Below are 246384 nucleotides of genomic sequence, written 5' to 3' on the forward strand. Positions count from 1 at the left end.
TGCAGTATTTATTATGTTTTTTAAAAGTACTTAATGATATTCAGAGGTGACGTGTGTTATTGCAAAAGGTCTATCCAGTTGTAAAAATGTATAGCAAAATATGGAAGTGTGAGATGAGTTTATACAGATCCAAACATTGTTCAAGAAGATGGAGATTCTTGAGTTTGTTGTTAAGTTTGAGAATAATTATAAATGTGCTAATGTAGCTTTAAAAATGATTATGATTATTTTCTCCACTGCTCAGAGACTAAACTGTCACTGCATTTGCAGCTGCATACAAATACAAATACAAGGGTTCATGTTTGAATTTTAAACCTGTTCAAAATCGCTTTTAATGTTTGATTTTATGTTGTAAATTCTGTGATATTTTATTATTGTATCTACTGTGAAGCGACTTTGAGTGTCCTGAAAAGCGCTATATAAATAAAATTTATTATTATTATTATTATAAACCATTAAAACGTTAAAACATTTTACACAAGTCCCACATCTGAGTCTTCTGCCATACCAGACTAAACCAGGACTAAACCAGGACTAAAACAGGACTAAACCAGGACTAAACCAAGTCTAAACCAGGACTAATCCAGAACTAAACCAAGAGTAAACAGGACTAAACCAGGTCTAAACCAGGAGTGAACCAGGACTAAACCAGGACTAAACCAGGTCTAAACCAGGTCTAAACCAGGAGTGAACCAGGACTAAACAAGGACTAAACCAGGACTAAACCAGAACTAAACCAGGACTAAACCAGGACTAAACCAGGACTAAACCAGAACTAAACCAGGGCTAAACCAGGACTAAACCAGGACTAAACCAGGACTAAACTAGGGCTAAACTAGGGCTAATCCAGGAGTGAACCAGGACTAAACCAGTCAGTTAGATGGACTTAGTTCTGGTACGTCTGTTGTAGATTTAATCTCGTGTTTCTTGTGTCTCTGATTTAACCTGCAGGAGTTGCTGAGGCAGGTGCGACAGGTGCGGCAGGTACAAAAAAAATCACCTCTGCGTTTGTAAAGGTCAGTCTGCTCATATACTTCACTGACTCTCCTCTCTCTTCTCTCTCTTCCTTCTCTATCTCTCCTCTCATCCCTTCTCTCCACTCTCCTTCTGTCTCTCCCTCCCTCTCTTCTTCCTCTCTCACTCTATATCTCCCCTCTCCCTACCTGTCTTCCTTCTCCCCTCCCTCCCTCTCTTCCCCCTTTTTTCCTCTATCTCTCTTCTCTCTCCTTTCCTCTCTGATTGTGGTGAAAAATGTGGCCGTAAAATCAAACCGAGCCAAAGTAAAAGGGCCTCTCGCCTTCGTGACGTTTACATTTGTTCTTTAGTCTGGACTTTACACAAAATAAACAACAGGAGCTGAAAAAAGAAAGGAAGGAAGAAAAAAGAGATGAAAGGAGAGAAAGAGAGGAGAGAGAGAAAAAAGAGGACAGAAGAGAGAGGGGGGTAGGAGGAGAAGGAAAAGATGAGAGGAGAGAGAGAGGGAGAAAGGAAAGAGGAGGAGAAAGAGAGAGAGGAAAGGAGAGCGAGAGAAAGAGGGCGAGAGGAGAGAGAGGAATCCCCAGAGATTAAATGATGAAACGTGCACTGAAAGTGGCGCTCATAATCACCACAAAAAATATGAACACTTGGATCCAAAAATTAGGAAGGAATTTATCACAAAAAACACGACAAAAATCCAACTGAAAGTTACAGAGTTCACCCTTAAAGCCCCAGTATGGAATTTTTTTGTGTGAAAAAAAATAGATCCAAATAAAAACATCTTTTTCATTATGGATGTTTTTACTGCACTGAAAAACATGCATCCTCACTGTGAGCAGGCAGACATCTCCACAAACCTGACTCTTATTTGGCCTCCTGCTTGTTTCCATGGAAATACTGTTCCTTTGGCTAGAATATTTCACAGTATGGCATAAAAGTGTGTCTGTCTCCATGGACAATGTTCCAAAGATTTTAACTAATATTTTTGTGAAATCATTCAGGTGATGTGCCAGCTCCAGAAAGTTACACACTGTAGCAGAACAAAAGCACGACTAAAATTGTCACAGGGTTAGAACTTTTCCTTTATCTTATATACACACACACATATACACCCCCCCCATGCACACATATATACATTTTATATTCAGTTGTAGTTTTGGCAATAGTAATAGTGGTTGTGGCAGTAGTATTAGTAGTATTTTTTGGTAGTAGTAGTACCATATAATGTTTGTTTTAGTTCCAGACAGAACCAGGACACAGGATGAACAGAACATTTGTTTAAAGTGTGGCTCTTTGTTCATTCAGACATAACCTTTACAGAGGCACATCCATCACATGGCTAGGGCTAGCGCTTGCGCTAGCAAAGCATTAGCATTAGCATGAACGCTGCATTATATTATCATGTTTTCTATGTAGAAAATATCATGTTTTATACAGTTCTGTCAAAATCTCACCTCGCCTCCTAAAAGACTTACGACGCCACTGTAATCACATTAGAACAGAGTTAAAGCCCCACTCCGGAACATTTCATCACATTAGAACAGGGTTAAAGCCCCACTGCAGGACATTTCATCACTAGAACAGGGCTATAGAGGAGAGGCAGTTAGGCAGATAGATTTTTGTTACACTTAAATGCAAATTTAAGTGTCCTAGTTTTAAAGTATTTATTATTAAAAACTATCTTTTTTTTTTCTTTTTTTTTACAGGAGCAGAACATGGAGCCTCCTGAAAAGAACAAAATGGATGACACTGACTTCAGTGAAATACACAAGAAACACCACACAACAGGTACAATATACTACAATACTACTACTACTACTACTACTACTACTGCTATTGCAACAGCTACTACCATTACTACTCCTACTGCTACTACTACTGCTACTAATACTTCCACTATTACTATCTGGGGTCAGTGGACAGTCTGAAGTCGTGCAGCGCAGATTCATCTCACTCTAATATTCATGTGAATTCTTGATCTTTAGCAGCATTTGAAATGTAGATTTACCTCTCTGGACTAAAGCAGGACAAAACCAGGTCTAAACCAGGATTAGACCAGAACTAGACCAGGGATTAAACCAGGACTAAACTAAGACTAAACCAGGACTAAACCAGGACTAAACCAAGGATTTATTCATCCCATGGAGACATAGAGGCATAGGGCACACAGGGAGGGCATCTGACACACATACCAAAAAAGTCTGAGTTTATTAGTCGATGTAAAAATCTCACTTTTTCTACAATTCTGTCAAAATGTCGTCTCATCCTGTGTCTCTAAAAATACTTTTATGACGGCGTTGTAAAACAAACCGTGTCTCAGGCATGTGCATAAACCAGACATAAACCAGGACTAAATTGGATCATAACCAGATCTAACCCAGGACTATAAACTGTCCAATCAGAGGCCAGAGCTCGCGGGAGCTGTGCTGTGGTTGGCTGAGCCCTGACAGCCTGAATGCGTCTTAAATAACGGCCCTATCTCGTGATTTTACAGCACAGCCGTTTTTCACACGTTTACGATATTTTACCGTTTTATTCTCTCCATCCTGCACTTTAAATAAACATCAAACTATCAGAGTCCAAACAAGGGCTAGACCTGGTTTAGACCTGGTTTAGACCTGGTTTAGACCTGGTTTAGACCTGGTTCAGTTCTAGTTTAGTTGATATTTAATCCAGGTTTAGTTCAGGTCCAGTCCTGGTTTAGTTCTGGTTTAGTCCTGATTTAGACCTGGTTTAGTCCTTGTTCAGTCCTGGTCTAGACCCACTCTTGTATTAAAATAATATTCAGTCCTTTGCACTTTCACGTTAAATATGTGGAATGGAGAAACAGATCAACTCTGACAGCTCCATCTGTGTGTGCTTCCGATACCACTAACCCAGATGCCCTCCCGTGCTCCTGCATCCCTGTGTGTCAGATCCCCTCTCATACTCTTATATCCTTGTGTGCCAGGTGCCCTCCCGCCACCCTGTATCCCTGTGTGTCAGATGCCCTTTCATCCTCCTGCATCCCTGTGTGTCAGATGCCCTTCCATCCTCCTGTATCCCTGTGTCAGGTGCCCTTCTGTCACCCTGTATCCCTGTGTGTCAGATGCCCTCCCAGTGTGTCAGATGCCCTCCCAGTGTTCCAGATGCCCTCCCAGTGTGCCAGATGCCCTCCCTTCCACCTGTGCAATGTTATGACAGATAAAATATGATATTGGAGCCCCGTCCTAAACCCTCCAGGAAGACGACCATATACGGCGACCCTGGGCCCTTTAATTTGAATAAAGACAGTTGTTAGTGTCATTTGCTCTTAATAATAGAATAATTTATGCGTAAAGAGCCGTGCTGGCGTGTTTCAGACGTGTATTATAACTCATACGGAGCTCATTGTTCAGGGGAATCTGGGACACGCTTTAGACAAACGACGCCAGGAAATAATTATTCAAATGAGGAGCCAAATATGCGAAATTTAATGTGAATATTCTGTATATGAACACTCAGAGAGAGAGAGTAGACAAGGAAATAAACAAAGGAACAAGAGTTTACACACTTTTTTTAATATAGTAGTAGTAGCAGTAGTAGTAGAAGTAGCAGTCACTTCAAATTGTAAATGAGATGTTACGTCCCTCTTTAAGTTACTCTTACTTGAGTAGTACTTTTCCCAAATACTTTTTTACTTCAGTAATTTCTTGGACCACTACTTTGTAGGTCTACTTAAGTAATATTATTTTGAAGTAACAGTACTTTTACTTGAGTACAATTTCCCACCTCTGCATAATCTTGATAGTTGTAAATACTTATAATTTCAGAATAAGGGCTTTTGCCTTACATGCACTCTTATTTTGAAGGTTCCTAGTTCAGTCTCCCTTAAATATTATTATACCATATTAAAATATCTACAGACTCTTATTGTGAAGGAGTAGGTGATTCTGCGCTGCTATTGTGAAGTACCAGATGATTCACTTGCTTTTATTGTGAAGGAGCAGGTATTTCTTGAGCTGTTATTTTGAAAAGGTAATTCTTGTGCTCTTATTGTGAAGGTTACAAGTTCACTCCCGTCATATCATCATTAGAATATCTACAGACACTTATTGTGCTCTTATTTTGACAGAGCTGGTTGTTCTCATGCTCTTATTGTGAAGGTTCCTATTTCAATCTCCCTTAAATATTATTCAACCATATCAAGTTTAGAATATCTGCAAACTCTTATTGTGAAGGGGCAGGTGATTCTCATGTTATTTTTGTGAAAGTTCCTATTTCAATCTCCCTTAAACATTATTATACCATATCAAGATTAGAATATCTGAAGACTCTTATTGTGAAGGGAAAGATGATTCTTCTGGTTCTTTTAATGTGAAGGAGCAGGTGATTCTGGGCTCTTAATGTAAAGGGACAGTACTTTTATGAATGCAACTCAGACTAATTTGGTGCTCTATCTTTTCGAGAGGAGAGAAAGAGGCCATTGGGGAAAAAGGACACAAATATTCCACATATTTATACTTCCTGTAACGTGAGGTATTAATCAGACTAACGAGGGTTACCATAACGACCCACAGCTGCAAAACCGGGGGATTAACGAGAACCAAGAACTTCAAAGAACTTCAGATCTGTAACCAGGACAAAACTAGGATCTAAACCTGGACTAAAGTAGATCTAAACCGAGACTAAACTACGGTCTAAACCAGGTCTAAATATTGGTTTAAGATTGGACTAAACTATGTCTAAACCAGGACTAAACTGTCATCTAAAACAGGACTAAACAAGCGTCTAAAACCCGGACTAAACTAGATCTAAACCAGGACTAAACTAGGATCTACACTAGGACTAAACTAGGGGCTAACCCAGATCTAAACATTGGTCTAAGTTAGGGGGACAGCACAAATCAGTTCACCTGTTGTAGTTCCAGCTAAATCAGTAATTTATGGTCAGATTGTGTTAAAACAAAACTCAGATTAAAGTCTAACTTGAATAACAGAGCTTCAGGCAAAGCAATTCCTCAAGTTAGCTTGATCGGCCCAGGGAATGTTGATGGCATGAGGGGCAAAGCATCCGTATGACAGTTGCTATGGTTACATAGATACATACAAATAGAGATCAGGTATTCACAAGGTGTCAATGAATTGAATCTCTATTTTAATTTGAAATTGAAAACCATATATATTTTTTGTATCATTAGGTCACCTATAAAACAGTAAACTGTATAAACAAATAAATGTCACAAAACAGTTTTTAAATTATAATTGGCATCAATTTCATTTTGCAGCAGGGGTCCAGAGTTCACACAGTTATTTTGGGATTCCCGGCCATAAAGTTTGGGAATCATCATAAATTTATGCTGGATGATTTATCCACAATGTCGTGTAGAGTAGAAATGAGTCATAAATGTGACACAAATATGAATATAATCATAGACTTTGGAGATGAGCTTACTTCTCATATTTTGAGTGTCGTTACAGTTAGCGACGAACTACTTTACACATACATTTGCTCATATACTACAGTTATTACAGTTTAATAACTTTTATTTTAAGACAATAAACTGTCACAACCCGTAAACCTCACAGGTTGGAACTCGGATCTGAGAATAATGTAATCTCAGATTTCAACATCAGACGCCCGTTCTAGTTGTCAAGTCGGAAAAACAAAGACCAGTATACTATTAAAGATTCAGTAAAGTAATAAATACAAGGAAAGTGCTCAAATCAGCCAAAATGAGGATCCAGTTAAGTTCATTTAGTAAAGTTTGAGAGTGAATTTCTGCTTTTGTTGACATTAGCTCCAGGTACATATTAGCAACATTAGCATAACGGAGCATAACAGTGTATTTGTGACGCAGAGGCTCAGTTTCTGTGCAGGAGCAGGTTCACACACAGCAGCTGGACAGGAGCAACTAAAGGGAAATAAAGTTTAAAATTGTGTCAGTTCTACTGATGGACGTCAGTATCGTTTCATTTAATGATACAGTATCGACATCATGGGCTGCTTTATCGATATATTGCCAAGAGTATTTTTTTTGTATATTTTACTTATCTATTCTGTCACAGTGCTACATTTGTGTGACTTGTTGAGAGGAAAGAAACTCATATGCAGAACATTTGACATTTGATACACTGTTTTGATAGTTAAAATAGGTTTATTTCATATTAACTTTGGTTTAACAAAGACTTTTAGTATGACAGTTGTGATTTATTAAATATGTGATCCTTCAGAGCCGTTAAACTGCACATGTCCCTGTTACATATAGATGTGGGACTCATATAAGCTGTGGATGAGAAATACTGGCCAATGTAACAGTCTGATGTGTTTTTCTAGTTGGTCAAAACAAAACATATTACACTGTTCTGGTCATTTATTTTCAATAAATGGAAGGCTAAATAAAATATAAATAAAATTATTATTTTTTGTGTGTGAAAGGGTTTGATCATTAAGTGTCCTGAAAGCCTTTATTTTTCACCGAATTGTATCGAATCGATTTGAAATATATTGTATTGTATTGTATCGAATCGATAGTGCACTGTATCGAGACATTTTGTGGCCTATGTATCGAGGTATGTATCGTATCATCAACTTCTTACTGATACTCAGCCCTATTAAAGAGTGCAGAACTCAAAGCTGAGATCTGAGACGATGAATGTGACGAACCTGAGAGCGATTCAGAGGCGCTTATTCTAATGAAGTGAAGCTTTTGTCACTTTTATTTAGAGTCATTACAGAGCCTCTCCAAAGCGCTAATGCTAATGCTAGTGCTAATGCTATTCTTAGCCCCATTCCTCGTTATGAAGAATCCTCTTGGTGAACTATTGTAATGACGCCCCTCCGCAGACCCACTCTGACAGCGCGCTTCATCATGTCCTAATAAACAGGACTTACAGTAATTATTTAACAAGGAAATCCCACTAAAGCCCCGCGATTATCACAAACCACCATAAATCAGACAACAGAGAGGAGGAACTGAACCAGGACCATACCACGACTAAAACAAGAATATATCAGGACAGGCCTTCTTTAGTCCTAAACTAGGACTAAAGAAGGACTAAACCACTACACCTGGACTAAAGCAAGACTAATACAGGACTGAACCAGGACTAAACCAGGATGAAACCAGGGCTGAACATGGACTAAACCAGGACTAAAACAGACTGAACCAGGACTAAACCAGGACTGAAGCAGCACTGAACCAGGGCTAAAGCAAGACTAAAGCAGGAGTAAAGCAGACTGAACCAGGACTAAACCAGGAGTAAAGCAGGACTAAACCAGGACTAAACTAGGACTAAACCAGGACTAAACCAGGACTAAAGCAGGACTAAACCAGGACAAAACCAAGACTAAAGCAGACTGAGCCAGGACTAAACAGGATTAAACCAGGACTAAACCAGGACTAAAGTAGCACTGAACCAGGACTAAAGCAGGACTAAAGCAGGAGTAAAGCAGACTGAACCAGGACTAAACCAGGGGTAAAGCAGGACTAAACCAGGACTAAACCAGTACTAAACAAGGACTAAACCAGGAGAGAACTAGGACTAAAGCAGAATTCAAACAGGACTTAACCAGGACAAAAAGCAGGACTGAACCAGGACTAAAGTTGGTCTAAACATAAACGCAAATTGTGCTAGTAGGAATTTTCTTCTGCAGTGGACCAGATGTGAACCTGGACCCAGCACATTTTGGCCTAGTATAGTCCTGGGTAAGTCTGGGTTTTGTCCCTGATTTAGGCTTGGTTTAGTCCTTGTTTAATCCCTGGTTTAGTCCTAGTTTAGACCTGTGTTAGTCTAGATTCTCTTCTTGTTTAGACATGATTTAGTCCTAGTTTAGTCCTGGTTTAATCTGGATTTCGTCCCTGGTTTAGTCCTAGTTTAGACCTGGTTTAGTAATAATAATAATAATAATAATAATAATAATAATAATAATAATAATAATAATAATAATAATAATAATGCATTAGTGCTTTTCCAGACTCAAAGTCACTTTACAGTTTGGTGCATTCTTCATTTGCTCCACACTCTGGTGCTCAGACACTATTGTAGCCACAGCTACTCTGGGTCTGACTGACAGAAGCGTGGCATACTAGGCAATGTGGATGAAGTGTCTTGCCTAGAGACACAACAGCAGAAAGTACTGGTCAGAAGGATCAGACTGCTCTACCACTGAGCCACACATTTGTCTGTTTATTCAAGTTTATCTTTATATTTGAAATCCTGTTTTTTACTTTGTGTTTTCAGCTCTGCCTCCGTTCCATGCCCCCATCCCCATCGATGGACGTTACACCTGCCACCCCCTGCACCTGTCCAGGTCAGACTCACTAACAAATAAAAAACATATACAGAATAAGAGGGAGGGCATCTGACACACAAGTATATACAGCAGGTGCACGGGAGGGCATCTGACACACAGGTATATACAGCAGGGGCACGGGAGGGCATCTGACACACAGGTATATACAGCAGGGGCACGGGAGGGCATCTGACACACAGGGATACAGGAGGATGGAAGGGCATCTGACACACAGGTATTTACAGCTGGGGCACGGGAGGGCATCTGACACACCGGGATACAGGTGGATGGGAGGGCATCTGACACACAGTGATATGCAGCAGGGGCACGGGAGGGCATCTGGCGCACAGGGACACAGGAGGATGGGAGGGCATCTGGTTCTTGTTGTACATTAGTTTTTTTTAAATGGAGCAGATCCATCATGTTTGAGTTAATTATTTTGTGAAATAACCTCAGGCCAAGAGACCTCCCCCGAGACCAGGTCTAAACCAGGTCTAAACCAAGTCTAAACCAGAACTAAACCAGGTCTAAACCAGGACTAAACCAGGACTAAACCAGGTCTAAACCAGGTCTAAACCAGGTCTAAACCAGGACTAAACCAGGACTAAACCAGGTCTAAACCAGGACTAAACCAGGACTAAATCAGGACTAAACCAGGTCTAAACCAGGACTAAACCAGGTCTAAACCAGGACTAAACCAGGTCTAAACCAGGACTAAACCAGGTCTAAAGCTGGACTAAACCAGGACTAAACCAGGTCTAAACCAGGACTAACCTAGGACTAAACCAGGACTAAACCAGGACTACCCCAGGACTATACCAGGTCTAAACCAGGTCTAAACCAAGTCTAAACCAGAACTAAACCAGGTCTAAACCAGGACTAAACCAGGACTAAACCAGGTCTAAACCAGGTCTAAACCAGGACTAAACCAGGACTAAACCAGGACTAAACAAGGTCTAAACCATGACTAAACCAGGACTAAACCAGGTCTAAACCAGGACTAAACCAGGACTAAACCAGATCTAAACCAGGACTAACCTAGGACTAAACTAGGCCTAAACCAGGACTAAACAGGTCTAACCAGGACTAAACCAGGACTAACCCAGGACTAAACCAGGTCTAAACCAGGACTAAAACAGGTCTAAACCAGGACTAAACCAGGAGTTAATTATTTTGTGAAATAACCTCAGGCCAAGAGACCTCCCCCAAGACCAGGTCAAAACCAGGTCTAAACCAAGTCTAAACCAGAACTAAACTAGGTCTAAACCAGGACTAAACCAGGTCTAAACCAGGTCTAAACCAGGTCTAAACCAGGACTAAACCAGGACTAAACCAGGACTAAACCAGGTCTAAACCAGGACTAAACCAGGACTAAACCAGGACTAAACCAGGTCTAAACCAGGACTAAACCAGGTCTAAACCAGGACTAAACCAGGATTAAACCAGGTCTAAACCAGGACTAAACCAGGACTAAACCAGGTCTAAAGCTGGACTAAACCAGGACTAACCCAGGACTAAAGCTGGACTAAACCAGGACTAACCCAGGACTAAACCAGGTCTAAACCAGGACTAAACCAGGTCTAAACCAGGACTAAACCAGGACTAAACCAGGACTAAACAAGGTCTAAACCATGACTAAACCAGAACTAAACCAGGACTAAACCAGGTCTAAACCAGGACTAAACCAGGACTAAACCAGGACTAAACCAGGACTAAACCAGATCTAAACCAGGACTAACCTAGGACTAAACTAGGTCTAAACCAGGACTAAAGCAGGTCTAAACCAGGACTAACCCAGGACTAAACCAGGTCTAAACCAGGACTAAACCAGGACTAAACCAGTACTAAACCAGGTCTAAACCAGGACTAAACCAGGACTAAACCAGGAGTTAATTATTTTGTGAAATAACCTCAGGCCAAGAGATCTCCCCCGAGACCAGGTCTAAACCAGGTCTAAACCAAGTCTAAACCAGAACTAAACCAGGTCTAAACCAGGACTAAACCAGGACTAAACCAGGTCTAAACCAGGTCTAAACCAGGTCTAAACCAGGACTAAACCAGGACTAAACCAGGTCTAAACCAGGACTAAACCAGGTCTAAACCAGGACTAAACCAGGTCTAAACCAGGATTAAACCAGGTCTAAACCAGGACTAAACCAGGACTAAACAAGCTCTAAACCATGACTAAACCAGGACTAAACCAGGACTAAACCAGGTCTAAACCAGGACTAAACCAGGACTAAACCAGGACTAAACAAGGTCTAAACCATGACTAAACCAGGACTAAACCAGGACTAAACCAGGTCTAAACCAGGACTAAACCAGCACTAAACCAGATCTAAACCAGGACTAACCTAGGACTAAACTAGGTCTAAACCAGGACTAAAGCAGGTCTAAACCAGGACTAACCCAGGACTAAACCAGGTCTAAACCAGGACTAAACCAGGACTAAACCAGGTCTAAACCAGGACTAAACCAGGACTAAACCAGGAGTTAATTATTTTGTGAAATAACCTCAGGCCAAGAGATCTCCCCCGAGACCAGGTCTAAACCAGGTCTAAACCAAGTCTAAACCAGAACTAAACCAGGTCTAAACCAGGACTAAACCAGGACTAAACCAGGTCTAAACCAGGTCTAAACCAGGTCTAAACCAGGTCTAAACCAGGACTAAACCAGGACTAAACCAGGTCTAAACCAGGACTAAACCAGGACTAAACCAGGTCTAAACCAGGACTAAACCAGGTCTAAACCAGGATTAAACCAGGTCTAAACCAGGACTAAACCAGGACTAAACAAGCTCTAAACCATGACTAAACCAGGACTAAACCAGGACTAAACCAGGTCTAAACCAGGACTAAACCAGGACTAAACCAGATCTAAACCAGGACTAACCTAGGACTAAACTAGGTCTAAACCAGGACTAAAGCAGGTCTAAACCAGGACTAAACCAGGACTAACCCAGGACTAAACCAGGTCTAAACCATGACTAAACCAGGACTAAACCAGGACTAAACCAGGTCTAAACCAGGACTAAACCAGGACTAAACCAGAACTAAACCAGGACTAACCTAGGACTAAACTAGGTCTAAACCAGGACTAAAGCAGGTCTAAACCAGGACTAAACCAGGACTAACCCAGGACTAAACCAGGTCTAAACCAGGACTAAACCAGGTCTAAACTAGGACTAAACCAGGACTAAACCAGGAGTTAATTATTTTGTGAAATAACCTCAGGCCAAGAGACCTCCCCCGAGACCAGGTCTAAACCAGGTCTAAACCAAGTCTAAACCAGAACTAAACCAGGTCTAAACCAGGACTAAACCAGGACTAAACCAGGTCTAAACCAGGAATAAACCAGGTCTAAACCAGGTCTAAACCAGGACTAAACCAGGACTAAACCAGGTCTAAACCAGGACTAAACCAGGACTAAACCAGGTCTAAACCAGGACTAAACCAGGTCTAAACCAGGATTAAACCAGGTCTAAACCAGGACTAAACCAGGACTAAACCAAGTCTAAAGCTGGACTAAACCAGGACTAACCCAGGACTAAACCAGGTCTAAACCAGGACTAAACCAGGTCTAAACCAGGACTAAACCAGGACTAACCCAGGACTAAACCAGATCTAAACTAGGACTAAACCAGGACTAAACCAGGTCTAAACCAGGTCTAAACCAGGACTAAACCAGGACTAAACCAGGACTAACCCAGGTCTAAACCAGGATTAAACCAGGTCTAAACCAGGACTAAACCAGGACTAAACCAGGTCTAAACCAGGACTAAACCAGGACTAAACCAGGACTAAACAAGGTCTAAACCATGACTAAACCAGGACTAAACCAGGACTAAACCAGGTCTAAACCAGGACTAAACCAGGACTAAACCAGGTCTAAACCAGGACTAAACCAGGACTTAACCAGGTCTAAACCAGGACTAAACCAGGTCTAAACCAGGATTAAACCAGGTCTAAACCAGGACTAAACCAGGTCTAAAGCTGGACTAAACCAGGACTAACCCAGGACTAAACCAGGTCTAAACCAGGACTAAACCAGGTCTAAACCAGGACTAAACCAGGACTAACCCAGGACTAAACCAGATCTAAACTAGGACTAAACCAGGACTAAACCAGGTCTAAACCAGGACTAAACCAGGACTAAACCAGGACTAACCCAGGACTAAACCAGGTCTAAAGCAGGACTAAACCAGGACTAAACCAGGTCTCCCCTCCCCGAACCGCCACCTTAACGTGGTGGAGGGGTTTGAGCACCCGAATGATCCTGGGAGCTATGTTGTCGGGGGCTTCATGCCCCTGGTAGGGTCACCCATGGCAAACAGGTCCTGGGAGACGGGTCTGACTAAGAGCGGTTCAGAAGCTCCCATGAAAAGGAAAAGATCAAGGCCAGTTACGTCGCCCGGACTGGCGTTACCGGGGCCCCACCCTGGAGCCAGGCCTGGGGTGGGTGCTCGGCAGCGAGCGCCTGGTGGCCGGGCCTTTCCCCACGGGGCCCGGTCGGGCCCAGCCCGAAGGAACGACGTGGGGCCGTCCTCCCGTGGACCCACCATCTGCGGGAGGAGCCATGCGGGGCGGGTGCAAAGAGATCCGGGCGGCAGTCGAAGGCGGGGACCTCGACGACCGGATCTCCGGACATGGAGACTAGCTCTGGGGACGTGGAACGTCACCTCGCTGGGGGGGAAGGAGCCTGAGCTTGTGCGGGAGGTTGAGCGTTACCGGCTAGATATAGTCGGCCTCACCTCCACGCACAGCTCGGGCTCTGGAACCCAACTTCTTGAGAGGGGTTGGACTCTCCATTTCTCTGGCGTTGCCCGCGGGGAGCGGCGGCGAGCTGGTGTGGGCTTGCTCATTGCCCCACAGCTCAGCCGCTGCGTGTTGGGGTTCACTCCGGTGAACGAGAGGGTCGCGTCCCTGCGCCTTCGGGTCGGGGACAGGTCTCTCACTGTTGTGTCGGCCTACGGGCCAAACAGCAGTGCAGAGTACCCGGCCTTCTTGGAGTCCCTGGGAGGGGTACTAGACAGTGCACCAACCGGGGACTCCGTTGTTCTCCTGGGGGACTTCAACGCCCATGTGGGTAACGACAGTGACACTTGGAGGGGCGTGATTGGGAGGAACGGCCTCCCCGATCTGAACCCGAGCGGTGTTTTGTTATTGGACTTCTGTGCTAGTCACAGCTTGTCCATAACAAACACCATGTTCGAGCACAAGGGTGTCCATCGGTGCACGTGGCACCAGGACACTCTAGGTCGGAGGTCGATGATCGACTTTGTTGTCGTGTCATCTGACCTCCGACCGCGTGTCTTGGACACTCGGGTGAAGAGAGGGGCTGAGCTGTCAACTGATCACCACCTGGTGGTGAGTTGGATCCGCTGGCGGAGGAAGAAGCCGGACAGACCTGGCAGGCCCAAACGCATAGTGAGGGTCTGTTGGGAACGCCTGGCAGAGCCTTCTGTCAGGGGGGTCTTCAACTCCCACCTCCGGGAGAGCTTCTCCCTGATCCCGGGGGAGGTTGGAGACATGGACTCCGAGTGGGCCATGTTCTCCACCTCTATTGTCGATGCGGCTGCTCGTAGCTGTGGTCGTAAGGTCTGTGGTGCTTGTCGCGGCGGCAATCCCCGAACCCGATGGTGGACACCGGAAGTAAGGGATGCCGTCAAGCTGAAGAAGGAGTCCTATCGAGCCTTGTTGGCTCGTGGGACTCCTGAAGCAGCTGATGAGTACCGGCGGGCCAAGCGTGCCGCGGCTCGGGCAGTCACAGAGGCAAAAACTCGGGGTTGGGAGGAGTTCGGGGAGGCCATGGAGAAGGACTATCGGACGGCCTCAAAGAGATTCTGGCAAACCGTCCGACGCCTCAGGAGGGGGAAGCAGTGCTTCACCAACACTGTTTACAGTGCGGGTGGAGAGCTGCTGACCTCGACTGGGGATGTTGTCGGGCGGTGGAAGGAATACTTTGAGGATCTCCTCAATCCCACTGTCACGTCTTCCGAGGAGGAAGCAGAAACTGGGGACCCAGAGGCGGACTCGTCCATCACCCTGGCTGAAGTCACTGAGGTGGTTGGCAAGCTCCTCGGTGGCAAGGCTCCAGGGGTGGACGAGATCCGTCCTGAGTACCTCAAGTCTCTGGATGTTGTGGGGCTGTCTTGGCTGACACGTCTCTGCAACATCGCGTGGCGGTCGGGGACAGTACCTGTGGAATGGCAGACCGGGGTGGTGGTCCCTCTGTATAAGAAGGGGGACCGGAGGGTGTGTTCCAATTACAGGGGAATCACACTCCTCAGCCTTCCCGGTAAGGTCTATTCCAGGGTGCTGGAGAGGAGAATCCGACCGATAGTCGAACCTCGGATTCAGGAGGAGCAGTGTGGTTTTCGTCCTGATCGTGGAACACTGGACCAGCTCTATACTCTTCATCGGGTCCTCGAGGGCTCATGGGAGTATGCCCAACCAGTCCACATGTGATTTGTGGATCTGGAGAAGGCATTCGACCGTGTCCCTCGTGGTGTCTTTTGGGGGGTGCTCTGGGAGTATGGGGTCCGGGGCTCTTTGCTAAGGGCTGTCCGGTCCCTGTATGACCAGAGCAGGAGCTGTGTTCGCATTGCCGGCAGTAAGTCAGACCTGTTCCCGGTGCATGTTGGACTCCGCCAGGGCTGCCCTTTGTCACCGGTTCTGTTCATTATATTTATGGACAGAATTTCTAGGCGCAGCCAGGGGCCGGAGGGGGCCTGGTTTGGGAACCACAGGATTTCATCTCTGCTGTTTGCGGATGATGTTGTCCTGATGGCTTCTTCGAGCCAGGACCTGCAGCAGGCACTGGGGCGGTTTGCAGCCGAGTGTGAATCGGCTGCTCCAAATCCGAGGCCATGGTTCTCGACCGGAAAAAGGTGGTTTGCTCTCTCCGGGTGGGTGGTGAGTCTCTGCCCCAAGTGGAGGAGTTCAAGTATCTCGGGGTCTTGTTCACGAGTGAGGGAAGGATGGAGCGTGAGATTGACAGGCGGATCGGTGCAGCGTCTGCAGTGATGCGGTCGCTGTATCGGTCCGTTGTGGTAAAGAAGGAGCTGAGCCGGAAGGCGAAGCTCTCGATTTACCGGTCAATCTACGTTCCTACCCTCACCTATGGTCATGAGCTCTGGGTAATGACCGAAAGGACAAGATCGCGGATACAAGCGGCTGAAATGGGCTTCCTCCGCAGAGTGGCCGGGCGCACCCTTAGGGATAGGGTGAGGAGCTCGGTCACACGGGAGGAGCTCGGAGTAGAGCCGCTGCTCCAACACATTGAGAGGAACCAGCTGAGGTGGCTCGGGCATCTGCTCAGGATGCCTCCTGGACGCCTCCCTAGGGAGGTGTTCTGGGCATGTCCCACCGGGAGTAGGCCCCAGGGAAGACCCAGGACACGCTGGAGGGACTATGTCTCTCGGCTGGCCTGGGAACGCCTTGGGGTCCCACCGGAGGAGCTGGAGGACGTGTCCGGGGTGAGGGAAGTCTGGGAGTCCCTGCTTAGACTGCTGCCCCCGCGACCCGGCCCCGGATAAGCGGAAGAAAATGGATGGATGGATGGATGGATAAACCAGGTCTAAACCAGGACTAAACCAGGACTAACCCAGGACTAAACCAGATCTAAACCAGGACTAAACCATGACTAAACCAGGCCTAAACCAGGTCTAAACCAGGACTTATTGTTGCAAGGATAATCCCAGAGTTTATTTTTAGCGCATTAATAATAATAATAATAATAATAATGCATTTTATTTATAAGTGCCTTTCAAAATACCCAAGGACACTGAACAAGATAAAAATTGGATAAAAACATACAAATACAATAAAACATGACAAAAAACTGATTGATAAAAGATGTGTGATTGGTTACAAGAGATAGGACAGTCTGAACAGGTGAGTTTTGAGTCTGGATTTGAAGAGTGGAAGAGAGTCTAAGGTGCGGAGATCAGGAGGGAGAGAGTTCCAGAGCTGGGGGGCAGAGCGGCTGAAAGCCCTGTTCCCCATGGTCACAAGTCAGGCAGAGGGTACAGTGAGCTGGAGAGAGGAGGAGGAGCGGAGAGTGCGGGCAGGAGCAGCAATGTGGAGGAGGTCAGATATGTATGAAGGGGCTAGGTTGTGTATTGCTTTGAAGGTGGTAATTAGTATTTTGAAGTTAATTCTGTTTTATGGGGAGCCAGTGGAGTTGTTGTAGGACGGGGGTGATGTGGTGGATAGTGAGGGTCCGTGTTATGATCCAGGCTGCAAAGTTCTGAAGCAGCTGAAGTTGTTCAAACTATGAATATAAAAACACATCTGAATTGTAATTATTTATTTTATTCAAATTAAAAATGTCTTTATGCAAATGAGGCTGTGGAGAGCACTGACACAGTTAAACAGACTCGCCATCTCTGCCCCCACCTAAAAAAAAAACAGATCTAAACCAGGTCTAAACCAGAACTCAACCATGTCTACAATAGTACCAAACCAGGACTAGATCAGAACTAAACCAGGACTGAACCAAGACTAAACCACAACTAAACCACGACTAAACAAAGACTAAACCAGGACTACACAGGACTAAAGCAGGTCTAAACCAGTGCTGAACCAGAACTGAATCAGATCTAAACCAGATCTAAACCAGGTCTAAACCAGGTCTAAAACTGGACTGAACCAAGACTAAAGCAAGACTAAAGCAGAACTAAACCAGGTCTAAAGCAGGACTAAACCAGGACTAAACTAGGACTAAAGCAGGATTTCTCTTGTTTTCAGTGCGTCTGCTCTTCCCGTCGCTGGCCCCGCCTTCGCTGAGCTCCCATTGGTCCGCCTGTCCCCAGTCTCCATGGTGACAGGCGACTCCCCGTTCGGCGCCACCCCCTCATACATGCACGGTCCTCACGTGCACGCTCCTGTCCTCGCTGAGCGTAAGTTTCACATTTATCCTGTTTCTGCCCTGCTGATGGTGATAAATCTGTATTTATAAATCCACTTTTGAGCGCGTCAGAAATCATGAAATATAAAATCTATAATATTTATGATGAAATAATCACATGTCAGCGCCAAAGCACAAAGAATGAGTCACCTTAAAGCTCAGGTAAAGCTGTACTGTGGAACTTTTTTGCTAGCATTAAACCTCACTACCTCTATCAAGAAACAAGCCAGTGACCTTTACATTCACTCAGTTACATTTAGTAACTTTTTAAAGAGTAATACATTTTTAAAAAGTAATACATTGTACAGTGTAACAGTACTCTTATTGGAGTAAAGGTTGTGGTTCCTCTTCCCTCTGTGAGTCAGTCTAAAGAGTTTTGAGTTTTATGTTACAGTATGAAATGACTTGAACATTTGTGTTTCTTGCAGCTCCTTCAGATATGATTTAGTTTGTCTCATTTTATGCCAGACTTTGTGCATTATTTCATTTTTTATCCTTCACATTATAGTCATTTCAAATTATAAGTCAGACGTTATGCCCCGTTATTCTTACTTGAGTAGTACTTGTCCCACATACTTTTTTACTCTTTTTTCAGTAATTTCTTTTGAAGTAGCGTTACTAAACTGTATAAAACAAATAAATATTTGACTGACAAATCCAGTCTGTATTGTTATACAGAATGATAGACCCGGTCAAATGTGATTGTCCTATCAGATTTTTTTTTTTTTTTTTTTTTTTCTGTGACACAAGGAACTCATTGGTCACCTGTGATTTACAAATAAAATCAATTTAATCTCACTTCAGATTAACAGAGTTTAGAGCTTCGCTCATTGATTCTGCAGAAATCCACAATATTTTTTAGCCTCTGTGATTTTTTCTCCTTCCTTCTGATACGATGGACCATGCATGGCTACGATTGGCCAATCCACCTGTCAATCATGAAAACGGGGATATTCACTGGTGACTAGAGTCACATCCTTGTAAAGTATTGGAGAAGCGTGTATTTTGGATTCCAGGAGAACTAAATACAATAAATAGAAATTTTAATGTTATACCATGGAACATTCCAGGCAAATCATTACCATCTCCATGGAAACAAGCAGGTGGTAGATGGCAGAAAAATGAAATGTGTATATTTAAGGTGTATTATCCCGTGGAAGCATAGGCTTGTGGGTGGAGGCTTGTACAGAATCATACTGCTAACCTTAAGGGTTCAAATAGGCCCAGGAGAGATCGCTAAATACTCAAACATGCATGGATGACATCTCAAACCTCTTCAGGCATGTTTTTGATGAGGAACGTTACAGTATTGTAGAAAGCTTTAAACATCCAAATAATAAAGTATTGTGTATATCTCCTCTTTCTCCTCCCCTCTTCTCTCCTCAGTGTCCCCAGAGCACCTCACTGAACGTGCTCTCTTTGGGCTCTCAGGCCCTGGGGCCTCAGAGTACTACAGTCTTATGACCAGCAGGGGGCACTACTCCGACCTGCTCAGCCCGGACTACATACAGCACATGGAGGGTAGGTTTAAGACTGGATTTAGACCGGTTTTAGACTGGGTTAAGACTGCATTTAGACCTGGTTTAATCCAGGTTTAGTCTATCACTTTTTCATCACAAAGTCCAAACCTGGTTTAAACCTGGTCCTGACAGAATCACACATAGTAGTTTCTAATGTAAAAGAATGTGTTTTTAAACAGCTCTGAGTTTGGTCCCAGGACTTTTGTGACGGATGTTTTTCTGTCAAAGGAACTCAAAAGTAGAAATACAAATAAGATGAAATATGAATCACAAAGAGAGGCAAGAACTGCACTGTGAGCTCTGTTGTAGACCTGGTTTAGTCCTAGTTTAGACCTGGTTTGGCCCTGGTTTCACCCAGGTTTAGAGATGGTTTGGATCTGCTTTAATCCTACATTGTATAGTCCTGGTTGTAGTCCAGAATTAGTCCTGGTAGATTCTGGTATATTCTATCATAGTATAATCCTGCTTTTAGTCCTGGTTTAATCCTGGTTTAGGGCCTGCTTTAGTCCTTGTTTTAGTCCTGATTTGAATCCTAGTTTAGGCCTACTTTAGTCTTTGTTTAGTCCTGGTATAGTATGTGATTTTGGACCCAAGTCCTAGTTTTAGTCCGTAATTAGTCCTGGTAAAATTCTGGTAAACATAGTATAATCCTGGTTTTGTCCTGGTTCAGATCTGTTTTAGTCCTGTGTTAGTGTTTCTTTATTCATACTTTAATCCTGCTTTAGTCCTGGTTTAGCCCTGCATCAGTCATGGTTTATTATTAGTTTTGCAAAAGAAAATTCAATTCTGTCACTGGACAAAAGTTTTACAGTGAAGACACGCCACTGCTCATCCAAGAGGCTTCTTCAGTTCTGAGGTCTTATTTTGGTGGCAAAATAGTTTTACACCAATCAAGAGTCAGTTTGTGAAGCAAATAAAGTATTTTGAAAATTACAGGAATGTCGTAACCAGCGTGGCATAAGGACCAAAGGTGCAGACTCACGATGGTTAACAATGTCTTTATTCACACACGAGATAACAAAGGTAAAAGTTCAAAACTTAGTTCAAAGTCTTAGTATGTCATGAGTCGAAATCCATAGGAGCTGGGGAGCGTGGGTGCGGGTCCGTGGACGTGGAGAGACAGGGGTGCACGATGAAACAGAAAGACACAAGACCATACCAGAGCAGAGCAGAGGTGCAGGGGCAGGGGAGATCCGGAGCTGGTTCTCGGCGGATTCCTGGAGTAGGGCAGAAAAGTTGCAATAAACACGAGAATACAAGGATCAAAAAGTGTAAAGCCAAAAGCATATTCACGTAGAGCATGCGGACGTTCCGGCCCCGAGTGACTCGTCCAGACCCCTCTTATCCACGGCAGGTGGTGTTGATTGCGTTGATGGAAGGCAGGTGCGCGCGGGAGGAGTCAGGATTCCGCCCAGCTCCGGAGACAGGCAGGTGAGGGAGGAGGGAGACGAGGGTGCAGGAAGAGCAAGACAGGGATCATGACAAGGAAGTAGAGAGTTCTAAAACATACTGATGACATCACACTGGGAGAATTATGTCCAAAAGTTCAGCACAATTTATACATTTTTAGACCCTTTAAGCATCAATTCGATAAAATAAATATGCTTTTTAAATATTTCTATTTATCAAATAATTTTGTCTGTGTATATTAGAATAGTTTTGGTTCAGTGAAACCAAATGGTTGATAGGCAGCAGCTGTAGAATCTTAGCTGTGTTTGAGTAAAATGAATAGTCCAACCTGTTTAGGTGATTTAAAGGGCCCATACTATGCTATCCTCTGATCTGTTAAAATATTTCCTCATCACAAACATACCTGGAATTGTATTTTGTTTCATTCACACATGTTAAACACAAGTTCTTTTCTCAGACTGAAAACATTCTGTTCCACCTTGTGATGTCATGTGTTAATCATAGACTCCATGAAGAAGTAAACTAAGTGAGTGTGACATCACCCATGGCGTTTGGCTCCAGTCAAATGCAGCTCATCGAGGCTAGTGAGGCTGCTGAAGGTAATACCCCTTCAATACTGTCAATCAAACCTGTTGCTAACAGGAGCAACAAAAAATTTGTCTGTTTTTGATGTTCATATCCTGATTTATTTATTTCACATTAGTGAAATAAATAAATAATACCAAGATCACATAGAGCAGGTTAATACAAACATTTTAAGACCAAAATGAAGAGCCTGACAGCAGCAGTTACAGAGAGAGGTAATGTAAAGTGAATTGGAGCCACAGTCGCCCTTGCTCACTATTTGGAACGCTGTTAGCTATGTCCGTTTAGGTATACAGTCTATGGTGGTAATACAGGAAGTTCTTCACTGTGTTTTTAACCTCCACACACCTTCACTAAATTCATTTGAATCATTTTCCCCCTGGAATTGCCAATCACAACTGAACTAAAGGTAAAAGGAGCTGTTAAATTGTAAACTACCACTTCATGACATCACAATGTGGAACAGAGCATATAGACAGACTAATAATAAAGGTTTACTCAAACTCCAGGTGTGTTTTTGTCCCACTAGAAACCTATCCAGAACTGAAGAACCTGCTTTAATGAGCGCTGAAACGTGTTCACTCTAAAACCTTTGCCACTAACAGAATTTAATTTAGTTTTTCTATGGATAGTACCCAAACAATTGTCTCTTCGCCTGTCCCAATCCCTCACCTGTCCCTGTCTTTTCACTTGTCTCTTCACCTGTTCCTCACCTGTCCTGTCTCTCACCAGTCCCTCGTCCCTCAGCTCCTCGCAGTTCCAGGCTTGGCAGGAAGAGAGTGTCTTCTCTGGCTCCTCTATTGGACCACAGTCTGGACTTTGGGACTGCGTTTCGGACCGCGAACCACAGCTTGGTCACATTCCTCAACCGGCCAATCACAGGACAGTGTCCTCATCGACCAGTCACAGCGCAGTACCCTCACCTGGTCAGGTAAAGGAGTTAGTCCCTGGTTTAGTCCTGGTTCAGTCCTGGTTTAGTCTTTGTTTAGTCCTGGTTTAATTCTCTTTTTCTCTTCAGTCCTTCATTCCCTCCTCAATTGGGCCCTATGACCTATCACCCTCTCCTGAACAATCACAGAGGGTTTAGCCTTGGCCCTACCCCTCCCCTGCAGCTGCTGTCCAATCAGAGAGGCTTCGGCTTAAGTCCTGCCCCTCCCCTGCAGCTCCTGATCAATCAGAGAGGCCTGAGCTCAGGTCCTGGCCGCCAAACGAATGTCCTGAGTGGGAACGCCGGGAACAGGGAGTCGCTCCGGGTCAGTGTCGTGTGTGTGTGTGTGTGTATTGATTCTTTTCTAATTCTGACTTGGTTTGTTGGATAGTGCCTGTGCTAAATATTTATCATACTTTTACATCAGTTAAGTGGCACTTTGTGAGGAAAAGTAAAAAAAAAATACAGGAAGTAGCGCTGAGTTGAAAAACAGAAAACTCCAAATCCAAAAGGGTATTTCTCTGACACTTTAAACCTTCATTTAACTAAATAAAGGAGCTGTAATTTATTTTTATTAGTCTAATCATAACTATTGTATAATTTAGACCAGATTTGGTCCTTGTTTACACTATGGTTGTTGGGTAACAGTTATGGAATTACCTCTGTGTATGTCACATCTGCACCCTGTGTCCAACCAGGAAGTGACAGTATAAACTTCACAGAAATTACAAAACTAAGTCAAATCTTAAATATAATGGGGTTAACATATGTGAAACGTGAAGTCTAACCTGTCATGAGGAAAAATTCGAACTGTTGCCATAGTGATCAACAAATTAAAACTAAATATTATATAATTTGAATAGGTCCTCTAAATGTTGCTTATAACAAGAAGCTGAAACCCATGAAAAGGTGACATTTTATGGAATTTTAACCATTTGAAAGATAGAATATTTAGTTTTAAATAGTTAGTTGCTATGGAGACAGTGACAGGTGTGTTGAAGTGTAGATTTTGTTTTCCAGAGCCCGGGCAGCGACCCCTCCGTCAGCAGCACTGTCGATCCCATTGTCCCCAAGAGGTCAAAGGTCAAAGGTGAAGCACTTAGACCCCGCCCCTCCTCCTCTGTCTCTCCGGTAAGAGACTCCACACAACAAACCCATTCACCTGTACAGAGCAATGATGACTTGATCTCAGATGGAGCAGCGGCCTGTGTAGTTTGGGACTGGCTCCACAAACTTTGTAATCTTTGGGCTTGAATAATGGCACCACTTTCTGAAGCTGTTGTGAAAAAAATCTTTTGAAATCTGTTTATTTATACTGACAGAGAAGATGTAGAACTTTGTGCCAGTTTTTGTTTCATGTGGATCGGCCCAGTAATTAACAAGATATTCACCATAAACCAGGTCAACACATCTGTAGCAGTAATAGTTGTAGTAGTAATAGTAGTAGTAATAGTAGTAGTAGTAGTAGTAGTAGTAGTAGTAGTAGTAGTAGTAGTAATAGTAGCAGTAGTAGTAGTAGTAGCAGCAGCAGCAGCAGTAGTAGTAGTAGTAGTAGTAGCAGTAATAGCAGCAGTAGTAACAGTAGCAGTAACAGTAGTAGTATCAGTAGTAGTAATAGTTGTAGCAGTAGCAGTAGTAGTAGCAATAGTATAATAGTGGTAACAGTAGTAGTAGTAGTAATAGTTGTAGTAGTAGCAGTAGTAGTAGTAACAGTAATAGTAATATAAACAGTAATAGCAGTAGCAGTAGTAGTAGTAGTAGTAGCAGTACTCCTGTAGTACTCTGGTTAAACCTCAGACTGGTGCTGAGGGAGCAGCTTTAACCCATTCAACCACAGGCTCCGGCTCCAGGCTCCAGGCTTCAGGGGCCTTGCTCATGTATCACCCCCGAACGGAGCACAGAGAGCGGGCAGATTACTCACACAGGCCCCTGGGGTCTGGTGCTCCGGACAACAGTGCATTTATCAAGAAAAGTAATACTAGAGAGAGGGAGGGAGAATAGAGGAATGAGAGAGAGGGTCAGAGAAAAGAGAGAGAACCAAAGGAGGAGGAAGGGTGGGGAAGAGAGGAAGAGAGGGAAAAAGAGAGAGATAGCGAGGAAGTAAAGGAGGAGGGGGGGTAAAGATTAAGCAAACAGCAGGGAGAGAGAGCAGGAAGATGGAGACATAGACACACAGAGACACAGAAAGGGTGGGGGACGGGATCATGAGCAGTTTTACACAGACAGTACCAGGGGGTGCTACAGAGCCGTCTGATCCCAGTGTTCAAACGAGAGGAGAGTCCTGGTTTAAGTTCATTGGTCCTCTGCATTTGACCCATCCTTCAATGCCACTGGGGCATCTCCTCAGGAGCAGTGAGCAGCACAGTGCCCGGGGCCCATCGCCATGATCTTAATGCTAGTCTTGGTAAGGACAGGACCTTACCTGGATTTGACCTTTGTGCATCTTTTGAGCTGAAGGGGGAAACCCCACACAGACACCAAGAGAACATGCAAACACCACACAGACACAGACAGAATATGCAAACACCACACATGCACCAAGAGAACACGCAAATACGACACAGACACCAAGAGAACACGCAAATACTACACAGACAAGAGAACACGGAAACACTACACAGACACCAAGAGAACATGGAAACACTACACAGACACAGAGAGAACACGCAAACATGACACAGACACCAAGAGAACACACTAACAGCACACATACACAGAGAGAACACACAAATACGACAGACACACAGACACCAAGAGAACATGCAAACACTACACGGAGAGAACACGCAAACACTACACAGACACCAAGAGAACACGGAAACATTACACAGACAGAGAGAATACGCAAACACGACACAGACAGCAAGAGAACACGCTAACACCACACAGACACAGAGAGAACACACAAAACACCACACACACACACTAAGAGAACACGCAAACACCACACACACCAGGAAAATATGCAAACACCACACAGACACAGTGGGAACACGCAAACACCACACAGACACAATGAGATTACACAAACACCACACAGACAAAGTGAAAACACGCAAACACCACAGACACAATGAGATTACACAAACACCACACAGACACAGAGAGAACACACAAAACACCACACACACACACTAAGAGAACACGCAAACACCACACACACCAGGAAAATATGCAAACACCACACAGACACAATGAGAATACGCAAACACCACACAGACAAAGTGAAAACACGCAGACACCACACTGACATAGTGAAAACACACAAACACCACACAGACACAATGAGAATACGCAAACACCACACAGACAAAGTGAAAACACGCAGACACCACACTGACATAGTGAAAACACACAAACACCACACAGACACAATGAGAATACGCAAACACCACACAGACAAAGTGAAAACACGCAGACACCACACTGACATAGTGAAAACACACAAACACCACACAAACACAGTGAGAACACACAAACACCACACAGACACCAACAGAACACGCAAACACCACACAGACATGGAGAACACACAAAGACCACACAGACAGAGTAACACGCAAACACCACACAGATACTGAGAGAACAGGCAAACACCACAGAGACACTGAGAGAACACACAAACTCCAACAGAGACACAGATAGAACACACAAGCGCTATATAGACACCAAGAGAACACACAAACACCACACAGACACACAGAGAACACACAAACACCACACATGACACAGAGAGAACACGCAAACACCACACATGACACAGAGAGAACACGCAAACACCCCACAGCCCCTTTCTCTGTCACTGTTGCTGTCATGCTTGTAATTTTGGTCTTAAAATGTTCGTATTAACCTGCTCTACTCTCCTGTTTTTTTATATATTGCTACTATGTCCGAAGAAGATATGAACATTTATAACAGACAAATCGGGCACCATGCCCAAGGTCACTCTCGCTAGTGTTAGCAGCAGGTTTGACTGACAGCGTTGCTAAGTGTCCGCTCTCTGCTAAACCAGTGGTGCAGACAGGAAGGGGCGTTATATTCAACAGCCTTGATCTGGATTGGGTCTTGCTATGATACTTGTGGTTGTAATTCCCAATATGCAACTTGGCTCCAAATTGGCCCCTATAACTGCAGGCCTTGATGAGCTTCATTTGACTGGAGCTGAACACTGTGGGTGATGTCACACTGACTTACTCCACTTCTTTATACAGTCTATGCTTCAGACCTGTACTTTGTCTCCAGGTGACTGTGAGCAGTGGAGACCTCAAAGATCCTGACCAGGACCAGTCCAGATCCGGATCCGAGCCGGTTTATGAGACCAACTGTCTGTGGGAGGACTGTACCAAAGAGTTCAACACCCAGGAACAACTGGTGCAGGTGAGACTAAACAATGACTGAACTAAAGCAGGACTAAATCGGGACTAAACCCAGTCTAAACCAGGACTAAACCCAGACTAAACCCAAACTTAACTAGGACGGAACCAGGACTCTAAAGCAGGACTAAACCATGATTCAATCAGGACTAAATCAGTATTTTTGTTGCATTCAGAATTGTAGATTCAAATCAGTCTTGAAAATGAAATAAATCTCTCAAACTGTATTTCAGCACCTCGGTTTAGCTCCACACAATTGCTCCTGGTTTAGTTTAGTTCTGACAAACTTTTAGATTTCATTCATCCTGATGAATAATTATGACAGAGAATATGATTCTGTGTATTTTGGTGTTAGCACATAAACGGGGAGCACATCCATGGTGAGAGGCGGGACTTTGTGTGTAGGTGGCGCTGTTGTTCCAGAGAGAAGAAGCCTTTTAAGGCGCAGTACATGCTTGTCGTCCACGTGAGGCGCCACACGGGTGAAAAGCCCCACAAGTGCACGGTAAGAATATTGCAATAATTCTATAAATACTACTATAAATACTCCAAATGCCACTACTAATACTACTACCACAAATATAAACTACTACATGTATTATTAACATCACTGGGGGGTCTGAGGGTCTATCCCCAGATACAACAGATGATAATAAACAGATATTAGTCTGGGGTATTTAAGGTGAAAATCCAAATCCCATTTTTATCAGTGTGATATATTAGAAAAGCATAAACAGAATACTGGCACGTGAATCACGTTCTTCTCTTTAAGAGTCTGCATAACAGTCAGCTGTTATGCAGACTATAACAAAAACTTACATACTTTCCCTTTATGTCCATTGGAAATATTGATCACTTCAGTCTATCTCCTGTGTGTACTGAGCGCCCCCTGTCTGTGAGCTGCAGCCTCACACTGGACTGTGACTAAATGCAGTCCAGTCTATAGGTCAGTTCTTACTACATAAAAGAGTAGAGGTTTGTTCTCACTCCTGGAGCTGTAAGAACAAGAACAAACCTCTGGGCTCAGATATTTCAGATTTCATCAGAAGTTCTGCTACAGAACCACTGTATGCCCCTCCCCTGACAACTGTTGGTATGGAGATTATGAAAAGTACAGTAACAGCACAGTTAGAATTGTTAAAACATGTTACATTTTCATCACAATTTTACAAAAGAAGTCCTGGTTTAGGCCTGATTCAGTCCTGGTTTAGGTCCTGTTTTTGTCCACAGTTCGAGGGCTGTGTGAAGTCATACTCGCGTCTGGAGAACCTTAAGACTCACCTGAGGTCTCACACTGGAGAGAAGCCATACGTCTGTGAGCACCAGGACTGCTCCAAGGCCTTCTCCAATGCATCAGACCGGGCTAAGCACCAGAACAGGACCCACTCCACAGAGGTACTGGAACGGGACTAGACAAAGACTAAACCAGGACTGAATCAGGACTAAACTAGGACTGAACCTGGACTGAATCAGGTCTAAACCAGGTCCAACATGGTTTGTCCTCAGAAGCCGTACGTGTGCAGGCTTCCTGGTTGTACGAAGCGTTACACTGACCCGAGCTCTCTGAGGAAGCATGTGAAGACAGTGCATGGGGCGAGTGCGCACGTGACCCGTGCGCACACGATGCCTCACACAGGGGGAGAGGGGTACTGCAGGACGCCACAGAGAGGAGATGAGCGGTACTGCGCAGACAAGAGCATCAAGACTGAGAGCTCTGTGGTGAGAAGTGTCTTCAGCTAAAACTCATTTGGTTCATTTTGTGTATTTGAAATTCATTTATCTTGTTCAGTAGATATTTTTAAAGGCGCTGTACCTGATTTTCACTGTCTTAAAAATATGAAAAACAGAACTAGTTCATTTAAAACGGTTTGTAGTGGCATATTTGGCTCAAACAAAATCAGATACAGGACTTTAATGTGAGGCACAAAAAAATCCCCTGAAGGGTCTCCGTAAAACTACAGCCAATTTTTTACAAACCGCACATTTGTGGTTTGTAAAAAACATATTATTTTATTATAATATTGGCATATTAAAGGGCCCATAATACACTATTTTCTGAGCTATGTTATAATGTTGTCTCGTCATCACAAACATGTTAAACATGTGTGAATGAAACAAAACACAACTCCAGGTATGTTTTTAAGGAGGTAACAACATAAATTGATTTATAAATTGACTTAGAGCTCACAAGAGTCAATTTTGTAATATAGTCTCTTCTTACTTTCATCTGTTCTTACTCTCCCACTACATGTATGATGATGATGATATCATATACTCTTGTCTCTTTGGTTCTTTTGCTCTTGCTGTTGACACCTGGACAGACTCTTTTGAGGTGAGGACATTAACCAACTTTTCACCGAAAGAAATGCCAAAACTATAGATTATTTCACTTCATCCATCATCAATTCAGTTCAGTTCAATTTATTTTTTTAAAGCCCAAACTCAGAACAGCTGTCGCTTCTTAGGGCTTTACAAGATCATTGTTTTAAACAACAGAAAGTTAGAAAATCAAACAATGAAACAGATATTGGTCAGTAAAAGACAGATTAACCAACATTCTTAGAAAACAAGTAGATGGAGAACTGTCCAAGAGCGCTCCCTGTCCATAGACCTTACTCCTGCAGGAACAACAAACCCAGTGTGAAAAATAAACCTCAAGGAGAAGGAGAGATGCACTCCCATGGATTAAACCAGGACTAAACCAGGACTAAACCAGGACAGACAGGCTGCAGATGTGTCCAGGGCATATGAAAGGCATCTAGGGTGCAATCATCACCGAGCAGTCTGTGGGAGAGCATCTGAAACAGTTGCACACTCCAGAGGGGAGTGGGACAGGGAACAACTTTTGAATAGCAATGAACAGACCATAGGTGAACTGAAAAGTCAATGTTGTCGACAGCTGTTTGTGTTAGCACTCTGACGGGGGAGTGACTAAGCGCGGGGAGCAAAAGGCGACTCAGAGGATCAAAAACAGAAGCTTATAAAACTCATAAAACATTTTAGTATGTTGGTTTGGGCAAATGTAGCATTTTTAAAACAATAAAAGTTAACATGGTGATCTAAATGTGTTAACAGTTAATATCCCCTGCTTTTAAGACCCTTTAAAGAGTCCTGTTTTTGTTTTGCATTTTATTTTAAGTTATACATTCTAAAAAACAAAAAAATGTACACTTGAAGCAGACATTGTGACATTGTGCTTGTGTGTGCTCTATAGTTTATAATCTATTACACTGTGGCCATTTTAAATTGCAATATTCATCTGAAACAACTTAAAAGAAACCCCCAATGGGAGCTGATGTCGCTGTAAATGTCCTGACAACAAAGTGCCACATTCTGTCGGCCCCTCCTAGTGGGCGTGAATGTCACAGTGGCGCGTACATCACAGTGGGCGTGTACGTCACAGTGGTGCGTACATAACAGTGGTGCGTACATCACAGTGGGCGTGTATGTCACAGTGGGCGTGTACATCACAGTGGGCGTGTACGTCACAGTGGGCATGTACCTGTGGAGGTGAAAATGGGGGTAGATCGGTGCAAAGACATCTTAAATAAAGGGGACTAAAGATTACTCAAACCTGCATGAGTCACTCTAAACACAACTTCAGTGGTTCAGTGAGAAGGAAACTACTATAACATGGTTGAAAGCTCTGAAAAGTCCAGTTTGCAGAATAGCTCTGATTTAAATAATAGCCTCTGATAGAAACCTCTGGAGCCTCAGTGCAGAGTGGGACAGATGTGGAGGTCAGAGGAGCGTTTGTCTGATGAATATTTAAACATGGGGAATTCTTCAGTCCCAAAACGATCTGAGATGGAAACACAACTAATACACGATCACAGCGGGAGGTTTGGGAGGTTCTGGAGGTTCTGGAGGTTCGGGGGAGGAGAGGAAATGAAATTTAAATATAAGCATAAAATTATATCTCGAATGTCTGAAAGGGTTTAAGCCCTGTGGCTGTAGTCACATTATCACCTTTCCACCATTAAGTATATATAGTTTTATTAGAAAAGTTGGAGTTGAAGCAGTTGTTTAACACAGTGAGCTGTCCTTGGTCCTGAAATATCTAAAGGTGCACTCATACAAGCCCAATAAAACCATGCCTAAGCACAGCAGGACTCATTTTCTCCGTTAAAGCGATAGTTCTGCTGCATGACATGTAAGCAATGTGTCATGTCGTTACCATGCCGTGGCTCGGTTATGCAGGTGTGAGCGTGGGCCATAGAACTCTGCGTAATCATGCTTGAACACGGCACTGTTCAAAAGTCCTAGTGTGAGTGCAATCTAAAACAGAACTATACCAGGATTGAGCCATGACTAAGCTAGGATTAAACCAGGACTGAACCAGGACTGAACCAGGACTGAACCAGGAATGAACCAGGACTAAGCCAGGACCAAAGCAGGACGTTTAGCTGTTTAGCACATGAGCAACGCTTGATAAATGAGGCCCTTAGTGTTGATTAGTATTTGATTTTCAATTCTTTTGACAACACTACTCTGGCATTAAACCCTCCACCAGAAACACTGCATTTTCAACTTTTACTTTCAGTTTTGCATCTCATTTTGTCATTAAAAACCCTTCAACATTTCATACATTTGTGCTGCTTTATGAAACCAGATAAGACGTGTTTATAGTTTTCTGGTCTTACTTCATGTTGCAGATGCCAGCCCCGGGATTCAAACCCTCAACCTGTCCCTGCATTGACAGTGGAGTAGGGCTGCAGACAGGGGGCACTGTGGAGAGAAGAAGGAGGAGGTGGAGGGGAGAGATGTGAAAAGTCATGAAGCCCGAAACATCAGACGACCTTTGAACCCAAACAGAGACGAAGTGAATCAGCCATCAGAATACAGTGAGTTTGTTTAAAAGATTTAGTCCTGATTTAGTCCTGATTTAGTCCTGGTTTAGTCACTGGTTCAGTCTTGTTTGTATCCTGGTTTTGCTCTGGTTTAGTTCTGGTTAATTCCTGGATTAGCCCTGGTTTGGTTCTGTTAGATCCTGGTTTAGTCCTGATTTTGTCCTGGTTTAGTCCTGGTTTAGTTCTGGTTTAGTCCTGGCTTAGCCAATTCAGTTTCTCAATAATAAAATGTTGGATTAGTGATTCACTGAAGCGGGTAAAATGTGTGAACTGTCCGTGGTGCTGAAATGTCACATCAACTCTGGTTTGTGTCTTTTTTCGGAAAATATTCAGTTTTACCATAGTTTTCAAATGTGATCCAAACTCTTAAGAACAGAGATATTCATAATTTAACTTTTTTAATATTTGTTGAAAAAAATCTTAATCCTAAAAATGTAAATGTGCTCCAAAACCTCACATTTGATCAGGATCTTCATTTTGTAAATTTCCAGTTTGACCTGTGCTTCATGTTTTGTGTTTTAGGCCCCATTGTCTCGGCTCTGGCCTAGGGAACTTTGAATAAACTTTTACCGTTTTAAAGACTGAAGATGATTCTCCTGCTGCTGTGGAAACATGAGCGGATCTTTGTACTTCTAAAACGGCTCCAATTGGACAAACAGACGCTATTTACAGTACTTTTATACTTTTCTACTGAATGTGAAGCTTTCCATGTGCCTCTCAAACACACATATGTTTTTCATTAGAAGGTTTTATTTTTTGCTTTCTACCATGTTATAATGTTGCTCCCTGATCAAAAGCATGCCTGAGGTTTTAAATGTCATCCATGCATGTTTGAGTATTTTAGCGATCTCTTCCGGGTATCTGTATGATTCTGTACAAGACTTCACCCACAAACCTACATGATTCTCCGTAAATACACAAACACATGATACAAAACTGTACACAGCAACTTGACAAGCCTGATGTGATGTGCAGTAGTTTCATCAGTGTGATGCAGTTGATTGTGTTGTGATATTGCTCTGAAGGGGGAGTGACTTAGCGTAGAAAGCAAAGGGAGGGGGGACTCAGAGCGTCAAAAACAAAAGTGAAGCCAATTCCCGTCACGCTGCGTTCTTAGATTAATTGAATTTTAGTTTGAAATTGCGCATTCCTCCAGAGGCAGTGGAGCAGAGCAGGCAGCGGACATTTTGAGAGCTGTCACGAGTCTCAGAGATGAACTGTGGCGTTTGGATCTGAGAATCATCGGGTCAAATCTGATGGAAAATATGCAGAGATAATAATACAGTTTAATCAAAAATTGTAATGAGACGATGTGACAACTCAGATTTACATTATGGAGATGATTACTGTCGCAGTGTCCTTGGGCAAGACACCTCCAGCTCCTCGAATAACTACAGCAGCGACAAAACCAGAAGAGGGCTTTATTATTATTTTGATTTAGTGAAATATCTGACACTAAAAGTCAAAGTTATTCAAATATATTTTCATCCTCTGATCACAATAGAAAGTGACGAAAATCCACATTAATAAAAGGTTGTCGTAACGGGTGAGTGTAGCGGACCAAAGGATGCAGACTCGGGGAATATTTATAGGATTTATTGTAAGAATAGGACAAGTACAAACAGCGGGTGATCCGGAGGTGAGCAGGTGAGCAGGAACACAGGACACATAGGGACCGGTGACATGAAGGGACCACAGGACGACAGGCAGACCAGACGGGCGTAGGGCAGAGCAGGCAGGAGACATCCAGGGCCGGAACACAACAGGAACGCAGGAACAGACAGGAACGCAGGAACAGACAGGAACGCAGTGACACGACGATGATCTCGCGCTGAGTCTCTTCTCCCAGCTCCTTTTATGCACAGCAGGTGTGTTGATTGCGCTGATGGGCTGCAGGTGCGCGCAGGAGGAGCCAGGAGGGAAAGAGCAGGACAGGAGTAAAACCAGGAGCGGACAGTGCGGATCATGACAAAGGTGCACTAACCTTTTAGGTGGAGGGCCTGAAACTGTCTTGTCTCCATGGCGACGTTGTTTTGCTTCTAATATTCCACAGTATGGCATTAAAGTTAGGAATCTCCATGCAGACATGCAAGTGACTCCACCAAACCAAGTAATAATCTGTGGGATCTGTAATTGAAAAATGTAAAAATAACAAACGTTTAATGGCATACTATGGAAAATTTTAAGCAAAATGTGAACATCTCCACGGAGACAAGCACATGACAGACCCACCACTACAAAAGTTACACAGTGCAGCTTTAATATGACAATCAAATGTGTCATGTGAGAGGAGCTGTCCGTGGTGCTGAAATCACTGTGTGTAATCTCTTCATTTAGTTTGCACAATGCTTTTGTATTTTTAAAGTTGCACTTTTTTGTAATGAGACGATGTGACAACTCAGATTTACATTATGGAGATGATTACTGTCGCAGTGTCCTTGGGCAAGACACCTCCAGCTCCTCGAATAACTACAGCAGCGACAAAACCAGAAGAGGGCTTTATTATTATTTTGATTTAGTGAAATATCTGACACTAAAAGTCAAAGTTATTCAAATATATTTTCATCCTCTGATCACAATAGAAAGTGACGAAAATCCACATTAATAAAAGGTTGTCGTAACGGGTGAGTGTAGCGGACCAAAGGATGCAGACTCGGGGAATATTTATAGGATTTATTGTAAGAATAGGACAAGTACAAACAGCGGGTGATCCGGAGGTGAGCAGGTGAGCAGGAACACAGGACACATAGGGACCGGTGACATGAAGGGACCACAGGACGACAGGCAGACCAGACGGGCGTAGGGCAGAGCAGGCAGGAGACATCCAGGGCCGGAACACAACAGGAACGCAGGAACAGACAGGAACGCAGGAACAGACAGGAACGCAGTGACACGACGATGATCTCGCGCTGAGTCTCTTCTCCCAGCTCCTTTTATGCACAGCAGGTGTGTTGATTGCGCTGATGGGCTGCAGGTGCGCGCAGGAGGAGCCAGGAGGGAAAGAGCAGGACAGGAGTAAAACCAGGAGCGGACAGTGCGGATCATGACAAAGGTGCACTAACCTTTTAGGTGGAGGGTCTGAAACTGTCTTGTCTCCATGGCGACGTTGTTTTGCTTCTAATATTCCACAGTATGGCATTAAAGTTAGGAATCTCCATGCAGACATGCAAGTGACTCCACCAAACCAAGTAATAATCTGTGGGATCTGTAATTGAAAAATGTAAAAATAACAAACGTTTAATGGCATACTATGGAAAATTTTAAGCAAAATGTGAACATCTCCACGGAGACAAGCACATGACAGACCCACCACTACAAAAGTTACACAGTGCAGCTTTAATATGACAATCAAATGTGTCATGTGAGAGGAGCTGTCCGTGGTGCTGAAATCACTGTGTGTAATCTCTTCATTTAGTTTGCACAATGCTTTTGTATTTTTAAAGTTGCACTTTGTGACTTTTCAGGTGAAGAGTCTGCCACCTGCTTGTTTTCATGGAGCTATTGTTGCTTTGCTTGTAATGTTCCACAGTATGGCATTAAACTACATATTGCTTTTTATTCAATCAAAAGATGTTTGGTTGCTATGGTGACTGAATGTTGAAATGCAACTTTAAATGATCTGTAAATAACATTTGTACATTTGTAATAAAATTTATTAAAACAAACTGAGTTTGGTCATTTATTTGTAAATATCCGATTTTTTTATTTTTTTTTTCAGAGTTTGGTTCTGTGATGGAAATTTAAATATATTCATGTTGTGAAGAAAATATCATGTCTGTGTAAATGCAGACACCCAGAGCTGACATGTGTGAAGCTCTGTCCCATCCTCCAGGAAAGACTTTGTTGTCTTATCTGTCCTCAGGTGTAAAAGTTCAGTATCACTGGGTGTGAAACAAAAGTCACTGCTTTGAAATATATGTAGCTTTGTCATTCTGGTATAAATATTCAAAGTTCAGATGCTCGGGAGAGACTAGGGGCTGAGGGGGAGAGAGACGGGACGCTGGGGGGCTATGGGTCTGTGCACAGAGCAGGTCTGGGCCGTGTCCTGGCCATATCTGCTGTAATAAAGAACAAACCTTTTTGTTTATTTCAAAACTCACCAGGCTTCACAAATGATTACTTTTCAACTAGGATTGTAATTTTTCCACAATACAAATTCAAGGAAGAGAAGTTGATGAAAAAGTTTATCAAAACTAAACCAGGACTAGAACCAGGACTAAACCAGAACTGAACCAGGACAAAACTAGGACTGAATCTGGACTAAACCGGACTAAACAGAGATCTGATCTGGACTAAGCTTTATGAAGAGTTCCCTCTGAGACCAGCCCTGGGACCCTGCCGCTGTGAGGGGGCGGAGTCATACATAATTCACATGGCTCATTTGCATAAACAGGATTTAGCACGTTTAATATGTAACACAAGGAAGAGAGAGGAGCGGAAGGGCATCCAAGCTGCAGCAGAGAGCAGGAGGACCAGGAGGGCACCTGGGCTGAGCAGGAGGAGGAGTGTGAGGACATACTGGCTAAAGCAGAGACCAGGAGGAGCGGGAGGGCATCTGGGCTAAAGCATCACATGGAGAGGACAAAGCTAAATCATGAAGTTATTAAAGCTGAAGTAAATCTAAACCAGGATTATACCAGGTCCTGCTTAGGTCCTGATTTACTATTGGTTTAATCTGTTTTAGTCCTGATTTAGTCTTGGTTCAGTCCTGGTTTAGTCCTTCTTTAGTCCTGGTTTAGTCCTGTTTTAGTCCTGCTTTAGTCCTGGTTTAGTCCTGTTTAGTCCTGCTTTAGTCCTGGTTTAGTCCTGCTTTAGTCCTGGTTTAGTCCTGGTTCAGTCCTTCTTTAGTCCTGGTTTAGTCCTGTTTAGTCCTTCTTTAGTCCTGGTTTAGTTCTGGTTTAGTCCTGGTTTAGTTCTGGTTTGGTCCTGGTTCAGTCCTTCTTTAGTCCTGGTTTAGTTCTGGTTTAGTCCTGGTTTAGTCCTGCTTTAGCCCTGCTTTAGTCCTGCTTTAGTCATGGTCTCATGCATATTCTCTGTGGACTTGGATCAGGATTTGGGTCGGACTTCATCTGGATTTCATCTCCGTGTTTGACTCTTTGGTCCTGGGTCCTGGCCGGTCCCAGAGCAGGTCTTGGACTCGGTCTTTGGGGGGACTTTTTAACGAGCCCCTGCAGACGAGCGTGTGTAACCCCTCCTCCACGACCCCCCCCCCCCCCCCCGAGTCCAGACTGAGTCCTGGTTTAGACCTGGTCCAGACCTGGTCTAGACCTCGGGAATGTACGGAATAATAAGAGCTGCTTTAAGTCACTGTAGCATAAAAAGTTTCAACCAAATTATAATGTGAGCCTGTGTGTCAGATGCCCTCCCATGTTCTTTTGATTTCATCTTAAATTCTCTTTGGATATTAAAAATTTAAAATTTCTAAATAAATATTTTTGGTTTAGTCTTTAATACCTCAAACAAAATGAGTTTGTTGTCTTTTGTTTGATGACACCTTAATCTCTGGCTCCGTCCCACAGCAGCCCCTCGGGTCGGCTCTTGGGTTTTTCAGTCTTTAGTGAAGTCTTTAGTCTTTAGTCTGATCTTTGATCTGGTCTCTGGTCTTTGGTCTTTAATGGAGTCTTTAGGTCGGTCTTTAGCCTGGTTTATAGTCTGGTCTTTAGTCTGGTCTCTGGTCCAGTCTCTGGTCCAGTTCTTGGTCCGGTTCTAGTCCTGGACTGGTTTTGACACTGGGTCCCAGAGGCAGATGGCAGCACGATTAAACAGACGGAGTTTTGCATAAATATGAGAAACATTCACCGGAATTTATATGGGACTAAACCAGGACTAAACAGGACTAAACAGGACTAAACCAGGACTAAAGCAGGACTAAAGGAGGACTAAAACAGGTCTAAAGCAGGTCTAAAGCAGTAACAAACCAGGCAAGGCAAGTTTATTTGTATAGCATGTATTTTATTTTTTTTACAATATAAGAAAGGCATTAAAATCATAAAACAACAACTCAAAACATAATAACATAGAAAATTAATGTTAAAACAGAAAAGTGCAGAATAAAAACCTTTCAGTCACATGTAGTTAAACAGAACTGTTTTGAGCCTGGATTTAAACATTGTCAAAGTCGAGGCCTGTCTCACATCTTCAGGAAGACTGTTCCAGGTTTTAACTGCCTAAAACTGAAACGCTGATTCCCCATGTTTAGTCTAGACTCTGGGCACCAGCAGGAGGCCGGTCCCTAAAGTCCTCAGAGTGTGAGATGGTTCATGTGGCTCTAACATGTGGGAGATGTACTTTGGTGGTGAAGAGACTTGTTCACAAGCAGAGCTGCTTTAAAGTCTATTCTTTGAGCCACAGGAGCCAGAGCCTGAGCATAGGACACATGTGTGAAATACTTCCTGGTTCTAGTCAGGACCTGAGCAGCAGTGTTCTGGATGTACTGCAGTGTCCTAAGGCTCGTTTATAGAGGCCAGTGAGCAGGCCGTTACAGTAGTCTAACCTACTGGAGACAAATGCATGGATAAGTCTCTCTAAGTCTGGTTTTGACAGTTTACCTTTGATTTTTGCAATGTTTTTTAGATGGTAAAAAGCTGCAGATGTTATTGATTTGATGTGATGTGACATTTTATGAGTCTGAGTCCATTATTACCCCTAAATTTCTAGCCTGATTTGAAGGTTTTAGAGAGAGAGTCTGGAGGTGACTGCTGACACTTTCTCTATGTTTCTGTGAACCAAAGACCATGACTTTAGTCTTGTCTGAGTTTAGCTCGAAAAAGTTGTTTTGCATCCACACACTGATCTGTTGGATGCAGTGACAGAGTGAATCCACTGGTCCATATTCACCTGCTGCAGTGAGACATAGATCTGAGTGTCATCTGCAGAGTTGTGGTAGGACACATTGCTGTGTATTAACCGACCTAACAGCAGCATGTAGAGATTGAACAACAGGGGTCCCAGGATTGACCCCGGGGGCACCCCACAGGTCAGGGACATTTTATCTGAGACACATTTTCCAATTTCAACAAAATACTCCCTGTTTTCTAGACAGGGCCAGGACCAGTTTAATGCAGTACCACAGATGCCCACCCAGTCCTCTAGTCTCTGTAAGAGGATCCTATGATCCACAGTGTCAAAGGCAGCACTCAGATCTAACAGGATCAAGACTGAGACTTTGCCTGCATCAGTGTTCGGGCAGATGTCATTTGTCACCTTGATAAGAGCAGTCTCAGTGCTGTGGTGGGGTCCAAACCTGACTGGAAAACATCAAAGGAGCAGTTCATTTGGAGAAAGTTAATAAGCTGTTGGTAAATAACCTTTTTAAGGACTTTGCCAAAAAACGGCAAATTTGAGATTGGTCAGTAATTGTTCAGTATTGTGGCATCAGACTGCTCTTCTTTAGGACAGCAGTTTTCAAAGCTACACGGGACTAAACCAGGGTGTAAATCAAGACTAAACCTCTCCCCTCTCCTCATCACCTTTTCTATCTCTTCTTTCTTCTCCTCCCCTCTCTTTTCTCCCCTTCTCTTCTGTCTCTGTATCTCTCTATTCTCTCCTCTCCCTCCTTTTTCTCCCTGTCATCCTCTGTCTCTCCTCCTCCCTCTCTCCTGTCATCTCTCCGTCCCTAAAATGATTGATGGTGTTGTGTTTTCTGATGTAGATTAAATTAGTGCGTGGCTCGTTAGCATGCGCTCTGACGGACCGCATTACCCACGATGCCCTTGGCCCCCCGCGGTCATGTGACAGGCTCCAGTCATGTGACTCTGGGAATAACACAGATGCTACTGTCACTCAACCTGCCAATCAGAGGCCTGGGTTTAGACCAGGTTTAGGCTGGGATTAGCCCAGGTTTTAGTTCTGGTTTAGTCCTGGTTCAAACTAGCTTCTGACCTGGTTTAGTCCCTAGTTTAGTCTCTAGTTTAGTTCTGGTTCAGTCCTAGTTCAGTCCTAGTTCAGACATGCTTTATTCATCCTCCTTTAGTTCTCGTTTAGACTTGTTTTAGTCTGTGGTTCAGCCTCACTTTAGTCCTAGTTTAGTCCTGGTTTAGTCCTGGTTTAGTCCTGGTTCAGGCCTTGTTTGGTCCTGGTTCAGTCCTTAATTAGTCCTTGTTTAGTTCTGATATAGTCCTGGTGTAGTCCTGGTGTAGTCCTGGTTCGGTCCTGGTCTGGTCCTGGTTTGGTCCTGGTTTAGTCTTTGTTTAGTCCTGGTTCAGGCCTTCATTAGTCCTTGTTTAGTCCTGATTTAGTCCTAGTTCAGCCCTGGTTTAGTCCTGGTTTAGTCCTGGTTCGGTCCTGGTCTAGTCCTGGTTCAGTCCAGGTTTGGTCCTGGTTTAGTCCTGGTTCAGTCCTGGTTCAGTCCTGGTTTGGTCCTGGTTTAGTCCTGGCTTAGTCCTGGTTTAGTCCTGGTTTTGTTGATATAAATAGTAGATATTTTCTGATGAAACCTGTTCATATCTGTGTCCTGTTCTGTTCTGTGTGTGGCTCGAGGCACGTTCACTTTGTTCTTTTTCATAAATCATGAATTAAAATCATGAATAAAACGTGTCTTTGGACCAAACTTGTGTGATTAAAACAAGCGCACCTTCTTTTTTTTTTACACAAGCCCAAATCTGAATCTGACGAAACTCAAACCAAACTAATGATTCTGTAAGATTTATGTCCAAATCTGATCAGGAACTAAACCAGGACTAAACCAGGACTGAACCAGGTATAAAATAAACCAGGACTAACCCAGGACTAAACCAGGACTGAACCAGGACTAAAACAGGACTGAACCAGGACTAAACCAGGACTAAACCAGGACTAAACCAGGACTAAACCAGGACTAAAACAGGACTAAACCAGGATTAAACCAGGACTTACCGTGGGGCTAACATCTCTGCTGCTTCACTGTATCTTTCACACAAACATGGACATAAATATTTCAGTTTCTCTGCTGGATTTAAGAGCGTCCATTTTGTGAGAAAACAGAATCGTTAAAACCAGAACTCTTTGTTCTGATGAAAAAAAACAAACAAATCTTCCTCCAGGTCAAAATATTCACAATATGATGTCAAAATACCAGCGAGTATAAGAGAGAGAGTGTGTGTGTACAAGTGCTGTATAAGACTAATGCAGGAGCAGTGCAGTATTAGTATTTCATGCAAACTCTGCACAGAAAGGACCAGGAGTCTAACAAAGAAACCTTCTTGCTGTGGGGCAAAGTGCTAGACACTCAGCCGCCGTTCTGCCCTGCTCTAACCTTGTTCAGTCCTGTCTTAGTCCCTGGTTTTAGTCCTGGGTTGGTCCTGGTTCAGACCCGGACCACAGCCCTCCACGGCGTTGCCCTTCTGTTATTCACCTCTCTTTGTTTCCAATGTGTTTAGCCCGTATTAAGACCCATTAAAGTCTGGTTATGATCCCGGTCTCCTCGGACTTGGCTCTGGTCCTGAGGTCGGGGTCCCATCATAAATCATCAGAACAACATTTAAACGAGAACAGATGGAGAGGCCCCAGAGACTGGACTGAACCAGGACTAAACCAGGACTGAACCAGGACTGAACCAGGACTGAACCAGGACTGAACCAGGACTGAACCAGGTCTGAATCAGGACTAAACTAGGACTAAACCAGGACTAAACCTGGTCTAAATCAGGTCTAAACCAGGACTGAACCAGGACTAAACCAGGACTGAACCAGTTCTAAACCAGGACTAAACCAGGACTGAACCAGGACTGAACCAGGTCTAAAACAGGACTGAACCAGGACTGAACCAGGATTGAACCAGGACTGAATCAGGACTAAACCAGGACTGAAACAGGACTAAACCAGGTCTGAACCAGGACCAAACTAGGACTAAACCAGGACGAAACCTGGTCTAAATCAGGACTGAACCAGGTCTGAACCAGGTCTAAACCAGGACTGAACCAGGACTAACCCAGGACTAAACCAGAACTGAACCAGGACTGAACCAGGACTAACCTAGGTCTGGACCAGGATTGAACCAGATCTGAACCAGGACTAAACCAGAACTAAACCACATCTAAACCAGAAGTGAACCAGGACTCAACCAGGTTTGAACCAAGACTGAACCAGGTCTAAACCAGGACTAAACCAGAACTAAACCAGGACCAAACCAGAACTAAACCAGGACTAAACCCGGGCTAAACTAGGACTAAACTAGGACTAAACCAGGTCTAAACGAGGACTAAAACAGGACTGAACCAAGACTGAACCAAAACTGAACCAGGACTGCATCAGGACTCAACCAAACCTAAACCAGGGACCAAGTCAGGACAAAACCAGGTCTAAACTAACACTAAACTAGGGCTGAACCAGAACTGATCCAGGTCTGGATCAGGACGACAGCAGGACTGAACCAAGACTGAACCAAAACTGAACCAGGACTGCATCAGGACTCAACCAAACCTAAACCAGGGACCAAGTCAGGACAAAACCAGGTCTAAACTAACATTAAACTAGGGCTGAACCAGAACTGATCCAGGTCTGGATCAGGACGACAGCAGGACTGAACCAAATGATTTTATGCTAAAAAAAAATCTAAATTAAACCAAAATATCCTGAAATAAATCATAATGTAAATCGTATTTTTCGATTTTTCGATCCAACATTAGTATTTAACATTAAATAAATAATTACAAATATTTTAAATTCAAATAAAGACGCATCAGGTGAAATATGGTGTAAAGCGTCCTCTGGTGGACACATTGAGCATAACGTCTGCTCACACTTAGCAAATAAACACGTTTTACGGTATTTTTGCCATTTCCTTTACGTTTCATAAACATATTTTCTCATCACTAAAGACGTAAAATGTTTAAATGTGTGGAAGTTTTAAGGAGGATTTTTAGAACTTTATCCAGACGCCCATCCCTCTTTTGTTTGTCTATTTGACATCTACTATTAGATGCTAAATAGAACTACACTGAACTAAGACTAAACGAGGACTTAAAGAAATAAAAAACAATTGAAACATGATTCAAAATAAAAGCCCCAGATGAGTTCATAATTTGACAGCAGATTCCAGTTTATTAAAGAACATACAGTAAATAGTGAGTTCTGTACAGACATAAGGACTGCAGTGGTACAAATGTGAGCCATGCACTTTAACACAACACCAGAACACACAGACAAGCTTATGTACAGCCAGATCAAACCTTATTTTAACACCAAGAGTCTGAACCAGGGACTGTGACTAATGCTCAGATCAGTAAAGTTACAGAATAAAGCTTTAAGTTGAAGACAGATGTGACCCAAGTTATTGTAACATCTGGATGTGCCATGAAAATGTACGATGGACTAGTAACGTTTAAACGGGAGTTAAACTTAAACTGCATACGACAGGGGCCACATTTTTCTAATAGTTATTTGGTAAATGTTTATCATAGTTTTACATCAGTTAAGCGGCAGGTTGAGAAGAAAAGTTGAAAAGAAAAGTACAAAAATACAGAAAGTCACATCTGCTGCCTGTGTCCAACCAGGAAGTAACATAATAAACTTCATCAAAATGCCCTAGCAAAAACTAGGTAACATTTTTAAATAAATCTTAAATATAATTATGACAACTATGTTTTTGTGAAATGTTTAGCTGTTATATGCACTTTAGTTTATACCAGGACCACGTTAGGTCTAGAATTAGGATTAAACCTAACCAGAACTAAATGCAGATAAGTTAAACCCAATTTTACTAAGAATGTTACTAAAACAAAAATATCAACACAACTGGACTGCTTAAAGTTCCAGTACTCTGACTCTTGTGATATAATGTTGTTACTTCCTCAAAAACAGACCTGGAGTTGTGTTTTGTTTCATTCACACATGTTTGAGTAACACTTTATTAGTGTGCATCTCCAAAGCTCAAAATGCATCTACATTTTACCTTTAGTTCAGTTGAGATTCGCAATTCCAGGGCTGAAATTATCCAAATGGAGTTTAAAAAAAGAGTATACTTCCTGTTTTGTAGTGTTTTGAAAGAAGAACTCAGCCTAAATATGCAGGGTTTGTGTGTTAAACATGTGTGAATGAAACCAAACACAACTCCAAGTCTGTTTGTGATGAGGAAACATTACAACATAGATCAGAGAATAAAGTAACATGGGATCTTAGTATGAACAAAAATCTCATTATGTTGAATAGCAGCGATCACATTTTACATTCATTTCTGCTTAAAGTTACATGATACTTCTGATTTTCTAACTATTTAAATACATTTTCCACATTCTAATAAGTCCCTGGTTCAAACTCATGACAGTTTAATAGAGAAGGCACACACACACAAGCTTCTACAGAATATACAAGACTGAACCAGGATCAGTCAAACCAAGGATCAGTCAAACCAGGATCAGTCAAGCCTGTTCTAAAACAGAGCCAGGCTTAAGTCAGTAACAGTCAATCAATGATGTTGTGTTTATTGCTTTATTTACATCCAAATGTCTGTCTCTTTTTCACCTAAAAGTTCTGCCACAAAACATTCACATTTGAGTTCAATTTGGATTGTCAAATTGTCAAATTTCACATTTTTGAAGTTTTACCAGTGTTCACATTCAGTAGTTTAAGGTTTAATACTGATTATTTAAGTTTAAGAAATTCAGTTTGTGAGGACTAAACCAGCACTAAACTAGGACTAAACCAGGACTAAAACCAAGGTCTACATCAAGGTCTAAACCAGGGACTAAACAAGGACTAAACTAGAATTGAACTGGGTCTAAACTTGAACTAAAATATTACTACACTGGAGCTGGTCTAAACTGAGACTTAACCCAGGATTAAACCAGTGACTAAACCAGGGTATAAAGCGGACTAAACCAGGATTAAGCCAGGACTAAACCAGGACTTTACTTCATTATATTTGAGTAGGTTTTATTGCGTTGTATTTTGGCTGGTTTTACATTTCACAGACGATGTATTGGCCACTGAAAAACATTCACAGTTCTAATATTTCAGCTTATTTTTGTTTCATTTGGCAGAAAAACTCACGATTTTAAACAAATCCAAGTGCCTTTTTCTCCCACACGTTTGTGCAAACTGGAGGCAGTGATTTTAAACAGTAAAACAATAACAGACTAATAATACAGTATTCAGTATGTAAAGGGACTGAATGAAATGTACAGGGACTTTGGGGAAGTTTGGACATTTTGAGTTCAAAGGAAGACATTGGAAAAGGAGTGTGGGGTTTGGGATTTGACACATGAAAATAACAACATTTAAATATATAAAATAAAAATAAATGGGTGGTCGTGTCCAGATGGAGACGGTTTGGATAAGATTAAAAGTGCATTTGTAATAAAAAAAAAAAAAAAGGGGGAAATTTCTCTCCCAAAAAGTCAATGTTTGCGGTTTTGCTTCATAAAATACAAAAGATTATATATTTTTTGTTCAAATATGATCCGACTATGGTGGTTAAATAAATATAAGGTTTGGAGTTTAAACTAAAAAACCTTTCACTTTATCATTCAAGTAAGCATTATCTGAACTAGTTCTCTCTAGGCCGTCACGATGATCACTGTATCGACAAAATATTCTGGGGCGCAATATTAAGGGTGGAGATTTTTGCTGTTTTTATGTATGACGTTCAGATCTGTAGAGAGTAGAATAAATAACTTCTCTGGCTCATTAACGCCCTTCGAGACAACTGTTGTTGTGATTTTGGGCATTACAAAAATAAATTGAATTGAATTGAATTATGAGTTCATCCTGATATTCATTTGCTGCAGCTCTCATCTAATGATGCAGTATATTTAAAAATGTATTTACTGGGACTATCCTGCTTTGAGTTAGGGGCATAAAGTAGTTTCAATATTATCATTTATCGTGATATAATATATTATGCTTCAAATGTGTTATCATGACAGGCCTATTTCTCCCTTAACAATAAAATTACAAATTAAAAGATGGTTGTCAGTTCCATGATAAAAATAATGACCTTTTAGGGGCTGATTCCACATGACGCAGCTCGACTCCTCACCCATCATCTCTGCTCAAGGTCACTGCACAGCTCTGCCTCGACGAGCAAGACGGTCACATGCAGAGATCAGGAGTTTGTGAAATAAAAGCCCCCATTTAAGACCAAAATAACTCTTTATACTAAAACAGGAGGAGATCACGGCTCTTTCGCTCATGTCACACTGAGCTGTAGAGATGAATCTGGCTGGACAAAGGTGGAGAATGAAATATACCTGGTCCGTTTGTGGGAGGACGGCAGAGTGGGCGGGGCAGTGGGTGGAGCCCTGCACAGCGCATATGCAAGACGTGGAGCGGCTCTCATTGACTATAGCGCGTGTGTCCTTACTGCGACTTGTGGGAATCAGCCCATCACAATAAAACTCATCTAAAATGTTGTGGTTCAAATAAAGAAGGTTTTGGCAACAGTGTTTCAAAATAAAATACATCATATGAAAGTAGTGTGTAAGAGTAGTAGTAGTATTTTTAGTAGTATTTGTAGTACTTGTACTAGTAGTAGTACTTGTTGAAGTATTACTTGTAGTAGTAGTACTTGTAGTAGTAGTACTTGTAGTGGTAGTACTTGCAGTGGTAGTACTTGTAGTGGTAGTACGTGTAGTACTAGTAGTAGTATTCAGTATGAGGAGATGTCAGAGGAGGAGCTGCTGTTACTCGCTGTAGTCTGAGCTCGTTTTATGTACAAGTTTAACAGCTTCATCTGAAACAACAGAGGGAAAAAGTCACAAGAAGAATGGAAAATACAGTGTACAAGGGTTTAGGGCATACAGATGATTCCATGCTCCCTGTGGACGAGGTACAAAGGGTCTATCTACAGGGTCTATGGGAACAGGGGTACAGGGTATAACTGACCTTGCTCCCTCTGACAGAAAGGGTTTGGTAGTGTCTATAAAGATTTAGAGTATGTAGAGTGTATGGGTTTTTAGGGTACAGTGGTACAGGGTATAGAGTATAGTCTATAGGGTGTAGTGTATACGGATTTTTAGGGTACAGTGGTACGGGGTATAGAGTATAGTTTATAGGGTATAGGGTGTAGTGTGTATGGGTTATTAGGGTACAGTGGTACGGGGTATAGAGTATAATCTATAGGGTATAGGGTGTAGTGTGTATGGGTTATTAGGGTACAGTGGTACAGGGTATAGAGTATAATCTATAGGGTATAGTGTGTATGGGTTATTAGGGTACAGTGGTACAGGGTATAGAGTATAATCTATAGGGTATAGGGTATAGTGTGTATGGGTTATTAGGGTACAGTGGTACAGGGTATAGAGTATAATCTATAGGGTATAGGGTGTAGTGTGTATGGGCTATTAGGGTACAGTGGTACGGGGTATAGAGTATATTGTACCTTGCTCCCTGTGAGCTGGGACAGAAATGGTTTGAGGTCTTCTCCGATCACAGCGTAGATGGACACCAGACAGAACACACTGGCCTTCCTCACACTGCTCTCTGTGTTATCATAACCCTGAGACAAAACACATATGTCATAACCCACAGATGAGACATATCTCTGGACATATCTATCCTGCTAATGATGAATGAGATCAGGCAGTAATAGTAGCAGTAGTATTAGGAGCAGCTGTTGCAGTAGTAGTACCTGAAGTAGTCCCGGTATGAGGTCTGGCAGTAGCACTATCAGGGCCTCGGGGCTGCTCCGCTCCACGGCTCTGGTCTGCATCTTAATGGCTGCCATGTTTACAGGGAAATCCGCTGTTTGGACGATCGGACACAACACCTTTAAACACTGCTCCGGGACGAGAGAGGAGGCTAGAGTAACAGCAGTCTCCTCTGCAGCTCGGACTACCTATGAAAGAGAGAAAGGGCATCTGATATATACGAGAGAGAGAGGGAGGGCATGTGACACACAGAAGAGGAGAGGGAGGACATCTGACATTTACGAGAGCGAGAGGGAGGGCACCTGATGCTCAGAAAAGAGAGAAAGGGCATCTGATATATACAAGAGAGAGAGGGAGGGCATCTGACACACAGGGAGGCCATCTAAGGCAGGAGAGAGAGAGAGGGAGGGCATCTAACATATACAGGAGAGAAAGGGAGGGAATCTGACACACAGGGAGGGCATCTAACGCAGGAGAGACAGAGAGAGAGGGAGGGCATCTAACATATACAGGAGAGAAAGGGGGGGCATCTGACCCACATGATAGAGAGGGAGGGTATCTGACATACAGGAGAGAGAGAGGGAGGGCATCTGATTGACATGATAGAGAGGGAGTACATATGACACATATGATAGAAAGGGAGGGCATCTGGCATATATGAGGGAGAAGGAGGTTATCTGGCATACCTCCTTGTGAGAGTCCTTGTGCGCCTCCAGAGTCTTCATGATGGTGAGCTCGGCGTAGTTCTTGAACCTGACTGGTTGGTTTTTGAGAAGCTCCTTCATCACACGCAGAGACAGAGCACGGACTGAATGCTGAGGAAATACAACAGAACTGTAAACTAGGACTACACCAGGACTACACCAGAACTAAACTAGGACTACAACAGGACTACAACCAAGACTGAACCAGGACTAATTAGGACTAAACAGGACTAAACCAAGACTGAACCAGGTCTGAACTAGGACTTTGCCCTGAAAGTCGTTGGATAGTTGTTGTTTTTTTTCATTTTTCAACAACCTGAGGTTGTTGAAATATATATATATATATATAATAAGGGCAGAAATCATACATAGACAGGAAACAGAAAGGACACAGACAGGATACAGGACACAGAACACAGGAGGGACACAGACTGGAGGGAGGGGGATCAGATTAATCTATGCGTCAATCTATTTTAACACGATTAAAAGGAAAAAAAATATGCAAACACATTAATTTTTCCAACTCTAATAATGACATAATGGATGGCACATGTCCATGTCTGTTACTGCAGTGAGTTAGTAGGACTTGTGTAGTAGTCGACCTGAGCGTCTTCATTGATATAATGGAATAAATGACGGCATACACTGACTTCACTGTGGTGTTAGTATGTTGTAATAGAGTTAATATGTCAGTTGTAGTAGTAGTCCTGATTTAATGTTTTAAAAAGTTGTGCATATTCTAACCTCACAGTGGTTGAGTGTCTCGAGCAGCAGCAGCAGTGTGGTCTTGAAGTGTTCCTCCCACACGGGGGCGCTCTCCTCTCTGCACACCTTGAGGAGCTCCAGGAGGCTGGCTCTCCTCTGCTCCAGCCCCCGATCGCCTCCCTCTGCCTGCGACAGAGTCTTTAGGAGAGCCCCAACCAGCTCCAGCTGCTCCGTAGGGGACACTGGAGGAGGGGACATGGGTTAGTTAAAGTGCATATGGCTGGTTAGACTACACATTCAAACACTTAAAATCATTATATTTAAAGCTACAGCGTGCAACTTCCTGTAGGTGGCATTTCACCTGCATAAAAAACATACTTAAACCATAATTCTCCATGGAGACAGATACATTTTGTACCATACTGCGGAATATTATAGCTAAAGGAACAAAACTGAAAAGTGTCAGGTTTGTGGACATGTAAGCCCGCTCACAGTGAGGACACATGTTTTTCAGTGCAATAAAAACAGGCTTTTATTTTAGTAATTTTTTGGCCAAAAAGTTACATTTTTGGTTTTTGGAAAAAAAGTAGAGTTTAACAAAGTGAATAGTATCAACTATAATATTATAGACCTTAGCATAATAATAATGTCTGAATATATAAAGTGATGAATGTGATTTTACCTGGGAATCCTTTAGGACTTTGAGTTCGGTTCTCTGCAACATCTTCTTTATGACCTGCAAAGAGTAATATTTTACATAATGTTTAACCAGGACTGAATGAGGAATGAACCCGGAAAGAACCAGAACTAAATTAGAATTAAACCAGGACTGAAAGAGGACTAAACCAGGACTAAACCAGGACTAAACCAGGACTAAACCAGGACTAAACCAGGTCAAAAGCAGGTCAGAAAACCGAGGACCAAGCCAGGACTAAACTAGGACTAAATCAGGATTAAACCAGAACTAAACCAAGACTAAACCAGGAGTAAAACCAGGTGTAAACCAGATCTAAACCAGAACTAAACCAGGACTAAACCACGACAACAATAGATGGGTCTAAACCAGGTCTTATCTTACTGTCCTCCTCTCCCTCGTCTGCTCTGTCAGCTGAAGTGTCGGTGTAGTTCTGGGGGTTGTAGTCCTTAAAGCGTGGACCAATCAGAGTGCGAGGAGGAAGTGTGTTCAATAAAGACGTTTTATTGTCCAAAACCGAACGACAAACTTCAGTGTCTGTGAGTCCAGAGGAGTCCCAGGATCCGCCCACAGAAAACTGTAAGACCAAGAATACTACTAGTACCAATACTACTGACTATTGACAAATTAAAGTACATATAACAGATTTTCTAACTGTCACTTGGTTTGGTAGGATAGTAACTGTGCTAAATGTTTACCATAGTTTTACATCAGTTAAATGGCATTTTGTGTGGGAAAAAACAGTACTAAACCAAGACTAAACCAAGACTAAACCAGGACTAAACCAGGACCAAACCAAGACTAAACCAAGACTATACCAGGACTTTCAGACATTCAGACTTTCGGACGTTCAGAACTAAAGTCAATATTAAAATGTCCTCCTACCAGTGTGTCCCTGGGCTCCCGTCTGTTCTCATCATCTGGACTTTTGGAGCCATAAACATCATCTGAGGTCTCAGGATCTGTCTCAAACATCACACTAAAAGAACAGAGAAAGTAGGTTTTAAACAGGACAGACCAGAGCCAAAGGAGTAGCCAGAGGAGCAGAGCCAGAGGAGCAGAGCCAGAGGAGCAGACAGGAGCAGAGCCAGAGGAGCAGTGTTAGAGAAGCAGGGTTCTTACTTATGTGCGTGGTTGGTTGGAGACATGAGCGGACTCCCTCTGCTTCCTGGTCTTTGTAGTGGAGGTCGACTTGAGGAGCTGAGAGTCTAAACAGAAACAAAAAGATTATTCACAAATATAAGAAAGAAATATATAAAACAATGTAACTCCAGCCTACAGCACAAACAATGTCAGTGTTCAATAAACTATGAGTGCAGTACCGGTGTGATCCCAGCCGTGGCGCTCCTCAGATGGTGGTGCAAGAGTTTGGTGGTTCCGTCCTGGAAGGTTTTGGGAAGAGCTCCAAGTAACATGGAAAACTCCGGAGTGTTGAGCTCAAACAGGGAAATCAGCACTACCTGAGCAGCCTAAAGAGAGACATAGTAACACTCAGATTTATGTACACAGAGATCAGTACTTTAAGGGATTTGATACGGTCATGATCTCAGATGGAGCAGGGGTCTATAGAACTCTATGGGAGATTCAATGAAATCTCAGAACTTCTGATCCACAAATGCTGAACCTTCTCCACAAACTTGCCATTAATCTTATGGCTTAAAGTCTTTTCAACTGACAACGATCACGACTTTGAATAATGGCGCCACTTTCTGAAGCTACTGTGAAAAAATAATTTGACTTGTGTTCCTTTAAACTGACAGAGAAGGTGCTGAACTTTGTGTCAGTTTTTGTTTCATTTGGATTGGCCCAGTAATTACAGAGATATTCACCATAAACCAAGTCAACAAATCTACAATCTGACAGTTACACAGGACCTCCACCTGAAAACTGCCCTGTCTCAACTCAGGCTAAATTATATATTATGTTCTATGTTTAAGACCTTGTTCAGGGTTAGTTTGAGTTTTAGTTGTCCTGGGTTAGATTGAGACACCTGTTTAAACTGTTATTTAAACAGCTCTATGTTCAGAGTTAGTACAGATTTAGTCAGAGTTTAAATGCTTAGTTTTTTAATTCAGTTCAGTTTTAGTATGAGTTATATAAAAGGTTTGATGCTTTGGTTTAGTTTTAGACTGCGTTATTCAAACTCTACCTGTTTGCACCGGTCCTCCAGGTGTCCCTCTCCAGGCAGAGAGGACACGACACTGGGACGCTGCTCCTCCCCCGACCAAGTGTTATAGAACTGTCCTCCACAAAATGGTATTTCATTATTTTACAATATTTTACAGTCCAAAAAGTTCCAAGTCCACATCCAAGTTCTTCTCATTCTCAGTATGTGGACAGGCCTCATGTGAAAGCTCAGAACCTAACCCAGGTCTAAGCCAGGTCTAAGCCAGATCTAACCCAGGTCTAAACCAGGACTAAACCAGGACTAAACCAGGACTAAACCAGGACTAAACCAGGACTAAACCAGGACTAAACCAGGTCTAAACCAGGTCTAAACCGGGTCTGTCCTAGGACTAACCCCTTACCTTCTGTAAACAAGGTCTAACCCAGGTCTGACCCAGGTCTAAACTAGGTCCCCCTCTTACCTTGCGCACATCAACACTCTTGGGCTCTGTAGTCCAAGTTATGATCCGGGACACAGCGAGTCGAGTCTCGCTGCTGTTGTTGAAGTCCGCGGGGTCCATTAAAGCCGCTAATGCCTGGATGTATTTCAAAATGGCCACTTTCACTTTGAGGTTTGGGGTCTGCGTCTGATCCACGATGAAACGCATCAGGATGTTAAACTGCAGCTCACACGGGAACGACTCCCTACAAAATAAAAGAGGAACCCATCAAACAACTTCAAAATAAAACAAGAAATCATCTGAAAGGAACAACTTCATAACCACATAAAAAAGGGTCAGAAATATATATCAGCCCATACAGAAAAGTCAGTTATAATTTGAGGTTTTGTCCTGTGATACTGGTTCAATTCTGTCAAGTTTAGTCCTGGTCCAGGCCTTGGTCCAGCCCCTGACTTAATCCTGGTTTAGTCCTGGTTTAGTCCTGATTTAGTCCTGGTTCAGTCCTGGTTTACTCCTGGTTTAGTCCCTGAGTGTGTAATTTCCCATCGTGGGACAAGTAAAGGTTTGAATTATCTTATCTTCAGCATTGTTTGAGTCCTGGTTTGGTTCTGGTCCAGACCTGTTTCAATCCTGGTTTAGTCCTGCTTTAGTCCCTGTCTTAGAACATGGTTTGATCCAGTTTGAGTCCTGGTTCAATCCTGGTCAATCAGCCTGTTTTAGTCCCATTTTAGTCCCATTTTAGTCCTGGTCCTGACCTAGTAACCTCCAGAGCTCTCAGGACTTTGGCCTGCACTGATCCCAGCAGATCTGCTCCCATCTTCTTGAGGAGTTGTGTAAGGAGCACAAAGAGCCAGTCATGAAGATCATGTCTGTGCAGAGCCACAAAGTCCACTAGGGTCTCCAGGAACATGCTGAACACCTGAGCATCAAAACGTATGTTATAACAATAAATATGACTGTGTATCAGATGACAGCACCACATTCTATCTTAATCTAGCCCAGGTCTAAACCAGGTCTAAACCAGGTCTAATCCAGGTAATATATATTATAACACTAAATATCACTGGGTTTCAGATGACATCACAACATTCTATAGGCCAACATTTTTTTCAGTGAGTCACTCTCTCCTTTTTGTTGAAAATCAAAACAGAAAATCTAAACAGGACTATGAACGCTCATTTTGATCACAGGCTCCTGAAAATGTGTTGTTTAAATCACTTTTGTATTTTTTCTATTTTCTATTATCTTAAAACTTATTAGGCTGTGTTTTTAATGTATGCATTGTGTCACCATGGTAACTGTTAAACATTCTGCCATAACGATAGATGTAGAACACCCCCTGCGTGATGTCACCACTAAGTATCAATTCATGGGTTTCACGCTATGGCAACCATCCACTATGGTAATAGAAATTAAGCAAATCAGATCACATCTGTATTAGACAGAGAGTTGTGATGTAATCTGAAACGTACTTATTCACTATTATTATATCAGAGCTGAGCCTGGTTTAATCCTTATGGACAATTTAAACTATTATCTGACCTACGATTACCTCCCTCTGTGGATGAACCTGGATTTCATTAAAGCTACAGTATGTAACTTTCTGGAGGTGGCACATCACCTGCATGATTCCCTGAGAATAGAAAATTAAACCATACTTCGGAACATTCTACATGGAGATAGACACAGTTTACTGTTTATGATACTGTGGAATATTATAGCCAAACATTTCCATGGAAACAAGCAGGAGGAACATGAACAATACAGACTTATACAGATGTTTTTACAGACAGGATTGGCTGTAGACCTCTCCATTAAAAACACCCAAACTGATCACTGACCATTAGACACACTCAAATCTTGAGTAAATTACATTATTTGCACAGCACTATTTCAAAAACAATCACACATTTTGTCTGGAGTCACTTACTCTCTGAGTCCACAGCAGTGAGGAAAGGACATGCAAACAGAGAGGGAGGTTATTGTCAGATTTGAGAGGTTAGATTAACAGAGAGCAAAAACATGCACAAATCACACATTATACTGAGCAAATTTTAAAGATTTGTTTTATATATTTGCATAAAAGACTTTAGTGTAAACATAAGTATTGTACAGCAGAGGGCAGACTTGTACCTTACTGTGAGGGTCTGCGAACATCCGAGTGAAAATCTCACACAGTCTCTTCAACTCCACACGACTGAAACAAGAACAAGATTCGGTTAAGACCTGGTTCAGTCCTGGTCCAGTCCTGGTTCAGATCTGGTTTATTCGTGGTTCGTTCCTGATTCATTCCTAGTATAGTCCTGATTTGATCCTGGTTTAGTCCTTGTTCAGATCTGGGTCAGTTCTGGTTAAGACCTGATAAAGACCTGACCTTGTTCAGTCCTGGTTCAGTCCTGGTTCAGTCTTGGTTCAGTCTTGGTTCAGTCTTGGTTCAGTCCTGGTTCAGTCCTGGTTCAGTCCTGGTTCAGTCCTGGTTCAAACCTGGTTCAGACCTGGCTCAGACCTGGTTCAGACCTGATTCAGACCTGCTTTAGTCCTTGTTCCTCACCTGAGAGTTCTGTTGTGGTGCAGTAGCTGTTGCAATCCCAAAAGCCCCTCCTTCCTCTCGGTCCAGTTGGCGCTCGCACATCGATTCAAAATGTCCGCCACGTCCTCGGTCTGCCGTAGGAAGTCCTCCGTTTGGCGCAGAAAGTGATGCGATCCATTTCTGGAACTGTAGGATCGGTCAGAGCAGGCGCTGGAAGCGTCACTGTTTCCCTCATCATCAGAGTGCAGACCCGGGGACTCAAATCGACGTCGCACCGGCCGGGTCTGATGGACAGGAGGACAGGAGGTCTGAGATCAGAGCTTAAAGATGGAGGAGCGTTAATAGGAGCAATGAAGGTGACACAGAGGCAGAGTTTACATGCAGGACATTTCATACACAAGATGTTACAACAGTAATCAATAGGCCGTGCTCATGTGCTAGAATCTGATGAAGTCCTAAATGTCTTAATTTCAGATAGGACTATATAACTCTACGGGGGATTCACTGTTTTTAAAGAAATCTCCAAACTTCTGATCCACAAAATGTTGAACCTTCTCTTAGATTTTGGATTGGTTCCACAAACTTGTCATAGGTTCAATAGAAACTCTAAAACCTTTGTCCAGTTAGAGAATTGTATTTTCTTTTGCTATAGATACTACATGGAAGTTGGAGTTTGTGCCAGTTTTTGTTTCATGTGAATAGGTCCAGTAAATACAGAGATATTCACCATAAACCAGGTCAACACATCTGCAATCTGACAGGTACACAGCAAACTCCACCAGAGTTCTGACCTGCCCTCCAGCTCAAGTTAAACTAAAGGGATCTACAATGTGCTGATGTGTCATGAACGTAGCCTATGGACATCCATCATAACAAAAGACTGATTAATGTAATGTGGATTCAATATAAAAACTGACAGATACAGAGCAAACATTAAAGGGCTCATATTACGCTGTTTTCTCATTTATGTTATAATGTTTCCTCAACACAAACAGACCTGGAGTTGTGTTTTGTTTCATTCATATATGTTTAACACAAACCCTGCATATTTAGGCATATTTAGAGTTGTCTATTCCACCTTGTAATGTCATGAAGAAAGTATTCAACTGTGTTTCTAAACTCCATACACAGCCAGTAGAATCCTCTGGATGATTTGCCAATCTCTACTGAACTAAAAGTAAAAGGTGTAACTTGAAAACTACCACTACACTTTGAGCTTTGGAAATGTGACAGACTAATAATAAAGTGTTACTCAAACATGTGTGAATGAAACAAACCATAACTCCAGGTCCGTTTTTGAGAAGGCAACAGTATTATGACATGGCTTAAAACTCATGGGAGTGTGTAATATAGCACCTTTAACACCGATAACCGAGCGGAAACATTTAAAGTGTGAACAGGTCATGCATGTGACTGTGTGATGCAAATTTATTTGTACCTTTGTCCTGGAGTCTCCTAAAAGCTGAAACCAAAAACACAGTTACTGCACATTATGTTTACAGAGAAAAGGGACTATTTTGAGGTTGAAGTGCTAAAGTGGAGATAACATTATGTTTTGCAAAAAAAGGTTCTCTAGTTTAGAAGCGTTGGTTGTTTTAATAATGTTACTTCCTGGTTGAACACTGGAAGCAGATGTGATATACGTAGAGGTAATTCCAAAACTGTCACCTTTTGATTAATAAAAATAAATATTAATCTTTTCTGAAAAATGCATTGCTTTGTGTAAATTGTCATAGATATATATATATATATATATATATATATATATATATATATTTATTTATTTTTTCTCAGCGCTACTTCGTGTTATTTGTATGCTTTTCTAATCAACATTTTCTATGTTTTTTAAGAATCAGAATTAGTGATTACAGAATTAATGATATGTAGATTATAGCTTTGTACTAAATAACTGATAAAAAGCATAACATACAGCAAGCTAGGTTCTTCTTCCTGTACATAGTAGTCTGCAAAGAGGTATGGATAGAGAGTATAAGGGTAGGGGTGCCAAGATATCAAAAATCTGATACTAAAATCAGATACAGAGCTACTCCCTGTATTTTCCCTGCTTTTTCTCCTCAACGTTTTCCCCAAACTGCCACTTAACTGATGTAACACTGTGATAAATATTTAGCACAGGTCCTATCCCACCAAACCAAGTCAGAATTAGACAAACATGAAACCTGTCAGATGCACGTTCAGCGCCAGATGCATATTCTCCACTTGTAATAAAGCTATATGAAACCCCTATCACTCTGTAATAAACCTGTATAACCCTGTGTCTCACCAGAGCGTCTGCCACAGCCGCCTCCACCTCTGTCCCTGTGTTCAGTATCCTCATGGCGTTCACTGAGGCTGAGATACGAGCTGAAAAACACATTTACTTTAAATCCTCTTTATTAAAAAAAAAGCTAATCATGTATATTTAGTTTTTACCTGAGTATCCATCAGTGGAGGTCAGAGCGCTGGTTGAACGGGAAACGCGACGAGAGGCTGAAAAATCATATCAAACATTTCATTACAGTTATGTTTATGTTTATTTATATGAGTATTTAAACAAGAGATTGACCAATACGTTTTTTTTCCTTTACGATCCCAGTGGTTCAGAATTGAGAGAAACCAATGGACAATAAATTCAGCAGATATTTTTGGAACAATATATAGGAAAGACTTTTATCATTTTCACCAAAATATATAATTTTAATTTATTACAAACTCACCCACAGCCCTGTTTTATTACAAACTGGATAAGAAACCTGTGGAATCACATTTTGTGCAGTGTCCTTGTAGGCCTGTATTTGACTAAAAATATGTCCTGCTGATCGACTGGTCGAAAGGGGGTGTGGCAAAAGCTCTCAAAACTATTCAGCATCCCTGTGTATCTGACCTAAACTGTACTCAAAGACCCAAACTGCACTCAAAGACTACACTGCCAGGGGAGTTCATGGAAAATTTTGTATCGATGTAGAAAAAGTACTAGCAAACTGTGAATTCATATAAAGGCAGATTAAACTTGTGAATCATGAGTTTAGTCTGACTTTTTATAGATAAAAAAAAAATAAAAAAATCTTTAGCTAACTCACTCCTCCTTTCTGCTGTTGTCCCATAGAAATCCTTATACACATTTTTCTCGACTAAGACTCTATTGACCGATTAATCAACTAAACGACTAAACCTCTGAAGACTTACAGCCATAGTGTCCTCTTTGCAAGTGTGCAAATCAAGCTTAATAAAAATGTTATAATTGGCCATCAGCATATTGGCTGATAGGCTGAAAAGGGCAAATATCCATCAGCCTATCACATTTACATGATGTTAGGGATTAAAAGGACGTTTAACACAGATTAGTGAAGCACAAATAAGAAAACAGAAGGCTTACTTTAAATGTTTAGATCATAAATTAGAAAGACAAGGGCTTTCAAAATTTTTTAACTTCTGGTTCAGTCCCTGGTTTAGTCCTGGTTAACTACTAGTTCAGTCCAGTTCAGTCCTGGTTTTATCCTGGTTTAGTCCTGGTTAACTCCTGGTTTAGTCCTGGTTCAGTCCTGGTTTAGACTCACTGTTAGGGGACAGTCCTGTGGTGGGGCTGCTCTCTCTGCTGTTTTCTCTGGAACAGCCCTGACTCACACTGGGACGAGGAATCCTACTGCGCACTGAGGAAAGGAAACAAGGAGGTAGAAGATGAGGAGAGGAGATGAGGAAAGGAGGAGAGGAGAAAGGAGAGGAAACATGGAAGTAGGAAACAAGAGAAGGAGAAGGGAGAACAAGAGGAAGTAGGAAATGAGAAAAGGAAGCATGGAGGTAGGAGAAAAGAAGAGGAGAAGTTAGGAAACAAGAAAAGGGAATAAGGAGAGGAGACGAGAAGGAAGAAGACAAGGAGAGGAAAAAGGGAGGAGGAGGAGGAGAAGAAGAGACAAAGCGAGGAGGAGAGAAAGGACGAATGGGATATAGGAGGCATGAAGTGTTGAAGCAAAGTTACTCCTGAGCAAAAGAAAGTTAGTGACACAAAGTATTAGTAAAGTATTAGTCCTCTGCTCCTCTGACCCTTTTACTCTGCTCATCTGCCCCTCTCTCCTTTGCTCCACTGACCCTCTCCTCCTCTCCTCTTCTGACCCTCTCTTCCTCTGATCCTCACCTGCTCCATTCCTTGAGGGGCTGGTCTCACGGCTGCACCCCTGGCTTCGGTGCCCTCTTGTGGGGGTTCTGTCTTGGGTTTGGGGGGTGGATGTGATGGTGTTCCTCTGGACTCTGGCATAGGTGGATCCGAGCAGGCGACCTGGAGACCCAGACCTGCTACTCGCTAAGAACAAAAGTAAATATACACTTAAAGGCCCTAATATAACAATCATTAAAAAAAACAACTTTCTTTAGACAGTAAATGTGATTTTCTACATTAAATGGTAGTACTTTCTTTTATATTACCACGTGGCCTTATATCTGTGTGATATAGTGTAACTGAGTATCTAGTTTCTACACTAGTTTTAGTATTGATTAAGTATCTGTCTGCATCTATGATAAAGCGTTTATTGTCAGATAATAAGGAATTGCGTTGTTAGCATGCTATTTGTTGTTAGCAAAACTCCATTCTGGTCTCTGATGTTGTGAAATGCTTATAAACTCATCATGGTGAATAATTAGGATGCTTAGAATGCATAAGGTAAATTTGGAATAACTTTGGACCACTGCAAACTGTTTAAAATGAACTAGATCTGTTTTTCACATTTTAAGACAGTAAAAATCAGATACAGAGACTTTAAACATATATATATATATATATATATATATATATATATATATATATATATATATATATATATATATATATATATATATATATATATATATATATAAAATAGATGCTTGGTTCCTTACGCTGAGACTGTGAGTTGGGCTGACCTCGACTGCGCCCCCTGCTGTCTGTGGGGTTTGTCCTGACTGTGCGAACTCGCCCTGAAACAAAATTGGAAATGGATATTATTGATTTGATATGTATATATTTTATGAAACACTAAGGTCCTATATTACACAAAACTTACTCTTGTGGGCATTAAGCAATGTTATAATGTTGTTACCTCCTCAAAAACACACCTGGAGTTGTGCTTTGTTTCGTTCACACTTGTTTCAGTAACTCATTATTATTTGTCTGTCTACATGTCCAAAGTTCAAAATGCTCTGTTCAACTTTGTGATGTCATGAAGCGGTAGTTTTAAAGTTAACAGCTCCTTTTACCTTTTGTTCAGTAAAGATTGGCTGAAATTATCCAAATGATTCTATTGAAGGTGTATGGAGTTAAAAACAACACAGCTGAGCACTTCCTGTATTACCACATGACATCACAAGGTGGAACAGAGTGTTTTCTGTTTGAGAGAAGAACTCAGCCCAAATATGCAGGGTTTGTGTGTTAAACATAAATGTGAATGAAACAAAACACAACTCCAGGTCTGTTTGTGATGAGGAAACAACATTAGAACAGAGATCAGAAAATAGAGCAATATGGGCCCTTTAAACTTCACACACTGGTTAAGTTCACATGCAAACCAAAATCTAATTATTCTCTAATTTCTGGACCTTTAAAGATTATTTAAATGCAGAGGTGGAAGAGTAGCCAAAACTGTACTAAAGCAAGAGTGACGTTACTTCAAAATAATATTACTCAAGTAGAAGTTGTGGTCCAAGAAATTACACAAGTAAGACTAAAAAGTATTTGGGAAACGCAAATAAGAATAAATTAAAGAGTAACTGTTGGGACGTAACATCTGATTTATAATTTGAAGTGAATGTAATTTATAGGATCAAAACATGAAATAAGTCACAAAATGGTCTTTTCCTTTTCTAAATCATATCTGAAGGAGCTGCAAGAAACACAAATGTTCAAATTATTTCATATTGTTCATGTTATCATTTCACATAAAACTTTTGTCACATGTGAACTTGCTCAAAGTGGGAAGAGGAACCACAACTTTTACTCAAGTAAGAGTACTGTTACACAGTACAATATATTACTCATGCTGCTAGAATAGTAGTTCTTCAAAAATGTACTCAAGTAACTGAGTACTACCCAACTCTGTTTAAATAACATGCAAACCACAAACTCTGAATGGCAAATGATCAGAGGAACCATGATAATACAGGAAGAATTTATTTTCCCTATTTACACGGCCTATAGACAACTAAAGACATGTGCTGCTGAACGATCAGTCAATTAAAAAGAGAGTATGGCAAAATCTCTCAAAACTGTCACAGACCTCTATGGCTGTGTCCGAGTGTCCACGCTATTCCCTACTTAGGGCACTATTTAGGTGCCATTTTCCTGAGCAGATGTCCGAGCCACCTCAGCTGACTCCTCTCGACATGTAGGAGCAGCGGCTCTACTCTGAGCTCCTCCCGTGTGACTGAGCTCCTCACCCTATCTCTAAGGGAGCGCCCAGCCACCCTGCGGAGGAAACTCATTTCGGCCATTTGTATCCACGATCTTGTCCTTTCGGTCATTACCCAGCGCTCATGACCATAGGTGAGGCTAGGAACGTAGATTGACCGGTCAATCGAGAGCTTTGCCTTTCGACTCAGCTCCTTCGTCACCACAACGAACCAATACAGCGACCACATCACTGCAGACTCTTGACTGATCCGTCTCTCAGTCTCACGCTCCATCCTTGCCTCACTCGTAAACAAGACCCCGAGATACTTGAACTCCTCCACTTGAGGCAGAGACTCCCCACCCACCCGGAGAGGGCAAGCCACCTTTTTTCGGTCAAGAACCATGGCCTCGGATTTGGAGATCCATCTTGATTAAAACGTGTGTTTATTATTAATCCATAAATAATTGTGTGCCAGTTGGATTTGATCAATATTTATAACAGAATAACACAAATCAAGTTTTATCAGAGTTTAGCCTTTAGACTTTTTTATGTGACCTGAATGTCATGAGCTGCACAAAAGAGTGCAATAGTGGGCTGTGCAGTGAATGAGGGGTTGGAGGCTGAGGTGGACATTCAGACACAGCCTATGTATACATGTCATTTTAATAATGTAAAAAAAAATCTTAGTAAAAATAATGACCATAGCCTCTGACAGAGATAAGAACAGAATGAAATGAGAGAAAGATTTTATTTTGAAAATCTCACCGTCAGAGTTCAGAGCCCAGGAAGTGTCTGACAGGAAGTGGACACAGAAGTCAGAGGTGAAAGGTGAAGGTTAGGGTTTGGGTTAGAGGAAAGAGGCAGAGATAACAAAGGCAGAGATTAGTGTTTTAGGTAAGTCCTATGAGAAAGGTTAGGTTTAGTTCCGGTTTAGTCCTGTTTTAGTCCCTGGTTTAATCCTGATTTAGTCCTGCTTTAGTTCTGATTTAGTCCTGGCTTTAGTCCTGGCTTTAGTCCTGGCTTTAGTCCTGGCTTTAGTCCTGGCTTTAGTCCTGGCTTCCTGGCTTTAGTCCTGGCTTTAGTCCTGGCTTCCTGGCTTTAGTCCTGGCTTTAGTCTTGGCTTTAGTCCTGGCTTTAGTCCTGGCTTTAGTCCTGGCTTTAGTCCTGGCTTTAGTCCTGGCTTTAGTCCTGGCTTTAGTCCTGGTTTCATTCCTGGTTTAGTCCCTGGTTTCGTCCCTGGTTTATTTCTGGTTTAGTCCTGCTTTAGTCCTGTTTTAGTCCCTGTTTAGTTTAGCACTGACTTAGTGACTGGTTTATACCTGGACTAATCCCTGGTCTAGTCCCTGGTTTAGTCCCTGGTTTAGACCTGGTTTTGTCTCCCCGTGTGTCAGATACCCTCCCTGTATGCTTTTACCGAGTGATGCATACGACCCCGGGGGCAGAGCAGAGGCGGAGCTAAAGCCCTGGAGAGAGGAGGGCACGGCAGCCATCTTGTTTCTGTTGGCACTGGCAGCAGCATGCACGTCAACGTCGCTGCGTGAGCGATTTAGTGAAACCGGAGAGAGGGTGGAGGGGCGGGGCGAAGGGCGGGAAGGTTTGGCTGAAACAAAAAACAGGAAGTAAACATACACATATTAACCGTGAGAAGGCAGATCAGAGCACAGAACTATTAAAGTGGGGGTATTTATTCCTATGAGGTATTAACTGCTAGCACATAACACATTTAGATCACCATGTTACCTTTTATTGTTTTGAAAATGCTATATTCGCCCATAACAACATATTTAGTCACTCCCCTATCACAACGCAATCAGCGTGCATCCTACTAATGAAACTACTGCACATCACATCAGGTTTGTCAAATTACTATGTACAGTTTTGTTTCAAGTTTTTGAACATTTATGGGGAATTGTCATGTGGAAGGATGACGTAGACTTGTGGGTGGAGCATTACATAGAGTCTTACAGCTAACCGTAAGAAGGGTTTGAATAAGGCCTAGGATAAACTGCTAAAATACTAAAGCATGCATCGATGACATATAAAAACTCTTCAGGCATGTTTTTGATGAGAGGACAATTTTATAACAAAAAAAAGTTCCAAAAAATGTGATTTTGCATGATACCGTTATGTGATTTTGCATAATACCCCCTCTTCAAACCATTGTTTACTGTTTAGATTAAAAGTGTTCACACTCACAACGACTTTGTCTCGCTGAGCTTTTGGCAGAAAACGGTCGACTGAAATGAGAAACAAATAGATATAAGTTCATCAGAATAATCATGATGAGACGACTATTAAATGCAGATTCTAAGACATGTAGTATTCTCATAAACATCTAAGCAACTATACTGAATGTGTAATCAGTGCTTTTCGGGTCAGCATAGTCAAAAAGTGACATTTATTCTCCATAAATATTAAAGGGCCCATATTACTCTATTTTCTGATATATGTCATAATGTTGTTTCTTATCGCAAACATACTCGAAGTCGTGTATCTCTCAGAAAACACTTCATCTTGTTCCATCTTGTGATTTCATTTGGTAATACAGGAAGTGCTCCACTGTGTTTTTAAACTCTATTAAGCTTATTGAGGCTATCTGTTACTGGGGCAAATTTGGAGAAAAGTTCCATATTTGGAATTCCAACTGCGAGCAACCAAATCTATCATAGCAACCCAAAGAACAAATCCAGAGCTAGGCTGTTGAAGGTAACACCCCCTCTCGCCCACACCGCTGATTTAACAGGGACCAGGCGCTTAGCAACGCTGTCAAGCAAACCTGCTGCTAATGCTAGAGGGGGCGACCTCAGGAAGGCAGGCACCTGAATGGTCTGTTATTAATGTTCATATCTTGATTTAGGAATAAAATTATGAAATAAAACCCTCAGGATCAAGTAGAGCAAGTTAAAACAAAAATTTTAAGACAAAAATGACGAGCCTGACAGCAGCAGTTACAGAGAGAGCAACAACATTTTTTCAATAGAAAGTGAAATGGAGCTGATGGAGGCAAAGCGCACCTATGATCATTTCCTGTTTGAAATGTGGCGGCTAGCAGGTTAGCTATGTCCATTTACCTATATATACAGACTATGGATGCAGCCCTATGTAATGTCAGACTTTTATTATTGTGAGATAACAGCTTAAATTAAATGTTGCTCTGACCTGAGGCTCTCCTGAGACGAGGATGACGAGCGGTCAGAGGCAGGAAGTGATGTCACACTGTCGTTGCCCCGGAGATGGGCCTGCAGAGCCTTCTGATAGGATGATTCAAGGCTGTGGTACAGAAGCTCTGCCTCCCGGTTGAATTGTGCATGAAAGGCCCAGTAACACCTGTGAATAGAAAGAGTCAGATACACTCCCATTTTCCTGTATCAGATGTGTCTCAGATGCCCTTCCTTACTTCCTGGCAACAGATCGAGCCTCAGAATCGGCGTCATGAATCCCCTTCTTTATTGTTTCAGACAGAACTGTGCAGTGTCTGAAAAGAACATACAGAGAATTAGACCTTGTTTAGTCCTGGTTTAGTCCTGTGTAGTCCTTGTTTGATTCTGGTGTAGTCCTTGTTTGATTCTGGTTTAGTCCTGGTTTAGTCCTGGTTTAGTCCTGGTTTAAGCTAGAATTAGTCCTGAATTAGTCCTGGTTCAGTCCTAGTTTAGTCTTGTTTTAATCTTGATTTAGTCCCAAATGAGTGCATGGTGTTGGTCCTGGTTTGGTCCTGGTTTGGTCCTGGTTTGGTCCTGGTTTGGTCCAGGTTTGGTACAGGTTTGGTCCTGGTTTGGTCCTGGTTTAGTCCTGGTTTAGTCCTGGTTTGGTCCTGGTTTTGTCCTGGTTTAGTTATGGTTTAGTCATGGTTTAGTCATGGTTTAGTCATGGTTTAGTCATGGTTTAGTCATGGTTTAGTCATGGTTTAGTCATGGTTTAGTCTTGGTTTATTCCTGATCCAGTCTTGGATGAGTCCTGGATGAGTCCTGCTATAACCTTGGTTTAGTTCTCACCGTTCCAGGGCTGATGTCTGCCAAAGCTCCAACTGTAGATCGAGAAACTCAAAACATCGACTGGAACAAAAACACAATGATTCCAGATTTAACAAATAAATAAAATAAATTATTATAAAAATACAAAGTTATTCAAACCAACCGTCTGACGGCCACGGATTTGGAGGAGCAGCTGTTTGTGATGATGGGGATCAGACGTGGGAAATGTGTATGCTGCAAACAGAGGGAGAAACTTCATTTATTTCCAATATTTTGCTGCATGTATCTGATGTATGTAATTAACCATATATGTTGTTGTCTTTAGTGTTCTGAACAGACTGGTCCCCAGAGGGAGCACTTGGATGTTGTAGTTTTGGTGTTGTTGTGTAGTATAAATAGTAGTAAATAGTAGATGGTTTAGACTAAACCAGGTTTAGTCCTGGTTTAGTCCTGGTTTAGTCCTGGTTTAGTCCTGGTCTAGTCCTGGTTTAGTCCTGGTTTAGTCCTGGTCTAGTCCTGGTCTAGTCCTGGTTTAGTCCTGGTTTAGTCCTGGTTTAGTCCTGGTTTAGTCCTGGTTTAGTTCCAGTTTTTGGTGTTGTGTTAGTTTTGTACTGTCAGTATAGATCTAAAGCGTTGCACTTTTGGGGACCCCATGTCCGTAGATGTCTGGTGTTGTGAACTGACTAGTTCCCTGATAGAGTGGTGTGTGTGTGTGGTGTTGTGCTTAGATCTGTACCCTCAGTATAAGCCGTATCACCGCCTCTCCAGACGTGGCCATGACCTTTGCACTGTTGGAGAGAAGGTGGAGCAGAGAGGGTAGAACTGCCTCCGCCGCATGGTCAAAACGCAGACGCAGCACAGACGACAGGTGTCTACAAACATGTGGCCACAATGAATTTATGTGAACAGATTGTTCTTCTGTAACTATGGACCCTTTAAATGTCATCAGAATGTTTAAAATGGAGCACCAAATTGTGTATATGGTGTTTTAATAGCATTATCTAGTGTTCCTAGTCCTTTTGACAAATATGGGTGTGTCCACTGCAATTTCAGGTACTTGATGACATCAAGTGACTCACCTGGCTGTAGGGGCGGAGTATATATACTTACTATATACTGATACAGCTCAAGATCATTCTAAAGCTATTTTGGAAAGGTTCATTTCTGTCCTGTGAATGTGGCTTTTTTCAGTATCGATACCTGTAAACAATAAGTATCTAGTTTCGATAACAGTTGTAGTATTCATTACTAGTACTATAGTAAAAAGAAAAAAATTTAATCTGGACTGGCCGCTTCTTCAGTTCTGGTCAGATTATTGCTGGACACTGCCTTAAAAATATCAGAAGGGAGGGGATGCACTGAAACTAACACACATATTGTTTACAGTTTCTGTTTTTAGGCCAGGTCTAATGAACTACACTAAGTGTGAACTGTGAGTCATACTTAGCATAATCATTCAAACACCTAATGGGTGCTCTCACACATATTAGACTAGCTATTAGCATACTGGCTAGCTCTAATGTTTTCTTTTTTGATTTGAGTTTGAGGATAGAGTTATAAATAGGAGATAGATGATGTCTAAGCCCCCCATTCCTGTTCAAAGAAGGATTGTCTTTCCTAACAAAAAATGCTTCCTTAAGATAAATATAAGACAGCGTCCACCAGAAATCTGAGCAGAACCAAAGAAGCGGCTTGGATAAGAAACAAAAGGGTCTGTACAGGGTAATACAGGTCAAAGGTTATGAGTCTCACCCCAGAGTGATGCAGGCCTCTCTCACCACCTGAGAGCGCAGGTCTTTAACCGAAAGTTTAAATGGTGCCTCCAACAGGCGGAGCTGAGCAGGAAAACTGTCAAAGTCTGGAGCTCCAGCCAACAGCAGAGAGCGAACCTTCTTTAGCTGAGGAGAAAGGGTCAGAGGTCACCAGGGTTAGTCCTGGCTTAGTCCTGGCTTAGTCCTGGCTTAGTCCTGGCTTAGTCCTGGCTTAGTCCTGGCTTAGACCTGGCTTAGACCTGGCTTAGACCTGGCTTAGACCTGGCTTAGACCTGGCTTAGACCTGGCTTAGACCTGGCTTAGACCTGGCTTAGACCTGGTTTAGACCTGGCTTAGACCTGGCTTAGACCTGGCTTAGTCCTGGTTTAGTCCTGGTTTAGTCCTGGTTTAGTCCTGGCTTAGTCCTGGCTTAGTCCGGTTTAGTCCTGGTTTAGTCCTGGCTTAGTCCCTAGTTTAGTCCCTAATTTAGTCCCCAATTCAGTCCCTGGTTTACTCCCTGGTTTAATCCTAGGTTAGACCTATCTTAGTCCTGGTTTAGTTCTAGTTTGGTCCTGGTTTGGTCCTGGTTTGGTCCTGGTTTGGTCCTGGTTTGGTCCTGGTTTAATTTTGTTAGTTTAGTTTGAATTGTCTCATATTCAATCTTTGTTTACACACATTTTATCATCTTCAGGTTTTGTTTTGTTTTTTTAACCAGGTTTTATTTTTATTCCCAGATTCTTGTTTCCATTAACACTTGTTTGTAAAAGTTGAAAATAATAAAATAAAGACACTTTTAGTTAATATAAAATGCTGTGAATTTCTCACCGCTGCCACTCGGAGCTCCCAGTCACGTTTGTCGTCTGAAAGAACGTCTCGGACTTTGGCCATCGCCTCCTCCACCTCCCTGTTTGAGTAAATCTGAAATACAAACACATTTTAATGCTCTTGTCTGCTCCTCTGTCTCTGCTCCTCTGTCTCTGCTCCTCTGTCTCTGCTCCTCTGGCCCTGCTCCTCTGGCCCTGCTCCTCAGGCTCTCTGGCAACATACCTAAATGTTGCCCCAGTACAGATATATTGTATAAGCAGCCCTTGAGGTCAAAATAAGTCTGCTGTGTACAGTCTGCATCTAATTATAAAGCATTGTCAGAAAATCAGGAAGTGCACGGTTAGCATGCTAGTTGTTGTTAGCTTTACCATAACCGTGACGTGATGAAAAGTGTTTATAAACTTATGGTGAATAATTATGATACTCTGAATGTATAAGGCAGGAGTGTCCAAACTTTTCTCATTAAGAGCCACATATAAAAACACAGACAACGCTAAGGGCCGACTGACGGCCATAGACTGGTCACCAATACAGTGAATACTTCAAATCTGCGTTATTATTACAAGTTAGACTGAACCACTAGACTTTTATTCAAGCTTACGTTCTCAATGGGACACATTAAATATTTGATATGAGCTTGTTAAAGTAAATTTTCAGAAATATACAGTAAGAAGTACTGTTTATGGTATTATGGGCCAATTTACCAGGAAGCTTGAGGGCCAAGAAAAATTGGTCTGAGGGCTGCATTTGGCCCCCAGGCCACAGTTTGGGCATGCCTGGCATAAGGACAGTGACGAATAACTTTGGACCACTGCAAACCGTTTAAAATGAATTAGTTCTATTTTTCACAATTTTAAGACTGTGTACAGAGACTTTAACCAGGTGTAACTCAAACCTGTACAGTGGGGACATCCTCAAATGCCTGGATGAAGTCCTCTTCATCCACTGCTCCAGCTGCGCTCCCATCACGCCCTGAACCAAAATATTATTATATTCAATATAGTCAAATACTTTCATTTGGAGAAATGTACACTGTGAGACAGTGTAAGACTGGACGAGTATTTGAACATTTCTGCAGAATTGTCTGAGGCGTAGAAATTATTGCTAGTTTAACAGCTCGAGTTAAAGTAAGCAGCTAATGCTAATAAATTTACACCTTAGCAGTTTATTTAAGTGTGTTTTAGTCATAATGTCATGATCCTGCATTTCCTGTCCTCCTGTGTTCTCTCCCCCTCCCCTACCTGTCTGCCCGGAGCTGGGCGGAGTTCCTGACTCCTCCCGCACGCACCTTGAGCGCATCAGCGCAATTACATGCACCTGCTGCCAAGTATATGAGGGCTCGGCAGAAGACACTCGGGGCCAGGTCGTCTGTTCGTCTTCCCCAGGACCGTCTTGGACCAGAGTCTCGGCCAGACTGTCCGTGTGTCAATATTCCTGCTCTTGCGCGTTCCTGCTCCTGCCTCTACGCTCCAGCTCCGGTACAGTCGACCCTCTGCTTGCCTCCTGCCCTGTCTTGGCCTCCGGCTTGCTTCCGTCTCCTGCTCTGGCTCCCGCTCTCTGGATCACTCCTGCTCAATCTTCCCTGGTCCTGTCCCTGGTCTCGTCGTGCTCCGGTCCTGGCAGTCTCCGCTCCCGCTCCAGTCCTGGGTTTCCTGCTCCTGCCCTGCCCTACGCCCATCTGGTCTGCCTCCCGCTACCTACGTCCCGTGTGTGATAAATGAACTGTCTGAACTGTCTTTTGCACTATTGTAAATAAACACCGTAAATCTGCCCCGAGTCTGCACTCTTTGGTCTGCTACACCCACCGTTACGACACATAATCAAGGATCAACAGTTTAATAAATTAGCCATAAATGGACACGACTGAATGAAAGCAGATAGGCTTCTATCTGCTTTCATTCAGTCGTGTTGTGTCCATTTAAAGAACTGTCCACTGTTGTCTTATTGATACTTGGCAGCTGATGTCATCGACATTACCTGGTGGTTTAATGCGCACTGTAGGCACTGCTCTCTCTGATGCTTGTTAGACTTGATTTGAGATTTGTTTTAACACAGTCTGACCATAAATAACTGACTTAGCTGGAACTACAACAGGTGAGCTGATTTGTGCTGTTAAACAAGTCCCTGTCAAATATAACAGTCACAAGCTAGCATTAGTTAACAGTTTTTCAGTTACTCACTCTTACCTTTTTTTGAACATCAGTAGGACCATGAACACTCGAATCGATCACGGGCTCTTGAAAATACGTTGAAATCACTTTTGTATTTTTTTTTTTATGTGTACATTGTATCTCCATGGTACCTGCTGAACATTCTGCCATACAGATACATGTAGAAACCCCCCAAGTGTAATGTCATTGCAAAGTATTAAAATAGTGTGATGGAGTCTAACCTGTTTTTGTGGTGCGTCTGAACGATCCCATACTCAGACTCTTCTTCCCCAGAGACGGACCACGAGAGGAAGAAGAATCCTCATCCTCAAACGTCTTATCTGAAAAAAAGACGACAGAGATCACAGTTTAACAACACAGCCGCCATTTTGATTAGTGATGAAGAGAGTCAATATACAGAGAGCGAGACAAGGGGAGGGTCTGTGTCCTATTGCTCAATATTCAACAGCCTCCTACAGCACCACCCATTCACTGAAATAGGGGCTGGACCAGGACTAAACCAAGACTAAACCAGGACTGAACCAGGACTGAACCAGCACTAAATCAGGACTGAATCAAGACTAAACCTGGATCAGACCAGGAATAAAACAAGGTCTGCACCAGGACTACACAAGGTCTGAACAAAGGACTACACCAGGACTAAAATTGGCTCTGAACCAGGACTACACCAGGACTAAAGCAGGACTTAACTAGGTCGAAACCAGGCCTAGACCAGGACTAAATCAAGACTAAATCAAGGTCTGTACCAGAACTAGACCAAGACTAAAACTGGCTCTAAACCAGGACTAGACTAGTGACTAAAACTAGATCTAAACCAGAACTAGGCCAGGACTAAAACCTGGGTCTAAACTAAGACTAGACCAAGTCTAAAATTTGATCAGAACCAGGTCTAGACCAGGACTAAAACTAGATCTGAAAACAGCAATAGACTAAGGACTAAAACAAGTACAAACACTAGCAATAAACCAGGACTAATACTAGGTCTAAACCAGGACTAGATCAAGAACTAAAACTAGGTCTAAACAAGGACTAAGACCAGGACTAAGACCCCAGATCCCTGTTTATATAGTGCTCTAATGAGTTGTTGAGCCTAATCTTATCTTGTCCTTACAGAACACACAGCTTTATAATCCTGTGTAATGATGAGTTTAGTTCTAGTGCAGATTCCAGAGGGGTCCTGATGGATTATCGCCGCTTGGTTTGGCTCAAATGAGGCGAGAAGTTAAAGTTCAGCTTCCCACACGAAGACACAACTGCAGTTAATGTATACTGTATTTAAGTACAAGTACACAAATACCACAGGTATAAAGTTAAGTATTAATTAATTTAATATGTACATAACAATACTGTACTACTACTGCTACTGCCACTACATCTACTACAAATGCATCTACTATTATTACATAAACATACAAATAGAACACTGGTAAAAGTATTTACTCATTTGATGTACATAAAAACAACACTACTACTACTACTACTACTATTACAACTACTATTATTATTTATTACTATTGTTACTGCAACTACTACTCCCCAAAAACAGCTTTTTTGCTTTGCATCCAACATAATTACAATTTAGACAAATGTAAGACATTTTAATTCCTACATTGATTCCTAAATTGAACTGACCTGTTTTCAATAGAGCTGTACACAAATACATCACCTTGTCTAATTTGCATAAGGTAGCATTTTAACTGTTTTTCTCAGGAGTAGTTTTACCTCAAGGTGCTGTCAGTGAATCCTGAACTGGTCTTATGACTAAAGCACAGCAGACACTAGCTCTTTAAAATAAAATCCTCTGTGCTGAAGCAAACCAGGCCCTTCACAATAAAAGAACACACTCAGAGAGCTCAGGACTCTGATCCACAACCTCCTGGTGAGAGGGAGGAGACAGAATAACCACTCTGCCACAGTCACACATTTTAGTTTTACCAGAAAGAGGAGACAAGACCATATTTCCGGACCGCTGCACTTCATCAAATCTACTGAAGATGACATTCAACCTAAAAAATAAGATTAGGTTTGTCAGTATATAGTATTGTATATTATAGTATCAAAAATGAGATACTAAATCAATACTAAAACTCAAAAGTAGATACTCATTTGAGCAGATATCGATACTAAAACTATTATTGAAACTAGATACTCATTTGAGCAGGTATCGATAATAAAACAATCCCTATTGTCTAAAGAAAGAGTGTTTTTTATCATCATCTCTGTTGAGTATTAGGTCTATTTATTAGTATTAAAAGTTAGAATCTGCTTGGTCCTGGTGTGTACCTGGACTGAGGAAGGCCTTTTTTGCCCAAATCAATTCGAACTTTTTCTCCAACATGACGATAGATTTCCACCAAACAGTTCAATGCTGCGTCTCGCACCTGAAAGTGGGAATTATACAAATATTTTAAAGAGGGTGTATTACACTTCACTACTGCTAACACATAAAATATTTAGATCACCATGTTTATTTTTTTTTAAATGCTATATTCCACCAAAACAACATATAACAACCCTCTTATATATATATTATATATATATATATATATATATATATATATATATATATATATATATATATATATATATATATATATATATATATATATATATATATATTTGTTCTTACCTGGCTGGTGGGGTCTCCCAGTAGGTTGCAAATATGTGGAACAATTTTGCTCAATGTCAAACTCTGAGACCCAAATCTAAAATAAATACATTTTAAAAAGAGATTAAAGATGAGGAGTTTGGGGTGAGGGAGCATTTGTAGGAAACCATAATGTATTTGAAAAGGTGACATTTTGTTGTATTTTACTACTAAAGTTAACGATGAGCTAAGTTAACCTTGTAATGTAATTGTCCGTAGTGTGTTCACCTGCCCAGAGACTGCAGGTGGAAAGTAGCAGGCTCTGGTACAGTTCCTCTTTTTTTGTGAAATTAGTGCCACACACTGCAGGATTTTTCAGTCTCAAACTATTTTAAAACATGCAACAAAAAGAGCAGACCACAGACTTCGGGAGAAAAGTTGAGATTTTAAATCTCAAAGTAATCTGTAAGTAAGTAAGTTGTGTGGATATAAACAGACATACATGAAGAACTGCCCTCCCCGAACCGCCACCTTAACGTGGTGGAGGGGTTTGAGTACCCGAATGATCCTGGGAGCTATGTTGTCGGGGGCTTCATGCCCCTGGTAGGGTCACCCATGGCAAACCGGTCCTGGGAGACGGGTCTGACTAAGAGCGGTTCAGAAGCCCATCATGAATAGAGAAACAACGAGGCCAGTTACGTCGCCCGGACTGGCGTTACCGGGGCCCCACCCTGGAGCCAGGCCTGGGGTGGGTGCTCGGCAGCGAGCGCCTGGTGGCCGGGCCTTTCCCCACGGGGCCCGGTCGGGCCCAGCCCGAAGAAACGACGTGGGGCCGTCCTCCCGTGGACCCACCACCTGCGGGAGGAGCCATGAGGGGCGGGTGCGGAGAGATCCGGGCAGCATTCGAAGGTGGGGACCTCGACGACCGGATCTCCGGACATGGAGACTAGCTCTGGGGAATGTCACCTCGCTGGGGGGGAAGGAGCCTGAGCTTTTGCGGGAGGTTGAGCGTTACCGGCTAGATATAGTCGGCCTCACCTCCACGCACAGCTTGGGCTCTGGAACCCAACTTCTCGAGAGGGGTTGGACTCTCCATTTCTCTGGCGTTGCCCGCGGGGAGCGGCGGCGAGCTGGTGTGGGCTTGCTCATTGCCCCACAGCTCAGCCGCTGCGTGTTGGGGTTCACTCCGGTGAACGAGAGGGTCGCGTCCCTGCGCCTTCGGGTCGGGGACAGGTCTCTCACTGTTGTGTCGGCCTACGGGCCAAACGGCAGTGCAGAGTACCCGGCCTTCTTGGAGTCCCTGGGAGGGGTACTAGACAGTGCACCAACCGGGGACTCCGTTGTTCTCCTGGGGGACTTCAACGCCCATGTGGGTAACGACAGTGACACTTGGAGGGGCGTGATTGGGAGGAACGGCCTCCCCGATCTGAACCCGAGCGGTGTTTTGTTATTGGACTTCTGTGCTAGTCACAGCTTGTCCATAACAAACACCATGTTCGAGCACAAGGGTGTCCATCGGTGCACGTGGCACCAGGACACTCTAGGTCGGAGGTCGATGATCGACTTTGTTGTCGTGTCATCTGACCTCCGACCGCGTGTCTTGGACACTCGGGTGAAGAGAGGGGCTGAGCTGTCAACTGATCACCACCTGGTGGTGAGTTGGATCCGCTGGCGGAGGAGGAAGCCGGACAGACCTGGCAGGCCCAAGCGCATTGTGAGGGTCTGCTGGGAACGTCTGGCGGAGCCCTCTGTCAGGGGGGTCTTCAACTCCCACCTCCGGGAGAGCTTCTCCCTGATCCCGGGGGAGGTTGGAGACATGGACTCCGAGTGGGCCATGTTCTCCACCTCTATTGTCGATGCGGCTGCTCGTAGCTGTGGTCGTAAGGTCTGTGGTGCTTGTCGCGGCGGCAATCCCCGAACCCGGTGGTGGACACCGGAAGTAAGGGATACCGTCAAGCTGAAGAAGGAGTCCTATCGAGCCTTGTTGGCTCGTGGGACTCCTGAGGCAGCTGATGAGTACCGACGGGCCAAGCGTGCCGCGGCTCGGGCAGTCACAGAGGCAAAAACTCGGGGTTGGGAGGAGTTCGGGGAGGCCATGGAGGAGGACTATCGGACGGCCTCAAAGAGATTCTGGCAAACCGTCCGACGCCTCAGGAGGGGAAAGCAGTGCTTCACCAACACTGTTTACAGTGCGGGTGGAGAGCTGCTGACCTCGACTGGGGATGTTGTCGGGCGGTGGAAGGAATACTTTGAGGATCTCCTCAATCCCACTGTCACGTCTTCCGAGGAGGAAGCAGAAACTGGGGACCCAGAGGCGGACTCGTCCATCACCCTGGCTGAAGTCACTGAGGTGGTTGGCAAGCTCCTCGGTGGCAAGGCTCCGGGGGTGGACGAGATCCGTCCTGAGTACCTCAAGTCTCTGGATGTTGTGGGACTGTCTTGGCTGACACGTCTCTGCAACATCGCGTGGCAGTCGGGGACAGTACCTGTGGAATGGCAGACCGGGGTGGTGGTCCCTCTGTATAAGAAGGGGGACCGGAGGGTGTGTTCCAATTACAGGGGAATCACACTCCTCAGCCTTCCCGGTAAGGTCTATTCCAGGGTACTGGAGAGGAGAATCCGACCGATAGTCGAACCTCGGATTCAGGAGGAGCAGTGTGGTTTTCGTCCTGGTCGTGGAACACTGGACCAGCTCTATACTCTCCATCGGGTCCTCGAGGGCTCATGGGAGTATGCCCAACCAGTCCACATGTGTTTTGTGGATCTGGAGAAGGCATTCGACCGTGTCCCTCGTGGTGTCCTTTGGGGGGTGCTCTGGGAGTATGGGGTCCGGGGCTCTTTGCTAAGGGCTGTCCGGTCCCTGTATGACCGGAGCAGGAGCTGTGTTCGCATTGCCGGCAGTAAGTCAGACCTGTTCCCAGTGCATGTTGGACTCCGCCAGGGCTGCCCTTTGTCACCGGTTCTGTTCATTATATTTATGGACAGAATTTCTAGGCGCAGCCAGGGGCCGGAGGGGGCCTGGTTTGGGAACCACAGGATTTCATCTCTGCTGTTTGCAGATGATGTTGTCCTGATGGCTTCTTCGAGCCAGGACCTGCAGCAGGCACTGGGGCGGTTTGCAGCCGAGTGTGAAGCAGCTGGGATGAGAATCAGCTCCTCCAAATCCGAGGCCATGGTTCTCGACCGGAAAAAGGTGGTTTGCTCTCTCCGGGTGGGTGGTGAGTCTCTGCCCCAAGTGGAGGAGTTCAACTATCTCGGGGTCTTGTTCACGAGTGAGGGAAGGATGGAGCGGGAGATTGACAGGCGGATCGGTGCAGCGTCTGCAGTGATGCGGTCGCTGTATCGGTCCGTTGTGGTAAAGAAGGAGCTGAGCCGGAAGGCGAAGCTCTCGATTTACCGGTCAATCTACGTTCCTACCCTCACCTATGGTCATGAGCTTTGGGTAATGACCGAAAGGACAAGATCGCGGATACAAGCGGCTGAAATGGGCTTCCTCCGCAGAGTGGCCGGGCGCACCCTTAGGGATAGGGTGAGGAGCTCGGTCACACGGGAGGAGCTCGGAGTAGAGCCGCTGCTCCTACACGTTGAGAGGAACCAGCTGAGGTGGCTCGGGCATCTGCTCAGGATGCCTCCTGGACGCCTCCCTAGGGAGGTGTTCTGGGCATGTCCCACCGGGAGGAGGCCCCGGGGAAGACCCAGGACACGCTGGAGGGACTATGTCTCTCGGCTGGCCTGGGAACGCCTTGGGGTCCCACCGGAGGAGCTGGAGGACGTGTCCGGGGTGAGGGAAGTCTGGGAGTCCCTGCTTAGACTGCTGCCCCCGCGACCCGGCCCCGGATAAGCGGAAGAAAATGGATGGATGGATGGATGAAGAACTGCCCTTGCCTTTTTACTGTTAAAGAACATTTCAAGCCGGATTAAGAGCGAGATTTTGTGGCTATTTCCTGAGTTTGTATTTTGCGCCTCTGTGTCCTTCACTCCTCTACCCCTGACACATTTATTGGATGTTACCATGGTGATGTTTTGTGGTTACGATATGACAGAGCAGCTCAGAGTCGCATTGACACCACACACATGAGGAGCGCAGTGGACTCAAAATCGCATAAGAGGATCCAAAGTCGAGTAACAAGGATCCCTGAAGTTGCGGAAAAGCAAATTGGGGCCTAAATTGTATTGTGTAGTGTGTGGTGAGCTTTAGGCAGGTCTTACACATTGAGCGTGGCGATGAGACACAGACACAGTCCTTCTCTGGTTTTACTGTTTTTGTGTTTGAATCCTCCCATCATCCTCTCCCACACAAACTGAAATAAAAGAAACACAGTTAGGACCATTAGACCATTATAAAAGTGCTTAATCTCACACAGACTTGAGGGTTGGCTGCTTGGTCCATGATCTTCAGGAGTAGAGCTTGGTCTTGGTCTCGGACCTGGTCTTTGGAGTCTCCCAAACGATCCATGAGACCAGGAAGGACTGGAACACAGCAAAATATCACAAGAGGGAGATGAGTCATGTACAAGATCAGAGTACATATGATGCAGCTTTTAAGATAAAGGCAATGTATCTGGCGTCAAAGAAGGAAAAAGAGCCACTCCACGTAGGTTTGGCATCAATGAACCAATGTGACGTTGGAGGCGGCAGCAGGAAAAACTCAGTCAATGCAAAAAGACGACAAAGCTTTCAGAGGAAATAAAAGCAGATGGCCCGTGTTGGCGCTGTTTTATTTTCTAAACATGCAGGTATGTTCATCCCGTGTTGATCGCATGTGTCGTGCCGATTTTCAGGCATAGTTTTAAAAAAAGCTTGTCTTAAATTAAAACAAAAAAAAAGCCTCCATGTACCGTCTTTCTGTGTAAATATCTATGTTACAACATGAAAACCTGCAGCTTATATTCAGGTTTGGCTTATATGTACAAAATTTATTTTCTTTTAAAATTTAGCTGGTGCGTTTTTTATTCAGGTGCGGCCTATAGTTTAAAATTTTACTAAGACACACTTAAGATCATTATATTTCAGATTTTGCAAAAAATGTTACAGTTTTTGGCCATTTCTTAGGTTTAAAATTTTACTTCCTGCTTGAAAATCCTGACATCACACAAGGTAATTCCATAACTGTTACCAACCTTATCAACCACTTGGCCAAAACTCCTCAAATGTACACAGAAATTATTATTAGACAAATACAGCTATAAGAAAACACCTTTACTTAGCTGAAATACTGTTTAAAGTATCAGAAAAAATTGTTTCTTGTGTAAATTATACCAATAGAATTTCCCCAGGTTGATGTTATCAGTCTAGAACTTTCTAAAACAGAACTCTCTAATGTCCTGTGATTTCCAAAAAATGTATTTATCTACTTTACTTCACAAATTGCTTCTTGATTTGTGCAAAACTATAATTGTCGTATTGTGTTTTACTTTTTAGCCAAATACAGATTAAGTGTTAGTTTTTTGTTCTTTTTCGTGTTTATTGCACTGAAAAACATGTCCTTACTGTGAGCGGACTTGCAAACCTGGCTCTTATTTGGCCTGGAGGAGAGCCCCCTCCCGCTCGTTTCCATGGAAATGTTGTTCCTTTGGTTATAATATTCCACAGTATGACATAAAAAATATCTATCTCCATGGAGAATGTAAAGTATAAGGTTAACTTTATATTTCCACGGAATCATGCATGTAACATACCACTTCAGAAAGTTACATATTGTGACTTAAATTAAACATTGCTGTGTGGGAGAACTGGTTTTACCAGTGGCGACTTGAGTCCTGAAGGATTCTTGCAGACGAGAGACCAGAGCAGAGAGAATGTCCATCCCCAAAAGAACAACCTGAAACACACAGGGATTAACCAGGACTGAACCAGGACTGAACCAGAAGAGAACCAGGACTGAACCAGGAACTAAACCAGGGACTAAACCAGGACTAAATCAGGGACAAAATCAGAACTATACCAGGACTAAGCCAGGACTACACAGAGCAAGGCTTAGTGCTTAAACTTTTAATTATGAGTAAAGTCTTTGCTGGGTCTTCTGCTTACATTCTTGTAGTTACTTTTATTTGGGTTAATATTGTGACTGGTTTCTTTTGCTGCCTCTGGAGTCTCTTTGGTCTGAGTCTCACAGGAAGTCTGTCCGACACAGAACCAGAGAAACAGGAAACTGGGCTCTGGTAAAATTAGACTCGACCCGGTTTCAAATGATGAGCCCTGATTGGCTGCTGCCCGGTCACCTGACTCAGTCACGATTTAGACCTAGTTTAGTCCTGGCTAAGCTCTGGTTCAGTCTTGGTTCAGTCCTGGTTTAGTCCTGGTTTAGTCCGGGGGTTAGTCCTGGTTTTGACCTGTTTTAGTCCTGTTTTAGTCCCTAGTTTAGTCTTGGCTTAGACCTAGTGTAGTCCTGGTTTAGTCTCTCATTAGTCCATGTTTAATCTTGGTTTAGGAAAAGGAGGAGGACAAGGAAAAGGAGGGTGAGGAGGGAGAGAAGGAGAAGGAAGGAGAGTCTATAGAAAATCAAAGACAGAGCTGTCAAAACTCAGCTCAGAGCCAGAAACAGAAACATTAGAGATAAATACTGAAGGACCAAAGCCAAACCCACTGAGCATCTGGGCTCATTCTAAACAGACAGCTCTGTTTAGTGCTTCGGACCAAAGACCTTTTCTTTATTTAGTCCTGCAGTTTTAAAGAGGGTATTTTATTTCTATGGGGTATTAATTGCTAACAGATAACATTTAGAGTATCATGTTAACTTATTGTTTTGAAATTGCTATATTTGCCCAAAACTATTTATTAACATGTTTTATACATTTCCGTTTTGTTTTCGACCCCCCTCTCCCTGCATGCATCCCTCTAATGGCACATTGCATCTGGTTTGTGAAGTTGTAGTGTATTGTTGTTTATTTATAAAAAAAACTAAGTTCGTAGGTGGAACCTAGTACAGGCTGGTAGTGTTGACTGTAAGGAGGGTTCAAACAGGGCCCGAGAGAGATCGGTAAAATACTCAAACATGAATGGATGCAATCTAAAACCTCTTCAGGCATGTTTTTGATGAGGGAACATGGTAGAAATCTCCAAAAAGTCTTTAATAATTCAGGCCTGGTTTAGTCATGTTTACAAAAACTGCAACAATTCATTGACGTAAGCAATGCCGTCAACTAGGAAAATACACATTCATATATAGGCGATGCGTCGCCTTTAGAGCAGTCTTTAATAGGTGTGTCAGATAGAACAAGTACATTCAAGCTCTGAACATTCACGCTGTATTTAAACACAAAGCACAGCAGTGCACGTGAGAAGCACACACCACAAGTTCAAAGAGTTTTCAGCTCAAGTACAATGCTAACAGTGTGGCTGAAGTGTAACGAGAGGCTCCTTGTGTTGTAGAAGCGAGGCAGACTTCACAGAGCTGCATGTGCCACACTGTCCACACTATCTGCTCTCTCCAAAACTTTATGCAAACATAAACTGTCCTTCAGGGAAACTACATTTCTCAGCAGAGCCACACATACAGGTGCAGTTAACATGCGCACACGCCCAACGTGAACTATGGGCCACAGACACACGCCCACCACACACTGTAGGCTACAGACACACGCCCACCGTGAACTATAGGCCACAGACACATGCCCATCGCACACTGTATTCTACAGACACACGCCCACCGCACACTGTAGGCTACAGACACACGTCCACACACACTGTATTCTACAGACACACACACCCACCGCACACTGTATTCTACAGACACACGCCCACCACACACTGTAGGCTACAGACACACGTCCACTGCTACAGGCGCACGTCCACCACAGATTGTACAGGCTACAGCCAACTGTGCAAGCAATTAGTCAATTCATTGAAAAAAATCATTCTTAGATTAATTGATATGAAAATAATCATTAGTTGCAGCACTTATAAAACCATTAACTCTTCACCTTGAAGTTGTTGTCGTTGACCCAGGAGCAGACCACAGTGTCCACAATTCGGTCCATAGCGCTTTGGTCCTGTTCTAGACCAGGACTCTTCTCTGAGTCCAGTATCCGGTCTATGATCTCCAATCCTGTCTGAGTCCTGGTCCCAAAGTCTTTCTGCATCACCAAGTCCAGCAACCCCTCCACCGAAGCCTCCACAGATACCTCCACCCTCTGCTCCTCCTCCTCTGGTTCCATCTCTCTATCTGGGAAGTGTAACATTTGGAAGAGGATTACACACAAAAATGGCATCTGACACAGAGATATTTCAGAACATGCTTAAACTATAGGGTTAGCAGCTTTTATGCAGAATAAGGCAGAAGATTTTGTTGTTTGCGGACGAAATTATGGCACAAATTGCAGCCTTTGAGATTTGCTAATGTCCGTTCAAATGGGTTGTGTTCCTGTAACATCAGCTCATTGTAGAGTCCCTCTAGTTTGACCTGGGCTGACAGAGGTCAGAATTCTCAGGTGGAGTTTGCTGTGTAACTGTCAGACTGCAGATTTATTGACCTGGTGTATGGTTAATATTTCTGTAATTACTGAGTCGATCCACATGAAACAAAAACTGTCTTCTCGTCTTCGTCTTCTCTGTCATCCATCCATCCATCCATTTTCTTCCGCTTATCCGGGGCCGGGTCGCGGGGGCAGCAGTCTAAGCAGGGACTCCCAGACTTCCCTCACCCCGGACACGTCCTCCAGCTCCTCCGGTGGGACCTCAAGGCGTTCCCAGGCCAGCCGAGAGACATAGTCCCTCCAGCGTGTCCTGGGTCTTCCTCGGGGCCTCTTCCCGGTGGGACATGCCCAGAACACCTCCCTAGGGAGGCGTCCAGGAGGCATCCTGAGTAGATGCCCGAGCCACCTCAGCTGGTTCCTCTCAACGTGTAGGAGCAGCGGCTCTACTCCGAGCTCCTCCCGTGTGACCGAGCTCCTCACCCTATCCCTAAGGGTGCGCCCGGCCACTCTGCGGAGGAAGCCCATTTCAGCCGCTTGTATCCGCGATCTTGTCCTTTCGGTCATTACCCAGAGCTCATGACCATAGGTGAGGGTAGGAACGTAGATTGACCGGTAAATCGAGAGCTTCGCCTTTGGGCTCAGCTCCTTCTTTACCACAACGGACCGATACAGCGACCGCATCACTGCAGACGCTGCACCGATCCGCCTGTCAATCTCACGCTCCATCCTTCCCTCACTCGTGAACAAGACCCCGAGATACTTGAACTCCTCCACTTGGGGCAGAGACTCACCACCCACCCGGAGAGAGCAAACCACCTTTTTCCGGTCGAGAACCATGGCCTCGGATTTGGAGGAGCTGATTCTCATCCCAGCCGCTTCACACTCGGCTGCAAACCGCCCCAGTGCCTGCTGCAGGTCCTGGCTCGAAGAAGCCATCAGGACAACATCATCTGCAAACAGCAGAGATGAAATCCTGTGGTTCCCAAACCAGACCCCCTCTGGCCCCTGGCTGCGCCTAGAAATTCTGTCCATAAATATAATGAACAGAACCGGTGACAAAGGGCAGCCCTGGCGGAGTCCAACATGCACTGGGAACAGGTCTGACTTACTGCCGGCAATGCGAACACAGCTCCTGCTCCGGTCATACAGGGACCGGACAGCCCTTAGCAAAGAGCCCCGGACCCCATACTCCCAGAGCACCCCCCAAAGGACACCACGAGGGACACGGTCGAATGCCTTCTCCAGATCCACAAAACACATGTGGACTGGTTGGGCATACTCCCATGAGCCCTCGAGGACCCGATGGAGAGTATAGAGCTGGTCCAGTGTTCCACGACCAGGACGAAAACCACACTGCTCCTCCTGAATCCGAGGTTCGACTATCGGTCGGATTCTCCTCTCCAGTACCCTGGAATAGACCTTACCGGGAAGGCTGAGGAGTGTGATTCCCCTGTAATTGGAACACACCCTCCGGTCCCCCTTCTTATACAGAGGGACCACCACCCCGGTCTGCCATTCCACAGGCACTGTCCCCGACCGCCACGCGATGTTGCAGAGACGTGTCAGCCAAGACAGCCCCACAACATCCAGAGACTTGAGGTACTCAGGACGGATCTCGTCCACCCCCGGAGCCTTGCCACCGAGGAGCTTGCCAACCACCTCAGTGACTTCAGCCAGGGTGATGGACGAGTCCGCCTCTGGGTCCCCAGTTTCTGCTTCCTCCTCGGAAGACGTGACAGTGGGATTGAGGAGATCCTCAAAGTATTCCTTCCACCGCCCGACAACATCCCCAGTCGAGGTCAGAAGCGCTCCAACCGCACTGTAAACAGTGTTGGTGAAGCACTGCTTCCCCCTCCTGAGGCGTCGGACGGTTTGCCAGAATCTCTTTGAGGCTGTCCGATAGTCCTCCTCCATGGCCTCCCCGAACTCCTCCCAACCCCGAGTTTTTGCCTCTGTGACTGCCCGAGCCGCGGCACGCTTGGCCCGCCGGTACTCATCAGCTGCCTCAGGAGTCCCACGAGCCAACAAGGCTCGATAGGACTCCTTCTTCAGCTTGACGGCCTCCCTTACTTCCGGTGTCCACCACCGGGTTCGGGGATTGCCGCCGCGACAAGCACCACAGACCTTACGACCACAGCTACGAGCAGCCGCATCGACAATAGAGGTGGAGAACATGGCCCACTCGGAGTCCATGTCTCCAACCTCCCCCGGGATCAGGGAGAAGCTCTCCCGGAGGTGGGAGTTGAAGACCCCCCTGACAGAGGGCTCCGCCAGACGTTCCCAGCAGACCCTCACAATGCGCTTGGGCCTGCCAGGTCTGTCCGGCTTCCTCCTCCGCCAGCGGATCCAACTCACCACCAGATGGTGATCAGTTGACAGCTCAGCCCCTCTCTTCACCCGAGTGTCCAAGACACGCGGTCGGAGGTCAGATGACACGACAACAAAGTCGATCATCGACCTCCGACGTAGAGTGTCCTGGTGCCACGTGCACCGATGGACACCCTTGTGTTCGAACATGGTGTTTGTTATGGACAAGCTGTGACTAGCACAGAAGTCCAATAACAAAACACCGTCTTCTCTGTCAGTATACATAAATAAAAATCAAATTATTTTTCACAACAGCTTCAGAAAGTGGTGCCAATATTCAACCCTAAAGTCACGATTGTTGTCAGCTGAAAGGACTTTAAGACATAAGATTAATATGATAAGTTTATGGAGCCAATTCCAAACAAATAATAAGAAGGTTCAACATTTTAGTTAAGGAATGTAATTTGTATGCATTTGTTTGTAATCATAATACTAACCTTTGCTTCAAAAACAGTGTTTGAGATTCAAGATGGCAGGTCTGAAATGTGACAGTTTGAGGTTTTATTTTTTGTTGTTTTGAGGAAGAAGTTTCAGGGAGGGAGAGGAGAGTCCCACACAATGAGGCTGTGACGCCTTCATGATCCAAACACTGAGATTCTGTAAAAATAAAGACTAAAATGAGTTTAGAAACACAAACGTTTGATGTAAAGTTTATTTGGACACAGATAAAAATTGGAGTTGGAAATACTATGAGCAGTCAGACATGGTATTGTAGCACGCTATTACAAGACACAATTTGTACTCAAAGTAATTCACATTACTATACAGAGTAAGAACAACATTAAAATCAAAATTATAAAACATATATAACATAACTGTCTTTAGAATAATACTTCTTTGGAGAATGAGTTATATATTTAAACTAACCTGAAAATAATCTCAAACAGACATACTGACTATAAGTAATGCCATGATACTACTGTAATAACCCCCCCTAAATTAGTAATAACAAGGAACCAAGACAACTAAACAGACTAAACCGGAACTAAACCTGGACTAAAGAAGGACTAAACCAGGACTAAACCAGGACTGAACCAGGACTAAGGTCCGAACCACAATTAAAGTAGGACAAATTCTAAGCAAATGCCTAAACCAGGTTTAAACTAGGATGAAAACAAGTCAAAACAAGCCGTAAATTAGCTCTAAACCAGGACTAAACCAGGACTAAAAAAAGAACTAAACCAGGACTAAACCTGCACTAAAGATGGACTAAACCAGGACTAAGGTCTGAGCCACAACTAAACTAGGAAAAAAATAAATTCTAAGCAAAAGCCTGAACTAAAGTAAGAATAAATCAGGTCTAAACCAGGACTAAACCAGGTTTACACTAGGACTAAACCAAGTCAAAACCACCACTAAACCAGGACTAAACCGGGACTAAATAAACTAAAGTGGCTCTAAACCACGACTGGGACAAAACCATAGACTGTATACATTATATTTTATACAGTCTATGGACTAAACCAGGTATAAATGAGGATTAAACCAGGTCTAAGCCCGGACTAAACTAGGTCTAATCAAACAGGGGGATAAATGGTAGAACATATCCGTTAGCTTGAGGTGCTAGCTCAGGAAAAACATGATTTATTGTTCATTTAATCGCACATTTTTACAGAAACGCGCTAAAGTGAAGCTAAAGGCTAAATTAGCATAAATGATTGGCCGTGCACGCGCGGCTGCTTGCGCCGCTGATTGGCTGTTAATTGATCCGTTATTGATCCTGACGCCCTCCCCAGAATCCTTCAAAAAAAAAAAACAACTCACCAAATCTGCGGGTTTATTTGCGGGTTTAGTCATGAACGCACCGCAGACGGTCCAGAGACGCTTCACTCTGCGCCGCAGACGCTTCACTTGGCGCCGCAGACCGCTGTATCTACGGCATGTTTTATAATGTGCAGATATATGACGGATCTACGGCGCGACCCCAAAGCGACAAAAGGCGAAGCAGATTCATGCAGATGTGTGACTGTCCCTGTGCGGCCGCCGTACAGCTGCAGTTAAGCAGGAGGACATCTGCAGGACACAGAGGGGAACTACACCTCAGACAAAAACGGGACAAAAGCGTCACTACAGCTTTTACTACGATGTAGTAAAAGCTGTAATGCAAATTCGTACTCAAGTAAAAGTACAGTTGCGTGGCTAAAATCTACACAATTATAAGTACAACATTTGTTTAGTGCTTATGACAGGTTTTTATGATTCTCAAATTTGGACTTAATTTGGTAGGATAAAACCTGTTAAATATAAATTATAGTTTTACACCAATCAAGAAGTAATTTGTGAAGAAAAGTTGAAAATTACAGGAAGTAGAGAGTCTAAATCATATTTATGAGGTCATGCTAGTGAGAATTCTAGCAAAAAATTAGGCACAATTTACAAGTACTTAAGTACTTTTTGATTCTTTAACGTAAGAAAACATCTTAATTTAGTTGAAATAATATTTGTATTTATCTGAACTGAAAGAACAGAAATCCCCACACAGATCACTACCTGTTCTTTGACTCAAACCCTCCTCTGCAGCACAGACTCGAAACAGACAATGTATATATATGGTATAGTGTTCAATATTTTTGTCTTGACATAAACCAGGTCTAAACTAGATTCAAACCAGATCTAAACAAGATCTAAACCAAATCTAAACAAGATCTAAACCAGGACTAGCCCAAGCCAAAACCAGGACAAAACAAAGTCTAAATCAAGTATAAACCAGGACTAAATTAAGACTAACCCAGGTCTTAAACAGGTCTAAATCATTTCTAAACCAGGTGTAAACCAGGTGTAAACCAGGTCTAAAACAGGTCTAAACCAGGTCTAAACCAGGTCTAAACCAGGTCTAGCCCAAAACAAAACCAGGACAAACCAAGTCTAAATCAGATCTAAACTAGGACTAAATCAAGACTAACCCAGGACTAAATCAGGACTAACCCAGAACTAAACCAGGTCTAAACCATGTCTAACCTCAGTGGCAAGTTGTCAGGGCCAAGAAGGCCTTCTCTGCTGGGCTAAACATGCTCAGAAAAGTGAATTTATTTTATTTTATTTTCATAAATATGTAAACAAAAATATTCTCTATTCTCTTTATGTCATATTATATCCACCTCGTTGAGTGGCTTCCAATTTATCCAATTACATTTGAGCTAGCTCGTGTTGTCAGGCAAAGTTCATTTTCCTGGGACCTTCAGAATAAACAGAGTGGGCCCCGCCCACTGTAAAACACAGACACAGTCAGTTTCAATACACAATCAGATCTCAATTCTGCATTTCAGGGCTAGCTAAAAGGTCCTACGCAAACTGGCCATGTACATGTCCTGTGACTGGATGAGCACTCTAGAGCCTGAAAGGTGATAGTCTGCAGAATGTCAAACTAAACCCGCTGTATTTTTAAGCCATAATGGCTGAGGAGAAGAGATTGATCTGGTTGCAGATTTACTTTCCATGCCATTTTCAAGACAGGCCTTTTACGAAAAGCTGGATATTATGAGAAGAGGTCGGCCAGCCCCTGCGCTAGCTAACCTGTCCCAGAAAGGAAAATGGTTTGTCATCATTTTCAGATGAGCAACTATGAACGGTACCTGTGGCTCACAACTTCTGAGAAACTCTGCAAATTGTACTGTTGTTGTAAGACTGGGCACTCAAAGCTACGGGGAAAAATCTGATATTAGACAAGGCACTGGGTCCAGGTGGGTATAAATCCCTGCAAGATATCCTTCACCTTTAAAGTAGTCTAAGAAACCCCTCAAACGTTAGTGCTCCAGCTAATTACAGCAGGTAAAAGAGGATTGAGAGAAAAGCCCATGTCTCCAGCTGGTCACAGTGTCCTCGAGAGAGATACATCAGTTATCGGAGAGAAGAGAGAAGGCGATACACTTCACTAAAGAGCCGTTCTGCACATGTCACTGGCTCCCACGCTTTTCTCTTTCCCGCACAATCCTGCACACATTCAGAGCTTTCATCCCTGAGGGCAAAACAACGTGGCTAAATTAAGCTTGATTTATTTTATATGCTCTAATTTAATGTGTCAGTGTAGGTGTGCATTGGACAAAAATAGTATCTGGTTTTACTAATTATTTCCCGTGTGGCTCAATCGAAACCTGAGCATGCGCATTCATGCTTAGGTTTTGGTTGTTTCAGTTTCTCAAGCAACTTTGCCAACCTCACAATCAGACACTCTTCAGGCAAAAAGGAAATCAGCCATGAATGACGCCTCCTGCTGACGATGCCTGTGCACTACAGAGCAGCACACGGCTTTCACAGAACTGTCTTACTCTGGGTTGTCAGTATCATTGTATTACAATTCTACAAAGTTAATAACCACACCAGACAATTATTCTTAGATTACAATAAATATTCACCAATATAATCTATCTCCATAATTAGGCCCGAGCCCATACAGGGCGTAGGGCCTATTGCTTCCGCAAGACTTGCAGACTGTCTTCACGAAGTTGTGCGCGAAGCGCTCATGTCCCCAAACACACTCCTGGCATCGAGCCCTATCCAAGCCCCCATGCCACAGGCATGGGCCATCTTTATTACTGCTAAAATGAATGGAAGTCAATGGGAGGTCAATGGCGGACTCCGGACGTCAGCACCCATCATTCGCCATTGACCCCACGGTGACGGGGGGAAGGTCAAGAGCTTTCAAAAAACGTATAATATGTCATTCTAATGTTATCGGATATATTGTTTTTGCTAAAAATATTATTATTTTTATTTCTTCCTGTTGTGCTCTTTGAGCAGTAATTTGACCCCCTGAACATATTCGAAAACTCATCAAATTTTGCCCAAAATTCAGGTCTGGCAAAAAATTTATTTTTTTATGTGTTGCATCATTGGGCATAAAAAAATGGCGCGGCAGCGCCCCCTGCAAAAGTCAAAATACATTGCATCAATGGGAGACGTCCCGACGTCAACTTTGTACGAAATTTGGTACACACATTCTTCAACTGATGCCAAACAAAAAATATTATTATGGCCAAGCCCCCTGACAAACCGGAAGTCGGCCATCTTGGATTGAAAATTCCAAAATGCAAAGTCAGCGTTTTCGCTGACGTCGCATTTTCATCAACTCCTCTGAAGGCGCTTCACCTGCAGGGCTGAAATTCACTGTACATCATCTAGACAAGTGGGGCATCAAAAGTGATCCAATTCATTACAATCCCTTTTACGGTTTCCGTGCGGCGAAGCCGCAAACTTCCATCGTAATTTTTGCAATTTTCAAATTTCTAAATTTGCTCCTGTTTGCGCATACAAAGTCCGATTTGGCTCAAATTCGAATCAGTTGTAAAACTTTCATGCCTAATTCTCCTGATTCTGAAACAAATACATTTGGCGCAACAGCTCCCCCTATAAAATAACAAAAAAATTTGTATGGAAGGCTGAAAATTTTGTTTTCCCAAATGTTATCAAGTTTGACACAAAAATCCATTGGGTCATCCCAATCAGAAAAGTCAATGACACCCATGCTTTTTTTTGCACCGTGTTGCCATGGCGATGCGCCAAACTGCCAATGTTATCCTTATGGGAAACCTCCCAATTTTTCCCATTCATGGGAAAAATATTAGTTTCATGGAATAATGTCAAATTTGGCACCATGACTCTTCATGTCATCCTGATCAAAAAAGTCAATGGGACCCATGTCATAGTTTTCACTGGGTTGCCATGGCGATGCGCAAAACAGCCCTTGTTATCCTAATGGGAAAATTTCCAAATTTTCGTACATTTTAAAGTCTTATAACGACTTATTACCGTCAACGACGAATATAAAATTTGGCACAGTGATTCTTCAGGTTGTCCCCGTCAAAAAAGTCTTCGGGGCCAAGTTTGTATTCTGCACGGTGTTGCCATGGCGATGCCTGGAAAAACCCTTATTTTTCCATTTTGTGCATCAGCACTTCCAATGTCTTTTGACTTGTTTCGTGCAAAATGCAGCCCAAAGCCGCAATAAAACAGAGGCACCGGGTCGGTAGTGCCGGGTCGGCCGAGTGTGAAGCATGGCCCGCGAGGGCCGTTCAATGCCGCTTGCGGCTTTAATTCAATGTTGAGGTGGGAAATGTAAAGTTATAATGAAGTTCATAATGATAATATATTTATAATAATATATTTTGATTTTATTTTTTTAAACACGGCTAAAAAAGTTAGCTGAAAGATAAAAGATAAAAATGAAGCAAACTTGCAGTATTATCTTTGAGGTTAATTTACAGACATTTACATACATATTTTAGCACATCGATTGATATACATCAGTATCTATTAACAATATGAAGATAAAAATTTTTGTTAATATCACTAACCCCTTCAATTGTGTTGTTGCAGTAACTAATTATTGGACAAAAACAGCCACTCCATAAGAGAATGTACCAACACCGTCGAGAGAGCTCCTCTGGACCCCAGTCTGCTTTACATCTTCATCTCAAAGACACTAACCACTCCTTTGAAGATAGCAAGGGGTAGATATTAGAAAAAAGAAATCATTTGAGAGAGGAGTTAAAAAGGCATTTTTTGTCAGGAAATACAATCTAGCTTTGAACAGAAATTAGACATAATTTTATCTCATATTTATAACTCCATCTATGTGTATGTGTATATACTGTATGTGCACATATATGTGTGTGTATGTGTGTGTATCTATATAAAATTGTTTTTTTCTTTTTTCTTTTGTTTTTATATTTGTATTATTAATATATGTATGTATGTCTCCATTCTTTATTGTGAAAACTATGAAAATAGACAGTAAAAAAACCAAACACATCTAACTTTTTTTTTCTTATCTTAAATATAGTAATGTGTGTGCTGCTGTGTAGATCTTTTTTATTAAAATGAAATCAATGTGTGGTAGAATATGTATATACACTCGCCTGAAGGATTATTAGGAACACCATACTAATATGGTGTTTGACCCCCTTTCACCTTCAGAACTGCCTTAATTCTACATGGCATTGATTCAACAAGGTGCTGAAAGCATTCTTTAGAAATGTTGGCCCATATTGATAGAATAGCATCTTGTTGATGGAGATTTGTGGGATGCACATCCAGGGCACGAAGCTCCCGTTCCACCACATCCCAAAGATGCTCTATCGGGTTGAGATCCGGTGACTGTGGGGGCCATTGTAGTACAGTGAACTCATTGTCATGTTCAAGAAACCAGTTTGAAATGATTCGAGCTTTATGACATGGTGCATTATCCTGCTGGAAGTAGCCATCAGAGGATGGGTACATGGTGGTCATGAAGGGATGGACATGGTCAGAAACAATGTTCAGGTAGCTCGTGGCATTTAAATGATGCCCAATTGGCACTAAAGGACCTAAAGTGTGCCAAGAAAACATCCCCCACATCCTTACACCACCACCACCAGCCTGCACAGTGGTAACAAGGCACGATGGATCCATGTTCTCATTCTGTTTACGCCAAATTCTGACTCTACCATTTGAATGTCTCAACAGAAATTGAGACTCATCAGACCAGGCAACATTTTTCCAGTCTTCAACTGTCCAATTTTGGTGAGCTCATGCAAAATGTAGCCTCTTTTTCCTATTTGTAGTTGAGATGAGTGGTACCCAGCGGGGTCTTCTGCTGTTGTAGCCCATCCACCTCAAGGTTGTGTGTGTTGTGGCTTCACACATGCTTTGCTGCCTTCCTCGGTTGTAACGAGTGGTTATTTCAGTCAGCATTGCTCTTCTATCAGCTTAAATCACTCGGCCTATTCTCCTCTGATCTCTAGCATCAACAAGGCATTTTCGCCCACAGGACTGCCGCATACTGGATGTTTTTGCCTTTTCACACCATTCTTTGTAAACCCTAGAAATGGTTGTGCGTGAAAATCCCAGTAACTGAGCAGATTGTGAAATACTCAGACCGGCCCGTCTGGCACCAACATGCCACGCTCAAAATTGCTTAAATCACCTTTCTTTCCCATTCTGACAGAGTTTCAGTTTGGAGTTCAGGAGATTGTCTTGACCAGGACCACACCCCTAAATGCATTGAAGCAACTGCCATGTGATTGGTTGATTAGATAATTCAACAACTCCAAGACCAAAGAGATGGTGGCAGTGAAACAATTTGGAGATCATCATGAGGTGCAAGTGGAGTTGGACATCATCCAGCATCTGACCCAGCATTGACCCAGATGAGGTGAATATCGTCAAGTATATCGAGCACTTCACTTGTGAGAAGTACCACTGCATTGTCTACGAAATACTGGACTGCAGTCTCCTGGACGTCATCATGAACCCTAGAACTCTTTCACTGAGTGAGATGAGGCCTGTCACCCAACGGCTCCTTGTAGCTTTTAAAGCACTGAAGGAAGTTCAAACTGTTCATGGTGACCTAAAACCTGATAATATTATGTTGGTCAACCACCAACAGCAGTCATTTAAAGTGAAGCTGATCGACCTGCTGCTGCCTTGGTGAGGGCTTCTTAGGCTGCCAGCTTTTCTCCTATATGTCTTCCTATGACCAAGGGCCATGATCCATCTCCTTGGACAACCCAGTGATGAGATGCTGCAGATAAGTGTCTACACTGATAAAAACTTCCTCTGGACAAGCAGACAGTGGAGATTCAAGAGCCCCATCGAGTACCAGGCCACAAAATGGAAAAAGCCTAGGGTCTCTGAGTGTGAATTGGACCAGTTTTCAAATCTAGAGGAAGCCATAATGCTACAAGCTCTAGACAGGGATGAAGATGTTATGTTTGTCTTGGAGGTTTTCCTTGATTTTCTTAAAAATCTTCTCCAGGTCGACCCTGAGAAGAGGCTGACTGTCAGCCAAGCCCTGAGGCACCCGTTTGTAACAATGGAACACCTGATCAACAGTGATGGTGAATATATCCAAAGTGTCCATGATCTTATGGCAGTAACCCTGAAGATCTCCAATCGAGCTAAAGGAAATCCAGACCAGGGCCCTCTGTCCTCTGCAGCTTCACTCGAGAGTCCATGGTCATCTCTGGCCTTTGGAGATGTGAGCTCTCCTCCTGAGGACCATCATATGTCGTCTGAACCTAAGGAATCTGACTGGTCCTACAGCCCTGTGACTGAGACTGACATAGACTCTTTCGTGGGAAATGATGATATTTCCTTCATCATTCAGCCTGTGGAGAAGAATAATCTGTGCATAGACACAAACGTCACTGACCCTGATCTGCTCTGGGACAAAGGACCCGTCCTGTTCTAGTTCGAGATGGACCAGAGTGATGAGGTCAGCTCATTTTTGAACAAAGAGCATACAGCTGAACCTGAACAGGCTGAGATTGCTGTTGGTGACTCTTCAGGAGAGGCCGATACTGTAATCAATGGTGTGTGCAAATGCACCTCCATCTGGACAGGCATGAAGAAAACATTTGGAGATGTCATGGAGCATTTATCCGGATTCATGACCCACATGGGCTGTTGCTCCACCTCCAGAAGGCATTAAAAGGTGCCACTGCAAACTTATTCAAATAAAAATTGTTAATTAGCAACCAAATGTGTTCATGTATTTGCATTTTTTCTAAAATTAAACTTTACAGATAGACTAATGCTCACAACATATGCTTGAAATGCATTTAGGAGGAAATTGTTAAAATAATATACAAATATAAAACTGTAATTTGAAGATCTGCAATAGAGCAAATATCAATTCATATTATGTTAAGTGGTACTGACCACTTTATAAAGTTGCTTGCAACACAGTACTGCCCCGGTTTAGTTCTTAAATTTCTGTCAACCAAAGCTGATAGAATTACATGTTGCAGTATTACATGTTGCAGCAGTTACACACAATTTTTTGTCATATTTAGTATTAGGGCTTGGACCATAAAGACTATTCAGATGTGAGCTCATACTCATCCTCTGGGCTGTCCTCTGGACTCAGTGCAGGAGGGTCCTGGCTAAGGTCTTTTCTATGCTGGGCCATGAGTCTCACCCTCTGCAGGATTCTCTGTCTGCCCTGGAGAGCAGCTTCAGTGACAGACTGAGTCACCCTCGCTGTGTGAAGGAGAGGTTTCGCAGGTCTTTCCTTCCTGCTGCTGTCAGACTGTACAATGAACACTGTTAACACTGAACATGTGTCATTCAACTACACCTATGTGCAATACTAATAAGTCACTTTACGGAGATGTTACATTAGAGTCTATTTTTTGTTTATTTTTAAGTCTGGTTTTTTATTTTAATTATTTTAAGCTATTTATCTATAATCTTGTTTTACTGCATGTACCATTTTTCTTCTGTTCTTTAACTGTGCGGTGCAATACTGAAATTTCCCCACTGTGGGACTAATAAAGGCATATCTTATCTTATCTTATCTTATACCTCCAATACTCACTACATCTTCTTAAAATGTATTTAGCACAAATCAGTTGAATTAATACATGGTACTGTTATATACATTTGCCTTTGGGGAAATTGGGACTACTGTGTACAGTACTTGAATAAATGTTTCTATCATTTTGTAAAGATATGTTTTGAAGCATTTCTTTAGCTATACAGTTGTCCCTCACTATATCGCGGTTTGCCTTTCGTTGTCTCCCTGTTTTGTAGATTTTTTTCGTGCAATTTTGCATGCTTTTTTTTCACAGTGTATGAATGTGTATTGTGTTCTGCATCCTGATTGGCTTTTCAAAGGTTGATTTGAAGAAATAAAAACATCAAATTAAGAGATTCGGTGCATTCCTGCAAAATGGGAGAAGTAAACAAGAACTGGATCAATAACATTTCATTTGTGTGACATCATGTGAGGCAGTAAATTGTTACTTTGTTATTGCCACAGGACAAATTTATCTTACTTTTACCACACATAGGCCACTGTACAGCCTATTTTGTAATGAAAGTATGGATGTTGCAATTTTTCAACCTCATATCAGGTTTGTTTATGCAATGTTGTATAATTGGGACTTTTAAATAAATTTTATTGATTATCACTTGCTAAACAAGCTCCAGGTCTTCTGTAGGTCTAAATGCTCATGAATCATTTTCCTTTCTATTATAAATAAAATCCATCCAACCTTTTCTACCAGGTTTTCACTCTCAGCTGCAGGTGAAGGAGTCTTGTTTGTCTGCAGCTTTCAACTCCAACTTTTTCTAGACAGTAAATACAGAACAATAATCAGTGAAAATGCAATATAAAATAAACCACATTAAAAAAAAAAAAAAAAAAAAAAAAAAAAAAAATCCAGTGGCAGGCCGTCGGGGCCAACAAGGCCTTCTCTGCTGGGCTAAACATGCTCAGAAAAGTGAATTTATTTTATTTTCATAAATATGTAAACAAAAATATTCTCTATTCTCTTTATGTCATATTATATCCACTTCGTTGAGTGGCTTCTAATGTTGTTTATTGTGGTAGAATTTTTATCCAATTATATTTTAGCTAGCTTGTATTTTCAGGCAAAGGTCATTTTCAGAGTAAACAGAGCAGGCCCCGCCCACTGTAAGTAGACACAGACACAGTCTGTTTCAACAGCCAATCAGATCTCGATTCTGCATTTCAGGGCCAGCTAGAAGGTCCTGCGCAAACTGGACATGTCCTGTGATTGGATACACATACACATAACGCACTGCCACAGCGTGAAGGCGGCAGTTTGCAAAATGTCAAACTAAACCCAGAGATCCAACCGCTATTGCTGTATTTTTAACCCATAATGGTTAGAGGAGAAGAGATTGATCTGGTTGCAGATTTACTTTTCACACCATTTTCAAGACAGGCCTTTTACGAAAAGCTGGATATTATGAGAAGAGGTCGGCCAGCTAGCTAACCTGTCTCAGCAAGGAAAAGGGTTTGTCATCATTTTCAGATGAGCAACTATGAACAGTACCTGTAGCTCACAACTTCTGAGAAACTCTGCAAATTGTACTGTTGTTGTACGACTGGGTACTTAAAGCTACGGGGCGGACTTGAATGGACCTGCAGCTCAGCGGCACGCAGGGAGACAGAGCTCCACAATGAAAAAGTGACTTTATAATGTTAATAATAATATGGCGCATTGAAGTCACCTCAGTTAAAACTGCACTAAAGTTCGTTCAATCTCAGTTGTGCCACATTTTCAGTTATTTACTGTTGTATAGACTATTGTCAAAAAATGTAATGATGTTTATTTTCAAAGAATAGTTTGTTTTGTTCTTGTCTGGTTGGTGTCTTATATGAAATGGTGACATTGTGCAGTTTATTGACCAGACTTGTTTAAGCTCACATAGCATCATTTTGGTGGATTTTGTTTGGCATCTTTAAATCGCATTTTTATTTTTAACTTTTGACAGTATCTGTGAACTTAGATTCCTACTCTTAGCTGTGAATGCTGTGCTGCTTATTGGTTTAAAATGCTCCTGAAATTAAGTGTTGCTTGACTCGCCTAGATTGAGGTGATGTTGTCATGTGTAAGTGGGACGTCACTGAAGACTCAAGGGTGAAATGCATGACCTGCCACTGTCTAACCTAGAACTAAGTCAGGTCTATACCAGAACTAAATCAGGTCTAAACCAGAACTAAACCTGGTCTAACTCAGGTCTAACTCAGGTCTAAACCAGAACTAAACCAGGACTAAGCTAAGGTCTAAGCCAGGTCTAAATCAGAACTAGACCAGGTCTTCGTCCCAGTATAGTCCCCTCTCTGCCTGTCCTCTTCTGTTCTGTCAGGTGCAGTTGACAGGTGCCTCTCCACAACACCTGTCTGTCATAAACTGACCCTGGCTCTGACTTTGACTTTGGACAAACACAGTTCTGAAACTGTAAAATTCTAAAGTGTAAATTTGAACTGTGAATTTCATTTTATTTGTGAGAATGACGACTAAAACCATTCACTTTATGGTGAACGGGCGCAAGGAGACGGCTGAGTTTGGAGAGGACTGCTCTGACTCTGAGGTCAAAGGTAAAACTCTAAACTCTAAACTTTATTTAGTTGGGCATGTGCTGTTGTTCTGTCTAAATGAGTTCTCACATACGAGGAGAATGACACTAATGTGATGGGTTTAACCTTTTGTTCTGGGTTTGCCATAAATCCTTCAGGTCCTGGACTGTTTCTGGTTTAGACCTGGTTTACTCTTTGATTTATTTCTCATTTAGACCAGTTTTAGTCCTGGTTTAGTCCTGGTTTTGTCCTGGTTTAGTCCTTGTTTAGTCCAGGTTTTGTCCTGGTTTAATGCTGGTTTATCTGTGGTTTAGACTTAGTTTATACCTGGTTTAAATCTGGGTCAGGGTTTAGTCCTTGTTTAGTCTTCATTAGACCTGGTTTAGACCCGGTTTAGATCTGTTTTAGACACAGTCTAGCCTTTGGTTTATTCATGTTCTCATTTAGACCAGTTTTATTCCTGGTTTTGTTCTGGTTTAGTTCTGGTTTAGTCTTGGTTTAGTTCTGGTTTAGTTCTGGTTCAGTTCTGGTTTTGTTGGTTTTCTTTAGAACTGTTCTTTGTTTAGATTTGGTGTTTTGTGACATTGCTGTGGTTACCTTTAGACTTGTTTCTGGCGGCGGCGGAGGTGGGACCAGAGCACATCTTGAAGCTCTTCAGCTCAGATGGACGACTTTTGAAGATCTCAGCCTCACTGCAGCAGAACCTCAAGTGTGCCCCCTACAGGCTGCAGCTGGCATCAGACTCATGTGAGACCAGAGACAGGACTGGACCAGGACTAGACCAGAGACAGGACTAGACTGAGACTGGGGCCATCACTAGATCAGGACTAAACCAGGACTAAACCAGAGACTGAAGCAGGACTAAAGCTGTTGTGGTTCTGATGTTGCAGGTGTTGCCATGCCAACGCAGCTGGGTGCCATGGAGATGAGGCTGCAGCAGCTGGAGCATCGTGTAATGGAGCTGAGCCAGAGTCCAGAACTGCTCCAAGACCTAGAACGAGAGGTGGAGGGCTTCAAGAGAAAACTACAAGTATTTTTAATACTGCTACTACTACTACTACTACTACTACTACTACTACTACTACTACTACTAATCCTTCTACTACTGCTACTATTACTACTTTAGTCCATTGTCGAGTCTTGGTTAATCCTGGTTTTGTCCTGGTTTAGGCCCATTTTAATCCTAAAACCGTTCCTGTTTTGTCTTGATTTAGTCCTGGTTTAGTCCTGGTTCAGACTTCGTTTTGTCTCTTTCAGAGCGTAGAGCACTTAAGCTGGATGGGCTTATTCAGAGATAACACAGAGAAGTTCATTCACAAAACGGGGCCCAGACTGATGAGCGTGCACGAGAAGCCCACGACTGTGCATGGACCTGCTCTGAGCGTGCATGAGGAGCGGCACAGAGTCCGGACTGCGTTTCTCAACATGAGGTTACTCTAACTTTACATTATCAAACTGTCTGCCACTTTGACACATGCACAAAAGTATAAATGTAACGGGTTTGACCCTCTTGTGCTGTCGTAGTTCTCTGCAGGTGAGTGAGGAGGTCCGAGAATACCTCAAGACCCCCATGTTTGATAACTGGTGAGTACGTCCCCTGGACTTAACCAAGGCATCACCAGGACTAAACCAGGACTAAACCAGGACTAAACCAGGACTAAACCAGGACTAAACCGAGACTAAACCAGGACTGAACCAGAACTAAACCAGAAAACAAAGTCCTCTTTCAGTTCTGGTTGACATCCACTCTCTGGTCTCAGTTCTGGTCCTGGTCTCAGCTCTGGTATCTGATTTCCGACCTCTGGTCCTGGTTGAGTCCAGTCTCAGTCCTGGTCTCAGGCCTGGTCTTAGTCCTGGTCTTAGTCCTGGTCAGTGGTTTCTGATCTCTGGTCTCCAGTTTCAGTTCTAGTTGAGTTCTGGTCTCAGATCTCAGTTCCAGTCTCAGTGTTGGCCTTGGGTCCAGTCTTAATCCCGGTGTTGGTCTCTGTAGGCAGTGGGAGGAGCCGGAGATGCTGGTCCTGATTCAGACCATGTTTGAGGATTTGGACTTTGTGTCCGAGTTCCAGATGGAGACCAGAGTCCTTCAAAACTTCCTCTTGGAAGTGCACAGCCACTACAACCACATCGCCTTCCACAACTTCCACCACTGCTTCTGCGTCACCCAGATGGTAACTATATGACTACTACTACTACTGCTAATGCTACAACTACTACTACAACCACATCGCCTCCACAAATTCCACTGCTTCTTCATCACCCAGATGTTAACTATAGTACCACTATTGCTAATAATACTACTAATACAAATACTACTACTACTACTACTACTACTACTACTGCTACTACGCCTTCCCCAACTTCCAACAGTGCTTCTGTGTCACCGAGATGGTAACTATTGTTGTATGCTTAGGCTAGACACTTCACTTACATCTGAATCTGGTGTATGTGTGAATGGAGGGTATCTGACACACAGGGAGGGCATCTGACGCACAAGTAGGCATTAATACACAGGTTAAGCAGTTTTTACAGGTTGGATGTCACTTCCTGTGCTTGCCTTCACTTCCTGCAGATGTATGGTCTAATATGGCTGACTGACCTCAAGACCAAACTAAGCCGAACCGATCTGCTGATCATGTTAACCTCCGCCCTATGCCACGACCTCGACCACCCAGGCTACAACAATGTCTACCAGGTACAGGACTGAACCAGAACTGAACCAGGACTAAAGCAGGGCTAAACCAGAAATTAACCAGGACTAAACTGGGACTAAACCAACACTGAACCAGGACTAATCTAGGTCTAAACCACGTCTAACCCAGTTCTCGTTTCAGATTAATGCTCAGACGGATCTGGCTCTCAGATACAATGACATCTCTCCTTTAGAAAACCATCATTGTGCTGTTGCTTTCAGCATCATCTGCAAGGTAAGACCTGGTTTAGTTAGCCCTGTTTATCCAGGGGCCACTTCAGCTGACCTCTCCACACAGGGGAGCGGCAGCTCTACTCCGAACTCCTCCCATGTGACTATGTCTAAGAGAGCACCCAACCACACTGCGGAGGAAACTCATTTAGCCACATCTTGGAGGTGAAAGAGATCTAAACCAGGACTAAAGCAGGACTAAACTAGGACTAAACCAGGACTGAACCAGGACCAGACCAGGACCAAATCAAAACTTGTGAACAAGACAATGAGAAACTCCTCCACTTAAGGGAGGGACTCTCCACCCACTTGAATAGGGTGGCTTAAAGATCTTGGTTTAGTCCTGGTTTCCTTGTTTTTCAGCCTGACTGTAATATCCTGAAGAACGTGACCTCTGAGCAGTACAAACAGATCCGGGCCGGAATGATCAAGTAAGAAACAATAGACTCATTTTAAATATTCAGATCTGTGAAAAAAATAAACACTTTAAACTGTAAAAATAAACACATTAAACGGTAAAATGCATTTGAATCGCAAATATTTCTAAACTATATTATTGGTGTTTTCAGGTGCATTCTGGCCACAGACATGGCTCGACACAACGAGATCCTCAATAGGTTCAGAGCCATCCAGCCCACGTTTGACTTCACCAATAAGGAGCACAAAGAAGTGGTCTGAACCAGGACTAAGCCAGGACTAAACCAGGACTAAACCAGGACCAAACCAAGACTAACCCATGACTAAACCACAACTAGAACAAGAATAGAACAGAATTAAACCAGAACTGAACCAGGATTAAACCAAGACCAAGTCAAGACTAAGCCAGGACTAAACAAAGACTAAAACAGGACTAAACTAGGACTACACTAGGACTAAACTAGGACTGAAACAGGACTAAACCAGGACCAAACCAAGACTAAATCGGGGCTAAAACAGGACTACGACAAGAATAGAACAGGACTAAACCAGGCCTAAACCAGGACTAAACCAGGCGTAAACCAGAACTAACCAAATCAAATCCACTTTTAAAGCTCTGATAAATGTCTTTCATTATATTTATATTTTGAGATGTATTTTATTGTAAATACAGTTTTCTGTTTTCAGCTGATGAAGATCATGGTGAAAGTGAGCGACATCTCAAATGAAGCTCGGCCCATGTCTGTGGCTGAACCTTGGTTAGACTGCCTCCTCCAAGAGTTCTTCAACCAGGTGCCTTCAGAACTGCTCCTTTCTGCTCCTCTCAGCTCCTCTGGCTCTGCTCCTCTAGCTCTGCTCCTCTGGCTCTGCTCCTCTGGCTCTGCTCCTCTGGCTCTGCTCCTCTGGCTCTGCTCCTCTGTCTCCGCTCCTCTGTCTCCGCTCCTCTAGCTCTGCTCCTCTGGTTCTGCTCCTCTTGTTGTGTCATGTTTTGTGTACTTTCAGAGCGACACAGAGAAGCTTCGTGGGTTGCCAGTGACTCCGTTCATGGACAGAGACAAAGTTTCAAAGCCGTCGTCTCAAACAAACTTCATCAGATTCGTCCTTCTGCCTCTTTTCACAGAGCTCACCAAACTCTTCCCCTGTCTCGAGGTAAACAGGGACTGGGTTAGTTTAAACTTTTTTTTAAAATACACTATATACTACTATTACTACTACACATACTACTACTACTACTCTACTATTACTACTACTACTACCGATAGTACTGCTAACTATTACTACTTCTACTACTGTACTACTACTACTAATGGCTACTAACATTACTACTAGTGCTAACTACTACTTCTGATACTACTAGGGCTGCTACTACTACTACTACTACTAATGCACAATAAAAAATGCTTGGCTAAAAATAACCCAACCTATGTAAAGTTCTAACCCAGCGCTGGGTCACTCTTGGACCAACACAACTTTTGGGTTATTTCTTCTACCTAACTGTGGGTTAGTACTCTGTAGTATTGGTATCTGCAGGGTTAATTCTACCAATTACAAGGCTCATAATGACCACCAAAGTGCTTTTTAAGAAACATTTATTTTGAAATGAAACATTTATTTTTTACTAATACTTTATTTTGAAATCAATAATTGCATTTAACACATGTCACATAATTAACAGCAACACATCATTGATTCAGCAGTAAAATGATCATTGCACTGTCTGTGGTGTTGAACCTGGTGAACAGACAGACACTTTGAGAGGTGAGACCCATTTCGTTGGGTTGACGTCTGGGTTGAGCAGGCAAAAGGCGGGAAAATGTCTGTTATTTTGTTTCATTAGAAATGACCCAACTATGATCCAACCTGTTGACCCAGTGTTTGGGTTAAACAATAAAACCCAACTCTGTGAAAATAACCTAAAAAAGTACTACTATTATTATTACTGCTACTTCTATTGCTAGTTCTACTACTACTATTACTGCTACTACTATTACGACGACTGCAACTACTACTACTACTACTACTGTTCCTTGTTTTTTCCCACAGCAGCACATTTTGGAGCCTGTGCGTCGTGCTCTGGAATATTACAGAGAACTTGAGAAGAATGCAGCGGATCTACAGAGCTCAACACAGACCAAAACCTAAAATTATCACAATATTAAAGCCACGCTACGCAACTTTTTAGACTCAAGTAAAAGCATGTATTTTTGGTTTTGTGGTTGTTCATTTTGACTGTGTTGTGTGAAAAACATGTGTCCTTTCTGTGAGTGGGCTTGCATCTCCACAAACCTGACTCTTTGACCTCGAGGAGGAACTCTTCTTGTTTGTTTCCATGGAAATGTTGTTTGTTTGGCTATAGTCATCCACAGTATAACATAAAAGTGTATCTATCTCCTTGGAGGATATTCCGAAGTATGGTTTTAAATTTGCATTTCCATGGAATCAAGGAGGTGACATGCCACCTCCAGAAAGTTGCACACTGTAGGTTTAAATAGCTTTAAAAATTTGAACTTCTGTGCTTTTTGCTCCCCACCTTCAGAACTTACTTAAAATACAACTACAGGAACTAACAGTACTTTTACTTCATACAGTTTTTACTTGGATTTATGAACAGGATAACTAAAGGGGGAATGAAGCAGTAAAACCCAAATCAAACTAATATTACAGATAAGTACATGTTCAACTGATTTTCATCGTAAAAATATTTCAAAATAAAAGACATTTCACAATAAAAGTTCAGTTTGTTCCTTCATTTATTCATTCAGTCTGTACCAAAGTGCATCATTCATTTAGCGATAAATATTTGACAAAAACATCTGTGACACTTAAATCCTCTATTTACATCAGAATTTTACATTTAAATAAAACAGGAGCAACATTCACAAAGAATATGGCAAAATTAGAAATGTCCAAATCTGATTTTTTTTCAAAGAGGGAGTATTACACGTCTATGTGGTATTGAAGAAGGGCTATTTTACTTGTATGGGGTATTATCTACTGCTATCACATAATATACTGAGATATACAGAGATATTAACGGAGTAAAAGCCAAAAGTAAAATCTGTCAACTGGACAAAAAGCTGTAGGAGTGAAGATATTTCTCTGCTCATCCAACCCGTTTCTTCAGTTATGGTCACATTGCTGGTGGACACTGTCTTATACACTGCGCCTGCCCAAAAAAAAAGTCACCACCTGGATTTAACTAAGCAAATAGGTTTGGGGCTGCTGTTGGTAAGGTTTAGATTCAGCAACAGTCTGTGCTCAGAGAATGAGGTCAGCTGGCACCTGAATATACTGAATGACCAGGTTATTCCATCAATGTATTTTTTTCTTCCCTGATGGCACGGGCATATTCCAAGATGACAATGCCAGGATTCATCGGGCTCAAATTCTGAAAGAGTGGTTCAGGGAGCATGAGACATCATTTTCACACATGGATTGTCCACTACAGAGTCCAGACCTTAACCCCATTGAGAATCTTTGGGATGTGCTGGAGAAGGCTTTGTGCAGCGGTCAGACTCTACCATCATCAATGCAACATCTTGGTGAAAAATGTATGCAACACTGGATGGAAATAAATCTTGTGACATTGCAGAAGCTTATCGAAACAATGCCAGTGAACGCATGCTGTGATCAAAGCCAAAGGTGGAACAACCAAATATTAGAGTGTGTGACTTTTTTTTATAACCTCATCCTCAGCCCCAAAGCAAACAAAGGAAACAAAGAACAATAGAGCTAGCCAGGATGCCAATAGGTGTGAAAGCAGCCACTAAGAGCTAAATGAATATGCTCAGTATGACTTAAGAACAGTGCACACTTAGTGTAGCTCAATAGCCTACATACAGAAAACAAGTGTAGTTAGCTCCTCTCTTCAGACAGGTATAAGGCAGTGTCCAACAGTAATCTGACCAGAACTGAAGAAGCGGCTTGGACGAGCAGCCAAACATCTTCACTCCTACAACTGTTTGTCCAGTTGACAAATTTTACTTTTGGCTTTTACTATGGATCAGACCTGGATGACTGAGGGATTACACAATGTATTAACATGTTTTATAAGTTTCACTTCCTTTCTTTGCTCCCTGCTCTAAGTCACTCCCCCTTTCAAAGCACTATTGCAACACCATCAGCATGCATCCCAATGAAACTACTGCACATCTTGTGTATTGTTTTGTGCCAAGTTATATTTATGGAGAACTGTAGTGTGGGAGGATGGGTAATGTAGGCTTGTGGGCGGAGCCTTGTACAGAATTGTACAGCTAACTCTAAGGAGGGTTGGAACAGGCCCAGAAGAGATTGCTAAAATACTCAAACATGCATGGATGGCATGTTCTTGATGAGGAAACAATATTATGAAAAAAGCTAAAAAAAAAAAAAATCTATTTTATATGATAACATTTTAATCTCCACACCACAGTTTTAAGTTAAAATCCAAAATTGAAAGCACCTTTTCTAAATATTTGGCATAAAAGTCAGATTGGGACATTTCTTAAACAGATGTGGCAAAATTCGGCAAAACTCAAAGTGCTTTTCTGTTCATGATCTCTAGTGTTAGTCTGCATCTGGTCCCTTATTTTTACACGTGAAACAAGATTATTTGAAACCAACAGGAACTTTCACATTTGAGCTTCAGTTTCACGTTATTTTTGTTTTTGCCCCATTTGTGAGGCAGTCAGTTTGGTTAATTCAAGTCTCTCTTGTTGAAAACCTAAAATGGCAAAGCTTATGCAGTCAAATTGTTTATAAGAACTGATTTTATAAAATGCTCTTTCCTATTTTGAATTTGTTTATGTTTGAAAAACATTGTCAGTGTGCAGTCCTTCCGTTTTGGGTTAAAAGCTCCTGTATTCTGCAGTATTCAGACTTAAGGATTACTGAGACATGTAGTTCCAGGGATGTTTTTGACACTACATTATGAGAGAGCTAAAGCCCCACTGCGTAAATTTTCATCACATTAGAACAGGGTTACAGAGAGGAAAGACACTTTAGCAGAATATAGAAGCTTTAAGTCAAATTAGCAGCAAATCAAAATGGTCTTTATAAGTGATTTAAGTCCTGGTTCAGTCCTGGTTCAGTCCTGGTTCAGTCCTGGTTCAGTTGAACATGATGGATTCTGGGTCCTGGTTCATCATCTGGGCCATGTGACGGAGGACATCTTTCTTTGTGATGATTCCCAACAGACGTCTGAAACAAGAAACTATAAGTTTAGTCCTGTTCAGATTGGTTTAGTCCTGGGTCAGTTGTGGGTCAGTAGTGGGTCAGTCCTGGGTCAGTTGTGGGCAGTCATGGGTCAGTCCTGCTTTAGTCCTGCTTCAGTCCTGCTTTAGTCCTGCTTTAGTCCTGCTTTAGTCCTGCTTTAGTCTCTGACTCTGTCCTGTTTTATCCCTGTTTCAGTCCTGCTTTAGTTTCTGTTTCATTCCTGTTTCATTCCTGTTTCATTCCTGTTTCAGTCCTGTTTCAGTCCTGTTTCAGTCCTGTTTCAGTCCTGTTTCAGTCCTGTTTCAGTCCTGTTACCCGCTCCTGGTGACTAGACACTGTCTGAGTCCAAGCTTCCTGAAGATGTCCACCACAGTCTCCATAGGTGTGTGGTCTGTGACCGTGAAGGGGCTCAGGTTGAGGATGCGGCGCAGTTTGAGAGGTTGAGGGTTCGATGCCGGTAGCAGAGGAGCATCTTCAGTGAAATACACCACAGAGCTGCTTACCACTCCATCCTGTTTCTGACGAGCGCTCTCTGAGGAGGAGGAGGAGAGACAAGAGAGTGAGAAAACAAAATACGTCCAAAAACTCAAATACAAGACTAAACCAGGACTAAACCACATCCAATCCTGTGCTAAAATAGGGTTAGAATCAGGACTGCACTAAGATACTAAGTATTAGTAACAGTACAGATCTTCCAGAGGTCCCTTCAATCAGTCAAACCAGGACCAAACCTGGACTAAACCAGAGACTAAACCAAGACTAAAAGTAGTACTACATCGAGACCAAACCAGGACTAAAAAAATTAATTGATTGTAGTAGTAGCAATTAACCATTTAAACCCAAATGCAATATGTCACAGTTAAAAGTCCTCAAAATGGCACCTGTAACAGTAATACAGTATAGTGGCACATACTGATGGCGAGTTTGAGGTCTCTGCACTGTGAAAAGTCCTCAAAAATGGCACGTCTAACAGTAGTACAACATAGTGCTGCAATCTGATAGTTTAAGTAATTGACCATTTAAACCCAAATATGAGATTTTTTGAGTAGTGAAGTCTTCAAAATGGTGGCTTTAACAGTAGTATAGTATAGAGACACATAATGATGGTGACCATGAGTGAATGCAGTATAGTGTGATTCATATGTGCAGTAGTAGTAATTGACCATTTACAATCAAATATGAAATCTTTTGAGCTGAGAAAAGTTCTCAAAATGGCACCTCTAACAGGAAACTGAGTATAGTGTGATTCATACTCATAATTTTTAAACCCATATGGCCCGTCTAACAGTAGTACAGTATTGTTTGGTATTGGTGGTGAGCGTGATGTCTTTGCATTGTATAAAGTTCTGAAAATGGCAGCTATAGCAGTCTTAACAGTATAGTGACACATACTGATGGCAAGTGTGAGATCCCGACGTTGCACAAAGCCGATGAGCCTCTCAGACTCTCTGGACACAACCACAGGAAAACCGTTATAATCCGTGTCTTTGATGAGCGCTTCCACGTCCTCCACTGTGGTACTGTCCTGTGTAAGCACCGCCAGAGGAGGGTCACTCCTCCTGGGCCGCATCACGTCTGCTGCCAGGGTCCTACGGAAGAGAGACAGGGGTCAGTGTGTCAGATGTGTCTCTCTGGGGTCTTATTCTGTGTCAAAACTGCTAACCCAGTAGCAGTACATCCATGTTCAGGTAGAGTAGTAATAGGATTTGTAGTAGTATTTGTAGTACCTGTAAGTAAACTCATTTCATACACTGAAGTGGAAGTACAGTAGTAGTAGTAGTAGTAGTAGTAGTAGCAGCAGTAGTAGTAGTAGCAGTAGTACCAGTAGTAGTATTATTCGTAGTGGTACTTGTTGTAGTATCTGTGAGTAAACTCTTCTTGTACATTGAGGTAGGGGTACAGAAGTAGTAGTAGCTGTAGCAACAGTAGTAATATTTATAGTTCTGTTAATTTGTAGTATTTGTGAGTAAACCCGTGGCATACATGGAGGTAGGAGTAGAGTAGTAGCAGTAATTTGTAGTAGCAGTAGTAGTATCAGTAGTAGTAGTATTTATAGTATGTGTATTACCTGTGAGTAAACTCGTCGCGTACATCGAGGTAAGGATACCCGTTGAGTTGGATGTGACTCTCATAGATTCCTTCTTTCCCAAAAGCGTCGGCGACCCATTTACTGGTGACTGCAGCCGCCATAAGAGGAACAATGTACTCGAGTCCTCCGGTCAGCTCAAACATGATGACCACGAGAGACACGGTCATACGGGTCACTCCACCTACACGAGAGAAAGGGGGGGTGAAGTTGAAGTTCTGAAAGTTGATTTTGAAAAACATATTTTTTAATAGCTAAATAAAACTGAATTGGAATTCTGATCAATACAATAAAAAAAATCACTGGGTTAAACCTGCCAGGCTCGACCCATCTCCAGAGAGCCTGGAGGAAACCCATCCAGACACAGGGAGAACATGCAAACTCCATGCAGTGCATAGTGTAGTTGTTCTGTCCTTACCCAAACATGCAGCTGCCCCCACCAATGCCGTAGAGTTCGGGCATCTGTGTGTACAGTATAGACTGTATATATAAATGGACATATCTAAGCTGCTAGCCACCACGTTCCAAACAAGAAGTGAGCATGGGACTGCCCCCTGCAAAGCCAGCAGGAATGGTGGGAAGGGGCGTTACCTTAAACAGCCTCGCTCCTGATTGGCTCTTTGGAATTATCTATGGAAGTATCATAGCAACCATTTATGAAACTTGGCTCCAAAATTAGCTGCTATAACTGCTAACCTCGAAGAGCTTAATTTGGAGTTCAATGCTGTGGGTGACGTTGCACTCACTTTATATAGTCTATGGTGTATGGTCTGGTTTGTCAGTACTATACAGTTAATATAGTTTTTTTCATACCTAAACATGCGGCGGCCCCCACCATAGCATAGAGCCCGGGTGTCACGCAGTCTGCTCCGGGGCGACACCAGCTCCTGAAGATGATCCAGTCGTGATGGTGATAGGCCATCTGCTCCACGGCGATGCCCACGATACGTCCAGCAATAGCACCCACTGCCATGCTAGGGATGAACAGGCCAGAGGGGATCTGAGAGGGGAGGGAGGAGAAGGAGGGAGAAGGAGGGAAAAGGAGGGAGGAGGAAGGGATGAAAAGGGAGGAGGAGGGAGGGGGTGAATAGCTAGGTTTGACATAGCATCACAACTTTCAAAAAACAGAATTCTCAGGTGTAATTTGTTGTGTAACCGTCAGTTGTTGACCTGGTTTATGGTTAATATATCTGCAATTACTGATCCTATTCAAAGTTCAACATCATCGACAATCGTAAAAATTCTCTGTCTAGCAGTTTCTTGATCTGATTCAAAGGTCAGAGGTTCGATTCACACTCTCGACATAATCATCCCTGGCAGACTGGTCAGATCCACTGACCCACAGGTTGGTGGTTCAATTGTAGCTCCCACAGATGAACACTATCATTGTGCCCTTGAGCAAGACACTTCACCCACCCACCTCACCTCCAGTGTCTGCGTACACTTGTGTATGAGTGTGTGTGTGTGTGGTTCCTTGATGTAAAGTGCTTTGAGCCTTGAGGTTGGAAAAGAGCTATATAAATATGGCCATTTTAGTTGCAGCCATAGACTGTATAAAGAAGTGGACTAAGTGAGTGTGACGTCACCCACAGCGTTCGGCTGCAGATGAAGCTCATTAAGGCTAAGGCTGTCTATTTATATATACAGTCTATGGATCATACCTTCATGCCAAAGGTGAAGATGGTGATGAGGATCTTGAATGCCAGGGCGAGCGTGAGTTGCCAGAGGGCAGCATACACCCCGGGACCTGCTGGCCTGTCGGGGATGTCGTCCACCGGGCGAGTTGTGTTGTTGCTATTGATGTAGTCGCAGAGCTGAGACGACTCCAGAGCCCCACAGTCATTAAACAGCTCAGAGATCAGCTGAGAGGTCGAACGACGCGTGTACGGGTTTGGATAGGCAAGAAGAGCAGTGAGGCCAGTGACCACCAAAACCTGAGGAGACAAGAAACTAACACTAAACCAGGACTAAACCAGAACTGAACTAGAACTGTACCAGGACTAAACCAGGACTCTTACCTCTATAACTGGATACTTCCCGAGGAGTGTTGTTTTGCGGCGTCGGCACCAGGCGATGTTGGCCCTGATGAAGAGTGCCCCCCAGAGGCCCCCAAACACCCCGAGCAGAATGAAGGGCAGGAGCTCGGCCATGTACCAGGGCGTGTGGTACTCCACATAGAACAGCACCAAACGACTGTTTCCAAACGGATTTATGGAGCGCAGTGTGAAGGCAGCCACCAGCGCAGCAAAGAAGGATCGCCACAGAGTCTTCAGAGGGAAGTAATAACTCACCTGGATCACAGACAGGAGATTTTAACAGACTGCTAACCTGCTAGATGCTGTGTTTCAAACAAGAAGTGTGCATGGGCACAATTTAGCCCGTTTAGCTCCAGTTCACTTTCTATTGAAAATCTCTCTCTGTAACTGCTACTCTCAGAATTGCCATTTTGGTCTGAATATGTTGGTATTAACCTTGAGAAGAAGGTTACCTGTATTTTTATGTCACTAATTGTCCCTTGTCAAGATATGAACATTAATAACAGACTCCCCTCTAGTGTTAGCAACAGGTTTGATTGACAGCGTTGCTAAGGAAGCAGTATTACTTTCAACAGCCTTACTTCGGAGTCGCTCTTTAGCCACTCTCTGATACTCCCATAAATAGTAGTTTTTGCATGAACTCCCCCTGCAGGTGTCGCTTTGGGTCAGATACACAGAGATACGGAATAGTTTTGAGAGCTTTTGCCACTCCCCCTTTTTAGTCGACTAATCGATCAGCAGGATATGCAGCCCTTGTAATATATAAATCTGAAAACAGAGATGATTGGGAGTCAAAACAGGGCCATACTTCTTCTAAACTGAACAGCACTCCTCCGATGGGTGCTCCAAAGGCCACAGACACTCCGGCTGCCGCTGCTGCTGATAACACCTAGAGAAATGGGACAAAAAAACAGGCAATATTACAACTACTGCTACTTCTACTACCAGCCGATTATTTGTTCCTCCCCCACTCTCCTTCTCCTCTTCCCGTCATTCCTCTCCCGCTCTCTCCTTTACAGCTCTCCTCTTCCCTTTGTTCCTGCTGTTTCCTCACCTCTCGTCTCTTCCCCTCGTTCTTGCTGTACTTGGAGAACAGGGAACAGAAGAGATTTCCGCAGCAGCAGGCGACATGCACTAAGGGGCCCTCTTTGCCCAGGCTGAGGCCGGAGGACACAGCGAGCACGAGGGTCACTGTCTTTATCAGGAGAGTCCACTTCCCCAAATACCCCCGAATAATGAACCCACTCAAGATTGTCTTAATCTGAGGAGAGACAAAACAAGGACAGATTAGAGTTTAAACTAGTACTGAAGCAACATACTCATTTGAGCAGGTACTAATACTAAAAAAGTCTCATTCATGGGACAGAAATGAACCTTTCCTGAATAGATTTAGAATGATTTTGAGCTGTTTCAGAATAATAATAAGTATAAGTATAAGTAGCCCTGTCTGGATAACAAATTTTAAAGTGAGAAGTAACTATAAACAATAAACAATAGTATTGAAACCAAACCATAAAGCAGGATTATCCCCAAAATGTTTTCTAAATGTACAATATTGTTAAAAAAATCTGAACTGCAATGAATAAACAACAGAACTATGTAATTAGTTTGTGTCTATAATGAGTCATAGAAGTTCATAATTCAGTCTTCTACAGCTCAAATCTCATTGTAGTGCAAAAAAATAAGTTCACCGCTAATACAAAGAAAACATACCCACGATACATACTGACCCCCAAAAATGATTGTTAATTCGATATAGTCATTACTGTGATCTTTAGGTCTACAGGGGCCTGTATAACTCTTTGGGAGATTCACTGTTGGAAGAAATACCCCATGAACATCACATGAAAGTTGTATTAATATAAAATTTCCTGATGTAGTTTTCTGACCTCAGGGATTCCGGAGCCGCAGGCGTAGGGGGCGAACACTCGGACCAGAGACACAGCCAGGAAAGAGAAGAAGAGAGCCCACAGCGTGTACAGGAAGTAGTTCAGGACGTACGCTCCAGCTCCCTTCAAAATAAAACAGCAGTATATAATACTAAATACCTGCATTAAAGAGGGGGTATTTTACTTCTGTGAGGTATTAACTGCTAACACATAACACATTTAGGTCACAATGTTACCTTTCATTGTTTGATAAATGCTATATTTCGTATTAACATAATACAAAAAACATATGAACATATTTTAACTTTATAAGTTATAACTTTCATTTTTGATGGCCTAAGCCCCTCCTCCCTTTGCTCTCTGTGCTAAGTCACTCCCCCTTCAGAGTAACATCACAACACAATCAGCATGCATCTGGCTAGTGAAACTACTGCATATCACATCAGGTTTGTCAAGTTGTTTGTTTTGTATCATTCTTTTGTATATTTATGGAGAACTGTCATGTGGGAGCATGGATGTAGGCTTTTGGATGGAGCCTTGTACAGGATTGTACTACAGCCATTAGTCTTTTATTATAGCGGTCTCTCACTTCAGCGCTCCCAGTCATGAGCTCCGCCCACTTCTTCCACTCAGGGCACTTGTCACGGTCGGCAAAGGTCGTCTGATTGGATGTCCAGCAGCACTGTTCATGACTGTACCAGAACGCAGAGAGACACACGCCCTCTTTAAGGTCCGTCATCCAGTCTACAGCCAAGTCTATGACACCAGCAAGAGAACCTAAAGAGAGACCAGGGAGAGACCAGGGTTAAAGCGGGTTTGGACCAGGATCAGAGAGACAGATTCCCACTTTAAGGTCGGTCATCCAGTTTGCAGCCAAGTCTATGACAAGCAAGAGAACTTAAAAGAGACTAGGGTTAGACCAGGCTTAGACCGGGTTTAGATCAGAACGCAGAGAAACACATGCACTCTTTAAGGTCTGTCATCCAGTCCAAAGCCAGGTCTATGATAGCAGCAAGAAAACCTAAAGAGAGACCGAGGTTAGACCAGGGTTAGACTGGGTTTAGACCAGGTTTAGACCAGGTTTAGAACAGGTTTAGACCAGGTTTAAACCGGGTTTAGATCAGAACGCAGAGAGACACATGCCCTCTTTAAGGTCTGTCATTCAGGTCCATCACGGCAGCAAGAAGGTCTTAAGACCAGGTAGACTGAGTTTTGGCCAGAACGCAGAGAGTCAGGCACCCTCTTTAAGGTCTGTCTTTAAGGTCATCCAGTTTATAGCGAGCCTAAAGAGAGACAAGGTTTAGACCAGAGTCAGAGAGCCAAGGGGGACAGGGTTAGATCATAGTCTGTATCTTTGGACATATTTGGCCCATTAACCGCATTGCAAATAGGAAGTTAGCATAGGTGCACTTCAGCTCCATTGACTGTGGTTCCAACTGAAAAATTGTCGCCCTCTCTCTGTAACTGCTGCTGTCTCTGATCTAGTCCCTGGTTTAGTCCCTAGTTTAATCCTGGTTTAGTTCTGACCTGATAACAGTCCTATGAGCAGCATCACGACCCATCCCGACCAGGCGTCCAGTAAACTCTTGATCAGCTCCCACAGCGACTCCTTACTCTTACTGGTGATCTGCAGAAATACAAAACACTCAGATGCCCTCCCAGTCAATCAGAAGCCCTCCCGTTTGCCTGTGTGTCAGATGCCTTTCCGATGCCCTCCCATCTTCCTGTATCCCTGTGTGTCAGATGCGCTGGTCCTGGTTCAGTCCTAGTTTAGTCCTTGTTTAGATGTGCTTTAGTCCTAGCTCAGTCCTGGTTTAGTCCTTTTTTGTCCTGGTTTAGTCCTGGTCACATTTCTGGACATACTGTGTGTCAGATGTCATTTCCATGCACCACATGCCCCCGAGCGTTACATGCCCTCCCTGTGCATCAGATGCCCTCCCAGACCTTGCGGTGTCGGTCTGTGTCTCTGGACTTCTCTCTGAGCCAGTCGATGGTGTGGAAATCTTCATACGTTGCGACATCGGGGAAAGGTTCATCCAAAAAGTCCATGAGATTCCCGGCTCCGTTCATCTCTTCAGTCACCACGGAACTGCCACTCGCTGCTGTCAAGGAACACAGGAATTACATAAAAATGTGTTTAGTTTATTAAGTTAATTGTAAGGTTGTCAAAAGTATGGAAAATCAGATAATCAGATAAATACTAATCAATACTAAAACTAGCATTGAAACTAGATACTCATTTGAACAAGTAGAAAGTCCCATTCACAAGACAGAAAGAAACCTTTTCTGATTAGCTTTAGAATGACCTTGAGCAGTATAGAACCTACCTGGACACTGAGTGATTACACAGATATAAGGCCACATGGGAATATAAAAGAAAGTACTAGCATTTAACGTTGAAAATCACAATCTATTGTCTAAAGAAAGATTGTTTTTTCTTTTTGTAACACAGATCTCAATGTCTGTTTTGATACCAAGAAATGTCACCTAAAATCTAAATAGCCTTTTTGTCTGTCACTTCTCATAATAATTGGAACTGTATCATTGTTTGTGTTTGTGTATTATAAAGAAAATGTATGATTATTATGAGTATTATGATGTTGATGATGATGATGATTATTATTATTATTATGTTACCAATTCAAACAGTGTGATAATAACATGAGATAAAAACATTTACTCTGCTGTAATTACATTTATTATGAGGTGAATAAACATGACTACCAGTTAAAGTAACCAAGGTGTGACCAGGAAGAAGGCCTGCTGCTCTTAGCTGTTCTAACACTATCTGCCAAAAAAAAAAATATTAACAAAAGAAACAAAGGAGTAATGGAAGGAGAGGGAGGGGAGAAAAAGGGATTACATTAAATAGAAGATATTATTAAGAAGATATTATTATTAAGATAAGGAAATGAAAGAAAAAAAATAGAAGCTTACTCAATTATTTTTTCCCTTTTTTCCCCCAAATTTTCCACCCTTCCCCTCTTATTTCATTTTTTAAAGTTTTATTACTTACCTACCCAGACACACACAGACACACACAAGCACTCCTTGTTCCCTCAAGTCAAAACGTCCAATGTCTTTTATTGTTTTTGCTGTCTTTAATAATAATAATAATAACAACAATGAAAAATATGGCTATCAATTAATCTTAGCATCCAACATTTTTATACAACAGAGAATAAGCTAATTAGCAGTGGAAGATAACTGTACTTTCTACTCCACTACATTTTTGAACTGGATTGAAAAGTAAAAATTACTTTTCATATGATCTGAGGGGTTATTTTTTTACCATGTTCGTTTTGACATCCTTTCGAGACTAATGACTAAAGTTTTCGAGTTCAATCTTCAGCTTTGAGCAAAAATAAATAAATACACAAAATTCATAAGAAGAATTTAAAAACCGATTCATCTTGCAACTGTTTACCAAAATATGTATCACTTTTAATCAATATCACCACAGTTAACACTTTCAAAAATGAACAAAAAAGTACATTTTAAAACATGTACTTAAATACTTTTATTTAAGTAGATTTTTTCATGGGATACTTTTAGTTGAGTGACTTTTTATTTCTGTATCTGTACTTTTCCTTAAGTAACTAAATTGAGTACTTCATCCACTACTGAAACTAATATAGTATACGGTAAAAAATATAGTCCTCTAGCTGTATTTATTATCTGAATATTATCCGATTTTTGGAGCTAAAAGATTATAAAAATGAAATTCAAATAGCAAAACCATCAGATTTCTTTCTGATCATGTTCCCTCTGATTACACACATCAAATAGTGAAGTTTCAAGACATTTTAAAGGTCTACAAATCTGATTTGACAATACCTCCTGCCTATGGTTTAGTTTGCTTTGATTTTGAATGGTCCTAAATGTGGCCCTTGTTTAGTCAAATATAACACTGTAATTAAACCAATAATATATTTAAATGTATCAATCATGTGTCTTCTCTTCCATTATTGTAGAAACTTTCTGTCTCGTTAGTATTTATGTCACGGCTTCTTGTTTAACCGCAGTAAAACGAGAATAAACCAAAGAAAATAAACAAATTTTAAACAAGCAATTTAATGTCTTTATTTTGATTTCCCAACGCCGCATTGTCACGTAAACGCCTCTTTGTGCACAGTCTAAAATAACACGCCCTTTAAATCTGCACTCACACTGCATTTTCACATTTATAAGCCTCTAAATTCACTTATTAAAATGTTAAATATAATAATGCATAAACCTCATTCTAACGAACCGCAGCAGGGACATGTTCGCGTTAGCCGAACAAGCTAACTAGCATATCAGATGTTTCTCACCTTCTCCCGGCTCCATCTTTACGTTTAAAGATGTGGGGGTTTTTGGGGGGTCTTCTGGGCTTTAAATTCACACGTTCGCTGAGTCTTCTTTCATTTTATCCGCGGTTTAAGCAGAAAACGCGTTTGATTGTACAGAAAAAAGCAGCAGCGTCAGAGAGGCTACAGTCTGCTACTCTCAGGACTACAGAACACCGGACTACAGGACTACAAACATGGCGCCGGGTCTCTGCTCCTCCAACGGTGTTGACCCATGGTGTGAATGGTTGTGACGGGACCTTCTCGCAGGGGGTAGTAAACACGCCCCGACATGGCAGTGAGTGGTGTCAGAAATTAGAACTCAACGATCTCTAATTGTCACAAAAGACCGCGAGAAAAAATAATGAAAGATGACTCAGTAGCGCCACCTCAAACTTTGATTTTCATGGGGCCAATGGGAGCCCGACTCGGAAAAAAGTCAACGTAAAAATCTGAAACTCACATCACAAAATAGAACATGTCAGGACATGACAAAAATGATATTATGGCCCCGCCCTAAAATGTACAGGAAGTCGGCCATATTGGATCAAACCCGGGAATGACAAAAGTGCACACCCTCGCATTCAGGACATTTTCTCGCACAGCTTTCATCACAAACACTTCAAATTTGGCCAAATCCCACTAAACCCATGTGTGATTAAAGATTATCAATTACATTTTGATTATGACTTTGGGTGTGGTCAGGGTGAATTTTCAACAAAATCGCAAATTTTGGAAAATTTCAAAAAATATTTCTCTTTCACACATTTTTTGTTGGGAAAACGCTAATACAGCGGTTATGCACATTTGTGAGCTGAATGCAATGATATGCAAATCAAGGCACTCTCTCACAAAATGGCTCTCTAGCGCCCTCTTCAAATTTCATTTTCATAAATTCATAGAAGACAATCGATTTGTCGTGGACGTGTGAAAAAATTCACAGGGGCCTTATTTGTGATGGGGCACAATGTGAGAAAGTCACATGACTGTAGCTGTTACGGTTTAGGAGAAAAATAATGGGTGGGGAAAAAAATTCCATTATTATTATTATACGTACCGCTTTGAAGTCATTTTTGACCTCCTGAACGTTAACGAAAACTCAATTTTATTGGACCCAAAATTCAAGTTTGGTGAAAAATTTATTATTTTGATGTTCAAAAAAATTATTCTTTCAAAATGACTCAATAGTGCCACCTCAAAAATCAAAATGCATTACGTCAATGAGAGACCTTTTTCATCATAGACAAATGAAACTTGGTACAAACATAGAACATGTCAAGACAAGTAAAAAATTATATTATGACCCCACCCTAAACCCTACAGGAAGTCGGCCATTGTGGGCGGAACCCCATTTTTCCAAAATTTTACCTTTCACATTTGGATTTTTTGCGCCTTGGATTTTCATTCAAGAAACTTGCAAATTGGTCAAAATGAACTAGACCCATGTGGGATTATAGGGAACTGTCTTCGATTTTTCGACATCATAAAATGTGGGTGTGGCCACCAATCAAAGAAAAAAACAATATTTTGAAATGTTAAAGTGCACATAACTCACACATGCAGTGTCCTATTTCCCGGCATTAATATACATTTTGTTTAAAATCTTGATCTGTACGACATGATATACAATTTACATATATCAGAATTTTTTTTGTTCCACAGCGCCCCCTTGAACTTTTGAATTGGACCAAAAAAATTACTTTGACATAAACATTTGAAATTCGGCATGGACAATTGGCTTGGCAAACTGAACAAAAAAGCCAATGAGAACATACATCTATTTTCAAAGGTGTTGCCATGGCAACATCTGACATTTCTCATTGAAATATATGGGTTTTGGTTAACTGGGATGAAAAATAATTACTGTCATAGACCATTGAAATTTGGTACACATATTCTTCTCATCATACTAAAGAAAAAAGCCAATGAAGACATACCTCTATTTCCAACCGTTCAGACGTGACAATGTCATAAATGGTCTCTTTGGAATTAATGGAGTAGTATTACTCAGTCGCTGATTTTGGCGGGAGGGGCGATGTAAGCGGGAACGAAAGGCAGGATCTCTGTGGTGGTGTGTACTCCGCGGTCGCAAGGGGTGGCGAGGGCCTTTATCACTGCTTGCAGTTTTAATTATTATTATTATTATTATTATTATTATTATTATTATTATTATTGATCCGTGATTTAGACCTAAAACCCATAACAAAAACACATCCAGCTTCTCTTTTACTGTTATCTGTTGATGTATCAGAAGCACCATTTTGCCCCAATCACAGTTATGCCAAACAACCACAGTCTATACAAACAACAGCCACTTCTTTTCAGTGGTTATGCAGCAAATGTTGATTTTTGTCAATATATTTTTTTCAAATCTGGTTAAAGTTAGCATCAGGATTATGTTTAGTTACAGGTACGTTTAGAGTTTTGGTTAGGTTTGCTAACCAGGTCTTGGAAAAAATATTATGTAATGTAATTTTTAGACAAAAGAAAATGATAAATAAATGTATTTGTTAACTGTATTGACATGGAACACTGTCGCAAGTCCTGCTCCCAGAGGAAATAGGCACAACTACTGCAGGATTAAAATAGATTCATTATTATTGTCTTATTTAATGGGACAGTGAAGTTAGGGAACACACATGACACACGATGAAAACACGACACACTGTATGAGCTCATCTCCATCTTTATTCATGAAGACAAGCTACAGTTCAGACCTCTGGAGAGGCGAGCCAACTCACACTGTGTTTTTCAAGTGTTTTTTTTTTTTTTTGGAAATACTATTACTTGCGTTTACTAATGTTATTTAGTAAATGCAAGATAGACAAGTTTAATGCCATATGGTGGAACATTCCAAGCAACATAATATAATCTCCATGGAGACAGGAAGGTGGTGGACCCACAGTAGAGGATTCATGTGCACCTTTTATTTAAATTTTTACACGACCGGGCTAAAGTTTGGACACACTTTGTCTGTTTTTCTGTTTCTTCTTTATTTCTAGGATTATTCACTTTTTAGATTCTCCCTGAAGCATCAAAACTATAAATGACACATGTGGAATGGCGTATACAAAAAATGCTGTGAAGTGAAAATTATTTCAGAAGACTTAATCATGATGCTCACTGAGAGAAGGACGAGGGTTTGAAGCACTGTCCACAAAGCAACGGATGGATACTTTCAGGATTTCAATATAAAATCTGAAAAATATTTAAAGTTGAATTATTTCACTTTTTTCATTGCTACATAATTTCATATATCTTGCTTCATATATTTGATGTCTTCTGTGTATAATATAGAAAACAGTAACATAAAGAGAAAAAAAACATTGAATGAGAAGCTGTGTCCAGACTTCTGATGGGCCGTGTATCTGAGCTTACACAATGTGAGCTTTATACTTTTGTCTGACCTGTAACACATATCCTTCAGTGGGACAGAACACCCAGAATCTCCCAGAAATTAATTCTGGGAAAGACCTGCATTAAACCAGGGTTTAATTAACATGGGCTATTTTAAAGCAACTGCTGCAGGTCTGTGCATAATATTAATAGTTATTAATAGTTAAAGTGGTTTGGTAATGTCCCCGGTGCCTCCAAAGAACAGTTAAATTATGTGCATAAAACTGTGGATGTTCCGGTGCTCCTAGATCCCTGTGGTGGGTCCAAGGCCGGAAAAGTGCTCCGTGCTCAGGACTCTGCTCCGGTGCGTCTCTAAAGCATCTCGTTAAAGCTGCTTTGAGATGTGCGTGCGTAATGGCGGCTCAAGGACACACTAATGGACATTTATTTGTTCCATTAGAGAAACATCAACATCAGCCGAGTTTGAGACGAGACATAACAAGAACTCAAAACAACAAAAAACATTTACTATACACCGGCACAGACTGAACCTGCACCCCGAGACTAAACCACAGGAACAAACCAGGACCAATCAAGGCCTAAAACAGGCCTAAAACAGATCTAAAACAGGTCTAAAACTGGAATAAAACAAGTCTAAAACTGGAATAAAACAGGTCTGAAACAGGTCTGAAACTGGTATAAAACTGGAATAATACAGGTCTGAAACAGGTCTGAAACTGGAATAAAACAGGTCTGAAACAGGTCAAAAACTGGAATAATACAGGTCTAAAACAGGTCTGAAACAGGACCAAAACAGGTTTAAAACACGTCTAAAACAGGACTAAAACAGGACTAAAACAGGTCTAAAACAGGACTAAAACAGGTCTAAAACAGGACTAAAACAGGTCTAAAACTGATCTAAAACAGGACTAAAACAGGTCTAAAACAGGACTAAAACAGATCTAAAACAGGACTAAAACAAGTCTAAAACAGGTCTAAAACTGATCTAAAACAGGTCTAAAACAGATCTAAAACAGGACTAAAACAGGTCTAAAACAGATCTAAAACAGGTCTAAAACAGGTCTAAAACAGGACTAATACAGGTCTAAAACAGGTCTAAAACAGGACTAAAACAGGTCTAAAACAGATCTAAAACAGGTCTAAAACAGGACTAAAACAGGGCTAAAACAGGTCTAAAACTGATGTAAAACAGGACTAATACAGGACTAAAACCGGTCTAAAACAGGACTAAAACAGGATTAAAACAGTTCTAAAACAGATCTAAAACAGGTCTAAAACAGATCTAAAACAGGACTAATACAGGTCTAAAACAGGTCTGAAACAGGTCTAAAATAGGACTAAAACAGGAATAAAACAGGTCTAAAACAGGTCTAAAACTGATCTAAAACAGGACTAAAACAGATCTAAAACAGGTCTAAAACAGACTAAAACAGGACTAAAACAGGTCTAAAACTGGAATAAAACTGGTCTAAAACAGGTCTAAAACAGGACTAAAACAGGTCTAAAACAGATCTAAAACAGGTCTAAAACAGGTCTAAAACAGGACTAAAACAGGACTAATACAGGTCTAAAACAGGTCTGAAACAGGTCTAAAACAGGACTAAAACAGGTCTAAAACTGATCTAAAACAGGACTGAAACAGGTCTAAAACAGATCTAAAACAGATCTAAAACAGGACTAAAACAGGACTAAAACAGGACTAAACCAGGTCTAAATCAGGACTAAAACAGCATTAACACATGACTAAACCAGGAGTAAACAAGGTCATGTTGCTGTGTGAAGTTTTGTATCATGTTTTTTGTATATTTATGGAGAACTGTCGTGTAGGAACATGGGTGATGTAGGCTTGTGGGCGGAGCATTGTACAGAACCATAAGCGGGGTTTGAATAGGGCTCAGGAGAGATCATTAGATTAATCAAACATGCATGAATAACATCTAGAACCTATTCGCGCATGTTTTTGATGAGAGAACAATGTTATAACATGGGAGAAAGTTAAAGAACACCTCCTCTTTAATAAAACAGTGGCTTTAACATGCAGGTTACACACACTGGATGGGACAACTAGTCAGACAGCAGCATTTTTATACGAATTTCTTGCTTAGCTTCTTTTAGACTACGGGGGCAAAAATTAGACAACTGGGAGGTCAAGGTAGTCTCCACTGAACATCTCAATGGAAACAAGCAGGAGGCAGACTCCACAGTGCATCTTTAAAATGACTGGTCAGTTCTTCTTAACTTTGGGCAGCCCTGACATCATACTGTGCAGACGAGCAGGTTCCATGGTGCCATTTTAAAATGCCCAGTCAGTTCTTGGCTAAATCTCTGTCGTGTCTTGTTGTTGTTGTAGAATCCTGCCCTTCTCGCTCCTGTGTGAAAGTGACTGACTCACTCCTCATTTCCTCCTCATCCTTTGAAAACATTAAAACCTTAATGTCCGGCTCTAATCCTGGTCTCGGCCCTGGTCTCGGTCTTTGTGGGAACTTCGGGGCAGCTGGGGGCAGGTGTTTGGTGACAGGTGAGAGACAGGTGAGAGGGCTCCATGACGCTAAAAGCACCAATGTGAAAATCCTCCTCAGAGCCAGGCTGACATTTAACACAGACCTGGACCAGACCTGGACCAGAGCCAGCGGTTTAGACTGTTTCTTAGACCACAGAGTCATAGAAGGTCTTCAGGAGTGGCCCCCTTTTGGAGTGAGAGGGCCACTCCTGAAGACCTTCTATGACTCTGTGGCGGCATCAGCCATCCTGTACGGTGTGGTCTGCTGGAACAGCAGCATCGCAGAGAGGGAGAGGAAGAAGCTGGCCAAGGTCATCAAGAAGTCCAGCTCCATCCTGGGCTGTCCTCTGGACTCAGTGCAGGAGGTGGAGGACAGGAGGGTCCTGGTTAAGGTCATTTCTATGCTGGTCCATGAGTCTCACCCCCTGCAAGACGCTCTGTCTGCCCTGGAGAGCAGCTTCAGTGACAGACTGATTCACCCTCGCTGTGTGAAGGAGAGGTTTTGCAGGTCTTTCCTTCCTGCTGCTGTCAGACTGTACAATGAACACTGTTAACACTGAACATGTGTCATTCATCCATATCTATGTGCAATACTCAAGTCACTTTACGGAGATGTTATATTAGAGTCTATTTTTAGTTTATTTTTATGTATATTTTTAAAATTATTTTAAACTATTTATCTATTATCTTGTTTTATTGCATGTACCATTTTCCTTCTGTTCTTTAACTGCAATACTGGAATTTCCCTACTGTGGGACTAATAAAGGCATATCTTATCTTACCTGACTTAGTCCTATTTCAGACCTGGTTTAGTCCTGGTTCAGTTCTGATTCAGTCCTCATTCAGACCATAGTTTAGACCTGGTTTGTAGCAATAAGAAAATTTAACTTGGATTTATTTTAAGCATTCAAATCTGTTGAAAGAGTGAAAGACTGTCAACCGTGTGTATCTGCCCTAAGGCAGCCTGAGTGTTGTGACTGACATTCTGAGCCTATGGCCTTGTCTGACCATCACCATTTAAGCACTGACCACAGTCACACTACAGTAATGTGTCTTGCCCAAGGACTCCACTGTACTGTAATAATGTACTAGTGAGATGGAACCTTGATGCTTTACCACCTGAGCCACTGTAGCTGGAGACTGACCCAGACCAGTCTGAGGAAGTCTGGGTTTAGACCAAGTTTAGTCTTGGTGTAGTTCAGTCCTGGTCCAGTCCTGGATTAGTTTAGTTTAGTCCTGTTTAGTCCTGGTTTAGTTTAGGCCTGGTTTGGACCTGGTTTGGTCCTGGTTTGGTCCTGGTTTGGTCCTGGTTTGGTCCTGGCTAAGTTTAGTCCTGGTTAAGTTCAGTCTTGGTTTAGTTTAGTCCTGGTTTAGTGTGACTAAGTTGAAGTTATGGCTTTGTGATTATTTATTTATTTATTTTTACAGATTTTTAAGTCAAATCTGATTGAATTAAACCCGTGTCTGTGTTTTTGAAAATATCGATTTTTAGTTTCCACAGAGTCACCAGAGTTCACTCCTAAGCCCTTGTCTCCTCCCTCCTCGTCTCCTCCCTCCTCGTCTCCTCTCTCTTTGTCTCCTATTTCCTTGTGTCCTCGCCTCCTCCCCCCTCGATGATGTCACGAAGGGCTCAAGTGTCCTTGGCGTTTTGTATAAAAATCTGAGTCAAATGTCAACTTGACCAAAGCGAAAACTCTTCTTAAAAAATCTAAATCAGACCAAAGAACCAGAGGAGCGGGAGAGAGCGGTAAGAAACTTTATTATTTAAAGGTCCTATATTAACATTGTGAGTTTTAAGCCATGTTATAATGTTGTTACCTCCTTAAAAACAGACCTGGAGTTATGTTTTGTTTCATTCATTCATTATTATTCTGTCTACATCAAAATGTTCTGTGCCACCTTGTGATGTCTTGAAGTGGTTGTTTTCAAGTTAAAAGCTCTTTTACCTTTAGTTCAGTAGAGATTGGCAGTTCCAGGACTGAAATTATCCAAATGATTTGAGTGATGGTGTATGGAGTTTAAAACACAGTGGAGCACTTCCTGTATTACCACATGACATCACAAAGTGGAACAGAGTGTTTTCAGTTTGCAAGAAGAACTCAGCCTAAATCTGCAGGGCTTGTGTGTTAAACATGTGTGAATGAAACAAAACACAACTCCAGGTCTGTTTGTGATGAGGAAACAACATTAGAACAGAGATCAGAGAATAGAGTAACATGAGAGTAACATTTTAACTCACGTTAAATACATGTAGGTTGCTGTTTGTGATGAAGAAATTACATTAGAACAAAGAGCAGAAAATAGAGTAACATGGGCCCTTTAAAATCTGGGGGAGGATTATTAACAAAACTATATATATATATATATATATATATATATATATATATATATATATATATATATATATAGTGTTGTTTCTAGTTTTTGTCAGATATAAAGATTGTCATAACATTTCATTAATATTATATCTTAAAGAACACTATGTAACTTTTGTGTTACATTTTGAAGTGAAAGTTTTGTCTTTGTTAGACCTGGTTTAGTCCATGTGTAGTCCTGGTTTAGTCCTGATTCAGTCCTAATTTAGTCCTGGTTAAGTACCTGGTGAAGTCCTTGGTTAAGTCCCTGCTTTAGTCCTGCTTTAGTCCCCGGTTTAGTCCCCATGTAGTCTTGATTTACTCCTGGTCAAGACCTAGTTAGCCCTGGTTTAGATCAGGGTTGGTCCTGGTTTAGACCTGGTTTAATTTTGGTCTAGCCCTGGTTTAGACCTGGTTTAGTCCCTTGTCCAGTTCTGGTTTAGACCGGGTTTAGACTTAGTCTTTGATGTGAATATAATATGCTATAATAACTTGACTCTGTGCTTGGTGTCCTCTGATTGGTCAGCTGGAGCATGTGTCCTGCGTGGCTATTGGTCGCTGTGGTGGTGGGCGGGTTCTCGGGAGCTGTCAGTCAGTGCTGGGACCATCCGAGCTGCCAGGACCTGGACTCCAACCTCGAGGTGAGAAGGCAGAGAATCTGACACAGGGGGAGGGCATCTGACACAAAAGGAGGGCATCTGACACACAGGGAGACGGGGAGTCATCTTTTATCTTACATATGATATTTTATATTTTATATTTGAGTCACGTCCTTTCCCGATATATGTGCAATGATGGAAAGAATACTTTGAAAGTGTATTTTGTTACAGAATACTGAAAACTGAATATAAATGTCTTTTGTGTAATGTATTTTAGTACTGTTACATGGTCCAATCAGAGTACTGTATTCTGAATATTTACAATACTTTGTACTTGGAGTTGCCTGATATTATAGTGTAAAGAACTGTGTTTTCTTTACTCTCATGAATACTGTGCAGTTTAAAGTCAGATTTGAAGATGAAGTAGTAGTAACTAGTAGTAGTAGAATACACTAACAGAATACAGCTACTCCAAATTAGTATTCAGAATATGCATTTTCAGTACATGTATCGGTAAAGCATATGAAAAAGGCTTCACTTTTGTCCTGGCTTCAGTGCTGCTTCACAGCTGTAAACGTCAGATCAGTGAACACACAGTGACTTGTGTGTTCACACTGCAATAGTAGTAGTAGTCGTAGTAGCAGTCGCAGGAGTTCTAGTGGCAGTCGTACAGTAGTAGTAGTAATAATAGTAATAGTAGTAGCAATAGTACTAGTAGCAGTACTAGTAGTAGCAGTAGTACTGATAGTACTAGTAGAAGTATGAAGCCGCATTTGACTCTATCCACAGGAGTGCGTCCAGGTGTGTCGCTCTGATTTGTCGGCTGAGGCGCCCGTCATTCCAGGCCCCGCCCACCTACAGGCCCCACCCCCTCCACTCTCAGACGCTTCCCTCCTGCTGGATGACTCCACCCCTCAGGCCAAACGCTCGTACTCCATGGAGCACTTCCGCTGGGGCAAACCTGTAGGACGCAAACGCCGCCCAGTCAAAGTGAGTCCTGGTTTAGTCCTGGTACAGTTTAACCTTGCATAGCAAGATGGAACCCATCTGGAGATACTCCCGCTGTGAGGTTAAGGTGGTTGGTGGACCAATCACAGAGCAGCATTGAGGTGCATGCAGAAGCCAAAGGGGAAGAGCCCAAGAGAACCAAAACAAACATGGATTACACAGCATAAAGCTTATGGATTATACAGACACATGTGAGAGCACACGTGTGTCCTAGAACATGTGCCCCATGTGTGTTTAAAATCTGAACATAAACACTGCATAATAACTCTAAAATAGAATGTGATTTTCAACATTAAATGGTAGTACAGACACACATACTTCAGCCTATTTTAGCATCAATTTTAGCATCATACAGACTATTTTGTTTGTGAGACACATGCAGAGGGAAACGGTTTGTGCATTTGTGTTTCTGTTTAAGGCCATTTTTTCTTTTCAGACCTGGTTTAGTTCAGTTTCAGTCCTGGTTTAGTCCTACTTTACAGCTTATTTGATAGATCCCTAGTTAAAGACCCTATTTAGTCCAGTTTGAGTCCTCGTTGAACTCTCCTGTGTATCTCAAAAGGTCTACACTAACGGCGTGGAGGACGACTCTGTGGAGCTTTTTCCCGGTGAAATGAAACGCGCCGTGGCCAATCAAGAGGAGGCGGGGCTAAACCAGGAAATGCTGCTAATGGAGAATGATGCCGGGGCGGAGTCTGGCAGCGTGGGGGCAGAGTCTGGCAGCATGGGGGCGGTCCTTAGCGCTTTGCAGCAAAAGAAAAACAGCGGAGGAGGAGCGTACAAAATGAAACACTTTCGCTGGAGCGGTCCTCCTGAATCCAAACGCTATGGAGGATTTATGAAGAACTGGGACGAACGCAGCCAGAAACCACTGCTCACGCTGTTTAAGAATGTCATCAACAAGAATGGACAGCCACAGGTGTAGAGGACGAGAGGAGGAGAGGTGGGAGGAGGAGAGGAAGACAGGAAAGAGGAGGAGAGGGTGAGAGGGGGGAAAGGGAGAAAGAAGAGAGGGGAGGAAGCCATTTTGGAGAGGTCAATCTGAAACCCAACAGCCAAAAAGTCTATAACAAGGGTATCCAAACTACAGCCCGGGGTCCAAATGAGGCCCTCAGACCAATAGTTCTTGGCCCTCAGCCTTTCTGCTATATTGGCCTAAATGATCACAGGCAAGTGTTTTCTGCAAAAGTCCTAAAAATGTTGCATATAACAGGAATATTACAGCATTGTCCTCCCCAACATGGCAGAACGTGACGGGAGAGAGAACTGAAAGGGTGGCCATTTTGGAGAGGTCAAGCAAAAACATTTAAAAAGACATTTAAAGAGAACACTGGAGGTACAAATATATGATAGTACTGGATTGCCCTACACAACATGGCAGAATGAGACAGGACTAAGAAAATAGTCATTTTGGAAAGGTCAAGCCAAAACATTTAAAAGGGACAATAATGTCTTAATAATAGTACAGCATAGCCTCATACTAAACTCGCCTGTATAAAAGCATATCTCTGTTACAAGGACCACACACAATCAGATTACAGGATGGAAAGCTCTATAAAGATTTGAAATGAAAGATATATTTCAATAATTTGGTTTAGCCTAGATTCTGATCATTATTTACATCTTTATTCCTAAATAGATTAGCTTTCCACAATTGAGTGTGACCATCCCAATATGGCGCCCAAACCCCCTTACAGCTTACAGAAAAAGTAAGTCATCACCAAAAGATTTTAAGTTTGACAGTTCCAAAATAGCGTCCAGCCAGAGAGCAGATTCTCCTCTGGAACAGTCCATGATGAAGAGATTTTCAAGAAAAGTGGATTTTTTTAGCCTATAAAAGTTGAAACACTTGAATGAAGATGTTTTGATATTTATTACTTTATGTAAATAAATGTAAAATAATAAAACTGAAGGATTTGCAAAAGAACACACTGCCTGTTTCTGTTTGATTCAGTCGTCTGGGTTTAAACTCTCGAAGAATCCAAAATAAAAGATGAACTATTACATTATTACACAAATCATCTGTTCAAACTTTATTCATTTACTGTGAAAGAATAATTTTTCATTCTGTTTTGTTTTTTATATATATTTTTAGAGCTACGAAAGAAAATAACATTCAACAAATCTATACGTTCCATTAGGATTCACATTGGAGACCTGGTCTAGCCTTGGTTTAGTTCTGGTTCAGTCCTGTTTTAGTCCTGGTTTAATCCTGTTTTAGTCCTGATTCAGTCCTGGTTCAGTCCTGTTTTAGTCCTGCTTTGGCTCTGTTTTAGTCTTGGTTCAGTCCTGGTTTAGTTCTAGTTCAGTCCTGTTTTAGTCCTGCTGTGGTCCTGTTTTAGTCCTGGTTCGGTTCTTTTTTAGTCCTTGTTCAGTCCTGTTTTAGTCTTGGTTCAGTCCTGGTTTGGTCCTAGTTCAGTCCTGGTTTAGCCCTGATTTAGTCCTGTTTTAGTCCTGGTTCAGTCCTGTTTTAGTCCCCCTTTAGTCATGTTTTAGTCCTGTTTTAGTCCTGGTTCAGTACACACACAGGTCAGGGTACTGGATGTCATAGACTGGGGTGGACTTTGGAGCAGAGGGCCCAGATGGCGATGGAGGAGGTCTGATGATCAGCTCAAACACGTGCTGTAGGCCGGACTGGAGCAGCCTCTGGACCAACAACAGAACCAGGTTAAAGTAGAACTATGATACAAAATGGACTTTCAGAGCTTTTAATCATGTTATAGTAGTTTTCTTCTCATTGACCCTCTGAAGTTGCATTTGGAGTGATTTATGTTTGAGTAACCTTTAATCAATCAATCTTTCCTTTAATCAAAGCCCCGTTTTCACCGCCCACTGTGGCGTACGCTCTTCCTTCTCCAGTTTTATTTTCTTAAAGGTCATATATTATGCAAAATTTACTCTTGTGACCTTTAAGCCATATTGTAATGTAGCTGGAGTTGTGTTTTGTTTCATTCACACATGTTTGAGTAACACTTTATTATTAGTCTGTCTACATCTCCAAAGTTCAAAATGCTCTGTTCCACCTTGTGATGTCATGAAGTGGTAGTTTTCAAGTTAACAGGTATCTATTCTCTTTAGTTCAGTAGAAATTCGCAATTCCAGGGCTGAAATCATCCAAATGATTCTAGTGAAGGTGTGTGGAGTTTAAAAACACAGTGGAGCACTTCCTGTATTACCACATGACATCACAAGGTGGAACAGAGTGTTTTCAGTTTGAGAGAAGAACTCAGTCTAAATATGCAGGGTTTGTGTGTTAAACATGTGTGAATGAAACAAAACACAACTCCAGGTCTGTTTGTGATGAGGAAACAACATTAGAACAGAGATCAGAGAATAGAGTAACATGAGAGTAACATTTTAACTCACGTTAAATACATGTAGGTTACTGTTTTCTACAGCAACTATCTGGCAGAGCAGTGCTTTGTTGTGCTGATGTTTACAGTACCGCAAAAGAGCAGGTAGAAATCAAGTGGAAATATGTTCCCTTTAGAGTACTTTTAGCATATTTTCAGTGTCAGAGACAAAAAAACGGCAGCAATTTAAATAGCGCCTGCATAAGTACCATAGACTGTATAAAGACGTGGACTAAGTGAGTGTGACGCAACCCACAGTGTGCAGCTCCGGTCAAATGAATTTGGAATTCTAACCGTGAGTATCATAGCAACCAAAGAGTTGTTGAAAGTTACTCCCCTTCCTATGAGCTGTCAATCAAACCTGTTGCTAATACTATCAGGAGCGACTAGGCACCTGATTTGTCTAGTTTTAGTGTTCATATCTTGATTTACAGACATAATAGTGATATAAAAACACCAAGATCATGTAGAGTGGGTTAATACGAACATTTTAAGACCAAAATGATGAGCCTGATAGCAGCAGTTACAGAGAGAGGCTCATGCTAATCACCCGTGCTCACTTCCTGTTTGGAACGCGGCAGCAGGCAGGTTTGTTATTTATACATGCAGTCTATTATAAATACACATGTTTTACAGGTGAAGGACAAGATGGCATTTCCTGTTTTTGCCCAAGGTCAAACCAGAGCCATTCAGAGGATCAAAGGTTAAATGCACCTTCTTTTAAATAAACCACCATCAAACCCAGAGCTGTGATTGGCTGAAAGACTTATTCAGATTACCCATTATTTTAGATCAATTATTGTATTTGAAAATGTAAATGTGGCATTATGTTTCATAGTATTTCAAATCTGACCTTTGACCCGCAGAGAGCAGCGATCTCCTCAAAGGGTGCAGTCTGGAACCTCTCAGTGACCTCTCTCCTCCTCTTCTGCTCCTCCTCTGCGCCCCCAGCATCCTCTGCGACAAGACCAAACTGTATCATTTAAATATATAACTCATCTGTTTTTCTGTTATAGCTCAGCCCAGGCTCACCGATGGCGTTCTTCAGAGTCTCAAAAGTGATCTGCTCTGTCTGAGGTTTCTGTCAATAGAAAAATTCTGCTTTATTCCTGGTTTAGTCCTGGTTAAGTCCTGGTTTAGTCAAAGGTTTAGTCCCAGGTTTATTCTCAGGTTTAGTTCTGGATTTGTCGCTGGTCTAGTCCTAGTTTTGTCCTTGTTAAGTTAAGTCTTATTACGGTAGTCTAAATCTACATTCCAGGTTTTTAGTCCTGGTTCAGTCTTTAGTGTATTTCTTATTGAGTCCCCAGTGTAGTACCTGGTCTAGTCAAGGTTTGGTCCTGGTATACCCCTGTTTAGTCCTGGTTTAGTCCCAGATTTAGTCCCAATTTAGACCCACATTTAGACCTGTTTTGTTATTAGTCTAAATCTACTGTCCAGATTTAGTCCTGGTTCAGTATCTAGTCTTTACCAGTCCCCATTTTAGTCCTGGCCTACTCCTGGTCTAGTCCCGGGTTATTCCCAGTTTCGACCCAGTTTAGTCCCAGTTTAGACCCGGTTTAGCCTTGGTTTAGTCCAGGTTTGTCCCAGGTTTAGTCCCATGTTCAGACCTGTAGTGAGACCTGTCTGGTCTCTGGGTTTAGGTCCATTTGCAGAGAGATGACGTCACCCACACTCTTCCTCCTCGAGAGGCGGTCTTCATCTAAACAGACACCACATTAAAGAACAATAATACTAGAGAATAGACACTAGATGGTTGACCTCTGACCTGAGAGCTGAGGGATGTAGGGCGAGTTCAATCTGTCGCTGTGAGCACCGTAGCTACTTCCTGTTAGTGCCTCAGAGATTCCTGATTGATCGAAGAGACAGCATGTTTCCACTTCCAACTCACCCTCTGGAAGACTGACAAACACATTGGTAAAGATCATCAAAAAGGCAAGATGCAAACTTGATCAAGCCAGATGCCCTACCTTTCATAACCAGTGACATAATGAGACTAGACTATAATGGTGAAATGTCTTACTCAAGGACAAGATAACAGTGCACATTAAGTTGAAAGGGAAGCAAACCACCAATCCTCCAGTGTGTGTGTCATCTGATAATAACTCAAGTATATTTTTGATTTTTACCCCGGGGAGTCAGAGAACACGAACTCTGGCAGCAGGTATGGTGCCTTTGTCCTGCAGCTCTCCACCACCTGAAATACACGAGGATCACAATTAAAGGAGTAGTAATAGTAGTAGTAGTAGTAGTAGTAGTCATAGGAATAGTAGTATAGTGTGGGCCGTACACAGAATTTTCAAACCATGGAGGTCCAAATAAATTTGACAAACAACCCAACCCCAACACATCAATAATCATAACCAAACAACCCCCCACCCCAACGCACACTCCCACCCCCCACCTCAACACATGTTAAAATACCTCGGTTTCATTTAAAATATGTTTAAGTGGAACAGGCTGGATAAAGATGAACCAGATGAGAGAGCGCCACCAGAGGAACCATCTGCACCAGGAACAGGGTCACCCGCAGCCACAGGACACCAGCCCAGGGCCCAGAGAAGAGATGAGGTCAAGACCAAACCTCCAGGGCCCACGAGCCAGGGCCCAGCAGCCACAGCCAACCACAGCTCCCGGTGCAGAGGGCTCCTCAGAGGAAACACTGGCAAATCTAAAATGATTAAAAATAATAAAATAAGTCAAAACTAATAAATAAGTCAATAAATAATAAAATAAATAATAAATAAATAATAAAATAATCAATAAATAATAAAATAAGTCAAAACTAAACAAGTAAATAAAACATAAGTAAAACATAAACACACTAGCCAGCCTAAATAAGACTAAATAAATAGAGAAGTAAACTAAAATGATAAATACTAATCAAAAAGGGAATATTTGTCTTGTAGTAATTATATAGTGTTTTTTTTTCTTTTTTTTATCTAATCATTTCATTGTCAGTTACAATTCTTTTCAATATTCATAATAAACCATTATTTAAAAATAACACTTCTGACACTGTTGTTTCTGTTATGCTTCTGATCAAATGTTGGTGGAGCTTCAGCCCTCTGCTGCCCCCCTGTGCACCGGCTCTGCTCTTCAGCTGCAGTGACTGTGAACCTGTGGGCTCATCCTGACTGGACAGTGTTTCATGCTGTTTTATGTTACTTGTAAGAATATCAAGAATTCACACACACACAAACACACACGTACACGCAAACACACACGTACACGCAAACACCCCCCCGCACACACGAACACACATGTGCACAGTATTAGTAGTAGTAATATTAGTAGTAGTAGTAGTAGTAGTAGTAGTAGTAGTAGTAGTAGTAGTAGTAGTAGTAGTAGTAGTGAAGTAGTACCTGTGTGATGTATGTCTTCAGATTTGGAGGAGGACCGAGTTGACAGAGCAGACTGAGGAACGCTGCACAAACCGCCTGGATACCGCAGCGATTAAACACAGATAACCCCTCCTGATTGGACATGGCCAGCTCCTGACAGCCAATCACAGAGCAGAGAGAACTTTAGGGGAATCCAAGGTCAACCAATCAGACAACAAATCTGCTTCAGTCATATCTGGTCCTACTTTAGTCCTGGTTGAGTCCCGGTTTAGCCCTCTCTAAGTCCTGGTTTAGCCCTGGTTTAGCCCTGGTTTAGCCCTGGTTTAGCCCTGGTTTAGTCCTGGTCCAGACCTGCAGAGCGAAGACCAATCGTATGAGGTCCACCACCACCTCCTCATTGGCCAATTCCAGGAGGACAACAGCCAATAGGATAAAGAGGGCGTGGTAATGGTCCCGCCCATTGCTCTCCTCTTTAAATGCCAGGAAAACATGTCGGTACAAACTCGGAGCATTCTGGGAAAACAAAAATAGAATTCAACAAAATATGACTACCACTACTGCTACTACTAGTGCTACTACTACCACTACTACTACCACTACTGCTACCACTACTGCTACTACTACCACTACTGCTACCACTACTGCTACGACTACTGTTACTACTACTGCTGCTGCTGCTGCTGCTGCTGCTACTACTACTAATACTACAGTACCTTCCTCATGAAGAGAATGTCCTGTCGGGAGCAGTGTTCCTCCCTCAGCTCCAAAACCGAGATGTCAATCTCGACACTGTAAAAATATAACAAAACTCTATTGTAATAGACCGGTTTTGGATTTGTTTTGGTCCTGGTTTGGTCCATGTAAGACGCACAGAGAAGCTTTGGCGCCGCTCGCGCTCTGAGCAGTCTCTGAAGGCATGGAAGCTCTGCCTGCTCACTTATAAGGCCGCTCTGCGGAAAGCCCGAACCAGATACTATTCAAATCTAATAGAAGTAAACAAAAATAGCCCCAGATTTCTGTTCAGCACTATAGCCAGGCTGAGAAACTCCCACACTGCTAATGAGTCTCTTATCCCCTCGAACATTAGTTGTGATGACTTTCTTCAATTCTTCGATTACAAAATTACAACCATTAGAGACAAAATCAACAAAGTTACTCCAAAAATCAGCTCTGAGCAAATCCAGTCTGTAATACCAATATCCCACATAGATCCTCTAATAATATTAGATATATTTACTCCTGTTGATGAGGTGGAGATTACCTCAGCCATCATGTCGTCCAAACCATCAACCTGTATGCTTGACCATATTCCAATCAGACTCCTCAAAGAAGCCCTCCCCCTAATAATAGATTCCATCCATAACATAATAAATATGTCGTTAGAAAATGGCTACGTTCCTCAGTCCTTTAAGTATGCTGTGATTAAACCCCTTTTGAAAAAAACCTAACCTAAATCCTGATGAACTAGCCAACTACAGAACTATCTCTAATCTTCCCTTCCTCTCAAAAATTCTAGAACGAGTTGTGGTGAAACAGCTCTGCCGCTACCTGCAGGACAATAATATATTTGAAAAATTTCAATCTGGATTCAGAGCTCACCACAGCACAGAGACTGCACTGCTTAAAGTAACAAATGACTTACTACTAGCTGCTGATAACGGGCTGGTACCAGTTTGTTAGTATAAACCAGTGCACCTCTCCCTGTTCTAAAGTAGCCTGTGGTGTTCCACGAGGATCTGTGCTTGGTCCAATCCTATTTACTCTGTATATGTTGCCATTAGGTAACATTATTAGAAAGCATGGCATTAATTTTCACTGCTATGCTGATGACACTCTGTACTTATCAATGAAACCAAATCAGACTGATCAAATAGATAAACTCAGTGCCTGTGTGAAGGACATCAAAACCTGGATGACCTTGAATTACCTGCTCTTAAATCCTGAAAAAACAGAGGTCATTGTCGTTGGTCCCAAAGGTCAAAGAGATTCTCTGTTGGACCAGATTGCACTCGACAATGTGAGTATAGCTTCTAGCCCTACTGTAAAAAATCTTGGAGTCCTATTTGATCAAAATCTCTCATTCACAGCCCATATAAACCTAGCTTGTAAAACCGCATACTTTCAGCTGCGAAATATTACTAAAATTAGAAATATTTTACCTAAAAAATATGTTGAAAAACTCATCCATGCATTTGTTACTTCCAGACTTGATTACTGTAATTCTCTGCTCGCCGCCTGCCCCAAAAGTACTATAAGGAGCCTCCAGTTGGTCCAAAATACAGCGGCCAGAGTCCTAACAGGAACTAAAAGAAGAGACCACATCAGTCCTGTACTAAAATATCTGCACTGGCTTCCTGTTGAGCTTAGAATCAAATTCAAAGTCCTCCTCCTGACATACAAAACCCTAAACGGTATGGCCACATCCTATCTGCAAGATGCTATTGTCCCGTACCAGCCAAACAGAGCACTCCGCTCTCAGAATGCAGGACTATTAGTGGTTCCTAGAGTGTCCAAAAGTACAGTGGGAGGGAGAGCATTCAGTTACCAAGCTCCTGTGCTATGGAATCAACTCCCTGCTGATGTTAAACAGGCCCCCACAGTCTCTGTATTTAAGACCAGGCTTAAAACCTTCCTCTTCGGTATAGCTTATGACCAGGTTACTTAGTTTAATGTCACTCGGAACTAACTATGACCAAATTGGCTGGGAGTGACATTAAAATCCGGGATAAGATAGGCTGCAGTAGGAGATAACAAGCTGGGGGAAGTATGGCACCCTTCTTGCCTGGTCTGTAGTGTGTCTCTGTTGTGTCTTCGGTCTATGAGTGATGTGAGGATGGACAGCACCAGGAGCCTGATCTCAGGGTCATCCATCAGAGTGAAGCAAAGCAGCGGCTCCAAGAACGAGCAGGGCAGAGCGGTGAGGAGGTTAGCACTCTCACAGTGACATGATACCTGAACATACAACACAAGATGAGACAACATGACACCAAACACGCCACTACACACCAAGACACGCATAGACACTCTTACAGAACATACAACTGATGGTGACATCATGCTGGGGGTGTTTTTCATGTATGCGTATGGCCAGAATGTTCAGCAGTTACCATGAAGATACAATGCAAACATAAGTAAACAAAAAAAACAACAAAAACAAATGAAAACTCAAGAAAAAAATACAAAATGGATTTAAATAGCACATTTTTAGGAGTCTATGTCAATTTGAACATTCATGGTCCTGTTTCGGAGTTTGACTTTCAACAAAAAATGCAGGTGACTAACTGACTGTTGGCTAATGCTAGCTAACCTGTGACTGTAATATTATTTGAGAGGGATTTGTTTAACAGCACAGATTAACTCACCTATTGTAATTACAGCTAAATCAGGTTTTTAAAGTCAGATTGTGTTAAAACAATGCGTAGATTACAATCTAACTAGGGTAAGATCTTCAGACAGATCAGTGCCTACAGTTAGAGTCACATTCCCAGGGAATGTTCAACAATATGCCCGCAAATAAACCAGCAAACACACCTACAAGCACACCAACAAACACACCACCAAACATATCACCAAACACGCCAACAAACACACCACCAAACATATCACCAAACACGCCAACAAACACACCAACAAACACACCACCAAACACACCACCAAGCATGCCAACAAACACACCACCAAACATATCACCAAAAATATCACCAAACATATCACCAAATACACCAATAAACACACCAGCAAACACGCCAACAAACATACCAACAAACACACCACCAAACATATCACTAACCACACAACAAACACACCAACTAACACACCACCAAACATATCATCAAACACACCAACAAACACACCACCAAACATATCACCAAACACACCAGCAAACACACCAACACACATACCAACAAACACATCAACAAACACACCACCTAACATATCACCAAACACACCAACAAACACACCACCAAATATATCACCAAACATACCAACAAACACACTACCAAACACACCACCAAACATATCACCAAACACACCAACAAACACACCACCAAACACACCAACAAACATATCACCAAACACACCACCAAACACACCAACAAACACACCACCAAACATATCACCAAACACACCACCAAACACATAACCAAACACACCAACAAACACACCAGCAAACATATCATCAAACACACCAACAAACACACCACCAAATATATCACCAAACATACCACCAAACACACCACCAAACACACCACCAAACATATCACCAAACACACCAACAAACATACCAACAAACACACCACCAAACATACCAACAAACACACCACCAAACACACCACCAAACATATCACCAAACACACACCAACAAACACATCACCAAACATATCACCAAACACACCAATAAACACACCAGCAAACACACCAGCAAACACACCAACAAACATATCACCAAACACACCACCAAACATATCACCAAACACACCAACAAACACACCACCAAACACACCACCAAACATATCACCAAACACACACCAACAAACACACCACTAAACATATCACCAAACACACCAACAAACACACCACCAAACATATCACCAAACACACCAATAAACACACCAGCAAACACACCAGCAAACACACCAACAAACATATCACCAAACACACCACCAAACATATCACCAAACACACCAACAAACACACCACCAAACACACCACCAAACATATCACCAAACACACACCAACAAACACACCACTAAACATATCACCAAACACACCAACAAACACACCACCAAACATATCACCAAACACACCACCAAACACACCACCAAAAATATCATCAAACACACCACCAAATATATCACCAAACATACCACCAAACACACCACCAAACATATCACCAAACACAAACAAACACACCACCAAACACACCAACAAACACACCAACAAACACACCACCAAACATATCACCAAACACACCAACAAACATACCAACAAACACACCACCAAACACACACCAACAAACACACCAACAAACACACCACCAAACACACCAACAAACATATCACCAAAAATGACAACAAACACACACACAAACACACCAGCAAACACGGCAACAAACACACCAGCAAAAACACCAGCAAACACACCAACAAACATGCCAATAAACACACCAACAAACATATCACCAAACACACCAATAAACACACCAGCAAACACGGCAACAAACACACCAGCAAAAACACCAGCAAACACACCAACAAACATGCCAATAAACACACCAACAAACATATCACCAAACACACCACCAAACACACCACCAAACATATCACCAAACACAACAACAAACACACCACCAAACACATCAACAAACACACACCAACAAATACACCACTAAACATATCACCAAACACACCAATAAACACACCAGCAAACACACCAGCAAACACACCAGCAAACACACCAGCAAACACGACAACAAACACAAAAACAAACACACCACCAAACATATCACCAAATACACCAATAAACACACCAGCAAACACACCAACAAACATACCAACAAACACACCACCAAACATATCACCAAACACACCACCAAATATATCACCAAACACACCAATAAACACCCCAGCAAACACACCAACAAACACACCAATAAACACACCAATAAACACATCAGCAAACACACCAGAAACACACCAGCAAACACACCATTAAACACACTAATAAACACATCAGCAAACACACCAGCAAACACACCAATAAACATATCACCAAACACACCAACAAACACACCCACAAACACACCAGCAAACACACCACCAAACATATCACCAAACACACCAACAAACACACCAACAAACACACCAACAAACACACCAATAAACACACCAGCAAACACACCAGCAAACACGGCAACAAACACACCACCAAACATATCACCAAACACACCAACAAACACACCACCAAACATATCACCAAACACACCAATATACACACCAATGAACACACCAGCAAACACCCCAGCAAAGACACCAACAAACACACCAATAAACACAGCAGTAAACACACCAACAAACACACCAGCAAACACACCAACGAACACACCAGCGAAACACACCAATAAACACATGAGCAAACACACCAGCAACACACCAGCAAACACACCAACGAACACACCAGCAAACACACCAATAAACACATGAGCAAACACACCACCAAACAGACCACCAAACATATCACCAAACACACCAACAAACACACCACCAAACATATCACCAAACACACCACCAAACATATCACCAAACACACCACCAAACATATCACCAAACACACCAACAAACACACCACCAAATATATCACCAAACATACCACCAAACACACCACCAAACATATCACCAAACACACCAACAAACACACCACCAAACATACCAACAAACACACCACCAAACATACCAACAAACACACCACCAAACACATCACCAAACAAACCAACAAACACACCAACAAACATATCACCAAACATGACAACAAACACACCCGCAAACACACCACCAAACATATCACCAAACACACCAACAAACACACCACCAAACATATCACCAAACACACCAATAAACACACCAGCAAACACACCAGCAAACACGGCAACAAACACACCAGCAAAAACACCAGCAAACACACCAACAAACACACCAATAAATACACCAACAAACATATCACCAAACACACCACCAAAAACACCACCAAACATATCACCAAACACACCTACAAACACACCACCAAACACACACCAACAAACACACCAACAAACACACCACTAAACATATCACCAAACACACCAATAAACACACCAGCAAACACACCAGCAAACACGGCAACAAACACAAAAACAAACACACCACCAAACATATCACCAAACATATCACCAAATACACCAATAAACACACCAGCAAACACACCAACAAACATACCAACAAACACACCAATAAACACACCAGTAAACACCAATAAACACATCAGCAAACACACCAGCAACACACCAGCAAACACACCATTAAACACACTAATAAACACATCAGCAAACACACCAGCAAACACACCAACAAACACACCACCAAACACACCAACAAACATATCACCAAACACACTAACAAACACACCCACAAACACACCAGCAAACACACCACCAAACATATCACCAAACACACCAATAAACACACCAGCAAACACCCCAGCAAACACACCAACAAACACACCAATAAACACACCAGTAAACACCAATAAACACATCAGCAAACACACCAGCAACACACCAGCAAACACACCATTAAACACACTAATAAACACATCAGCAAACACACCAGCAAACACACCAGCAAACACACCAACAAACACACCACCAAACATATCACCAAACACACCAACAAACATATCACCAAACACACCAACAAACACACCCACAAACACACCAGCAAACACACCACCAAACATATCACCAAACACACCAACAAACACACCACCAAACACACCAATAAACACACCAGCAAACACACCAGCAAACACGGCAACAAACACACCACCAAACATATCACCAAACACACCAACAAACACACCACCAAACATATCACCAAACATATCACCAAATACACCAATAAACACACCAGCAAACACACCAACAAACATACCAACAAACACACCAATAAACACACCAGTAAACACCAATAAACACATCAGCAAACACACCAGCAACACACCAGCAAACACACCATTAAACACACTAATAAACACATCAGCAAACACACCAGCAAACACACCAACAAACACACCACCAAACATATCACCAAACACACCAACAAACATATCACCAAACAAACTAACAAACACACCCACAAACACACCAGCAAACACACCACCAAACATATCACCAAACACACCAATAAACACACCAGCAAACACCCCAGCAAACACACCAACAAACACACCAATAAACACACCAGTAAACACCAATAAACACATCAGCAAACACACCAGCAACACACCAGCAAACACACCATTAAACACACTAATAAACACATCAGCAAACACACCAGCAAACACACCAGCAAACACACCAACAAACACACCACCAAACATATCACCAAACACACCAACAAACATATCACCAAACACACCAACAAACACACCCACAAACACACCAGCAAACACACCACCAAACATATCACCAAACACACCAACAAACACACCACCAAACACACCAATAAACACACCAGCAAACACACCAGCAAACACGGCAACAAACACACCACCAAACATATCACCAAACACACCAACAAACACACCACCAAACATATCACCAAACACAATAATATACACACCAATGAACACACCAGCAAACACACCAACGAACACACCAGCAAACACACCAATAAACACATGAGCAAACACACCAGCAACACACCAGCAAACACACCAACGAACACACCAGCAAACACACCAACAAACATGCCAATAAACACACCAGAAAACACACCAACAAACACACCAACGAACACACCAGCAAACACACCAATAAACACATCAGCAAACACACCAGCAAACACACCAATAAACACATCAGCAAACACACCAACGAACACACTAGCAAACACACCAACGAACACACCAGCAAATATATCACCAAACACACCAATAAACACATCAGAAACACACCAACAAACACACCAATAAACACACCAGTAAACACCAATAAACACATCAGCAAACACACCAGCAACACACCATTAAACACACTAATAAACACATCAGCAAACACACCAGCAAACACACCAATAAACATATCACCAAACACACCAACAAACACACCAAACATATCACCAAACACACCAACAAACATATCACCAAACACACCAACAAACACACCCACAAACACACCAGAAAAACACACCACCAAACATATCACCAAAGACACCAACAAACACACCAACAAACACACCACCAAACACACCAATAAACACACCAGCAAACACACCAGCAAACACGGCAACAAACACACCACCAAACATATCACCAAACATATCACCAAACACACCAACAAACACACCACCAAACATATCACCAAACACACCAATATACACACCAATGAACACACCAGCAAACACCCCAGCAAAGACACCAACAAACACATCAATAAACACAGCAGTAAACACACCAACAAACACACCAGCAAACACACCAACGAACACACCAGCGAAACACACCAATAAACACATGAGCAAACACACCAGCAACACACCAGCAAACACACCAACGAACACACCAGCAAACACACCAATAAACACATGAGCAAACACACCACCAAACAGACCACCAAACATATCACCAAACACACCAACAAACACACCACCAAACATAACACCAAACACACCACCAAACACACCACCAAACATATCACCAAACACACCAACAAACACACCACCAAATATATCACCAAACACACCACCAAACATATCACCAAACACACCAACAAACACACCACCAAACACACCAACAAACACACCAACAAACACACCAACAAACATACCAACAAACACACCACCAAACACATCACCAAACACACACCAACAAACACATCACCAAACAAACCAACAAACACACCAACAAACATATCACCAAACATGACAACAAACACACCCGCAAACACACCACCAAACATATCACCAAACACACCAACAAACACACCACCAAACATATCACCAAACACACCAATAAACACACCAGCAAACACACCAGCAAACACGGCAACAAACACACCAGCAAAAACACCAGCAAACACACCAACAAACACACCAATAAACACACCAACAAACATATCACCAAACACACCACCAAAAACACCACCAAACATATCACCAAACACACCACCAAACACACCACCAAACACACCACCAAACACACCAACAAACACACCACTAAACATATCACCAAACACACCAATAAACACACCAGCAAACACACTAGCAAACACGGCAACAAACACACCACCAAACATATCACCAAACATATCACCAAATACACCAATAAACACACCAGCAAACACACCAACAAACATATCAACAAACACACCACCAAACATATCACCAAACACACCACCAAATATATCACCAAACACACCAACAAACACACCAGCAAACACCCCAGCAAACACACCAACAAACACACCAATAAACACACCAGTAAACACCAATAAACACATCAGCAAACACACCAGCAACACACCAGCAAACACACCATTAAACACACTAATAAACACATCAGCAAACACACCAACAAACACACCACCAAACATATCACCAAACACACCAACAAACACACCCACAAACACACCAGCAAACACACCACCAAACATATCACCAAACACACCACCAAATATATCACTAAACACACCAATAAACACACCAGCAAACACACCAACAAACACACCAATAAACACACCAGTAAACACCAATAAACACATCAGCAAACACACCAGCAACACACCAGCAAACACACCTTTAAACACACTAATAAACACATCAGCAAACACACCAGCAAACACACCAACAAACACACCACCAAACATATCACCAAACACACCAACAAACATATCACCAAACACACCAACAAACACACCCACAAACACACCAGCAAACACACCACCAAACATATCACCAAACACACCAACAAACACACCACCAAACACACCAATAAACACACCACCAAACACACCAGCAAACACGGCAACAAACACACCACCAAACATATCACCAAACACACCAACAAACACACCACCAAACATATCACCAAACACACCAATATACACACCAATGAACACACCAGCAAACACCCCAGCAAAGACACCAACAAACACACCAATAAACACACCAGCAAACACACCAACGAACACACCAGCAAACACACCAATAAACACATGAGCAAACACACCAGCAAACACACCAACGAACACACCAGCAAACACACCAACAAACATGCCTATAAACACACCAGAAAACACACCATCAAACACACCAACGAACACACCAGCAAACACACCAATAAACACATCAGCAAACACACCAACGAACACACCAGCAAACACACCAACGAACACACCAGCAAACACACCAACAAACACACCAGCAAACACACCAATAAACACATGAGCAAACACACCAGCAATACACCAGCAAACACACCAACGAACACACCAGCAAACACACCAACAAACATGCCAATAAACACACCAGAAAACACACCATCAAACACACCAACAAACACACCAACGAACACACCAGCAAACACCCCAATAAACAATTCAGCAAACACACCAGCAAACACACCAATAAACACATCAGCAAACACACCAACGAACACACTAGCAAACACACCAACGAACACACCAGCAAATATATCACCAAACACACCAATAAACACATCAGCAAACACACCAACAAACACACCAACAAACACACCAATAAACACACCAGTAAACACCAATAAACACATCAGCAAACACACCAGGAACACACCAGCAAACACACCATTAAACACACTAATAAACACATCAGCAAACACACCAGCAAACACACCAATAAACATATCACCAAACACACCAACAAACACACCAAACATACCAACAAACACACCAACAAACATATCACCAAACACACCAACAAACACACCCACAAACACACCAGCAAACACACCACCAAACATATCACCAAACACACCAACAAACACACCAACAAACACACCAGCAAACACACCAATAAACACACCAGCAAACACACCAGCAAACACGGCAACAAACACACCACCAAACATATCACCAAACATATCACCAAACACACCAACAAACACACCACCAAACATATCACCAAACACACCAATATACACACCAGTAAACACCCCAGCAAAGACACCAACAAACACACCAATAAACACAGCAGTAAACACACCAACAAACACACCAGCAAACACACCAACGAACACACCAGCGAAACACACCAATAAACACATGAGCAAACACACCAGCAACACACCAGCAAACACACCAACGAACACACCAGCAAACACACCAATAAACACATGAGCAAACACACCACCAAACAGACCACCAAACATATCACCAAACACACCAACAAACACACCACCAAACATATCACCAAACACACCACCAAACACACCACCAAATATATCACCAAACATGCCACCAAACACACCACCAAACATATCACCAAACACACCAACAAACACACCACCAAACACACCAACAAACACACCAACAAACACACCACCAAACACATCACCAAACAAACCAACAAACACACCAACAAACATATCACCAAACATGACAACAAACACACCCGCAAACACACCACCAAACATATCACTAAACACACCAACAAACACACCACCAAACATATCACCAAACACACCAATAAACACACCAGCAAACACACCAGCAAACACGGCAACAAACACACCAGCAAAAACACCAGCAAACACACCAGCAAACACACCAACAAACACACCACCAAAAACACCACCAAACATATCACCAAACACACCTACAAACACACCACCAAACACACACCAACAAACACACCAAAAACACCACTAAACATATCACCAAACACACCAATAAACACACCAGCAAACACGGCAACAAACACAAAAACAAACACACCACCAAACATATCACCAAATACACCAATAAACACACCAGCAAACACACCAACAAACATACCAACAAACACACCACCAAACATATCACCAAACACACCACCAAATATATCACCAAACACACCAATAAACACACCAGTAAACACCAATAAACACATCAGCAAACACACCAGCAACACACCAGCAAACACACCATTAAACACACTAATAAACACATCAGCAAACACACCAGCAAACACACCAGCAAACACACCAACAAACACACCACCAAACATATCACCAAACACACCAACAAACATATCACCAAACACACCAACAAACACACCCACAAACACACCAGCAAACACACCACCAAACATATCACCAAACACACCACCAAATATATCACCAAACACACCAATAAACACACCAGCAAACACCCCAGCAAACACACCAACAAACACACCAATAAACACACCAGTAAACACCAATAAACACATCAGCAAACACACCAGCAACACACCAGCAAACACACCATTAAACACACTAATAAACACATCAGCAAACACACCAGCAAACACACCAACAAACACACCACCAAACATATCACCAAACACACCAACAAACATATCACCAAACACACCAACAAACACACCCACAAACACACCAGCAAACACACCACCAAACATATCACCAAACACACCAACAAACTCACCACCAAACACACCAATAAACACACCAGCAAACACACCAGCAAACACGGCAACAAACACACCACCAAACATATCACCAAACACACCAACAAACACACCACCAAACATATCACCAAACACACCAATATACACACCAATGAACACACCAGCAAACACCCCAGCAACGACACCAACAAACACACCAATAAACACACCAGCAAACACACCAACGAACACACCAGCAAACACACCAATAAACACATCAGCAAACACACCAGCAACACACCAGCAAACACACCAACGAACACACCAGCAAACACACCAACAAACATGCCAATAAACACACCAGAAAACACACCATCAAACACACCAACAAACACACCAACGAACACACCAGCAAACACACCAATAAACACATCAGCAAACACACCAACGAACACACCAGCAAACACACCAACGAACACACCAGCAAACACACCAATAAACACATGAGCAAACACACCAGCAATACACCAGCAAACACACCAACAAACATGCCAATAAACACACCAGAAAACACACCATCAAACACACCAACAAACACACCAACGAACACACCAGCAAACACATCAGCAAACACACCAATAAACACATCAGCAAACACACCAACGAACACACTAGCAAACACACCAACGAACACACCAGCAAATATATCACCAAACACACCAATAAACACATCAGCAAACACACCAACAAACACACCAGCAAACACACCAATGAACACACCAATAAATATATCACCAAACACACCAATAAACACGCCAATGAACACACCAGCAAACACCTCAGCAAACACACCAACAAACACACCAATAAACACACCAGTAAACACACCAATAAACACACCAGTAAACACACCAATAAACACATCAGCAAGCACACCAGCAACACACCAGCAAACACACCAATAAACACACCAATAAACACACCAACAAACACACTACCAAACACACCACCAAACATATCACCAAACACACCAACAAACACACCAACAAACACACCACCAAACATATCACCAAACACACCAACAAACACACCAGCAAACATATCACCAAACACACCAGCAAACACATCACTAAACACACCAACAAACACGCCAGCAAACACACCAGAAAACACACTAGCACACACACTAACAAACACACCAACAAACACACCAGCAATCACACCAGCACACACACCAACAAACACACCAGCAAACACAACCGCAAACCAAACACTCCAAAAAACACGCCAGGAAACACGCCAGGAAACACACCAGCAAACACACCAACAAACGACACGAGGAAATAATGAGACTCAGTCATGAACTGTTGTCTAACTTTAGTTTTTCTGACCTGCAGCAGAGACTTGAGGAGCATCACTTGGATCATACGACTTCCTTCAAACCTAAAAACATTTTATTAGAATGAAAATTGTTTTAAAAATATCGTTATATCTCGATTTAGCGACAAAACAGAGGAGTAAAAACACCAGGATCATGTAGAACAAGTTAATGTGGACATTTTAAGACCAAAATGCCTGACAGCAGAATCCATGCAGTCTATGATGTGAGTGATATAATACTGTAGTGCTGGGTCTGTGGTCTGTACCCAGCATTAGGAGCGCCAAGGTCTGGGTAGATCCCTGGCACTGGGATCTTTCCCATGATGAAGAGCATGACCTCTGACCTCTGGTAGATGGGCAGCGTGTGGGCAAACGAGCCTGGCAAGAGAGAGAGAAAACAGAGGTTAAAAATTACATCATTATTTACTTTTGATTTGAGTTCATTCCAAATTTCCAATACTGGCATCTGGTACATTATCTTTTTTAGTACTTTTAAAAAACTTTCATTTTTTTTCATATGTAGGGCTGTTTTCTGTATAAATATTCTGATAAAAATCTAGTTTTGAGTCACATTTTAAACCCAACCAAGAGCATTCACATCAGAACGTTAAACTAATCCAAGAATCCCATGCATTTCAAAACACATTTGTAGAGGTCTAAACTACAGGGTTAGCAGCTTTTACACAGAATAAGACCCCATGGAGACATAGGGCGGGCATCTGACGCACAGGGAGGGCATCTGATACACAGGTAAGGCATCTGACACACAGGGAGCGCATCTGATACACAGGGAAGGCATCTGATACACAGGGAGGGCTCTCAGGAACAAGTACAGCATCAGCAGTAGTCTCAATAGTGTTTTATTTATTTGTGTGTTCTGACCAATGGTTCGTATGACGGCATCCTGGAGGGTCCTCTCCTCCACAGAGCTGGTTTTGTGTTTGCCGGCGTTGTCATAGAAACCGGTGAGCTCATAGTCCACGCTCTGCCTCAGCTGCCGAAGAAGAGTGTTAAAGACCTCTAACACTGTGGGGCCTGGAGAGAGAATAAAACAGGACTAAACCAGGACTAAACCAGGATTAAACCAGGACTAAACCAGGACTAAACAAGAACTAAGCCTTTGGTATTAGTAGTAGTAGTAGTAGCAGTAACAGTAGTAATAGTACACTAGTACAGACCTATAGACCCTGTGGCCTCAGTAGAAGTATAGTAGTTGTAGTAGTAGTAATAGTATTGTATAGTAGTACAAACTGTGGACAATATACAAATGTAATACATTGCTTACTTTCTTAGAAAGGTGCAAAACGTTCTGTTTCCCATCATGCAGCAGTGGCCATATATCACACTAAAGCAAGATAACAGCTATGTTCTGGTCATTTTGGTTAAGGCCACATTTCTTATGAGCCCCTTTTTTGTGTGACTCCCACTCTAGGACGGTTATAAAACATTCACTTTGTTTGACTTTACTTGAAATTTCTTAATATGTAACACTCACTCTGTAACAGTAAGTAACAGTAGTATAACTGGTTGGTTCTTTGAATTTTGCTGGACGTTGCCTTTAACCTAAAAGTAAAGACCTACAGAGCGATCCCCGTGCCTCTGCAACCGTTCTTCATGCAACAGAACAGAAATCGACAAGACCTATAGACCCCATGATCCTGTGGTTGTAGTGGTAGTACCAGTATTGGTAGTAGTAGTACATTAGGTATAGTAGTTGTAGTAGTAGTAATTGTATTGTTTAGTAGTACAGACCTATAGACCCCGTGGTCCTGTGGTAATAGTAGAATAATATAATAATAATTTGTAGTACCAGTACATTGGTACAGAACTATAGACCCCATGGCCTCAGTACTAGAGTATAGTTTTAATAGTAGCAGTAGTAGTATATTACAGGCATGTAGATCTGTGACCTTTGAAGTATAGTAGTAGTGTATAGTGGTACAGACCCTGTGTCCTCGGTAGAAGTGTAGTAGTAGTAGTAGTAGTAGTAGTAGTAGTAGTAGTGTATGGTAGCACATACCTATAGACCCGGCGGCCCCTATGACCGCTGCCTCAGACAGAACCTCCATGATTCCGGCTCTGATCGAAGCTGAAGAGCGACTGTTAGCATCAAGATGACCCAGGAGCTGCTGCACCACCAGGTGAGAGTGCTGAGACTGTAATATACACATATATACTTTTTTATACACACATATACACACATACACACATATATACACACATCTTAGGTTAAAGAGTGTTTACTGTGTGTATCTAATCTTGAATATGTCGATGCACTCAACGGTATTCAGTTTGTTGCATGACAGACTTTACATCTTAGGAATGAGCTGGAGTCAAAGGTCACAGGGCACTGCCAACAGCTTAAACTTGACCTGCTCTGTTTGTCCTGGAGAGGAAACAAGATAGGTTTGTGTCTGACCTGGATGGAGTAGACAGGTTAGGATAGGTTAGGTTAAGGATTAGGTTAGATCTGTCACTATAACAAATTTGAAGCACGATATATTGCTACAGAGAAATATCATAATAAACGATAATATTGAAATTACTTTATGCTACTGATTCAAAGCAGGATAGTCCCAGTAAACACATTTTAAGTATACTGCATAATTAGATGAGAGCTGCAGCAAATGAATATCAGAATGAACTCATAATGAGCCAGAGAAGTTATTTATTCTACTCTCTACAGATCTGACCGTCTTACATAAAAATGGCAAAAAATATCCACATTTTTGGAAAGAAAATGTAACCATGATAAATATTTAGCCCCAGAATATACTGTCCCAGTTTTCATATATAAGGATAAGTGGATATCATGACAAGCTTAGGTGAGGCTAAGTGTTAGGCTAAAGGTTAAAAGTTAAAATTCTCTTAGTTTAGGTTTGCTTTTTACCTGTATGGAGTAGACAGAATAGGATTGGTTGGATTCACGTTTAGGTTTAAGTCAAGGGTTAAGTTAAAGGTTAAAGCTTAGGTTTGTGTCTGACCTGTATGGAGTAGATGGGTTAGGATAGGTTAGATTAATGTTTAGGTTAGAGGGTTAGGTTTGTTTTTTACCTGTATGGAGTACATGATGATTTGAAAACATCGCACAGCAAAGCCTCGTCCTTCCCACAGACTGTGATTGTCCAGGTGCCTACAGCAAACAAGCGCTCAGTAACACTTTAATATTCAACATATAACTCGTTTAAACTGTAATCTATTAATAATCTTCTGTTATACAGTTTATGGTGTAATCACATAATTTAGATACATTTTACATGAGGTGCCTGTCAACCTCACATGAGACTGTAATATGACACTTATGTTTAAACTCAAGGAGGAGGCTAAGAATGTTGGATACAGATTAGATACAGATTACATGATCTGTGTACATATGGCAGTATTCTGGTTATAGTAGTATTATACATGTATATATCTCTACATAAGTACGTATGGCAGTATTCTGGTTATAGTAGTATTATACATGTATATATCTCTACATAAGTGCGTATGGCTGTATTCTGGTTATAGTAGTATTATACATGTATATATCTCTACGTAAGTACGTATGGCTGTATTCTGGTTATATATTATTGGTTATTATACATATATTAACATCACTTGTTCAGGGCACTTGTGGCCATTGGAACAAAGGGGTTTTGTAGCACTTGTTTTTTATAGAAAGGCTCTTTAAAGCTTCTTTGTGATGGGAGCAGTTAGAATTCATAATTTAGAGGATGGGAATCATCTTTTAAAATGGCCTCTGGCAGCCTCCGTACCTGCCTCGAGTAAAGAGACTCGGGTTGTTTAATCCGCTTATGCCATGGTCCCACAAACTGAAAATAGTTCACTTTTAAATCTGAGAAGCTTGTTCCTGTCCATATATGTTCAACGCATTAGTTATTTCTTTTTTAGTTGTAGCAAGTCCCTCCTAACAGTAGTTCATTTGTTTGTTGCTCACGGTGCTCATGGTGTATGGATATAGAGCAGTGATTAAGTGTTCCCAAAACTACCTGTGCAGTTATACAATGATAATACACAGCAGTTAGAAGTCTCACTGACTATGGTATATTTGATTCACAGGACGTATAGTAGTATTTTGGTTATAGTAGTAGTAATAGTGTTCGTCTTACATAAGTACAGGGCGAATGGTGTTGGCGATGTGTCCGTACGCCGCTCGTCCTAACAGTTCTCTGAAACACACTTCAGTCTGTTCAGCCGGAAACCCACTGCAGACAACACAGTTTACACAGAAATATGAAGTAAAAGTACATTTTACACAGTCACACAGATCAAATAAAAGTAGTGGTGATGTGTGGGGATCCTCTGTCCACTGAAAAATATAATGTAAACATATATTATCACTGTCATGCAGTAGTAGTTTTTGCAGTAGTAGTAGTGGTATTTGTAGTACCTGTGCTGTAGGTTAACCAGCAGAGCGGGGATGATCTGCTCCATGTGAGGAGGCTCCCAGATGTTGACATGAAGCTCACAGTCCACAGTCTTCCTCACCACGCCCTGAAGTCCTCTGATACCAGACACACGGATCCTAGAACCAAACAGGTCTAAACCAGGACTATAACAGGTCTAAACCACGCCCTGAAGTCCTCTGATACCAAACAAAGATTCTAAAACCAAACTAGGACTAAAACAGGACTAAAGCAGGACTAAAGTGGGACTAAAGTGGGACTAAAGCGGGACTAATGCAGGACTAATGCAGGACTAAAGCAGGACTAAAGCAGGACTAAAGCAGGACTAAAGCAGGACTAAAGCAGGACTAAAGCAGGACTGACTTGTTCTGTGTCTCCAGGTCTTGATGCTGGCAGTGACACATTTGGCTGAATCGGGACACAAAGAAGTCATAGCTGCGATGGTACGACGGAGTGTCCTCCTCGATGTTTGCAAACTTCACAAACTGAGACAGAAAAGTTTTTTTTACGAGCAGGAGTATTTGCAGTAGTATCAATAGTAGAAGTATAAGTAGTGCTCACAGCATCAGTAGCCAGCATGTGCAGGTGGGGGCGTTCTGTCTCTAGCAGCAGACGGAGCGTGCTCAGAAAACTCTCCACTAAAAGGTTGATGCTCTGACAGTGACAGGCCGAGAGGAGCTGCTCCAGAGCCTCTACTGCGATTACCACGTACCTGTACCACAAAATACTGCATAAAGTATTACAAAACTACTGCCATCACCACATACCTGCACAAAGTACTGCATATAAAGTACTGCAATCACTATGTAACTGTGCCACGAAGTAATGCAGAAAGTACTGCATAAACTCCACGTGCACAGGGACTCTTCTGATTTTGAGTCTCTTCATGAACTTCAGCTCAGCCTTCAGTTCCAACCATAGGCGTCAGATCCAGAAGATGGAACATGTCAACATCTTTACCAGCTTGTTTCATCTCATTCATAACTTCCACAGCAGCAGGTTGTACAGCTGGGTTTGATCACATCCACAGCATTCACCGTTAAAACTGGACAGTATTACATACAGTACTGCATAAAATAGTAGTAATAGTAGTAGCAGTAGGAGCACTAGTAGTAGTACTAGTAGTGCTAGTAGTGTTACCCGTATCGGTGGCGGTGCAGGTCTCTGGTCAGTCTCTCACTCAGATAGGCAGCAATTCGGTCGAGTTTCTCTGGAGCTGACAGAGCGAAGAACGTCAACTTCTCCATGTTCACCTTCACCAGACCCTCCTGAGAATACAGACACACCATAATACTGTCCACAGGAAATATTCTGCACCTCTGCTCATCCTCTGCTCCATCCCGAAAATACTGATACTATTTTAGCACTGCTTTAGCCCTGGTTTAGTCCTGGTTTACCTCTGGGTTTTCAGGGAAGATGTTGTCGACCAGTCGTTTGTAGCGGGGCCTCAGAGCCCAACAGCATCCACACAGACCTGAGACAGAGAGAAATTAGTCCAGGTTCAGTCCTGGTTTAGTCCTGGTTTAGTCCTGGTTTAGTCCTGGTTTAGTCCTGGTTTAGTCCTGGTTTAGTCCTGGTTTAGTCCTGGTTTAGTCCTGGTTTAGTCCTGGTTTAGTCTTGATGTACCATTTTGTTACAAAGCACAAACAACTGGACTCTAAAGGAAACTTCTGATGTAATTGAATGTTTTGCTGTCCTTTTGTGAGCGTAGAATCATCATAAGCCATGGTAAGATCTTGTCTGGTATTTTTTGTTAAGCAGGGCCAACCTAGTCAGAACTTGGATGGGAGTGACAAAAACTATGGTTGTGTCCTTAGGCAAGACAATCACATTGCCTAGCATGAATGTGGAGTGTGTGTTGTTTGTAGGAGGGGCTGATGGCGCAGATTGGCAGCTTCACTACTGTCAGTCTGTCCCGAGTCAGATGAGTGCAGATGTTTGTGTCCAGATGTGCTGCTGTTTGTTTCTCTGAGTGTGTTTAAATGAATGGATTTAAAAGGTCCGGTCTAATCCACAGTTATGTAACGCTTTTACATTTCTGTTCAGTCATGTGACCTACTCTGTCACATGACCGCCTGCTGCTGCTCCCACAACAACAAAGACCTGATCAAGTCCTGGTTCAGTCCTTATGCCTGATCCAACGCTGGTTTAGTCTTGGACAAGTCTTTATGTAGTCCTGGTTTAGTCCCTGGTTTAGTCCTGGTTTAGTTCTCATGTAGCCCTGGTCCAATCCTGGTTCAGCACTGGTTTAGTCCTGGTTTAGTCCCAGTTTAGTCACTATGTAGTCCTGGTTTAGTCCTGGTGTAGTCTTGGTGTCGTCCTGGTGTAGACCTGGTTTGGACCTGGATTAGACCTGGATTAGACCTGGTTTTGATTTGGTGTAGTCCTAGTTTTATCCTAGTTTATGCCTGGTACAATCCTAGTGTAGTCCTGGTGTAGTCTTGGTTCAGTTGTATTTTTGTATGAATTTGAGTCATTATTCATAATAATATCCAAGTGAGTATTTGCTGTGTGAGGGTGAAGCACTGAAGTCCAGAGTTCACATTTATAAACAAAATAAAAGCAGACATTTTACAGCTACAAAACTATGACCAAAACTATTACATTATTGTGTCAATCACCCAACAAAACATAAATATGTTCCAATCATTTAGAAATATATTTAAAAACAAAAGATATTAAATGTGAGGTGCTCACCGTACATGAGCGCTGCTGTCCTCTCACTAATCCTCTGATCACATGACCTGCTTCCATACTCAGCTTCTCTCAAATAATACTACTGCCCTGTACTACTACTACTACCATTCTGTACTAAGAGTAAAACTACTACTGCTACTACTACTGCTACTGCCACTGCCTCCACACTCAACAGCTCTCAAATACTACTACTCTGTACTAATATTACTACTACTAGACTACTTCTACTGCTTTCACACGCAACATCTCTCATATAATATGTCAAGATTGCAGTTTTTTCCTGTGTTTCTGTGCTGTCTCCCCCCTCCCTTCTGTGTTTGTGCCTGGAGCTGGGCAGAGAGTCTGTCACCACCCACTACTCACCTGCAGTCGATCAGTAATCAACCTCTGAAGTACAAAGACCCTGCTCATTTCTACACACGCTGCCAGATTATGCAGTTATCCTCCAATTTATCCTCCCGTGATCCTGTTTTTTGGACCCACCAATCACCTCAGCCTCTGACCCGACTCCCGATGCCTGGCCTTTGCATTTTGCTTTGAAATAAACTCTGTTCAGTTTTTGAGTCCTGTATCTGGATCTTTGATCCACCACTCATTACGACACAATACTAATACATACTACTACTATTAGACCTGGTTGAGAACAGTTTCAGTCCTGATTTAGGCCTGGTCTACTTGGTTTAGTGCTGCTTTGGAGCTAGTTCAGACCTACTTCAGTCTCGTTTTAGACTACAGTACAGATACTACAGTTGAAGTACAGTATTAGTGCAGTAATATGGTACTCAGAGCTTGAGTTGTTGTAGAGTTGTCAAACATATCAAAAATCTGATGCTAATAGATGCTAAAACTAGCATCAAAACTAGATACTCATCTGAACAGGTATTGATACTAAAAAAGTCCCAATCACAAGACAGAAATGAACCTTTCCTGAATATTGTTATAATGATCTTGAGCTGTATCAGAACAAGTATACGACACATAGACTAGTATACACCCATGGACCACTATGGAACCTCATCAACATCTCCAAGGAGTGTGATGGTAAATGTAGGCACTGCTCTGTCTGAAGCTCTGTTACTCAAGTTAGACTTCAATCTGAGCTTTGTTTGGCACAATCTGACCATAAAGGACTAACTTTGCTGAACTACAATAGGTGAGATGATTTATGCTCACACGTCCGTCTCAAATAATATTACAGTCACAAGCTAGCTAGCATTAGCCAACAGTTTTTCAGTTAGTCACTCTCATCTTTTTGTTGAAAATAACCAGTAAACTTCTAAACAGGACCATGAATTATTGTATTGATCACAGGCTCCTGTAAATGTGCTGTTTAAATCCATTCTGTATTTTTTTCTTGAGTTTTCAGACTATTTTGCAACTTTTTTGCTAGTGTTTGCTAATGTGTGCATTTTGTCACCATGGTAACTGATAAACATTTCGGCGCACAGATATATGTAGGGATGTTTTTGTAGCTATCCTTTGTACCGGGGGAGGTTTGGTGGTCGCACACGGAGAAGCATTCCTGGATCAGTCTCCGAGGAGCACTGGAGGCAGTCGTCAACGTGACAGCGATGGAGCGACGGGTGGCTGTTACTGGGAGACAAGGCAGTGACACGCCCCTGGGCAATGACACGCCCCTTGGCAAAGACACGCCCCTCAGCAAAGACACGCCCCTTGGCAAAGACACGCCCCTCGGCAAAGACATGCCCCTCTGGAGACTGGGGAAGTGCGGGAGGGATCCGGACATCATGAAATTCTGAAGGGAGGGAATATAAGGAACAAAGGTTATGCAGATTGAAACCAAGAGTAACTTAGGATCAAAATACAAATGCATATGGAGGAACAAGGCTTAACCAGGATAAAAGCAGGACCAACCTAGGACCAAACCTGAACTAAAATAGGTCCAGTCACAGGCTAAACTAGGACACTCTGCAAGACCCACTTTTGTTCTATTATCATAACATAACATTGAGAAGTTTACCTGGTTTTCAGTTCTGGTTCAGTACTGGTTCAGTCTTGTTGGTAGAATATAAAGTGAACACATTCTTTGCAGGTTTAAGATCTGAATCGGTTTAAATTCTTTCCTCAGCTGTTTCTCCAAATGAACGACACGCTCACAACAGGCCAGATCTGAACTGCAACCGGGTCTAAACCAGGACTGAACTAGGTTTAAACAAGTTCTAAACACAGTTTAAACTTGGTTTCTAACTCAGGGTTAACAGGTTCTAAATGTGAAATAAACCAGGACTAAACAAAGACTGAACCAGGACTAAATCAGAACTAAACCAGGACTGAACCAGGACTAATCCGGGACTAAACTGGGACTAAACCAGGACTAAACCAGGACTGAATCAGGACTAAACCAAGACTAAACCAGGAAATGTCTACACATTGTCTGAAGGACTTAGCTCCAAACCAGAGGTAAACTTCAAATAAATCAAAAGCATTCCAGACCTGTAGCGATGCAGTGGAGTCTCTCTGAGTGTATGAGCTGTTACATAAGTCTGGACCAAACTGACTGACCATCATCGATGGAGAGAGGCATTGATCAGCAAGAGTTCAGGCACAGCACAGGGGTCACAGCCACATCTGAAATGGGACCTGGTTTAGTCCTAGTTTAGTCCTGGTTCAACCTTTTTTAGACCTGGTTTAGTCCTGGTTTAGTCCTAGGTTCAGCCCTTTTTTTAGACCTGGTTTAGTCCTGGTTCAGTCCTGGTTTGGTTCCATACAGCACCGTCACATTTAAAATGGGACCAAACAAGGGATTATGCTTAGTCACATGTGAAATATACAAGGGGCTTTGAGCTTTGAGTCCTGGGTGTATAGTAATAGTAATAGTGGAGTTGTAAAAAATATTGAAAATCAGATACTAATCAATACTAAAACTAGTATCAAAAGGAGATACTCATAAGCAGGTATGACACTAAAATAGTCCCATTCACAGGACAGAAATTAACCTTTTCTGAAGAGATTTAGAATGATGTTGAGCTGTATCAGAACAAGTCTAAGACACATAAACTAGTATACACCCATGGAGCACCAGTGTTTTTTTATTATTATTATTATCATCATCATTGCGGTATCAGAATCAGTACTGAGTCTATTTTATTTATTTTTTTTAGTATTGTGGCAGCACTAGATATTAGATAAGAGAGAGATAGATAGATAGATAGATAGATAGACAGATAGATAGCGGGTGTCTGCTGTTGTTGAGGATGGTCTGCATCAGACTCCTCATCCTCTTCTCCACCAGCTCCCCAACAGAGTCCACCCTCCCACCCATCACTGACACACACTTCCCGATTAGCTTATCAAGCCTGTTACGGTGGGGCGGGTGCGGAGAGATCCGGGCAGCAGTCGAAGGCGGGGACCTCGACGACCGGATCTCCGGACATGGAGACTAGCTCTGGGGACATGGAATGTCACCTCGCTGGGGGGGAAGGAGCCTGAGCTTGTGCGGGAGGTTGAGCGTTACCGGCTAGATATAGTCGGCCTCACCTCCACGCACAGCTTGGGCTCTGGAACCCAACTTCTTGAGAGGGGTTGGACTCTCCATTTCTCTGGCGTTGCCCGCGGGGAGCGGCGGCGAGCTGGTGTGGGCTTGCTCATTGCCCCACAGCTCAGCCGCTGCGTGTTGGGGTTCACTCCGGTGAACGAGAGGGTCGCGTCCCTGCGCCTTCGGGTCGGGGACAGGTCTCTCACTGTTGTGTCGGCCTACGGGCCAAACAGCAGTGCAGAGTACCCGGCCTTCTTGGAGTCCCTGGGAGGGGTACTAGACAGTGCACCAACCGGGGACTCCGTTGTTCTCCTGGGGGACTTCAACGCCCATATGGGTAACGACAGTGACACTTGGAGGGGCGTGATTGGGAGGAACGGCCTCCCCGATCTGAACCCGAGCGGTGTTTTGTTATTGGACTTCTGTGCTAGTCACAGCTTGTCCATAACAAACACCATGTTCGAGCACAAGGGTGTCCATCAGTGCACATGGCACCAGGACACTCTAGGTCGGAGGTCGATGATCGACTTTGTTGTCGTGTCATCTGACCTTCGACCACGTGTCTTGGACACTCGGGTGAAGAGAGGGGCTGAGCTGTCAACTGATCACCACCTGGTGGTGAGTTGGATCCGCTGGCGGAGGAGGAAGCCGGACAGACCTGGCAGGCCCAAGCGCATTGTGAGGGTCTGCTGGGAACGTCTGGCGGAGCCCTCTGTCAGGGGGGTCTTCAACTCCCACCTCCGGGAGAGCTTCTCCCTGATCCCGGGGGAGGTTGGAGACATGGACTCCGAGTGGGCCATGTTCTCCACCTCTATTGCCGATGCGGCTGCTCGTAGCTGTGGTCGTAAGGTCTGTGGTGCTTGTCGCGGCGGCAATCCCCGAACCCGGTGGTGGACACCGGAAGTAAGGGATGCCGTCAAGCTGAAGAAGGAGTCCTATCGAGCCTTGTTGGCTCGTGGGACTCCTGAGGCAGCTGATGAGTACAGGCGGGCCAAGCGTGCCACGGCTCGGGCAGTCACAGAGGCAAAAACTCGGGGTTGGGAGGAGTTCGGGGAGGCCATGGAGGAGGACTATCGGACGGCCTCAAAGAGATTCTGGCAAACCGTCCGACGCCTCAGGAGGGGAAAGCAGTGCTTCACCAACACTGTTTACAGTGCGGGTGGAGAGCTGCTGACTTCGACTGGGGATGTTGTCGGGCGGTGGAAGGAATACTTTGAGGATCTCCTCAATCCCACTGTCACGTCTTCCGAGGAGGAAGCAGAAACTGGGGACCCAGAGGCGGACTCGTCCATCACCCTGGCTGAAGTCACTGAGGTGGTTGGCAAGCTCCTCGGTGGCAAGGCTCCGGGGGTGGACGAGATCCGTCCTGAGTACCTCAAGTCTCTGGATGTTGTGGGACTGTCTTGGCTGACACGTCTCTGCAACATCGCGTGGCGGTCGGGGACAGTACCTGTGGAATGGCAGACCGGGGTGGTGGTCCCTCTGTATAAGAAGGGGGACCGGAGGGTGTGTCCCAATTACAGGGGAATCACACTCCTCAGCCTTCCCGGTAAGGTCTATTCCAGGGTACTGGAGAGGAGAATCCGACCGATAGTCGAACCTCGGATTCAGGAGGAGCAGTGTGGTTTTCGTCCTGGTCGTGGAACACTGGACCAGCTCTATACTCTTCATCGGGTCCTCGAGGGTTCATGGGAGTTTGCCCAACCAGTCCACATGTGTTTTGTGGATTTGGAGAAGGCATTCGACCGTGTCCCTCGTGGTGTCCTTTGGGGGGTGCTCTGGGAGTATGGGGTCCGGGGCTCTTTGCTAAGGGCTGTCCGGTCCCTGTATGTCCGGAGCAGGAGCTGTGTTCGCATTGCCGGCAGTAAGTCAGACCTGTTCCCGGTGCATGTTGGACTCCGCCAGGGCTGCCCTTTGTCACCGGTTCTGTTCATTATATTTATGGACAGAATTTCTAGGCGCAGCCAGGGGCCGGAGGGGGTCTGGTTTGGGAACCACAGGATTTCATCTCTGCTGTTTGCAGATGATGTTGTCCTGATGGCTTCTTCGAGCCAGGACCTGCAGCAGGCACTGGGGCGGTTTGCAGCCGAGTGTGAAGCGGCTGGGATGAGAATCAGCTCCTCCAAATCCGAGGCCATGGTTCTCGACCGGAAAAAGGTGGTTTGCTCTCTCCGGGTGGGTGGTGAGTCTCTGCCCCAAGTGGAGGAGTTCAAGTATCTCGGGGTCTTGTTCACGAGTGAGGGAAGGATGGAGCGGGAGATTGACAGGCGGATCGGTGCAGCGTCTGCAGTGATGCGGTCGCTGTATCGGTCCGTTGTGGTAAAGAAGGAGCTGAGCCGGAAGGCGAAGCTCTCGATTTACCGGTCAATCTACGTTCCTACCCTCACCTATGGTCATGAGCTTTGGGTAATGACCGAAAGGACAAGATCGCGGATACAAGCGGCTGAAATGGGCTTCCTCCGCAGAGTGGCCGGGCGCACCCTTAGGGATAGGGTGAGGAGCTCGGTCACACGGGAGGAGCTCGGAGTAGAGCCGCTGCTCCTACACGTTGAGAGGAACCAGCTGAGGTGGCTCGGGCATCTGCTCAGGATGCCTCCTGGACGCCTCCCTAGGGAGGTGTTCTGGGCATGTCCCACCGGGAGGAGGCCCCGGGGAAGACCCAGGACACGCTGGAGGGACTATGTCTCTCGGCTGGCCTGGGAACGCCTTGGGGTCCCACCGGAGGAGCTGGAGGACGTGTCCGGGGTGAGGGAAGTCTGGGAGTCCCTGCTTAGACTGCTGCCCCCGCGACCCGGGGTCTTGGTCCTAGTCTAGTTCATGTTGACCCTAGTTTAGTCCAGGTTTAGACCCTAGTTTAGTTCAGGTTTAGACCCTAGTTTAGTCCAGGTTTAAACCCTAGTTTAGTCCAGATTTAGACCCTAGTTTAGTCCAGGTTTAGACCCTAGTTTTGTTCAGGTTTAGACCCTAGTTTTGTTCAGGTTTAGACCCTAGTTTAGTCCAGGTTTAAACCCTAGTTTAGTTCAGGAATAGACCCTAATTTAGTCCAGGTTTAGACCCTAGTTTAATCCAGGTTTAGATCCTAGTTTAGTCCAGGTTTAAACCCTAGTTTAGTCCAGATTTAGACCCTAGTTTAGTCCAGGATTAGACCCTAGTTTTGTTCAGGTTTAGACCCTAGTTTAGTCCAGGAATAGACCCTAGTTTAGTCCAGGAATAGACCCTAATTTAATCCAGGTTTAGACCCTAGTTTAATCCAGGTTTAGATCCTAGTTTAATCGAGATTCAGACCATAGTTTAGTCCAGGTTTAGACCCTAGTTTAGATCAGGTTTAGACCCTAGTTTAGTTCAGGTTCAGCATTAACATCTCCATGGAGACAGAGTGCTCACCACCATTTACACTGGAATATTTTATTAATAAAGTGAAGAGTTATTGTTTTTATTAACTATAGATTTTGATCAAATGTTCTGTACAGTTTAAACATTTTAATTAAAAACACAACTGCATTACAAATAATTGCTCACTGTAAAAAATTTACAAGACATCTGCATGGATGGAAAATTATGTTGCCATGGCAATTAACAGTTTAAACCAAACAGTACATCTTTTGAATGGGAAAGAGGCTTCAAAAGGTCACCAGGAAGGTGAAATTCAAGAATAAACCAATCACAGCCCCCCTCTGAGCTCCGCCTCCAGCTCCTCTAGAGGGGCGTGGCCTGAGGGGACTTCACTCAGGGTTCTCCACCAGGGAGAGCGGTCAGACTGCAGCAGTGAATTGTGGGAGTCTCTGGCCTGAGCCACAATAGAAGGTGAGGGGCTAAGGTAAGACTCTGCCTCCAAGAGTGAGACGGAGGAGAGGCCCGGGGCTTCTGTACACAAGAGGGAAAAACAAACATTTTCATTTTACTTTAATTTACCTTTAACCTTTTCAAACATGTTTCATCTGCTCTGTTTGCTCTGTACCAAGATATTCAAGCAAACCTTAGGCTTGGGTAGTTTATAACGTTTGCCAAAGGTTGATTCACCTTTTTATTTTTATTTTTTACTTTTGAGATGAAGAGGGCAAAGTTAGAAAAGCACATGCTAAAACTTATATTTTTATAGGTTATTTTTTATTGCTGTTTTAACTTTAACAAAAACGCTGATTTGGGACAAAATAGTAGCAGTAGCAGCAGTATAAATAGTACAGAGCATGGTGAGTTCTATGTGGATGTAGCAGTAGCAGTAGTAATGCAAGGACCATACTAGTAGTTGTAGCAGTAGTACTAGTAAGACTAGTAGTACTACTACTAGTAGTAGTGTAGTAGTAGTAGTAGTAATACAGTTGAAACCAGAAGTTTACATACACTATAAAAAGACACCCTTTTTTTCGCCCTCACTGCCTGACATGAAATCAGACCAAACTTTTCCTATTTTAGGTCAATTAGCGTTACCAAAATTATTTCTATTTGCTAAATGCTCAAATAATGAGAGAAGGATTTTTTTTGACAATTTTCCATGACTTTCTTCAAAGTCAGAAGTTTACACACAGTTCATTAGTATTTGGTACCTTTGCCTTTAAACTGTATGACTTGGGTCAAATGTTTTGGATTTCCTTCCATAAGCTTCTCACAAAAGTTGGCAGGAGTTTTAGCCTATTCCTCCAGACAGAACTGGTGTAACTGAGCGAAGTTTGTAGGCGGCCTTACTCACACATTAGTTTTTAGGTCTGCCCATAAATTCTCAATAGGATTGAGATCAGAGCTTTGTGATGGCCACTCCAAAACATTTACTTTGTTATCCTTAAGCCACTTTATAGCCAGTTTGACAGTATACTTCAGGTCATTGTCTATTTAGAAGACCCATTTGTGCACAAGACTTAACTTCATGGCTGATATCTTGAGATGTTGCTTCAGTATTTCCACATAATGTTCTTTTCTCATGACGCATCTATTTTGTGAAGTGCACCGCTTCCTCCTGCAGCAAAACAACCCCAAAACATGATGCTGCCACCCCCATGGCACAGCTGGGATGGTGCTCTCAGACTTAAAAGCTTCCCTCTTTTTCCTCCAAACATAATGATGTTCATTATTTAGTTTAATCAGACCACAGGACATGTCTCCAAAAATGAAGGTCTTTGTCCCTGTGTGAATTACAGTACAGCCAAATTCTAATTTCCATCCGAAGAAGAAAGTAATGAAAAGCTTTCTAAAAAAATCTTTCTCTCATTATTCTGGCATTCAGCAAACAGAGATAATTTGGTAATCCTAAATGACCTAAAACAGGAAATGTTTAGTCTGTTCTCATGTCAGACAGTGACAAAAAAGGGTATGTGTCTTTTTATAACGTGTATGTAAACTTCTGGTTTCACCTGTACCTGTAAGCATAGTGAGATCAAGTTGTGTCCTGGTGTACTAGTAGCAGTAGTAGTAGCAGTAGTAGTAGCATCATAGAAGCAGTAGTATTAGTAGTATGAATACCTCTAAACATACAGAGCTGTATGTGAGTGTAGTAGTAGCAGTTATAGTGATACTAGTGGTAGTATACCTCTAAGCATGGTGAGTTGTGTATGGGCAGAATATTTGCAGTAGTAGTTGCATCTTACCAGTTATAGTGATACTAGTAGTAGTATAAATGCCTTTTAGTATGATGTGTTGCATGTGGATGTAGTAGTAGTAGTAGTAGTAGTAGTAATACTAATACCTCTTAGCATGGTGAGCTGTGTTTTGGTGTGAGCCAGTAGAACCTGGATCCTCTGCTCTTGTCGTCTCCTCTGAACCACAGCCTCAGATTCTGAGACCCAGAGACTCTGCACCTCCTCATGGAGACAGAGACACTCCTCCAGAGACACACAAGAGGACTGAGGGACAAGAGAGAGGACTGAGAAACAAGAGAGAGGAATGACACAGAGACACACGAGAGGGCAGAGGGACTAGAAAGAGGAGTGAGACAGAGACAAAGAAGAGGATTGAGGGTCAAGAGAGAGGAGTGAGATAAAGACACATGAGAGGACTGAGGGACAAGAGAAAAAAACGTGAGACAGAGACAGAAAAGAGATCTGACGGAGAAGATAGAGGTGTGAGACAGAGACAGTATAAAGAAAACTGAGGGACAAGCAGGAGTGAGACCTGGTTCAGTCCTGATTTTGACCCCGGTTTTAAGGTGAGTTCACACTTCCTTGTTGTTTGGGTCCTTGTTTGAGCCCAGTTTAATCCATATGTAGACTTGGTTTGGTTCTGTTCCAGTCCAAACCAAGTCTAGCATCAGTTCATTTAGTCCCAGTTTAGTCCCAATTTTGATGTGGTCTATGTGCAAGTGTGAACACAAGGCCCAGTTAAGTACTGATCCTAATTCATGTTTAGTCCTGGTTTAGGCATGGTTTAGTTCTGGTTTCTATCTGGTTGTGGCTGTGGTCACAGGATGTTGGTACTTGGCAGTTGTAGTAAACTTACCGGGTGTAAAGTGATGTAATTGTCCACCTGCGTCTTCAGTTCTGCCCTCTGCCTGTCTGTCAAACCCTTCTGACCAGTCCAGAAGGAGGAGGGCGGGACTTTGGCGGCTCGACGGTGATCAAGGAACTGACGCACCTGGTACACAGATGTTCAAGTTGTATCAGCAGTAGTAGTCACAGTAGAAGTAGTAGCATCAGTAGTAGTAGCATTATTAGTATAATGGTTTGCACTGACCACTCTTTGGATAGGAGTTGTAGTAGTATTAGTAGCAGTAGTAGCATTAGTAGCAGTAATATTAGCATGAGTATTATGTTTTGCACTGACCGCTTTCTGTATTATGACCGCTGCTCTCTGCTCTGTGCGTCGGGTCTTCTCTCTCTCTTTGCTGCATCTGAACCTCTTTCTCTCTCTGAAGCCTCTCCACTGAGTCTGGATCAGGAGGGCGGCACGACGCTCACACTCTAACAGGTAAGAGCTCACCTGATCTGAACACACATATACACAACATGATGCATGCAAACACACACACATACACACACAGGTAACAGCTCACCTGGTCTGTGTATCTACACATATACACATGATACACACACATAAACTCTGCCAGGTAACCACTAACCTGGTTTAGACCTGGTTTAGGACCACAGACTGTATAAAGCAGTGGACTAAGTGAGAGTGAGGTCACCCACAGTGTTCGGCTACAGCTCATCAAATGAAGCTCATCAAGGCTAGTGGTTACGGGGTGAATTTGGAGCCAGACGCCATATTTGGAATTTCGACCGCAAGTATCACAGCTACCCAAGAGCCAATCTCGAGAGAAGCTGTGGAAGGTAAGACCCCTTCCCACCCACACCACTGATTTAGCAGAGGGTGGGCGTTTTGTAACTCTGTCAATCAAATCTGTTCATAACTCTAGCGAGAGCGATCTCAAGGAAAGAAGGCAGCTGATTTGTTACTTATAAATGTTCATATTTTGAGTTACGGACACAATAGCAAAATAAAATACCAGGATCACATAGAACGGATCAATATAAACATTTTAAGACTAAAATGATGAGCCTGACAGCAGCAGTTACAGAGAGAGGGGCCAGACTTTTCTAATGTAAAGTGAAATGGAGCCAGAGTTAATGGAGCAGGAAGCGCAGCCCATGAACACCTTCTATTTGGAATGCGACAGCTAGCAGGTTAGCTATGTCCATTGATATATACAGTCTATGTTTAAGACCCTGGTCAGTAGTAAACCTGTCCGATATTATCCATTGTAAGTTCATATGAGGTGTACCTGGAGGCAGGAGCTGCAGCAGCTGTCTCTGTTTAAGGTGGAACTTTCTTCTGGCCTGCTGCCGCCTTAAATTCACCTGAAACACACACAGACTTGTGGGTTGCAGTCAGGGTCATGGAGATCAGAGGTCACAGAAGTGAGAGAGGGCAGAGGTTGCAGACTGACCTGGTACCGTAGCATCTCCTCGCAGAGCTGAGCCTCCTGCTGTTTCTGCTGTTGCTGCCTCCGAGCCCTGAACCAGAACAAATAAACTACATGAAAGTCCTGGTCCAGATTAGGTTCAATCCAGTTTCAATCCTGGTCCTGGTCTGGCCCAGCCCAGTCCTGGTTTAGTACCTGTACTTTCTCTGTAAAGTGCTCACAGCTCTGTTGAGGTTCTTGACTCTTCTTCTAGTTTTATGGGACCTCCAGGCCGCTTGGATCACACAGGCTGCTCGCACGCGCTCAATGTCATCCTAAACAGGAAAATGTCATCCTATCTGAAGTTTTAAATATAAACAGAACATTTTTCCCAACATAACATTCACATGCAAGTACACAGTGCTACTAGTCGCCCTGGTGCAATTTGGTTTAAGTCTAATTTAGGCATGGTTTACATCTGGTCAAGACCTGGTCAGACCTACTTCTGATTTTGACCTTGTTTAGACATTATTTAGACCTGGTTTAGACTTGTTTAATCTGGGTTTAGCCCTGGCTTTCTGAACTTAATCGTGGTTTATTAATACATTTGTCTAGTCCTTTCACAGAGGGCCACAGGTTAGGCTTTGTGCCAGTCCCAAGCCTAGATAAATGAAAAGGTGTAAAACATATACCACCAATACGACAATTTCTGTTCATACGCTGATCTGAGAGGACTCACCGAGCTCTCACTCGACTGGATAATTTTGATCAGCTGATCCACTTCCTGGTCATAGCCCCGCCCCCTCCAGTCTTTGCTCAGGAGACTGTCCAAACCTGAGTCCAAAACCAGATTAAAAAGTCTGAACACAATATTTAGATAAAATAAATAAAAATAAAAGCATGACTGACCTCTGAAAGCCCGGAACAGCGGCGGGAGGCGGGTTCTCAGCTGATGAGCAAACAGCAGCAGGAGTCTGACAGAAGCCCCACCCACCTGTGCTTCAGAGCTGACGGCTAATTGGCTGACGATGTCATTGAGCAGCAGAATGACAGTGTCATCGGACAAACCGCTCACAAAGTCCCTGTAACATTAGGTGTGTTTAAGATGAGCACAATAGTGAAGGTGGTGAAGGTGGTGAAGGTGGTGAGAGCAGGTGAAGGTAAAAAAAAAAAAAAAAGCAACACCTGCCTTCACCTTTGCTCTGGTGATCTGGTGTCAGTCTGTGGTGTGTGGGGAAACAGGTGAGTGCACTCACAAAGTTTTTTGTAGTTTTATTGAGTCTAATGCTTCAAATGAAAACCAGATCTGTCCCTTCACTGGAACTGTGTGATCTGAAGCCATCTGGCTGTTCTCGGTCTTGAGGAGTGTGCAAGCTGATTTCAGCCCTATCCTTCTCATGTCGGCTGCAGCTACCTGCTCTCACCGACAATCCAGGCAAGGATTTCAGCAGCTTAAACACACCACTTACTATGTAAAAAAAAATGTTTGGGAAAAAGTTGAAAACATTAAAAGGTTCTGTTGTTTTTGTCCAGTTGACAGAATGACATTTTCTTTTGCTATAAGACCTACCTGGATGCTATACGACCTACCTGGATGATGAGCGGATTTACACAGATATAATAGCTGAATATTGAGATATAGGGCAGCCAAGTGACTATGTGTTTTGTTTTTACTTTTTTCACTGTAATTGTCATAGTCATTGTATCAAGTCAGAGAAAAATAGAAGGTCTCTGGTTTAGTTTTGGTTTAGAGCTAGTCCCGTTTTGAGTATTGGTTCAAACCTGATGTTGTCCTGTTTTAGCCATGGTTTAGTTCTGGTTCAGTCCTGAGTTAGTCCTGTTTTAGTCCTGGTCTAGACCTGGTTCAGACCTGATTTAGTCCTGGTTCAGTCCTCAGTCTGAAATCTAATCTCTCCAATAAGTGATTACTTTCCATGTGTTTATATAGAGTAGTATGTGAGTAATGTATTATGTGTAAAGACATTACCTGGATGAGGAGCAGGTGTGAGTCCAAAGCTGAACACAGAGGAGAGACACAGACGCCTCCTCACACATCTGTAGCTGCTCGTAATAAACGGAGCTCAGCACTAAAACCACAGTAACACAGGATCAGTAACACATGAATGAGCACAGAGCAGAGATACATACGGCTCCTCACACATTTGCAGCTGCTCGTAATGAACCGAGCTCAGGACTAAAATGTCCGTGACACAATCTGACATACAGGGAGGGCATCTGACACATGTTATGTTCACACTGTTCTTCACTATGTATTGTACCTTGTGTGGTCAGATGTGGGTACGTCTGCAGTAACCAGCCCACAGAGTCCAGAACCTTCTTCAATAGATGCAGCCTCTGATAGAGAAGGAAGAGAGAATCAGAATCACTATTTGAATGATATTCTGTGTAAAAGCTGCTAACCCTGTAGTTTAGACCTTTACAAACATGTTCTCAAATGTTCCTGCGTGTCAGATGCTCTCCCTGTGTCTCCATGGGGTTTTGGACAGGTTTAAAGTGTGAACTTTGGCAATCGCAAGGCTTATTAGAAAAAAAAATCTAATTGCTTTAAGGGAATGTGACACAGGGACACCATTGTTAAGCTCTAGCCCTTATTATGCATTTAAAACCTCATATCACACAGGCTAAACTCACCTCTGCCTCCTTCATGAGGCGAGCAGCCAATAAGAGCAGAGCGTTTATGACTGATGGCAGGAACAGCCTATCAAATGCCTTAGATTGGTCCCCAGGTTCCACCCCCGCACAACAGGAGCTGGAAACAGAACTGAACATCACTTTAAAGAGTCTATTCATCACATAACAGTTAAATATAATGGCAGACTGGTGTTGTCCAGAATTAGTTCTAATTTAGTTAAAAAGTTGTTTTGAATGAAAGGAGCAAATGTTACAGTGCATGTGACAGGTCAGACTCCTCATTTCACTAAAATAAATCTACGGTATATATCATTATATTTTGATTTTTACTAAAACTTTTCCCTAGTTTTTTCTAGTTTTGGTGAAGTTTATAATGTTCCTTCCTGGTTGGACATGGGCAGCAGATGTGATATACGTAGAGGTAAATACAAAACTGTTACATATCAACCATAATGTAAACAATGCAATAGTTACGATTAGACTAATACGAATAAATTAATGTTTAAACGTTCAGAAAATGCCTTCCTTGCATAGGTAGAGATTCTGTTTTACAGCTCAGAGCTACTTCCTGCATTTCTTTACTTTTCAACTTTTTTCCACAAACTGACACTTAACTGATGTAACACTACGATAAAAAATTAGCACAGTTACTATCCCACCAAACCAAGTCAGAATTAGACAAACATGAAAATCTGTCAGATGCCCTTTAAGAATGATTTGATTGTAAACCTGAGTATCTGAGTGAGCGTAGCAGCTGCGTTCACGTCTCCTTTGATGTGTCTGGGCTCCAGTAAAGAGACACACTGAGATAAAACTCCGCTCTCAAACAAACAGGACTTCAGACGAGTCAGGAGAGAGACACCTGTTTGCAGAGCAGCCACTGTCAGAGCATCTAGAGAAGGAAGAGGGAGGAAGAGAGAGGAGAGGTTACTCAAGTTAAGTCTGGAAACTCTTTTTTTAGAAACCACTTTTCTTGTATGCTTGTGTGTTTTAAAGGTGCACAGTGCAACTTTTCTGGTGCACACCTGCAGGTGGAGGTCATGCAAAAAGTGCTATTTATGCAGGAGAAAGAACTGTTAAATGGTATATTTATATAAAGAGTTTAATTTGCTTTTTTACAGATAAATGCCAAAAAATACCAAATCTAATACCAAGCTAATCGACTAAGGACTACAGCTGCATTGTCTCCATCAAGATGTTATAATTTACTTAGAATGTTCCATAGTTGGCCTTCAATTTATCAAACTCCATGAAGACATACCCCACCAGGTCAAGTTACAAGTCAGATCTGTAGAACAATATATGTTTTAAGAGGTTGTTTTTTTTTTAGCAAATACCCATAATAAAAGCAATGCAATTCAGATGTTCAATGTCATACTGTGGAATATTGCAGGCAAAGCAATGACACGGAGCTGAGTAGACAGCAGACACCCCACCAGTAACAAATCAGAACTATTTAACATAGAGCACTTTTAAATAGTGATGCAATGTAAAAAAATAAAAGTAGTAAAGTACTGTACTTAAGTGCAAATGTTAGGTATCTGCAGTTTACTTAAATACATTTTAAAGTGATACCTTTTACTTCATTACATTTTTAACTGGACTGAAAAGTAGAAGTATTTTTTATTATTATCTGAGATCTGCTGAAAAGGCTGAGGTTTATTTTTAAGACATTCATAGTTTGAGCAAACAAAAATATACCAGTAAAAACAGCTAGAAAAAAAAATTATTCAATTGTTTCTGTTGAAAAAATATCTGAAAAAATATATACCTTTATCAAAATGAATACAACTGAAGCTTTATTAGATCTCAGAAGCAGCATGAAATACTTTTACTTTTTATCCTTTAAGTACATTTTTAAATGTGTACTTTCATACTTAAGCTCATTTTTTCATGTAATACTTTTGCTTTTACTTGAGAATTGTTTTGCTCTGTACTTTTACTTAAGTACCAAAATTGAGTATTTCTGTCACCACTTCATTTAAGACATGGTTCCCTGTAGTGAACTTTACTTAAATTTTAAATAAAAGCTCTGGCAGTTTGTTAATTCAACCAAATCAAATTCCTCAAAGGCATTTAGACTGACATGAGGTAGTAAACAGAGTAAACAAAGGCATGTGCAGAACATAAAAGTATAATCAAATCTTCTTGTTATAGATTTATGGTATAGAGGCTAAAAATTAAAGTTCCAAAATGGCTCCTACAGGTTGTGAGTTTCTTTGACTTCCCACCGTTCAGTCGCTGGTTCAGTAGCTTCATTTTGTCCCCTGCGCTGCTCTCCTTCTGCTGCAGTATACTCCTCAGCTCAGACACGATCCTCTCCACGTTCAGAGGCTCCATACCAACAGTGCACTGTAACTATATAAAAAAAGACTCTACATCGGCCATACCATAGAGTGTGTATAAATACTTGTACATACTCACTGTGAATACCTCTATAACGAGTCTGTGATACCGACTAAAACGCGTTAGAAGTTGAACTGACAGTTGGACAGTTGTTAGCATTAGCCGAAGCTGTTTCGTTTCTAAGGCAACCTGACGTCATCACGCACAGACCCCGCGCACGCCCATTTTTCTGCACCACTCCTCCTAATTTTTTTGAAAATTAGTCAAATGTGTTAAAATATAAATTATAGACTATGCAGCAATTTGCTATATTTTCATTGTGCTATTTTATATCATTTTAAAATAACAAAAATGGGAGACGTAATTTTATTTAATTTTAGCAGTCTGTCTGTAGCTGTATGTGCGGCTCAGGTCCAGCAGATGGCAGCAGATAGTACATAAAAACGGCGGTGTTTCAGACTAATCATTTTCAGGTTACGTCAATAAAGCTTTACCAGCAGGTTATTGAACAGATTACTCACACTAAGAAATGTCCACATTCTCCCGTAAACATGCGTCAAGAGTGTACAACTGAAATGTCCATATTAAGTAATATTAAGTAATAATAGAGTTTAATAATAGTGTTCATTGTAAGCAACAGCTCTGGAGCTTTCATTTCATTCTGTTTTAGACCAATAACTTATTTAAATGGACTCGGGTTTACCATCGGTCTCATGATATCGATCACAAAATATTAGGACTAGACTAAGTGTAGTCTGTCAGTTTAACGAGGCTGCGTCTGATGGTGAACTTGAATGCTCTAAATAAAGACAGCACAGAGGAGCAGATCTGTGCCTTTAGAGCACAAATATAAACATTATAAACATTATAACAGCTTTATCCCCGCTCATTGAACCCGAAGCCTCCTGTTGGACGCACGGAGCCTTGTCGATACTCTATATCGGCGCCAGTATCGATACTTATGCCTCATATTTATCAGATCTGCGGTGATTGATGATCTCGGGACAGATGTGCAGGAATGACCGTTACGCACGCGACGTCGCTGATAGTAGTCCGCCGCCGAGGGGCGTGGCCTGCTCCAGCTGCAGTGCACGGGCTCCGTCTGTGTCCGCGGTGCGCATGCGCCCTGCATCTGACGGACGGACGGACATCAAGCAGCAGCGGCGGCGGAGCGGCACCGACGGGATGTGGGCTTACGCACGCACGAGCAGCACCGAAGCACGAGCCTCGTTCATGGCGGCGCGCGGGTAACGGACCGGAGGAGCACAAGCCAGCCACACGAGGAGCAGCGTGAGGAGCGGCGCGAGGAGGAGGATGAATCCGGCGGAGGCAGACGCGGGCCCGGACCCAGCCGCGGCAGGTCTGTGCGCGTACCCGTGCATGTGTGTGCGTGTGTGCGCGCGTTGCCGCCATGATGCCTCCACATCCGCCCATTCACCGACCCCCGAGCACAGTCCCTTAGCACCCGCACCTCTGTACCCTCACCTCAGCGCCCCGCGCCTCTGCGTCCACACCGCGTTTCACCGGGGCAGGGCGCGCGCGAGGCCTCCACACACGCGCACGCGGCCGACCGTAGCCCATTAACTACCTGCGGATCACGTGACTCTCTGCTCCTCGGATCCTCACAGCCCATGTCTGCCCGCGCCTCTCTCCGTCCTCCGCCTTTTGTCCCTCTCTTCCTCTCTCGTCTTCCTCCTCTTTCTCTCTCCTCTCCACGCCTCTGTCATCCTCGCGGAGTCCGGGACTCCTGCTTTGATCCGAAGCCGTTGTTCGTCTTGCGCTCATTAAGTACCTGTGGGTCACGTGATTGGTTGATTTTGTTCCTCGCGCTGGCCCGGTGGTCGCATCTTCGCAAACTCTGTTCTTAGAAAATCCTCTCCTCCTCTCCTCCTCTCCTCGTGCTGGTTACCTGCAGGTCACGTGACTTTACCTGGTGTCGTAATGCACTGGAGGTGTTGAGGCTGAGACTGATGCTGGTGTTAAGGACAGATCAAATCACAGTTTAAACATGCCACATGTTATTTACATAGGTGATGTACAGAGGAGAAGTGGATATGGGGCTAAAGGATGCTCAGGTTAAACAGGACAGCAGAGGATGAGCAAAGAGATTTATGAGAGGGTCAGAGGAGCAGAGAATGCAGAAGGAGAGGGTCAGAGGACCAGAGAAGGGGATCAGAGGAGCGGAGGATGTGGAGGGGATGGTCAAAGGATGCAGAGGAGAGGGTCAGAGAAGCAGAGGATGTAGAATATGCAGTGGAGCAGAGGATGCAGAGGGAGAGGGTCAGAGGAGCAGAGGAGGAGATCAGAGGAGCAGAGGATGCACAACAGGAGGTCAGAGGAGCAGAGAAGAGGGTCAGATGAGGCAAAGGTTGTGGAGGATGTAGAGGAGAGGGTCACAGGATGAAGTCATTGCTTGTAGTGAATGAGTCTATTCAAGGAATTGTCCTTATGTGTTGTTCTTTTATTGTCTTGTATGGAGCAGATTGATCCCAGACTGATTGTAGTATAGTACTATAGTATCATTGTATTAGTAGTAGTAGCAGCAGCAGCAGCAGCAGCAGCAGCAGCAGCAGCAGCAGCAGCAGTAGTAGTAGTAGTAGTAGTAGAGACTGTATATGCATAATGGCAGTCACATCTCTGCATCTGGGTGTCTCAGGGCAATGATTAACTAAAAGGCAAATGCATTATGATAGTCTGGTTGAAGTACATGCAGTGTCAACTGTAGTATCAGTATTAGAATAAAAAAATAGTTTGAGTATCAGTAGTGTTTGTAGTGGTAGTAGTAGTAGTAGCAGCAGTAGCAGCAGTATTTGTGGACTGTACTAGTTTATTTCTGGTTTCTTTGTTACATTTAGTCTGACATTTTAAACAAAGCAATTGTCTCCTGTCTTTTTCTCTCCTCCTTCCCTCTCTCTCTCTTTTTGTCAGTACTGTTTCAGGTTCACTGGAGTGTATGTCTCTCCTCTCTCCTTTCCTCACTCTCTCCTCTCTATCTCTACCTCTCCTCTGTCCTCTCCCTCTTTCTTTCTCCCTCCCTCCCCTTTCATCTTTCCCCCCTCTCTCTCCTCTCTCTTTTCCCTCACACCCTCGCTCTCTCTCCCCTCCTCTTTCTTCTCTCTCTCTCCTCTCCTCCCTCTCTCCCTCTGGCTCTGTCTCTGTTCTGGGATCAGTCTCTTGTTGAACAGATCCACTGTGTCTTGTCACTCAAAACACTCTCCCTCCAAATACTCACTTTTGCAACAACTCACAAAGTCCTCTTAAAGTCTAAATCAGGACTAAACCAGGGACTAAACTGGGACTAAACCAAGACTAAACCGGGGTCTAAACTCGGATTAAACTGGGACTAAACCAGGGACTAAACCAGGACTAAACCAGGGACTAAACTGGGACTAAACCAGGGACTAAACTGGGGTCTAAACTCGGATTAAACTGGGACTAAACCAGGGACTAAACTGGGACTAAACCAAGACTAAACTTGGGTCTAAACTCAGATTAAACTGGGACTAAACCAGGGACTAAACCAAGACTAAACCAAGACTAAACCGGGGGGCTAAACTCGGATTAAACTGGGACTAAACCAGGCACTAAACCAGGACTAAACTCGGATTAAACTTGGATGGGACTAAACCAGGGACTAAACCGGGACTAAACCAGGGACTAAACTGGGACTAAACCAGGACTAAACCAGGGACTAAACTGGGACTAAACCAAGACTAAACCAGGGACTAAACCAAGGACTAAAGCACGACTAAAGCAGGACTGAACTAGGACTGAACAAGGACTAAAGCAGGACTAAACCAAGACTGAAGCAGGACTAAACGAGGACTAAACCAGGGACTATAGCAGGATTAAACTAGAACTGAACATGGTCTAAGCCAGAACTGAACCGGAACTATACCAGGGCTAAACCAAGTCTAAACCAGGACTAATCCAGAACTGAACTAGGGCTAAATCAGGGCTAAACCAGGACTAAACCAGAACTAATCCAGGACTGACCCATGACTGAACCAGGACTAACCAGGGCTGGTTTAGTCCTAGTTCAGTTTTTAGACTAAACCTGGACTAGGACTAAACCAGGACTAAACACCCTTCTTTATGTAGGGGGTCAGAGTGGTGAAAAATTAGCACCGTTACCATGGGAACTTTAATAATTTAAACCAAATATTCTATCCTTTAAATGATCAAAAGTCCTCAAAATGTCATTGATAACCAGGAGGCAGAGCCATTTAAATGGCTCTGACTCCTGACATGAGTACGATTCCTCTTACTGCTTTTTTATTATTGTTGTTACTCATCTAATCATAACTCAAATGGTGGATTTATTCCTTGGGATCCAGACTCCACACTTCTCCAGTACAAATTTTGTTTGTAAAAGATGGGTGATCAATGAGCGCCTTTGTTTCACACGGGCCACTGAAATAAACAAAGCTGATCGGATGGTCACGTTTGGTTCTGGTTCGAGATGTGACAGAAGGAGTGGCGACCAGACTGGATTTGACCATAGACTGTATAAAGACATGGGCTAAGTAAGTTTGACGTCACCTTTAACACTCGGCTCCAGTCAAATGAAGCTAGTCGACGCTAGCTGTTATAGGGGAGAATCTGGAGACGAGTTCCATATTAGGAATTCTGACCGCAAGTATAGCAACCAAAGAGCCAATGCAGAATGAGGCTGTTGAAGGTAACGCCCCTTCCCTCCCTCAACGCTGGTTTAGCAGGGGGTGAGTGCTTAGCAACGCTGACAATCAAACCTGTTGCTAATACAAGCAGGAGCGACGATGGGGAACGAAGGTGCCTGATTTGTCTCTTATTATTAATGAATCTTAATTTATGGACAAAAAAGTTAAATAAAAACACCAGTAGGTTAATCAGAACATTTTACGACCAAAATGATGGTCTGTCAGCAGCAGTAGAATGTGAATTGGAGCCAGAGTAATGGAGCCGGATTGCACCCATGCTCACTTCCTATGTCCATTTATATACACAACCTATGGATCTACCAGACAAATGGATTTGGACTTTCAGACCAAATAAATGTGATGTTTTCTGTTTAGGGTCAGAGAAAAAGGACACAGTTCGGGCGGTGGATGTTCTAACGGTGCTCAGAGAGAAAGTGGCCTTCGTCTCAGGTACAAAATCATTCATATCTGTTCAACTGAAAATGTGTTTGAAATTACAGTTTTTTTTAAAAAAACTACAATGTGTTTTCATTTGAAGGTGGGCGGGACAAACGAGGAGGGCCAATCCTGACCTTCCCTGCCAGAACCAATCACGACAGAATAAAACAGGAAGACCTCAGCCGATTGGTCACTTACCTGTCCACCGTTCCCAGGTAACACATTTCTCACTACTATTATAGGATATATGAGGATGGGAGGGTGTCTGACTCTTTCTCTCTCCACAGTGATGATGTCCGCAGTAGGGGCTTCACAGTGGTGGTGGACATGCGTGGCTCTAAGTGGGACAGTGTAAAGCCAGTTCTCAGGACACTTCAGGAGTCCTTCTCGGCTCAGATCCACATGGCGCTGCTCATCAAACCTGACACCTTCTGGCAAAAGCACAAGACCAACCTGGGAAGCGCCAAACTCAGCTTCGAGGTCAGATACTGCTGATACTACTACTACTACTACTACTACTGCTACAACTGTTACTTACTACTGATACTACTGCAGCTGCTACTACTGCTACTACTACTTCCGCTGCTGCTACTATTACTACTACTATTACTATTACAACTGATACTACTTGCTACTGCTACTAGTGATACTACTACCACTGGTCCTACTACTGCTACTACTACAGCTACTACTACTATGACTACTGCTGCTACTACTACTAGTACTTCTCGTAGTACTATTATAATGCCTCTAGTTTAACCTGAGCTAGAGACAGGTCAGTTTTCAGGTGGAGTTTCTGTGTAACTGTCTGAGCAGATGTGTTGACCTGGTTTATGGTGAATATCTCTGTAGTTACTGGGTAGATCCACATGAAACAAAAGCTGGCACAAAGTTCTACATCTTCTCTGTCAGGGTAAATAAACAAAAGTCAAATGATTTTTTCACAGTAGCTTCAGAAAGTGGTGCCAGAGTCGTGATCGTTGTCAGTTGAAAGGACTTTAAGCCATAAGATTAATATGACAAGTTTGTGGAACCAATCCCAGATTAATAATGAGAAGGTTCAACACTTGTGCACCAGAAGTTTGGAGATTTCTTTAAAAACAGTGACTCCCCTATAGAGTTATATAGATACTTTGCAGCTAATGTCATCAACATTCCCTGGGGGTGTAATGCTAACTAAAGGCACTGTTCTGTCTGAGGCTTTGTTAGACTTTAATCTGAATTTTGTCTTAAACATTTGGACCATAAAGACCTGACTTAGCTGGAACTACAACAGGTTTCATTTAGTTGAAAATTAAGCTCCTAAACAGGACCATGAATGCTCGTTTTGATCACACAATCCTGAAAATGTGCTGTTTAAATCCATTTAGTATTTTTTCTTGAGTTTGAATGAGAGATCTTAAAACATTTTTTGACAGTGTTTGGTAATGTGTGCATTGTGTCACCATGGCCACTGCTCAACATTCTACCATAGCTATAGATATAGAACACCCCAAGTGTGATGTAACTGCAAAGTATAAAATAAGTGCTTGTTTCTCACCTTTCCTCTTGCCTGGTTGTGGTCTGGTCCTTCTCTGGTTCTCGGGTGCAGACGAGCCTGGTGTCTGTGGAGGGTTTGTCCCGCCTCATCGACCCCTCTCAGCTGACCGCAGACCTGGGCGGGTCCCTGGAGTACGACCATGTGGAGTGGACCGAGCTGCGCCTGGGTCTGGAAGAGTTCTCAGGGGCAGCACAGCAGCTTTTAGCCCAACTGGAGCAGCTCGAGGCTGGGCTGAACCGCCAACCTGAGCCTCAGGATGTAGACGAGGCCCGCAAGTATGACCACACAGCAAAACTGGGGGGGAGTACTGGGGTTAGACCAGGACTAAACTACTACTAAACCAGGGACTAAACCACGACTAAAACATGGACTAAAGCAAGACTAAACCAGGATCTAAACCAAGGCAAAAACAGGGACTAAGGTAGGACTAAACTAGGGACTAAATCATAATGTATATGGCAGAGCTAAAGATGACTGAACAAAGACCAAAACCAGGACTAAACCAGGGAATAACCTGGTTTAAACCAGGTCTAAACCTGGTCTGAACCTGGTCTAAATCAGGTTTAAACCAGGTCTAAACCAGGGCTCTTTGTTGCAGACTGCTTGAAGAACATAGCCGCCTGAGAAACACCATCTCTACAGCTCCTGTTGACGCCCTGGACAGAGAGGGGCGTAGCCTGTTGCAGAGAATGCGGCTTGGTCCCTCCCACAGTGATACTCCCTCAGAGGGGGGTGGGGCTGGGGGCGGGACTGGGACAGGTGGAGGGGCAGGTGGAGGAGGAGCAAGTAGTGGAGGTGGTACCTGGTTGTCAGGGGGCGCAGACTTCCAGAGCGTAGCCCCTAAAGTGTCGTCTCTTCTGGAGCGGATGCAGAGCTCTCGGACTCACCTGCTACAGCACTGGAGCGAGAGGAAAGTCCAACTAGAGCAGACGCTGCAGCTGCACCTGTTTGAGCAGGATGCCACCAAGGTATGTGCACTTCCTGTTAGAGGTACGCACATTTCCTGTTAAAGGTACACACACTTCCTGTTAAATGTACATACACTTCCTGTTAGAAGGACGCACACTTCCTGTTTGAGCATAATGCCACCAAGGTACACATATGGCTCTGGCTGAGAACTGTGCCGTCGTACCTCATATAATTTTCAGCATATTGTGCAGCTCGGGCTTGGTGCAAACACAGCAGCACTGCTCCGAGTTTGTGTGTCCAACACAACAAAACAACAGCTGCACCGGGGCAGTGCAAGCGGCGCGCAATGTTAGACCGATGAATATGTTAATTGTTGTTGTGACGTGTAAGTGTTGGTGGTGGGTGGGGCCGATGGTGCAGTTTGGCAGCCTTGCCTCTGTCAGTTGGTCCCAGGGCAGCTGTAGTAATAGTGTATGAGCACCACAGAGTGTGGAGGAAATGAAGAATACACCAAACTGTAAAGTGACTTTGAGTGTAGGGAAAAGCGCTGTATAAGATTAATGCATTATTATTATTATTATGATAAGATGCAAAAAATTTTACTTTCTAGTTTTTTACATACCTTTCACATGTCTCTTTTTATTTTACCAGGCAGCTCACGTGTGACAGGATTGTTCTGGTTATTGCAGATGTCTATATCATATTCTTTTTGTGTATATTTCAGATGTCGGAGTGGATCGCTCACAGTAAAGAGCTGTTCCTCCAGAGCATCACTGAGGTTGGACTCAACCACCAACACGCTCTGGAGCTACAGAGCCAGCACCAGCACTTCACTGCCAACTGCATGGTACTACTATTACTACTACTACTACTACTACTACTACTATTTCATATAGCCATTAGCATTAGCCCGCAAAAATTGCAAATTGTGAATAATTGAGCGGGAGTCAGCTGTTACCAACCCAGTGACCACATTTAGGCGTCTATGAATGTCCGTTACTTCTACTACTACTACAGTATAATTAGAACTACTACTTCCTCTTCCTTCAGAATGGCAGTGTGAACGTGGACAGCGTGGTCACTGTTGCCGCCCGTCTGGCTGAAGCAGGTCACTATGGCGCTGACCGCATCACCAAAGTGTCGTCACGGTTACAGGAGGACTGGAGCGCGCTAACCGCTGCGCTGGACCAGAGGAGCGCCACGCTGGGCATGGCCACAGGCTTCCACCAGGGGGCAGAGCAGGTGATAGGACCAATACTATGCTCAGAATATGACATCAGGCAAGTGTAGGCTGGTCAAACGCTTCTGCGTTTTCTTGAGCCTCACTCGTTTGAGTGTCGGCATCACAGGCGTCAAGACACCTGAGTTGAAAAATCTGAAATTTCTGTGAAATTTGCCTCAAATGCAAAGGTGTCTATGTAGAGGCGATTGGTGCAAATGTGATGCCATGGTGTGAATTCAGCAGAACACTCACACAAGAAATCTGATCATGATCTAATGTCTGCAGTTATCACAATGAAACACTTCATATAATATGAGTCTTTGATGGTGCAGCATGAGACATATGATCATCTCAGGTGTCTTTTGTGATCACATGTCTCGTGCTTTAAACACACACAAACACACACATGTTCTACTCACATGTTCGATAGTTAATCTATGATGGCATTTCAACCTTATACCCTCAGTTTAAACTAGCCCCAGATAACCTGGCTAGAAACGTATTCTTACATGAGAAAATTGTTGTGCTTTTCATAACAATATATTTTGTTGTATTAATAGTTTCTATCGAAGGTGGAGACGTGGGTGCAGCAGTGCTCTGAAGGCCCTCTGCCGTCAGTCTCCTCTGAGCTGGAGGCGGCCAGCAAAAAGCACCAAGAACTCAACGAGGAGATTTCTGGAAACTACACACAGGTAAATACATATAATTACAAACAGGTAGGTCCTACACCCAGAACTACACACGGAAGTACACACAGAGCTGCACGCAGAACTACACACAGAACTACACATGGAAGTACACGCATAGCTACACACAGAACTACACCCAGAACTACACGCAGAACTACATGCAGAATTACACACGGAAGTACACGCAGAGCTACACGCTGAACTACACACAGACCTACACCCAGAACTACACCCAAAACTACACCCAGAACTACACACGGAAGTACACACAGAGCTGCACGCAGAACTACACCCAAAACTACACAAGGAAGTACACACAGAGCTGCAAGCAGAACTACACCCAGAACTACACTCAGAACTACACGCGGAAGTACATGCAGAGCTACACACAGAACTACATGCAGACCTACACCCAGAACTACACGCAGAACTACACCCAGAACTACACCCAGAACTACATGCAGAACTACATGCAGAACTACACCCAGAACTACACGCAGAACTACACCCAGAACTGCAAACAGATAAGACTAGTTTAGAATAGGTTTGGCCTGGTTTAGACCTCGTTCAGTCCTGGTTTGGTCCTAATTTAGACCTCATTTGCTCCGGTTTAGATCTGGTTCATTCCTGGTCTAGTCCTGCCTTGGTCCTGCTTTACTCCTGGTTTAGACCTGCTTTAGACCTAGTTTAAACCTGGATTATACATAGTTTAGACCTGGTTTAGCCCTGGTTTAGACCTGGTTTAGACCTGGTTTAGTCCTGCTGCAGTCCAGCTTCAGTCCTGTTTTAGACCTGCTTTAGTCCTGCTTCAGTCCTGTTTTAGACCTGCTTTAGTCCTGCTTTAGTACTGTTTTAGACCTTCTTTAGACCTGCTTTGGTCCTGTTTTAGACCTGGTTTAGTCATCTATATTAACATAGTTCCTCTCTGACCTCAGATCAGTGAAAGCGGTAAAATCTTATTGGACGTCCTCCAGCGAAGTCCCACCTCCGAGTCGGACCAAACTGAAACCAAACCGGACTTCACAGCTGCCACACACGGTATCATGGGAGTTCTGCACCAGGTCCTTCAGGTATGAGGATCAGTTTAGTTCAGATTTCATTCTCCTGTAGAATTATAACACCTGTATATAGTTCATAAATATGTAATATGTTAATATTATGTTTTTGTCTCAGGGCCATCACAAAGTGGAGGGGGCGTGGCAGCATCGTAAGCTCCGCCTCCACCAGCGTCTGCAGCTCTGTGTGTTCCAGCAGGATGTCAAACAGGTCCAACTTTTATATTTTAGACTTAAACCTTATTTATTTATATATACTCTGTTATTGTTTAGGAGTTTGATTTTTACACAAAAACTGTTGGCCAATGCTAGCTAGCATGCAACTGTAATGTTAATTGAGAGGGCCTTTTTTAACAGCACTAAAATCTTAACCAGCTCACCTGTTCTACTTCCTGCTAAGTCAGTTTTTTATGATTGTGTTAAAACAAAACTGCAAAATTGCAGTGTCAATAAAGTTGTGTATATCTGTCCGCTTTAGGTGTTGGACTGGGTGGAGCAGCATGGGGAGGTGTTCCTGAATAAACACAGTGGAGTGGGGAAGTCGCTGCACCGAGCTCGAGCTTTACAAAAGAGACACGATGACTTCCAACAGGTGGCACAGGTGAGTGCACCATTGTCTGTTTATAGTATTGTCATAGCAACTGATAAAATGTTAAACTGGATATTTCCTTTTGCAGTGCATAAACTAAAGTACCTAAAGTTTGAGTCTTAAACCTTGTATCTTCTGTAGAATACTTACACAAATGCAGAGAAGCTGCTGGAGGCGGCCGATCAGCTGGCGCAGTCTGGAGAGTGTGAAGAGGAGGAGATCTACCAGGCCTCACGCGACCTCGAGCTACGGATGCAGGTACACTGAATAAAAGAAATAATACACAGAAATATGATACTAAAGTAAATATACTACTATGTCCATGTTTGTTCTGACTGTAATAGACCTCCCTTTTTTCTGTTGAATTCTCAGGCGTTTATTCAGAAAGTGGAGCAAAGGAAGCTGCTGCTGGACCTGGCTGTGTCCTTTTACACGCACACCAAAGAGGTACTTTTAGTACTACTACTACTGCTACTACTACTGCTACTGCTACTACTGCTACTATTGCTACTGCTACTACTACTATGGCTGCTGCTACAGTTGACACTGCTGCTACTGCTACTGCTAGTGTAGTGGTAGTAGAAGTAATATGACTGCTCTTACCATGACTACAGAGACAATGCTGCCATCTACAGGACATAATTATGTTGGACTAAATCATTTTACCGTACATTGTTGTTGTTTTTTTGTGAATAGTGTGAAGTGGTGAGTGATTATTGGTCAGAGGTTCAGGCTGCCCCAGGGCAGCTGTGGCTACAGCACTATCTGGGTGAATGAAGAAAGCTCTGTAAAGTGCTTTGGAAATCTTGACACATGCTGTATAAACCCATCGCAGTATTATCATTATAAATACATGTCATCTCTTCAGTTGCCTGTGGTTGATTTCTTTTGTTATTTTCAATGGTCTGTAGGTTATATCTGTTAGAATGTTTTATGTGTTATTATAGTTGTCTGTATGTTATACCTGTGTTATATTTGAATGTGTTATTCTCAGTTGTCTGTGGTTGAATAATTGTTCTGTTATGTTGCAGTTGTCTGTGTGGATGGAGGGCCTCCAAAAGCAGCTCTCCTCTGAGCTCTGTCCCTGTCCTGAGACTGTGGAGGCTCTGCAGGCCCTGATCAGCCAGCAGCAGCAACAGCAGGCGAATACACAGGTAAACAACCATTATAATGTGCAGGCAAGAATATGGTAAATATATATCACTATATCACTACATCAGCTAGCAACAGCAGAAACAGCAGGCTAATGCACATTTAAACAGATGCGCACGCATGAAAATGGCCTAACGGCCTTAAATCTTATAGAGTTTGATATTTTGTTTGGGTCAACCAGAAGCCATGCACACTGGACACTGCACAAAAGGTGACACAGTTTTTGTATCCACTCAGTAGTAAAACAGGGCTGTGGGTAAATTTCATAGTAATTTAAAATAATTTAATTTGGTGAAAATAATCAAAATCGTCCCAAAAATATACAGTGTTTATTGACCATCCCTCTGAACAATCGTATTGTCATTGGCCGTGAAAAAACACGTATTGATACTTCGCAGTGATAACACACTGGGGGTCATTCTCTATGTATCTCTATGGTGGAATGTTCAGGAGTTTCCATGGTGACACAATGCACGCATCTGTCAAAAAGTATTAAGATAGTCTGAAATCTCAAGACAAAATACAAAATGTAAAAACATTTAAACAGGACATTTTCAGGAGCCTGTGATCAATACGAGCGTTCATCATGACTAACTGAAAAATTGGTGGCTAATGCTCGCTAGCTTGTGAGTGTAATTTTATGTGAGAGCGCCTTGTATAAGCACAAATCAGCTCATCATCAGTTGTAGTTGTTTAAATAAAGCTCAGGTCTAACAGACCTTCTGACAGAGCAGTGCCTACAGTTAGCATCACTCCCCCAGTGAATGTTGATAATATCAGCTGCAAAGTATCAACTGGCAAACTTCTAGTTAAATATATCACTAGTAGTAAATGTTGTAGTCCTGCTTGTATTAAAACCCCATAATAAACCCTAACCCAGACTAACTTAACCCTGTTTTATTTTTAACCCAGACTAACTTAAACTCTAACCCTGGCTCTCACAGGAGGCCGCCATGAGTGTGATCCGAGAAGGAGAAGACCTCATTCTACAACTCAGGTACTACAAGTCCGGCAGAGTGGTTATCCTGTTTCCTCCATCTCACCAGGAGGTTGTGGGTTTGACTCCTGACCTCTCTGAGTGGAGTGTGCATATCCTCCTTGTGTGACTGTGACAGCAGGGCAGGCCCAGTCTATAAGCAGACTAAGCAGCTGCTTAGGGCCTCGAGGCCACCAGAGGGCACCCAAGAGCCCATGCATTTACATTGAAAATAATATAATATATCAAATTTTATTGGAAACAGGGCTTGTTTGTTTATAGCAGCCTAAATATCCCTCTAAAACAATTTCATTTGTTTTATATCTAAAGTAGCAAAATATCTGCTGCTGCTCATTTGTTTTTGAGTCGGGCAGAGGTGAGGACAGCTATGTGTTTACACCGGTGCAAGGACCCTTTATAATGTAATTGTAAGCCCACTGTCGCCAACGGGAACACATTAAAATCCACCTGAAACTTGTCTAGAATTTCAAAAATCTTGAAATATATGTTTGTGTTATTTTCTTGTGACTCTGATAGTTGTAACATTCTGGATGTTTTCAGTCTGATGTCGGTCATATAAATACAAATACAATTAGTCACGGTGATAAGAGCAGAGTCAAAATGTTGTCAAATCTGACTCACCAATATCTGAGGCAGGAGGCATCTGCTGTCGGGGGCCCCAGAGACAAATTCAGCTTAGGGCCCCGTGAAAGCTAGGTCCGGCCCTGTGTGACAGAGTGGTTACCCTATCTCCTCCCTCTCACCAGGAGGTTGTGGGTCAGACTTCCTATCTCTCTGAGTTTGAGTGCGTTACTGTGGCAGAGGTTATGGGTTTGATTCCTAACAAGGGTGCATTTGTTGTAGACCGCAGGGCAGCTCGGTGGTCCATGTGGAGACAGTGCTGCAGCAGTTGGAGGAGGCTCATGTTCAACTGGAAGAACTGTTCCACCAAAGGAAGATTCGCCTTGACGTGTTTCTGCAGCTTAGGATCCTGCACCAGTGCACGTTAGAGGTACAAGTACTGCAAATACTACAGCAAATACTACTACTACCCACAATACACAATACTGCCAAATTCAAGGTACCCAATATTGCAAATAAACCATAGTCCGAACAAGTATAGACATGGTGATATGTTGATTTAGACCTGGTTTAGTGCCAGTTCAGACCTGGTTTATTCCTGGTTTTAGACCTGGTTTTAGTCATTGTTTCGTCCCAGTTTAGGCCTGATTTTGTTCAGTCCTTGTTTAATTCTGTTTTAGTCCTGGTGCAATCCTGATTTAATCCTGGTTTAGTGCCGGTTCAAACCTGGTTTATTCCTGGTTTTAGACCTGATTTTAGTCATTGTTTCGTCCCAGTTTAGGCCTGATTTTGTTCAGTCCTTGTTTAATTCTGTTTTAGTCCTGGTGCAATCCTGATTTAGTCCTAGTTTAGTGCCGGTTCAGACCTGATTTATTCCTGGTTTTAGACCTGGTTTTAGTCATTGTTTAGTCCCAGTTTAGGCCTGATTTTGTTCAGTCCTTTTTAATTCTGTTTTAGTCCTGGTGCAATCCTGATTTAGTCCTGGTTTAATCCTGGTTTAGTCCTGATTTAGTCCTAGTTTAATCCTGGTTTAGTCCTGGTTTAGTCCTGGTTTAGTCCTGGTTTAATCCTGGTTTAGTCCTGGTTTAGTCCCAGTTTAGTCCTGTTTAGTCTTGGTTTATTGATACCTCATTGTATTTGCAGGTAATGAGTGAAATGGACGCATGGAAACAAGACCTCCAGAAACAGTCTCAGGATTTCTCCTCAGATAAGTCCCGAGTCTCAGATCAGAACCAGGACAAACTAGGTCTGAGTGGATCCAGACTGAACGAGGCCAGTCCAGAGGCCCTGACCCTGGCACAGCAGAGGATCCACAGGTGGGACACAAGGCCTAAGAAGATTGTTAAAGAAGGTGTTATTGTTTTGCCTGTAATGTTCCACAGTGTGACATTAAATAGGCTCAGTAATTACATGAGAGATATTAGCCATAAACCAGGTCACACGTCTCCTCACTATGTACTGTCTTGTACTTGTACTTGTACTTGTATATATAGATATATAGATATAGATAATTGTTTCCTGATGCAGGCACATGGAGCGGCGTCTGGCCATGAACAACATGATTTATGAAGTCATTCAACAGGGACACGACCTCCAGCAGTACATCACCGAAGTACAGGCCTCAGGTACTACTGCTATTGCTGCTCGTGCAACTGCTACTACTGCTACTGCTACTGCTACTGCAAGTACTACTACTACTACTACTGCTACTACTGCTACTGCTAATGCTGCTACTGCTGCTACTACTACTACTGCTTCTACTAATACTCTCGCTGCTGCTACTGCTACTACAACTACTTTTAGTGCTACTATTACTACTACTGCTGCTACTGCTGCTTGTACTACTAGTAGTACAACAAACCAGGACTACACCTGGACTAAAACAGGTCTAAACCAAGACTAAATGGTCTACACCAGGACTAACTAGAACAGGACTAAATCAGGTGGATACCAGAACTAAACCAGGACTACACCAGAACTAAACCAGGACTAAACCAGCGCTAAACCAAGACTAAACCAGGACCCTGATACTGTGTTGGTATGTGGGGAGAGAAAACAGGGCATGACGAGCGTTTGGGGAAGAGAATGATAGGAGGAGAAGGGGGTGTGATGCTGCAGGGAGGGGGAAAATGGGGTTGCCATGGAAACTGCCTACCGTAGCTATGGAAACCAGGATCCGGACTCTCCCTCAGCATCCGTGCCACACACACATACGGAGAGAGGGGTATAAGCCACGCATTAGAATGAACTGCAGCAGGGACAGCAATGCAAATGTATAAGGAGGTATAGACCTGGTTTAGATCTGGTTTAGTTATGCTTTTGTCTCTGGTTTAATCCTTGGATTAGGCATGGATGCAGAGGAGAGGGTCAGAGGATGCAGAGGAGAGGGTCGGAGGAGCAGAGGATGTAGAGTAGAGGGTCAGAGGAACAGAGGATGCAGAGGAGAGGGTCAGAGGAGCAGAGGATGTAGAGTAGAGGGTCAGAGGAACAGAGGATGCAGAGGAGAGGGTCAGAGGAACAGAGGATGCAGAGGAGAGGGTCAGAGGAGCAGAGGATGCAGAGGAAAGGGTCAGAGGAACAGAGGATGTAGAGTAGAGGGTCAGAGGAACAGAGGATGCAGAGGACAGGGTCAGAGGAGCAGAGGATGGAGAGAAGAGAGTCAGATGGATCAGGAGCCAGAGGAGAGGGTCAGAGGAGCAGAGGAGTGGGTCAGATGGAGCCGAGGAGATGGTCAGAGGAGCAGAGGAGTGGGTCAGATGGAGCCGAGGAGATGGTCAGAGGAGCAGAGGAGTGGGTCAGAGCAGCAGAGGAGTGGGTCAGAGGAACAGAGGAGAGGGTCAGAGGAGAAGAGCAGAGGAGAGGGTCAGAAAAGCAGAGGAGAGGGTCAGAGGAGCAGAGGAGAAGAGCAGTTATTATAATGGCAGTGACCTTTAGACTTATGTAGGTTAGACACATAATATCTGCCCATTATTTGTTAAAGGCACCATTTTTCTTTTTGGGTTTTTTAGAACATACATTCATAACTTGAGTTAGTGGTGAATCAGAGGAGCACAGGAGTGGGTCAGAGGAGCAGAGGATGCAGAGGAGAGGGTCAGAGGAACAGAGGAGTGACTCTGACTCTCAAGACTTCCTGTTCAAAACTGCAGCAGAATGTATTTTTGTGTGTTTTTGTTTTGATGAAAATGGGTATGTGACACTTTTGAACCCTGCATGTGTGACCTGGAGTGTGGATTTTTAGAATAACTAGGGGGGGGAGTGAAAACAGCCATTTCCTGAGCATTCAATCCTCAAAATAAATCTTGAGTAAGATCATGAGGGAATAGCTTTTATAGCATGGTGGTGTCGTCAGGATACAAACATTTCAAACTGGATTTCGATACTAAGGAAAAGAGCTCCTACACCAAGTGACTAAATGTGACAGGGACGCCATGTTGGCACTGGTGAGCTTGCGTTGATGAATGGCACCCAGTCGCTTTTGGAGTTTTTTTGTCTTTAATCTGAATAGTTTTAAGATAAATGATTGTCTACCATTTCATTTAAACATTAGTGACCCTTGCCTGGCACTGGGCTTATTTTAAAGACAAGAGATCGCATAGATTTCACTTTAACTCTGCAATATCTGGACATCTGGTTTACTTTTCCCCTTCTTATATCATTAAAAAGGCCCTGTACTATAATGCTACTGATCCTCACAGTCATGTGACACAAATGAAACAGTGAAAACACGATGTGCTGATGTCGCAGCCTGTTAGCCGCTAACTCACACTGTCAATGTAATAAACACAAAAACACTGATTTAATTTAGTTTGTGAATATATTTTCTACAGTCAGTGTTTCCAAGCAGTCAGTTAACATTAAGTAAATGAACAGTGTTTAGCAGAAAGCATTTCTCTTCAAACTACCTCTCCACCTCATTAACCAATTACACTATAATGTTAATGACAATGTAATGTAATGACAATACACACTCTTACAGTTTTTAAGTTGTTATGAGACTATGGACAAATAATTCAAATAAAACCAAATAAAAAAAAAACAACTATATCTATGTAAAAATAAATTCATGGCTTAATTAATGTAAGGCTTGATTAGCTGTTAGCCCATTTAACTGTAGAAATCCTACCCTTCTACAATTGATAATGTATACATCACAGTGTGCAACAATAATCTAAAATCTGTGAAACTCACATAAAGTTAATTCATTATGGCCGATGCCGCAGTTTCTGTGGGAATTCTCCGCTGCAACCATGGGGTTTAGAGGTACATGCTGAGCTCTAGAGACAGTATTGAGAGAGAGACTCAATACTGATTCCAATACCACAATGATTTCTTTAGACAATAGAATGTGATTTTCGACGTTAAATGGTAGTACTTTCTTTTATATTCCCATGTGTGGTTACTGTGTAATCCCTCAGTCGTCCAGGTAGGTTCCATAGTGGTCCATGAGTGTACACTAGTCTATGTGTCTTAGACTTGTTCTGATACAGCTCAACATCATTCTAAAGCTATTCAGGAAAGGTTCATTTCTGTCCTGTGAATGGGACTTTTTAGTATTAATACTTGCTCAAATGAATATCTTGTTTTGATACTAGTTTTAGTATTGATTAGTATCTGATTTTCAATACTTTTGACAAATGTACATGGTTAAAACATTATAAAGGTGGATTTTGCAGAATGTCCCCTTTAAGTCCTGGGCCTGATTTTGCTGATTTGGGTGTGGAAGGGCATCTGACACACGTGTACTCACTTGTGCTCTTGTCTTCAGGGGTAGATTTGTCGGAGCCAGAGGGCGGAACTCTGGCCCCTCAGGTGGAGGAGCTGCAGCACCTCCTACAGGACAAACAGAAGGAAGTGCAGCAGATGGCAGACCACACACACACACTGTTAGAACAACACCTACAACTGAGACACCTGCAGAGCCAAGTCAAACAGGTGAGATACTGGGTTTAGAGCTGGTTTAGACATGGGTTCATCCTGGGTTCGTCTTGGGTTCATCTTGGGTTAATCCTGGGTTAATCCTGTGTTAGTTCTGAGTTAGACCTGGTCCAGTCCTAAATTCGACCTGGTTTAGTCCTAGTTTAGTCCTTGTTTAATCCTGGTTTAGACCTGGGTTAGACCTGTTGCAGTCCTGGGATAGACCTGGTACTGTCCTGAGTTACACCTGATTTAGTCCTGGTTTAGACTTGGCTTAGTCCTGGGTTTGTCCTCGGCTAGACCTTGTTTTGTCCTGGTATAGTCCTGGTTCTGACCCAGTTTAGTCCTTGTTCAGTCCTTGTATAGTCCTGGGTTAGTCCTGTTTTAGGCCTGGTTTAGCCCTGATTCAGACCTAGTTCAGTCCTGGTTCAGTCCTGGTCTAGCTCTGGTTCAGCCTGGTCTAGTTCTGGTTTGGACCTGGGTTAGTCCTGGTCTAGTTCTGGTTTAGTCCTGGTTCAGTCCTGGGGCAGTCCAGGTTCAGTCCTGGTTCAGCACTGGTTTACTCCTAGTTTAGTTCTGGTTCAGTCCTGGTTTAGTCCTGGTTCTGACACGGTCTTGGGCTGAATAAATGAAGTGGAGGTGATATGTACGTAGTTCAGATTTCATCCTAGTTCAGTCCCTGCATTAGACCTAGTTCTGACCTGGTTTCCTTGCAGGTCCTAGGGTGGATAAATGAGGGGGAGGTGATGTTGGCGTCGTGCTTGTTGAACTCCAGTTGTTTGTCTGAAGCCGAACAGTTACAGCGAGAACATGAGCGCCTCCAGCAGTCCATTGAGGTAACTGCAACAACACTGTACATTTAGAGTTTTACATTTTGTATTTATTTGACCTGTTTTTTGTGTCTTAAAAACATTAAAAACAGACCTAGTTTATTTTAAATGGTTTGCCATGGTCCAAGGTTATTCTTCACTCATGCATTAAGAGCATTCTAGTTAATCACCATGATGAGTTTATAAGCACTTTCAGAGACCAGAGTGGAGTTTTAGCATGCTAACAGTGTACTTCCTGATTCTCTGACAATAAAATGCTTTATAATTAGATGCAGACAGTCCACAGTGGACTTGACCTGTTAATACAATATATTTGTATGGGGGCAAGACACATTTTGCTCAAATACTTGGGAAGAAATCAGGTACTGGCTCTTTAAAGAAGTGTTGCGTTTGCCTCAGGGCCTGCTCCACGCTGACTCCCTCCAGAGGACCCATCAGGTGGCGCTGGCGCTGCAGCAGAGGGCGGAGCTACTAGTGCGGTATGTTCTGAATCAGGCACTTGCATTACATAATACATAACTGCGATTTTTTCTAATTAGCATTGTGATTGTGATTGCTCAAGTTGTGATTTAAGTTTTAACAAAAAGATTCAAAGTTCGCATTTTGAACACTGAAATCTGAACTAACAAACTAATACAAGAATCACATTTCAGAACATGTTTGTACAGATCTAAACTACAGTTGAGCAGTTTGTATGCAGAATAAGACAAGAGAGTTTGTTGTTTGTGGGGGAAATTATGGTCTACTGCCTTTGAGATTTGCTAATTATGTCCATTCAAATTATGATTTTGCTTCTCCAGCTACTCCTCTCTGCTCCTTTCCTTTGCTCCTCTCCTCTGCTTGTCTGCTCCTCTCCTCTGACCTCTCTTTGTGCATCCTTAGGTCCGGGCACTATGATCCAGACGCAGTAAGAGCCTGTGCCCAGACAGTGGCGTTGCACTGGCAGACTCTGATGCTGCGAATTGAAGACCGACTTAAACTGGTGAACGCTTCGGCCGCGTTCTACAGGACATCACAGCAGGTATAAACATAAGCAAAACACAAGGTAACAAGGTAACAAGGTAACAGCAAAAGCACACAATTCACAACAGGTACAAAACAACACAATACACTGTAAAAGGACCCCACAACGGGTATAAACAAAACAGGGTAAGAGCTTACATGGCCATGTGCAACAAATAAAACAACGCATCAACAAAACAGTTTAGTGCTGGTTTAGTCTTGTTTAGTCCTGGTTTAGGCAAGGCAAGTTTATTTGTACAGCACAATACAATTCATACACAGAGTAATTCAAAGTGCTTTATAGAATAACAATACAATCACATACAATCACAATACAACAAATCAAAACTTAAATAATCACACATAAAATGAACATTAAAAGAGAAGAGTGCAGAATAAAAACCTTTCAGTCATATGCACAGCTTAACAGAACCATTTTAAGCCTAGATTTAAACATTGTCAAAGTGGAGGCCTGTCTCACATCTTCAGGAAGACTGTTCTAGGTTTCAGTGCATAAAACTGAAATGGTGATTCTCCAAGTTTAGTCTAGACTCTGGGTACCAGCAGGAGGCCAGTCCCTGAGGTCCTCAGAGTGTGAGATGGTTCATGTGGCTCTAACATGTGGGAGATGTTCTTTGGTGCTGGTCCACGGAGAGACTTGTTCACAAGCAGAGCTGTTTTAAAGTCTATTCTATGAGCCACAGGAGCCAGAGACCTGAGCACAGGACACATGTGTGAAGTACTTCCTGGTTCTAGACCTGAGCACAGGACACATGTGTGAAGTACTTCCTGGTTCTAGTCAGGACCTGAGCAGCAGTGTTCTGGATGTACTGCAGCTGTGTTAACACTCGTTTGTAGAGGCCAGTGAGCAGGACTTTACAGTAGTCCAGTGGTTCTCAATTATCCCCCGATATAATGAAATTTAATTAAATATCAAATAAAAAAATAAAATTAAAAAAACATCAAATGAATAAATTAAAATTAAATAAATATCAAAATAATACATTAAAATTAAATAAATATCAAATTAGTAATTGAGCAATTTGGTACGCCACCTTATATGATGCTCAGTGCTTGCTGCTTTAAGTGACATTTACAAAGTGGATGATTGTTGGCAATATTTGGCACGTTTATGCTGAAAAAAACTCCAGCGTCTTATCAGCGTGACTGAGGTGTAATGACGTGGTGCCTTAACTTATTTGGCTTCACACTGTTCGCTGCCAACATTTTCAGACACAGCAGACACCGGTCTGTCCTCGTGTCCCACCTGAGTCACGGTGAAGCCAAGTGCTAAATACGCTTCATCAGACTTCCTCGTCTTAATTTTCGGGTGACTTTACCTCCGTCTATATCCGCCTTTCTTTTCATCCCTGTTAAAATGTTTTCCATAGTGTCTCTTTAGCAAAAGTGTTTCTTGTTCACTGCCCTGTGTCACAATCTGTTCGCTCTCTCCTGCTCTTTGCTGTGTGCGCGCTGCGTACGCGCTGCCTACAGTACTACATTGTCATACGCGGAGTCATACGCGCCCCCCCCCCCCCCCCCCCCCCCCCCCCCCCCTCCGGTATCTCAAATAGTGGGGCGCACCCCCCACTGCAGTAGTCTAACCTACTAGAAACATAGATAAGCATGGATAAATCTCGCCAAGTCTGGGTTTGACAGTGTAACTTTGTTTTTTGCAGTGTTTTTAGGTGGTAAAAAGCTGCAGATGTTATTGATTTGATGTGGCTGTTAAAGTTCAAGTCTGAGTCCATTATTACCCCTAGATTTCTAGCCTGATTTGAAGGTTTTAGAGAGAGAGACTGGAGGTGACTGCTGACACTTTCTCTTTGTTGCTGTGGGCTAAAGACTGTGACTTCAGTTCTGTCTGAGTTTAGCTCGAGAAAGTCGTTTTGCATCCACACACTGATCTGTTGGATGCAGTGGCAGAGTGAATCCACTGGTCCATATTCACCTGCTGCAGTGAGACATAGATCTGAGTGTCATCTGCAGAGTTGTGGTAGGACACATTATTGCTGCGTATTAACTGGCCTGATGGCAGCATGTAGAGATTGAACAACAGGGGTCCCAGGATTGACCCCTGGGGCACCCTACAGGTCAGGGACATTTTATCTGAGACACATTTTCCAATTTCAAAAAAGTACTCCCTGTCTTCTAGAAAAGACTTGAACACAGTTTAGTGCTGTACCACAGATGCCCTCCCAGTCCTCTAGTCTCTGTAAGAGGATCCCATGATCCACAGTGTCAAAGGCAGCACTCAGATCTAACAGGATCAAGGCTGAGACTTTGCCTGCATCAGTGATCAAGCGGATGTCATTTGTGACTTTGTTAAGAGCAGTCTCAGTGCTGTGGTGGGGCCTAAAACCCGATTGGAAAACATCAAGGAGTTGTTCATTTGGAGAAATTTAATAAGATGTTGGTAAACTAATCCTTGTTTAAATCCTAGTTTAGTCCTGGTTTAGTCCTGGTTAAGTCCAATTTAGTCATGTTTAGTCCTGGTTTAGTCCTATTTAGTCCTGTTTAGTCCTGGTTTAGTCTTGGTTTAGTCCTGGTTTCACATGTAGTGCTGTTTGCAGGTGTGTGGCGTGCTGGAAAGCCTTGAACAGGAGTACAGACGGGAGGAGGATTGGTGTGGCTCTGGAGAGAGACAACCTGAGCAGCTGCTGCCTCTGATCAACAAGCACATGGAGCAGAAGGAGGCCTTCCTCAAGGTACTCTCACTGTCTGGATAGTCTGTGTACTCTGCATACTCTGATTGTAACGTGTTGAATACATTTGTGTGTACTCCAGGCGTGCACTCTGTTGAATATATTATTCTGCACAGGCATGTACTTTGGCACGAAGGAACGCTGAGGTGTTTCTGAAGTACATCCACAGGAACAGCGTCACCATGGCGACCATCTCTGGGCACAACATCAGCGTCACTGGGGCAACCGAGGTCACTGGGGGTCACTCCAGGGTCCCCGAGCAGCAGGTCAAAGGTCAGGACTATTTTAAACCTGCTCTCCACTGCATGATTTGTTTGTTCTTATAAGATTGTTGGATGACACAGTACACAACTTGAGGAGTTTAAGCTTACTACAGCTCACATGCACACTGTGAGATGGTGCACATTGCGAGATGGTGCACACTATGAGATGGTGCACACTGTGAGAGGAGGTGGAGCTTTTCTGTCACAGGGATTGATGACAGACACACTAGAACAGGGATGGGCAAACTTTCTGACACACGGGCCACAAAGGGTTCTAAAATTTGACAGAGGGGCCAGGCCAGGATATTTGTATGTATATATTACATTGGAGATTTGGTCTGTAACATGTAGCAAAACATATATGCAAGGCTCTTTGTACAAATTGTTTTCCAAATGCATTAATTAAATTAATAATTAGTTTATAAAATTTCAGTTAAATAAACACAGCAGAAAAACTTTGAACAAGGTTTACCCTGACCTATTTTAATATAATATGGTCACGTTCGGCGGGACGGATTAATAAGCCCAAAGGGCCGTGTGTGGCCTCCGGGCCATAGTTTGCCCATGTCTGCTCTAGAATATCAGGCTTTTGATATATTAGGTTATTTGGTCGTACTAAGTTTGATCTTTGTCCCGGTCCCAGTATTGTCCATTGCAGGCAGACAAAATTGTGCAGTGGACACCCAGGTTTAGGCCCTTTGTTTGGACTTTGTTCAGTCATGAACTAGACTTTCTGTAGTCCTGGTTTTGACAGGCTCTGGCTCCTCTTGTGCAGTTAAATACAGTGCCTGTTTTCACAGGGATCCTAAGTGAGCTGCTGCAGAGGGAGAACCGGGTGCTTCACTTCTGGACGTTAAAGAAGCGACGTCTAGACCAATGTCAACAGTTCCTCATGTTCCAGTCCCACGCTCAGCAGGTCAGACAAACACATACACAATATATTAAAGGTCCTATATTAGGCAAAACTGACTCATTTGAGCTTTAAGTCATGTTATAATGTTGTTACCAAAACACATCTGGAGTTGTGTTTTGTTTCATTCATATATTTGATTATAATTAGGCTGTCTACATCTCCAAAGCTCAAAATGCTATATTCTACCTTATGATGTCATGCAGAGGTAGTTTTCAAGTTAACAGCTACCTTTGACCCTTTGTTCAGGAAAGATTGGCAATACCAGGGCTGATTGTAATGAAGGTGTATGGAGTTGGGGTACAGCACTTCCTGTATCACCACATGACAAGATGGAAAGATGGAACAGAGTATTTTCAGTTTGAGAGAACTCAGCCCTAAATATGCAGGGTTTGTGTGTTAAACATGTTTTAATGAAACAAAACACAACTCCAGGTCTGTTTGTGAAGAGGTAACAACATTATAACATACAGTTGAAACCAAAAGTTTACATACACTTTATAAAAAGACGCATATGCTTTTTTTCTCACTCACATAAAATCAGACTAAAATTTTCCTGTTTTAGGTAAATTAGGATTAACACAATTATTTCTATTTGTTAAATTCCAGAATAATGAGAGAAGGATTTTTTTTGTACAATTTTTCATTACTTTCTTCAAAGTCAAGTTTACATACATTTAATTTATATTTGGTACCTTTGCCTTTAAACTGTATGACTTGGGTCAAATGTTTTGGATATCCTTCTCACAATAGTTGACAGTAATTTTGGCCCATTCCTCCAGACAGAACTGGTGTAACTGAGCCAAGTTTGTGGCCACCTTACTCACCCATTCCTTTTCAGGTCTTTTCATACATTTTTAATAGGAGATCAGGGCTATGATGATGGTCAAAACATTCAGTTTGTTATCATTCAGTTTGTTATACTTTGTCACCAGTTTGGCAGTATGCTTCAGGTCATTATCCATTTGGAAGACCCATTTGTGCCCAAACTTTAACTTCTTGGCTGATGTCTTGAGATGTTGCTTCAGTATTTTCACATTATGTTCTTTTCTCATGATGCCATCTATTTTGTGAGGTGCCCCAGTCCCTCCTGCAGCAAAACAACCCCACAACATGATGCTGCTACTCCCGTATTTCACAGCTGTGATGGTGCTTCCCTCTTTTTCCTCCAAATGCAATGATGCTCATTATGGCCAAACAGTAAAATTTTAGTTTGGTCAGACCACAGGACATGTCTTCAAAAATGAAGCTTTTTGTCCCTGTGCATTTGCAAACTGTAATCTGTCTTTTATATGCTTCTTTTGGAATAATGGCTTCTTGCTGCAGAGTTTCCTTTCAGTCCATGTTGGTACAGTCTTCGTTTCACTGTGGATAATGACACACTCTTACCAACTTCAGCAGCATCTTCACAAGGTCTTTTGCTTTTGTTCTTGGGTTGATCTGCACATTTCAGGCCAAAGCACATTCATCTCTGGGAAACAAAACCCGTCTCCTTCTTGAGCGGTGTGATGGCTGGACATTCCCATGGTCTTTATACTTGTGTATAATTGTTTGAACAGATGAATGTGGCACCTTCAGGCATCTGGAAATTGCACCAAGGATGAACCACACTTATGCAAGTCCACAGTTCTCTTCCTGATATCTTGGCTGATTTCTTTTGACATTCCCATGATGTTACACAAAGAAGAGTTGTAACAGTTTGAACAAAAGAAGAGCGTTTTAGGTATGCCTTCAAATACATTCACAGATGTGTCTCTAATGAACTCAAATGTTGTCAATAAACCTATCAGAAGCTTCCCAAGACATGACATCATCATTTGGGTTTTCTCAAATTGTTTAAATGAAAGTATTTTAATCTTACTCTATGCAAACTTCTGACTTTGAAGAAAGTAATGAAAAATCCTTGTCTCATTATTCTGGCATTTAGCAAATAGACATAATTTTGGTGATCCGAATTAACCTAAAATAGGAAAGGTTTTGTCTGACTTCATGTCAGACAGTGAAAAAAAAAGTGCATGTGTCTTTTTATATAGTGAATGGTTTCAATTGTTGAACAGAAAATAGCGTAATAGGCTCTTTAAACAGTGATATTGTACGTTGTCTAACCTCGCCTGTCTGTGCAGGCGCTGGACTGGCTGGCCCAGTCAGGTGACCATTACCTGGCCACACACACTTCACCTGGAGCCAATCTTTCTGAGACCCAGGAGCTCCTGAACCAGCACCGGGAATTCTGCATCTCTGCCAAGGTATAGATCACAAACAAGTAGAACAAGTAGTACTAACGAGTAGAACGTTAAAGAACTCATGACTTTTTTGACCTTTAAACCCTGTTATACTGTCGTTCCCTCATCAAAAAAAGACCTGGAGCTGTATTTTGTTTCATTCATACATGTCTTATTAATCCATTCATCCAAAGTTATCTTCTCTGAGCTTAGTAGCATTACAGATAAAACTCCAGACTTCTCCTATGCAGTTTTTAATTCCATAAACCATCACCAGAGTCCTTCTGCACTGAAACTGAGTTCATAACAAACACATGGCTCTATTAGCATAGCATGGTTCTGTTAGCATAGCGTTCATGGGTGATAAGGACCTTGTTTATTTACTTTTTATTTTAAGTTAGAAAACGTGAAATATTTATACCAATTTGATGAAAAGCATGTTTAAAAGAGAATTAAAGCCACAAGAATGCATCATATCTGTTCTTTAAACCTTTATTAATGAGTCTGACCTTCTGTCCCTCCACAGCACACTCAGGAGAAGGTTCACCTGCTCATACAGTTAGCCGAGAGTATGCTAGCTAAAGGTCACGCCCACCGCACCGAACTACGCCGCTGTGTCTCCTCTGTCGACAAACGCTACCGCGACTTCACTGTGCGCATGGGCCAGTACCGCCACCTGCTGGAGACCGCGATGGGGGGCTGTGCTCAGGTGTGTTCAGACATACAGGTGGAACTCCAGGCACAAGATTCCATTGGTGTTGCAATTAAATTGCAACACCAATTTAAACAGACACAATTATCAAATCTCAAAAGTTGCAGTTTTTTGTAGTACCATTTTCCTCCACAAACAACAAAATATCCTGATTTATTCTGCAAAAAACAGTGCTAATCCTGTAGTTTAGATCAGTAAAAACATGTTTTTAAATGTGATTCTTGTATTGGTTTGTCAATTTATAATATCATCTTTTTGTCAATTTTTCTGGACGTGTTTAAAATGTGAACTTTGAACAGGATCTTATTATTAAAACAGAAATTGCAATGTCTGTCAAAAAAGCCCTACTAACTGTGTTCCTGGGGTCTCATGTTTCAGGATAACAAAGACTTGGAGTTGGAGCTGATCCCAAACAGCCTCTCTGACTCCGACCCAGAAGTGAACCTGTCTGACCCCAGTCACCAGGTCAGCGACGAGAAGCGACGCACAGCACGCAAGAAGGAGTGAGTATAGACCATAGTCTTTATAAAGAAGTGGACTAAGTGAGTGCGACATCACCCACAGCGTTTGGCTCCAGTCAAATCAAGCTCATCAAGGCTAGCAGTTATAGCAGCTAATCTGAAGCCGAATTACACATTTGGAATTTGTTGCGCGAGTATCATAACAATCAAAGAGCCTAACATGAACAGGGCTATTGAAGGTAACGCTGGTTGAGCAGGGGGCAGGAACTTAGCAACGCTGTCAGTCAAACCTGTTGCTAATGCTAGCGAGAGCAACCTTGGGGAAAGAAGGCATCTGATTGGTCTGTTATTAATGTTCATATCTTGGGGACTAAACAGTGAAATAAAAATACCAGGATCATATAGAGCAAGATAATACATTTTAACATTTTAAGGACAAAATGACAAGGCTCACAGCAGCAGTTACAGAGAGAGGGGCGACAACTTTTCAATACAAAGTGAATTGGAGCCGATACTCGCTTCCTGTTTGGAACGTGGTCGCTAGCAAGTTAGCCATGTCCATTTATATATGCAAATTATGGTACAGAGGCTGGAGTTTGCAGTGAACAATTTGATTTTAGCTCAGCAGGACTAGTGTTAAATTTGGGGTACAGTACTTCATTTTTCAAACAGTGAAAGGAAGAAGTGCATTTAAATCTGTCTAGTTCTCACTAATCATGTGTCATATCTCTAGTATTTCACCTGCATGATTTCTTTATCCACTAGCACAATTTTAGAACAGCTTTTGTAGACAGAGAAGTGAAACCATCAAAGGACACCCAATCAAATCCCAAAGCGTCATATGGCTCATTCTTATAAGTGATAAAATGTTTTCTAATTAGATGTAAACAATAAACATTGACCGACATGGGTTTGATCATGGCCAGTACCAATTGTTTAGAATACAGAGTAATCGATGGTCGATAAACTCTGCCGATATTTTTGGACCACTTTTGATTTTTTTCATCAAATTATGTAATTTCAATTTACTACAAACTGTATCACATTTAGTGCAGTTGTCTCTTTGTATTAAAGTTTTGTGTGTATAGCAATCGACCAAAAGAAAATATTGGGCTCTGCTGGAGATTTAAGGCTGATAGCTGATACACTAAAAGGTCTGTAGTAAACAACATGCAGTGCTCATATTTTTTTCAAAAGGTTGTGCATTACACTTTCTGAGATGGAAATATGACTAATACACAAGATAAAAGTTGAGCAATGCAGCATTAATATGCAGTATTTTAAAGTAACATTTGTGTGTATTTTAAAATAATGAGTGTATTGTGTGTATTGTCTCTGTGTGTCAGGTACATCATGGCGGAGCTGCTACAGACAGAGAGAGTCTATGTCAGAGACCTACAGGAGTGTATCGAGGTAACATACACAACTGACCCCTGTCTCCTTTAAACTGTCCATGACAAGTTGGACTACTCATTTCACCAAAACACAATTAAGATCATTATATTTAAGATTTTACAAAAGATTTTTACATTTTTTCCCAGTTTGGCAATATTTTAGGTTTCAAACTGCACTTCTTGGTTAGAAATTATATCACTATAGGGAATTCCATAACTGTTACCTAGCAACCATGCTGAGCCAAAACTACAATTATAAGAAAATCTCTTTATATTGTTGAAATCATGTTTAAAGTATCAGGGAAATTTGTATTTTTAGTACATTGTTTTGGACAAAATTCTTCTAGTGTAATGTCATGAATGTGAAACTGTTTAAAATAGAACTCCCTACTTCCTGTCATTTTCAACATATTTTTTTCAAATTTTCTTCACAAATTATTTTAGGATTGGTATAAAACTATTATTTATATTTACAACAGCTATAACCTGTCCAAATGGAGTTGCAGAATTATCCAAACCTGTCATATGCACTGCAATACTGCTGTGTTTCAGATGACTTCACAACATTCTATCAGAAGTCATACTTAACACATCTGGGGGCAGCTCAAAAAATATAATTCAAATGCAGATTTGTGTTGTAATACTGTGAGTTTTTGGGTCTAGTCACCAATAGAAATGATCAGATTCAACATTTGTAAATTTACCTTTTGGATATTTCATGGCAAAGTATAATGTGATCAATAGGGAAAACCTGAAGACCTGATCTGGGACTATGACATGATCACATTTTATCTGAAAACCATAAAATAAACATGTACCTGTAATTCTCACCTGACTCACCTGTACATTTGTGACATTTCAGACACACCTGTACCTCACCTATACATCTATAATATTTCAGACTTACCTGTGGGAGATGACGAGCGGGGCTGAGGATGTTCCTCCTGGACTCTGTAACAAAGACGATGTTGTGTTCGGAAACATCCAGGACATTTACGAGTTCCACAACAGGTCTGCATTTAGTTCCTGGTTTAGTCCTGGTTTAGTTCCTGATTTAATTCCTGGTTTAGTTCTAGTATAGACCTGGTTAAGTCCTGGTTTAGTTCTGGTTTAGTCCTGGTTTTGTCCTGGTTTAGACCTGGTTAATCCTGTTTTAATCCTGGTGTAGTCCTGGCTCTGAAGAAATAAAACAATAGAATCATAATACTACTTCCATCACATCCATCTTAAACCTGGATTGTACTTTTAAATATGTTCTTTTTTCATTGCAGTATTTTCCTGAAAGAACTTGAAAACTACGAGCAGCTCCCGGAAGACGTCGGTCATTGCTTCGTCACATGGGTGAGCTCTCAGCCAATCAGAAGCCTAGATTTCAATGTAGGCATCACCGTCTGATTCTTGTGTTTCATTTCAGGCGGATAAGTTCCATATGTACGTGACCTACTGCCGCAACAAACCCGACTCCAGTCTCCTCATACAACAACACGGAACTGCTTTCTTTGAGGTATTACTACTAATACTACTAGTACTACTACTACCACTAATACTACTACTGCTGCGATTACTACTGCAAATAACACCACACAGTACAACTAATACAACTACTAATAATAATACTATTGCAGGTACTCAAGTCCTGTTTTAGTCTTGATTTAGTCTAGGTTGAATCCTGGTTTAGTCCTAGTTTATTCTTGGTTTAGACCTGGTTTAGTCCTGGGTTAGTCCTGGTTTAGCCCTAGTTTACTCTTAGTTTAGTCCTGGTTCAGTCTTGGTGTAGTCTTAGTTAGGTCTTGGTCTAATCTTCTGGTTCTGTCCTGGTTCAGTCCTGGTTCAGCCCAAGTTTAGTCTTGGTTTAGTCCTGGTGTAGTCCTGGTTCAGTCTTGGTCTAGTCATGGTTGGATTATGGTCTAGTCCAGGTTCAGTCCAGGTTTAATCTTGGTTTAGTCCAAATTCAGTCTTGGTTGGATTGTAACATTTCCTGGTATTTTCAGGAGGTGCAGAGGAGACACGGTTTGGCCAACTCCATCTCTTCAGCTCTGATCAAACCAGTTCAGAGGATCACAAAGTACCAGCTACTTCTCAAGGTCTCGCTACTACTACTACCACTACTGCTGCTACTACTACTACTACTACCACTATTACTTATACTCGTGCATTTGTGTACTGTGTTACTCAGGAGCTGCTGGCGTGCTGTGAGGAGGGTAAAGGAGAGATTAAAGAGGGACTGGATGTGATGCTCAGCGTCCCCAAAAGAGCCAACGATGCCATGCACGTCAGCATGTTAGAGGGTACTACTGCTACTACTACTACTATGAATAATACTACTATTAATAATACTACTAAAGCTACTGGCTCCTTTTAGTTGAGAGATGAGAATTGTGCTGTCTAAACCAGTGCTTCTTAAACTGTAGTGCAAACTCCTTCAGGTGGTACTTGGACAGCTCCTTCAGTTTGTGGGCTTGCCTCTTTTACATTTCTATTTGTTCACTTGTCTGTCTTCCTTTAGATCATTTCTGTTTAAACTTCAGTTATGTTGTCCACTTTTACCTGGTGTAGCCCTAGGTTAAATGTGGAATAGACCTGTTATAGACCTGGTTAAGATCAAGTGGTACTCAGAAAGCCAAATCTTTCTCATTTGTTTCACGTGTCTCTCAGGTTTGGAGGAGCATCTGGAGGTGTCTAGTCCTGGTGTAGTTCTGGTTTAGGTCAGATTTAGACATGGTTTAGTCCAGGTTTAGTACAGGTTTAAACCTGGTTTATTTTTTGGTTTAGTTCTGGTTTAGTCCTGGCTCATGTCTGTCTCAGGCCTGGAGGTTCCTCTCTTACCTGTCTCTCACCTGTCTCTCGGCTGTCTCTCACCTGTCTCTCACCGATCTGCTTCAGGTCTGGAGGAGGGTCTGGAGGTCCAGGGGGAGCTGCTCCTTCAGGACTCGTTCTTGGTCTGGGAGCCGAAGTCTCTGATCCGAAAAGGGCGAGACCGACACCTGTTTTTGTTTGAGCTGTCGCTGATCTTCAGTAAAGAGATGAAGGACTCCTCTGGACGCACCAAGTACCTGTACAAGAGCAGACTCAGGGTAAAGTACTACTATTAATACTACTACTGCTACTACTACTGCTACTACTGCATTTAGACCAAGTATCTGCACAAGAGCAGACTGAGAGTAAAGTGCTACTACTGCAACTACTACTGCTACTGCTACTGCTACTGCTACTACTAATGCGTTTAGACCAAGTACTAGTACAAGAGCAGGCTATGAGTAAATACTATTGCTAATACTACTACTAGTAGTACGGCTGCTACAAAAGTGATAAGATTAAGTACCTGTATGAGAGCAGACTACAAGTAACGTATTAATACTTATACCACTGCTACTACTGCTACTACTACTAGTACTGCATTAGGACCAAGTATCTGTACAAGAGCAGACTGAGGGTAAGTACTGCTAATACTACTAGCACTAATACTACTCCTTCATTAATTTTTGGACAGTAAAGATGTCACTTTTCTAAAGTTTGATTTGTCTGCTCACTCTGCTGCTGTGATACTTCCATCAGTCGGTTTCAAGTACTTGACTTTCTGATTCAATGAACACAATATCATACTGAAAATGTGTACAACTTTACAGCTGCACATATGAGCCGGGTTTGACCAGTTTACTAAATACATGACCAGAAAATACTATTATGTGTATGTACTCTTTTGTTACTTTCAAAGGCTAAATTGTGTTGTTTGTGTCATCTCTTGTCAGACATCAGAGCTGGGTGTGACGGAGCACATCGAAGGAGACCCCTGTAAGTTTGCTCTGTGGGTCGGAAGAACGCCAACTTCAGACAACAAGACTGTGCTCAAGGTACTCTGCAAATACTACTGCTGCTACTATTACTGTTACTACTAATACTACTACTACTACTGCTACTACTACTATTACTGCTGCTGCTACTATTACAAACACAATTTTATTTATTTATTTTTATTTAACCTTTGTTTAACCAGGAAAGTCCCATTGAGATTAAAAAATCTTTTTCAAGGGAGTCCTGGCCAAGCAGCAGCAGCAAATTAAAAATACAGTTAAATAATTAAAAAGAGACAAGATAACCGGAAAAGACAAACAGATTCTGAAAAACAAGTGCATGTTGTGGAGTCAGTGAGACCTCTCAGTTTAGATTTAAAAGCATTCAAGGAAATCAACTCTGTCACTATCACTGCTACTATTATAAAACAATAAGACTGTGCTCAAGGTACTCTGCAAATAGTACTGCTGCTACTATTACTGCTACTACTGTTACTAATACTGCTACTCCTTCTACTATTCCTGCTACCACTACTGTTACTGCTGCTACTGCTACCGCTACTGTTACTATTACTGCCACTATTGCTGCTACTACTACTACTGCTGCTATTATAAATACTGCTACTGCTACTATTACAAATGCAATTACTTTAAACATGGTTTAGTCCTAGTTTATATACTTAAAGGTACCAGATTTCAAACAATGAGTCAGGAACATGTTTTCGTTTGAACTATTAGCCCCGCCCACTTAGTCCTCTGTGCTGTTGTGATATTGCACCATGACACACAGCTGTCTGGGATAATGTCAGACAACTGTTTCCTTACAGTTCTCACATCTCTGCTACTATTATTCCCCTTTTTGTCATTCTTAAAAATGCCCCATTTGTTGTTATTTAAGGCTGCGTCTCTGGAGCTGAAGCAGGAGTGGGTGCGCAGTATCAGACAGGTGATCCAGGAGAGGAGGGGTCACCTGAGGGGTGCCCTGAGAGAGCCAATCCCCCTGCCCAAGACCCCCAACCCCACACTGGGGAGACAAAGGAGTATCAGTCGGAGGTACGCTCCAAAAACACACACACATTACTGCCCAAGACCCCCAACCCTACACTAGAGAGGCAGAAGAGTATCAGCTGGAGGTACACCCCAAAAACACACACACACACACATTACTGCCCAAGACCCCCAACCCTACACTAGAGAGGCAGAAGAGTATCAGCTGGAGGTACGCCCCAAAAACACAGACACATTACTGCCCAAGACCCCCAACCCTACACTAGAGATTCCGGGTCTAGTTCTGTATTAGTCCTGGTCTAGTTCTTCTTTAGTTCTGGATTTGTCCTGGTTTAGTCCAGGTCTAGTCCTCGTGTGGTCTCATATATTCTCTTGTATATTCTCCACAGAGAGACCAGTGAAGACGCAGACAGTCTGGGAGATGCCAGCTCTCAGCCCGACACTGTGTCCATCGCCTCCAGAACCTCTCAGAACACGGCCGACAGCGACAAGGTCAGACTCTGTGACTCGTCTGAATCAATATTTCATTTTTTTAATGAAATGTTTTTGTGGACGATCTGGAGCCATGTTTTAGGCATATGCGCTTTAAATGTGCACTATGTAACTTTTCAGGTCAAGGGTTTGCCACCTTCTCGTTTCTATGGACATGTCATTACTTTGCATAGAATGTTCCAGAACATTTAATGCTACAGGCACAACAATAACATCTCCATGGAGACAAGAAAAGTTACAAAGCACACCTTTAAATTACAAATATTACTAATGGTGAGTACCAGGGTGGAAGTTAGTAGTAATATTTTGTGTTAATTGTAGTAGGCTCTATAAGTTACTACTAAAGTATTACGATAAGTAATTAATTATTAGTATGAGCCTGTTTACTGCAGTAGTTTGTACTATTTGTTTTTGTATTGATGTAGTTTTTGGGTACAGTAGGGTTGGAGGAGTATTTGTATTCTGTAGCATTTGTGTCGCAGGCGTCGGGGCAGTTTGCTGCAGTAATTAATAGTAGTAGTGTTTGCATTCTTGTTGTATTTTAGTAGTAGTATTTGTAGTACTTTGCAGTTTGACACAGAGGCTGTTACTTGTGTGTCTTTCAGTACTGCAGTAGTAGTAGTAGTAGTAGTAGTAGTAGTAGTAGTAGTAGTATTTGTAGTACGTGACAGTTCGAGGCAGGGGCTGTTAGTTGAGCATGTCTTTTTGAATACTGCAGTGGTAGTATTTACAGTACTTTGAGGCGGGGTCTGTCACTGGAGGTTGTGTTTCTGATTACTGCAGTAGTTTGTAGCAGTAGTAATCATATTTGCAGTACTTTGAGGCGGGGTCTGTCACTGGAGGTTGTGTTTCTGATTACTGCAGTAGTTTGTAGCAGTAGTAATCATATTTGCAGTACTTTGAGGCGGGGGCTGTCAGTGGAGGGTGTGTCTGGGTTAAGCTGCATTACATCAGCTCAGTCTGGAGCAGCACATGTCAAACAGGGACTTTCCTTGCCTCTATAAACTTATACACACTTCAGTCTACTCAGCCTTTAACAGGTAAAACACTATTTATTCATTATTTCAGTTTAACTTATGTAAATGTGTATTATGTTTATATTTGAATTATTCTGGTCAACTAAACTCAAGAACTCAAGAAAATCCGCCAAGGTTATATATATATTTAAGGTTTAGGATATATATATATATATATATATATATATATATATATATATATATATATATATATATATATATATATATATATATATATATATATATATATATATATATATATATATATATATATATATATATATATATATATATATATAAATCCTAAAGCTGACTCTTGTGACTCTTGAAATTTAAGCCATGTTATGATCTTTTTACCTGCTCACACATGTTTGAGTAACACTTTATTATTAGTCTGTCTACATCTCTAAAGCTCAAAATGCTCTATTCCACCTTGTGATGTCATGTTGTGATGTAGTGGTAGTTTTGAAGTTAACAGCTCCTTTTACCTTTTGTTCAGTAGAGATTGGCAATTTCGGGGCTGAAATCATCTACATGATTCTAGTGCAGGTGTATGGAGTTGAAAAACACAGTGGAGCACTTCCTGTATTATATGACAGGTGCCTGGTTTAGACCTGGTTTAGCACTAGAATACTCCTGTTATAGACCTGTTTTAGACCTCGAATAGTCCTGTTATAGACCTGGTTCAGACATTGAATAGTCCTGTTATAGACCTGTTTTAGACCTCGAATAGTCCTGTTATAGACCTGTTTTAGACCTCGAATAGTCCTGTTATAGACCTGGTTTAGACCTCGAATAGTCCTGTTATAGACCTGTTATAGACCTGTTTTAGACCTCGATTAGTCCTGTTATAGACCTGTTTTAGACCTCGAATGGTCCTGTTATAGACCTGGTTTAAACCTTGAATAGTCCTGTTATAGACCTGGTTTAGACCTTGAATAGTCCTGTTATAGACCTGGTTAGTTCTGTTATAGAACTGTTTCTGGTGGTACTTGATTTGAAGAGTTTGGGAGAATCCAGCCCAGTGTGAACACAGCTGGTTCACATTTAAAGGGACACTCCCTCTGTCCCTGTGGAGCTCTGTCTGTCAAACTATTTTACACAGACACAGTTCTGCTGCACTTTATTACAAATATTTGTACAGTCTGAAATCATCTGTCAGAGATGGTATTTCATGTATTTGTTTAGGAGAATTTTGATTATTTTGTGTGAAACTAATAGGAATACATTTGGAGAGTTTAATGCCACTTCAGATTTATTTCTCAGAGCAGGTGGTAGTATTTATATTTGTGTACTTGTATCAGGTGGTAGTACTTATACTTGTGTACTTGTGACAGGTGGTAGACCTAATACAAGTACATAAGTATAAGTACTACCACCTGATACTTATACTTGTGTACTTGTATTGCAGTTATCAGGGGGGCTCAGAGCAGGTGATAGTACTTATGCTTGTGTACTTGTATTGCAGTTATTGGGGGCTCACAGCAGGTGGTAGTACATCTGGACTTTACCATGTTGGGGACACTCAGTGTGTAGTATTTGTATCAGGTGGTAGTACTCATACATGTGCACTTGTATTGCAGTTATCAGAAGGGTCAGAGCAGGTGGTAATACTCATACTTGTGTACTTGTATTGCAGGTATCGGGGAGCTTGGAGCCGGTGGTAATACTTATACTCATGTACTTGTATTGCAGTTATCAGGGGGCTCAGAGCAGGTGGTAGTACTTCTGGATTTTACCACAACTCTCACGGGGGAGCTCAGTGTGAAGTGTGGCCAGACGGTGGAGCTGTTAGAGCGGTCGGCAGAGAGACCGGGCTGGTGCCTGATCCGGACCACAGACCAACAAACCCCACAGGTGCTTTTACTAATAATACATACTACAACTACTACTACTGCAACAACAACAACTACTACTACTACTACTACTACTCTACTACTGATACACTATAAATAATCCCAATACTACTGCTATTACTACTACTACAACAACATAAACTGTTACTACTCAAAGTGCAATAGTAATATGTGATCCTGTTGTTTTCAGGAGGGTCTGGTGCCCATGAGCGCCCTCTGCCTGTCACACTCCCACAGTGCACCCGACATGGAGGGCCTGGTTCCACCCTCCACCGCCTCCACCTCCTCCACCTCTCCCCCGGGTAGCACAGCACCCTCTACAGCCAACGCAGGGTCACACACGGGGAGCACAGCACCCTCTCCAGGTGCGCCAAACACCTGCAACAGTAATGGGTCAACTGCTTTGGCCATGCACAGTGCCGGGAATTCAACCAGCAACTCCAGAGGTGAGAGATGAAACTTAGGACTGTTTCAAACTATTATTTATGTGCATTCAAAAATGTGGAAGAATGGATTTATTATCATTTATTATAATGTATTGTGAGTTATGTTTTAAATCAGACGTATTCTGCAAAATCGACGTTTAAGAGCTGTATCTGTAGTAATTTGTGCATGCTCTTTATCACTTATTTTCAAGACACCATATTGCTGATCAACCTGTTTTCACCTCCATTCTTACATGCCCACTGTGACATATTTACTTCGTTCTCCAATTTTATTTTCTTAATCTGCCATTTACAAAATGAAGAAATCTGCTGCTCGCTAGTAATATGCAGCTATCCATAGGCGAGGTTGACAGCAGCGCATTGTTGTCATGATGTTTACGACGACATCGGCTCCCACTGGGCACTGTAGTTTTCTAATGCGTATTACATTTTTTAGGTCAATACTGCGATTTAAAATGTCCAAATTGTACTAGGATGAACAGGTGTCATAAACTATAACCAGGCCACACATAAGCACAATATGATTTCATTAAACTGTATATTATCTACAGTCACAACTAACCTGTAGGTGAGGAATAGACTTATTTTCATTTATTATAATGTTTTGTGATTTATGTTTATGACATATTCTGTAATACTAACCTTTAAGAGGTTTGTTATAATTGCTGTATTTAGAATGATTCATGCATGTTGATCTGCATTCCAGATGCCATTGCTCCAAAAATTCCCATTTTCCGCGACCCCCCCATACACGCTCACTGCTCTGTACTTATTTTGTTCTCAGATTTAAATTTTTTATTAATCGGGGATACATTCGGCAGTGCTGTATACCATAAATAAATGGAATAAATCACGCATACAAGTTCTATATGTACGAATACAACTTGTACTTATGGAACTTGCATCATGTACCAGGCTTAGTGCACTTCACCTCGTAAATGTGACTTCAGCCAACAGGTTTAAAACATAGACTGTATAGGAGAAGTGGACTAAGGGAGTGTGACATCACTCACAGTGTTTGGCTCCAAAAGAAACTCATTGAGGTTAGCAGTTACAGAGCAAATTCGGAGCAGAGTTCCAAATTTGGAATTTTGACCATGAGTATCATAGCAGCCAAAAGGGCCAATCCAGAGCGATGGTGTTGAAGATAACGCCCCTTTCTGCCCACACCTCTGGTTTAGCAGTAATGCTGTCAATCAAACCTGCTGAGCAACCTCAGGGAAAGGAGGCGCCTGATTCGTCTGTTATTAATGTTCATATCTTGATTTATGGACTCAATATCGAAATAAAAATACCAGGATCATGTACAGCAGGTTAATACAAACAAAATGACGGGCCTAACAGCAGCAGTTACAGAGAGAGGGGTGATGTTTTTGGGGTGCGGAAGCGCACCCATACTTGCTTCCTGTTTGGAACGTGGCAGCTATCAGGTTAGCTTTGTCCATATATACAGCCTACGGTTTAAATCTGAGCAGGAGCAGCCTCGAGTTTGCCCTGGTGAAGGCTGAAGGGTTTTAGATCAATATTGCAATTTAAAATGTCCAAAATATACATAATAAATTAAAGCCAGATTTTGAGGGACCGAATGAGGTCTTATATCTTCCACAACACACTTACATTTTTAGATTGTTTTGATTTTTTGTAACTGTCCCTGTTATAATTTGTGTAGATAATGGCTTATCATAAATGTTTTGACAGCCATTCTTGTCCAGTCTGTTTATGTCTACTTATCGCATTTTTGTGAATATAAATGTTTAGTTTTTGGAGGAAGCCATGTTGAACTTTTTAAATGGACCACCTGGGTCAAACAGGAAGTGACATCACACACCAGACACAGGAAGTGCACAGGGTTAGGGGCACTTTTAGATCTGATCATTATCAATATTGTTAAGACCAGTGATTTTATAATTAAGGCTGTAATAATGATCAAACTTTGGAAGAAGATGCTGGGTATATTTTGTATTAAATGTACAATATGTAACTTTCTGGAGGTGGCACATCATGGAAATAGAAAGTTAAAACTATACTTTGGAACATTTTCTATGAAGATAGATGAGTTTTATGAGTAAAGATACATGTGTTTCTCAGTTTTTCAGCGCAATAAACAACCAAATGAAAAAACATGCTTTTATTTTACCCATTTTTAATGTGTTAGGCTTTAAAGGGCCCATATTATTCTACTTTTTTATCTATGTTTTAATGTTTCATAATCACAAACTGACCTGGAGTTGTGTTTTGTTTCATTCACACATGTTTAACACACAAACCCGGCATATTCTATATTTGAGTTCTTCTCTCAAACAGAAAACACTCTGTTCCACCAAGCTCAAACCGCATCACTAGAGGAGCCTCAAGAGGAGACTGTCTGATTCCATTCAGAAAGATAGCATTTGGTCAATCAGCCTATTTTGTTAGAGCTTCTAAAGGGTGGAACAGCATCCCTACAACTATCAGGGAGAGCTCCACATACAACTCTTTTAAGTCTCAATTTAAACGTTGGCTTTTAACAAATCAGACCTGTCAACACCAAACTCCTGCTGCAGCCATCTAGTGTTTGTCCCTTTGCATGTGCGCCTCTATAATTCTGCTTCAACAAATCTTTTATTGGCCCTTTGTTTATTTTCTTGTGCTTTTTTAACATAACCTTTTACTGTTATTAATTGCATGCTGTTTTTAATAACCTGTCTGTTTTAATTATTTCGTTTGTCTTCGCTATGATTCACTTCGCTTGTCTTTGCTATGATTCGCTGCTCAAGACTTAATGCTTTTCTACCTTTTTACCACACCTGTAAATGCACATTTATTTTTATTTTATTCTCTGTGTCCTCTGTAAATTATTTAAATTTGCAAGGAGCCATCTGTACATCATGGCAACGGACAACAGATGAAAAGTAGCCTCTTGGCTAATTCTGGCATGTTAAACAGTTACGGTACTGTTGGTCAACATGCACTGTCCGCTATAAATAAATAAATAAATAAATAAAATGATGTCATCATGTGGTAATACAGGAAATGCTCCACTGTGATTTTAAACTCCATACACGTTCACTAGCATCACTTGGATAATCTCAGGCCTGGAAATGCAGATCTCTACTGAACAAAAGGTAAAAGGAGCTGTTTACTTGAAAACTACTACTTGATGACATCACAAGGTGGAGCAGAGCATTTTGAGCTTTGGAGATGTGCAGATTAATAATGCAGGGTTCCTCAAACATCTGTGACTGAAACAAAACATAACTCCAGGTCTGTTTTCGATAAGTGTAATATAATACGTAATATCCTTTAAATAGCATTTGATTTGAAGACAGTAGTTTGTTGTTTCAAAAGTCTTCTCTGTGTTCATAAATTTATTATTAAAAACAGTGATTGATCACTATGGCAGTGAAAAAATCTCTGGAAAATTTGAATTCTTGTATTGTATTTTGTGGTAGAATTGTATTAACTATTGTTTAAAAGCTGTTTTCCAAACTGGAGGTTTTATGGCAGCTGTAAGCTATTTCCTGGTTTAGGTTGAGAGTGAGATTCCTGCCTGTGGAGAGACTGAGCTCCTTCAGGCTAAATGTCATCAGTCCAGAACAGGATCTGTCTGTTTAAACGACAACACGCTGACTCCTCTTCCTGTGTCTCTGTGCATTATTTAGTCCCACTTCCTGCTTCCTCCTCTACTCTATGTTATAGATCTGGTGTAGACCTGGTTAGTGTTGTTATTATACTAAAATTTCAAACAAAATTTTGATACTCAGGAATAGTCTTGATACCGATTCCAATACCACAATGATAATCTATACATCTATAAAATTAAAAAAAAATGCTTTCTTTAGACGATAAAATGTGATTTTCTACATTAGATGGTAGTACTTTCTTTTATATTCCCATGTGGCTTTATATCTGTGTAATCCCTCAGTCAACCAGGTAGGTTCATAGTGGTCCGTGGGTGTATACTTGTCTAGGTGTCTTATACTTGTTCTGACACAGCTCAAGATCGTTCTAAATCTATTCAGGAAAGTTTCATTTCTGTTCTGTCAATGGGACTTTTTTAGTATCAATACCTGCTCAGTGTCTAGTTTCAGTACTAGTTTTAGTATCGATTGGTGTGCAATGTGGAAGTCAGCTTTAGATCAATATTGTGATTTAAAATGTCCAAATGATAACATAATGATCCACAGGTGTCATAGATTATACCTATGGAGCACACACAAGCACAGTATGTCTGGTTTAAACTAGGTAGGTTTATTCACAATTAATGCATAGCCTCCCATTCATGAATTTTGTACATCTCTGTGGTTCCTACTAGGACTAGGACCTTTGTAGATTACATTTCTATATAGAAAAATGTATACTTCTATAATAGTACTTTTAGTTGTTTTTTGGAGTACTTTCTGTGTCTTTTTCATACTAAAGCTGAGTAGGGTTATTAACAGGTCACGCATATGTTTCCATTAATTATTTTCTACTCCTCTACTCCATGGGGGGTCTCCTTAAAAGGACTTCCTGTGTAAGCCCCTCCTCCTCGGGTGACCTCACTCTCTCACTCTGTCACTGTCTCCTGCATAATCTCTGATCTCGAGCTCTTCAGTTTTGGTTTGTTTTGGGTTTGCCGGATTGGCGTAGTGTTGCTTCTCTGTCTATGCTGTCAGGATGCACAGGGACAGGGGCAAAGGCGAATGCTGGGATCCCTCGGTGGTTCGGGCTTGGGTTTTTAAACAGAGAGCTGAAGGTAAAGGTGAGTTTGAGACCAACCGAAGGAACTGGTTAATGAACAACGATTTCAACCAGAAGAATCTAGGGCAAAATGCTTTCACAGTATCTTGGCACTTAGATTTTGGATTTCATTTGAAAAAACAAGACTGAATAAGAGGGTGTGTCCAAACTTTCGACTGCTCGTGTATGTATTTGGGTATATATATGTTTTATTTTAACTTGTTCAGTCGTTTTTAATCGCTATGGCAACGATCCGTACATCTGAAAACCATGGATATGTAACCATGTGTAACCATGTGCTCAATTCATAATTTGGAGTATATAATCAACGGGGTATTTATATATTCAGCATTTTCATTTAATCAAATTTTTGGGTCGATAAATTTTGTGTGTGACCTTTAGACCCAATTTGTACATTTAAAGCTATAGTATATAATTTTATGCATGTGGCACTTCACTTTTATCATTCCATGGACATAGTTCAAGTTAAAAATATACTTCGGAACATTCTCCATGGAGACAGATACGTTTCATGTCATGCTGTGCAATATTATAGCCAAAGGAACAACATTTCCATGGAAACAAGCAGGAGAAGGCACTACTTGAGGCCAAATAAGAGTCAGGTTTGTGGAGATGCAAGCTCTCTCACAATAAGGACACAATTCCTAATTTTTGTTGTTCTAGGTTTTTCTATGCAAAAAACATGCTTGCATGTCTATTTTTTGGGTAAAAAGTTACATACTATGGCTGTGTTTTTTCTCTCCTCAGACTCAGTGTTCAGCTCTGATGGATCTGGACTCTCTCAGACCAGTCCTCACAGTGAGTACAAACTTATTTCATTCAGGTGTCCTAGTTTTTCCCAGGTATTTTCATTTAAATGAACTTTATAAGCCTGATCTCACCTGTTTTTCTCCTTCAGCTCCGACGTCTCCCACAGTGTATGGAGTGAGCAGTCCAACGGGGGGCGCTGTGGGCTCTCCAGGTCCCAAACGCAGTGGATCTGGCACTGGCAACACACTCAAGGCAAGACTGTTTCTTCTGTAACAGTAAAATTAAATTTCAAAAAAATCAGGATTCAGAAAAGTTCACAATTTCAACGTGTCCAGGAGAATTCACATCTGAGAGTGAAATCTGAACTTTATACTAATGCAAGAATACATGTTTGTAGAAGTCCAAACTACAGGGTTAGCAGCTTAATACCCCATGGAGACACAGGGAGGGCATCTGACACACAGGGACATTTCAGTTTGTAGAGGTCTATAAATAAACTGCAGACTTTGTGAATTAACAACTGACCATTTGTTTTCATTAGCGCTGGTTGACGAGTCCAGTTCGGAGGCTGAGTCAAGGCAAAGCTGATGGACAGAAAAAACCTCCAATCAGGATGAGGAGACGGGACAACAGAGCTGAGACCACGCCTCTCAACGCAAATTCACAAGCAGTAAGACGTTTTGGACATACATTATTTTGAACCATAAATATATAAATGAGACTAGATTTAATTAAGCTATTTGCAGAAGGCTCGTAAGGAAGACTCGGTGCAGAGCGGAGGAGAGGAGGAGCCTGAAGAGGAGAGCTCCACCCCTCTGCCCCCTCCCATGCAGATCATCAAGGACCCCAACAACCCAGAGGTACCAGAGAGATCTGGAGTCAAACCCACAACATCAGGATAACCATTCTGCCACAGTAACACAGGGAGGACATGCACAGTCCACTCAGAGAGATCAGGAGTCTAACCCACAACCTCTTTCCCACAGGCTTTAGATTCAGACCAAGGCTCCAACGAATCGGACACGGAGCAGAGAAACAAAGCGCTCAGAGGGAGGATGTAAGATTTTCACAATAAAAGCATGATTAAAATGCCTCAGCGTTTCTAATCTGACGTCTGTGCTGTTTCAGGTTTGTGGTGAACGAAATGGTACAATCAGAAAAGGACTACGTGAAAGACCTGGCTGTTATTGTAGAGGTGAGAGAGGAGCTGTACCTGATTTTTACCATTTTAAAAACATGAAAAACAGAACTAGTTAATTTTGCTCCAAAGTCATTCCTCACTTACCTTATGCATTCAGAACATCCTAATTATTCACAGCGACAGGTTTATAAGTGCTTTCCACAACTTCCAGAAGCCATCAATGTAAAGCTAGCAAGCTAACCGCACACCTCCTGATTCCCAGACAATAAAATGGTTATAATGGTTTATAATTAGATGCAGACAGTACACAGTGTCTTATTTTGACCTCAAGAACTGCTTATACAATATATCTGTACTGGGAGAAAACACATTTTGCTCAAATACATGGGAAAAGATTAGGCACAGAACCAGCATCAAATAAGCAGTATTTTAATGATGGATATTTTGTTTTCAGGGTTTCATGTCTCGTCTGGAGGTTCGAGGGATTCCTGAGGACATGAGGGGCAAAGACAAGATTGTGTTTGGCAACATCCAGCAGATCTATGACTGGCACAGAGAGTAAGGGCTTTTTTTTTTTTTTTTTTTTTTTACACTTTTAGCTTTATTATAATGTAATATTCTCAGAAATGTTTAATCATAGGAAGTCATCTAAAAATAATAATGCATCAGATTTATATAGTGCTTTACAGTGCATTATTCATTCACTCTGCACCAGACTGACAAAAGTGAGGTTGCCAATCTGCGCCATCGACCCCTCTAACACCAACACTCACACACACATCATATTCATACTAGGCAATCTGTTTGAAGTGTCTTGCCTAAGGACACACTGACAGGTTGCACTAGAGCCACTGTTACACATGTACTGCCCCCTTTCAATTAAATTAATCTCTAATCTAACTCTAACTCTAATCTAATTTAATCTCCGGATGAGATTCAGACCTGGGCATTGACAAAGTGGTATTGTCGCCTGTTGTCACCTGTTGTCAATAGCTGAATGGTGATGGCATCCACACGGGTTATTCAGAGGAACTCAACTAAGCCTTTTTGTTTTTATTGTGCTAAAGTTTCTTCCTGGTGGAGCTAGAGAGATGTGTCCAGAACCATGACCTCCTCGCTGACCTCTTCATCAGACATGTGAGCCCCACTGAACTCATATAGAGAGCTTTATTTTCATCCTTGGTTTAGTCCTGGTTCAGTCTTGTTTTAGTTCTGGTTTCGTCTTGGTTTAGTCCTGGTTTAGTCCTGGTTTAGTCCTGGTTTAGTCCTGGTTTAGTCCTGGTTTAGTCATGTTTCACTCCTCGTTTAGTTCTGGTTTAGTTCTGGTTTAGTCCTGGTTTAGTACTGGTTTAGTCCTGTTTCACTCCTCGTTTAGTCCTGGTTTAGTTCTGGTTTAGTCTTGGTTTAGTCCTGGTTTAAACCTGCCCTAGTCCCTGGTTTAGTATGTGTTTATCTTGGTTTAGAGTATTGGTTGAACCCTAGTTTGGTTCTGGTTTAGCCCTGGTATAGTCCTGTTCCTGACTTGGTGCTTTTATTTTGAAGGAGCGGCGGTTGCATATGTACATTGTTTACTGCCAGAATAAACCCAGGTCAGAGTTCATCGTCATCGAATACGAGAAATTTTTCGAGGTTAGACAGAAATTGTGCTTTTTATTGAAATGTGGTCAAATCAATTAACTAATTGTTTTTAAAAATGTTGTGTATGTAGGAGATCCAACATGAGATCAGCTGCCGAATGTCCATAAGTGACTATCTGATCAAACCCATACAGAGGATCACCAAGTACCAACTCCTGCTCAAGGTAACTACAGTTTAAATTATCATTTCAACTTTTTGAGAAATTGATAAGAAATTTTGCATTTTATTTTGCAGTTAATAGTACTTGGCTAGTCCATATTACTAACTAGTGTTGACTGGATAGAACAGACTTGATACCAATTCTGATACAATGATGAGAAAAACTATATTTTGGACAATAAAATGTGATTTTCAACATTAAATCACACTACCGTACTTTCTTTTATATTCCGATGTGTCCTTATATCTGTATAATCCCTCCTTCATCCACGTAGGTTCCATAGTGGTCTATGGGTTTATACTAGTCTTTGTGGTCTTATACTTGTTCCAATACAGCTCAAGATCATTCTAAAGATGGTCAGGAAATGTTCATCTAGTTTTATACTAGCTTTAGTATCGACTAGCATCTGATTTTCGTAACTTTTGACAACCCTATTACTAACTCACTACTGTTTATGTGTCTGATGCTTTAGGATTTTCTGAAATACACATCTAAAGCAGGCCTGGACTGTGAAGAGGTGGAGGTAAATGTTGAGCATTCTGATGTGGCTGTGGGAGCTGTGACCTCACCTGTCCCCATGTCAGAAGTGTAGTATTTATAATGGGATTGGTTTGTGTGTATTTGTTACAGAAAGCCTACGAACTGATGTCCCTAGTGCCCAAACGCTGTAATGACATGATGAACCTCGGGCGGCTGCAGGGATACGAGGTAAAGATTATGCTTATGATTTTGTTGTTTCATTGGCTGTTTTCATTCATGATAAACTCAAAATGAATACAAACTAGAGCAGACTTGTTTATAAGGGTTAGGATTAATTCTGTCTAATGGTCAGCGATCAGCTCGGGTGTTTTTAATGGAGAGGGGATCAATATGAGCGTTTATGGTCCTGTGTTTGATTTTATACAAAACAGGTGAGACTAACTACCTGAAAAACTGTTGGCAAATGCTAGACTTGTTTAGCAACACAAATCAGCTCATCTGTTGTAGTTCCAGCTAAGTCAGTTATTTATGGTCAGAATGTGTTAAAAGGTTAAAAGGTTAGACTCTCTGTTTTATGAGCATAATGTCTCTGTACATTGTCCTTTCAAATAAAGACTAACAAAACAAAGCTCAGATTAAAGGCAATCTTGAGTAAAATAGAGCTTTAGACAGAGAGGTGCCTCCAGTTAGCATCACACCCCCAGGGAATGTTGATGACTTCAGCTGCAAATTATCAATACATGTTGGTGTGGTATATGTCTCCTCTTTCCTCTTAGCATGTTCATATATTTGTCATTCATCATTTAGATTTGTGATTTTAATAATAGGATTCTGTTCAAAGTTCACAATTGAAGCACAACCTGAAGAACTAACAAAAAGACTGAAATTTGAAGTGACAAACTAATACAAGAATCACATTTCAAAACATGTTTGTATGGATCAAAACTACAGTATTAGCAGCTTTTATGCAGAATAAGACCTTATAGCAGGGGTCACCAACCCTGTGCCCGCGGGCGCCATGTCGCCCCCAAGCCCCACATGAGTCGCCCGCAGAGCGGTTCTACAAATAGCACAACTCACTAATGAGCTGCATCTAAAATTTAATTTTATTCTGTTGCTATTTTTTTTTATCACTCTTGTGTTTATATAGATTTAAGAATGAAAATATCTTAAACATATGTTCATTATACGTGAAGTTTAGATAAGTTAAGGTGAACTTTGATGTACTCACTTCAAAGGTCAGTATTGTGCGCGTGACAAAACCAGTGCTCCGCTCGCGAGCGCTGTGAGGATGCGCTGAATGCAGTTTCTTACTCCAAAACATGGTAGAAAATAAAGATATCACTTTCACAACGATTTAAGACTGTAAAAGAAACCTGCGCGTATCTCATCTGCGGAGCGACTGTGGTGACGGCAAAGCGGCACAATGTGGAGGGACACTTCACTACGTCTCACAAAGCTCCACACTAACGATCCACGGGGACGCGCACTCCCCACAGAGGCGCACACTATGGGCAGAACAAGACCAGAGCTAAACACAGCTTTGGGTAAACAACAGGCTTTTTTCACGACACCGGTGAAAAGGTCACACAACGCAACCGAGATGTATTTAAAAATATGTAAGCTTTTTTTTTTTTTTACATTACATAATTGATAACTTTTTGAAACATGGTGCAATGTATATTATTTATGTTTTGTTAAAAAGGTTTGTCAATGGATAGTGAAAATGGGATACTTTTCCTATGAGATGTAGTGATGTAAGTGTCATCTGGAAATTTAACAATTACTAAGATTAGTAAAGTTAAAGTGCTGAATACTGATATCCGTTTCCCTCCTTGCTCATTGTTGATAATTATTTTGAGAAATGCCCCCCCCCCCTCCCTCCTCCTCGCCTGGCCTCTCCTCGCCTTTTTCTTGTTTTGTCTGATTTTTCCTGTTGTTTGATTTTCCTGTTTGTTTTTGTGTGTAGGCAGCACGGTGGCTGAGTGGCAACACTCATATTCACTCACATGAATATGATGCCTCACAGCAAGAAGGTTTGGTTCGATCCCCGGGTCGCCCAGGCCTTTCTGTGTGGAGTTTTGCATGTTTCTCCACATGTCTGGATGGGTTTTCTCCGGGTACTCCAGTTTCCCCCATCAACCAAAACATGAACGCCCTTCAAGACAACTGTTGTTGTGATTTTAGGCGTTACAAAAATAAAATTTATTAATTAAATGAAATTGAATTGAGAAATCATTAATGTGATCAGTGTCTTGCAACGTGATCAGTGTGTTTACATAGATGATTATCATTTATCATTATTAATAATGTATAACTAAAGGCAAACTGAGAAAATTTGTTATTTCAGAAGAACGTCTCAAACTGGTAGCCCTTCGTATGACTCAGTGCCCATAAAGTAGCTCTCAGGTTAAAAAAGGTTGGTGACCCCTGCCTTATAGAGACACAGGGAGGGTGTCTGACACAGGGACATTTCAGAATATGTTTCTACAGATCTAAACTACAGGGTTAGCAGTTTTATGCAGAATAATACAGGAGATTTTGTTGTTTATGTGTTGTTGTATCCTGTGTCCAGGGAAAGCTGACGTCTCACGGGAAACTCCTACAGCAGGAGACGTTCTGTGTTTGGGAGCAGGACGGAGGCGTTTTGTCCCGGAGCAAAGAACGAAGAGTTTTTCTGTTCGAGCAAATCATTATCTTCAGTGAACTGCTGAGGAAAGGCTCACAGAACCCTGGCTACCAGTACAAGAACAGTATCAAGGTATAAACTATGAGCTACAGTACAAGAACAGTGTCGGGTACAAGCTTCCATACAATAAGGTTTAGGGGTAGTGCACCTTCCCCTAAACCTTAACATTAAGGATACTGGTGTGTTAAGTAAGATGGAAGAGGACCTATGTAAGTTCAGATTTAGTCCTGGTGGTGATTATTATTAAATTATCATGGAATATGCAGAATTTGTAGGAGTTCATTTCTAAAAGGTTGACTTCACTGACAGTACCTAAATAGTTCAAATATAGATTTAGTAGCACCAGTAGTAGTAGCAGTAGTAATATTAGTAGCAGTAATAGTAATGGTGGTATTAGTTATAATAACAATCTGTCTTTCCTCAGGTGAGTTACATGTTGGTGCAGGACCAGGTGGAGGGCTACAGTAGTAGCAGTGGTAGTAGTAGCAGTAGTAGTAGTAGTAATATTAGTAGCAGTAATAGTAATGGTGGTATTAGTTATAATAACAATCTGTCTCTCCTCAGGTGAGTTACCTGTCGATGCAGGACCAGGTGGAGGGAGACCCCTCTAAGTTCGTTCTCTGGTCTCGGGGGTCAGCCGAGCGCTTCACTCTTCAAGCCTCCAATGCTGCCATCAAACAGACCTGGGTGGAGACTATCTCCGCCCTGCTGGACGCACAAAACAACTTCCTCTCAGGTCAGACTCCTGAAAATACAGCCAGTACACAAATGCAGTGTTTCGTTACTTTAGTCCAGGTTTAGACCTGGTTTAGTCCTGATTTTTGCAGCACTCTGGTCTCCATTGGTCCTACTTTGGTCCTTCTTTCTTTCTGCAGCGCTGCAGTCTCCCATCGAGTACCAAAGGAAGGAGGGGGGCATTTCTGTGACCCGCCCCCTGTCGTCAGGGCGACCACCATCAGCCCCGCCCACTCCAAATGGCCACGCCCCCCAGCCACCACCCGACGGTGACGCAGATGACACAGTGAGTCTCGAAATTACCTTTGACCTTTAACGTGCTGTTTATTTGTGTGTCTCAGACTGATATTTTTTTATCTAATCATAAAGATTGTAACTGTGCACACTGTAGTGATTTATCTACTGAAAAAATGTACAGACCATGATTATATAATGAGCCAAGCGAAGACCATGTAAATCTATGCCATATTCAGCATATAGACTAGATATAGAAAGGAACACAGAGTTCCAAACAGGAAGTGAGCATGGGAAAAAATTCAGCTCTGGCTCCAATCCACATTCTACTGAAAAACCATGGCCCCTCTCTCTGTAACTGCTACTGTCAGGCTCATCGTTTTGGTGTGAAAATGTTTGTATTAACCTGCTCTACATGATCCTGGTGTTTTTAATTTGTTATTTTGTCCCTACATCAAGATATGAATATTAATACCTTACAAATCCGGTGCCTGCTTTCACCGAGGTTGCTCCCGCTAGCATTACCAACAGGCTCATTGACTGCTTTGCTGCTAAGTTCCCGCCCCCTGTGAATTCACCGGTGCGAATGTGTACCTTCAAAACCCTCGCTCCTGATTGGCTCCCTGGTTTTGCGCGCAGATTTCTAAATATCTAGAAACATATGGTCCCTGGTTGCAGATTAGCCACTATAACTCCTAGCCTCAATGAGATTCATTTGGAGCCGAATGCTGTGGGTGATGCCACACTCCCTTATTCCACTTTTATTTTACAGGCTGTGATTCAGCACTTATCGGCTCAAAAGTCATGGATATGGTTTTTGAGTAGTGTTGTCACGATACAAAAATTTCAAACTCCATTTCAATACTACGGAATAGAGCTGATACTCAATACGATTCTGATACCACAATAACAATAAGAATACTCCTTATTTAGTCAATAGCATGTGATTTCTATTCAGGTTCATTTTTGTCCTGTGAATGGGAAATTAGTATCGATACCTGCTCAAATGAGTATCTAGTTTTAGTATTGATCACTCTCTAATTTTCATTTCATTTGACAACCCTATTTTTGAGAAGTGTTGTGTTTTTTGTTTTGTCTCACCTCCTTCTCTATGCTCAGGAGCTGGTTCTAGTGACACAGGACTTTGTGGCTGTCCGAGAGGATGAGATCTCTGTGTTTCGAGGAGAGAAAGTTCAGATTTTAGCTTCAAACCAGCAGGGCCAGAGCCTGGTTTACCGACCGGCCAACAGCGACTCTCCAGCAGCAGAGGGCTGGGTGCCGCGGAGCGTGCTCAGAACACACTGACCCCTGACCCCATAACTACAGGAAAACAAACACACAAATAAACAGAGGACCAATGACAGGGCAAGGGCTGTTTACATCCCACACGCAGCCAGTGAGGACGGAGAGGGATTAAGCATTGAATACGAGGATCATGTATTAGAGCCTTATGGAGAAGTTTATCAAGGTAATTTTACATTTAGTTTATTGCCTTTAGAATTGGGGCTGATGTTTGCTCCTGGTTTAGTCCTGGTTTAGTCTCTGGTTCAGTCTGGGTTTAGTCCTGCTTTAGTTGAGTTGAGTCCTAGATTCAATGTGGGTTTAGTCCTGGTTCAGTCCCAGGTTCAGTCTGGGTTTTGTCCTGGTTTAGTCTGGTTCAGTCCTGGTTCATTCCAGGTTTAATCCTGGTTCAGTTCTGATTTAGTCCTGATTCAGTTCCAGGCTAAGTCCTGGTTTAGTTATTTTACATTTTATGTATTGACTTTTGATTGAAGCAGGGTCTTTTCTAGCTTTGTGAGAGCCCTGTGAAAGAGTCTGGGTCTGGGTAAAAACTGGATTAAATGTTATAGGATAGTCCGGCTAATCTCTTGTAAAAAAAAAAAAAAATACAAAGCTTGAATTCATAATGGGAGTAACCAATACCAGAGACAATAATAATTATAATGCACTTAGGAGAAAATCATGAAAAATGTCAGAAAATAGGCACTTATTAACTTATCAAAACAATTATTAAGAAAAAAGCACTTTTTAAATTGTATTGATCCCTCCCTAAAATAACAGAAAATATAACAACAAACAAATGACAAAGTCATTTATTTAACATTTTTTATCATAAGGCTCTAATCTCTCGTATGTTATGTTATCCCGGTCCTTTGTCCTCATTGACAAAGCAGGTGCTCTCACTCTGACCCCGCCCCTTTCTCTGGATCATCCAATCAGATGCCGTCACCTGTTTACAGCCGGGCCAATCGCAAATGCCGACTGAGGCACAAACTCTGATACCATTGGTCGCATTTTGGAAGGCTTGTTGTGGAAGAAGTTTTAAAAAATTTAATTCCTCTTTGTGGACTTCATGGACTGGGGAATATGCCTAGCCACAAGCGACAAAAGAGGAGTAAAGTCTCGCCTGATTGGTCGCAAATTTGAATATGGTTTTAATGGAAGTCAATGGTTATGATTAGAATCTGATCATGTATAAATTATTGATTGGTCATATGTAACATGTATAATAGCCTTAATAAATTATCTGATGTACTGGATAAAGTAACTACAGAATTTGGTGAAATTAACCAAAAATGGCAGCTAGTTTCATAGCCAGAGATTTGTCAAAAACACATTGCGAGAGACAATTCCAGTTTGAAAAGCACAAAAAAGCACGTTCCTTGACTTAAACAACAAATAGATTCTATCCTTTGGCTTCTATTAAAATTATAGTAGTCTAGTTAACCAATCAGGCACCCGACTTATCTAAATCCACCCAGCAACAAATGACAGTTGTAAAGAAGAGGAAGCCCGCCGTCCAATCAGAACTCTGCGTGTGAATAGTGTGAATAAGGGACAAAATGGCCGCCATACAGTGCGACTCTGATATGAATAATAATAGTTTGTTTTTCACCTGACTAGCAGCAGATGTGTCATTTCTGTGTTGTGTGAGAGAGGCGTGTGTGTGTTCTCGTGTCTTAAGTGTGTGTTTTTCACAGACAGGTGCAGAGCGGTCACTTCGTAGGTGGTGGAATCGTGTTTTTAGAGATTTTATAAAGAATCGTTTATTTACGAGGAAAACAAGAGACCAGAGATGTTGCCGCCATTTTGAAAGTTTACCGGTCACATTTTACTCGGAAATGTGACTTTTTTGTCTGAAATACTGGTCATAATCTCACCTTGACTGCCATGATTTGTGTTGTTTTTTGCTTTTAAAATTATTTATCACATAATTCATTGTGTCTTATGTTTTATTTATTTTAGTTTTAGTTTTTTTTTAAATTTTACTTTTTTATTATTATTTTTTTTATAATTATATATATATATATATATATATATATATATATATATATATATATATATATATATATATATATATATATATATATATATATATATATATATATATTTATGCCTGTCTTTTTTTTTGAGAGATCTGTATTCTGTATTTTCGTATTAAATAATTTAGTTATGTACAAAACTCATTCATAAAATGGCTGCAACCACAACACTTTGTAACTCTGGGTAAATATCTTGTTTTATAAAAAATATAGTTGGAAAATACATAGTTTAATTTAAAAGCATCACTATTTATAAGGTAAACTTTACTTTCTCCTGTAAATAGACCAAAACATATCCACTGAACTACAGCTAAAACAAAGACATGACAAAAACTACAAACTCCGCCTACTGTGACCTACTTCCTGTCTGCTGGTCTCCACTCCCTGTGTCTCTCTAAAAACGGTCCAGAGAAATAAATGTTTTTCAAATGTAGCTTACAGTTGGTTTTGTAACTTATGGTTTCAATATTCATAACTATAGTGGTACCATTTTATCGTTTATAATTGTTTGAATTGATTTGACAGTTTGGTCTTTACTTGAAGCCTCTGGAGGACTTGGTTTAGCTATGCATTTACACTCTGTCTTAATATGGATTTCTATTTCATTTAGTCCTTGTTTAGTCTTGGTTTTAGACATGGTTTAGTCCTCGTTTTAGACCTGGTTTAGTCCTAGTTTAGTCCTGGTTTGGGTTCACTCCTGAATCAGTCTTGGTTTGGCCCTTGTTTTAGATTTGGTTTAGTTCTTCTTTCAGAACTTGTTTAGTCCTTTTTTCAGACCTGGCTTAGTCCTGGTTTAGTCTTGATTTTAGACCTGGTTTAGTCCTGGTTTTAAACCTGGTTTAGTCCTGTTTTAGACTTGGTTTAGTGCTGGTCTTAATGCATCATAATAACTTGTATTGTTGTACCTCAGTTGTTTCTCAGCCTGGTTTATTTCTTTGGGCCGTTTCTGTTTGTTCACTGTTTAACTCTGGTGCCATTCTCAAACACCCTGGTCCTTAATAAACTACATCTACACAATACTCAACACAGAACTGCAGGGTTCCTATGCAACAAGGACATAACACAAAGAATTAAACTTCAGCCATATCTCTGTCAAAACTGATCATCCCATACGCTTCAGAAAATTACACAAATCAATATAAACTATTTTTGGAGCTTGCAGTGACTGCCTGCTCTGGCTCTGGAAGTACATTTTCCAGTCATTTTTCCCACAGACTTAAAAAATTCAAAGAGTCCAAAGGCATTGCCAAAGCTAACCAGAAAATTGCTAACTAATATCCATAATGCAGTTGTTTTAAGTCCAAAAGGCACATTTAAAACACAAGAAACAGCTAAATGTTTTAATAACTTAGCAGTTTGTAAAGTTTCAGAAACAGATTTTAAATAAAGTGATAGGCATTGTGGTCATTAGTTACCACAGAGTGGATTAGCCTTAGGCTTTCAAACTTTTATTTATTAGTTATATATTGTTTTGGAAGTCTATGGGGAAAATGAATGAGAAATTTTCTTCACTATTGTTTATGGTCATTGTTGAGCTCCTTTGATAACTGACTGTGCATATATTTGGTTACAGTTGCACTATGTAACTTTTCCATCACCTGCTTGTCTTTATGGAGATGTTATGACTTTGCTTAGAATGTTTCTCAGTATGTCATCTATTTAGTTATAGATGTTTTTGTAGCTGAAGAAGACATTAAAAACATGCATTCAGCTACGCAATGGTTTGATTAGTTTTTCGCCCCTATACCCAGGTGTGAGGAGGCTCACCTCTCCACAGATGTGACCTGTAATTCGGCCTGGTGGTGTTACTAGCTTCTCTCCATGGATGTAGATCTTTAATACTATGCTGTGGAACTTTACAGGCAAAGCAATAACCCTCTGTGCTCACTGATCTGCATGGAGACAAGCAGGTAGCAGACCATTTACTGGAAAAGTTACAGTTAAGAGAGAATTGAAGGGAGAATTGTGTAGGGACCCTGTATTTCTTGTGACAAACTAACTCAGTATTTTATGGAAGATGTTTTGTTTCATCAGATTTAGAATTTTAAATGCCATTAAAGTTCTCACTTACAATATTTTAACTTTGAAAATGTACACTTAAAGCAGACCTAATGTGCTTGCGTCTGCACTATAGTTATAATCTATGAATCACAGTGAATCATTATGTTCCAAATTGATCTAAAACGACTTAATAACCAGCGTAAATGTCATCACAACAAATTGTCGCTGTCGTCCCCTCCTATGGATAGCTGCACATCACATTAGCGGGCAGCAGATTTTTTTTATTTGTAACAAAATGACTATGTGATGCTGCTGAATCCTATGAGTATCACAGATTAAGAAAATAAAATTGGAGAACAAATAAGTATGTCAGAGACGGTGTGTACTGGTAGTGGTGAAAACTGTGGTAGATCGGAGCAACGACGTCTTGACTACAAGAGAATATCTCGACTCCAAATACAACTTCAGAGGGCCAATGAGAAGGGACGGTTGATATAGCAGAATAGGTCTACTTGAAAATTTCATCAAGTGACATTCAGAATAAAAACAATTCAAACAAGTGATGAATTCAACTGCATTTACAATTCAAACTGTGATGTATCAAACGATATTCCATAGTATTATCTCTAAATGGTGCATTCTAAAAGCAGTCTGTCCGACATGGGTCACACACGTTACAGCTGAACTAAACGGTCTAAAGTGGAGTGTTATTCAATAGAAGCTCATGATTCTAAAGATTTAGTTTGGTGAACGAGGCTGCGTGCCGTACTGTGTGGTTGTATTAACGCATGACCTGGATTGTAGTTTGATTCGACTTTGAGTTAAAATTTTTGACAATATTTTTCATCTGTTGGAAAAACGCCCAAAAGATAAACCGTTTTTAAAAAATGAAATCTGGATTTGTGGCAGTTTGATGTGAAACGCCTGGTCAAGTATTGTGGCGTAGATCAGAAAATGGTCAAATTATGTCTAAATGTGAAAAATTTTAATGATAGAACAAAATGATATACACTTCAATAAAGCATTTTACAAGAGCCATGTGTCCTCTGCTCATTTCTATGTCAGCAGTATGACTTGGTGAAATGCTCCTATGTTCTAATCTTAGTTTAGTTCTGGTTTAATCCTGGTCTAGACCTGGTTCAGTTCTAGTTCAGTCTTTGTTTAGTAATGGTTTAACCCTGGTTTAGTCTTGGTTTAGTCCTGGATTCCTGGTTTAGACCTGGTTCAGTCCTGGTTCAGTCCTGGTTCAGTCCTGGTTCAGTCCTGGTTCAGTCCTGGTTCAGTCCTGGTTCAGTCCTGGTTCAGCCTTTGTTCAGTCCTAGTTTAGTCCTGGTTCTGTCTTGGTTTAGTCCAGGTTCAGTCATGGTTCAGTTCTGGTTTAGTCCCTCCTTGCTTATATCACATGTCTGTAACACACAGTGCCAGGCATGTGTTGATATAGAGACCAGTGAACACTTCCCTGTCTTATCTATAATTAGTTAAATCAGTTTAGTGTTTTATGAGGGTCTTATCTGCATCTCATGTCTAATTCACACTTACACAATCAAAATTTGGATTAAACTTGGACTAAACCAAAAACTAAAACCAGACTAGATCAGGACTAAACCAAGATTAAACCAGGACAAAACCAGGACAAAACCAGGACAAAACCAGGACAAAACCAGGACAAAACCAGGACAAAACCAGGACAAAACCAGGACAAGTGAGATTGTAGCCCTAAACACAATAATAAAGTAAAAGGGAGAAATAAGACACGACTCAATACAATTTACCCTTGGTTTAGTCCTGGTTTAGTACTGGTTTAGATCTGTTTCAGTCCTGTATTAATACTGGTTCAGTACTGGTTTAATCCTGGTTTAGTCTTAGTTTAGTCCTGGTTTAGTCCTGCTTTAGCACTAGTTGACCCCTGGTTTAGTCCTGCTTTAGTTTTGGTTTAGTCCTGGTTTATTCCTGGTTCAGTCCTTGTTTAGTCCTGATTTAATTCTGGTTTAGTCCTATTTTAGCACTGATTGAGCCCTGGTTTAGTCCTGGATTAGTCCTGGTTTAGTTCTGGTTTAGTCCTAGTTTAGTTCTGGTTTAGTCCTGGTTTAGTTCTGGCTTAGTCCTGGTTTAGTCCTGGTTTAGCACTAGATGTCCCGTGGTTTAGGCTTGTTTTACATCTGGTTTAGTCCTGGTTTAGCACTAGCTGACTCCTGGTTCAGTTCTGAGAACAGAATATATTTAAATCTTAGTGCTATCTAAATCAAAAGGTTAAATGCCTTTTACTACAGTTTATACTTTGATCTCACTGTTATTGTAAAATGGGTCGTTTGTGTATTTGACACAAAGACCCCTATAACAACACACACGTTCAAAGTCAGATCTGGACCAGGACTCTCTCAAGTCCAAAGTCCAGTGCTGTTATGCAAGCACTATAAAACCTGATCGGGATCACGTAGAAGTCTTCATAAAACCTGACCAAGTCTGAGTACAGGTCTAAACATGCAGACTATCTTTGGGAAGAACGGGATCGAGACCCCAGAACCGGTCCAGGCCGTGGTTCGAGGTAAGGACTATTGGATTACTAGATGATGTTTATTGTTTTGTATGTTTTGGCTCAGACCTGGTTCAGTTTTGGTTTAGTCCTGGTTCAATTCTGGTTCAGCTTTGGTTCAGCTCTGGTTCAGTCCTAGCTCAGTGGTGGTTCAGTCCTGATTCAGTCTTGGTTTAGTCCTGTTTCAATTCTGGTTCAATCGTGGTTCAGTCCTAGTTCAGCCCTGGCTCAGCCCTGGCTCAGTCCTGGCTCCGTCGTGGTCCAGTTCTGGCTCAGCCCTGGTTCAGTTCTGATTAAGTCCTGGTTAAGTCCTGCTTCATTCCTGGCTCAGTCCTGGTTCAGTCCTGCTTTACCTTGTGTGGTGTTGTGTCACAGGTTGTGTTCCAGACTGGTTGGAGGGGACTCTGATCAGAAATGGCCCTGGTTTATTCTCAGTGGGAGACTCTCGGTACAATCACTGGTTCGACGGACTGTCCCTCATCCACAGCTTCACCTTCAAAAATGGTACGAAATATCAGTTATACATTTGACATTTGGACCAGACAGTAAAGAACTGAGATCAGATAGTGAATAAGGGTGCAAGACTCATCGCGATCCAATCAAAATCTCATGTAAAAGGTCCCAATTAGCAAATAAGAGACAGCAAATATTGCGTAACAGTTTTTTCTGCACACAAAAAATGATCCTCCTGTAGTTTAGACATGTCCTACAGATGCCCTCCTTGTGTGTCAAATGCTTTTCCTGTGTGTCAGATGCCCTCCCTGCGCCTCTGTGGGGCCTTATTCTGTGTAAAAGCTGCTAACCCTTTAGCTTAGACCTCTAGAAACTGCCCAAGATGCCCTCCCATATTTTTATAAAATCGTTCATTCCTAAGAGTTCACAATTAGTTATCTAAAAAACAAACCATTGACACAATCAAACTGGTCAGTGCATTTTAAAAAGACTGAAAGCAAAACGGTCTCTTCACCTATGTCCAGGGGAGGTGAGCTACAGGAGCAAGTTTCTGAAGAGCGACACGTACAAGAGGAATGTCAAAGCCGACCGCATTGTGGTGTCTGAGTTTGGGACCATGGTCTACCCCGACCCCTGCAAGAACATATTCTCCAGGTACAGATGGGTCTACTCCTGGTTTAGCCCAGGTGTAGTTCTGGTTTAGGTCTGGTTTAGGCTTAGTTTAGGCCTTGTTTAGTCCTGGTTCAGTTCTTGTAAGTCCCGGCAAGTCCTGGTACAGTCCTGGTTTAGTACTGTTTTAGTCCTGTTTTAGTCCTGTTTCAGTCCTGGTTCAGTCCTGGTTCAGTCCTGGTTCAGTCCTGGTTTAACCCTGTCCGTGCAGGTTCTTCACTCACCTGTCAAACGTGATTCCAGACTTCACTGATAATAACCTGGTGAACATTATTCGATACGGAAAGGATTTTTACGCTGCATCGGAGATCAACTACATCAACGAGATCGACCCCAGCACTCTGGAGACCATTGGACGGGTTAGCACAAATTACTCATTACTTACTACTACAACTACTACTAATACTAATACTTTTTGTTAGTAGGTTGTATTGCAAGATTTTTTGAGTTCTCATGTGTAAATATTTTTCAGACAAACTACAGGAACCACATTGCCCTGAACCTTGCCACAGCTCACCCTCACTATGACAAGGAAGGAAACACCTATAACATGGGCACAGCCATCATGGGGCTGGGCAAACCCAAATATGTCATCTTCAAAGTGCCGCACGACACATCAGGTAGGGCCAAAACTCTATTAAAGAAGTATGCGTGTGTCTGCTCTATAGTTATAATTTATGACACTCATAGATCATTATGTTATAGTTTGGACATTATGTTTATAGTTTGGACATTTTAAATTGCAATATTCATCTAAAACGACTTAATAACAAGCAAGTCCCATATAATAAATCAGGTTAGAGCAAAACACAATTAAGTCCCATACAACAGATCAGGTAAGAGCTAAACACAATTAGTCCCAAACAACAGATCAGGTAGGAGCTAAACACAATTAAGTCCCATACAACAGATCAGGTAGGAGCTAAATACAATCAAGTCCCATACAACAGATCAGGTAGGAGCTCAACACAATTAGGTCCCAAACAACAGATCAGGTAGGAGCTAAATACAATCAAGTCCCATACAACAGATCAGGTAGGAGCTAAAGACAATTAAGTCCCAAACAACAGATCAGGTAGTAGCTAAATGCAATCAAGTCCCATACAACAGATCAGGTAGGAGCTAAACATAATTAAAGCCCATACAACAGATCAGGTAGGAGCTAAACATAATTAAGGCCCATACAACAGATCAGGTAGGATTAATCAAGGGCTGTGCAGTAAAATCGAATTTCAATCAATCCTATAGTTTCAAATGTTTTATTTTTTATGGAGAGGTCTACAGCCAATCCAGAGCCCAGACTATGGAGGAAGAATTTGGATTTGAGTTAAATGATGAAAATGATAAAAGTCTATATTATAGGCTATCAGGTCATTTGCCGTTTCATTTGTGTTAGTGAAAAACTAAAATTAAACTGAAAATTGTGATTAATCAGTATCAAGAAAAAACAAATATTAACTTGTTGTCAAACCACCCAGCCCTAGGTTAAGCTAAGACCAATAAATATTTTAAGACCCATGTAAAACAGATCAGCACAGTCACACCTAAACACCTCCTCTATATTAAAATAGGGGTTAGACCTGGTTTAGTCCAGTTTTAGTCCTGGTCTAATCCCTTTATTTTCCTAAATCACTTGTCCTAGTAAAGTCTTTTTAAGACCTTGTTTAGTCTTACTTTAGTATTGATATAAGTATTGATATAAATATTGACATAAGTATTGATGTAATCCATCGATTTTCTTGCACTTAACCGGGTCACGGGGGCAGCAGTCTAAGCAGGGACTCCCAGCACCCCAGAAACTTCCTCCAGCTCCTCTACTGGGACTCAAAGGCATTTCCAGGCTAGCCGTTCCAAGGATACTGATATAATACTTACTAATTATGTTGTCATGGTTTAGTCCTTATTTAGTTCAGATAAATCATTCCTACTGGAGTCCAATTTAGTACTACTTTTAGTCATGGTTTTGTTCAGTTTAGTCCCATCTTACTCCTGGTTTAGTCCCGTCTTAGTCCTGATTTAGTCCTGATTTAAGACAGGTTTAGTACTTGTATAATCCTACTTTACTGCTGTATTTAGTCCTGGTTTAGTCCTGGTCTGAACCTCTCTCCTCCACAGATTCAGAGCATAAGAAGCCCGCTCTGAGAAAGCTTCAGCAGGTGTGCTCCATCCCGTTCCGGTCTCTGCTCTTCCCGAGTTACTTCCACAGTTTTGGGATGACCGAGAATTACATCATCTTTGTGGAGCAGGCCTTCAAACTGGACATGGTCAAACTGGCCACAGCCTATTTCAGAGGAGTCAACTGGGGCAACTGCCTCAAGTTTGACAAGGATGACACTGTAAGGGCATCTGCTGCATCCTCTGCTCCATCTGACCCTCTGCTGTGCATCCTCCTCTGCTCCACTCCATCCTCTGACCCACTCTTCCACATCCTCTGCTCTATCTGCTCCTGCTCTGCTCCATCTACTCCTGCTCTGCATCCTCTTCTGCTCCATCTGCTCCTGCTCTGCATCCTCCTCTGCTCCATCTGCTCCTGCTCTGCATCCTCCTCTGCTCCATCTGCTCCTGCTCTGCATCCTCCTCTGCTCCATCTGCTCCTTCTCTGCATCCTCCTCTGCTCCATCTGCTCCTGCTCTTCATCCTCCTCTGCTCCATCTGCTCCTTCTCTGCTCCACTTCATCCTCTGACCCACTCTTCCACATCTTCTGCTCCACCTAATTCTCTCCTCTGCATCCTTTGCTCCTCTGCATCTTCTGCTTCATCTGCTCCTCCTATGCAACATCTGCTCCTCTGACCCTCTCCTCTGTTCCTCTGATAATCGCCTCTGCTTCTCTGCTTCTCTGCTCCTCAGACCTTGTTCCACGTGGTGAATCGTCACACAGGAAAGAGTGTATCCACTCAATTCTACGGTGCCGCCCTGGTGACCTTCCACCACATAAACGCATACGAGGAGCATGACCATGTGGTGTTTGACCTCATTTGTTACCAAGACACCAATCTTTACGACATGTTTTACATCGACAACATGACGCAGGAGACCAACAAGTTCATTGATGCCAACAAAGAATTTAGCCCTCCAGTCTGCACACGCTTTGTCCTGCCACTCAACATCAGCAAGGTACGAAACCAGGACTGATCCAGTATTAAACCAGGACTAAACCAGGACTAAACCAGAACTTAACTATAATTAAACCAGGACTGAACCAGTATTAAACCAGGACTAAACCAGGACTAAACCAGGACTAAACCAGGACTAAACCAGGACTAAACCAGGACTAAACCAAAAAATAACTCGGACTATTCCTGTATTCAACTAAATCAAATTCTGTGACTAAATGACTAAAACATGTCCTATTGATCAATTAGTCAACTAAAAAGGGGGAGTGGCAAAAACTCTCCAACCTATTCCGTATCTATGTGTATCTAACGTAAACCAGGACTAGACCAGGACAAAACCAGGACTGAACCAGGACTGAACCAGGACTGAACCAGGACTGAACCAAGACTGAACCAGGACTGAACCAGGGACTAAACAAAGACTGATCGAGTATTAAACTAGGACTAAACCAGGATTAAACCAGGACTAAATCAGGACTAAACCACACTAAGTCACAAGTAATCCAGGATTTAAATAGAATAAAAATGTGTGGCAAAAGCTCTCAAAACTATTCTGTATCTCTGTGTATCTGACCCAAACTTCTCTTATAAGACTACACCTGCAGGGGGGAGTTCACGCAAAGACTACCATTTACCACCATACCATATAAAGTACTGGGGAATAGTATGTATTTATATAAAGACAGGTTAAACTTGTGAATCATGAGTTTAACCTGCCCTTTTACAGATAAATACCAAAAAAATACCGAATCTTCAGCTTACTCAGTCACTTTTCTTTTCTGCTGTTGTCCCATAGAAATCATCTAAATAAAATGACGAGTTGACTAATACACATTTTGCTCGACTAAGACTTCCTTGACCAATTAATTGACTGAACGAGTAAACGATTAAACTACTACAGTCCTAACTAGGACTGGATTGAACTTTAGGACCTGGTTATGTCCAAGCTTAGACCTGGTTTAGTCTTGGTTTTGGTCCAGTTATAGATTACTTTAACTGTTTATACCAAACTATGTGTCAGGAGTCAGAGAGAGGAGTGAATCTGGTGACGCTCAAAGACACATCAGCCACAGCCGTGATCCAGGAGAACGGCTCTGTTTTCTGCACGCCGGACGCCATTTTCCAAGGTACAAAAAACACATTCACATCAACTCATTTATCTGGAAAACAAAAGTGAGTTGAGATTAGACACAGTTTAATCATTTGTGAGAGCTTTTTGTCATTAGTCTGCCGTGTTTGTAGTAGTAAAGTCACCATAGGATTCATCAAGAACACTGGCTAGACATGTGTCAGATATTTAGAATAATTAAAGCAAAAGTAAATATTCTGTGTTATTATTCTATATCTAAATGTGCAACAAAGATAGATAGCCTCTTCTTAAAGTGCATCTAAGCTTCCTCGTTTCTGATTGGTTAATTGATTTTTCAGGGCTGGAACTTCCAAGAATAAACTATGACTTCAACACCAAGAAATACAGATATGTGTATGGATCCAGAGTGGAGTGGTCACCCCATCCAAACAAGGTACTAAACCAGGACAAAACCAGGACTAAACTAGGACAAAACCAGGACAAAACCAGGACTAAACCAGGACTAAACCAGGACTAAACCAGGGCTAAACCAGGAGACTAAACCAGGATTAACACAAGATTTAATAAAGGATTTAACCAGGATTTGGGACTACAGTAGGCCTTAAGGAGGACTAAACCAGGACTGAACCAGGAATGAACCAGGACTTAACCAGAACTGAACCAAGACTAAACCAGGAAACTAAATCAGGAGACTAAACCAGGATTAACACAGAATTTAACTTAAACCAGAATTTGGGACTAAAACATGATTTAGCACGCACTAAACAAGGACCGAAATAGGAATGAACCAGGAATGAACCAGGAATGAACCAGGACTAAACCAGGACTGAACCAGGAGTGAACTAGGACTAAAACAGGATTTAACATGGATTAAAACAGGACTAAAACAGGACTGAACCAGGGCTCAGGGTTAATAATCAGGTGGAGAAAACCAGTCTGAAACAGAACTAAAGGTAGAGCTACATCAGGTCTAACCCAGGTCTAACTCAGGTCTAACCCAGGTCTAACCCAGGTCTAACCCAGGTCTAACCCAGGTCTAACCCGGGTTTTTCGTCTGCTACAGATTGCTAAAGTGGACATAGAGACACGCACTCACCTGGAGTGGTTCCAGGAGAACTGTTATCCATCTGAACCAGTGTTTGTGCCGTCGCCTGGGGCAACAGAGGAGGACGACGGTATGACTGAATATAGAAAACACATTTAAGATTCAACACACACAATTTACTCCTTTATTTTAGATAAACACAAAGAGCTGGTATTGTTTAAAGAAACCTCAGAATACATAATAAGCCAGGTGGGTCCTGGAGAGTACTATAAAAAGTTACTAGCCAGTTTCACTACAAACAAATGAGTTTTGCTTGAGCAGTACTGTATTATTAGTGATCTATATAATGATTAAAGGCACTGTACCTGATTTTTACTGTCTGAAAAATGTGAAAAAACAGAACTAGTTCATTATATGCATCCTGAGCATCCTAATTATATAGAGCAGAGCTTTGGTGTCATGATAAAGCTAACAACAAATAGTATGCTAACAGCGCACTTCCTGATTCTCTGGCAATAAAACGATTTATAAGCAGAGGCAGACAATACACAGTGGACTCATTTTGACCTCAAGAGCTGCTTTTACAATGTATCTGTACTAGGGTAGGACACATTTTGCTAAAATAGATGGGAAGAATCAGGTGCAGGTCCTTTTATGCAGCATAAGGTAGAAAAGAACAACATTCCGGTGCTGGTACCCTAAAAAATGGAAAGGTAACACCAGCCCTAAACATGTCAGCCTATCATCACCATCTCAATGGACCATAATAAAAAATAAATATGTGGGGGTGTTCTGTGTGTATGTCTGTGGTGGACTTTTCAGCAGTTACCATGGTGACATAATGCACACGTTAGCAAACACTGTCAAAAAAGTTTTTAAATAGTCTGAAAACTCAAGAAAAACTACAAAAGTGATTTAAACAAGACATTTTCAGGAGTCTGCGACACTGTTCCCTCCGAGCTGCGCGCGCGCGCGCGCAATTGCGCACTGCTGACACGGTATTTTTCAGTGTGAGTCAGTGAGTGTGACCGGGGACGAGCTGCTCCAATTATGTGATTCACATACGTATTTGCGCATCTTATCAACGTCATTGACAGACGTCCTCATGTCCCGCTCCCAGTGTTTTAGCTGATGTGACCGATGTGGAGTGAAGACTCGCTCATGATTCTAATTGCTGTTTAACCCCTTAACGTTCCGACGGCCCGCCCTCGGGCAAAGATCCGCGCGTAAAATTACGCGCGCGTAATTGCGTAATTTTACGCACTGTTTTGTAGTAGTTTTGCGTTTTAAACATGACGAAACGGACAAAAGAAAGGAAGTACGCGACCGAGGATACTGTGGATGTTTGTACAAGTTAAACAAGAGGCATCTCGGACCCGGAGCGGTTCGTGGAACCGAGGGAAGATCTCACGGTGGACTGAGGAGTAGAGGACCTTATGATTTGATGGACTGGATGCTGTTCCTGATCGATAAGCGTGGTTTATTATGCTGTTGACTTAATTGTGGGTCAAATGTGTATTATGTGTAATTATTAGCATTAGCAAATGCCAATCTGCACCCCCCCGACCACCACCAATCATCACGCACACACCACTTGGGTGAAGTGTCTTGCCTAAGGACACAATGACAGAAGTTGGTCCGTATATATATATATATATGTTTATTTACAGCTGGGTGTGCAGATACAGATTCCTCTCAGTGTGTATTGGTCATTGAATACTGTCACTAGTTTATGAGTTGTAAAAATCAAATGATCGTGTCATATACTGAAAAAGAGTTAACGGACTGTCTCCCAGACCACAGTAGGACAATCTCACTCAGTGCAAGGCAAAAGCTTCACACAATGGCTTATACTCATAATACAAGTCAGAGCTTTATCATAAAAATGTTAAGTGTGTTTTCAACATTGGAGTTTACAGTTGTCTTGGTTTGGTTGGAAGCTCATGTTGTGCCATAGTTAAAATTAAATATTTATACTTCCAATAGCATTAACATACTACATAGGTCATGAGCAAGATTTTTGTCATTTTCATTGTATAAGTGGCTAAAGCACTTAATTAAAAGTCTTATAACAGAAATGTAAATGCGGTAATTTGATTCTTTTAATAAACCATTTAATTTGGATGGATGCGATGCAGCATGACCACGGTACGCACGTCTGATGTTGCTCACAGTGGTCCATGGGACCGCTCAGGGAGTTTGTGTGTTTGCTCAGACTGGTGAAAAATTACAGGGAACATTGGTCTGCAATCTATACGAGCATTCATGGTCCTGTTCAGGAGTTTTCAACAAAAAAGGAAACTGAAAAAGTGTTGGCTAAGACCACCACGACACCACAAATCAGCTCATTTGTTGTAGTTTCAACTAAGTCAGCTCCTTATGGTCAGATTGTGTTAAAACAAAGCTCATATTAGTTTAACTTAAGTAACAGAGCGTCAGACAGAGCAGTACCTTTAACTAGTTTTACACCGCCAGCCACAAAGTATGTTGGGGATAAAATAACAGGTACTTGACCCCAGCACTGAGCCATAATATAACCTCAAATCTTCCTGCTGCCTCTTGCAGGTGTAATCCTGTCCTCGGTCATCTCTCCTGACCCCTCCATCTCTCCGTTCATGTTGGTCCTGAACGCTCGGACTCTAGAAGAACTGGCCCGAGCCGAGATCCCGACCCAGATACACATGGACCTTCACGGGTACTTTATCCCCGCCTCCAAGACCCACTGAGACCGGGACTAGACCAGGAATAGGCCAGGAGTCAGTGGTGGAATGTAACAAAGTAAAAGTAGTAAAGGACTGTAAGTACAAATGTTAGGTATCTGTACTTTACTTCAGCAAATTTTAAAGTGCATACATTTTACTTTAACTACATTTTACTACATATGGCAGCAGGTATCTGTACTTTGTACTGCATTTTTGAACAGGACTGAAAAGTAAAAGTATTTTTGATTATTGTTTAAGATCTGCTCAGCTGAAAAGGCTGAAGGTTTATTTTTAACACGCTGGTAGCTTGAGAAAACAAAAAACAAATCCACCACCAAAACTAGACCAGGACCAAACCAGAACTAAACCAGGATTAAACCAGGAACAGACCAGGACTAAACCAGGACTAGACCAGGACTGACCCAGAACTAAACTAAGACTACACCAGGAATAAACCAGAACTAGATCAGGACTAAACCAGTATTAGAACAGGATTGAACCAAAACTAGACCAGGACTGAACCAGAACTAAACCAGGACTACACCAGGACTAAACCAGGACTACATCTGGACTAAACCAGGGCTAAACCAGGACTAAACCAGGACTGAACCAGAACTAGACCAGGACTGAACCAGGGCTAAACCAGGACTAGACCAGGAATAGACCAGAACTAAACCAGAACTAGATCAGGACTAAACTAGTATTACAACAGGACTGAACCAGGACTAGACCAGGACTGAACCAGAACTAAACCAAGACTACACCAGGATTAAACTAGGGCTAGATCAGGACTACACCAGGACTAAACCAGGACTAAACCAGGACTAAACCAGGACAAGACCAGGACTAGACCAAGAATAGACCAGGATGAAACCAGGACAGAACCAGAAACAGAACTAAACATATATTAATCATGTAGTATTATCTTATCTTAATGATAAAATGTGAAGGTAATTTTAATTTTTGCTTGTATTTTCTTTTGTTTATTTAAAAATAAAAACTGACTGTTATTGCTTCCAAAAATAACCTGTTTACTACAATTGTTTACACTCCTAAAAAGGATTTTGAGTTTGGTATATTTAAATGTATTCATATTTTAAAAAGTCACTAGTGTTGGTGGTGTTAACCTCAAATACTTTTCTGTTTGGTCAAATAAAAATAAAATGTCCTCAATAAAATCTCTGTCATTGCTGTTATTCACTGTTATTTGCTGCTGCTGCCAGATCTGGGTTAGCCTAAGTCTGTGTTACCACTTTTGTTATCAAATTTGAGTAATTAATTTTAGTTAGCACTTGTAGGTTATAATACATTTCAGGAGTTGATCTGGTTGTATTTATAACCTTTTTGTATGATAATGGTTAAATTTATGAATTTAAGATTAAGATAGCCATTTTATAGTGCATGAATTCTGTATCCGGGGCAGTTATGCTTATGGATAGAGCCTGTGTTAGTTTGGTGGTTATGGAGTTACTTTAAAAAACATGGTTTAAAGTGAGAAAACAGGATTGTGTGAGCATAGATTAATTTGTGAAGAAAATAAGTGAAGCATTGAATGAATTTACAGTCTTGTCATGAGGCACGTGTTTCTGCTCCTGTTTTGCCTCCCTGTTGTGCTCTTCCCCCTCCCTCACCTGCCTGAACCTGAAGCTGGGCAGAGCTCCCGTGCGCACCTGCTTCCCATCTGGGTAATCATCACCACCTGGATAAGAGGAGCTGGGAGAAGACACTCGGTGCCAGATCGTCCGCGTGTCAACGTTCCGGTTCTCCTGACCTCTCCAGCTCCTGGTCTCTGGTTCTGTTCCTGACTCCGCGCTCCTGCTCCGGTACGGTCAAACTCCTTACCTTCATCTCCCTGTCTCGTACTGGACCTCGGCTACTCCACCTCTCCGGTTCCGGCTCCCGCTCTCTCTCCCTGGCTCGGCTTCCTCTGGTTCTGTTCTCGGTCCTGTCTTCATCCCGCTCCCGGCGGTTCCCTGTTCCCGTCTCAGCTCCCCCCCGACGCGCCCCTGGGCTCTCGCTCGCACCCTGTTCCGCGACGCTTGTCGCATTACTGGACTATTGTTTGATATATTTTCACTAACTGTAAATAAAACACTGTAAATCTGCATCGAGCTCTGCACCTCTTTGGTCCACCCTACACTGGCTTTACGACAAGTCTTATATGCAGGGGTGTCAAACTCAAATTAATATTGGGCCAAAATTTAAAACTGAGACAAATTCACAGGCCAAACTCAATATTTATTGAAAAATTGATTGCACCTGATATGTAATGTTTAAGCTTTTCAAATGGAAACACACTTGTTTTGCTTAAAGGCAAGGCAAGTTTATTTGTATAGCACAATTTGTACACAAGGTAATTCAAAGTGCTTTACAGAATAAGAAAGACATTAAAATCACACAAATCAAAACATAAATAATCACAAATAATCATCATAAAATTAACATTAAAAGAGAAGAGTGCAGAATAAAAACCTTTCAGTCGTATGCACAGCTAAACAGAACTGTTTTGAGCCTGATTTAAACATTGTCAAAGTAAAGGGCTGTCTCACATCTTCAGGAAGACTGTGTGTTCCAAGTTTTAGCTGCATAAAACTTAAACGCTGATTCCCCATGTTTAGTCCTGACTCTGGGCACCAGCAGGAGGCCGGTCCCTGAAGTCCTCAAATTGCGAGATGGTTCATATGGTGCTAACATGTCGGAGATATACTTTGGACCTAGGCCATGGAGAGACTTATACACAAGCAGAGCTGCTTTAAAGTCTATTCTTTGAGCTACAGGAAGCCAGTGCAGAGACCTGAGCACAGGACTTATGTGCTCATACTTCCTGGTTCTAGTCAGGACCCGAGCAGCAGCGCTCTGGATGTACTGCAGCTGTGGTAAGGCTCGTTTAGAGAGGCCAAAGAGCAGGCCATTACAGTAGTCTAACCTACTGGAGAAATATGCATGGATAAGTCTCTCTAAGTCTGGCTTTGACAGTATACCTTTGATTTTTGCAATGTTTTTAGGTGGTAAAAAGCTGCAGATGTTATTGATTTGATGTGGCTGTTAATGTTCCAGGTCTGAGTCCATTGTTACCCCTAGATTTCTAGCCTGATTTGAAGGTTTTAGAGAGAGAGACTGGAGGTGACTGCTGACACTTTCTCTGTTTCTGTGGGCCAAAGATGATGGCTTCAGTCTTGTCTGAGTTTAGCAGAAGAAAGTTGTTTTACATCCACACACTGATCTGTTAGATGCAGTGGCAGAGTGAATCCACTGGTCCAATGATGCCAAGATGGCGCCACGTACGCTCGCCGTAGTGATTTGGTGCGCTGTGTGTTTTTTGTTTTTGTGTGTTTGCCCTGTGTTCGCGTGCACTTACACCCGTGAAGAGCTCTTATCCATCAGAACTACCACTCCTGTTGATCTACTGCCAGTCTTTTTAGTACATGCAGTAGATTTTGTTCACTCTTTTGCCAAAAGAGTGAGACGCCGAAGACGAGGAAAGCGGGCAGGGGCCTTGGTGCGCCTTCGGAGACACGGCGCTTGCACGCCCTTACCTGGGATTTTCCTCTCTAACGTTCGCTCACTCAGCAACAAGACGGACGAACTGGCGCTGCTGATGAGGAGAAACAAGGACTTTTCCTCCTCTTGCGTCTTATGCTTCACGGAGACATGGCTCAATGAGCGTAACAAGGACTGCGCGCTTCATCTGGAGGGATTCCAGCTCCTCCGCACGGACAGACAATGGGGACTCTACTACATCAACAACGCCTGGTGTACGGATGTGACTGTGATCTCCAAACACTGCTCTCCCGCCGTGGAATATCTGTTCATTAACTGTAGGCCTTTCTATTCTCCACGTGAGTTCACTTCATTCATTCTGGCCGCTGTTTACATTCCTCCGTGCGCGGACATGCACGAGGCCCAGTGCGTGCTCGCGGAACAGATTCTGAATGTGGAGCGAACCTTCCCGGACTCTTTACTAATCATCTTGGGGGATTTTAATAAAGGAAATCTGAGCCAGGAACTGCCCAAGTACAAACAGTTTATTAAATGCCTGACGAGAGAGCAGAAGACGCTGGATCATGGTTACACAACGGTCAGTGGAGCCTACAGAACCGTGCCCCGCGCTTCTCTGGGATTCTCTGATCACGTTATGGTTCACCTCATTCCTGCTTACAAACAACGGTTGAAACTTTCCAAACCTGCTGTGAGGACTTCTAAGAAGTGGACCAGTGAGGCTGTGGAGGAGCTTCGCACGTGTTTGGACACTACAGACTGGGATGTGTTCAAGGCTGTGACAGTTTGGATGAGTACACAGACACTGTGACGACATACATTCAGTTCTGTGAGGACATCATCATTCCATCATGCACCAGGGTGACTTTTAACAACGACAAACCCTGGTTCACACCCAGACTGAGACATCTGAGGAGGGAAAAGGAGATGGCTTTCAGGGCAGAAGATCATGAAGGCTACAGGCGTTGCAAGTATGCTTTTAGCAAAGAGGTGGAAAAGGCTAAAGCAAAGCACAATACACGTCTGGAGCAGCATTTCTCCACCAACGACTCTGCTTCTGTCTGGAGAGGGCTTAGGCAAATCACCAACTACAGGCCCAAAGCCCCTCCCGCCGTGGACAACAAACAACTAGCAGAAAAGTTTAACAGCTTTTATGCGAGGTTTGAAGTTTCACACCCCTCCCCCTCCTCCCTCACCATCATGGACATTACCTCCAAACCCACCTTGGACCCCCCCTCCTCCCCCACTGCCCTCACAGTTTTGGAGCAGGACGTGACTAAGCTTTTCAGGAAGCAGAATCCCCGTAAGGCCGCGGGCCCAGATGGTGTCTCTCCTTCCACCCTTAGACACTGTGCTGAAGAACTGGCTCCTGTCTTCACGGACATTTTTAACACCTCCCTGGAGTCATGTCACGTCCCAGCCTGCTTCAAGCTGTCCACCATTGTGCCCGTCCCCAAGAAGCCCAGGATCACTGGACTTAATGACTACAGACCTGTGGCGCTGACGTCCGTATTCATGAAGTCATTTGAGCGCCTGGTCCTGCACCACCTCAAGTCCTTCACCTCCCCCCTCCTGGACCCTCTGCAGTTTGCCTACAGAGCCAATCGTTCTGTAGACGATGGCATTAACCTGGCCCTTCACTTCATCCTCCAGCATCTGGACTCCCCGGGAACCTACGCCAGGATCCTGTTTGTGGACTTCAGCATGGTTCAACACCATCCTCCCTGCTCTGCTCCAGGACAAGCTCGCTCAGCTCAATGTGCCTGACTCCACCTGCAGGTGGATCACTGACTTCGTGACGGACAGGAGGCAGCGCGTAGGGCTGGGGAAGAATATCTCGGACACTCGGACTATCAGCACAGGATCTCCACAGGGCACCACCTGCTGCACCTCCAGCCACGACTCCGTCAAACTGGTTAAGTTTGCGGATGACACCACCCTCACTGGACTCATCTCGGACGGCGATGAGTCTGCCTACAGGAGGGAGGTGGACCGGCTGGTGTCCTGGTGCAGCAGGAACAACCTGGAGCATAACGCCCAGAAGACAGTGGAGTTGATTGTGGACTTCAGGAAAGTCACAGCCCCCCTGCCTCCCCTCACCCTGACGGACTCCCCCATCACCACTGTGGACTCTTTCCGCTTCCTGGGCACCTGATTCACCCAGGATCTCAAGTGGGAGCCGACCATCAGCTCCCTCATCAAGAAAGCCCAGCACAGGATGTTGCACCTGCGGCAGCTGAGGAAACGCAAGCTGCCAGTCCAGATGATGGTGCAGTTTTACACGGCCATCATTGAGTCCATCCTCACCTCCTCCATCACTGTGTGGTTCGCTGGGGCCACTGCCAGAGACAGAAAGAGACTGCAGCGCATTGTGCGAAGGTGATTGGCTGCAGCCTTCCATCTCTACAGGACCTGTACGTCTCCAGGACTCGGGGGCGAGCAGGCCGTATAGCAGCTGACACCTCTCACCCTGGACATGGACTATTTGAGCCACTTCCCTCTGGCAGGAGGCTACGGTCCACTGGGACCAGAACCTCTCGTCATAAGAACAGTTTCTTCCCCTCTGCAGTTTGTCTCATGAACACTTTATAATATTTGCACAAAACAGACACTTTATAACACCGGCCACTTTAATAAGTCATGTTTGCACTGTTGTTCTGATGCTGCTGTTGTATATATTTTCTACCTTTAAGTATTTTATTTGATTTTTAAGCATATCTTTTTTTTTTTTTTTACTTCGTGTATGCCCTTATTTATCCTAGTTTGTGAACTGTGTTCACAAACAATGGCAATAAAAGGATTCTGATTCTGATAGTCACCTGCTGCTAGTGAGACCTAGATTTGAGTGTCATCTGCATAGTTGTGGTAAAACAGATTATTGCTGTGTATTAACTGGCCTAACAGCAGCATGTAGAGATTGAACAGCAGGGGTCCCAGGATTGACCCCTGGGGCACCCCACAGGTCAGGGACATTTTATCTGATATATATTTTCCAATTTCAACAAAGTACTCCCTGTTTTCTAAATAGGACTTGAACCAGTTTAGTGCCATACCAGAGATGCCCACCCAGTCCTCTAGTCTCTGTAAGAGGAAGCAGCACTCAGATCTAACAGGATCAAGACTGAGACTTTGCCTGCATCAGTGTTCAGGCGGATGTCATTTGTCACCTTGATAAGAGCAGTCTCAGTGCTGTGGTGGGGTCTAAACCCTGATTGGAAGACATCAAAGGAGTTGTTCATTTCGAAGAAGTTAATAAGCTGTTGGTAAACAACTTTTTCGAGGACTTTGCCTAAAAACGGCAGATTTGAGATCGGTCAATAATTGTTCAATATTGTGGCATCAAGACTGCTCTTCTTTAGGAGAGGCTTGATAACGGCAGTTTTCAAAGCGCTTGGGAATGTTCCAGATTGAAGTGACATATTAACTATGTGAGTGAGTGGTGATGGCAAACTGTTGAGCACAGACTTTAAAAATTTAGTGGGTAACACATCGAGGCAGCATGTAGATGAACTCAGACTGGTGACAATCTCTTGGACAGTTTTGTCAGTTACAGGTACAAAGTGAGTCAGCTCTAAGTGTCTAGGTGGGTGCAGGGTTGTTATTTGCGTTGTGGAATTTATGGCATTTTTAATGCCCTGAACATTCTCATTAAAGAATACTGCAAACTCATTGCACTTAGATGTGGAAATTAGTTCTAAAGGCAGTGGAGCTGGGGGGTTTGTTAATCTGTTTACTGTTGCAAACAGGACACAAGAGTTCTTACTACAACTTCCAATAATGTCAGAAAATTACCTCTGCCTTGTTCTACATAAACTGTAGTTGTACATGTGCATCTTTTCTCTGTAAATTTCATAATGAACCCGGAGCTTTGACTTGCGCCATTCCCGCTTGGCCCTCCGGCACTCCCTTTTCTGTGCCCTGACCGAGTCATCATTCCTCCATGGCGCTTTCTGCTTATCTTTAACCATTTTAACCATCATCGGGGCAATGGTGCCCAGAACATTCAAAACACATTCGAAGTTACAGAGTTCAACAAATCATCAACATCAGAACATGAGGCATTTTCAAAGTGTATCATTTCCATGCAGAGTGCACCTGTTTTATCATTTATGTGTCTCCTTCGAACAACTGCAGGACCAGCCGCTGGTTTGGGAATAACAGACAAGTCAAAGAAGACACAGAAATGATCAGACAGAGCAACGTCCACCACATTGACATTTGAAATATTTACTCCTTTTGTAATGAGCAGGTCCAGAGTGTGTCCTCTGTTGTGGGTGGGCTCGCTGACATGCTGAGTCAGACCGAAGGTTTCAAGGACAGAACTGAGCTCTTTAGCGTTTCTGTCAAACACATTATCCACATGTACATTAAAATCACCTGTAATGACTAAACCATCAAAGTCTGTGCATACGACTGAAAGCATCTCAGTAAAATCATCAATAAAACTCAGACAGTGCTGGGGAGGTTTGTATATGACTAAGTAGAGTATGGAGGGGGATTGTTTTAGCTCTATTTTGAATGAAACATACTCAAAAGATGAAAACACTCCAAATGACAATCAGTGAGTAACTAAATTATCTCTAAAAAATGCACACACACCTCCACCCTTTTTGTTTACTCGTGTTTCAGATTCAAATTTGAAGTTGGGTGCAGTTGATTCCACTAGAATTGCATTACCTGCGTTTTTGTCGAGCCATGTTTCCATTAAAAACAAAGTCAAGACTAAAAGAAGAAATAAAATCATGAATTAAAAAGGACTTGTTACATAAAGATCTGACATTGAGCACAGCAAGTTTCAGATTAGTTTCAGTTGGACTGGATGTTATCGTCTTACAGGGAATGTGAACTAAATGTCTCTGATTGGACAGTCTAACTGTCCTTCTGTTAATCAGTCTATGTGGTGTAACTGTAGATATAGCTCCATCACAGGGCCTCAGCATGATATTATTTTTATCATGACTGTATGTCTGAGACAGCAGAGGCCCTGTGTGTCCTAGCTCTTGTTGATAACAGCTCTGGGGGAAGGCAGGGAAGGGCGAGGAGGGGGGAGTTTGGGTGAGGGACCAGGTGAGAGAGCAGGGGGGAGTGTGGGTGAGGGACCAGGTGAGAGAGCAGGGGGGAGTTTGGGTGAGGGACCAGGTGAGAGCCGAGGAGGCGGAGCAGGGGGGAGTTTGGGTGAACGATGAGGGGGGATAGGTGGGTACGGGGAAGAGTTCAGCATAGTTGATGCCAGAACTCTCGATCGCTCTATACTAGGTGTGAGGGGAGCCATCTTAATTCCTGATCTGATGAGACTTTCTAGATGGTCGGGAAGGGCCATAGGTGAAGGTGGGGAGGAAAAGGAGAGTGAGGAGTCCCTAGAGGGAGTAGATGTAGCAAAGGGGACCCAGGGCTGGTCTGTGGGCAGGGGAGGTGATGTGGGTGCTGCTGCGATTGAAACCTCTCCCGGGGCTGTCACAGACAGGTTCAAGGCCTGTGATGTGGGCACTGAGGGAAGTGACGCTGGAGATGCATCCTTCACTTTTGAAGGTGGTGGTGATGCTGATTTGTTCTCTTGGGGAGGTGGTGGTGCTGCTGAATCCTTCGCTGGGGGAGATGGTTGTGCTGCTGGTGGTGACTCCTTTGCTGGGGGAGGTGGTGGTTCTGACACATTGGCTCGGTCTGTGGTTGGTGCAGCAGGAATGCTTCTCTCATTCCTCTTTTCTCTCACTGGCCCAGGACCCTGTCCAGGCCGGTTTCTCAGAGTGTGGAGGAGGTTATCTGTCAACACTCTTACTCCACCTCTGCTCAGGTGCGGGCCATTTCCCTTGAACAGGTCCTCTCGTTTCCAGAATAGATCAAAGTTCTCAATGTAGTGCAGTCCCCTGGCTGCACATTCGTTGAACAGCCATGTGTTCAGCTGAAGCAGACGGGTAAATTTGTTAATCTTCCTTCGGTCTATGGTAGGAAGAGGTCCACTGATGAAAGTCTTAACCTCCACTTTATCAAGCTCCTCAAATAATTCAATGAAATGCTTTTTCAAGATTTCAGTCTGATTCATTCCGGTGTCAACTGCACCCACGTGCACAATCAGCTGTTTAGCTCCTTGGTATGTTGACAAAACTTTTGGGAGGAGTTTTGTAATCTCAGAGACGGTGTGACTGGGGTACGAGCAAGTTTGGATTCCTCTA

At 42.4% G+C, this 246384-nt stretch overlaps 7 protein-coding genes and 1 pseudogene across 7 annotated transcripts; 4 read left to right on the top strand and 4 right to left on the bottom strand.

Annotated features, from left to right (window-relative positions):
* Positions 1–42808: 42808 nt before the first annotated feature.
* On the bottom strand, positions 42809–84955 carry LOC117381896 (CLIP-associating protein 1-B-like; annotated as a pseudogene).
* A 10797-nt stretch (positions 84956–95752) lies between these two features.
* Positions 95753–101298, top strand: LOC117381186 (high affinity cGMP-specific 3',5'-cyclic phosphodiesterase 9A-like). The gene is made up of 13 exons (XM_033978089.1): positions 95753–95840; positions 96423–96566; positions 96710–96849; positions 97077–97249; positions 97344–97403; positions 97810–97987; positions 98389–98511; positions 98651–98743; positions 99103–99170; positions 99309–99411; positions 99844–99948; positions 100159–100305; positions 101200–101298. The coding sequence occupies exons 1-13, from the start codon at positions 95753–95755 to the stop codon at positions 101296–101298; spliced, it is 1521 nt and encodes a 506-aa protein (XP_033833980.1).
* Positions 101299–101890: 592 nt separating this feature from the next.
* On the bottom strand, positions 101891–114870 carry LOC117381684 (H(+)/Cl(-) exchange transporter 4). The gene is made up of 14 exons (XM_033978684.2): positions 114674–114870; positions 112305–112462; positions 111888–111987; positions 110950–111137; positions 110361–110483; positions 109526–109732; positions 109280–109360; positions 108454–108726; positions 108097–108369; positions 107249–107435; positions 106418–106619; positions 105742–105938; positions 104665–104881; positions 101891–104334 (listed from the first exon to the last, which is right to left on the bottom strand). Exons 1-14 carry the CDS (start codon positions 114687–114689, stop codon positions 104244–104246), a joined length of 2313 nt encoding a protein of 770 aa, XP_033834575.1. The 5' UTR covers positions 114690–114870; the 3' UTR covers positions 101891–104243.
* A 7354-nt stretch (positions 114871–122224) lies between these two features.
* On the top strand, positions 122225–126521 carry LOC117381802 (pro-opiomelanocortin-like). The gene is made up of 4 exons (XM_033978830.2): positions 122225–122292; positions 123426–123540; positions 124288–124488; positions 125069–126521. The coding sequence occupies exons 2-4, from the start codon at positions 123433–123435 to the stop codon at positions 125429–125431; spliced, it is 672 nt and encodes a 223-aa protein (XP_033834721.1). The 5' UTR covers positions 122225–122292; positions 123426–123432; the 3' UTR covers positions 125432–126521.
* A 464-nt stretch (positions 126522–126985) lies between these two features.
* Positions 126986–153121, bottom strand: LOC117381664 (protein EFR3 homolog B-like). Its single transcript, XM_055226665.1, has 22 exons — positions 153063–153121; positions 151763–151839; positions 151506–151633; positions 150927–151077; positions 150729–150850; positions 150350–150484; positions 150069–150164; positions 149011–149089; positions 147977–148112; positions 146839–146991; positions 146223–146334; positions 145968–146019; positions 133983–134152; positions 131914–131989; positions 131552–131713; positions 131222–131353; positions 129986–130053; positions 129625–129758; positions 129467–129558; positions 128892–128940; positions 128713–128816; positions 126986–127152 (listed from the first exon to the last, which is right to left on the bottom strand). The coding sequence occupies exons 1-22, from the start codon at positions 153067–153069 to the stop codon at positions 127021–127023; spliced, it is 2367 nt and encodes a 788-aa protein (XP_055082640.1). The 5' UTR covers positions 153070–153121; the 3' UTR covers positions 126986–127020.
* Positions 153122–160180: 7059 nt separating this feature from the next.
* Positions 160181–169352, bottom strand: LOC117381196 (IQ calmodulin-binding motif-containing protein 1-like). The gene is made up of 14 exons (XM_055226488.1): positions 169270–169352; positions 167768–167930; positions 167039–167156; positions 166666–166741; positions 166374–166473; positions 165296–165468; positions 165126–165220; positions 164603–164721; positions 164432–164498; positions 164267–164342; positions 163309–163469; positions 162985–163119; positions 162236–162392; positions 160181–160422 (listed from the first exon to the last, which is right to left on the bottom strand). The coding sequence occupies exons 1-14, from the start codon at positions 169295–169297 to the stop codon at positions 160220–160222; spliced, it is 1671 nt and encodes a 556-aa protein (XP_055082463.1). The 5' UTR covers positions 169298–169352; the 3' UTR covers positions 160181–160219.
* A 1346-nt stretch (positions 169353–170698) lies between these two features.
* LOC117381867 (kalirin-like) lies at positions 170699–222102 on the top strand. The gene is made up of 58 exons (XM_055226732.1): positions 170699–170744; positions 174439–174513; positions 174602–174716; positions 174789–174981; positions 176093–176316; positions 176640–177009; positions 177675–177797; positions 178001–178192; positions 178733–178864; positions 179797–179931; positions 180035–180127; positions 180395–180517; positions 180647–180763; positions 180878–180952; positions 181537–181659; positions 182602–182654; positions 183498–183645; positions 184359–184531; positions 184743–184840; positions 187981–188147; positions 188846–188965; positions 189359–189438; positions 189842–189980; positions 192535–192669; positions 192783–192939; positions 193730–193845; positions 195963–196085; positions 196588–196770; positions 197152–197276; positions 198581–198647; positions 199530–199639; positions 199900–199969; positions 200043–200132; positions 200620–200712; positions 200805–200916; positions 201512–201702; positions 202378–202479; positions 203318–203472; positions 203817–203919; positions 206631–206792; positions 206982–207207; positions 212707–212757; positions 212858–212961; positions 213251–213379; positions 213456–213569; positions 213696–213766; positions 213838–213904; positions 214305–214408; positions 214918–214987; positions 215393–215479; positions 215559–215651; positions 216121–216171; positions 216279–216356; positions 218704–218889; positions 219382–219553; positions 219693–219838; positions 220906–221254; positions 221961–222102. The coding sequence occupies exons 1-57, from the start codon at positions 170699–170701 to the stop codon at positions 221089–221091; spliced, it is 7143 nt and encodes a 2380-aa protein (XP_055082707.1). The 3' UTR covers positions 221092–221254; positions 221961–222102.
* A 5426-nt stretch (positions 222103–227528) lies between these two features.
* On the top strand, positions 227529–237887 carry bco1l (beta-carotene oxygenase 1, like). The gene is made up of 11 exons (XM_033978718.2): positions 227529–227655; positions 228019–228147; positions 228621–228750; positions 228977–229124; positions 229238–229385; positions 230881–231101; positions 231614–231880; positions 232901–233006; positions 233308–233402; positions 234033–234144; positions 236580–237887. The coding sequence occupies exons 1-11, from the start codon at positions 227592–227594 to the stop codon at positions 236738–236740; spliced, it is 1581 nt and encodes a 526-aa protein (XP_033834609.1). The 5' UTR covers positions 227529–227591; the 3' UTR covers positions 236741–237887.
* Positions 237888–246384: the final 8497 nt, after the last annotated feature.

This window comes from Periophthalmus magnuspinnatus, chromosome 2, assembly GCF_009829125.3.
Source record: "Periophthalmus magnuspinnatus isolate fPerMag1 chromosome 2, fPerMag1.2.pri, whole genome shotgun sequence".
NCBI classification, from domain to species: Eukaryota; Metazoa; Chordata; class Actinopteri; order Gobiiformes; family Gobiidae; genus Periophthalmus; species Periophthalmus magnuspinnatus.

What these genes read in the sequence shown, in the direction of transcription:
- LOC117381186 (XM_033978089.1), top strand. Translation starts at nt 95,753, where the DNA reads ATGACGACTAAAACCATTCACTTTATGGTGAACGGGCGCAAGGAGACG. An exon ending in GCTTCTGCGTCACCCAGATG is followed by an intron (nt 97,988 to 98,388) that starts GTAACTATATGA and finishes CACTTCCTGCAG; the next exon opens with ATGTATGGTCTAATATGGCT. An exon ending in ATAAGGAGCACAAAGAAGTG is followed by an intron (nt 99,412 to 99,843) that starts GTCTGAACCAGG and finishes TTCTGTTTTCAG; the next exon opens with CTGATGAAGATCATGGTGAA.
- bco1l (XM_033978718.2), top strand. Translation starts at nt 227,592, where the DNA reads ATGCAGACTATCTTTGGGAAGAACGGGATCGAGACCCCAGAACCGGTC. An exon ending in GGTCCAGGCCGTGGTTCGAG is followed by an intron (nt 227,656 to 228,018) that starts GTAAGGACTATT and finishes GTTGTGTCACAG; the next exon opens with GTTGTGTTCCAGACTGGTTG. An exon ending in AGTGCCGCACGACACATCAG is followed by an intron (nt 229,386 to 230,880) that starts GTAGGGCCAAAA and finishes TCTCCTCCACAG; the next exon opens with ATTCAGAGCATAAGAAGCCC.
- LOC117381802 (XM_033978830.2), top strand. Translation starts at nt 123,433, where the DNA reads ATGTGTCCTGCGTGGCTATTGGTCGCTGTGGTGGTGGGCGGGTTCTCG. An exon ending in ACCTGGACTCCAACCTCGAG is followed by an intron (nt 123,541 to 124,287) that starts GTGAGAAGGCAG and finishes CTCTATCCACAG; the next exon opens with GAGTGCGTCCAGGTGTGTCG. An exon ending in GCAAACGCCGCCCAGTCAAA is followed by an intron (nt 124,489 to 125,068) that starts GTGAGTCCTGGT and finishes GTATCTCAAAAG; the next exon opens with GTCTACACTAACGGCGTGGA.
- LOC117381196 (XM_055226488.1), bottom strand. Translation starts at nt 169,297, where the DNA reads ATGAAGCTACTGAACCAGCGACTGAACG. An exon ending in ACTTTACAGAGAAAGTACAG is followed by an intron (nt 164,499 to 164,602) that starts GTACTAAACCAG and finishes GTTCTGGTTCAG; the next exon opens with GGCTCGGAGGCAGCAACAGC. An exon ending in ACAGCTCACCATGCTAAGAG is followed by an intron (nt 160,423 to 162,235) that starts GTATTAGTATTA and finishes TCTTGTGTACAG; the next exon opens with AAGCCCCGGGCCTCTCCTCC.
- LOC117381684 (XM_033978684.2), bottom strand. An exon ending in ACACAGACCGACACCGCAAG is followed by an intron (nt 111,988 to 112,304) that starts GTCTGGGAGGGC and finishes GTATTTCTGCAG; the next exon opens with ATCACCAGTAAGAGTAAGGA. An exon ending in ACGAGGGGAAGAGACGAGAG is followed by an intron (nt 109,361 to 109,525) that starts GTGAGGAAACAG and finishes CCATTTCTCTAG; the next exon opens with GTGTTATCAGCAGCAGCGGC.
- LOC117381664 (XM_055226665.1), bottom strand. An exon ending in CTTGGCGCTCCTAATGCTGG is followed by an intron (nt 146,020 to 146,222) that starts GTACAGACCACA and finishes AAATGTTTTTAG; the next exon opens with GTTTGAAGGAAGTCGTATGA. An exon ending in TCCTCAAGTCTCTGCTGCAG is followed by an intron (nt 134,153 to 145,967) that starts GTCAGAAAAACT and finishes TTGTATGTTCAG; the next exon opens with GTATCATGTCACTGTGAGAG.
- LOC117381867 (XM_055226732.1), top strand. Translation starts at nt 170,699, where the DNA reads ATGAATCCGGCGGAGGCAGACGCGGGCCCGGACCCAGCCGCGGCAG. An exon ending in GCCTCCAGCAGTCCATTGAG is followed by an intron (nt 188,966 to 189,358) that starts GTAACTGCAACA and finishes CGTTTGCCTCAG; the next exon opens with GGCCTGCTCCACGCTGACTC. An exon ending in GTCATTGCTTCGTCACATGG is followed by an intron (nt 199,970 to 200,042) that starts GTGAGCTCTCAG and finishes GTTTCATTTCAG; the next exon opens with GCGGATAAGTTCCATATGTA.